Source organism: Centruroides vittatus, unplaced genomic scaffold (assembly GCF_030686945.1).
Source record: "Centruroides vittatus isolate TY-2023 unplaced genomic scaffold, ASM3068694v2 contig_970, whole genome shotgun sequence".
Classification (NCBI taxonomy): Eukaryota; Metazoa; Arthropoda; class Arachnida; order Scorpiones; family Buthidae; genus Centruroides; species Centruroides vittatus.
In genome coordinates, this window is record NW_027122643.1 from 2,261,882 (window position 1) to 2,517,938 (window position 256,057).

Below are 256,057 nucleotides of genomic sequence, written 5' to 3' on the forward strand. Positions count from 1 at the left end.
AATACGTTCAAGTATTATTAATTTCATGTATATAGCAATAACTTTCTTAGAAGAGAGATCTTGGTCGGTTATTCACATCTTCCTATTATTTTTCCATTCATTAGAAATGATATCAACTGAAGCAGAAAATGAACATTGGATGGATAATTATTTATATAGAATAATCAATATAGTTTATTGATCGCAAAGATCTGTTGCCACGGTAACGACTTGAAAATTTGACTTTCCTTATGAATAATGGAACTGGTTTGTTTATAACATAAGACATTAATTCCGTATGTTAAAAGGTGACAGATGCAAGAACATTTTTGAATGCGACTAGCAAGCACTGTGATTTATTTCTGACTATGTTAGCATTTTTATACATATTTTTTTTATTATTTTAATTTGTTAATATACACATTAGAATATAGTTAACTTCCTGGTGACTAAGCATTTCCTTTCTCCCAATATAATTTAAGACTTCAAAGCTAGGAAACTAGTAAAAAGTTGCAATTAAAAGAAAAATAGAATAGACTTATTTTAAAAACGCATTTATATATGTGAATTCTACATATAAAAGTTCAAAAACATATTTAAAATTTAGCATAAAAAAGCTGGATAAAGAAGATTTTCAATAAAGCTATACTTTTCTTTCTAGATAGCCTTTGAGCAGTTTATCATGATAAAAATATTTGCTATATTTACAATCTAATCGGATTTTCTATGCATTTTTCAAACATAAATAGTTGTAATTTATATAAACGTTTCAGATAAAAATATCGAGATCAATAATTTATACGCTGTAAAGGAACAGTATTCGCGTATAATTATCGGAGCGAATCAACTGTAAAATAAGGATATGCTACTTTAGAAGCGAAATTTAACTTAAAGGTGATCTGACTAGAAAGGGGAAATGGAATATATTAAACAACTGTGGCTAAAAATCTATTAAGTCAACTGTACTTTACCTAGTCAAGTTTTACGATCGACTGTTCGCATATCATTAATCATTCGATAGAAAGTGAAGCAGAAAATCCACCAAGCGCAGTATCAAGTCTGCTTTTATTGGTACTATACAAAGGTTCATTTGGTGCAGCGTAAGATTTAACTTGTCCTTTCGGTCAATGGAGATAGCTTACTGCATCTTTAGCATTAAAAGAAGAAGAAACTTAAGACCGAGATGTAAAATCCTCTTAACGTGCGGTGCATTGGTTTACAGAAGTGAATGGATAGCAAAATCTCATCAGAGGCAGCTGGCGCCTAACGCCTAGCGTGCTCCCACTAGCTGTTCGGATGTGCCATTTCACTGTAGCTCTGTCAGAGTTAGAGAGTGCTGGACAGTTCGACTAGACACAACGGACAACCATTGACTGACATCTGTTAATAATTGGCCACAGGCAATTCGACACTGGGTTGCTGTCAGGGGCGTAACTATGGTGAGTCCGTTATTGATGGCTGCATCGTCGGGCTGAAGCCACTGCGCCTAGTAAGGGGGTGAGTAAGCAGTGGCAGTCGGTGGTACTCTCGCTCTAAACAGTTGCTCGTTTCTGACCCTCGTGACTGTTCGCTTGGACTTCTGCCTCTACAACAACTAGGAATAATTATGTGACGTTGATGTGACATACCTCACGCCATGATACCTTGGTGGTGGAAATATATAATTTTCATTTTTCTCTGGATTACTTCAGGTAAGATATGCACGTGTTTAATTTTTCTCCATTGATCTTTAGTGGTTGCAAAACTAGAAATTTGATAATTATATTAGATTACTATCTCAAGTTTTAAGCTTTTTTATAGTAATAAACCGTTAACTTCTTTTTTTAAATTCGTTTTCTACTTATGTTTTGAATCGGAATTTTGCATGGATGTTATTTTCTCGTTTAGTTTTAAAACGCAAAATTTGAATTAAAATACATTTAATTGAAAGTAATAAAATGTTAAGGTAGTTTTATGTATTTTTTCTCAATTTGAATTTCTATTAGATAGCGTGATCAAAGAATATTTTTTTATAAAGAGAAGTTTGTAAAGTTATATATTATGCATTTATTATTGATGGATGCTTTCACTTTTATATCGAATAAAAATTCGAAGTAATTTATTTTATTTTATTATAATGTAGCATTTTTTAAATATATTTTTTGTTGATATAGTTTCGAAGTCCTTGAAATCCATTAGGACGGAATTTAAAACATTTTAGGTCATGCATATGTAGGATATAGGCACAGCGTGTGCATTTTCGAAAGATTTACGTTTATAAGTTCTTAGTAATAAATAAAACTGTTTTTTTTTTCTTTTTTGCATAATGTGTTCTTTTCTTAGAATTTATTTATTTTTTCCCAGCTTTTTCTGCAAATCATGATAGGGTGGGTCCTTCTTTTGTTATGGAACCAGCCAGCAGAATAGATTTTCTTAACTCCACCGGCACCGTAATACCATGTACCGCTCGTGGTATTCCAACACCTTCAATAAGTTGGATGAAAAAGGATGGTTCTTCTGTGGGAGATATACCTGGATTGAGACATATAAGACCAGATGGATCTCTGGTGTTCTCACCTTTTCCTGCCGAGGATTATAGGCAAGACGTCCATTCAGCTGTCTACAGGTGTGTGGCAAGCAATGTTGCTGGGACAATCGGAAGTAGGGATGTTATTGTCAGAGCAGGTGAGTTATAACTGCAAATTCCTTTTCCGTATCTAAAAATATGCTACATAAATTATGAAAATTGTAGAATACTTTTTTTTCATTGGCAAAATTCCAATTAAAGTTTTCTCGGTTCTTTCTGATCGATCTTTTGTATTTTGTTAACACTGCATGGTAAGTAAGCCGCAGTCAACAGATGGTCTCCATGGTTCATTTATTACTTAAACTTGCTCATTAGCATAAAGAGTTTGATTTAATTATACCCAACGTTATCAATGTGCTGTCACTAGAATTACTTCATCGTATTCCTTACGGCATAACTCCACACTCTTGTTGCTCATTCACGCTTAAATTATACCAAGAAGAGATAAGAATTTCTTAACGCGCAGGCAATGAGAAAGTCATCGCGATAATTGCAATTAACGGAGCTAAACGATACAAGAAAAAAAAAGAAATGTTTAACCGAAATTCAGTATAATTACAACTCTTTCCGCATCCCGTATCCGTTGAATATTCCTGATGTACATCTTTGAATCAATATGTTTATGAGAAATGCAACAATATGAGAAAATTAAACTGAAGTAACTCGGGTCGAGATATGTACAATAGGCATTCGAAACGCATGAATTAAATATTATGCTTAAATTTATTGAATTATTTTATCAGCATAGAACACTCGTACAGTCTGAACAATGTTTGATTAAATTGAATTAAACCTTAAAGATATGCAAATATAATACAAAACTTCGTACGTTTCTACATTTCCTATTAGCTTTTAGCTTCCTACGTGGGCTCTAATAATTTTGAATAATTAATGATTGATGTTTAAACAAGAACATTAAAAAAATCTTTGATCTTACAAAAACTTTTTTGTTGTTACTGTATATTTTTTCAATTAGCATAGAAATGAGGGTAGTTTCATATTTTCATTTTTTAAAAGGATTAATATTAAAAGCATTGAAACTTAATAACGCTTGTAAAATTTCGATGTATGAATAATCGAAGAGGAAAAAAATCTCTTTTACAGTTCTAAAACAAATATTTGTATATATTATGTAAAAGAAAACTTGTGAGCAAACATATTTGCTCACGCAATTTAACTAAAACTTCTATCTTTAGTTCGCTTTTCGGCAAATATAGTCACATTTATTGTGTAATTTGGTCGTCCAGCTTTTAATTGGGAAATGGAGGAAACAAAACAACGTTGAGAGTTTTGGTAATTAAATTTTCAGTGCGGGAAAGAAGCAGTTTCCTGTAAATTACGACCTTAGTCATCAGTAGTTCGAAATTCAGCGTACTTTTCACTTAATTATCTTGCCCTATCCTTGGTTGTGATGCTTTCTCCTATATCCCTGCTAGGTAATGACAACGTGACTAGCTAGCTGTCAGCCTAGTCGCTGCTTACAGAATAGAACATAATTAAATGCAAACAAGGTGCAAGACGTACACCTCACTAGCTGTCTAGTTACGACAAAAGATGAAGAAAACTAGAATAGAATCAAATACTTGTTAAAATCTTCACCTTTAAATTATTTTAATGTAAAATCACATTCTTTTTTTTATATATAAAACGTGTTGTATTGTTTACATTTATAATAATTAACTAATTATTTAAATTTGTTGGTTTATTTTATTTGTTATAAAAATAAATCGTTTTTATATCATTATCGTTAGTAAATATTGTATTATATTTAATAATGATAATTGAAAAAAACTTAATTATTTAAGTGTATTAATATTATTCTATTCTATTTTCAAAATTAATAATTAAATTTTAGCTTATTCTCACAGAAAATTTTCCATTTGTAATAAAAAATTAATTAATCATTCAGCTTTATTTATATATATTATTAATGTTTTCATCTTAAACTTATATAAATAATTTGATTTTTCAGACCTTTTAGATATTAAAAACCGCATTCTTGTAAGACTAATTTTAAAAATATAAAGAAACAACCTCATCTAGAATTTATGTTAGTAATTAAAATTTTCCGTATCTCTGCGTTAATTTTACTGCTTAAATGAGAAAAGCAAGGAAAAAATTAATTATTGTTTTACTTTTTTTTAAACAGTACTCTTCTTTAAATTTAAATGTTTAATATATAATGTGAGAAAGAGATTGGAACTTTAATTTAGCGACTATTTTCGAGTTAACTATATTCATATTTTTCTTTATTTAAATATTTAAAGCAACCTTTACCTTCATTAGGTCATGGATATATATATAATTTAAATTGAATGAAAGATTAAAAATATTATTTAAGTCGTATACCTTAGCATAATGATCGAATGCTCATTTTTTAAGCGCTTAATTCTGCTCATCAGAAGTAGATTTTAAATTCATTTTGGTGATCGCACAACCCGAGTTCATTATGTCCTCCCTCATACAGAGATAAATGATGATTTATCCACCCAAAGTGTTACTTTTAAAAATGATTAAGGCGATGTTGATGGCGTTCAACAAATATCCCAACATCTCCATATTTAACACCAAGATTTAGCTGTTCGGAAACTATTTAATTAACAAGTAGCACAGAAATCTTAACTAGAACATATAAGGAATCTAGAAATGATTTTCTACAATAAACTAATGGATATATTTGAGTACATTTCTCTGTTGACCACCTGACATTTGAAGCGAGGCGTGTCTCGAGTCGTGTCCTGAATTAGTCAGTGTCAGAATTAATTAGGAAGTAGATAGATGTTAACATTATGGAAAGAGTGAAATTACAATTCTTTGATATGATATATTTCCATAAATTAAGAAAAAAAATACTTCTCAATAGATGGTTGCTAATTAAAGCGTGATGTAATACTGTCTACACAGAATGCAAATCTGGACTAGATTAAATATTATAAACTTTTTTTTTAATGGAAACCAATGTGATTTATGAAATGCTATCTATGTTTAAGTATTCCTTATACATGTATATATCTTTTTTTAAATTAGATTTACGTATTGTATAAGCTTTTGTTTGAACTTTTATTTCCTGTCTTTAATGCGGAAGTGTGCACGAACAGGAAATTATTTGAATTGTTGTCTTCGGTAGAATTTTACACAATAATGGAATAATTAAAGTTCCAATTTTCTACTACTTCCTTTCTGAAATAAGAAAGTTTAAAATGTCGTTATCTTTTAAAATAAAATCCAGAAAATTTCAAGTTTTATTTTATTTTTCTTAAAAATCTTTTCTATATTTAGATTTTAATCATAACACGATTCCCACCTGTAATGTTTAAATGTCATTTAATTAAGATGCACTTTATAATTATTTAGATGAAAACTTTTCATTTATTTTTTGTCTGAGATTTAAAAAATATATTAATAAATTTGTTTTTCTTTTAAATCTTTTTTTTTATTTATGTAAAACTATAATTAAAAATTGAATAATTACTGAAGGAAATTAATATGACTTCAAACTAGGAAAATTTACGATTATACAAATTCCTAGTATAATCGTAAATTATTGCTCGATGAGGTTTATAATGCTTGCAATTTACTGAAAATTTGCTATTATTTTAATGAAAATTCGAGATTATTTTAGTAAATTATTGGATTTTTCTACTAAAAATTTTAATTTTTTTCTCTTCTCTCTAATAAATATGCAGATAGAATTAAGTTTAAAATGACAAAATAATTTTAACATAGGTTACTTAAATTCAAGAAACGAATTTTAATTATGAATTTTCAATAGAGGATATTTATTATCTAATTTTTTTTTCTTAATTTAATTCATAGCTTAGTAAAAATATTAAATATTTTTTAATAGAAAATAAGGATGAAATTGGTAAAAATTGATAATTACCCAAGAATTATTGAATTTTTCTAATCATAAATCTTTACTTCGTGAAGCTAATATCGATTTCAAATGAACGGAAATTTTATAATTTTGTATAATAAAATTCCAGAATAATTTTTTTTTGTGAAAAATTTAGGATAATTTAGTAAAATTATAGAATTAATGAAAAGATACGGTCGTGAATTTTTTTAAATGAAATTTATGGTGAGTTCACTGGAATTTTTAATGGAATGGCATCAGATATGGAAAAAAAGGATTGTTCATTATTATTTTAACAATGTATACTTTTGCTTGAAAAAAGAAAAAACTAAAGAAACCGCTATGTCACCGCAAAGTCAGCAAAATTTCCTACTTTGTCAACCGGTTTCGTACCAAACTGATATGTCAGTGAGAAAGGGAGTTGTACAACAGCCTGGCTTATCATTTCTGTCACTCCAACTGATCTCTTCTCGATATATCGATTAGGAAGTGACGACTAGATTTTCCCTGGGCAGATATCGCCAAAGGGGGGAAAATTGGTAGTACGAAAGAACATCTACCTATCCTATCTTTGTGGCCAACTGAAGATTGGACTTTGGCTTCTTTTCCCTCTTGTTGCGTGCCTGACTTTAATCATAATATCGTTCTCGTCATTAGCGTACTAAAATGGATCCTCGCTTTATTGACCAACCTACATATAAATAGATCGATGCTAAGTTCCCATAAGAAAAATGTTCTCTTTCTTCTACTTAAAACTTTCGAATTTTGCAAAAATTTAAAAATTTTATAAAACTGGTTACATTACTGTAGCTATATTGTTAATAAAACGATCCATAAAGTTAAATTTTCGTTATATAAATTTAGGAAATTTAAAGTATGTGTATCAGAAGAATTTTTCCGTTTAAACGAACTTTTGCAATCAGTTCACTTAAAAACTGGATTACGGTATACATTTAATTTTAATGTTCCATTTGTTGTTGGCGAATTTTAGACCATTTTACATATCGATTAACTTTTAAATAAACGTGCATGCTATTACACTTCTATAAAGTAATTGTTTTAAACCTTATAGTGAAGATTATCAAAAACTATAAATATTTTAAATTTCAAACAAAAGTGACATTCTTTACTATCATATTTTCAATTCAGTTCAATTTTCTGTGATACATCGTGTAACATAACAAAGGAAGTTTCTTATTGCTTCAATACAGCATTTTAAATCTTACAATATACAGAAGAATATGACAGAAAATAATTGTTTATAACCTGGACATATTTAAACGCGATTGCCATTATTGTAAACACAATAAACGTTACTTTAAACATATTTATAAAATTAAGGAATAATTTTTATTCAAATTTACAGATTCTTATCTTCTGTATTGTGTAATAGCGCTGCTTTACGATTTAAAATGGGTATTGCAGCGATAAAAAACTCCCTTTGTTGGTGTTACACGGTGTATTGTAGAAAATTGAACTGAAGTAAAAATATGATAGTAAAATATGCGTCTGAAAAGTCAATGAATATTGAATCCATTGTGAAATTTGGTTTAAACGGGGAAAAATGTCTCCTGGTATATTTTGACATATATTCGAATGTGTCACTATTGGAATTAGGAAATTTAGTATGATGAAAACTAATAGGGAAATTAAAGGATCAAGAGTGCTTCCCCGATTGAAGGATAACACGACTATATTGATGTGTTTATCTAATGATTAGTCTCCACCAAACTTTAGTTAGGACAACCTTGCCTCTATTTCCTGTCACCAAAACTATATACGGCTTATTGGATTCGTTTATCAGAACACAACTTAAGTAATGGTTGTTTATATAAGTTAGGTCATTTCGATAATCTTTAAAAGTTTAAGTTTATCTCATACGAATGATTACTAAGTTAAATTATAAGAAAAAAGTAAAAAAATTACATATTCTGCCAATATATATATATATACGTACGGTATATATATATATATTAAAACATGTATCATTTTAAATTTAAATTTAAATCAGTCTCGAAAGTAAGTTTGTTTGAACTTTAAAATATTTACATTAAGAATAAAAATAAAGTTTTAAAATAAATAAAAAATAATTTCTGAATTGAATGTTTGAATATTTTTATGACGTGAATATCTTATTTTTAATACGAAGATAGACTAATTTTGATATTCTGAAAGCTTGGATATTTGAATGCATTGAGATTTCTTATTAGAAAAAAAAAAATCAGAATTTATTCATAAATACGTCCAAACTAGAAATTCACGAGGAGAAGTAAAAGATCTCTTGAAAATATAATTTTTTCTCTCTTCATCAAAAATGTAGATAGTAATCTTTATATGTTGAATAGAGTTTTTTGGCAGGAAAAAAATATTTATATATATATATATATATTCAACAAATTATCCTAGTAAAAGATATCCTCGTGGCACCCACAAGCCTTGGTACTAGAATTGCGACACGTATTAAAATTTATAGGATCGTATTTTCTTTAAAATTATGAAAAAAAGAACGACTTCAGTAATATTTTATTATCGCCATTAATTCTAATTTTGTATCGTGTTTAGATTGCTAAATAATAATCATAAATATAAAATGTTTCCTTCACTATATATCAGAAGTTTTATATAATATATATTTTTTTTTTTATAAATGTATTGTATATATTTGCTTGTTTATAAAAATTAAAATTTTGTATAACTTAAAACTTCAAAACAGTGAAATTTATCTTAGATAAAGTGGGGTGGACTTAGGAACTTACTTAGTTTAACGTCAATCTTATTTAGCTTTCAGTTGCACCTGACGAAAAATCCTTCAAATAGAAACCTAAGAAAAAAGAAAAGAAAAATATATCCTAAGAAACGAAAGCATCAAAGTTTCTTTAAATTTTTTTTTTCTATATAATATAATGAACCTTAAAAAAGTTTTTTTAGAAACTCTCTGAAAGAAACCATAACACAATAAGGTAAAAAAATATTCTAAATGACTATTCATTTACATTATTTACAGAATTTATATATATATATATTTTAATAATTAAAATTAAAAAAGTAAATTTTTATAAATTATTCATGTGAAAGAATCAAAGAATAAAGAACTTTTTTTAAAAATATTTTTGTAATGCGACAAGTCGTTAAATTAGAGGAATTTATTGGGAAATTATTTTAGATCGCAGCGTGCTTTGATTTTATAATAGAGTTTTTTTTTCTTAATGTAGAAAAATATGTAAGATATTGATCGGTCAATATCCATTTAAGACTTTCAACAATAACAAATAGGAAAATTTGAAATTTGATAGGTTCAGAAATATTTTATTTCTTGATAACATTTCGTGAGGAGTTTAATATTACGTTTTATTACTTTCGAAAAATATATATTATTTCGCATATTTTATTATTTTTTAAAGTACATTTTCCTGTTTAAAAAAATCCCAATTCGATTTTATAGGTTGATGTATAACATTCTTTACTCCACAAAAAATTTTCATTTAATTTCTTTTGTGAACCTGATTGATGAATAAATTGATATAAATATGATACCGAAATTATATGTATGTTATATATATGTAAGTTTATGTTATAAATATATGTAATAGTAGTAATAGTACGTTTATACAATTTTTGTAAAAGAGAAAAAGAAATAAATAAAAAAATGATGAAGTATATCAACAAATAAAATTACTTTTTTATTGAAATGTTTAGATAATGTTTGTCATACAATTTTCCAAAATACATTGTTCGTGATTGATATAGAAGCCATAAATCATATCTCTGAAGTAATAATTTATCTGATTTGACAGATGCTGAATAATTTTTCTTGGATTTTTTAAATGTAAATACTTAATTCCATTCTGTTATTAAATGTCTTTTATTATTAAGCATCGTTTTTTACTTTTAACTATTTATTATTACGAATATCAGGCTATTCAATGTATATCTTATTTGTAATATTAAAGATTTAATTGACATACATGTAAATCTATTTATAGTTCTGAAGTAAAGACTTTGTAAATAAATTAACAACGGTAAATTAGTAAATAATATATATGTGGCAAAATAATTAGTCTAACAGTAGCGTTTTCTTCCAATTTAATGAAGAAGAACTGCTTTCTTAATTCGGTTCCATCTCTACTCATTACTGTATCCACGTACAGAGACAGATCATTTCACTCCTAACAATGCTGCAACATAATATAATACCTTATTATCTCTAGCAAAGAGTAAACTAAGTTGGTTAATCAATCTAGATACCCTAATTAGTCATTGGAGTTAGAAATGAATTCAGTTCATTCAGCTCTAGTCTTTAACTATTATTCGAATCCAATTAGACGATCATATGCAAATGTAAAATGTTCATGAAATACTCGTTGTGTGTAATCATTTTATTTTAATAGACCACTATAATAAACCATTACACAATACCAAGGAGCACCTTTGTATAATTAATAAGACATCTATAAATATAGCAGGTGGGCTTTACAGAACAGAATAGCTTAGCTATATACAGAAAGTCTCATGTTAAAAAATAATTACAAACACCTTAAGAATTTCAATTAAACACAGAGAGAATATTCTAATAAATAATTTATAAAGTATTACTTAAATTTATCATGTTTCAAACTTAAATGGTTTATGACGTTAGATTATTATTATGTTAAGAATAAGGTTATTTTATACCCGTGGAGAATTATTTTTAAACTTTTATTAGAAAAAAAAGAGAAAAACTTCATTGTTTAATACATGTAATGAGCATTGATACAATAAAACAAATGCGAATGAATTTTTTACAAAATGACATTGCTAGTATTCGTGATTCAACTTAACTAATCCTCCGACTTAGTTGTAAGAAACCAGTGATTAATTGCCTGTTATCTTATCTTTCCATCCCAGCTTGCCCACTTCGCGACTTTCAACTACAGACTAATGTTTAATGAGTTTCCATTGTGCAGGACAAGTTAGCAGTCGTTACCTGCCACAGATAGGTGATCATCAAAAAAGATTTAATGAGCTTCCTGTGTACGTCAAGACTCGAAGCCTTTTTTAAATATCACATTCTACATTCACGATACTTTCAGTTCAATAAACATCAATTAAGATGGTCTTGTCAAGAAGAGCATTGTCTTAAGGCGCGCGTCTCAACTGAACGATTGGTGAATAGGTTCTTTTTGACCAAAGGTTTCTAAGCTTGTCTCTAACAATAAATTTCTTTTCGCACTCCTTTCTCTCTTGTCATGGTTCGCTACGCAGTACTAAGCAGCGGAGATAATAAAGTCATCTATACAGTGCCAAGCTGTTGGGGATTTTTCATCACATCTTTCTCATCTACATATCAATCTTCTCCATTTTTAATCATCTCCCTTTAGTCTGGCGCCATACCTGCAGGAAATTTTATCTTTAAAAAGAGTTACTTGAATAATTGACTTTTTGTAATTTTCTTGATATTTTGTGTCATCACGTTCCACCTGCTGGGCCTAGTGTCGAATTTCATTCCACACTTTTTTTTAAATCTAATATCTTAAATAATAATTTCAAGTTTAAACGCATAAAATTTTCATTAAAATTTTTATAATAAAATTCTAATTAATATTATACTTTCATGCATTTAATTCTTCTTCCGGAACACTGAAAATAACAGATAAAATGAAGGTATTAAATTGGTAAATGCATAAATTATTCATAAGTAGACATAGAAAACTATAATAAAACAATTAATTTACAATTCTAATTAGAATTTGCGTAAATATAATGAATGTAATCCTCTAGAAAATTTAATTTATACTTTATCATCTTTCGTCTTTCGCGATCAGCATGAATAATCTTCAAAAACATTACATAAAATTATCAAAATAAACAAAGTATGTAATCTCTATCGATTTTTAACAAAGTCGTAGTAAAACGATTTTTTAAATATTCATTTTCTTTATGTACGAGTGTGTGTATCCTATAGAAAGTATTATTGTTTAGGCCTATAGAAACAAACTTATTCATATTTCGTAGCAAGTGGATAAGTATCACAACAAGTTACAAAGAATAAACTGAGTAAAACAACAATCAGTCGACTGTATGATGAGATTCGGTGAAATTTGATCCCAAAAGAGATGCTCGACTATCCATTATTTAAACAGATGGCCATTGGAAATAAAGTTAAGCTAAAAGAAAGAGAGACAGCTGTTTAGAATGGCCAGTGATGTTTTTACACATGATCTATGATAAAAGATCTTCAACTTATACAAAAAGAACATTAGATTCTTTGAGCTGAACATAATTGCATTTAAGAAGTAAAGAACGATGCATTTATCTATTTCCTTTTATCTTCGGTAGCATTTGTGTGAGATTGTCCTTAATTTTCTTTTCAGAGGCTGTTTTCTTTCCTAACGTCTTTTTTACGGGCCAACCAACTGGAAAGTGCTCCAATGGCTTCTATCCAAACTTGTTGACTGAAACCTTTGCTTTCTTGGCAATGTACTTTATGGATGTCGTTACATAGCTTAGAATCTTAAATATAACGGGCTGAGTTTTTCCTACTTTATGCATGCAAAACCATCAAATCAACGTTAAGTATACAATGCATTTATAACAAAATTTGTGGAATTTTTAATTATATATCACTATATTCTTTATTACTTATGTAATAAGTTTCGTTTTATATCGTTTGATACGAAAAATTACGTATTTCTAAAACCTTGAATTTAATTTCGTGTGAATAATTACAATTTTAAACACCAATCTCCTCTCTGCATCTCTTACCGCATCCGTGATATTTTTCCTTATATTTGAATTATTTATAATATAATCTTTATTTAAACTTTTACTTTATATCTGAAATTCAATCGAATTATTTTTTTTTATTATACTTATACTTTTTCTTATAAAAAGTATTCTCTAACTTTTCATAATCGCACAATGGAATCATTGTTTGATTTTCGTGCAACAATCCAACGACTTTTGTTTGATATTTGCAGAAAAAGCGAGACGTGACTCAAATACAAATTCCATAGTTTCTTGGGTTATTGAAGCAAAAGTAATTTAATAGCACTGCTTTAAAAAAAGAAAGTCTTTAGAAGAAAAGTTGACAGTCTTTTCCTTGAGTAAAAAGTCCAGTATAAAAAAAACTTTCCTTTATATAGAAGTTTAAATATTATTATTTTTTACGTGTTATCATCATTCGTATACGTAATTAAATATAACAGTATTATAATCCATCATGCCAACAAACTAATTTATCAAATTTTTAAGCTTGCCTTTACCAACTTTTCTGATATTATATATATTATATTCTATATCTAAGAAAACTTTTTCCATTTAAAAATGTATGCGATCACGTAGTGTAGGAAGGCAATATTACTTCGTGATTTCTTCCCAGTTTCTTAACGTTCATGAAACTAGCGTAGAAAATATTTCCCTAGATACCCTACAAGGGTAGTAAAAGTAATATTGTTGAGGAATATCAAAAAGATTGAAAACGTTGACAAACTACATTGGTTACAATCTCATAAAATTTCTAATTTTTGGTTATTATAAAAAAAGGTGCTAATATAATATATATAATGATTAATAAATTTTTTAAATGCTTAAATTATAAATTAGTCAGCAACAAGTTTAATTTAACTTTAACAAATATTTTAAAATGAATATAAGTGACAAAATGGTAATTTGTTTTATTACTTAGGCCTATATTTATTTTCTAAATAATAAGCAATGATATTTATAAATTATATAATAAAATAATTAACATTATAAAGGTAATTAGATAAATTTTAGTTATAAAATATGTTTATATTATATTTATAATTATTATGCTAATGTGTTTACTTCTTTATAGATTTAAGAAATTCTGAATATTAAATAGCTTTAAAAATATTAAATAATCTATATTTTACTTAAATGATTTTTATATTTATTTTTGTGATATGAATTTAAAAATTAAAATTTCAATTAGTAGTTCTAATATATAAATTTCTTAATTTTTAAAACATTAAAATCACTATTTTCAATGTTTAAACTATTAAATGAAGCTTTAATATTTATTTTTAAATATTATAAAATTTGCAGAATACTATAATATGAAAATTTTAACACCATTAACAAGGAAATAGTATTTTAATTAATTAAAATTGGACTTTGATTAGAAAATGTTATAAGTGATTTAAATAAATTATAAATAATTATATAAGTTATTTCTTAATACTGTATATTAAATTTCAAACTTTCTTAAGTAAATTAAGGAACAAAGAAGTTAATATAATTATTAAAGCGATAAAATATGCAAGAATAGAAAATTTTATTTAATAATTAATATAATTTGTGCAAGAATCAAACTCATTAAAAATTAAAAGTTTTAATTTTATCAAGTTTAGTGCCCTGAAAAATAGAACTTGACATGAATAAATCTGCTCTCTTTATATAATTTTAAACACATTCGGTATAAGAATGTTACATAAATATTAATAAAAATCATTTGTTGTAATTATTCAATAATAAATTTCCTGTAAAAATTAAAATTTCCAAAAAAAAAGAAAAATTGTGTAAATCATTAAGGCGATTAAAATTTTTAAATAATGTAAATGCATGATAAAATATACAAGATGAACAAATGTCATAAAATTTTTATTTTTAATTATTAGAAAACGTGTTAATGTGATTAGGTAAAGTTTTAAATGAGAAATACTTTAATAATTAATACAAAAATAAAAAAAATTCACAAAGTTCTTAAAGAATGGTTTAAATTATCACTCCCACTGATATTAATTAAATTAAAATTTTTTTTCTAATTATGTAAATATAGAGGTAAGATGGAAATCTATTATTTATTTCTGAACAATAGAATTTATTCTCCATTTATTTCCCGTAATTACTTTCTGTTAAGGTAATTGATAATGTGAAAGGAACAAAAAGAAGATAAAAAAAATAAAAAAAAGTCAGCTTTCTTTCTTGTCCTATCCATTTCCTTTCCTCATTGATATTGTCGAGTAGAATATGTCAGAATATTCTTCTACACTTCCTGTCTTCTTGTCTTAAAGGTTTTCTGAAAGGTTGATTGGCCAAAATTTCGCTTGACAGCACCATATGAAAGGAACTGTTAGACAAATCGACGATGTTATTACTTCACCAAAAGTAATGAAAGCTGATAAGACAATAACAGAATTTCCTTTTCAATAACTTGTATATTGCCCATAAAAAAATTTCATCAAGATCAATTTCTTTATATATATATATATATACTGTATATTTATACATTTTTATAATTTTTAATCTTCAGATATTAAATTTGATTTTTTTAAATAATTGTTTTAGTTTAATGACAAATATATATTTATATCCTATAAATTTTAATAAAAAATTGAAATGAAAAAAAACTAAAGAATAAAGGAAAAATTATATATATATTTTTTCATTAAATATAATTGAGACGTTTTATAAAATTAATATTTAATTTTAGGTAATATCCAAATTTTATTATTTTTTTTCATATTAAATTTTTGCTGTTTTAATATTAAATTTTTTATTATCTTTAATATAATAATTAAATTAAACTGACATCATTGAACTTTTTAGTTGATTTTTTTTCCATTATCCAGTTTAATTTTCCATAAATTTTTAGCTTTTTTTTGTTTTGTTTTTTCCCCTGCTTTTGAAAGAAAAATGCATTGTATTCGTTCTCACTATTTATATATTTTTAACCGGATAATATATAATCTGTTTATTTAAAAACCCTTATTTTAGCACAAGAAATTCTTGTTTTGTAGTCTTTTAGTGGATTTTTGAGTATATTGACTGGCTATTGTATTTCATATATAAAATTACAGATTAGATACACGATCGGTTTTAAACTAAAATTGCATGTCATAGCTTTACTATTAAGTTACAAAACTGTTTGGAAAATTTTAAGTCAATTTTCCTAAATCTCTTCCTCTTATTTCCAAAAACTAGGGTGGTGGGGGAAATCAATAAATCTGTTTTTCTTTTCCGTTTTAAAAAATTTAACATTGTTAATTATAAAAATCTTATATAAGTTTTAACCTATTTGTTAATAACTACACCAAGATATATGATAGTTTATTTAAAATAATTATAGATACATTTTACATAATTATTTCCTGCTTACATTACTTTTAAAGATATTTTATTTTATTTTTAACTTTAATAAACGCATTAAAGTATAAAATAATATCATATAAAATTGTGAAATTCAATATTGTAAAAGTTTGAACAATTTTTAAAGAAATTTATTTTGTTTTCTTATGTTACCATCCAAATTATCTCTTAAATTTATTGTTTACCATTATTCTTCCTAATGTTTGTAATATACTTTCCTATTAGCCTTTCTTAAATTTCAGGAGGAAAAAAAAAATAAAAGAAAAAATACTACTTAAAGCAGCTTTGTTTATTCTAAAAAACCCGAAATTAAAAAAGTGTTATATATTTAACTAAAATTTATTTTTTTAAATTGCTAATGCAAAGTTCTTAAAATACAAAAATATATCTTATGAGTGATATTTATATCATTTTGTTCTAACAAAAATAAAAATTGTTTATACCTAAAATCGTAAATTTAATTTTAAATTAAACTTAAAAGTTTAAAATATATTTTTATTGTTTTAATTTATAAATAAAATTTTTCTCTATGTTAAACTACTCTTATTCTATCAGCGCAAGCTGACCTGAAAATAGTGTTATTTGTATCATAACTTAGCTTTATCTTCTACTACACGTTGGATTATCATCTCTATGGATCTAACGAAATTACTCTTATGCAATAATACCATATTTGTATCAAATTAAAGCAATAAATTAGCTTTTCTGTATCATAGAATTAGCAATTTTATAAAATTATTTAAAATATTTGAGAAATTACAATGTTTATAATTAACTAAAAGTGAACTCTCAGAGGTCAAATTCTTTTACTTTAACATGTTATCGCTAAAAGTTGTTCATAAATCTGATCTCTCTCCATGATAAAATTTTTATCTACCCTTTTGATACTAATAAGTTGCATTAGTATGTAACATAAATAAATTATGTATAGATTAAATTTTATAACTTTATCCTCTTTCTTTTTATTTTTCCAATATTTGTGAAGATAAAATATGTATGTTTTTTTTTCCATATTTGATATTAAATCGGATTAGTTTAGTGAATCTTTCTTTATGGTTAGACATGTCTGCATATGCATAAGAATAAACTTATATTTAAAATATAAGTTATATACATTCATTAACCGTTGTAATACCACTATTTCATAACTATTGACATTTACAAATCTCTTTTCTGCTGCATAAAGCACGATTTGTAAAACTACTAACTTAGTAGCTAGGGATATCTTTGGACAACTTATGGCGCTAATAAATTGAATTCGTTCAGCTGTAAGGCTTTTACACGTCACGTTTTATGTCACGTTTTTATCACGCTTCTTTAGCCAAGTGAATTGTGCCGACTTAAAGGATATGGTCACAGATAATAATTTATTAACAAGAATTCTCTAGATGATAATAGATAATGAATAAGCGGTATGCGTTACACGCCTATCCACAAAATTGTTTTAATATCATTGTATTTCAATTTTATCTCGAGCTTTATACGAAATTATTACATTTAATATACATAAATTGTGCTTTAAAACGTTTAAAATATCATTAAATGGAATTTTAAGATATTTTAAACATTTTTTTAGCATTCAATTACGAAATTTTCCCGCGTTTTGACAGACAAGAGAACGTATAGAGGTTAAAAATAAAATATATATATATATGTTTTTTACTTAGAGATTTATCTATATTTTCGTGGAGCAGAAAGTTCTGACAATGTTTTGGAACAAAATAACAGATATGATCTTGATTTATTTAACTCGTATATTATTTTTTAATCAAAATGAATTATATCTTTTGCTTTTTCATTCGAGAGAAAGTTAAGGCATAAGAACTTTCGAACGATTTATAATAGGTTAGCATGACAAAAAATAATTTTCTTAGAACTTCATTATAGTCTTAAACATCCTCTAAATAACCTAAAATTTTGGGTTTAGAAACAAAGAATTAATTATAAACAGTTTAAGTATCATTATTCTTAGTCATCAACCGGATGCGGTGATAAAGTACTTCCGACGTAGAAAACAATCTAACTATTGGAAGAAAAAATTCTGCAGTCACACCCTTGATAGCAAGATAGAACAGGACAAGTCACACTTGTTTCGTCGATAGTATTGACCCAATATTAGACGGGCTGACGAGTTTGTTGATGATAATCTTTCTTAACGGAAATGACAGAAATATAAAAAAAAAGTTAACCAAAAAATAAAAGAAGCTTATCACGCAATGTTTGGTTGATTGAATTCTAACATTATAAGATCTAAATTAATGGTGACTCTTGGAATTGTCACAAAATTTCTGTTAGAAAAGTCTTCACTAATTGCTTTCTTTTGTTTTATGAGGCTATGCTGCAATTACTTGCTGGTCACTTTCGGCCTTGTCCGATAATTACACATCATTTTGGATGTGTTGTATGAAAGAATTATCTCTGTTTTTAACCTCCTGCCTTTGTTTTATTTAACTTTATAATTTGTAATAAACTTAATTGGTACTATTTTATGTTTTTTTTTTTTTTTTAAATTTTGTTTTACGTTATGATGTAGCAATGTGTGTATTTACAATACGACAATAAAAACTTTTTTAATATACATCATTTAAAAGTCTCTCGTATAAAGTTTAAAGTAGCTATAACTATTACTTTAGGAAAAGTAGCCAATATTTTATGTTTTAGCGCGAAATTGATTTTTTTTAATCGATAAAAGTTTCGAGTGAGATATTAAATTTATCATTCGAATGGCAATTACTACATATAACCTATATAAATGCTGATTACTGTATGCAATATTAGTAGACAATGATCGTTTACGAATTTAACTGTTATGGTTTCGAAACAGCTTATGGATAGTTGAATCGAGTGATATATCAAGTGTAGTAGAGCCAATATACTGATATATTATATCTAAAATTGATATATAACTGATATAGGATGCTGGTGTACTGATGTGTAATATCTAAACAGCTCTACAGATATTTGTATCTTTTTTAAAAAATTTCTAAAATGTTCTAAAATTTTATTTTATTTTTTGAGTGAAGGAATTAAAACTCATTAAATTTTCATAACTTTGTAACTTTTTAAAATATTTTTAAAATTGAAACAAGTCTTTTTTTTAAAAAAAAAGAACACTCATCTGTTGTTTTAAATTTAAATATTTAGAATAATGTTTAATCAGATTAATTTAATATAAAACTTTTTTTTATTATTTTTTTAAATATTTGTTACATTTATTTCTCTTTTCCATAATTCTTTTCTGGAATAAAAGGATTTAGTATTTTTTTTATTTCTGCTATTTTTTTCTTTTGATTCAGCAAATAAGTACATCAAAACAAAAGTAGTTATGAACAAAAATAACATTACAGTAAGAACTTAATTCCGGGATTTTAGTTGTCCTAAACGAATCTCCATTTCCATTTAGACTGATCCAATAATTTCTGGTAGTCTCAGTTAATCTAGAAAGCTGATCTCCCCCTTTCTGTATTTAAAGATGGCTGTTAACGTAGTCTGAAGTTCACTAGTCAATTACCGTTGGAGCAAATTTATAAATAATCGTTTAAATTATAATAGCTAAAATAGAATTTTTTCTGAGCATCGTTAAGTAATAAATACGTATACGAACAGTATATAATTTTAATATAGAAGAAACATATAAATTATAAACTAAATCATTCCCGAATGACTTTAATGACTTCATTCTTCATCCTATTTAAATCGTCCAATAAGAAAGTTTTAGGAGAGTTGGTTGCCAAGTTCCTTCCTTACTCGGTATGGCACAGATTGCGATTGTTACCATAGCAGCTTGTTACCACAGTAGCACTTTATCCCCTATTCTCGTATTCATAATTAAGACAATTGACGAAAGTTGGCCTCTAACATTGTTTAGATTAACGATAAATATAATGGGCCATAAATGCTATATAATAAGTCAGAACTGTTTTTAATTCTATACAACTTATAACTGTGCCAAGTTTTAGTGCAGATATTAACTGTTTATAACGAGTGAAAGATATAATCGTTACTGTTTTTTTATTTCTGTACGCATGTATAAATAATCATTTCCGTTCTTGAAAATATAACTTGATAATTATCATTAATTAATCAAGTCGACTATCCACTTATCTTGATTAAACTTAGCCTTCTGTATAAGCATTACGCAATTTTATAACTTGCTGCATAGTCATTAATAAGCATTTAAAATTTTTAACGAATTAAAGTAATCCAAGTTTTAATTATTCTTTAGTAAAAAAAATTTATCATCATTATAATAAATCATGATAACAATCGAGTGAGCTTCACATTCCTCTCGCACAATATAAACTAAGATAAATCAATCTCTTAATCTCCTGTTTACCATTATATTCTGAATACAGCGTTAATCATTGAGCAGGAACGGTTTGTAGATTACGAAAAATCTAATTTCTCTTCAGTTTTAACAACATAAGTTGGAAGATTTCCACTATCAACGAACAAATTGTCCTTCAAAGACAATAGCAACTGTTGTTTTGATTGATTAGATGTGTTATAAAATAAGACATTAAAGTTTCGACCAACAAATATCCTTGTAGCATTATCTAAGAAGTGAAAAGCGTCAGATGCAATGGAAAGGGTCATTTGATTTCCCTTGCCACTTCTCCTTCTGAATGAATGACTAACTTGCTCTAAACTCACAGTCAAGCTGCTCATAAATTACCTCATTTAATACAAAAACCGGGCTATCTAATTAATAAATGACTCCTTTGAAGTCGTAGCAATGACACTTTCATTTTTTGTAAAATATTAACCTAAAAAAGTTTTAAAAAAATAATAATAGATAAAAAATTGTTACTCAGAAAATTAAAGTACATACAAAAATATTGTTAAGAAATGTTTGATCTACATTGAATAATGCTTTTTAAAATCATTAAGTAAAGGGGTATGATTTAAACAGAAAATTGTTATGTGGTGAAATGGGAAAATGATGATGATATTTCGATTTTTTGGAAGAAATTTATCAGAATTTCTTTTCACAAATCGAAGGTCTAAATATAGATTTCTTTTTATAAATGTTCACTCTAAATGTTTTCAAAAATAAACTACTTTTTGGAGTTCCATATAACGAAGGATATATAGGACTTATATATAATACATAAACTATAAAAAATATCAAAAGAAAAATCATTTATTTTAGAAAGTTCTTAAAATTTTTATTTAAAAAATGTTTTTAAAGATGCCGATTTTTCTTTTAATATTTTGTATTTAAAACAATTTCAATCGTTTATAGAGCAATTTTTTTTTTTTAAATATATATTTTTAATATTAATAAATTTTAAAATTTGAGACTAATTGAAATTACACGTTACCAAAACAAAAAAAAAAATATTAAGTATAACAAAAATACACAAAATTATTAAAGAGATATGTTTCAAAAATTAAATAATTTTAGAATTTATTCATGCATGATATTTAAGCAATGCTTTGTTTGATATTCATAATTAATTCGTGGTAAATTTTATCGAACTAATGGACTATAAATGATTTAAGATCGACTTCTTTTAATCAGAGCAATTGTCTAAAAATTAATTTTTAAAAAATACGGTTGATTTTTCAAATTTTGATTAATATCTAAAGACAATAACAGTCCAGGAGAGCTATAAATCTATTATCTAAGGTTACAATACCAGCAAAAATATATCTTTAGCTCTTGTATTATAGTTTATACATACGGTACAATGATAGATATAGCAAATTAAGCTCTATTTATTAATATAAATTCACTAAACTTTGAACAAAATTTTATATGTATATAAATTATTTAATGCGTAATATCTGTATGCATACTTAGAAATTTATATGCACAGAATATATATAGTTTAAAATATTGATCTTTTACGAAAAAGTAAATGAAATAAATTTATATTTATCTTAGGCGTACTATGCATTTTCAGCTAACGTTATAGTTTTTCATTTTTTATTTAACTATATTTTAGCTCATAATATGTACCACGTAGTTCATGTTTATGTAAAAATTCTATAAAAATGAATATTTATAGAAATGATAAAATATTTATAAAACTATTCAATAGATAACTACACAATACATCTTTAAATAATAATTATAAACACAAGACAACACAACACAATTCTACACATAAAAAATTCTATTCTTTCTCCTTGGAAACAAAACAAACAAAACCGAAAATATATATATAAATCTTTGTTTTTAAAAGAGTATTCTTTTGCCAGCTGTCCTATCTCCTCCCATTGCATGTAGAAAGTGGCCAGTAGAAGAGATAGAAAGCACGACTGGGAGAGATAAAAACAAATTTTTTAGAAAAACGTGTCAACCGCTAATAAGAAGTCAGTGTTGTAAGTGATTGTAGCTGTCACACCCATTCTTATAAGCTCTACCGAGCCCACAGCAACCAAGACAAGAGTCACCGAGGCACTGTCTGATAGTCTTTAATCAGATGATAGATGTTTGTCTTATATTGGTCCAGAGAAGTCCAGTGTAATTTGATAGGACAGTTGCTTTGGAACCACCTTCCCGTCACTAGTAATTACCCTGCACTTGTCGGGGAACTTTTTTACACACCGAGCGTCATTTTCTATTTATATTAAAGACATGTCTAACGGCTTTAATTTTAAGTTTTTTTTTTTCTTCCCTTCTTTCCCCTCTCACCCTATTATCTCTTTACCCAGCCCGACAAAAAACAACAGCGTTATACAGTTGTTATTCATGGTCACGTAACGGTATGTTTAAGTTTTTCTTACTTTATTGCAAGTCACTCGAAGATGTATTGAACAATAACTCAGATACAAATCAGTTTTTGTTTAGAAAAAATGTATTCTCCATATTTTTGTGTAGTTTTCACATCGCTAAAACTACACAAAAATAGAACTGTGAACGATTTTCTTTAAGATCAATTCTTCTTCAGTAACTCGAAACTTTGAAGCGTTTCGAAAATACTTTTTTCATATTATACAGTAGGTTGACAGTGAATTCAATTTAAAGATTTATTCCACGTTTTATTTCAAATTCAAGAATAGTCTATTTATTGGAGGAAGAATCTTATATTTCTTGTTAATTTACGAGAAGTTTGAGTCCTTTCCCCCTTTTTTTAATATAAGAACAAAATCTAGGTTGAATTTCAATAACCGAATGTTTCATTAAATTTTTCTCCATACGAAAAGCAAATCTGTAATAAATTAGAATAAATTTCGAAGTTTTAACGTTGTAAATAACATCTAATTACGAACAAAATTTATAACAATTTATTAAAATTAAACGAAAACTCGTTATATTTACAAACAAGTTACTTATATTTTAATATCAAATTTACAATTTTATCGGACTAAACAGTTACTAATGTAAACATTAGAAATTTTCTGCGATAAAAGGTAATAAGGCATAAAATATACAAATTTTTAATTATTTAATTAAAAACTTTTAAATGATTTTTATATTTTTACATCAGTTATTTCAAATTCAATAATAAAATTAATAATTAAAAAATATATATAGTTGAGTAAACTTTGGTTGAAGTATAGTTACGTGTCCATGAAACGGTTTATTGCTCGAGATCCAGAAAAGAAAAAATTGTGCTATAAACAGTTAAATGAATGCAATTTTCATTAAAGTTGAAACTACTGTTTACATACCACTCACTCTTTGGCTATAACTATTTAAACCGTGAAATGTTCTAATATAATAAACCCTGAGGAAATATAATGTATTTTAGTAAAATTTCCAGATGAGCTAGTTATTTGATTGTATGCTCCAATGACTTGATCAAGTTTTCTCCATGGATATTCAATGAATCATAGTGGGTTCGTTATTGCTCTGTGCAATCAATAGATTAATGATGCCATATTAAACTATATGAGATAGACTATCAGGGGACAAAACTTTAACATATTTTCCGAGAATATGAATTTTAAGCTTTAAAGATCAGAAGAATTAGTTCACTATTGGCAATTTTATTTCTGATTATTTCCTTCCTACATAGCACATAACGTTCTTCTAGGAAATTTTTATTTACGCTTTCTTCCGTTATCTTGCTTAATCGTCTATTTGTGATCCTATTAAAAATTTAAGAAAACTTGTAAATTTAAGGATATTTCTATTTTAATCTTAAGTATAAATGATTTTCTACCATTTCAACTCTTTTATAAAGCCTTAATATTTCTGATAAGTATAGTTTGTGATATTGCTGTGAAGAGATCAGAGTTGTTCAGTCAAGTAGATTTAAGTTGGTAGCTAGTTACCGTGTGGCAAGAAGTGTGATAAATAAAGGAATTAATGAGCCATCTTCTTTCTTCTTAAATATTCCAAGCCAGAATAGCTGTAAATAAATCTAAAAGATACTTTACTTCAGAAATGGATAAAATGGAGAGGCAACTCGATGACATTACTGTCACATTCGACTACAGTAATGTGAATTCTCTTCAACTTTAGGCAACCTTCTGCTAAAAGACAAAGTACTGCACTTTGCTTAATGATTGTGTTCATTAATCTAATTGAAAGAAGGGGGAAAAAAAGCTTCTAATTTCATGTTAGGTAACACTTAACTGAAATTCTTAATTCAACATTGCTCACTAAATGAGAACTCAACTAACTATGCTTCTGAATTGATCAGATTTGTTCGTGTTTCTCTCCTTAGATAATTACTGTGCTAAAAATATAAATTAATTAATATATAACTCGAGGAAAACATTTTAGAAAAAGAATATTATAATATAAAGTTTTAATTGATCGAATTTTTATAGATGAAAAATAAATTATTATTTTTTAAAAGTTAAATTAAAAATAATAAATGTTTTGTTGAAGAGTTTAAATTAAAATTTATGAAATTTTAATTTAAAAATGAACGAAAATTACATTTTTTAAATGTTTGTTTATAACTTCAGTTTTCTGTTTCATCAATTTAAGAGTATTATATATATATATTTTTCTTTCTTTTGAATAATTTTAAAACTAATCTTTCAAATTATTTTCCATTTATTTTATATAATTATATAATTATAAAAGCAAAAGTTTTTAAATCATAAACGCAAATATTTACCTTTATTTTATTACATAAGATAATTGATGTGCTTGTTAATAAATTTAATATAAATATAGAACTATATTAAATTATAATATATATAAAAATAATATATTCAGCTAATAAATTATATAAATAAATGGACTATAAATATACTATATAATTTTTGAAATGTTTTTATTTAACACCTTTCCATGATTTTATAAAATAAATTCAATTAAATGATCTTCTGGCTTGTTTCTAAAAATTGATTTTTCTCTTATGGTTGATTTTTCTCAAAAGTACCCAAAGGAATTATAGTTGTTTTCTAAGTATTTTTTAGTAAATAGTATTAAGGTATTTTTAGTGAATAAATTTAATTTACAATAATATTATTAATTGTGATTTTTTTGTTTTAATTTAATTATTTCATTTTTTATTATATACATCTTATATTCATTAATTCAATTTTGAAGAAAAAATAGTTACGTAGTCATAAAGATTTTGAATAGAAGTTTATTTTTTTTAAATTCGTTTAAAATTTATTTAAAATCTGTAATAAGAACTACAATGTTTTTATGCGATTTAAGTGTAAGAACATTGTATTTTATACCGGATGACAACGTACTGTACATGAAAGAGAATGAATTAATGGATTACTTTATTAACTGTCTGACGTGATTATTTAGCCTAGAGGTAAATTATGATGATATTAACCCGATGCAAGAGTTGAGTTACGAGTATATTTCCTGAATATTTGGACTCGATTTTGATTAAACTTGAGAATTATTGAGAGTCTAAGCTGTAAAACTATAAAAGAAAACTTCAATCTCCATTCTTTTAAAGTTATGGTAAGCTAGAACGGTGAAATTTGAAATGATCCCAATACACTTCCGTGCCAAGATTCTTGTCTTTACATCGATTGAATCTATCTTGATATTTTCTTTCTTACCGACTGCCTTTCATCAACATAATCATCACTTCAGTTTTATTCGCCTGAAGTAAACTTTTGATATACTTTGAATAGAGCATTCATTAGCTAATGATGGCAATCTTTTTAGTGTTTCTTCACTGCACGATGTTCAAGTACATTAGCTGCTCTACTTTTAATGAATGTGTAGTAGGATATGATATAAGACAAGACGCTAGAAGTCATTTATGACGGCAACAGGGTTGACATTTTCCATCGTACACAGCAGATTTACAGAGCGATAAGAAGGAGAATGGGAAAGTATCATAGAAGTCCAGAGATTAATGTCTTCTCTACGAGGTCTACTTAGCTTTGTCTCGAAGCTAAAGATGAGATTCAACCTGATTGATTTTCACTTTATTTAAAGGAAACGCTTTAAATAAAAACATATATTATGTAGACTTATATTTTTTTGTAAACTTATTATGTAGAATTTAGAAGGCTATAAATTCAGAAGGGACTTTAGCAAAATCGTCAATATTTTGAATCTTTTATTCCCTTCTTAAAGTCAAAATCAGAGTTGACTATCACAGTAGTTAGTATTGATTGAGACGTTAAAATATATAATTTCAATATTTTAATTGATTAACTTTTGCATATTATTATATGTAATTTGTCTGAAAGCTTAAATAAATGCATTTTATCCGAATTTATTATTAAAATGAAATGTTTTTGTAATAATAAACGAAACCGCTATCAAAACACAATGCTTTCCTTATTTAATTTACAATTATCATTTAATATACAATATAGTGCATTGTGTAGAGTGAACAGACTTCTTTATATTAAATTACATGCCTCCATGAATTTAAATTTTATAATTTTTATACCAAAATGATATTTTCAATTGCACAATGCATATAACTTAAAGCAAAATGTTTTCCCCTTATCATCTTAGATATCTTCACAATGTGCTGTATGAATAATATTTTAATATATTCATTCTATTGAATTCTTTGATGAATTCACTATAAATTCATATGTATTAATAAGTTATATTATGTGAAGAATAAAGAAAAATATATAAATATGCAAATACATTAACATATATATTGTAAGAACAAATTCTGCGTGATATAATCCATCGAAAATTAAACCTTCCCAGCATATAAATATTTAGCAACAATGAATTTAAGTTTTCTTGTGGATGAAGAGAAGCTCATTTGAATTGAATATGCTTAGAGTTAGATTAAAAGATAAAATGTTAACTTATGGTCGACTTTTTTGAAAAAAAACTCGCTACCAACTTTTCAAATTGGAAAAATCCTGTGAGGCTGAATAGTTTGAAAGTTTCTGAAGTACTTAATACATAACTTATTGAGTTTTTTATGAACTGTGATTACTCTCACAGGAAAATTTTTCTTGCAAGATAGTGAAATTTGTTGATGAAAATTTTAAGAGATAAATTTTTTCATCGCTTTATCATTAAAATTTAAGTGAATATTATGTTTTAAATAAGTTAAGAAACGTTTTAAAATTATAATATATTTATCATTAATATTGGAACGTAGAATTTTATCTCCTGTATACAATTTGCAATGCGTAATTTAAGCAATGAGTAAATAAAATTCTACGTGAATACTATTAATAATTTTATGAGTAATAAATATATAAGTTCGCTTATGGAAAATTCTGTTTATAATTTATGTACTTTTATTCAAATTATAAATAGAATTTTCTATTCGTTCATTGTATGTAACGACAATACATTTTTACACTTTAAAAATTAAATAAGTTTCGTAGTAGAAACGATGAATATACGTATAATGTATTGTTTTATGTTATAAAAATTATCTTAAAGAAATAATGTTATTGTAAATTTAATATATAAAGGTTTATTAATATAAATTAAATTTCGATTGTTAAAAATATTTGAAATAATATATCTTCAATATACAAAAGATTCTTATGATAATTAAAATATAATATACATGTAGATTCAAAATAAATATTCAAACTTCTGGAAATAATTTATTCTAATGTTGATTGAATTTATTACTTAAAAATTTAATTCTAAAGCTCTAAATTAAGTTCTAATATTTAATAATTTATATGTTATTATTGTAATTTATGAATTAAAGATTGATATTCAATTTTTTATCATAAAAACGAAATAGTACGTGTTACTTTAATAATAGAATAGTTATTTGAGTGCTTTCTTCTGAATATTTATTGAAAATATACACGTCTGTACATTATATTTTCTATTATTATTAAGCAGACGAAGGAAAAGTTAGAGATAGCATGATGAAATTTAAAGTTTCATCATGCTAAATTATTTTGTTGATGAGTATATCATATCATTCGTATCTTTCACATCATGCGAGTTTAATTTCACTTATAAATTATATCTTTACTGTATATCGTTCTAATTTGCAATGTTATAAACAGTGTTAGTCTGAGTTACACTCTTATAACGTTGCAAATTAAATATAATCACAAACTATAATCACATTACATATCCTAATTACTGCTATAGTCTTGTTACAATGTACGCTAAAATGCTGTAACCAAGTTTCGAAATTACTGGCCGTTTTTTAATATAATCTCTTATAAACAAATATAAAAATAATTTTGTAAACAGTTCTTTAACGGTTTACAGTAAAATAATCTTTTTTAATTCGTTTTTATTCTTTTATTTTTTTTATAATTCGCAATCGTATTCAAACAGTTAAGCAATTATATTTATCAGCTTATTAAATATTGTCTTGGTTCCATTCAAGAGTCCATTCTAGCGAAAAAGTGTTAGCTAGTTTGTAATTATTTATAAAAGAAAATGACAAAATTTCAATTAACACCGAGTAAAAGTGCAAGTGCCATTGCTTCTTCTCTCCGAGCGTGCATTCCGTTTCCGAGAAACAATTAAGGTTTTCCTAGGATCTTTTTTTCCTATTTCTTTTTCCTTTTTCTTTTTTTTCCCTTCGTCTTGCCATCTCACAAATTACTTCAAAACACTCTAGATATTGAAAGCTAAATACGATTTGTTTGTACGCAGGATATTAAGCCAAAGGTTATTAACGTACTGGTCGTCATTTACTAAAAAAGATTCTTTTCAGCACTCGCCAGTCGATAACATTCATAACTACTTTAAAGAAAAAACTAAAATGAATTCTGGGAAAGAAGCCAACTTACCTGCTTTGCTTTTCATAAACAATTATGAAACTACTTTACTAATGGAACTTTGCCCCTTTTTTCCTTACTTTGTTTTATTAGTTTTTTCCTTTATTTCGGAATATATACTTTTTTTTATTCCATATACATATATATTATAAATATAAACACGAATATAAATCATTTATATGCCCGCATCTGCGAGACTTCCTTTAGGAAAAAAGAATTTAAATGTGCATGTTTTTGATTTATTTCTTTTACTATAATAAGAATTTTTAAAGCAATTTTCTTTTATTTTTTAGGAATTTATTATTCTCTTCGTAAGTTTGTATTTGTTTATACTCTATTCAATGGAAATAATTTAATACAATGGGTATCACGAGTAAAAGATATACAATGTCAAATGGACCAAAACCAGATGACTATAGTTACTACTGTAATGAGTCTATTAAATCGATTATAAGGAACATATTTATCTCATTCTTTATACTTATCCGTTTTGACAGCTGTAACGATAATAAATGAACAGTTTTAAGCCATAATTACTCAATAAAATGTAATAAGACTACTCTTGTATAACTTTCAATTTTAATAAATGCACTTTAAAAAATAAGAAAGAAATATAAATTTTTAAATATTTTAAAAATATTAAAATATATAAATTTTGTCATATAAATCCATTAAAATAATGCGAACGTAGAAATTAATTAATTTTATGGTAAACAATGACTAATCACTAGATTAGGATTAAACAACTTTTGTGCATTTAATTAAATAAAAATCACTTTAATTAATTAGTACTTAATAAAATCTCTTTAGCTAAAGAATTCGACTTTTTGAAATAAGATTATAAATATATTCATTAAAAATTTTTCTGTTAAAGAATGGAGTTTCATTTGAATAGAAAGTGCATGTAAATTTTTTACACAAAAGAACATCAATAATGAAAGAATAAGCTTTCTATTACGAAAGGTCATCATTTTCTATTCAGTTAAAATGTGATAAATAGTTCACTTTAAATATATCCATAAGAATTTGACGGAGGGGAAAACTTACAAAAATCATCTTTAATTCTATATGATTGATTTTTTTAAATTTTTTTTCTCTTTTAACAACCACATTAAATAGCATATATTAGCATAAAAAGTGACTGACTATATTATTATAATAATCAATTATATTGATTAATATCTTACTCTCTAATTAAAATTTATTACTTTTTCACGAAATCCTCAATCATTTATCATTTCATTGAAAACATACCAAAGGTAATTTCTGTATGCATATATTTATTTATTAAAGAAAATTTTATATTTATTACGTTTGAACTTTTCGCAATGAATTATTAATTAAAAAAGTAATTATATTTAAATTAATACGAAAAATTTAATTATTTTATGTTTTAAAATAAATCATATTAATGCGTTTTATTTTTATAATATCGAAATGAATCTGTTAAGCTAGGAAAAAAAAATTAATTTTTTATCATGTGAGCCTCTAGAGAAAAGCTGTTTCTGTACGGTACGTGTTGTTTTCTGAATCTGTTGCACTTTGCTGATTTATGACGCAGAATAAAACTTTATAGGTTAATTTCTCCCATTATAGTAATGTCTGGATGTATAAAAACTCAAAACTCTTAAATTTAATATATATAAAAAATAATAATAATAATAATAATTTTATGATTAATTTTTAATACTATGTTATTTTTCTAGAAAGAAAAGTCTTTCGTGTATTTTAGAATGCATTAAGAAATATAAAATTTCTTTTAAACTATTATCGAGAATTTTTAAAAACAAATATATTAATTCAGTCTAGGGACTTGGAAAATTGTATGAATAATTTATTTTAAAATATTTAATTCGGACTTATTCCTTACTTTAAATGCAACTTCGAAGTATTCCTTTATGGTTTCCGAACAGCATGACCCCTGAGGAAAGCGAGAGTCTATTGATCATAACAGTAAATATTAAAGAGGTCAAAGAGGAGATTAACTAAGAAAGATCACACCGCGATCTGTAACATGAATTTTTAACCTAAAATTCCTTCATGCGACATCCTATTATAAGCCTTAAAGTTTCTCGATAATAAAATTTTAGAATAGACAATTCACGTCGCCGAATTTATACTTAATTCTAGCTCGCCTTAAGCTAAAATTAGGCATAAACTTCGCGGATACTATAATTAATTAGGCATTTTATGAGCACTTTATCTTAAAAGGAATATTTAATTTTTCTTACTGAAAGGTAATGACACTTGCCATAAGATGATTATACTGAATCAGTAAAATTCTAAAAATATCTTTGAAATAAAAATTGATTTTGTTGTAAAAAAAACAAAAAATGTTTTTAATTTATTATTTTTAATTAACTGTGGTTAAGAGTTAGTTTATGTTTAAAATTAATAAAAAGATTAAAAATAATGATAAAAAGAGAAGGAAATATAATTATAAAAGTGTCAAAAGTATACTTATATCTTTAAAATGTATAATATAAAACTTTATATCAAATATATTTTTCCCCTCTTACGTTAATCGTCAATTTTACGTTTAGTTAACAATATATCAATATAACAATAAGAGAAATACGTGGAATCGTTCATCTAAATATCAAGAAAGGTTTCTATAAAGGAAAAAAAAAAAATGCAATCTATGCTTGGTTGTCACGCGAGATGTGGCAGAATCAGGAAGATATGTCTGCCAGTTTGGAGTTGAAAACTCAAGAGAATTTGTCACTCTCAACCAGTGCAGTTGAACAGACTGTACCTTGGAACCAATAAGTTCCTTGCATAGATCGATTTGTCCTGGGATGAACAAAGTATGAATTCTGTGGGGAAATCTGTCAAGTTTGGCAGACATTCAGAAGTAAAATAGAAGAAATTTTTTACCGAAAGAAAAAATATATGATGCTCTTTAAACTGCAATGTTGATTGTAATTGAAACAAATTTAAAACCACTTTCTAAATAAATGTTTTAAATTTTCTAACGTTCATTTAGATAATAACAACTTAGAATATTTTACGAAATTTAGTGTTATAACCAAAATTCTTTACAGTTAATTATTCTCAGCATTTTATAATATCTATGTAAGATCTGGTGTTCAAGTAATTTACTTGATGGTTACTAAGTTGAATATAATAATTATCCTGAGTAGTTCAGAGAAAATTAAACTAATTTATTTTCCTACAAAAATTATAATTTTCAAGTTTGTTTTAATTATTAAAATGTTAATGATGTTCATATCTTATGTTATTTATATTTTATATGACAAATGTTAATCTTATACTACATGTTGGAATCTATGTACGGAATATCTGATTATCGAATTTACTACATCACTGAGGGGTTACGAAATTGAATCAGTATCGATTCCTTCAGTGTGATTAATTATATAAAAGTAAATCGTTATTAAAAGTGGGAATAGCATAAACAAACATTAATAATAAATAATATTTGTAAGTATGAAACGGCTAAACCATTAACATGCTGGCACAACCAAATAAAATGAACAGATTGGTAACTTCACAAATATTTAACCATATGTGGTTGTTGGATGTTTGCCAATGAAGAAAAAGGTCAAAAACCTAATGAAAGTCACTATCAACAACGATATTGTAAAAACTGAACCGTGTTAATGACTAGGATCTAGTTTCGACGATAACTTAAAACTTCCATAATTAATACAAAATTGCTTTTGATATTCGTCATAAATTTAAACTTGTTAATACGAAAATTTAAAAGAATAAATCTAAGAATAAAAATAAAAGCTAAAGTTAAATTGACCCAATTACTGTTTTAAATATAATCAATACTTAAGATGCAATAAATGAGATTACATCAGTGAATAATTACACAGATAAGAATTGAGGTAATTAGATTTACTTAAAAGTTCAAAGTGTTAAATTTTATGAAAAAAATCTATCTACGCATGTATATTGCGATGTAGTTTTAAATTAACAATTTTATTTTATATTTTTTTCAGCTGTCAAACAATATTACGAAGCACAAGTTTATGATGTATTCGTTACTAGAGGAAATACTGCAGTGCTACAATGTCACATTCCAAGTTTTGTAAAAGAATATGTTTCGGTTACGTCTTGGATTAGGGATGACGGATTGATTATACAATCAGATACTACATCAGGTAAGAATTTTTCTTTTCTTTTCTAAATATTTTATATTATGTGTCAGATTGTATAAATGTGACTACTTTTTATTTTGCATTTTTTATTTTTTTTATTTTTGCAAATTCCAGAAAGCATGTTTATATATATATATATTTATTATTATTACTAGATTAATTGTTTCTTAATGTAAATTTTAAGTTATTATTATCTTCTGTCTGAAATAGTTTTATTTGGATAAATAATACTTATAAATAAAAATAGCATTTAATGAAGAATTATATGCAAAAAAGTTTCTTAAATGTTATATAGATATGAATTTCTATAATATTTAAGAAATATTAAAAATACGCCCATTTTAATTATGTTATCACTTAGTAGTACTATAGTCTGCATCGCTGTTTTCCAACCTGGGGTACGCGAAGTACTTCCTGGGTGTACGCGGAAAAAATCTATAATAGCTGCTTAATGTATATAAGACTATTTATAACTATTTTAATCTGATTTTATTAAAAATAAATTTTAATATGTTTCCGAAATAGGTTATTTACAATACAGCATTAATTGTAATCCTTGTGGATAAACTACAGCATTGTGTAAACATTAGTCATTACAGTATTATTATTGTATTATTTAATTATTAAAAAAAGTTTTGTTATTATAACTTATTTTAGAAAAGGAATAAATTACCTGACTTTTGAAAGCCATTTTTGACAATATTCCATAACTGTTTTAAATTTATGAAAATTAAGGAATACGTGAAATTTCCATTGAAATAAAGGACTTTAACTAGAAAAGGTTTCGAATTGCTGCTGTAAATCGTATAAAAATATAAAAATTTAATATTTATTCTATAAGTAAACAAGCTGTGTCATAAAACATAAATATAAATATTACCGATAAGTTAGGAATATAATAATCATTTGCTTGTTATATTCCTATCAAAGAGAAGATGTTGGAGATAAAATTATATTTTAAAAAATTTTCTACAAATAAATGACTCTCTGTGTGCGATGTGATTTAAAATACAAGCCTAAATAGTAAACTAAGAGTGATTCAAACATAATTTAAATAAGCATAATTTCCTTAAATTAAGGACTACTTCCTGAAGAAGAAAATGGCTGCGGTAACTACTTTCCGGATTACTTCTGTAATTGTCGTTAAAATATATCTTAACAACAAAGCTGATATCTTACATGTACTGAAAATACTGAATATGTTATAACATACAATCTCAAATACTGTTCTGATATTTAATATAACAATAATTGTCTCTCTTACAACGACATAGCCAAGTTCTAAAGTTAGGGAAAACGAGCACATATAAAAAAGGTGCCATGGTACCAAATTGTTTTAAACTTATTATACATTTAATATTTTGTGTTTAAAATCAAAGCACAATAAAAAAAGTTTTACAGTAAGCTCCTAGATCCCAAAACACAATAAAAGCATCTGTGTTATTTAATTGTTTTAATTTTAAACGTAAAATGAAAGCCAGCGGCCACCAACCCATCACAGGAGATTGAGCAGACAGTTCAAAACAATGGAAGTTGGTCAAATAAAGTAATGACTCCAGAAGGCCATGCTATAAAAAAACCAAATAAAAAATGATGAGATTTGACTTCTATTTCACAAATTAACTGTAGAGATTTAAAAAAATTGTTGAAAAGGCACTACTTTTCAAAAATGTGTTCAAGGGGAGTGATGCTTCTCTTACCTCCTCATTAGCTATGCCACTGCTTTCATATAATTAATCGAGTTAAGTAATGCAATTTTTATCATTTCAGCATTAATAAAATATATTTATATCCTTCAATTGTAAACAATTTTAAATATATTTAAATATTCTTAAATATTTTAAATTTATTTAATATAAAGTAAAATATTTAAACTAGACAAGAAGACAGTTATATTAAATTTACTGAAACATCGACAGCAAATTCTAAACAAAAATAGAATAAATAAACCGATAAATTATTTGATTATATTCTATATGACAATATATAACACAGCAATGACTTTTATATAAAAATAATTTTTTATATTATAAAAAGAATATAAAATTTAGCAATAAAATATTTTTATTAACAGAGAAATAGCAAATTAATACGTCAAAATAAATAAAATTTATTTATTTTAATCCTACCATATTAAATTTTTAATAATAATTCTGGGATTTTAATTTTAATAAGTAAAAATAACTGCAAAAGTTTTTATATACTGCTGTATATATATATATGACTACAGTCATAAGCTTATATTTTATAAGATTTCATTGTTGGTTTCTTATTTATCTCTCTCTAATACTAGTTGTGTATAAAATACTTAACACTATGTAACTGAATAGAAGTATCAAAAGCTTTCTATAAAGATTCCAAAATATGATAATAGATAAGCAAATTTAAAATTCCGTTCGATTGCAACATACATGAGGTTTCCAGCTTTAAGGGAATTTACGAAAGGAAAAAGAATGGGGGAAAAAAATCCTTGTCTTTTCAAGCCATAAAAATTTATTTAATAGTTTCCGCGAGATTTTAAATCAAAATTTTTAGACGTATAATAGTATTATTTATAGCCATAATTTGTAATGTTTTCGTTTAAAAAATTTATTGAATAATAACAAATAAATAATCAATAGTAAATCTGATCGATAATGAATGTCTAGTATATTTTTTTTAATTTTTCTCTTATGTAATCAATAGTTTAATAATAAATTTCCATTAGAATAGTTAAATAAATTTATAGTTTTAATTTCGGATGTTTATTTCTTGAATAATTTCTCATTGAGAAACATTAAGTTGTAATTTAACTGTAACAAATACTTAATTATTCAAAATATAAAATAGCTTTGCTAAAAATAAATCATTTCCAAGTGTTTCCAACGGTTGAAGACTATAATTCTCATCTCATCACAGTTATCAGTAACATCTGGAAACTATCGTCTAATCTGGAAATATTTAATATATAATGTATTAAAGTCTACTCGAATTTATTATATGGAATATTTTTATTTTATTCTCTTTAAAAAAAAATCTCCATTAGTGAAGTAGAAATTCTAGAGAAAAGGAAAGAAATAAAAAGCTGTAGTAATGAAGCAGCGCAGCAGTTGCTTGGAACTTTGTAACAAGGACATAAATACTTAGACCCTGAATAGGCTCTAAATAGCTTAATTATACCGATGGCCTTCGTTCTTTCTCCACCCAAAGCGGCCGAGAGAGATTGTTAACTTTTTATAATCATCGTCGCAATATGGTAGATGAAGTTGAAAGACCCGGTTACAAAAAATAAAGCAGCTTTTAATAATGATTCGTGAAAAAAATTCTGATATAAACGAAGTTCCTAGCGAAAAAAAAACTGATAAAACTTTGTTCGGTTTCTGAACTATAACTCAATAAAATTTTATGTTCAAACCACTAAGAAAAAATTTAATATATCGAAAATTTGATAAATAATATATAATTTCTAACAATATATAAATCGCATATAGTATTATAATTTATAATTTTTATGTATTCTGTATGAAATTTTACTCTATGACATAAAACGTTTATATAAAAATTTAATATTAAATTATAATTTGAAATATTCTAAAAATTTGATTTATTATAAATTTTAAATTATTATGTATAAAAATTTAGTGTATTATTATTATTATTTTAAAAATTTAATATACGATGCTTGCATATATTTATAGCATAGATTTCTAACATAATTTAAAATACTCTGAATAAAAAATTAATGTATTGTGAGATTTTTGAGTAAAAATTTAATATACTTTTTCACATTCTTGCACGCAAAGTTTGTATACGTTGTTCTATTTAATGGTATTCCACACAATTGAAAATGAAATACATGTTCTAAATTGATACGCATTAAAAATAATGGGAGCGATATATAATGACGTTATTTAAAGAAAAATTTCAGTTTTTGTTTTCAATATGAGCATGTTTTCTTACTTGTAATGTTTAAAAAGAAATTATAATTTTTTGTTTTAGTTTTCTAACTTTAATAATATTTAATATTGATACAGTAGTAGAACTTATTGTGATGCATATTACACGATAAACGTATCTTTAATCCTAATATTTATGCATAGTTATAATCTGTTGAACCGTGAGTCGAATTAAGGTCAACTTCAATTCCTGCTTATAGGCATGCAAACAAATATATAACCGTAAAGAGAAATGAGTTTTATACGAATCGTGTTATAACTTAGTGATCTTGAGTTTCTTGGAAAGTATTAAAAATTTTTTTATTTATATATTTTTAATATTTGGATTTCTGAAGTGAAAATTTTTTACTCTAATATCTTCAACTTTTAATCCCTTTGGGAGTTAAGAATCTTTAACATTTAAGCAAAATTAATTAAGTTTCGATTATAAACAGTAAGATAAAGTTAGAAATATTTTTAATCGTATCAATGAAAGTTTAAAAGTAAAGGAAAAAAATTAAATGGGAATAGTCAATGTGTTTAAGGTTTAATTTTCTTAATTAAACTTCATTTGTTAAGTTATATATTTTACAGTTACAAATGAAATTAAGGAAAAATTGTACACTGCCATTTAGTAAATATCATCAAGTGTAATAAAATAATAAAAAAATAAAAATTTCAGGAAAGACCAATCTGTAAAAGGACATAAAAAATTGACAAATTATTTTCGAGATAAAATTTCCAAAAGTAAAAATTGTATTTATTTATTTATTTTTTTTTTGACCGAACTAAATTTTAAAAGGGAAAAGAGACAAATTACATCTTATTTTTATGATTGCAAATGATTCAATTTACACGTATAAGCTATTTTAATAGATCATTATCTAAATAGAAATCTTATTTAAAATTAATTTACAAATAACATCATAATAAAAATAGCATCTATTGCCAGAAATGACCGAAAAAAGCTATTTTATTTTATTTTTCTCTAGATAATAAAAGCTTGAAAGCTTTATAACGTTATTAGTAATAAGCTATAAAAATTTTTTTCTAGCTTCTTATAATAATAAACGAAAGAAATTTTTATAATAAATTGCTAAGTTTATAACTAACGAGGGAAATAGTTAAAATTATATATATCGCACTATTAAAGAAAAAAAATGTCAACATTTTTGAAAAAAATTTTGGAAATAAATGTTGTAATAAAATATAACCATTGCCCATATCAATTTGGAACAGCAGTGCTATTTGATTGTATCAATAGTACCCATGTGCCAAATTGAAAATGGAGAGCTCATGTTCTTTTTTCTTCTTTTATTGTATTTTCCATCACTAGAAAAACTTAGTTCCAACCGGAACTTAGTGTTCCTGCTGATACTTCTATTAAGAACTGGTTTTTTTAAAGTTTTCTTTTTGATACATCGAAGTACTCTCGAGTTTCTTCATCGCCGAATCTTTAGTAAACTTGTCAATATCGCTAAATTCATATATTAGAACTTCTATTTTCACTTGAGTGAGAAGAGATGTGTATTATCCATCTCATAACGATAACGTTAAAGGAAAAACTATATATATTTTTTGCTGTTATGTTTAGATAAAATTCGATAATTATCAAAATGAGGTTATTTTCTAACCGTGCATAAATTTAAAAAAATTTACAAAGTAGAAAAATCAATAATAAGATTCAAAAATTGAACTTTGCTTTTAGTCAGTTGGAAATTTTTCTGACCCGCGGCTTAGTTTGCAATTTGTTAGTTTAATATCCTCCGACGTTCAATAGATGGTAAGGAGTGATACTGCCTTTTCATGCAATCTTTTCAGGCAATAGTGTAATTTAAATGAAACTTTATCTTTTTTAAAAAAAATATAACAAAAATTAGATTTTTGGATACAGTCACTAAAATTAATACAGGTGAAGAATCGATTTTTTTTTTTTACTTCTTTCTGAATAATTTATTGGTAGGATTATTTTTTTCACTTATTTATGAAGTTATCTGTAAAAATTAATCAAAAATTCCATACGTCTATAATCAAATAACAAAAATAAATTTTACATCACTAAAATTTGTAAAAAGCAACAGCAAAAATGAAAAAAAATTATCACATATATATTTTTTATTTTATTTTTTAAATTTTGTTATTCTAATTTAACATTTCTTTTTCCCTTTTTTGGTTATTTTTGTATAAATTTAAATATACTTTTCTTTTAAAAATATAAATTCGCAAGTTTTTAAAACAGAATGGCATCTCATGTATGTATATATGTATAAAGTAATAATATATAAAAGAAAAATCTTAATAATGCAAATGCAATATCACTTACAATATTGCATTCAAAATAAAGATTTATTTTTTAAAATAAAAAATACATAATTCATTATTCTTAATTCTTTTTAACAACTTTTTTGGTTTTTTTCCAGCTTATTAATCAATTAATAAAACAATAAAAAATTAATTTATTAATTTGATTTTCCTGTATTTTCTCTATTAAAAATGTATTAAAAAATACTCTTTAAAAAAATCAACCCAAATTAATTTTTTTAAATAATATATTTAAAAGAATTATCAGTTTTACGATCTTATCTTTTTATTACAAAAATTACTTATTCAGTAATTATTAATCAATTAAGTAATTAATCAAATAAAAATTATTTATTAATTGACACTTATAAAATGATATATTTATTTAAAAACTCGAGAAAAAAAGTCTATAAAATTGCTTTAATTTAGATATTTAAGAATTTGGAATTTTAATTTTAAAAAAATTATTAACTACAAAATGTATCTTTTATTTTAATGAAATACATTTCTGCAGTTGTTTATTTAAATTCAATTATTTAGTAATAATTAAATATAAAAATCATTAATTATAATTATTCTAATTCAAATTAAATGATATAAATTCTATTAAAATTACTACACTAATATAGGAAATTTAATTAAATATTATTAAAAGTCATCTTTGCTTAAAATTAGCTTAATTAAACGATAAAATCATTTTTACCAGAAAAATTGGTTAATTCAATTTTCAAAGTTTTAAGCTTTGTAGAAGAAGAGAAAATAAGAATATTTTATTTAAAAATCTTGTTAAAATAACATCCGATACTAATGGTATAGGGAATAGAGTATAAGTTTACAATGGATTTTCTTTGACTCTATATGAATTTTAGCTCAAGAATAGTCAAGTTTCGCTACCTTTTTTTGGGGAAAAAGGATAGCATCATTAAAAATTCTATAAAAGGAGCCTTGGATTTTCTAGCAAATTAAAGTGCAAGAGAATATTTTTCTATAAAAAATCCAACTGAAAACTCCATTTCAATACTTTTAAACCAATATATTTTTTGTAAGGGTTATAAAACTATACAGTTTAAAAAAAATAAAAATTACTAATAATTCACGCTGTATTATATATTGCTGAATTTGATTATATATATATATATATCCAACCGAGAGAGAATTTATTATAAAAAAATTAAGATGACAAGATTGATTATTCAAAATTCAAAAATAATTTTGACACAAATTCTGTTCTATCGATAAATATGTAATTAAAAAAATCTCAATATTTTTTTTCTAATTTTTATCCAGTGTCGTACTCAATTTAATTTAGGAGCTTGTGTATTTTGATTGATCACCTATAAATTCTTAAAAACTTATTTAAGTTAATCAATCACTATATATTACGGTCATTATCAGCGTTCTAAATCTAAAAAAAAATTATATAAAAAATAAAAAGGCGTTTATAAATTTACCCACTAATTATAAAATATTGCTAATTAATGGAAAAATATAAGCTTTATATAAATTACCATAAATAAATTAAATTAAATTTTCTGATTTATAGGCTATATTTTTGAAAATAAGTTTTTTTGTTTAAAACATATTTAAACAAAAACTATTTAATTATCTTTCTATATATAGCTATAAATATCTAATTAAGTTAATTAATTAAAAATAAAATATTAACTAGGTTAATTATGAGAATATATTTTCTGCATCACATTTATAACATTAACATTTTTTTCTTTTACAAACATATCTACAAATATTATTAATTTAATATTTACATATTTATCATTTAATAACTTTTATATTAAATTATATTTTAAATTTTTCAATATTTAAATTCTTTTAGTTTTCCTCGCTATTTTTTATTTTCAATAATGATGAATATATTGATTGATCGACGGCACCACTCTTAAAAACGCTTATTTAAGTTAATATATCGCTATCGATTTAGGTTATTATCGTGGGTATGAATAAAATCTGACAAAAATGCTTGATATTTATAAATTTAAATAAGTGTTAGATATATTGTTCTTCAGCGGGAACAAATTTTCCGATTCGAAGAGGCTCGTACTAAAAATAAATCAATTTTCCCCCCTTATATGTTGGTAACTCATATATATCATTTTACATCATATGCCAACACAAATCTTTCTTGCTTTTATTCTTTTTTTCGGTTTTTTGTTAATATTTCCAGCTATAACTTGAATCTTCCTTATGCAGCATTTACCATATTTAATATAATTACTTACTAATCGTTTAAAATCGATTGATTTCAGTCGATAAAACGATTTATTAAATCTGGAATGCCAATTACATTATTGATTTTTCGAGTTCTCTGTTGCTTTCTTTTATGTAATTTTTGATAATTATGATTATAAAATTTATGTTTTAAGAGTATCCTATCTTTCCGTTATCTTAAATTTTACGAAACTAATTAGTTTTTAATCCTTAAGATTAATAATATTTAAGACTAAATTGAATTTCGATATTTCGTCTAAATCTGAATGATTAATTTTAAATGACACTTCCGGCCATATTTATGATAACTCATTTAAGACGATTCTGTATTAAACTCGAACACAATATATAAAATTTATCACGGATAAAAATATTTTATATTTTGTCAAAACTTAGTAAAATTTCCATCAGTTAAGAGGGGATTTTGAGGATATGCTTCGATGCCTATAGGCTTTCATTGCGTCTTGTGCAAGATATGCTTCGTTGAATTCCCTGAACAAGTATTCAGATACTAGTTCTGCAAGTTGTAAAACTTAGAAAACTTGTGCAATGAATTTTTTAAATTTAATTTGAGGAAATTTTATGATATATATATATATACGAAAATTATATTTTAAAATTATAGTAAATTTTCAAACACGTTTTCTAATTTTCTTGAATAATTGTAAGATTAAAGAATGCTAAACAGGAATTACTAGCATTCTACATTTATAGTTAAACAATGCTTTTAAGAACAACGAGTCAATTTTAATCCCTATCTAAATCCACAATTGGTCAAAATCCTCTTACACGTTTAAATTCAGATATACTGTATTCTATTCCTCGATAATGAATCGTCAGATCTGCAAACGCTTTCTAGTACAATAATTGTAAATTATGGTAAATTGTTGCTTGGAAATTGCTGCACTTCACATGTTAACGCTATTCAGCTTCTTGATTATAACTAAAATCGATACAATGCAACCCTTGATATTTATTAAATCTATAAACATATTGATTTTAATTCTTTAGGAAAGGAAAATTACAAAGTTTAACTCGATTTAAATCGGGTATTATAGCTAAATTCTGCATAGTATCTGAATCCGAAACTAATCACGAATTGTTAAATCTCTGAAGCATTTCTGTCTCTTTCTTGAATAAACATAACTGTTATAAATATAGTTTCCTCCGATGCGAGTTGTATAAATTAATCAAAACTCGAAATAGTTTCTGCAATATAAACTCAGAAAACATATTTTACTACAGAGAAGAGAAATGGATAATAAAAAAGGAGGAAAAAATAGAAAATTGGCAATTCGGAAGAACTTGGATGTGCATTTACAAAAATCCATAATACAGGCTGCATCCAAATCAAATTTCATAAATGTAGAAGAGTATTAAAATTTGAAATACAATATGTAAAAGTGAAATTTATTTCGTGATCTTATAAAAAAATAAAGAATTAAAACAAACGAAATGAATTTTTTAATATTACTTATAGCTACAACTTTTGTAAAATAAATAATTAAAAATAAATATATTTAATATTTTGGAAACTTTAAATACAATTTCAAATCTATAATTTAAAATGTAAAATTACGCTGTTTTAATATAATATTTTAAAGATATTTTTCTTAAAACATTAGAAAAAGATTCCTATTTTAGTTTAAAATTAAAAATCAGAACGATTTATAAAGTAAAAATATCTGTTCATTTAATTTTGTAGATTATTATTCTAATTATTACTTTTCCTGAAAGTAATAAAATTAATAATTGAAAAAAGAAACATTTTATATTTGCATAAATTACATTAATAGCTTTTAAGAATAAAAAAAAACTAACTAAACAAAGATATTTTAAATATATACATATGCAGTATTAGGTTACTTGAATGTATTCAAAAGTTTAAAAATGATTATAAAGCTTATTAAAGTTTATTTAAAAATTAAATATATGTAAATTAATTCTCTATGAATATATTTTTCAATTGTAAATAATACTATAATCATTTTTCATCTTAATTTATTTAAGAAAAATATATTAAAAAATCAGTGTTATTATTTAAAAATAAAAAAATATATATATATGGATAATAATAAACGATTTAACATACACAAAAATGTATTATTTTCATTAACGTAATGTATTTTTTCCAGCTCTAAAATACATTGCTTAATGCAATAATACAGTAAGTATATCATAAAATAATATATTTACTATAATAATATATGTTATATAAATAAATACATAAGATTCTTCTTATCTAAAAAATATTTTTAATATCAAATAATCTGAAAAATTTATTTCGTTGCACGATTCTTAAAAATACCTTTTTTCTTTATTAAAGTCAGCAATTGTTGACTGTTGTTATAACTTTAACAAGCTACAAAATTATTTCATACCATTATAAAAAATTGAATAAATAAATTTGTTTTTATGGTATTCTAATTATAACAACAACCTGATAGTTTTAAAATTATTTTAAAAATTTATTATGTTGAGGATGAAAATAAAGAGGAAAAAAGGAAAATTTCGAACGGAAGTGTTTGTTATAGATTACGGAGAATGGATATTCTTTGAGATAAACATGTAATCCGTGGATCCATGTTTATATAATAAGGGATAAAAAACGCATGTAAAATAAAAGATAAGGTTGGCATCGCTTACCTTACATTTCCTATTAGTTTTCCTCCTAAAGAAAAATTTTAACAACAATTTCTAGATAAATTACACAAATAATAAATCTTTCTGATTAATCTTTAGTATATTAAGATATGTTTTCTGATTTGAAAAACATTTTCTTTTTTAAATTTTATTTTGAAAACTTTAGTATACATCTACTTAGACATATATTTTATTTTATTTTTTGACATTTTCTTTAATGACTTCAACTAAAAAACAAACAGGAAAATAAATTTTCTCAAAAAAAAACAAGCACGATTCTCTCGAGGATTTTCAAATCTTATCAAACTTTTACCTAGTATCAAACAGTGAATACTAGCAGATAAAATTAATCATGATAACATACACGTAATTTTTTAGAAAATTCCATTCCAGAAGCGCAAATAAATTATTACGTAAGGAAAGTCTTAAATATAAATGTTCAAACTTTACACTTATATAGTTGTATGATAAACTTCATTATACATAAACTCAGTTTTATTAATTTTATATGTCGGTTTAAAATTTAATAGTAGCTACATCATCCATATCGATCATTGTATATCATGACTGATAGAAAATTCTGTACATTTATAAAGTAATATTTAGATAAAATTGAGACCAAACTTTCGGAAATCAGACGCCTATAAGAATAAATTCCTCCCTATATTCCCTATATCAAAATAAGTTATAAACAACACTGTTTATGGTTATATTTGTTAATAAAACGAGTAATTACAGTAAAGCCTTCATTAAAGATGCTCATATACATTAACTCATTTAAGTCTCTTTTAAGCAATTTTCCAAAACCTTAAATTCTACTTATATTGATCCATCGATATTTTACCGATTCAGATTTTTCTCTTTTCTCCTTTAATATATATTTAAATTATTCTGTTAATTTATGAAATAATTTTAAAACTAATATTCTACTTTTAATTAAATATAATTAATTAATTAATATTGAAATTTTAAAGTAAATAAATAATAGAATAATTAAAGAAATATTAAAATTAATTCTTGTCTCTCTATCATTAATTCGTGTCTCGACCGAGAATTATTTCCCGAAGTCATATTGAAAATTGTGTATTGATTTTATATTCTTCAAATGCAAATAGAATGAAACTGTCACTCCTGTCAAGATTTCAATTCCCTTAGATCAACGCTTTCCAATTGCATAAATTCTCTTGGTTATACGTGGAAAATTTGCACCCTTTCTGCAGATGTTTTACTTTCTTCTTATACAGACTCCCAAGCTTTAACAGTATATATATTTAGAAAAACCCAGCAGCAACTTAATGTAGCCATTTTCCAATTTACTGCTTCACAAAATTACTTTATAGTCATCTATTATAGATAATCTCTTCACTACACAAGAAATTTTTATATACAACAAATATATATTTTTTTCAATCAAGAAGTTTAAACACAAAGTTTGAACTATCAAACAATAATTTAGAATAAAGTTTGACGTCTCTCTAGGTAGTTCGCGTTTAAATAGTTTTTCCTTCTTTTGATATATTAAAATTTCGTGGAGTAGAAACTTTGTTTCTCTTTCAAAATCTCGTTTTTACGAGAGAGATTTTGAAAGAGATGTTTGTTGTTTTATGTTTCGCTGATTTGTTTTCATATTGAAGATTTTTATTATTGTATAAAAAGTAATCATTGATATATAATGGAATATTTTAATGCCATATTGAATTATAATTATTTTTTCTCAAAGGTTTTTTTTTAAATCCATTATTCCGATTTCCAAAACACATTTCTAACAAGAAAAATTTTCATTCATCCGTTAGCATAACATTTTTACTATATTTTTCAGAATATAGTTATAAAATATTTGTTAAAATTATAAGTAAACATAAAATTAAAACTTATTAAAATTTAATTTCTTTACCAATATTAATATTTGTTTAATTTATTAACGCGTGAATTTTTTCTCACTTCTGCCTTCGGTTGCCGGGATAGAATTCCAGATGAGATATTAAAACTACCTAGCAATAAAAAATACATTAATGTAAAAGTTACGGAATTCATTCTACGAAAAAATGATTTAATATTGGAATCTTGCATAAAACCTACGGGCATATAGAAATATCATCACATTGTGAAGAGGCCAGAAGCCAAAAATGTCGCCGAAGAACTCACAAAAATTCTCTTATTCTCGTATAAAGTATATCCATCTTTCAGCTGATATCTTTTAAATTTCAACCATACTGCCTTAAAGAAAAATGCAATCTGTGTAGGTTATTTCGGAATTGAGGTCTTCAGCCACAGTTCAAAATTCGATATCTATTTAAAGCCCTGCATCAGTATTGGTTGCATGGAGAAGTTTTATTAGCGCACTCAATTTTTACGATACACTGTACGTATCATTAAAATTTTTAATACTGAGCCGTTTAAACTACTTCGTTTTTATAATTAAGATATTCAGTTATATATTTAGCATGAACTATTATACAGTAATTGTAAAAATTCGTATATTTATTTTTAATCTCTAAAACAATACAAAGGATGTGGTGGCTGCAATAACCACCTTACTATTTTTAGTTGAATATGTTAAGAAAATGTGAACAATTTTTTCTCGATGATGATGCTTTAAAATGATATTTTTCGCATCTGACGATCGTGAATGATAATACTTACAGAAAGCATTAGATAATATTCCACGACGAACGACTGACTTAACAATAAGGTCCCACTTTATGAAGAGATAATGTTCGAGATAAGTTGAAGAATTAAAACTTTTTTAAGAAATAAAATTATTCAGAAAAATCTCTAGTCTCTTTCTTTTTAAACTAAGTTAATAAATACCTTTAAAAATCTAAATTTAAAATTAATCTCGGAATGTTTTCTCGAATATTTTTCAAACTACAAAGAAGAATAATTTTGAATCTATTTTGTAAAATGAAATCGTGCCGAATGACTTTCTATAGCATGTTTTTTTTATATAAAATTTCTCTTAAAAAACGTTTGAAAATTACTCTCATTGTTAAGAAAATATCGAACAATAACATTGGCTTTATTCTATTTTAAATCAGAAGATAAATGGATCGATTCTTCTATCATTTATGTATTCAACTGATCATTTTAAATAAATGATTAAATTTTAACAATACAATAAATATCCTACTCTTTTCAGAAAAGAAAATAACTGAATATAAAAATGTAAAGACCAGTAAACAATCCCAGGCATCTTCGAAAATGCAGTCAAGACTATTATATATAAAATTTATCAAGTTCTCTAACTGTTTAAATTTAATTAAATGTGTTCAAGCTTAAATCCTATTTAACAACATTAAGTACGTTATCTGGTATAATTAAGAGAAATTTTGAAGTACAGTAATTGTTTCATATTCCATTATCTCAATTTCCATTTCAATAACTGCTTACAAGACTATATCTTGGAATTTTATGTAATTAATCATGGAATAAATATTTGTTAAATTATCAAATCTAGACTTTAATAATTATGTGATGTTATCGATTGTTGATATTTTATCTTCGTTTTATAATTATTAGTATTTAACATACATGTATTTCATTTGAGTGTAGAGACGTGTAAATATATTTAAAGTTTTAGAGATTCCGCACTCGGAATTTTGATTTAAAAAAAATGGATTTTAGTAAAAGTTTATATAACAAAGTTTAATTTCCAAGATGGTAGATATATTAATTATATAATTTAACAGTCTTTGAATCAACGCCTGTTTACTCGGAAAATGTTTTGGACGTGTTTCGTTAAGTCTACATCTCAGATGTCATCAGATAAATGACAAAGGTGACATTTAATTACAAAATTTTCTGGTTTGTTATTTCTCGCTATTGAATTCTAATGTCAGCGATCATTTATTGTAAATCGTCAACAATATACTTCAAGCATATCAGTAACACGAGCAAAAATAAACTATTTTCATCAATTATTCAAACAATGTTTACCATTTTCTGAATATAAATTTATCTTAGAATTAAAAAAAAAGATACATCATATGTTACCTTATAATTCATATAGAGACAAACTGAAAGGGTAAAATTATTTCTGTAAACTGATACATATATAACTTCTTTGTTCCTACCTAATACCATATATATAGGCTTATGTTGCTTGCATTGAGCTTTCGAGCTTTTTTTTACCTTTTCTTTTTTATATAGGCGCATGTATAAAGACAACAGAAAGAAAAGATAGAAAAGAAAGACAGTAAAGAAGAGCTAAAGTAGAGGAAAAAATATCAAAAATGCTAAATTGCTATAAAAGTAGCTTAAAAATGAAAGCTTTCATACATATATCAGAGTTTTATGGTTCACCAGGGTAAAAACTATGTTTACTATAAATTTATGAAAAGAATATTATCTAGCAGTAGTAAAAAGCAACTATATACTATATTTTATATTATTTATTATGAAAATATATTCTCTTTTTCTACTATTAAATACTTAAAATATATATTTAAATACTTTAAATGTAAAGCTCATTAAATTATATGACATATATTTATAGTTTAGAAGTAAACTGGTATATTGCATTGTTGTTAATAAAATTTAACTGAAGAGTATTCGATTTATGCCCATGACAAAATCATGAAGCAGAAATTTTTAGAAGTTTTCTATATATTATATATATATAAATGTTAGTAATAAACATTTTAAAGTTCTTATTTATTCCATAATTATTTTCGCGGTGCTTTTTAAAGCTTTAAATTTGTTGACCGATAATAACTCCGATAATCTAAAATTAATGAAATCAAAAAAAGAAAATTGCAACAATTTATCCGTGTAAATTAATAATAGGAAAACTTTCAAGTTTGGGAGATTATCAAGATAATGTTCGAATTATCTAATTACTTGATGCTAATATATACAAAGAATTTCAATTAAGAGTTTGCTTTTGTAAAAATGATCTTAACGTATGCCAAACGGTGCTTACAAAATGATCCTTTAATGCTAGGTTTTTTTATTTTCTCTCGCATATTTGAATCTTAATTCTTAAGTAATTTATCTACATTCAGATAGCATAAAATTACTAGAGAGGAATTATATCTGACTTAATATTTTTCATATCTTTATCAAAATTAATCTTTGGCAGTTTTAATGGGGTGATTTAAACAACGAGAAACTATTTTCTAAGTTTTCGCACTTTTCTCAACTATGCAATTTAAATAAACTGTCAGGAATAAAAATTTTGGTTATAGGAATTTTAACAATTTTTTTCTTTTTTTTATTTTCATTATATTTGATATCGCTCCTTTCTCACGGAAATTTGATTATCTCGATTTTTCATAGAAATTTTCGAGGCATTTCAATTTTCTTTCTTTTTTTTTTCTAATTTACTTGTCAAATTTGATTCTATTTTAAAAACAAGCGAGATCTGTTTACCGTAAAGAAGCCAATTTAACTTATTTTGACTGTATTTACAAGAATATTTCGACAGATTTAACAAACAATTCAACTGCAGGTATGTTTTATATGCATCATAAACACCTTTGTTTCAGCAACATATTTATTTTTATTGTTTAAAACAATTTTATTTTCGTCACACTTTTGCATTGTTAAGATTTTTTTTATTAGGTCACATATTTATTTAAATTGCTGGGATATTTTTATTGCCTTACAATTTATTTACATTGTTTAAATAGTTTGTTTTTATTTTGCGTATCATTTTGCTTATATTGTTAAGAAGTTTAATCAGTAAAACAAAATAACGAATTTTATTTAAGAATGTTAGACAAGGTAATATAATAATTGATTAGCTGTCATAAATACTTGTTTTCCCAGTAATTTTATTCTAAAATAATTAATAGAGATAGATAAATTAGAATTGTATTAATTAATTAATTAATCAAGAAGGGATAAACTTTATCAGTTTACAATTTTAATTTGTAATTTGATGAATTTAACAGTAAAGTCTTGTTTCTAGAATAGCAAATATCTTGTTTCTAAATTAGATATTTGTATTCAAATGTACTGTACATGTCGGTTTACAAATATCATATTGTTATATAATTTATATATTTTATGAGTTGTATAATTGCATATCCAATGTCAATTTGGTTTACTGTAAATGTGTTTAATGTTACATTAAGTCTAATAAATTAATTTTATCAATAAGGGCTTTAAATGAAAATTAACAGGTGCTATTTTATATATAATTTTTAAAATGCTATGTTTTTATAAAATTTGTGTATTAAATTAGAAGAATATTTATATAGAATGATTTAAACTTCATTAGGAATTTTTTTATGGTTACATGTTCAATAACAACTGTTAGTTATATCATACAATCATTAGACTTGTTTCATTTTTATAAGTGTAATGTAATATTTTTATGGCTCACTTGTGAATTAAAGAACGACTGTTTTATATAACTGACAAATTAACACAGTTCTTAATCCTAATTAGTGTCTATAAAGTTAAATATAGACAACAAAAAGTCTTTTTTTTATAATAATTTTTTAAATTATTATCTTTTTAAAATTAGATAAATCACATGTAGAAATGAGTATTATTTTAACTAATTTATATATTAATATTATGTTTATTTTTTTTTAATTTTTACAAAAATAAAAGAAATTTTATGTAATTTAAATATATGTAAATTTTGTTTATAGGCTTTATACTTAAAAATATGTTTCAGTTGAGATTATTAAATATTGTGAATAATTCTTTTAATAATTATACAATTACCAAAGTAAACATTATTATTATGTCTTTAATATTCAATGAAAATTTAAACTTTAATTGAATTCTTTCTACTTGTATAATTTAATAATAATGTTTACCAGATTTCCAAAGTAAATATTAATAATGTATACGAAAGTTTTATAAAGATTTTTCAAAATGAAAGTTCAATTAATACGTTGTTATTGTAATGAATAAATGTATAAATTCTATTAGTTTAAACTTTATTTTAAAATTTGTTAAAATTTACATAAATTCTATCAGTTTTAAAATAATATGCATAAATTAATTATTACTGCAGATTTTTAATTACATTTCTACACGTAAATGACAAATGACGATAAACAAAACTAAAAATTAAATTTTTATAGAAAATAGTACAGGCTTATGTATTTTTATGTTGTTTGTTAAGAATATATTCAAAAACTTTCTTTAAAATATAATATAAAATATTAATAACTTTAGTTTTTTTAAAACAAATTTTGTTTCTGGGCTTAAGACAATTTAATATTTAAATTTTGAAAGTTTTCAGCTTACTAACAACATTATTCTTTATTTACATGATAAAAGAAGAGTTTGGATGGATTTCATCTATGAAAGCAAAGCTTTACATTTTAATATATACAAATTTTGCTTTATTTTCAAAATAATCTTACAATCCATCTATCAGTTGTTTCAAATCACTGTTATTTACTGTATATAGTTTTATACCGTTTTACTTTTTTTCAAATATAAAAAAAAATATAAAATACAATCTATATTCCATAAAAAAATATTATTTACAAAAATAGCATAAGAACTTTTCTTCAAAAAGTAGCAAAAAAGATACTTTTTCAAATAATACCTTCAATATATCAATGTCATCAACACAAGAAGGAGAGAAAAAAGAGGATTGTGAACCTTGTTATTTTAAAAATTCAAATAATTTATTACTTTCTGTATTGCCCTTTATCAAATTTTTCATAAAATTTACTGATTTTTGAATTAATTCTGTTATAAATTTATATTTATAGTCAAATTTTGTTGTTTCATAAATTTACAAAAATTTTACCAAAAAATACTTTTAACATTATAAAATTGATTTTCTTTAATGTAATTAAAATTTAGATAATAAAGAAGCATGTAAAATATGACTGCATAAACTATACACACATGACCAATAAATGCATTTACCAGCAGTACAATATATTATTATAAAATGTATTTAAGAAAAGTTTTAAATTTATTAATATTATCCTACCATTAAAAAAATATATTATTTTAACAAACATTTATTTAAAAAATAATAAACATAGAGAAGATTAGTTAAATTAAAGAAAATATTCATTCTTTTTAATACTGACAATATTTTAATAACAATACAAAGCATTAAAAGGATCTACCGAAACCATTAATAAGTATATTTTTATATTTACATTTTATATATTAATGAAATTTCTGGTAACAAAAATTTGTTTTTAGTAAATTTTTTTTTTATAGATCTACTTTATCTTTAGTTTAGAGGATCTAATGCTACATTATAAATATAGTTATCCTCTTTCCTGGTTGTTTATTTAGCCTGAAGATATTTTTGATCTTTTATTTTTCTCATCTGAAGATGAAAATATTTCTTTGGATTTGTTTCAGAAATTTGCTTTCTATATTTTTATACTAGAAAAACTATAAAAGATAGTGTATAATTTTTTAAAGTAAGAATTAATATAATATTTATTAGATTAAATACTACATAAAACTATTTATTTAATTATATTACTGCATCATATCTTCAGAATGTGCTGTAAATATTAGTTTTTTTTTAAAAAATATATTTATAATTTACTAAGATTTAACTTTATATAATTTTACAGAATATATATCAATCCTTTCATTATAACAGAGAATATAATTAAGCATTCGTTTCATTAATTAAATTAAAAGATGTTTATTTTGATAATTTTCATAATTATCTTCTACTTTGTTAGTCTGATTGACGTAAATTGAATATTTCTAAATTTGAATAGAGAAATACATCACGAATACAATAACTGGTCATTAGAGTAAACGATTGTTTCTGCCAAAGCTTCCAACAAAATCACCGATGGATACGTCTATCATGAAGATTACTGTCAGATTACTTTCAGATTTAACGCCAAACTTTTCTAGATTGTTTGTAAAGGAAATTATTCATCTCGCACAACTACGTGTTATATTAATTTAAGCGATACGATGTCAATTCTTTAAGAATCGTGTCACATTTTAAGTTAAATATGCAACTTCATTAAGTAGAAATGCTAGCCTGTTAAGTTATTACCATTAAAATAATTACGTTATCTAAGAAGAGATGGAGAAATAGTAGGATTATTCTACGAGAAACTAATTGTTAGATTTAATACTCTAATATAACTAATCTTTATGATTACCTTTTCCATTCAAACTATCCTCTGTTATAGCCTATATGAATAAATGGAATATAAATGTAGAATTATTTTAAAATGTATGAAATTTTTAGATACGGATATTTTTAAATTAAATGTTTCTCTCTCATTGTACTGTTAAATAAAGAACCATTTTTGATAATTTTAGTTCAAAATTATTTAAATTTTGTTTGACATATTTTTTTAAAAGTTGTCATATATAATCTCGGAAGTTATAAATAGCAAACAATGATAAGCTTCAGGCTATGCTTTTCATTATGTTTGGATCTGTAATTCCTAAATTTGACTACTGATGGGTAAACTATGTTGTAATAACCTATTGAATCTGGTGAGAGCTACTTTGCCAATCACTTGATCGTATTTTACAGCATTCAGCATACATATTGAACACTATGTCCAAAAGCAATATCCTCAGGGGATAGAGTGAATATGCTGTTTGGAATATATCTGTGATAGTGTACTTGATTTCCTCTTGGCTGTCTTCTCCAGGGATTTTCTAGCGACACCACTTTCACATCATGACGAAGGGTTCTCCAATGTACAGTCAATAAAATAATTGAATCTATCTTTAAATGGAGTAAGTTTTTCTCAGCAATTGAATGAACGCTATAAATTTTCAAGAGAAGGGGAAAAACTGTTGATAATGAGAATATCTGAAAGATCTTCTATCAGCTTAAATAATAGCATTCTTTAAAGACAGAATGAAAAATTCCATATAAATTGATTTGCTTATTAAAGAAATCATTCAATTGCTGTCTAATTGCAATTTATGAATCATCAAAGTTAATTTTTTGGAAAGATATAATCGAAATAATCTATTAACTTTCCAAACAAGTTTAAATTCAATTTTCAATTTTTTAAAAATTTAACTCTAGTAATCTACTTTTTGTCTTCAAGATTAAACCGATTAATAAATAGCCTATAATACAGGTCTATACTTAAGTTTGACCTTATCAATTTAAATTCCACGAAATATTGAAAATGAAAAGCTAATAGCTAATATTTTATCTCGTAAATCAAAATTCTTTCTATTGAAATTCCTAGATCTCACAATCTATTTCTCTTCAATGGATGATTTAAGTGCTATCTAAATCCTTACTGATAGAAGAAGAGTTAGGTCAATGTGATAGCTCAACGCTCTGATTCCCGAAAGTAGTTATATCCATAGAGAAAAAGTAATCTTAGATATATTTCAAGGACGAAAGTTATCTGGCATTTTTGAATTGCAAGTACGGTACATTAAAGAATCTATCTTTGGCTAATTTCCAGTTAAGATCTATCTATTACAATTAATCACAACTTCCGAATTTTTCGTAATTTTTGAAAAAAAACGGAAGTTTATAATAAATTGTAGGAACAGATTTTTCCGTGTTTTTGGGAAAAGTTTAATTCCACGGTTACTTTCCCCAGCAAAAATCATATTTCATGGCAATATTTTATATCGGATTAAAAGTCAATTTGTCATTACTATTGATATAAATGAGTAAGTACGCAAGAAAACTTATCAATATACAGTATTACTGTTTCAGAAAAAAGTTATAGAATCATACGTTATAATATTTTATGCATATTTTTTTTCCAAAATATTCCATACGAAGACAACTCTAATAATTTTTTCTTCCGAACCTTCTATGCATCAATCAAATAAAATAATTTTTATTTATAAAAGTAACACTTTAATTGCCAAATTTTATTCTTTAAATTTACAGAACATTTTGAGATTTCTGATTGTGTCTTAATGATCTTAAAATATCTCGTTAAATAACAATTTTACTGTGATGAGTTATCGAATAACAAAAAAGAAGAAGAAGAAGAAAAAAAAAACATCCATTAAATTAAAAATCTTGAATTTGTATATATTTTAAACCTTTAATAGCTTTTACGTAAGGGTTGAATTTTGCATAATCTAGCAACGTAATCTCACGTGTTATGCATTCTGCCTGTATCGACCGGTAGGCTATACGCACTGTCGCGTAGAGCATCGATATTGATCGTTAACATCAGGGTAACACTAACAACCGAGATGTTTGAAGCATTATTACGCTTTAGATGGTACATTTGGAAAAAATTGTGAAGCAATTCGGTATTCTCTATACTACATTCCAGAAAATCCTTAAAAAATGATCTGCTCTGAAAGAAGTTATTGTGATCATTGACAAACTGTAAGGAAAAGAAAATGCGAATCCCCGTTGTTGGATGTAGATGTCATATTATTTACATGGCTTGAAGGAACAGGAGAGACTTTTACTGAAGCAAATATTAAAAAGAAAAAAATTTCTTAGCAAAAAAGAAGTTGAGATAGACAGATGTACCACGATAAATCTAAGATGGATTAGCCAATGGCAAAAGGCACTATTAAGAAGATGAAGATGGTAGAAGAAGAGAGAAATATATTCGCTAGCACATATAGTGCATCTTAACATTCTAATTCGTCTTTGACGCAAGAAAAGCGCTAGAAAATAACGGCAAATAATAAATTTTACTATGTAAAAATAACAATACTAAATTAATCATGAATTACCGGTACACAATTTTCTGTCATATTAGCAATTCATTAGAAACCAAATAGCGGAAGAACTCTATTGTATTAGTTAATAAATTGTTTAATAGTTATTATGCATTACGCTAGAAGATATTTTATTATTTTATTCAATTAAAATTAGTGTTGTCTTTCATTCAGGTGGCTATAATGATTTTAAAGAAGACGTTTTACGCAAAAACAACCGTAACTAAACTGTAAATTTTTGACACGCAACATCACGCACATTGGATTAGATGACTTGTCTTAATTTTTCTCAGTTACAGTTGGCTTCGCAATAGAATTATTAAATTAAACAATACGGATGAGAGTCGGGAACGAAGTCTTGATCTAAACTGTTAATCAGGATGGTCAAAATCGAATTTGAATCCGGGTTATTCTTGCGATAGAACAACATTTTATCGTGTGAATAATAAATTAACTACTACGGTTAAATCGATATATAAGATATTTAATTGAAACTTTATTGGAAATTTGTTTGCATATTAGATATTGTATCAATAAATTCGTATATACAACATATTAAATATTAATTCTATATTACTATAAGTTATATAATATGATGAATATAATAATATAATATTAATATAATATAAAAAAGAAATATGACATTTCTAGTATTTATAGTAATAAACCATACAGGTTCTCGAAATAATATTTAACATTATTAACTCTAAATAAAAACATATTATATATATATATATATATATATAAATATATAATATATATATATATATATATATATATATATATATATATATATATACACACACACAAATATTACATAAACGAAATTCTATTCTCGTATGGCATAAAAATACCTTTTCATATATTTTTGGTTCTTTCCGCATGAAGGCATTAAAAGAGCCTTTTAAATCATACCTATTACGAGTTAGGCCACAACGGGAATGGCCAGGTAGTGAGGGGAGAGATTTTACACATCCGGAACAGACCGCCCACGAAAAATTCCTGAGGCTCACCCGGATTCGATCCCTAGTTCCCCAAAGCGGTAGACTGACATCTTTACTACCATAGGCCATCCAGCTGTCGAATGATAAGAATTTTTGTTTTTCATATCAGCAAAAAATTATAAAATTTACGCTGAAATAAAAAATAAAAAACCAAATGTTTGTTCGTAATTTTTTTTTCTATTTTTTGTTTTAAAAATCAACGAAAGATAATTTACAGTATATAAAATAATCATTGTATTTAGTTGTCAATTTTATTTAATATATTTTTAAAAAAATCTTATAATTAAAAAATAATAGCGCCATTATTTAATTTCTGGCTCGTATATTAGAATTATACCGGATATTTCAATCAAACGGCGGCCGTTGACATGTTTAGATCAAGATGAGTGTCAGTTACATTATAACCACGTGGTTAGTTCACTGCCCGCCATCGGACTCTGCAACATGTGCCAGGACCAATTAGCTAATTGGATAAAACAGATCTTTGGTAACAAACCTGTTTTTCAGTTTTACTTAACTATTGATTCGATGCACGGTATTTCTGTATTGCTGGTTTTGAATTATTATGATTTGGTTGGAGAAATTCTTAAAACATCATGTTTATCGTTTTAACGTAAAACCAATCCGAAAACGTGATCATCTGGCACGTCGTCGATATTAACTTTGATTGCCATTCACCGCAGAACAACGCTATAACGTTGTTATATCTATACCTAGATCACGAAGAGCGCATAGCACATCTGTTGGAAATACTACTTAATGGCTGTATTTAGAATAACTGTTAGCATATTCTTTTCTAGCATATAAAGAATGACATTTTCTCAATTTTTCCTATTCACAGTTTGACTTTTAAGCTTTCAAAATAAGTTGTACAAACAGAAAAAAAAACATTTAAACTTAACAAATAAACATGAAACAGTTCAGTGAATTTTTATAGGTTTTATTTTTTGTTTCTTATACTAAAATTTTGTATTTTTATAAATTAAATAGCATTAAGTTTAGCTTTTAAAAATTTATTGATTGAGTAACATTACAATTTTGTATTTTTGCTGTAGGCATATTTGTTTGTTGCTAATTTGTAAAAATAAAAATCAATGTTTCCCATTATTTACTATCTTTAATTACAAGTATTCATTTATGACATTTTTCTGATTCAAATCAAATATAATAAAATAAAAAAAAAAGCAAAATGAAGCTAACATAATATTTTTAAAGTAAAAACTAAAAGAAAGTCTTCATTAGGAGTTGTTTTCCTTTTGAATCTTTTCCACAATAAAAATAGAAGTTATTGATCTTTAGTTTGTTAAATGTACTCTTACTTCTAACTTAAATTTGATCCTTAAAAGTTGAGTTTAAATTAAAATGGAAAGAAAAACATTTTCCTTTCAATAATTATTAATATGCTTTCATAATTTAATTAATAAATAAATTATATTGCCAATAGGATTAATTATTCTTGTATTTAAACTTTTTGTACGACATATTAACCATATATAAAGTATATTTAAATAAATAAGTTTTACAGTTAATTTTAAATGGATAATATTAAAATATGTTCATTTAAAATAATGGACAGGTTATTGTTTTATATCTTATTTAGTCTTCTTTATCAATTTATATTAGAATCTTGTCATAAATACAAAATGCATATTTTTGTCATAAATTGTCAATAAATGCAAGGTCTGTGAGTTATGCCAATCAATTGTTGCAAAAGTTTGCTTTTTAAATGATCAATTTGAATACTAATGAGTTTATTATTGAAATAGGTGGTAGATATAGTGTCTTCCAAACTGGAGAACTGCATATTCGACATGTTGAACCGACTACTGACGGTCGGAGAAAATATTACTGCCAAACAATGCACAGAATTAGCGGTGAAGTTAAAAGAAGTAGTTCTTTTGGACAACTAGTCGTTACAGGTAATTACAGGTTTGATTAATTAATGCAAATGAAATACGGTGTGTGCTATTATCTCAAATCATAATAAAAATTTTTATAAAAGCTTTACCCATTAAAATATTTCCAAGTAAATTAAAAAATTTTTTGTGTGTAATTCTTTAGAATTTTAATGTGTTTTGCTTGGTTTTCATTATAAAACATTGAATATTTAAGTCCAAATTTGATACTGACATGATTTGTAGTTGATATAAATTTTGGATGATATATTTCTCTTTTGCAGAAGTGCAATTCAAAATTGAAATATTTTAGATCTGTGAAATATTACTATGAAAAGATTTCAGTGTAACATTTTAAAACATTTTCTTGTTCACGTATTAATGATATATGACTATAAATTATTTAAACTATTTTTATTTTTCATATTGAAACTTTTACTCAAATTTTTATCAGATATTTAGTGTTAGAATTTTTGCATCACTAGTAAAATTTATTTGGAAAGATAAAGAATAATTCAAGAGAATTTTCAAATGTAGATGAAGCAAAGAAATAGAAATGTACTTAAAATGGAATTTTGGCAGCACATATCCATCATAACTTTGAATAAAAATTTTGATAAGTCTTGGAATTTTCCAAATACTTTCAGGAAATTGTGTAGATAAATATAAACTATTCTGACAACATACATTAGTTTCAAATATATACAATATGCAGATTGTCAGCAATTTTTTCTTACATTTTTATTAAAATTGTAACTTTTTAAACTATATATTAAATAAAAAATAAATATTTGCATATATGTATTGTGGGTACAGAAATTGTAATTTGAAAATTTGTTATATTATGTAATCATTTGGGATTTTACATATCTGCTTATGGTCCAAAATAGAACTTTGAATATAATAGGAATAGTTTATTATTGATCAAAACTGAAAAATTTAGAGTTAGCCACTTACACCCATGTTATATCAATTACATTATATCAGTTTACAAAAATATATTAAAATAAAATATGTAAATTAACTATAAGAAATTTTTTATCTTTTAATTATATTCATATACATTTGTATATTATTAAATATTGTGCAGTGATTAAATTATTGAAATTAACTAAAAATCTACTGATTAATATATAATTATTTTTATCATGTTTTATTCATTAATAAGTTTAAAAAATGCTCTTTACAGAAAACACCAATTTAAAAATTTATCAAAGTTCTAGATAAACATCTTAGTCACAAAGAATCAATAAATTACTTTACGTGGAAGTAATGTCAAAATAGCTGTCATTTGTAATAAGAAGGGATGCTTAAAAATAAATTAATTAAATGGAATTTTTTTATGAATTTCTTCAAATAATTAGAGATAAATTAAATAGAAAGCATTACATTATAAGAATGGAAATTATTCTTTAACTGAATTTAAATTGTAGTTTAAAAAAGATTTAATATAAACAAACGAAACAAAAAATATTCAGTAATTTTTGTTAATGATAAAACCTAAAGATTGAAACAACATTACAAAATAATATATAATGTTTTTATATTTTTGAATGAGATTTCATTTTAATTTTGAAGAGCAAATTGTTTTTATATTTTATTCTCATTATTAAATTAGACAAATGAACTAGAAATGATTTTTCAATATTTAAATTCAAATAAATTTTAAATATTTAATCGATATTATAATTCAGACTTCTGAGACTCAAAAAAGGTATATTAATAAATTTTAATATAGAAACTTTGCTCTCAAGAAGTTTTTGAATTTTTCTCTCTAAAATATTAATAAATTCATATTTTTTATAGTAATTATTTTTTTCATTTTCCTTTAAGAAAAATTCTAATTTAATTGAACAGTCTTGCTTTTAACAAAATTTAGATTAAGAATCATTATACAGTATACATATAAGAAAAAATTGAAATATAAGTTAAATAAATCTTTCTATAAAATTATAAAAAATGAATTAAAAAAAATTAAAAATAGAGTACAGGTAAGATAATTTATTGCTGTTTTATATGTAAACTCGAAACTATGATAAATTCTCAAGAGTAAAGTTTGTTTATTAAAAGTCATTAATAAAAATTTTTAATTTTTAAAAATCAGAAATTTAAAATTATGTTCTCAAAATTTTACTTAAAAGTATTTAAGATTAAATTTAAGTACTTAAAATTTTTTTGATAAATATTATCATTAATTTTATTGTTCTGTATAAATATGATTACAATAGTTTAGTTTATAAAATTAAAAAGTATTTATTAACATGTTTAAAATCTGAACATCCTTTTGAAAAATAGTTTTAGATTTATGAAATAAATAAATAATTTTTATTTATTCATATGTCAAATTCATTTCTATTAAAATGTAATATTAACAGACTTTAACGAAAAATTGTCCGTGGAAAAAATAATGAAACTGTATAAATATTAAAATTTATACAATAAATATTAAATTAAATTTAATATGTATTAAAATATATTATTAAAGTTTATAATAAACATTAATTGAATATATATTAAATGTTTATAGACTGCAGTATACAAATCCATTGCATATAAAGTTAAATTAATAAATATGAGTATTTATTAAATTTATTACTCAAATATAATACTGTATTTTAATACTTATATTATATTATGTAGCTGTAAGATATTAATATTCAGAAATTGTGATCAATTTTCTATAATTAACCAAGAAAATGTAAACCCAATATTGATCTCAAATTGTAGATCCACATAGCAACTTTCCACCAAGAATAATAAACAGAAAACCTAGTGTGATTATCAGACAAGGAGAAACAGTTGAACTTCCCTGTGCAGCAGAAGGTTATCCCTTACCAACAATTACTTGGTATAAAGAACAAGGTTCACAATCAACTCCAATTCAGACCAATCAAAGATATCTCCAGTTGGGAGGAACTTTGGTTATACAAAAAACAGTCATACAAGACAGTGGAAAATATGCTTGTTTTGTTAACAATACAGTTGGACAAGAAAAAATTGAAACTGATCTATTAGTCACAGGTAATATATTTAAATTTTGAATTTATGAAATTATTGTTAGTTTAATGCATTCTAATATAAATATTTTAAATTATAAAGTTATTCATAAATTAATTAATTAATTTTGCATTACTTATATAGTTAAATAATGATAAATTCTTTTGTTTCTGTAATTTTTAAATGCTTTTATTTAACTTGCTTTGTATTGTGTCTTTAAATCTTGCAACTCAAATTTCATTTACTTATAATTAAAATAAAAGGCTGAAATGTTGAGCACTTCCCTATATCTGATGATAATGCATTTTAGCAATGTTTCAGAGGTGGACTCACTCCTATCATCCTCCTTATTTCAAAACCCAATAAACATAACCAAATGTTGAATTTACTCATGTATGTGTAGATGTGGGTAATGTACTGTACTGATGTATGTAGTATGATGTATATTATGTATCTCAAAAAATATGATCAATAAAAGCATCTTTTTATTTTGAAAAATATATTTTAGTTGTTTAATATTAGATTTTCATGGGATTACTTACAACAAATGATATAGTTGCAGTACTTCTGGAGAAATTGGGAAGTTGTATTTGTTCTTTTGCAATACAGTCTCTAAATTCCTTGCTAAGCTACTCATCAGTACACTTCTGATCATTGGCTTAACTAGAATGTATTCAGATAGTGTTTTGTGTAGTGATTCCTTTATTCATTAAAACATATTTCTGCATTTAAAATGAAATTTGTAAAATAATTTTTAATTTAATGCCATTTTATTTAAAATAAAAAATACAGTTTTCTTTTTACCTTATTTAAAGAATGGGGTAACAATTTTTATTTAAAGATTAAAGATTTTAAAAATTTTTAATAAAAGTAAATGGTTTTTAATAATAATTTAAAATTAAATAATAATAGCAATTTAGTAAAATTTAATTTAACTTTTTTATTTAGTTTAAATTATTTTAAAAAGTATGAAGAAATTTATTTAAAATATAGCATATTAAACAAACTTTGTAAATTATGTTTAATTTACAAAATTTTTTTAATCAGAAATTATTCAAAATTAATGTATAAACAATTTCTTACTATAATGATTTAATAATTTTACTCTTATCTTAAATTTTAAAATTTATATTATTGTATGATTAATTATATTTTCTTCTTTTTTTTTTTTAATTTGTTTAGTATATTATTATATTTATCAAATTATTCATTTTATCCCTTTATATGTCGAAAGTTGCACATTTGTGTTTGACTAGAGATATCAATGATTTATGCATATTTGGGATTTTGGCATCGTGCCTAATGGGTCTTTCACTTCTACAAACTTAGACATTAATTAACTTAGAAAGTGACACACTTGAGACAATCTGAGCAACTTTATGAAACTACTGTTACATAAATTGTTATTTAGATTGTGATGATACTGGTATTATGATTAAACAACCTTTTACTTTGCAGCTCCAATTGCTGTTTCTGTCAATCCAAAACTTGTTACTGCCGTTGAAGGAGATGTTGTTACACTCAACTGTTCGATATCTGGATATCCAGTACAGTCTCTTATGTGGATGAAAAATTTAGAGCCTGTTGTATCAAATAGTAGAATTCAATACTTATCAAAAGATGTACTTCAAATAAATTCTGTTATTAGAGAAGACAAAGGAATGTATCAATGTTTTGCATATAATGATCAAATATCATCTCAAGGAGCAGCAGAATTAACACTTGGAGGTATGAATTATTTTATAATTTACATAATTTTTAATATGATAATATATATATATTTATGTATTGTATGTATGTATGTATGTAAAACCAATGATTACAAAAGTAAAGATATAGTTGATGCTACGTTAATGTTATATAAATGATATATATGTGTGTATTATATGATTACAGTTCTTTCATGTATTATTTTGATTAAAATTTGTTCATTAAATGATCCAACATTTTTAATATTCTGATAAAGTTATCTCAAGCTTATAAAATACATATGAAAATGTTTTTTTAATGCCACCTGTCATATTCTTATATTTATTGTTGCTGCCTGTCACACTTATAAACTTGTTCAGATATTTCAAAGGTTATTTTCAAGCATGTAGTATTTAATGAAAGATTGTTCATCAAAAATTGTATTGATGATAAATATATCAGTAGTAAATTTAAAATTTAAACGTTTATTATTATATTTTCACATAAACATAGGCAAATTCTCTGTGCTTGCTTATTATGCATTGCATGCTCAAGAGAAAGTTTTGACTGTTAATATACTTTTTATATGAGAACAAATATGCATAATAATTTATTCTAACTTAGAATAAATTATTATTGCATATTTGTTTTAATTTGTTCTCAATGAAAAGTATTTGTTTTCATTTGTTCTCAATAGACAGTCAAAACTTTTTCTTGAGCATCCGGCACATGTTAAGCAAGCACAGAGTTCACCCCTGCATAAACATTTTATAAAATTATTTATTTTTGATATTTTTAAGTAAAAATATTAACTTAAAAATTGTTGATACAAACTAAAATTAACAAATTTTATTTATAAATTATGTTGATTTACAGTTTTTTGAAAAACCATTTAATGGACATTGCAAAATTTATAATTGTATTAAATTAATTTAAATTATTATAATTAGAAATGTATGTAAATATTTGTTCTAGGATATATAATATCAAATTCAAATCATATAGTAGTTTATACATCTACAGATAATTATTCAAAGACAAGAATAAGAATCTAATTATTTAATTTCAAAATCTGTATATTTATATATTTATGTAGATATTTGTGATATATTTAATTTAGTAACAATCTTTACATTAAAATTTTAATATTTAAATTCTTTATGTAATAATAAATTATAACTTATGGAATTGATTATACTGTTTTTTATTTACTGTAATGTACTGTACATCAAGGAATTCAACTGTGACTATTGAAAGTTTTAAAATTAAAGAAAATATTTCATGTCTTCTTATTTCAACATTTGTTAATTAAGAAAATATTTTAGATATGTTGTAGGTCTACTTTTCATGAAAGAATAATGTGGAAAGTAAAATAGAGTATTCTGTGTATTTTATATTTTTGGAAGAGATGTATTGAGTAGAAGTTCTTTGCTTGGTTAGCAGAAAAGTAGCTGAGAATGTTATCAGAAAATATATCAAAATGCTTTTTCATCAAAAACAGTTCCATTATAATGATTCAACTTGGGTTTGTGTGTGTATATATATATATATATATATATAATTCATTTATTTGACATCATAATAATGTATTTAAATATTATTATTTATAATCTATTTTCTATTATATATTAATAATATATATCTGACTGATTATTAAATTACAACAAATAATTTTGTATCTTTTAATTTTCATTAATTCTGTTTAAAGAAATTGAAATCTGTAAAGATTGTTTTAATTTATTTAAATTTTTTAAAAGTATAATGAAATATAATAGCAGATATTTAAATTTATTTTTCAAGTTGAATTTTAAGCAGAAATTGACTATAAATTCTTTGAGAAACATTAATATTTTATTTTGAATTAAAAAAAATTCACTATTAAATTATATTCAAGGGTTAAAATAACTCCTTGATATTATAATTAATGGAATATTCTTTTTTATTTTGAAAAAAGAGATAGAATATTATTATTTTTAAGTGAGTGCTTTTTCAAAACATCTAAGAGTCATCTTTAGAAACAAATAAATATCAAATGATTGCTAAATGATTTAAATAAAAAATTAAAAAATTATCACGTATTTATAAGAAATTTAAATATGTTAACAAAAGTGATGTTAATAAATGCTATAAATGTTTTTAAAAAGCTGGATTTTTTTATTATTTATAATTAAGAATCATTGTCGTTTAAATATTTTTTTAATAATAATTTCTGTACTTTGCATAAAATAATACTAAATCATCTTTAGAATATTAAAATATGAAGCATATTAAGAGTATACAGTTTAGTCACTATTAGTTTGTAGAAAGTATGTAGAAAGTATCTATGTGTAATTTTAAGAATTTATATTTACTGTATGTATGATCAGGAACTGTATTTATATTTTAATGAAAATGTAATTATATTAATTTATTAAAGATTAACTGTAATCTTTCTCATGATGGCAACACCTTATATATATTTTATTATATATATAAGATGGCATATATAAGATTTATTTCAATACTAATACTTTTTATATTACATACTTAAACATGAAAATTTATGTGTTTTAATTAAGAAATTATTTTGTTATATGTTTTACTTGTTTAGAAGTATAGTACATAATTTGTGTTAATGTAAGTTATATAGAAACATCAATAAACATAGTTAGACAAATATATTAAGTGATAATAAGATGTGAAATAATATAAATATGATTTGTGCATTTTTTCCAGTTTCATTTTTTCCTTATTTATTTTTTCTAGATGATCCTCCAGTTTTTTCATATACATTCCAAGAACAAACACTTCAACCTGGACCATTTGTTTCTCTGAAATGTGCTGCAACTGGAACACCTTTGCCACAAATTACATGGACTTTAGATGGTTTTCCTATTAGTGAAAATATGAGAATTCGTGTAGGTGACTTTGTTAACAATGATGGCTATGTTAATAGTTTTGTTAATATAACTTCTCTCAAATCAGAAGATAGTGGAAAATATTCTTGCCATGCAAGTAATGAAGTTGCAACTGTGTCTTATTCTGCTAAATTAAATGTATTTGGTCCACCATTTATTAGGCAAATGAAAAATATTACAGTTTTATCTGGAAATACTTTATCTATCAGATGTCCTGTTGCTGGTTATCCAATTGAAAAAATAACATGGGAAAAAGGTAAATTTTGCAATTTTTTCTTTACTCAAATTATTTTATAAAATTCTGTAAAATGAAGTAAAATAATCTATTATGATCAAATGATATAATAAAAAAATTATGTAATTTTTCATCATCTTTTAAAAATTACATACAAAGAAATTTATTTTTGTAAAAACTTTTTTAATCTTTCATTCTCTTATGATAAATGAAATTTATATTAACAGAATAATGAATTAGAAAAGGAAATAGAATATTTTAAAATGGAACAGATTTTATTTGTTTTATTATTATGTAGTGTAATTGGAACATATATTACATGACATATATACTTGTGCCTAGTGCTATACTGGACCAAAGTCGAGGCATAACTATAGAAAACTAATGTTTTGTTTATCTGCTATTTGTGTATGTATATATGTTTAAGAATTATCTATGTGATATGTATTTAGTATGCCAACCTTTTGTAGAGTAAGTATGTTCTATTGTGAAGTCCTAATATTTCTAGACTTTTGTGTAATGTATGTGGTATGACACCAGTGAAAGAAAGGATTACTGGCTCAATACATATCTTATCTATATTCTAACAGACACATCATTTTGTGAGCAAGTTCTGAGTATTTGCTAATTTTTTCAGTGTATGTATTTTGTATGTTATAGGTGTTCAGTACAGCTTTGTCTTTAATGTGTAATTTTATTTTATTTGACAATGAATGTGATGTCTAGTCTGTTGTGATGGATTGTTTTTTCTGTGATCATGGCATGGTCATAGTATATATTGTGTGTTGTTTTCTATAGTCACAGTATATACGTGCTGTGTTTATAGTACAGTTTGTGTTTGCTATGATCGTCTGAAGTGTGTATTTGTAGTGTAGTTTATGAGTGTGTAAAGTTTGTGTTTGTAGGTGAGCTTTTGATATATTATATTTGCTATTTGGTTATGTTGATGTAAGTAGTCTTTGTATTAAAAGCTTGCAATCTGATTTGATATGTTGTATAGTTTTATGGACAACATGGCATTTCCTACTGGTGTCATCTGGAGTTTTGTATCTTTTAAGATATACTTCCTGTAGTTTCTATTCTTTATAGCAATTATAAACCTTTTTGTCCTTCCATAGGCATCTATAAGTCAGCCAATAGTTTGATGCAGTTCTGTCAACATGATCCTGGCTGAGATCATTAAGGATGCCTACTGTAGAGCTCCTTCTGAGCCTAAGACTGCCTGATGGTGTCTGTGCATTTTGTGTATTGTGTTAGATCCAGGTCAGTGTTGTGAAAGTTTAATGGCTTACTGTTTTTGTCTGCAAGAGTTAGTTTTGGGTAATTGTGGTGTTTCTTGTTTTCTACAGAAAAACTTATGATTTTAATTCGTAATTTCGTTTCATCCGATGGCTTCTTTTACGTTTAATAATTTAAAGACAGTTCGCTCAAACAGTGCAAACTATAATTTTAAATTATTATTGTCTACTAGGACTTCCATATATTAATAGGACTCATTATACTGCATGATTGATTGGATACAAAGAGGAAGCAGTAGTCAAAATTAAAACAGTATTAAACCTGCATAAAAACAGTAATCCAGTATGAAAGTAACAATTTGTTACTAAAGCAAAACATTTTAGATTAACTTATTGTATTTCTTTATTTTCATCTATTTTACCTGAAAATAAAGAAATACTGTTTTAATTTTGACTACTGTTTTCTCCTTGTGTCCAAATGATCATACCAGTGTAATAAGTGATATTGATATGTGGAAGTCCTAGTAGAAGTCCTAGTTGTTAATAATTTAGAATAGTATTAAGGACAGAGAGGCATAATTGATTAACTCTCTGTATTTATTTATAGTGTAGATTTAAAATATCTGTGAAGCCTTCTTTTTCTTCTTTATAATAGAGAGTCTGCCTTTCTATGGATGATTTTAGGTGTTTTTTGGTTAATGTTGTTCGTGTTTTCTCTTTGGAGTTCTTATAGTTCTGTGTAAGTCCAATGTATAACTTCAAATGAATATATCAGTATTGGGATAACATATGTGTTGATTGCTTTAAATGTTTTTCATTCAGTTGTGTTATTAGTATTGATATATTAGTATTTTTTTTATTAGTCTTTGTTTTATTTGTGAATGTTATCTGAGTTTGGCCTGTTGGAATCCTAAATATTTGTAGACTTTGCACTCATCCATGGATTCAGTGACATCTCCATTTCTAGCTACAAAATCATCTTTATTCAGGATTCCTTTTTTTGTGTGAATTGTTTTGCATTTGCCTAGACCAAACTTCATTTGAATGTCAGTGGAGTAAGTATGTGTAACTTATAACAGGTGATTTAGCAGTGCTTGGGTGGGTGAGTAGAAATTTATGTCATCCAAATACATAAGATATTATATGTTTTGTATTGTTTTGTTGTATTTGATGTTATATCCCTATTTATTTATTGAACAATGTGTTTACGACCAGACAAAACCAAAGTGGACTTAATGAGTCTCCCTGAAAAAATACTCTACCTTATGTATATTTGGTTTGCTTTGATATATGTGCTGTAAATAAGATATAGTGTTCTTCAGTGTTGCATTATTTTCTAAAAATTTAATGATTGTTGAATGTATTTTGTATAGATGTCTTGTATAGATTTTATAGGTATGGGATGCTATTGAATGTGTTCCTGTAATCCATGTATGCCACATATAGGTTTTTACTTATTTGTATTTGACATAGAATGACTGAATCTATGAGTAACTGTTCTTTCCATCCCATGTGGTTTCTATGACAGTCTGTTTGTTGCTCTTTAAGAATGTTGTATTATTCTATATGCACTCTTCTCTAACTGCACTTAAATAACAATCAAACGTTGACAAAAACCTTTAATATGCAGTCTTTTTTTTTATTGACTTTTCAAACGTTTTTGGCCATTTGAATGTCCTTCTTCAGGAATAAAAATCAACTGATTCCAGTTTCTATAAAACAAAATTTGTTTTGGAACAATTTTAAATGTTTGAATTTTCATAGATGTCTAGTGCACAAGCCCGTAAGTCTCAGCAGCATGGAGAGTGGCATAATCTGAATATTTAGTATGAAAAAGGGATGAATTGTTAAAGAATTAGGCACAGTAGTGTTACTGTTATTTATTTACTTAAACAACATTGATACTACACGGGAGTAAAGTATGGCTGTATGGTATATTTGTTTATTTATTTATTTATTCTCGTATTATATTTATGTATCATTTATATGTATATTTGTACAAGTAACACATATATATTGTATTTTTATTTATGGGCTTGTGCACTAGACATCTATGAAAATTTAAATGTTTAAAATTGTTCCAAAACAAGTTTTGTTTTATAGAAATTGGAATCATTCGATGTTTATACCTGAAGAAGGTCATTCAAATGGCCAAAAATTTTTGAAAAGTTAATAAAAAAGGTTGCATATTAAAGGTTTTTGTCAAGATTTGGTTGTTCTATATGGTGGCATATTTTGTTTATGATGCATGAAATGGATATTTTATAGAGTGTATGAAGGCATGTGATTGGTTTGTATTGTATAAGGTCCCTGGTGTTGATGATACCCTCTGTAAGAAATTTTGGCATGTCTTGTGGATTGTTGACTATGTTTGTGTAAAATATTTGACTAGTTTCTGTTGCAGAGATGTACAGTACATTCTTACTTTCCCTGGCTCTGTTATATATAATTATATATAATGGAGGGAAAGTATGATGATCAGTCAAAAATGACCTCTCAAGATTTTTACATTTTTGGACTCAAGGGACCTTGAAATGTTGAGAAATGCAAAAAAAATTAAGGGTTTTTTCTGTATGATTTTGTTCACTCTCTTTCAAGCTTAATAACTCCTGTGTTTTTTGTTGAAAATTTCTGAAATTTTGCAGGGAGGTTTGTGTATTAGGGGAATTGATGGTATTAAATTTTGGTGGTTAAAGGTCAAGGGGGTGGGGAGATAAGGGGGTCATGTGTGATATCTTGAGTAGGGTCAGACTTAATGATGATTTTACTCATTATTAGCATTTACAATTTTTTATAAAACTCATCTTTACCCAAATTAAGCTTTTTGCCATTTTATAGTAATTAAAAATATGAGATCTTATTTAAAATTTTTTTATGAGAGATGGCACCACTCACACAGTTTTAAATGTTGCCAGGAAAGTTAAGCAACTCATTGCTGGATTGTTTGTACCAGAAATTGTGACTGTTAGTTGCACCAGGTGTCTTCCAACTGTGTATTCTTTGTACTACGTATTGGATGTTTTAAACAACTAATCAAAACTGGTTATTCTTAATAAAAAGTGGAAATAAACTAATATCCAGCACAAAAACATAAGACCCATATTAAATAGGTGCAAACATTAAATGGGTGCTAACATTTTCACCTGTGTTAAGTTGGCATCTTTTGAAGAAGCCCATTTAACACAGGCAAAAACATTAGCTGTCTTACATAGCAAGGTTGAGGCCGAAGTTTTAAATGCAAAAATGTGTACATCGAACATTCAGCGCCACTTTCCTGTAAGCCTAGAAGTTTGACAATGGCATTTAGAATGTCAAACATGATTCCACTGACTTTCCAAACACCATTGTCAAACTTCTAGCCTTACAGGAAAGCGGTGCTGAACATCCGACATACACGTTTTCGCGTTTAAAACTTCGGCCTCAACCTCGCTATTTTTGTGCTGGATATTGGTTTATTTTACCTTGTTTGTTGGATGTTGTGTATGCTTATTTTGACACAGGGCATGATTGGAGTCTCGTGTATATTTTGTTTTTCCTCTTTGATCTGGCTTGCATTATCTTTATGTGTGATGGATTAAACCAAAGAAGAGACCAATAGTCTGTGAGTTGTTTTTCTGTTGGCAAGCCATTTTGTTGTGATTGTTTGGAAAATTTGGTATGTAGATGTGTGTAGAAAAGTGCCTTATTGTTTGTAAATAACTTAATTTGTTGCTTTTGTATCATTTAAGTCTTTGTGATCTGGTTGCTAGTTTTTGCTTGAGAATGTCAATGTATTCCTGTACTGTACACGCATATTGTGTTGTTTGTGTATTTTAATTTTTCTGAATATTTTCCTAAGTTCTTTCATTAAGTTTGTTATTATTAGTGCATTGTGTTTAGCCTGTCTAATTGTTAGTGCAATTTCAAATATCTTTTACAAATTTTGGATATAATGTATGGATTTTATATCCATATCAACTTTTGGATAAGAGAAATACAAAATTTTTCTTCTTTACATTAATTATTATAATTTTAACAGTTTTTTTTTTTTTTAGGTGTCAACTTATTATATGAAAAATGTTTTTGGGACTTAGTCCTATTCAATTCATTTATCTCATAGATAATTGAACTAAGACAGTAATTCTTAACCTACATAATGTGTCCCTGTTAAGTGTGAGATATCTTTTCTTCATAAAAGATCTATTTTTCTATTTGAACTTTGACATATTAAACTGTATATTTTTGAGATTATAATATCAGGTTTTAACATAAATTTCATATGGCATGCATAGTGACAAATTTGAACACATTTTACAGTGAAGTCTTGCAAGATTGGTGTATATTGTTTTATTTGCAGTGAAATGAATAGTATGTTTGCATATTTTGAAGTGTGTACAATACTTCTATTTTTTTCTTTTTTGCTGTATTAAAGATGGAAGTGACCAAAAAACATATTTAACATGTTATTCTTTGAGTACAACAAGGAAATAATGCAAGTGAATCAGCTAGAATTATGTAAAATGTCTATGGAAACAATGTTGTGAGTGAAAAGTTGTGTTACTGATTTGCAATATTTTGAAATGATGACTTCAGTTTTAAAGATAATGAGTGCACCAGGTGCCCTCAGATTTTGATGTAAAGGCCTGAAAACGCTGCTGGAAAATATGCAAGTCATATGATTATTTAAAGATATTTGAAAAGCTGGAAAAAGTGCTGAAGTTGGGAAAATGAATGAGTGCTACATGATTATTGCCAGCACAACTTGAACATCATATCAATGTATGTATTTCGTTGTATTCCTGTTAAACAACCACACACAACACCAAGGTATAGTCAACAATGTACCCAACAAACTGATGACTGGTGTGCATAGAAAAAAACAAATATTTATTGTGAATTTTTGTTTTGTTTTTTTCTATGCATACTGGTCATTGGTTTGTTGGGTATGTTGTGTATTCTTGTTATCTCTGAATTCCATTTTTGGATTAAACTAGTACAGGAGATGAAAATTGAATACAATACAAGAATATTAAATGTTATCAGTGACTCAGTCCTGAAGATAAATCAGTACTTCAGCTGAAAGCCAGTTTTCATCCAATGAAGATTTTGCTTGGCATTCTATTCCATCAGGATAATGCCCATCCACACATGACTCTTATCACTTCTAAAAAATTGTAGGAACTTGGCTGGGAAAAAAATGATACATCCCCACATTCCCTGGATCTTTCTCCTTCAGATTACCACTTATTTTGGATCTTGCAAAATTATCTTGGTGGAAAGAACTTCGTCTCTCAGGAAGCTCTCAGAAATGCAGTGTCAGCATTTTTTGATTGTAAACCAAGAGAATTTTTCCAACAAGGTATCAAAAAATTGCTCTGAAAGATGGCATGAGTTTATATCTAATAAGGAACAATAAATACAATTTAAAAATAAAAATTCAATAAAATTTTCAATCTTTTTGGTCAGAACTTATGTTACAACTCGATAATTTAGTATTTAAAATAAAATTTTCTTTCTCTGAACTTCCTAAATTTTTTTATCTTTGCCATTGAGTATTGAATATTTTTCAAACATCTTATGTAACTTTGATATTGAATAATTTTATTGTGTAGGCTAATTATATGCTTTTTCTATTGTAAACCACTAACTTTGACATAAATATTTTTATATTGATGAATGGACACAGATGTATTTTTTCTTAATTGGTTAAGCTGTATTGAAAGTTAAGTTAAAATAGATGTGAGAAAATAAGATGACCTTCTTCCTTTAAATAAAAAAAATTTTATAGTGATGCAAGTGTGCATTTTAGTTCAAGGGATATGAGCAGTGGAAAAAGTTAAAAATTACTGAACTAATAGATAAAATCTTGTATTATTATTGTATATGTGTAAACAATAAAATTTCATAAAACTTAATTAGAATAAACATTAAAGGTTTTAAATTACAGTATTTTTAACAATATAATTTATATCATTATAGATCATTATTCTTACTTTTAGATATATTAAATATATATTGCATTTATTTTAAATTTATGTTTTGTTTGTTAAAGATTATAATATATTTTTTCAAAATAAAAGTAATTACTTATATTAGGAGAAATATTTAATGTTATAAGAAGTTTTTCCTTACAAATGCTCTTATGATATAATTGATAGGCCTATATCATGATTATTTCAAACAGAGGAGTTCATAATCAATTATCAAATGCAAAAATATCATTTTCATAGATTTGTAAAGAATAGATTAATATTTCTAATTGTCCTTTATAAACTTTGGTTTATTTAACTCAAAAAAGCAATTTAGTAAAATATATACTGTATTTATTCTAATAAACAGCACAGTTTATAACTCAGTTTATCTTGAAGCTGTTCTATTTATTAGAGGATGCTTACTATTAGAGAGCAGCTATTATTTCTATTCTTTGAGAATTAGTTATGACTATTATTCTAGGGTGATTATAATGGAATAAATTTGATAATTTTTTCACTTTATTTGAAAAACAATGCAACACTTAAAACACTTGCATTTTATTTCAATGTACAATAAGAGTGACAATGCTGAAAATAACATTCAGTTTTTTAGTTTACAATAAAACTTATCTTTTTCTAATAGACAGCATTCTTACTATTAGAGAATACTGTTTATAATTTTTCCATCTCAATTGCAATGTTTATTAGAGGGCACTTACTATTAGAGGATACTGTTTATTAGAATAAATATGGTATCACTTACACTAATGTTAGGGTTATAATTAAGATTATACTAATAGATTTTTCTGACTTTTTTATAATTAATTCTTCTTAAGGATTTATAAAGTGATACATTCTGTGAAATTTTTTTAGCAAATATAGTTTGATATAAAAACTTAATTATAATTGTAAAATAAAATTTCTTATTTATTCAAAAATACAATGGCCAGAATGACATTAATGTATAAAAATATGAAAATTTGAAGAAATAGTAAATGAAGCTTACAATGCTATAATGTTGTAAATGCCAATAAACAAACTTTTCAAGAGAAATAAGAAACACTTTTTCTAGTGAATGAATTCATTTCACTTTATAATAAAATGATAAAAATCTCACTAAGTTACAAATTCTCTGGAATATCAAAATGATGTGAATATAAGCTGTAATGTTTTAAGTGCCAAAAGTCATATGACTTGCACTTTGGCAATTTAAACGTTATGGCTTCACATAAATTCAACTTCAAAATACAGTCACTTACAGTGCCAATATCATCATAGTATTTTTTTGCAGCAGAAAATGTTGTGTTTAGAATTCAATTCTTCAATGAAAAATGTATTTAGAGAAAAAATGGCATTTACAATGTGATGGCATTGCATGCTTCAAATGTCTTCACATTATTATTATTAATATATATATATATATATATATTTATATATTAATGTTTATGTTAATTGTGCCATCACTGAAAAAATATTTTTAACATCTGTTGCATATTGCAGTGGATGAATATCCTCTAATAAAATGTTGATTTCATTGAAAAGATAGTTGTGTTCCTGAGATTGTGAACAAGACATAATGTAAAGATGTTTATTGTTTCTTCTAATTTTTATATTTTTATGAAATTTTTTATTGTATACGACAATATAATAATTTTATTGCATATAGCAATTTATAAAAATTAATAAATTTAATTTTCTCAATATATCACTTGTATTTCAATATTGAGAAAATTTATTTTATTTCAGATATGTTCATGAATATATATAGGCTATATCATAAGTTAAAAAATATTATTGTATTTATGTACCATTGCAAATTTAGATATCTAAATTTAAAATTTAAAAGATGAAAAAAAAAATCTATTTTTTTTATTTTATACTTACATATACTTAAATTTTGGAATAGAAATAGACATTAATAATTCAAAATATTTTCTATTAAAATTTATACAAATGTTATATTGTTACATTTCTGTTAACTGTTTTGTTATACTATTCTGTTTTTTGTTTTATATTTTTCCCATTTTAATAATTTATATTGTTTCTTTCTGAATAATGGATGAGGGAATCATATTTATTTCTCTAAATATAATTTTTACTGTAGGAAAAACAAAATTGCCTCAGAATCGAAGGCAGACATCACATCCAAATGGTACTCTAGTCATTCAAAATGTAGATAGATCAAGTGATCAAGGCTGGTATCGATGCACCGCAGCAAATTCAAGAGGAGAGAGTGCAGTTAGAGAAGTATATGTAAAAGTACTTAGTATGTAATGTTATTTATATTAATTATAATCTTTATTAAAAGTTATTATGTAATTATATTTATATATATATTTTTTTATTTATTAGTTGCTCCAGTAATTAGTCCATTTTATTTTTCATCAAATATACGAGATGGCATGAGGAGTACAATTACTTGTGCAGTTGCTGAAGGAGATTCCCCAATCACAATAAAATGGTTGAAGAATGGTCATTTGTTATCAGATAACTCTAATGTGAAAATTGATTCTAATAATGAATTTTTATCTCTTCTTTTTATAAAACGAGTTACATATAATGATAATGGAAATTATACATGTGTTGCTTCTAATGATGCAGCTACAACAAATTATACTGCAACCATGGTAGTTAATGGTATGTTATTATTTATAAATGTGTTAATACAGAATTTTGAATTTAATTTATAATTTTTTAAAATTTTAATATGTAATGAAAACATTTTAAATACTGTTATTAAGTATTATTTAATCCTATTGATGAATTAATATACATTTTATTAGAAAGAAATATATTATTTTATTAGAAGTTATTGCTTAAATTACTTAATATCTATTGCTTTAACAGTACATTTACAATTAATCTACATTAGTTCATTCAAAATTAAAGAAGATTGTAAGGATAAACTTGCATTAGTAACATGTTAAATAGAAAAATTACAATTTATGTTAATCAGTATATATGTTTTTATATATAATTTAAATAAATTTAAATGTAGTTACTATTTTCTAAGTCTAATTTTAAAAAATCTTCAATTATTTAATATATTAAATATATAATATGAAAAAAATTAAAATAGTATTAATTTATGTTAATGGTATTGTCTTAATTCATTAATTCTGTTAATTAAGACATTTATATTTACTGTTTCTTTATTATTTGTATTTTTCCATTACGGTCTCTGAAGATTATTTTAATACATTTGAACAAATAAGTATCTTTAGTTGCTTTCTTTATTGTCCATAAACAATAGATTCAGTTTCATAATTTAGAATAACAATTAATTTTATTCTCTTAAATTCATCTGGACAATTTACACTGCCATTCTTAATGGTTTTTAAAAACTAATTCTGAATTAATTTTACTGTTAAAGGTAAAATTAATTTCTTTTCAGATTAAACTTTCAACTGTTTATTTAACTTTATTTAGTTCATTTGAAAACTAAGTATTTCATAATGAATAATATGATTATTTTTATTTTTTATTAATTTTATCAGAGATTTATAATTTTTTTATTTATCATTTTAAAAAATTAATGTAAAATTTGATATTGAAATATTGTGTAGTTTTAAGTTCTAAAATAAATTAAGAACTAAATATAATCTTATATCAGTTCCTCTAAATTATAATTGAAATGCTATAAATAATGTTAGCTTATCATTTATTTATCTAAAATTTAAATAAAATGAATGTAATAGTTAAATATAAAAATTCTGTTTTTATTGTTTTTAAAGTTAGAAATCAATTTAAGGTTTCATCTGCAACATGAATCATATGATATCTTGAATCCAATTCAAAATTTTAATTCTCAAGTGGTAGTAATTTCATATTTGTATAAATATTTATTAAAATATATATATAATGATTAATAACTATATTTATGATTTGGAAGTTGAAATATGATTGATTTTTGCTTTCTATATTTACAAACTTTAAATTTAAATTAAACACTGAAAAATGTTATCTGTTTTACCCTACTTTTTCATATTTATAATAAATATAGTATATAAATTATGTAAATTGTTTTTCAGATATAGATAAATATTAAGATTTTACAAAACCAATTGTAATGAAACATCATCCTGAAAAAATTCAATGGTTGTTGCGATAAAAAAGATGTTTTCAATGCACATCTGTTTGTTTGTTGATATGAAATATTATTGCAATTATAAAGAATATTAAAGAAATATTATATTTTTAGTATTTTTACATAGTAGTATCATTATTTAAGACTAATTAATGTATATTATAAAAACAAATATTTTATTCACTTTACATCATTTTTAAAATTGATTTTTTTTTTATTTTTAAATATTCAATATGAAACAAACTTTTAATTTTTTAGTACCTCCACTATGGAAAATCAAACCTGTAGATAAATCAGTTACCGTAAGTGATAGCATAGTAATTGATTGTCAGGCTGAAGGATTTCCTGAACCACGTATTTGGTGGGAAAAATCTTCTGGTAAGTTATTTCTAGTCAATATTCATACAATACAGAAAAAAACAAATTTATATTGAAACATATAGAAATGTATTCTCTCCAGTTATTTTCTTTTTACAACAATACAAAAGAAAAGCTGCATTTTCACTAATATTTTATATATTATATTTAAATTGAGTTCTTATTTTCATTTTCAAATAGTTATAAAAAACTAATTAGAATAATTTTTTCATAAACAAAAACTAACTTCTTATAATTTTATTAATATTTATTTCAAATGTAAATAATTAGAAAGTTTTAATTATTTAAACTACTAATTTAAAAATATCAAATCTGTTAATTAAAATAATTGCATTATTAAAATTAAATAAATTACTGAGAGCTTTAGAAAAGATTTCAAGTTATATTCTATCCATATATTATATTAATACAAGAATTTAAAATAATGAATTTATTTTAATTTTTAAATTTTAAATAAATAATTACTTTGACTTAAAAATATAAATAAAATCATTTTTTATTTATTGAATACTGTAAAAATTAAAATTGATTTACAAATAACAAATATATGATATTATTAGTAATTCATTAGACTTAAACTATAGCAACAAAATATTGTTAAATAATTGAATAGTGTAATGATTTTATTCATATTTAACATTTAGTGAAAATTAATAATTAGAAGTTTGTTTATGTACAAAGTTTTGTGACAATAAAATATTTCAAAATTTTATTTGAAGGCAATTTTTGTCATTTAATTTTTTTCTTGGTTATTATAAAATTTGTAAATTTTAAAAATAACATTGAAATTAAATAATCCATTTCATTTTTTACACTTTGTTTCAACTATCTTTAAATTGACATGAGAAAGTTTGAGTTGAAATGTTCTAAGATGTTTTTCTTTTATCTAATGTCTGTAATATTTGGAATTTTTCCATATTTCAACATAGCAGTTCCAAAAATATTGAAATAAATGACTTGTAAATTGATTTTGAATAATCTAAATTCAATAAGTCAACTATTGATTCAAGCATACACTACAACTTTTAAAATTCAACTCAACACAAAGAAAGTCACTAAAAATAATAGTAATATGTAAAAATGTTTTAAAAGTTTTAAATTTTATTGTAATAATATATTGAAAAATAATAATATAGCCATATATGTATTCATAAATATGTACAGTATTTGCATATTATGATAATTACAGATAATGTTAGTCATTTAATTTTGTCAGAATTAGCAAGTTCTAAAACAAATAAGTTAAAATACACTACAAAAACTTTACTTATTGAAATTAGAATTAGAATTTGATTATAATTATCATTATCTCCAGATAAGTAGATGTTTTAAAACTATCTTTTCATGCTACTAGCCACAGTGTGTGGTTGATGAAGTGCAATTGTTATCAGTCTTATTCAGCTTGAATGTTAAACATTAATTGGTATTTGCTTGTAGTATAGTAGTTCAAATTTTTGGCCCTTGACACTTTAATTATACATTAGTTGTCATTAAAGATGTATTATTGCAAAAATTATCATGTATGCAACACAATGAATTACTATTAATTAATAATAATAATTATAATTAACAAATGTTTAAGTTATACATGTTTTAATTGTTTTAACATGATCTTTTAATGTCAGAGTCAATAAAAGAAGAATTTACACTAATTATAATCTTATTTACTTACTCTGCTTAATGTTATCAGTATAGATAAGTCAAAAATGATTACAATAAGCATATCCTATTGTATATTACATATCTGTTAATTTAACACTTGAAATTTGATCAAACTAGTGTCAGAAATATGAGCTTTTAAGTTTTTTTAATAGATAATAAAAAAATAAAAACAAAATCTATGCATATAAATATTTGCATGAATCTGAAAGTTTTCATTAAAGTCAGGTGTTTTCTGATTTTTTTTCATTGATTTGAATACTTTATTTTTGGTCATTAAAATTTGCTATCATTTCTATCAAATGTGAACAATTTTAAAAGCATGTATATTTATTGTATTTCTGATTATTTTTTATATAATATATATATATTATATATATATTATTATTATTTATATAAAATTTATTAATATATATCAGTTTTTATTATATCAGTTATGAATGAACGTGTTTGTGAAATTAAAATTCAAAATTTATACATAAGAATAAATACTAAGGTCTGATTTTAGTCTGATTTTTAACATAAATCAGACTAAAACAGCTTCTATTGAGACTAAATCATTAAGCTTTAATTTATTTTAAATGTAATATATTTCCTTAGTATTTATTCTTATGTATAAATTTTGAATTTTAATTTCACAAACACATTTATTCGTAACAGTAAATTGTTTTTCTACAACTAGATATGCATTATATTTATAAATCTAAAACACTAAATCAATTTCTGTCACAATAATCATATAATTTTTATATTTAGTTTGATTCAGTTTATTCTCATAGTTTCTAGACATTCAGCATATACTTTATTAAGATTCCTTTTTTATCAAGTTTTAACAGTTTTTATTATAGTTACAAATAACTTAAATATTTTGCAAATAATTTTACTACTACCAATAAAATTTCATAATCTAGAGTCTCTCTCCTCAAATTTAACTTTTTTTATAAAACAAAATTGAATTTTTCAATCATATCTGTATTACATAATCCCTGTAGTTGAATGTCATAATTCATTACTGATCTAATGATTATGTCAAGTAAATCTGTTTTAGTTTTCAAAATCCATGCTTCCTTTATGAAAAACTTTATTCAAATCTTAACTACTTGTTGAGTTTTTGAGAATTTTTATGGATATATGCAATCTTGTATGTGAGATTAGGGGTAAGAAGATGGAGTAGGAAATGACAACATTCATAATAAAAGTGAACTGCACTTCATGCCAATTTTTAAATATATATTGATAGTAACTACACCTGAGTGTTGTGGCATTACCAATAGCAACTTTTAGAGTATAAAGGTGTTCGCCTTTATACTCTAAAAGTTGCTATTGGTAACGCCACAACACTCAAGTGTAGTTACTATATATGACAAGATTCAGTTGTAAGGAGTCACTCAACACAGTTAACTACAGTTAAACATTTATTAGACAGCACAAAAGTTTGTACAATATGTTACACAGCTAAGTAAGACTAAATGTTTGCATTTATGCATGTTATCATCATGGAGAGAGAGAGAGTTCACAAATTTCAGTACCTTACAAGTGTGAACTAGAAATCCCATGTTGAAGAGAACAAGAAATAAGTTTTTGATGTTTATTAACAGTTCTAGAGAGTAGCAGCATACAAGCAAAAGGATGACAAGAGATTTGAAGGTACAGAAATCCAAAGAAGGCACATGAATGAAACGGCAGATGGTAATAGCACACAGGCACAGATCTTAAAAGCTTGAAGAATGGGTGATGACTGACTAATATTGGCCATTCTCTGTTATATTCAAAGATGCAAATTCCTTAGAGCTAACTAAAAGTCAAGGAAAAGGTGTCATAAGGTGTCACTATCAACTATGACAAAGCATAAGTTGACACTCTCTCAAATCAGAAAGTTGACATATACTAGTTTCTGATGAGGTCATCATCAGGATTGTTTTCCTTTAACTTGTTCAATTTTCATATTTTGTAATATTTTTAGTATATAAAAAGATATGAAATAGATAAAAGAGATAAAAGAACCAATAGATACAAAAAAAGATAGAAAACAAAACAGTATTTTAACAAACAGTTTACAAATTTCTCCATTAGTCTTTTAAAAAAATATAAATCTTAAGCAGTCAAAGACATATCAAAAAAAGAATATATATATATATATATATATTTTTTTAAATATTTTATAATAATATAATATAAAAATAATTTTATATATTTTTTTTAATAAAAAATATATATATATATATATATATATATATTTTTTTTTTTTTTCTCAAATCCTTCATTCATGATGACGACTTCTTTTGTATTTGTTACTAAACTGAATGAAGAAAGAAAGAAATTCTTGAATTTGAACTTTCTCATGTGCTGTTCCAAAATCAATAAAAGACATATGAAACCTTTTAGTTATGTAGTTTAAATAGAATTATTAGGTTTTATAATTATGTAGTAAATATTCAAAAAACAGAAATGTAAAGATGTCTTTGTCAGATTCCAAGATTTTTCATTTTATTTGATATTTCTTAACCTTGGCATAATCTTAGGATGAATGCCACACAATGAAATTGTATAAGAAATGTGCACACAATAAATATAAAAGTAAATTGTTTTAGACTTACATGAATGAATTTGAACAGTTAATTCATATTTTAAATTCAGTTTTTTTAATTAATTCACATTTTTATTAATCTTACAATAATTATTTTTATTTATTTATTCAAAAGGTTCTTCACCAGGAGATTATCAAACTATAATCAGTAATTCACATATTCATACTTTGGAAAATGGTTCATTAATGATTAAAGAAATTGAACAGGCTGATGCTGGATTTTATTTATGTCAAGCTACAAATGGAATAGGAACTGGCTTAAGTAAAGTAGTAGAACTAACTGTTCATGGTAAGTTTACAGCAATTAAAGTATTTTATTTAATTTGTCTTTGTAGCAATTATTTTGTTATTATAACAAGTTTATCCATTTGTAAATCAAACGATTTACAAATGATTAAACTTAATATAATAATCATCATGTCCTTTCTGTGTTAAGAAGGTTGGCCACCATGTATTGTTGACTTTTCCTATCACTTGCTTTTCTTTCGTCTACTTGATAGTTAGGAATGTTAACCCAATCTTTGAAATCCTGAAATCAATTTCTTTTTGGACTTTTGCAGTTTGGTATTTTCGAGGAAATCCTTTGTTTTATTGTCAGAAGATTCTCTTAGAATATGGTCTGCAAACTTTAGTTTACACTCTTTACAGCTTTTAGAATATGTGGAGTGGTGAGATTGCCTCCTTAGTTCTTCATTGGTAGTCTTATCAGTCCAAGTAATTTTCAGAATTACATTTCTCCAATTTCTTTATGATTATCCAAGTCTCACACCCACGTAGAAATACTCACCAAACAAAGCATTTTAATGGTTTACATCTTGAGTACCATATTTAAATCCAGCCTTAGAAATTCTTTAAAATTACAAAAATTCACTTGGTTATTGCTGTCCTTGTGATAAATTCTTTTTTGTTTTCTCCATTCAAGGTTATATAGTTGTCCAAATATTTGAAACTGTCTACCACATGTACATTTTTAACCTACGTTGATATATATTAAACCATCATTTATATCTACATATATTAAAAATGTTATCTAACTTAACCTATCTCATCACCAAATAATCACCTAAATAGTTGGGCTATAACTCAATTATTTAGGCGATTGTTTGTTGATGTTTCTATATACATATCAGGCTTTACGATGTTTGATATACTCAACCTATCTCTATTGTATTTATTATTGAGGACCATTTCCTATCTCAGTTGTTTTAAGTTGATATGATTGACCTATTGCATTGAGTTTAGATATCATTTTACTTTTTTTCTAGTAATAATAACTGTCATTAGCCTAACAGATATTATTAACATTTTTTCCTCTTAATGAAATTCCTTGGTTATCCTTCAAAGTTTCCTGATTAAGTCTTTCATTATAAATATTAAATAATGATGAAGGAATTAAATAACCCAACCTAACCCTTTTTTCAGTCTTGAATTGCTTTATCAGTTCATTTTCAATTTTAAAAACCAAACCTATTGTCTATAAGGTATTTTTATCATATGCAAATCAAATTTATTACTCCTAGAGGAAATGCATTTGCGCAGTACAACTGTAAACCCTACAACCATCTACTGCAGTAAAAATTTCTCTATTAGAATAAAGGAATTTTTACTGCATTAGATGGTTGTAGGATTGGTAGTTATGCAAATCACATTTATTTATATCAGGGGGTCATCAAACTATGGCCCGCGGGCCAGATTGGCTCGTGAAGTTCATCCAGCCTGCTGTCACACTGTGCCACAAATGAGCTAAAACAGTTATTTATATGTAAATTTCATAGATTGTAGATAAACTTACTATGTAGAAAAAAATTAAAATAAATGTAAGTAAAAAGCCAAAATTGGCCCACTCTAATTTTTGTATTTGACAGTAATATAATTTTTAATAAAATCAGTGAAATAAAAAATTTGGTGACTTTTCGAGACTTGGATATTAGAACATTTTTTGTGTAAGTGCCTGCAATGAAATTTTTAAGAAAGGCAATTACGAGCTTGCTGCAGCAATCGTGTTTGTATACTGGTAAATAAATGTTTGTCATCTTTATTTTTTGTGTATTCAGTGTGCCATATTGAACAAAATAGTTATGCGGCCTGCACTCATCATTCTGTCAATTATTTGGTCCACTGTGGAAAAAGTTTGGTGACCCCTGATTTATATCAATGATAATTAAAGAATAAAAAATTTGTTAATTCTCTGATTATAAACAACTTATATATTATATTAATAAGTTATACAATAACCATTTTCATGTGATAACTAATATTTTTCACTATATTTTTAAATGTAATTAAAAATTATATCAGATTTTATGCTGAGGTATAGTCACATGATAAATTATTTTAAAAACTGTAGAAAAGATAAAATTATATGGTAAAATCTATTATATCTAGAAAATATTACTACCATTCCAATGAACCAAATTAAAAATATTACAATTTTAGTTATTTATTTGTTTTTAAAATTCTAAAATAATGAATAGAATTTGCTTATAATATACATATTTATGTGTGTATCACTAATTAAAAAATTTAATTAATATATATATTTGTTTATATTAATATAATTTCTGTTATTTACACTATTCATTTATTTGTTTAAAATAATTAGATTTACATATGTTGTTACCTTAGAATCAACATACTGAAAGATTATTTTATTTAGCTACAAAGTATTTTATTTTAACTTTAGAATAGAAGAAATCTCTTGTTTTTGTTAGAATACTGAATGCTTAAGATTTAAAAATTGTAAATATTCATTAACAGTATTTCCTTGATATTAGATGTTCAAGAATTTATATATAATATTGTTTTCTGTGTTCTATAATTTATATATTTTTTAAATTGAAATGTTTACCATATATTAGGATAACTTAGTTAAAGAAGCATTCATTTTTCTTTAATTCCATATTCTGACAACTTTTTTTACAAACTTCAATTACTTAAAAAGTTTTTATTTAAAATATTTAGAAATATATATAGTCTGTCCAGGAACAAAAAACCTTTAAAATGCAGCTTTTTTATTTGCTTTTCCAAATGTTTTCAGCCGTTTTTAATGGCCTTCCTCAGGAAAAGAAAAATCGAATGATTCAGAATAAGAATCATTTGATTTTTCTGTTCCTGAGGAAGGCCATTCAAAATGGTCGAAAACATTTGAAAAAGAGAATAAAAAAGCTGAATTTTAAGAGCTTTTTGTTTCAAGGTATGAGTTTTATTTAAGTGCAGTTACAGAAGAGTGTGTCCAGGAATAAATAGACCATCTTTAATATCTCAGTATCTCTCCAAAACTGGGATTGTATAAACACAATGCACAAAACCAACACCAGCAGTGTGAAAAAAAAATTTACTACCGTTTTTGTCTATATAAAAATAAACAACATCAGGTAAAAATGATATAGAACAAAACAGCTAACAAAAATCAAATGCTTTTTATTTGTGTGAGATGTTCCAAATGATTATGTAACGTATGAAACCGAAATTAACATATAAATTTTAAATGCAATATAGTCTAATTATGCAATCAGTTGGAACATCTCAAAAAAAAGAAAAAGGATTCAATTTTTGTTAGTCATTTTGTTCTATATCATTTTTACCTGATGATGTCTATTTTTATATAGACGAAAACGTTAGTAAATTTTTTCTTTTCACAGTGCTGGTGCTGGTTTTGTGCATTGTGTATTTAATATCTCATGTTCTGCCCAATGCAGAGAGTGTGTTGAGGTTTTGTTTTAAGGCTTTTCAGATGACTTATCTTCTAGTGTAGTTGAGAACTCCAAAGATTTTTTGAGTTTGATTTAAAAAAAAAATGAAAAAGATATGTATTTTCTTTTTTATTATAAGTTGTATCCCTATAAATTTATAACACCAATGAAAAGCACTCTTCAAGACCTTCTAACCATGATAAAAATATTTTGCTACAATTAATGTAACTAGACATCTTGCACTTTAAAATAATTAAATAATAATGAACATATGTAATTAATATATGTAAAAAAAGACAAAAGTGTTTCTTTACTTTAAGCAAAAAGGAATATTTTATGCAAAGTAAACAAGGTGATGTCATCACCAAAGGCTTGCTTAATACATGTTTTAACTAATGTTTATTGCAGTTTGGATTTATCACCTCTACAGTAAATTGTTTTTTTTTTTTTTTTTTTTAAATCATGAAATTTATGTTGAAAATCATATGCAAAATTTTGAAATGGTAACTGAGGTTAGCAATAGATTTGCTTAATGAGCAAAATCTAAATATTCACCTTGTAGCCACAGGGTTATTGGTAAGTAGAATCATCCATATTAAAATGAAATATGAAAAATTACAAGCAAGTTGACAAGAGGTTATTTGATATTTTCAATATTAAGAATAAGTAATATCTTCTGTGTTTTATGGAAGAATTGTTAAAAGATTCATGTAAGTGGGATCTGTAGTGCCCGGCAAAAAAAAATCAGGAGGATGAAATCATTGATCAAATATGATCAATCCTTCTATGTAATTGTCTATACCAATGTTTTACAGTGTGGTTGAAGATAATTTATCTGGGTTTTCTTATCTGGGTAGATGCAAATTTTTAGTTTGGAAAAGCATATTGAATACATTATTTAAAATCAATTTAGAGTGTGATAATCGCGAATGTGGTACACAAAGAAACTGGAATAAATATTTACAACAGAATCTTTTATTCGCGTATATAGATACAGGAAGGGTTGTGGGATGCCAGCTATAATATCTCTATCCCCAACACAGGTAATATTAGTACGGAACCCGACAAAAATATAATGACATAAGCTTCAGGTCTCGTGACGACTATTCCGATACATAGATAATTATTTTACAAAGGGCGATTACAAACATATATAGACCTTAATTCTAAACTTATAATTAATTACAACTAATGAAGAATGATAGAAGAAATATAAATCGAACTCACTTGTGCCTATTGACCGGTGTGAAATAAATAAATTTATTTCACACCGGTCAATAGGCACAAGTGAGTTCGATTTATATTTTATACACCCCGGTGTGTAGGATGAAGAAATGATAGAAGAATTTAGGACAATAAAATACGGATAGGAGGAGGAAAAAAAAAAGGAATGGGTACCCAACTATTTTGGCGCTAATGCAATGAGGTGCACATAACGGTACATATAACAGTGTATATGACGAATCTCTTCTTAATGACGAAAAAAAAACAGTCAACACTTTCACTACACATAAAGTTCTCTTTGTCTTCACCCAGGTGGTCTCGAAGACGTATTCGGGAGCTCTCTCTTTCTCGTCTTTCCTCCTTCAGCTCTGACTCAAAAGTGACTCCTTTGTTGAGTTCTACCCCTGAGGGCTGCGTACAGTCCTATTGTCCATAATGGGGTCACCTATTGTTAAGCTGTTAAGCACCGGTCAGGGAAGGGTTCCAGGAAGTAAAGATAATATGAATAGGAAGGAGAAGGAAAAATATATTCTAAGTTAAAATAAAACATAACTATATATTACACAAATGGCATTTAGCCACAAGAGTATGTTGACAAATTTAACTTAAATGTAATTATTATAATGTTATAATTTCTAATTTAAATTGGCTTAGTCAAATTGTTTTTTATAATTAAAAAATTAATATCCATTACATGTTCAGAACAAAAAATAACAATAGCAATAATTAAAAAAAATTAAAAATTGCATTATTTAAGTTACAGTAGACTCTGGATTTAACAAACAAAAAAAGTTTTTGTCATAAAAAAAATTTATAACCTTGTTTTATTTGCAGATAGAGTCTGCTAAAAGGTTGATCAGTGAGTAAATGAATATAAATTACACAATGTACATTATAATAATATTTTATTCATATATTATAACAACATACTAATACATTCTGTACGTTGTAAGTTTATTATTAATATTTATTTTAAAACACAGTTGATTTAATGGACTTTCAGCAATAGCAGACACCTCTTCCCCAATTAGTCCATTAAATTTGAGAGTCTAAATATGTATATTATGTTCTGGTATGATATGATATAAATAAAAATTAAAAGTTTTAATATAAAAAGTATGCACTTTTTCAAATTTTCTTTTTTGTTAATTTAGTTGCAGCTTATTTTAAAGCAAAATTCAGTGCATTAACACTAAAAAAAGGAGATAATGCTCAACTTCAATGTCAAGCTTTTGGAGAGTTGCCAGTAACTATCACATGGAGCAAAGATAGGCAGTCATTTGAACATCCTTCAGATCCCAGGTAAGTTATATTTTATTTAAAATAATTTTTTCCAATACAATAATAACAAATGTGTTAACCTTTCATACTGAGAAGTTGAAATCTTCAAATTAAAGATAGTTTGTTTTGATGTAAACAACTCTTGGAATACACAAATATAAACATTTAAAAATCTGATTTTTTACAGCCAAATAGATACCTCTAGGCCAAATTACTTAACATTTAATTATTAACAGTAGCATTAACACAGCCCAAAATAATCTGGCAATCATTTGACTTTATTTGGAATAGTTCAGATTGTCATTTCCAAGCTTTCAGTATTCTTAATTTTTCAATAAAAATAATAGGATATATACACTTACACTGTTTATATCTTATCGATTATCTTATATATCGAAAACTGAAATATTAATACTTACATTAAGTTAATTTTAATATATAGGCCTATTAATATCTGAAGTTTAAAAGTTTCTAATTACATTAACTTTGTTTTATAAATTATATGTTTAAAGTAAATGAAATTATAATTAAACAAAAAGAAGATAGAATGAGCTATTTTTATATTTTTATAATTAAAGTTTTCTTTCACTTTGTAATAAGTGAATTATTTTTGTTTGACTAATAATTACCTAGCACTTCAACACTTCCAGCAATTATTTTCTTAAAAAACAAAGAATTTCAACTTCTTTATCAGCCCTCTTTAGGTATATGAAGAATATTTTTGTGTAGAAAATATAAAAGATATGTGATAATTAAATATTATGAAATTAAACTGAAGTAATTAGATATATTTCAATTGAAATATTTTATGAATTTAAGAAAAGTGATGTAAAGATTAAACTTTTGTACAATATCAAATGTTAAAGATAATAATGATGTCACTAGGAGAGTGCAGGGTGTACAGACTGCACTAATGACATCATCAGAGGGTGTGACACTAAAGTGATTTTCCATAAAATTTTGCAGTGTTTCAGCAGAAATTTATTTTTTTATAAAAATCTGTATGTAGTTAGTTATGACAACAAAAACATTTTTCATAAGCCAGCTTATAAGTATCAATACAAGATAATGATAAAAGGTTCTCCCTGGCCAAATATTTCAAAAACTAATAGAGCAAGCACTGTAGACCTTTTTTCAATTTATACTATGTCAGGAATGTGATAAATGATGATGCAAATTCCACCTCGTTCACTTTTCTATTGGAGAGAGTATTTTAATCTCTGCCCCTAATGGAAATAGGACAACATTTTAATTATAAAGTTGTAGCAAAAAATACACATTATCATCTTTCAGTAGATTTTGGAATGGCAAGTGGAATTGTGAAACAGGCTGTCAAATATGATAGGTAATGCTTCACTGTACAACATGCAAGAGATAGCAGTGCATCACTGCATAACATGAATGCATTGTGGAAGTGGTTGAATGTGTAGTTAGGTTTATGTTAGCAGTGATATGGATATGCAAATGATCTAATTTAATAGAAAATGTTAAACACTATTAAATAAAACAATGCTAACCTAAGCTAAGCTGAATTGCATGTTCAACCACTGCTGCATTGTATTTATGTTGTGCAGTAAAGCACAACATAAATACAATGCAGCAGTGATTACAGTTTATCTGTACACCTGACATACAATTTACCTGTCATAATTGAGAGCCTGTTTTAAGATTCCACTTAATATTTTAAAATGCACTAAAGGTAACAGTATGTATTATTCATATGCTACAACTATGTAATTGAAGATGTTGCACCATTTTTATTAGAGACTGAGATTACAACAGCCCTCTCCAATAGAAGAGCTGGAAGGGGTGGAAATTTTTACTATTGTTTAACATATGTCCATTGTAGTATACATTAGTAATAACTATTACAGTGTTAATAGTTTTGAAATAATTGATCAGGAAGAAACTTTTCTTACCATACTTTCATTTTAAATCATCCAATGCACTCTGGTCAGGACTGTCATTATTACCAAATTATAATAAAATTATTTTATATTTTATAAATATATACAATTACAAAAATAAAAGTAAATAAATATAAATACATGTAAAACTTCATGTGATATTGTAATTTAAAGGTATAATTTTAATTCTGTTAATTGTTTGTCATAGCCATTACATTCAGTAATAAATTGTAAGAGAATTGCAATTTAGGAGTAACATTATTAAAGATTATTTATGGTTTGGTATAAAAACAGATCCATAGGAGTGACGTCATGAGTTACTGCACTGGGTAACATGAACCCTGTGATGCTACTGATAGATAGTAACGTTTTTTATTTATAAGTTAATATTATTATTTTTGTTTGGAGTAATAAAATATAATTATTCTTCAATCAGAATTTTAAATTTATTTTTAGTAATGTAAAATTAATTTAAGTAACATAAACAAATAAAGAAATATTTTTCATTCTTTTTTATTACTCATAATGATTTTTTAAAACTTAATGTTCTTTAAAGATGATTACATATTGGTATTAAATATCAATAAAATTCTTCTGATTTTAAATTAAAATCATTTAAATTTGCCAAAAAATTTGTTGACTTCTGAAATTTAAAATCTAAATAAATGATTTTATTACAAGTAAGATTATAAAGAGAAAGTACATAATTAATTTTTAAACTTCAGTTAAGATAGTTAATGAACAAATAATTTGCAAGTGCTTATTATTATTAAATAAAAACAAACCATCAATTTTAATTTATGGTTTGTATTTACTTTAAAACTGAATTAATTAATTTTGTTTTTTTAAGGGATAATGAAACTTAGTTGAATAAAGTTATAACAACGTTAAATATTTTAGTTAATTTATTTCATTACTTTATTAGTTTTTTATTTATGATTTATGTTTTAGTATTTTTTATAACTTTAAATTTTAAAAAATAATTTTGCTTAATTATGTAATTTGTTACAATGTAATAATTATTTGCTGATTTCAGGTATGAAATACAACAAATGGAACAAGAAGATAATATTCTGTCAACATTAATTATAAAATCTATAGACCGTAGAGATTCTGCCTTGTTTACATGTTTAGCAGTTAATGCATATGGACAAGACGATACAAATATACAATTGATAATTCAAGGTATTCTTTATAAATTGCTCATTTTGAAAATGCAGAATTTTAAATTAAATATATATTGATACACTTTATATCTAGTTAAGTAATGAGCTGTTAGTTAAATACACACTTTGTTGTTTTTATAAAAATGATTATATTTTTCTGTCTGTTATGAAAAATTTCAAGGATAAATTTTTAACACAATATTAGTTATATATTTATTTGTGGATTTTATGTTAATTTGAGACATTAATAATACAATAAAGATGGTTTTATTTATTTTTTTTTTAGTTTTTAATTAAAAGACTAGGGCTGTTTTATTAATAAAATAACACAAAAGTAAATAATAATCTTAGCTATTATTAGGTTAATTCTTTGTATAAATTCAAATGTATTATCATCTGCTGATTGAAAAGTAATTAGAATCACAAATTAAGTAAAATAATATCTTTATCTATTTACTTACCTTATATTCAATATTTATTAAAATTATGTATTTTTTATTTATTTATATTTAAAATTTTAAAAACTAATTTATTTCATAATTGTTGTTCGATAAAAAGCACAATGGGATTGGTAGTATTTTAAACTATTTGTAAATTCTAAAAATATACTATTTTTAGAATTTACAAATAGTTTAATTTATTTCAGTTTATGCACTTTGGTTTATGCAATTATCAGAAAAATATTTTTATAACTAGTATAATTTAATATATTTTAGTATAAAATATATTAAATTATGTACCCAGAATAATATGCATATAAGCTAGTAGGTATCAATGAATTGGCATAATTGGCAAATATTTGTATAAAGCAAGTCTTTCTCTCAAAAAGAGTACATAAAATTTAAATTTTAAATTTATGTAACACCTAAAATTGGTGTAACAAATAAAGAAATACAGATGATATGTAAATGCATTGCATTGATATTAGATTATTGTATCATACACATCGTTAAAATTAAACTATTACCTGTAATATTTGGGCACATCACATTTTACAGATATAATAGTTGGTACAATAATATTATTTAATATTACCTTCATTTAACAGAAGTTATTTTTTTATCATAATTTTAGCAAATTTCTTTTAAAACTGCAATTGTCTTTGAGCAATATTCTTAAAATTTGCTTTTTCATTTTCAAATTTTTTTACTTACTTCAAATTGTTAAATTTATTATATATATATCCTTCTGTTAAATAGAATAGGAAGGATATAAGGATATATATATTTAAATATTTAAATGTTTACAAACATGTCTGAATTCATATCTGATTCAAACATCAATTGTTTTATAACTATTTGTTTTCATATATCACCATATCATCATACAGTATATCTGAACTCAAAGATACAGTATATCAGGAATGGAAGGTTAATTAATAAATTTTTATTAATTAGTTAATTATCCTTAAATTCCTCGACTTGTGTCTCTAATATATTAATTCTCTTGTATATGTCATTAATATTTAGATCTTTATTCATGTTTCCATGTATACAATAATTAGCTTTTATAATTTGTTGCTTATGCTAACTGTTGATGTTTTTATATATTTGTCTCAAAAATTATTTTTTTATTGGTTGTGTAAAATTTATATTTTATTTTATATTACCACCAATGAGTGTAATGCTTACCAAAACATACTGTATTGCTACTTTAATCTATATTTTTGTTAAATGAAGTCCATTTGCAAAACGATTTTCTAGTTTATTGTATTCTTTCCAGAAACTTTTCTTTGTTGTAATACTTCAGTTTTAGGTACTGTACATGAATAATAATGAATAGACTTCTTACTCAGATGAAAATTTTTATGTCTCCAGGCAGTATAACAATTCTTTTTGTCAGACATATTTGTATGGAATGTTTTTAAAAAAAACAAACTTCACACATTACTGCCAGAGTTTGGGTATTTTAAGTAAGTCTATTAAGTCTACCATTGTTATTTTTTTATATTATAATAGTAGAGTACATTTATATAAATATCTGATATTTATACTTCACCAATAAAGATAAAATGGTTTAACTTCATTGCTATTAGTCTGAGTACTTTGTTAAACTGAAATGTCATTAAGATAAATTTTTATTATTATATAGTTTCATTCAATGAATATAGTTTTAATTTGTTCATAGGCAAATTTCAATGATTATATTGGGTTGTTCAAAAAGTAATTTTTTTTTTACCACCAGAGGAATTAGTTGTATTTTTATCCACCAATTTCATTTTAAACCATATTGTCATTATATATTATGACAGCTGACATTCAAGGCTTATTTATAAAAAATTTTGTTTGATTCTGTGCAATTGGTTTTTTTGGTATTCCATCAAATATGGAAAATCGAAAGCATCATTTTTGGCATATTTTGCTTTTTTATTATAAATTTATTATTAAAAAAATAAGAATGCTGTTCAAGCAAGAAAAAAATTGTGTGACATGTATGGAGAAGATGTGTTGACAGAATGACAGTGCCAAAACTGGTTCACAAAATTTCGTTTTGACAGTTTTGATATTGAAGATGCACCACATTCTGGAAGGCCAGTTGAAGCTGTTGAAGACAAAATAAAGGTATTGATTGAAGCAAACCACCAAATAACAACATGAGAAATTGCTAAGAGATTAAATTTGTCAAATTGAACTGTTTATGATCACTTGAAACAACTTGGTTTTGTTTCGAAGCTCGATATATATGGGTTCCACATGTTCCTAAAGAAAGAGATGCTCTCTTTGGTGGAATTTTAAGGGAAATTTTTTCTTTTTGAGCTTCTACCAGACAATTCCACAATTGATTCGAAAGTGTACTGCCATCAAATGGACAAATTGAGTGATACCATCAAACAGAAAAGGTGCTGTGTTTCATTACGATAATGCTTGATCTCACACAAGTTTGGTAACTCATCAGAAACTGTTACAGCTTGGATGGGATGTGATACCACAAACACCATATTTGCCTGATCTGGCACCCTCAGATTATTACTTGTTTTGGTCTTTACAAAATTTTTTAAACAATAAAACATTTACTTTAAATTAGGATATCAAAAATCACTTGGATTAGTTTTTTGTAAGCAAAGATCAAAACTTTTATGAATGTGGAATCATGCTAATACCAGAAAAATGGCAACAGGTATTTGACCAAAATGATCAATATATAATTTAATAAAATATTTATATATTATAAGAAAATTGTTTTTTTTTTCCAAGAAAAAAAATGAAATTACTTTCCAAACAACCCAATAACTATTGTTATTTGATTTAATTTGTTAAGATTTGAATTAATGTACAGGGTGTTCTACATAAAATTTTCCCCACTCACTGGAAACAATGCAAATGAATTTAGGGAAAGAACACTCATTAGAAACTGTCATTGTTTAGATGTACAGAAACTTTTAGATGCTGAAAGTGGTGTCTTTGTGCATCTATGGGCCTTTGCTATACACATAATCAGTTTTACACTGAGTTTACTTAAAATACTGATGTCAATAGCCTCAATGCTTCTACTATTGCTTTTCTTTAGTTTGTATATAGTTCTATGATTGGTCTCATACACTTTTCCTTTTAAATATCCTCTATAAAATTTATATCACTAATGCTTCATCAAAAATTCCTATAAAATTTACATCACTTTCATCATATCAGACCGATTTTAAGTGGAACATTCTGTACTTTTTTAAAATATACAATAAAATCTGTGTAAACTGGAATTGCACAATATTGAATTATTTTCTTCACTCTAGCAGATTCCATTTTGAATACCTTTAGTATTTTTTCTTTATCTTTAAACTGCACTTGATAAATGTCATGAAGTTACATTCATTTATTTTAGTAAAAACTTTTTACACACACAAAAAAAAATTTTGTTATTAAGTTTAATTCAAATTAAATTGAAGTGATTTTAACTAAAGATGAGAAATATTCAAATGCAATTAACTATTGATAATTATTTGATTGCAAAAAGTACTTTTTATTCCCAAAAATCTTGTTCTAAGTATTCAATTACTTCTCAAATGCAATTTTTATGAGCTCACATGACAGCAAACATGCCAATTCAAGTACCAAAAACTATTAGCTTACTTTGTTGTGGGAAATTTTAATTGCATTAACAGTAATATAGAAACTGGGTTATTTCATAATCGGGCTTCTTGAAGAATTTTAATACTATAATAATAATCTCGTTAACTTTGATCTTTGAAAATGGTAATCAGCTTGTTTTTGAAACTGTGTACTAGTTAGTGTAAAATTTACTAACTACACTGTACAAGGCAAAGTGGTAGCACTATGTTACTGCATATTATCATTGTTTTCACAAATACTATTTGTGAACATGCATAAATACCATTTGTTGTTTGATTTATTGCTTGTTTTTCATCAATATTATAAATCTGATTCTTGAAAGTTCTTCATTCTTAAAAATATTCAATTTTGTCTCTAGTTACTTCAAAAAAAGACTAACATTAATAAAGTTTTTGAATCTGTATGTTCCTTTGTTATGTGACATCATTTCTCTGTATTCCAAGAACAATTTTAAACCATGTCAGTTTGTCATCTTCTGTTATGTCTGTTACAACCAGAGACAATTTTATTTGTTTTTATGTGAATTCTCTGCTTTATCCTAATTAAGATTTAAGTTATATTCTTGGTACCCAAAAAACTTTTCTGCTTCCACTTCCACATTGGACAGGTTTTCAATTTATAGTAAGATTTAACATAGAAATTGCTCCATTCCGAAGAATTTTTTCATTTAGACAGATTTTTGTTTTAGACAGGTTTTACTATATTTACAGATCACTTGTGGAAATAAATTATTTGTAAATATGTTGAGCATATATTATGGGTCAATTTCATTGACACACATACAGTAGAGCATCGTTTATCCGAAAGATGGTCAATTGAAAGCTTTCCAGTCAGACTATGTCATGCCAAATCGAACATTTTTGATACTAGATTAACTTCTAAAGTATAATTTTTTTGTTTTTATATTTTTCAATATATTTATTTTGTTTGTACAAAATAAAGAAATAATTTTTAACAATACAATAGCCTCAATTATTATTATAAAAATTTTTGTTAGGCTTAAAATCGACGAAAATTCAACACAAACTGACACGCAACGGAGAAAAATTTTAAGATCAGATAGGTTAATATATTTTTTCGAACATAAACGGTTAACTGAAAAAATCGGTTATCCGAACAACCCCAGTCTCCAATTGATTCGGATAAACAATGCTCTACTGTACTTCAAATGAGATAGATTGCAAATGTAATATATTATACATAAGCTTTATTATTAATTCAGTTGACATAGAATAGCTTTTATAATATAATAGTACAATATATTTTTTTTAATATTCAAAAATTTCTTTAATCACTTAATTATAATAAGCAGAATATAAATTTTGTTTACATAGATACAGTCAAACCTTGATAAGCAGTTACTCTAAACCAGAGTCAATATATCTCATAGAGCTGATATATTATAAATACGGAATCTTTATTATTATATGCATATGAATAAATTATATTTTTATTACTACATATAACATATATTTATTATTTGAATTTTAATTCTAACAAACAGCCGTAACTAGGGTATGGCCAATGTGGCCCCCACCATAGGCGTCGATTTAATAAAGGCGCCAATGAGAAGGTTTTGGAATATGTATTCGAAATTAATAACACACAAAAATTTTTTATATTTATATTTATATAGTATTTTGAATGTCATTAGATAATTTTTTTACAATAGCATTTTTTAGAATAAAATTATTTTTTTTATAATAAAAATTAAAAAGGCGCCATTTTTATTCTTGGCCATAGGCGTCCAAAATCCTAGTTACGGCTCTGCTAACAAACATAGCTTATTCTGTTGTAAGAATTATGAAAAATATTGATCAAGTTTTGTTTGAGAACATCTATTAATAGAATTATAGTGGCTGATTGGTTAACCAATATAATCTGTTCAAAGACAATGTTTGCTATCCAAATAGTTTGTTAACCAATTATCGATTTAACATAAATTTTTATGGGAATTTGATTTATTAGTTTTGGCAACCACAAAAAATAGTAAGAAATTATAAAATATTATATTTATGTTTATTTATATGTAATAACAAACTAAAAGCAATCTCTCAATTTTTTCAGGGATGGCACATCTTTGCTTTTTAGATGTGATTTTCATTACTTCTTTATCTACTTGAGTCTTTTTGAATACATTTTTTTTTAGCTAAGTTTGTGCCTACTGCAGGCCTGTTGAAGCTACACTGCCTAGCAACACCAGACATCTTCTACCCTCTTTCTACCTTGACTATTATCTTTTGCTAAGTTTCTATACTGAACACAGTTCTTGACACTCCACTCTTTTTATGCCCCATAATATTATCAGTTTTTTTAAAAAAAAGTTTATGAAAAGTACTTACAAAAATTTGGAGAACAGAAATTAACTAATGCAAAAAAGGTTATGTGAAACTGTGAAAGTCTTGTTCCAAAACCATTCATAAATGCCAGTAAAATATGGTTTTACAAATCTTAAACTTGTCATCGTTTCTTCTTGTGTTTGTTCTGTCAGGTGTTCATTATCCAAACATAAAAATCTTTTGCAACAGTGTTTGTTATCCAATTTGTTCGTAGTCCGAGCTGTTTGTTAATTGATCACCAATTGTAATTTTATATTCTAAAGCTGTTAATGATCTAAAATCTTCATCCATTGTTTCTTGAACAGAAATGAGATAACGATGTACTCTTTCTAATGCTCTGTTCTATAGCTTGTAATTTATTAGATGGAGGGTCTACATCACCATAGTGAAGTTTTCATGAAGTTCTTTCCCAGACTCCATCTTTTTGGGTTGGTTCACTGTGGGTATCACGACTCAATATAGTTGATCCAGGTTCAATGGAAAGCACACCTCCATACTCAAATTATACAAAATTTATAGTTTATTTACAAATCAAATATGTAGAGTGTACAAGTTCAAAAACATAGTATGTGCAGAAAATACAAAGCATGGTGTTTTGCATACCAGATTGGTTTTCGGGAACTATTAAACCTTGGAGAGGCCTCAGTTAGCTTGTGGAGTTGGCTCAACTGCACGGTCCGTCCAGTCTCCGCACTTAACCATCTCTGAGATAGTTACTAGAGAAAAATGCTCTCTCTAAGTAATGCTCTCTCACGATAATCTCAGGGCTTTCCAAGTTCCTGAGATTATCGTGTACCAGTGTCTTGCCCTTCTTTCCTCTCTCTCCCATTTGCTTTGCAATTTAAGGTTTTTTTTTGGACAAAAACTTTCGACCAATCACAAACTGTTCCTTTGTGAACAGCTTACACTTAGGTCTGCTGTTATTTGATGAGAGTGGAGCTTACATCGTCACTTGTTTACATTTAGTAGTTTTTTATATGGCAAGTGGCCTATTGTCTGACCACAGGTGGGTCCAGTTGACAAAGTCAGCACTTCCTTTGTTTTCCCTCTGTTTACAAGTCAACACCTTACAAGTGGTATATTACCTGACCACAGGTGGGTCCAATTGACAAGATAGTGCTTCTCTGCTAAAAGGCCAATACTTTACAACCATCTTCACTATTTTTGTTGTACACATGCACATTTTTCTCCTCTAATACCTGAGTTATCAATTCTTCTGTAGTAGCCTGTGAATATATTTCAATATTTTTGTATATGTACTTTTACTGGGAATAGGGTATCCTTTATCTGATAGTTCTTTTAACAAACTTGATAAGACATCAGAATCAGAACCAGTCATGAAATTTACTCTCATTAGAACAAGGTAAGTTTTTTCTATTCTTTACTCAATGAAAAATCCTGCACACTTGAAATAATTTGCAATAATTGAAATCAAAACAAAATTCCAACTTTTTTGAATGTAAAATGTGTTTGTGATTTATTCCAGTATTGAGAAAAAGGTAATTTTAATTAGTGAAATTATTAATAATTCAATAGATTCAATAGCTTTTAAATTTTCTACTTGTATGCGTGCAGTACAGTTTTAAATAATAACAGCTACTTTTCTTTTTGGTGTAAAAATTCTCTATTTAAATTATAAATATGTTTCTCCCAGATTGTTGAAGACATCCATGAATTTGAATTGGCTTCATACATAACTTGTAGTGATCTAATATTTTTGAAATATCTTGGTTTCTTGCTCCTATCAATCATTAGGGTTTTCAGTTTTTCTGCACCATTTATACAAAATTATTAAATGTTGTTTATTCTGTTTTCCTCCTATACATTTGTCATTTTTAAATATTAATGTTTTATTGAGTAAAGAATAAAATAGACTTGTCTCTTCCAAGTTGAATACATCACATTCCGAGGACTGGTCAAGATATTCTTCAGTGTCATTTCTTTCCAGCTGCTGCTGCTGCTCCACTTATTTTTTTAAAGGAGAGACCACATCTTTCTTTAAAGCATTCAGTCCATCCATTACTAGCTTTAAATTTTTTTATATTTAGTTCTTTTGCTATTTCCATTGCTTTCTCTTGAAGAACTGCACCAGAAATAGGAATGTTTTTGGATTTTACAATTTTAGCCAGTGGATAAGAACTTCAACTTTAAATTTTGAATTATGTAGCCTTTTCCTTTTTTCTTAACTTTTCAATTGATTACCTTGATATTTTCCTTCTTTGAGAGTATATTATTCAGTATAGTCTGAGGGATTTCATGCTCTTTTGCAAAAGCTGTCTTTGTGCAGTTTGTTTTTCATAAAGATTAATCAACTTTCTTTTTTCTTTCAAAGTTAATGACTGGATTTTTCATTTTTGAGACATTTTAAGTAGAGAACCATAATTGTTTTTGCATTATGATTGTGTCATGGTTTATTAAGAGAATAGCATTGTCAGACACTTTTGATTAAAAAAAAAAGTGTGTTCAAAATTTTTGAAAACAACCAATCTTGTGAAAAAATACATGTTCTGTCTCTTTATTTATGAAAAATAAACATAAAAAAATCTTAGAGGTATGAATATTATCAGGATTGTGCTTTAAATTTAAAAATCAAACTTTGTTTTTCAAACAAAAATAAATCTGATCAGTAAACCAGAGTTACAGATGAATCTAATGACAAATTAACGAGAGTTTAATTATCTTAACATCATCTTAACAGATTGAAGGGATCGGGAAAAGTTACTATTAATCCAGAGTGACCACTTATCCAGCTGACCAGTTATTGCAGTTTGATTGTACTCTACATAGAAACAGTTTTATTGATGAAGACTTAAAATATAGTAAAATTATTATTCAGCTATTATAAAAAGAAGACAAAATAAATATAAAACTATAGTAATTTATAAATTGCTCTTGTCTTTAAGTGAAATTTATTATTATTAATTTAAATTTAAATTTTTTCTCAAAAATACCAATATCATAAATCTGTTTCCTTAAATTGAATTATTTATTTTATTACATAAGATATTATGTTATGTAATAAAAATGGACAGTTTGTTATGTCTGTTATTTGACCTTGGTTTCAAAAGTTATCTTATATAAATATGTGTGTATATATGTGTTATTGTGAAAGACTGAAATTAGAGAATGTCGATATTCTCTGGTGAATGTCGACACATACAAAATATGTCAGTGAAAGATCGAATATTTGGTTATGTTATTATACATTCGAACAATCGCTGGTGTATGTCGACAAGCACAGATATGCTTTGGTGGAGGTCAAAACGACACCCGAGAAGCTGATGTCAACAGAGAGGTGACAGTCTGTTGCCAAATTTTTTGTGAGTAGCCGGAGGTAGGACAAGGTCGTACCTGTTTTCCTGGCAACGGTTTGGTGGAAACCACCCACTTTGTCACTGGATGGCGTTTTTGTTTTTTTGATCGGTTTGTCAGTTTTATACCCATAATCAGTTCATAATTTGTAAAGAAAAGTTACTTTTCATAGATGAGATTTCTTCTCAAAAAATATCGCTGAGAGAAGTAGCTGCAGCTAATTCGAAAAGTGGAGAGCAAGGCTATACATGCTGTCATTGCAAAAAGAAGTGGTATACAAATAAATGCAGTTGTAAAAGCAAGGGACTCTTGTGCAATTCAAAGTGCCATAACAGTTTAAGTTGTTGCAATAAATAAGATTGTATAATGTTAATCACATAATTTATGTGTAAGTTTATTATTGTATTATTTTCTTTAATGATTTAGAATGTAATTTTTGTTTTAGGTTCAACAGTTTATTTACATGTGCTGTTATTTAAGCTTTCTCCTATTTTGACATACCGGTATTTAAAAGTTGCATTTTTGTCTTAATATAATAAAAATATTTTTATTCAGCATTCATCATCAGTGCATGCTGAATATCGATATTTGCCAGTGTAAGTGAGAAATAATGATATTTAGCAAATATTTCATACATACACGAAACGACTGTGTGAATGCTGACATTCACTGGAGAATGTCAACATTTGCCAGATATTGGTCATTCACAGTAACACACAATTAAAAGTTCTTTGTGAATTTGGGTCAAACATGTCATTCATCATTTATTGATGTTGACAAGCACGATATTGTTTAGTCTTGCTGGTAGACATACTTATGGCAGACACAATTTGCTTACCATACAGCCATATGGCCCAATTTATGATGTTCTCATATATGCAGTAAAATCAAATCAACTAAAGATTTAGAAGATTCACTTTCTTGATTATTGTAGCACTAACAATAGATTCCTATTTATAAATAAGATAATTACATGATAATAGAATTCACATGTAAAATTTTTGTTATTACATGAATTTTATAAATTGAATTGAATGTTTATTGATATAATTTATTATCAAGTTATTATATTACTAAATCAACATTGGCACAAAAATTTATTAATTTTTTTATGAATTTCTATGAAAATTTTATAGTTGTTCTTAATAATTCTTAAAAAATATTAAATATTATATAAATAATTTAATTTCATAAATATCATTCTGAAACTTTGTTAATAATAATACAAGTTTTTCATTTTTCTGTTTTTTAAATGTAGTCTTCACATAATAAACTCACAAAGAGTTAAGTAATTTTCTAAATTAATTTTGAACAACATATTGAATCTTATGTCCATTTAATGATAATTTTTAAGAAAAAAAAGTAGTATTATTTGTTAAAATATATTTTTGTTGTCAACACAATAATTTCCAAATATAAATTGACCATTACTAACTTGTCATTTATTTCATTTATCGTCTCTCACCACTTACATTATTGTAACAAATGATAGGAAATGTCATTTGTAATTTGTAAAAGATATTAATTGATGTTTTTAGTAAAGTGAAACTATAGTAAATTGTATGATGGAAAAAATACATGAAATTGATTAAGCTGAAATATAGTTTTCATCAGTCATATTTCTAGTTAATTGGTAGTTTGATAAATTAAAAATCAGAAAAGAAATGTAATTTATCTTTTGTGGTTTTTCTATTAATGTAACTACAGGTTACTGTTAAATAAATAACCAAAGGTAGTATTTTAGTTGTATTTTACAGGAACTGTTTCATGATCCTACTATGTTTGTTATATGTGATTGTTAAAATTAATTTCTACTGAAATATATCAGAAACTTGAGCATTGAAATGTCATCAACATTATAAGTAAGACAAAATCTTTCTCACTTCGTTTCTAGCAGTTTAATCACTAAGAACAGATGTTTTCAGCCGTTTTGAATGGCCTTCTTCAGGTACAATAAGGTCGGTTGGAACGTCAGTTAGCAGATATTTAAATGACATCACTGTTTACGAAGGTTTCTTCTTACTTGTGACGTCATTGCTAATAAAGTTTAAATGATATTGACATTGTTAATTATCCTTTGAGTTTAACCAAGATGTGCAAATGACTATTGATGATAAGATAATTTTTAAAATTGGAAAATAAAGAACGAGATAAATTTAGAAAATGCTCGAAAGACTGCAATGGGCTCAATGAGGGTGCATTGGCTTTAATATTTGGATGTTTACTTTTAAAAACAGATTAAAAATGATAAAATAAAAAAATATTTATTATTGTATTATTATATAATTTGTTTGTAATATTATACTGCTGCTTAATATTGCTAACAACAATTATTATTGTTTGATTATATTTGATTATTAAAGTTTGCAAACATTTTATGCATATATGTTAATGTTGTAGATTAAAATTCAGATAGATTAATATTTATGATATATATATATTTAAGTGAATAATTTTTAAATAAAAGTTTTATATAAAAATTCATGAATAAGGAAATAAACACTTAAAATTATAATTGTTATAGGTATAAATTGTATAAATGAAAACAACTTTTATGTAATTGTAAATATATTTTTATGGAATTTATTGTTATATGCTTAATAATAAATTTATTGTTTTATAGAACCTCCTGACAGTCCTACTAACATCCTTGCATCAGAAATTAGCAGTCGATCTATAACAGTTCGTTGGACACAACCTTATACAGGAAATAGTGCAATAACAGCATACAAAATACAATATAAAGCGGCATCAGGTAAGATGATCTTCTTAAATGTACTTTATGCTGATTTAAAGTATCTATATAATTTTGTTTAAATTATATGAATTCTTGATTCAATTAGTTCATTAACAAAGAATTTGACTTCATTAACAAACGAAAACGAAACGGCAGAGTGTTCATGTTCATCCAAGCTAATCGCTTGGACAGGTCGATTTTATTCTTGAGGGGACATCTTTTGCAATAAAGTTTTTGCGATTCTGAATACAACAGACAACAAAAAATTTTAAAAACTCATTTATTTTGTATTAACTAAACAAACATTTATTTAAAAAAAAATGTTTGTTTAGTTAATATTCAGATTCGCAAAAACTTTATTGCATAAGATGTCCCCTCGAGAATAAAATCGACCTGTCCGAGCAATTTGCTTGGACAAACATGAACACTCTGCCGTTTCGTTTTTGTTGGCCCACCCTGTATATAAGAATTAGAATAAATTAACTTGTGAATTTCAAAAAATAGCTATAACTAGTATATAGTTATAGCTGTTATAGTTGAATTTAAATGAATACTGAAAGTTTTTCTAGATTTGTTTAGTATTATCTTAATTCGTTCTATACTGGTGAGAATGACAATTGATAGTCACATTACTTATCATCAAATTTTTATACTATATACAAATAATGTAGCTATTGGTTATTTTGTAACAAATATACATTTCATTTTTTTTTTTTTTTGAGCATTTGGAATAGCCTACTGCTCTAAATGATGATTTAATTAAGTTGCTGAAATTGTGCTTTAATTGTTATAAAGAAACTCTTTCTGATTGTTCTAATTTGTGCAAGAAGAAAAGAAGTGAAAATTAATTTGAAGACACAGTCTGTCCAAAGCTGGAAACTGCCATTTATTTACTTCTAGTGTTCCAGAATACAAACATTTGACAACCTGACCATTCTTTTTAGGCTGCTTGGCCATCAAGTTTAAAAAATATTCTTTAAAAAACACAGTAAAATATCCAATTAAAAGTACAAATTTAAAATTGGAACATCATCATTTTTTTTCTATCCTTACCACTCAGGGACATTTTAGCTTTATATCTACTGAGGAAAAGGTGCTGGTAAATGTGGATTTTTTTAGTTTCCCCCTGATAAATCTTTGCTAAAGTTTCAATTGTAGAATTTACCATCAGATGAAATTCTACAAGAAAAGAAGTATTATATATAATTTTTTATATAAAGTTATGGTATTTCTGTTGATATGAAAAATATCATATATTTATATACATGCAGTAAGTATTAATAGTTTATTTACTGTTTGAAATCTTTGCTTAACTCCTATTAATTTAATACAGGAAATGTTTTTCTAAGTCACTTTATTCTCATACAGTTAGAAAAATTAATTATTTTTGTGAGTCCTTTCATTACATTTTGTCATTTGTGATTCATCATTTAATGGTTTCAACTGAAACATAAACAACAGTGGAAAATGTCAAAAACAATATGAAAAATACAATAATAATGTCTTTTTTAATCCTATAATAATACAGTTTTGTAAAATTTCATTATTAAATTATTGAATAAGAAATATTCTTCTGTTGTTATTGTGTAAAATACAATAAAAAAGTTTAAATCATTTAAATGTTTATTGTTACAAAAAGGATTTTTTTTGTTAAATGATAGATTGTGAAAATGCAAAAATTCACTAGATAGAAATGAAGTGATTTAATCATTACAAAAGTTGAACTATATACTTCAAAAGTATTACAGATGAAATTCACAAAAAGAGTTGATGATAAATGTTTATACATACTTACCAAATTTATATTTTTTAGTCTAAGATAACATGATATGTTCTTATGTCAAGTTATTTTTATCATCTTTTGATAAGAAAATTCCAAAATTGATCAATAATGAATTAAATTTATTTGAACATTATTATAAACATAAACAAAATGATTAATCTCAATACTTTTTCTCTGTATACAGACTGATACAGGTTATATAATGTGATTTGATGATTTTAATAATACCAGTAAATAATGAAAAAGATAAGTAATTTGAAAACATTGTGCTGATCATATAATTAGAAATAAACTTATCTTACACAACATTTTTTTATTTTGTCATTGAGCAGCTTGTTACTTTATACTATTGTTAGATGAATATTTGAACCAAATACTTCTTCAAAGTCCAAATAACCAAATAATTTCATTTTAGTTGAGAGAGAAAGAAGTAAAAAAAAAAAAACACAAAATAGAATGAAAAGAAAATTTTAAACTATTATTATTTATTAATAACTTTTTAATATCATTTCAAAACAAATATAATTTTCAGAAATGCAAATATTATTTATTTTTATTAACAATAGCATTACTGTTCTTTTGTTATATCACTCTTTAAATATTATTTATTAATAATATTTAAAGAGTGATATAACAAACAAACAGTAATGCTCCTACATCTATAAGAAGTAAGCAATTTTGTTGGTTATATATAAATAAACACAGTTTGTTGACAAAAAAAATAGTAAGATTTAATTTCCTACTTTTTATTACAGTTTTTATTTTTATTTTTAAATTATTAAATAGAAAATACTGCCCTGTACTTTATGCAAAGCCTTTTGTTTTATGCTGTTTTCAATAAATCAGCCGATATTGCTGAATATTAGGTATTTGGTAATTGAGAAAGGAAAGAACATTTGATATATTGTAACAGTAACATCTGAATAATTATTTGGTATTCAGTATTTAGCAAAAAACATATTTGATCCATCTCTACTTTATACAAGTTCCTTAATTTTTAATTGTATGACTGGCAAAACTTTTTACAAAATTTTAAATATATGAATGTGCATGTCTATGTCTAGTGAAGCAGCTATGGATATGTCATTCTTCTAGAAGTTTATAAATAAATAAAACAACTACTTTGCTTTATTTGTAACTATATTTCATCAAGATACAGGTTGTTACTAAAAATTAGTAGAAAAAACTTTGTTTAAAGTTATGTATCATAATGGTGATGGTCATCTTGAAATATGAATTACTAGGTAGTTACTCTATACACTACATAAATTATATATATGGACTACATATATACATAAACTTTTACAACATTTTGTAAATATAAATAAATTGTTATTATTAAAAAAAACTGTAGTATTTAAATTTTGTAGTAAAATTTGTGAAATATTTTTGAACTGTAAAAGTTTTTTTGATAGAAATACAGTAGACCCCCCTATAACACGGTAGATATGTTCCATGTTATATGAATCCGTGTTGTACGAGTCACAAATACATGAGCCAATCACAGCCCAGTACGTGTGCAGTTTAGGGGCTATGGCTGTTTGAAAGGTTTTCTTCCATAAAATTAATCGATTATAGACTAATTTGACTCAACATTTCCAAATCATGTATAATTTTTTGGGAATAATCCATATAAACTATGATATAAACAAAAAATTGTAAGATTACTTACAGAGTGTGCTCCGTTTGACAACGCCATTGCTTAAGCTTGTTTTTTTCATGGAGCAGCTCATTGAACAGCGGACACGTGGTTTCTGATCAGCGAATTTTTCACGGAAAAATAACTTAACTTTGGAGACATCATTAATAAAAATATAATTTTTATGGCCGTTGAATGATAAATGTTTTTTAGTAGGTCCAGTGCTTGTTTAAACTCAACGGTTTGTATAATATTCGCTATTGGTCCAGATTTGACCAATCCTGTCGCGACATGAGTCGACGATGATGTTTTACCGTGTTATATGAGTCTCTTTTACTGTGTTATACAAACCCGATTGCAATTTTTTCACTGTGTTATATGAACCAGTTATATTGTCACATACAGTAGACCCCCTATAATGGGGGGGTCTACTGTATGTGACAATGCCAGAGCGCCCCCTATGCTTCAGCACCATGGGACTGAAGGGTCGACACTGCATTTGCAATGACTAGTTCATCAGGACTGACACCACTGTGTCTTTAAGGACACACAGAAACCTTAATGGCCACTAATTTCTTTTTTGGACATGAGTGGTTGCATTTGTAGGTGCTTGGATTCAGGATTGAGATGCCTGAGAGACGTCTGTATATAGCTTTGTAACTAGTCTAGATAAATAAACGGGTATTGTTAATTGTTAAATTCATAGTAGCGTGTATTTCTTCCAGTTGTCAGTTAGATGCTTAGCTATGTGGTAATTTTAAATATTGAGTATAGTCCCTAACTGAGAGAGAGTTTACAATCATTTGCACATTGGTAAATATTTTAGTAGAAGCTGATCCCTTTTCAGAATCCCAGAATCGGCAGATTGTTGACTGCTGGTCTGCCAGATACTTTCGGAAGAAGCTTCAGTGACTCGAAGGAGTTGTTCATCTTGAGAGGGCAGAGGATCAGCGACTGCTTGAGCAGTATCCAAAACAGGATCGGGCACAAACACACAGTTTAAAGAACTATTGATGACAGCAAACTGTCATGACAACGAACTCCCTCCTTTTTATTTTGGTGGTCTCTTGTGGGTTTGTGATGATTCCTGTGTGTGATGATTCCAGTTGTGTGATGATTCCTAATGAAGTCCCAAGAATCATCACACAACTGTCCAATTGTTGAATTTCAATTGTCAGTTCCGCATGACACATTCAATGGGTCACCTCAAACAAGGAACCAAATCCGCGAGAAAAGTTTTAATCATATCTTCAGTGATTTTTCTCTCAAAAATTTTTGAATAGAATTTTTTCATCGAGTTCAGCTCTTAAAATATATAAATAAGTTTTATAATTTATAATTAATCACGTACCTGGAATTTGTTATCGATGTGGGTGATACGACAGATAAATATATTGCAAACGTTTTTGAACAATAATAGTTCTTCTTCAGGCGAAGGAACGTAGAACAAAATAGAACATGAATATTTAAAATTAGAACAAGCGAAGGAACGTAGAACAAAATAGAACATGAATATTTAAAATTAGAATCAAATCCACATCTCGTGTAAGAACGTTGTGTTGGACATGCACATTCATGTGGCTAGTTGATTAAAGACAGGCCCTCATGGACCAGTGTCCATGAGGGCCTGTCAGGCGACAGACAAATTCAGCTCCTCCCATGCTGAATTTCCACAGAGTGCTCACTTATTCTAACTTCCAAGGAACGTTTGGTGGAACCGATGTAAATAAGGTGTCTATCACACCTGTGGTCCTTAAGAGGGATGGAGTAGATGCCCGGGAGTCTGTTCTGATTGGGAGCGTCTTTCCCATTGTGGAGGATGTCCAAGACTGTCAGACATCTCCTGTACGTGATCTGGAAGCAGTGTTTGTTGGCGATCTCCATATGTAACAATTTAATGCATAGATTAAATATGATAGGGACACGTGTTTCATCTTCTGGTCGGTTGTCACTGCGGGTGTGGATGGCGGACTCCCGCACAGAGCAGTGATAACGATCGATCAACCTATGAATCAGATTAGGGTACCCGTGGTTGGTTGCTATGCATTTAATATACGCCAGTTCGGTGGCTAGAGCTTGCGGAGTGGAGGAATGTGAAAATGCTCTCCTAATTAAAGTGTTGAATGCATCAGTCTTGTACTGGAATGGATCACATGACCCAACAGGGATGTAAAGAGAGGCCGTACCTGGTTTATGGTAGACTGAGGTGGACCATCAACCTTTTGATCTTGACACGGAAGTCCACTTCTTAGACCTAAACATTGTTAGCCTGTTTGATTTCCGTGGCTAAGCCATATGGGTTGTCATTAATCGATTCCACAAATACCGTCACATCCAGTACATTTTTCTATAGGATGATGATGTCGTCGATGTACCTTTTATATAAAATGATGTTTGGAAAAAAACCGTGGCAGGATCCTGTGCTCCAACTGTCAGATGACCATTTCGCATAAGTCCCCAGATACAGGGCTCTCCATGGGGACCTCCCTTTTTTGCGTGTACGTAGTTCTATTGAACAGAAAAAATGAATTATAGCATATCAGGTCAGCCATTTCAAGTATCTGTTGGTGGAAGGTATGATCCCCAACAATACTGAAGAGAAGGTCTCTGAAGCTGTCATGTCACCCACACTAGTAACAGGTTCCAGGTACATGATTGATTTCATTCTGGTGTTCTTTGAGTGTAGAAATTTATAATTATTTTAACAATGAAAGGAATCACAAAAAAGTAAATGTTTGATTTTAAGTCTTATAAGATACTTAAAAAATTTTTATATATACTGGATATTTTTATGTATATTTAAATTTTATTATTTTTTCAAATATTTAGTGATTAAAAAGAATATCACCTATTTTATTGTTGTATTTTATATATATATATATTTAATGTTGTTCCAATTGGCACAGATAGTTGGGAGACAGCTGAACGAACAACATCATTATCTGGCAAGAGAAACTACAGGGATGATAAGAGGGTTACGACCAGTAACAAATTATCATATTAGAGTGTTGGCTGAAAATGCTTTAGGTTGGAGTGAACCAAGTCAAGTAGTTCATATTACAACAATGGAAGAAAGTAATTATATTATCAGAAAATTTCTTATATAATTTTCTTATAAATCTAATTTAAAAAATATAGACTTTCAGTATAGTAATAAATTACTATACTGTATATTTTTTAAATGCTTTGAGTTTCTTTTTATTTGTTTTATTAAATTGGAACTACTATTTACAATGTTATTTTTATTATTGCATTATTTTTAATGAATGAATATCTTCAGTCATCTTAAATAGATATTATCATATTCTAGAATATTATGATATTTATTTAAGATGGCTGAAAACATGCTTGCTATAAATATGTTTGTATAATTACTGTTTGATTGTAAAAGTTTTCTATTTTGAATTGTTTGTCTCCTTGAAACCTCAAGGAGACAACACTTTTTGGATTATTAAACATTGCATTATTGAGATCAAAATTGTATACTCAACATATTAGGCTGGAGATGCATGAGTGTATAAAGTATGTTTATTAAAAAATAAAATGATACACATATTGTAGTATTACTATGTTTTCTATTAGATACCATACATTCCATGCATGTATTTTTTAATGGACATGGAATGGATGTACTCAAACTACAATGGACATCAAGTTTTGTCAATGCATGTTGTTGCATACAATAGAAGAGAGTGCAGTTGGCCACACAAGTGCAAAATTTATCTTCTGTTTTTTATAAAAATGTTTAATGATCTCTCAACTTCACATTAATATTTCTGTATCGTTCTTGTGGAATACTTCACAAAGATTATAAGAACAAAAACAAAAAAGTCTCAGTATGACTCTAAAATTTCTTTTGATGAATTTTTATTGACATTCTGAGAAGTTTTTTTACTATTTCAGAGTCTTCTCTAAATAAAATATAAAATAGCCACATAAGTACTGTTCAATGTTTATGGGGTAAACTAAACACAAACAAACTGGTATATTTTTATTTAATAGAAAAATATTTAAAAATTTAACAATTTCACTAACATTCATGTCATCTGTGCTTTTCTTTCAAATATTGCCTAAGAATATCAGTAAAAGTACTTGAACTGCAGAGAACATACTGTATGCAGAATACACTCATTGTAAGTGTAATGGACGTACTTTATATGCTCATGTCCCCCAGCCTTGAACATTCTGTGCTTGTTAGCCGAGTATATGGAATAACAAGACCCTGAGAGTCGCTCGGCTTTGATAGAATTAAAAAAAGAGGTTTATTAATTTCAGCGAACATAAATAATTTACAAAGAAACGATTACACACACTTACTAATTACTAATACAAATACATTTGGGACTGCGCGTAACAATGTCATCAATTAGTCCCCGCGTGCCAACAAGACAAAGAACTTATTCTAACTTATATCTAGCTTAACTAAGTACAGGGCCCTAGAGAAAGATAAGGTGGAAGAGAATTAAACAGAAATGATAAGACTGAAAATTGGTTCGAAGGGGTGACTGGCGGTAATAAATAAGAAAATAAAACCTCGGATCCGTTCCTTAATAACTTTCTTTGTTTCTGTTCGTCCCGTTTTTCTCTCTCTCCGAAAAATCTTCCTTCCTCTCGCTCCTGTCCTCCTATCTCCTCTACGCTACATCGCACTTCATAATCTCGTTGGAACCATACGCTCCCTGTAGTTACACACTTTTATTATAATGTTCTCTAATAAATTGATGCTGGCTCTATTTGTTCTTAACTAATTAGCTGCAAATAACGTTGTTACAGCTAGATGCATAGAAACAGTAATAATAGTATATCTCTTACTAACTGATGAATATAAGTTTATTGCGCACGCTCACGCAATAAGATATATTATATTAATAATAGTGCATTAATAAAGCACTCAGTCGCACACTCTAATATAGATAAATTTCTATTTAGACAGAATATATCTTTCAGTGTTTATGGTTATGGATTATATACTACTTAATCGCTATATGCTTTATAATGAAATACCATGTCTATCATCTCTTAAGACGAATATTTGAATCTTGCGATATTTCCTACTACTCCTGACTCCGTAAGTATATATTTTTTATTCTGGAAAGTACGGAGAGTAGGAGTATTAATATATTCTCCTCTTCTCGTCAGTCACAAGTGCAGGTTATTACATTCATCTCCTGCATAATTCATTCGGATCTATAATGATCGATGTGATTATTTAAATTGTTATATATTGATTTATCCAGGATCTTGTAGCTTCGCCTGAATATGTGTTCAGCAAGTTTTGTTATAGTGAGTCGTGGATGGTTCTTCTTCATATACTTTTATATTACTTTCTTTACCGGTACTCCTCTATATCACGAGAGTGTTTGTGATATCGAAATGTCTTTTGTTCGCTATTTTTGTTATGTTCTATTGTTCTTCTTGTCTCGTGCTGTGTCTTCTATCTATATGTTTGTGTTGTACACGTTGTTTTTGAGATATGTCGATCTAGTGGTAATAGTGATACTCACAGGTTTTCACTTTTTATTACATTTTCGGATATCTCGCAAAGTTGAAGTTGGAGAACTCGGTTTTTCCTGGGCCGTGATATTATATAAAACAGCGCCAGAAGAGGTGGTGAGAACACGTGAAATATAGGTATACTATACAATAATGTGTGTGTGATACAATTGCCTGTCTTTGCGTGTGTGTACAGATATAAATCCAAGACTTTCTCGCTATCTCTCAAAGAGGTTTATTATTCCACGTCTCATATTATCTTCTCTGTATAGATATGATTTATGGATTTCACTGAGTTACGGTTAAGTTTGTTACGGCCTTGGACTTAATTTCGTATGACGATTCACGAGGCATCGTATATGTCATTTGTTTTTTCATCCCTCAATGTGAATGAATACAGAAAATCACATATGTTTGTCTGTTCTTCCCGAATACCACGGGTATTATTTGATCTCTGTTTTCAACAGGAGATCGCAATATGATGACTTATTAGATAAATCTTGTTACTATGTTAGATATGAGCGATAGCACTACATTAGGGAGTAGTGTCTCCTTTTTTCCCAGCAAACATATTTATGTTGTAGCATCTTCATATTATAATATGCGCAAGCTACACGCACGCTCCTGTATAGATAAGACACGGTGTATCCAAATTATTATTGCTGCCGCCTGCATAATTCTGGCCAAAAGGTTACTCGATGGCATTTGTTCCCTTACTGTATACACAAACGTGAGCTTTATCTTCGAAACGACGGTCGGATAATTAAATAAGACTCTCGTTTGACCATTGTGCTTGCTAAATGGGTAATAGATGATCTCGTCGTCTTCTTGATTAAGAGTAGTGTATTAGTGCGTGGTACTAAGCATCTGCATTGCTCGCCTCAGAGATTCAGAGTGATCTATCTCGTGTAATTATAAATATAAGCATTTCCCATGAAAAAAACCGTCTTAATAATAAATACCACTGCAATGAGACCTCAGTGCCTTTCCAGTCGCAAATGAGACCATTGCTCAGAAGGCCGTCGGGCTCGCTTTACGCCTCTTACCGGCTAGGCATTCGTGTATTTATCGTATTAGAATATCTGTCTCTATTGGTGATGATTTACTGGTACAACATTTTCGTATAACTCGTATTCGCGTATTGATGTGTGTGTATATTCTACAGAGAGACGCCAAATACAGCAGTATGATCCCTTGATACCTTTTAGTGAAACGAGTATTACTATCTATCGCGACATGGTTTCTTTGTATAAGATTGCGCTCTCACATGTCTTTGTGTGCTATCTAAATAGTTGGTTGTGCGCTGTGTTACTTCAGCCAACATCTCAACATAAACGTCCATGCCAATCTGCACAATCGACAAGCCGATTTCCTTTCAATTATTCCTGAAGATGATGATATTTGATAACAGGTGTGACTCAAATTATACACACACGTCTTATTCTCTATATTAGTCTTCGATAGTTGTTATCTGTGTCAATGTGTATTATTGTGTGAATCTTTATTTATGAGTACGTTCTTCTTTAATTACTGTGTGGGCTCTTCCCTGCATACAAACATTTTTATCATACTACACAAATATGAACGATTGTGAATCAACAAAGTACATCGTGCGTCTCCTCTCGTTCGACGATGAACCTCATAATTCTATACTGATACTACTCGTGATGAGTCGGTGTATGTATGCCACTACTCGGTAATCATTGTTAGATGTAGTTGTTCCCCATTCTGAATATTAGTGTACTCTTGCTCATTTTGGCATTCCTAATAATCTCTGTCGCCTCGCAAAAATCATAGACTTCTTTACCTCTTCTATCCATCAACCCTCGAATTCACGTGTGCATGTCTCATAATCGCCATCGCTGTACTTGAGGGGGCTATTCCTTCGTCTCCTGTACTACCATCCGTGATCCCAGAGAACAAAAATAATGAGTCATGCTCTCGCATATGCGACAGAGATTATCTCTTATTCCAAGTTTCATTAGAACATAGGGATCAAAGCATGCTCAAAATCAGAAATGGGGATGTAATCATCTCTCGAGTGTAAATCTCATGAGAAGCCGGGCGGTATTGTAGATTTTTCATACTTTCTCACGCCCGCGCTCTCAGCGCTTTACGCTGAAGTCGGTAAGTGCTATCGAGTTGACTCTTCTCGATCGTGACATAGTCGAATAGAGATGTGTAAGAAGTGTGCCGCGCGCAGCGGCTAAGATACTATTAGAGTAGCATTCCGTTCTCGATAGTATGTGATACTCTGAGTGTAGTATGTTCAGGCAATTCGAAATTTCACCGCTACTTCTAAGCTTAGCCACGAGTTACGCATCGCTCTCCAGCTGTGCTCCTCGACCTCTTCCTAGTCTCTATATAGACACACTCACTCTGCCAGGGTATCTGTAAGTGTGCCAGAAGATGCATGAAATAACTGGTTATTGATAAATCGAGGTATGATCGATAGTGCGAAGTTGGTTCTAAGAAGAGTTCTCTCTTATATTTTTCTCCGTAATAGCGTTGGCATTGGGGCGAATTATCTCTGCGTCGCATCCCTATATGGATCTTTACATATTTTCTCTCTAGTGCTCAAAAATTGTCAAGAGGAAGTGCACAGAATCTCTTGCCTCACAAGTCTTGTGGCAATCAAGTTGCGTAAGAGATATCCGCCGTGGCCGAGAGAAGATCTCACTTCTAAAATACTCATTATCACTTAATTACGCTATTTATCGGACCTCGTTCTCGATATTCGATTGTAATCACTCTCCTCTCTACCTCGGTTAGGAATTTGAGAGTGGACTCTTATATATACGTCATAGTGCGAACTTGACAGAGTATTGAGTTCTTGTATTCTCCGGTTGCCTATATCTTCTCGTATATTGAGTGTGTGATTTTTAAGCTGGTCCCAGATACCGTCACTTTGTATGCTATTCAACGCTTATATAATAATCAGAATATTTTTAGTTGTGTGTAGCTCTCGCTCGTTAGATTTCTCGAGTGTGTGGGTTTTGCACTTTTTCTTGTCATGGTAATATGATGCTGTGTATACTCTACTAGACTCTGGAGCATTCACGCGTAGATTACTCGAAAGGGTTGTAGTGAGCAATACGTGATATCGGTGTGGTCTTGTCAATGTTACTGCCAATATTGAGTATCTCTAATCGCTATCTCAATTGAAAAGATAAGGTATTATGACAAAAGTTGAGAGTCTGGAGGAGCCAAAGTGTCGATAGCCGCAATGACGCATAGAGATGGATCGATAGTATAGACATAGCTGCTTCATGGGACCCCGACAGTATTCTGCTCCACTATATCGGATTCTATTGTCAAAGAGACACATCTAGAGTGATATCATTTTTATACACTCAGAAGAGAACAGTATAAGATAAGTCGAAAAACAGAAAATTGACATTGTGATGCCACTCGGGTGATCGAGGTGTAATTGCTGGAATAATACGAGAACGATCTCATAGCCGAATACTTGCAGGAAGAATTCTGCTGCACTGACATTCTGTGTATATCTCGATTCCACACTGGGCTAGAGGGACTCCTTGCCAGAGAACTGGGTTACTTTGTTAATTCTATTCGATCACAAGTGAGTGTTATAAACCTCTTCATACTTCGCACGTGACACTCGCTCAGAGACAGACAATGTGAAAGGCGGAATCCTATCCAGATAGTACTTCCTCGCAAATACTCGCACCTTCTCAGCATATGTAGACGTATGCGATTTATCTGTAGTTCACTCATAGCATAACATTAACGGCTATATCTAATATGATTTGTATTTGATTATGATATTAGAAGTTAACTGTTTGACTCATAATGCGATACGAAGAAAATGTCTCTTGTCCGGGTCAAATCTTCTCAATTTCTGTGCGAAACATCGGATGTTGATTAAGTAATAGATGAGTGACAACGCATCACAGCTTCCTCTTTTTCGTTAGTCTCTCGGATCTAGGAGCAATAAATTTAATATCCATTTAACAGTATTATATCCGTGATTCCATACCCTTCTGAGAGAAACTCAGCTAGGATAAAATAGTACACAATTTCGAGTATCTTAATTTACACATGTTCGGTCTACATCAGCCCAGTTTTAATAGTGAGTGAGCTTCCGTGGTGTGAACCGTATATAACACACATTTCCTCCAAGAAATTTGGAGTCCTATTCGCTTAGTAGTGACTTCCTTGATTACGTTCCAGGCTTTCGCTTAGGTAAAGTCAGGCGTCCTTTGTTAATTGAGTTATGGTGTAATGTTTGGAATTTTAATTTTCTTACAGGTATGGCAGTCGCAGGTGGATTTCAGTTGAGATTCTAGTGTTTTTAGTCAACTCTCCATCTCTCGTTAGCTATCGGATCTATGCTCTCGCTAGAGACTGCACCTGCCATGCGCATGTCTCGGATATACTCCTCTCTCCACCGATTCTCTGCATGTAGTTCTTCTCATTCTCTGTTGACACAGCATGAAACCACGTATCCGGATACCAACACTGCTCGCATTATCTTCGGTGCACAAAGTCATAACCTGAGCGCGACGCGATATCCAGGATTGTAGCACTCGGACCTTATCTACTGCTCTCGTCCTATCGCAGAATATCATTGATATTCTCTCGTACCTATAAGTCTATCAGGGATTTAGGTGGTGGCCCTTTTTAAAGCTCAGATAGAGTACATTTATGTGCCTAGTTGTTTTAGTCTCTGTAATGCTCTGGATTTTATCTGATATTCCGCTCGACATCTACGCTCTCTCCTGGTATTAGTTTATATGATCGCTCGCTCGACACCAAGTAGTCATTCTTCTGCCCTAATCAGCACCGTACCCAATAAGACTTGCTCACTACTCTCCTATTCGACGCTACTCGTGTGACACCGCAAGCCTCACTTCATTCAAATCACCAGAAGGCATCTCCTCCTCAGCCATTTCTGGCACTTAAGTCTGTGACTCCGGCCCTTTCCGACCCCCAACCCCATCCTTGCCCAACAATAACGCACACATCTATAGTTTTCGTCCACAGCATCCTTCCTGACCCTAGCGCGCACACTCCCCCGCCCATTGCACTACCGCCTCGCCCAATATTCTTGAGCAGCACGCATAACGCCTCTAAAGCCCTCAGCACCTGTGGTTGTCCACCTTCATTAGGTCTCTCTTTTTCTTCTGAAGTACTCTCGGATTTAGTCGCTGTAAACCCTAAGGCCGCTATAAACACCGCCCAACCACGGGCGGCCGCCGGCTTAGCACACGTCGCGCAAGTCACCGCCCACTTTTCTGAGGGAGAAGCACTCTATAAGTAGGGTATGGCTCACTTGTAGGTTTGGGTTTTTGCTTACAATACTATTCCCATCGCTCAATTCTCCTCTTCCCTTCCATCATCACCTAGCTCAGCCAAGGCCAAAAACCGCGCATCCTCACTCTGTTCAGACACAAAGCACCCCACCTTAACACCATCTTTTGCTTCCATTCGTTCGGACCCTATCACTTTCAACTCTTTCCTTCTCACAATAGGCCCCCATACGCATAGCACTTCCATCCCTCAGCCTCAAAGCACGCCCAATAGTCCTACGCCTTGCTCCTACCCTATCCGAACCCCCCCCCGTCTACATTATCGCCATGCGTCCTTTTGGCTCCTTTGACGCCCTACCCACCGACCGCCGCTTGCACGTGAAATGAACGAAAAATCCACGATTTCTGTGTTCTTAAACAACGGGTTCATAAAAGCGGTGCTAGGTCTGGCAGGTATCCGAGGATCGACTGGTGCCGACACCCTCTTTTGGTACAGCTATTATAATCTTTTTGTTGTTATTTCTATACTTCTGGTTATTTTCTGCATATTGTCTATTATTTTATAAAGAATCAACCACACTTTCAGCACCCCGACCACTGTGCACATTTAAAACACTACATCCAATTCACCTAAATGATCAACCCCCTCATAATTGCGGCAACACCTTAGTTTTTTTTCATTTTTCAGTTGATAAGATCTGATTGTAGGTCTCCGAAATCATAGCAAACATGTTTGTGTTATAATAAATTGTCTTACTGGAACAAAGTACAAGTCTTGATTGATTTATAAGAAACTCCAGCTTTTGAGGAGTCTTTCCTCCATCAACCTTATCTTAATTCCTGTCTCAATTTAATTGTCCTTTTTTATAAACCATCCTTCCTTTCTTTCCTTTTTAATTAGTCTCGTTCATAGTTAACTTGATACACATCCCTCTACGTATTCAGCGGCTCTACAGATTGTATCAATTTTCTGCTCATTGATCACTTTGTTATATTATAGAGCAATGTATTTGGATAGGCAATTACTACCGCAAATTTAACATCTGGATCTTTTTGCAAGTACAATCTTGGAAACCTCTTGAAGACTTGACCATAACAAAAAATATTAAAAAATGATCGAGAAAATTCCAATATATATATGTATGTATGTGTTGTGCTCTTATCGTCAGCATCCTCCTTTCACTTTAATATCTCCGGGATGAGTTCTGATTAAGAAAACAAATTTAGTCCTCACTATGGCCTCGTCACTTGCTGTCCCCACCCCCTATCAACGGATACCGATCATTAACAGTCCTTTCGCGTGGTTAACGGGGTTGCGAAGACTACCCAGCGCGTCATGTATTTCCATACCTCTCTAGCAGGATTTGGACTTAATGAGACCACCACATCGTACTCCCCTTACTGAGCTCCTGTTCCAACACATTCTTTTTATAAATATTTCCTGCCCCCACAGATAATTCAAGCCCTTCTTTCGCCTTTCTCATAATAATTTAATTCCACAAATTAAAGTTGTTAATAAAAATTTATAATGCGAGGCTGCCGCAATCAACTTTTAACATTTATTGCCCTGCGGAAACAGTTCATGCAACGCTCAATCATGCTGGATTTTTTATAGGTTATTTCATCTCCTTATACTTCATTGCGGCTTCCTTAAACCAAGTCACCACTTCCTTACTTCCGGCTCAAGACTTTTACACAGGCGTTGCTCCGAGGCAGCGAGATATGATCCGAGCACAAGGAGTTGGAACAACGTAAGCGTCAGCATGTGCGATACACCAGACGAATACCGTTCGCGTGACCACACCGCACCTCCAAGCGACACGAGACCGTTACGAAGACTCGGACAACCGATGTTACGAAGAAGATACTATCATTCTTCTGAAGACAGTCTGTAAGACGCTGGAGGACTGTTTGTCAAATTCTGGATTCTCTACTACTTTCTATCTCAGAATCACATAATTTCTACAAATCTTTGGGTTCAGTCCGGGATTATTGAGAGAAATTCATACAAAACTTTTTAGAGCGGCATGGAATCCAAGACACCGATGCAGAAGTCTAAGTGACACTACCGCTGAACGAAGACTGACGACTGACTGTTGTATTCTAAGGCAAATTACTTGACACGCAATGTAAACCACTCCTTAGGTGCTGATTGAAAATTGAAAATGATGGGTTGCAGAGAGCGTTATGGTCAATGCAAATAGATTTGGAGCGGCACTTCTAATAGACGGTGAGTGAAATCAGAGTCACAAGTCAACCTACCGACCCACATGCACAACAGTGACGGCTGATGACTAGCACATATCTCATGTGACCATAAAAGTGAGGTACTCGACCAATATCACATTTTACCCTAATAGCGACTATATTTTGAGACGATCCCTTGTGAAAAGGTTCAGTGGTCGATGATACGTATAAGAACGTCACTAAGTGGCATCTCTTATAATTGAATGATCGCGGAGAAAGCTGTGACCCGTTGGAAATGGCCATGCAGAAAGATAAAATTTGACTGCAAATAAGCACTACCTTCCAAAGAGAGTTCAGTCGAGAATGTAACCGTGAACTTAGATGAAACATGTACTAAATCATGTGAGACATTAAAAGAAGTCTTTTCGCTGCGTTTTCTTCCAAAACTAAACGTATGGAAGATTCAATAAAGCCTTTCATGGTAAGTGAAGCATCAGCGTGAAACGTATCAGGAATATATGTATTCAGGTGATTGAAATTCGTCAAAATTGACGATTTAGAAAGACTCAGTGATTACGAAACATTATCATGGAATTCAGGATGCAGCAGTAAGTAAAACGAGTACTTTAGTGGTGCTACTAATTTCTAAAGCTACTTTCGACAACATCTGTGTTCCCATTTATTGACGAACCATCGAACCTCAAGTCGCTAGCCTAAATGCTACAATGATTCGCGATGCAGGACTCTCCAAGACCGCCCTTAGACAACACCACTGAATTCCAGCTCTCACTAATGCTTGTGGAGATGAACACGCTCTGTCCTACATCTTGTTCGTTGGAAAACCATGTTGCAGTAAAAGTCTGTCGAGACACAGCATCACTAAGGAATGAAATCGTTTATAGTTGTATAATTTTCCTGTCACCTATTTCTCGGGTCTCCAATTGTCCTCCAAAGATGTCTCCACCGCACGAGAAAGTTAAGTCGCCTGTTAAACAGCAAGTCACGATTCAGGGGACAGCCTGAGCTTACCACGCAATGATTCTAAACTCAGGAAGTGACTCCTATCACACCTTCCTACTGTAGAGCCGGATGATTACCGTGAAGTTGGGCGCTCACAAAATTAACTGGCGTATTCTTAACCACAAACTTATCCGTGCAGTACACCCGTGAACATTAGAGAGTTCTACACCTCGCGGACCACTGTTTTCGGACTAGTTGGTAACATCTTCCTGCACGCGGACCAGTTCTACAGTTCCTCATCACCCACTGTCGCGCTCTCCTGTCTCACTCCTTCTGCTTTCAGTTATTTGTTGGAGAGACTTTCTAGAAACAGTTCATATCAGTTTGTAAAAAAAGGTATGTGTAAAAATTTAATTAAGCCAGGAGATGCAGAGTGTGAAAATTTACCATCACATCGACGATATTATGTTGCACTTCGTTGATGTTGTTCCGGTGTTGGTTGAGTTCACACAATGATAGCCAAATTTTAAAGGGTTTAGATCCAAAGAAACTCACAAACGCGCTGCCTACGACTCGCCAACGAACGCTGCGTTCTGTGCGGTATGCACGGACCAGTGGAGCAATGAATAAGTCACACGTACGCAACAGCCGAACTACCATAACACACAAGAGGTTATTAATTACACACACAAAATAGGGATTGAAACGCCTGAACTTAACAGGCAAACGCAGTCTCTTAACAATATTAAGGATTGAACATAACACTATAATGACGTTACACAGTCATTCAATCGCGAGATCAAAATATAATACGCGTGATTAAAACACTTAAAAAAAACTATACAAACATTTACAAGATGGTACTCCTTACGTCCTGCTCCCGATATTTCATGGACATCGTGATTACGAAATGAGATTTCTTCTCCTTTAGGTTTTTGTTTTTTTTTTTTCTTCCTGATCGGCTGCTCTGCTTCTGCGAATCCTTTTCTTCAGTCTCTATTGGTGGTATCGCGGGAATTCTCGGAGCGGTTTGAAGACCCACCCCATATTTTGGCCGGTCACCCGCGCCGCCCGCCGACGCCGCCGCCGGCCCCGGCCCGGGCCGGAGAAAAATGAAAAAAAACGAAATGCCTCGACACGTGGAAGTCACCCGTTTATATCTCCCACCATCGGGATGCTTTTTCTTTTTCCTCCCACGTGAGATCCATACAATGCAATCAGACACGCACTCGCTACTAGACGACATAGCTGAAAACAGACGTTTACCGTAACAAAACCAAATGGCTGTGCGTCACATCTAAAACCCGATTACAACAAAATATACAGCGAGGCGACATAACGGAACAACAAATTAAATAGAAAAGTATTCGACAACAAACCGCACAAACTAACCAATAACTACGCTTACATATACGCTAACTACGTCAGCGACAGCCGCACTACAGCCAGGTCAGCGAACAAACCAGGGAATCAACCATGAACACTACCCCTATTTCTAACAATAAATGTCGCTCGTTTGTCACAATGTCCCAACATAGCTCATAACTGGCTAAAACGTTAGAAGCCTGAATAAGTTAATAAGGAGATAGACACACACGAATGTATACTTGAAACTATCCGTCTGGAACACCCATAGTGAAGCGAAAAGATTAGAGACATTCGCCTGCACTACATGAGAACTTTGTGAACTCACGTCAAAAAGTAAAGAAAGCTATATATAAGTCTTCGACTTAATCATTTGCGTTTACGCAACATACTTGAATAACGATTAACAGCAAGAGAGTTCAGTTGTTCGAGAAACAGATGAAGTTTGTTGGTGCTTTTTTGAATAGTTAGGGATGCGAGGCAATGCATGTGATCCTTCAATGGAAAATGCATGTGTTATGCAAGATTAAAATCGGCAGGTGAAGAATTTTCATAGAGAGAAAAGCAGCACAGAAGAAGCGAAAAGTCCCCAGTCGGCAGAGAACAGGCCACAGCACACCGATCTCATCATAGCTACAGATCGGCCTCCCGCTCGAAACGTGTACAGAGACGCAGGAAGTAAGAAACATAACACCGCAGACAGTACAACCGATAGATCTACTATCGTCAAATAGCCAGAGCAACGCGTGAATCAATTATAGAGACAAGCAGAACAAAAGCTGAACATAGAAAGATATCCTAACAATAAACTAGATCCAAAGGCATCCGCAACGGTACTTGATCAAAGGCGATGTGAAAGCACACTCATCAGTAGGATTCAAATACAAGCACAGTTCTAGAAGCATGATCTCCGAAATTAGAGCATGCAAGATACATTTAAGTATTAAAATCTGAAACGGCGACAACTTGAAGCTGGGTGCCGTTCATAACAGTATCTGTGATCGGATCGACGAGGACATCCCAGGACTGATCGCTTCGCTGTCAGGCCAATGTGGCTAACATGTAGCGTTTTAGGAACGAGTAAATTTCCCCTATACGTTCAAGCACTTTACCGGCCCGCCGCGTCCCCCCGCACCACGGGGTGCGCAGCCCACCACCTATCACGTGGGTTTGCGATACGTGGATTGGTGGAGCACGAAGAGCCATGAGGAGCCAGGGAATGATTTTAAGGGACATAATGTGACGCAACGAACAAGCAGTGAGTCCGGTAGAACAGACAAATGCACAAAGACTGTTAAGAAGCCATTATCGCTCTCTAATCCAAGTCAGTTCGACAGACCGCCTGCCGCGATTCTTCGTTGTCATGATCTCTGACAGTTCTCTCTCATTTCTCATCTCCTCACCTTACTCCTCACACTATTCCACCCTCACTACTTACTATCACGTATATGTCGTTTTAAACTTAGTTCTACTATATTCAAACAGATACTTATATATGAACTTCCTTGTTTTACTTTTTCCTCAATTTATCTGATATATTTTGATCATTCCATCTTTTTGTCCTTTTATTTCCCACTATACTCTTGTTAAGAACCTATGTATTTATAATACAAAGCTAACCTTCAATCCTCCCATCGACACTATTATTCCACTAACTTTAACTGAAGACTTTTGCAAAAATTTAAATTGATCACGGAGCTGTTTTTCAGTCTCCCCTTTAGGGACCGTCTCTCGGGTGGAATTCAAGTAGAGAAACATTTTATCTTGATCTTTTTATTTCTGTTTCAACAATGTGTTTCGACTCTTTTGAATTTTTTTCTTGTGCACAATGTGTCCGCAACTTATGCTGGGCGCTCACATAGCTGCTACGCCTTTGTTGAAAGCTGTGCTTTTTCTCTTCCTTCAAAATTTTGAGAGCCATTTCGGTTTTTCTGCTTATCAAGAATCAATCTTAATGCTGCCATTCTAATAAGAGATTCGAATGAATTCTGCTTAGTTGCTTCACGGTCTGGTTGCTTTGATTATTCTCGGGTGTAATGCCAGTTTTCATGCATATACTAGCCAACGCAGATTGTGCTCTTCTTCTTCATCATATCTCGGTTTATTGCTTCGGAAGGCATTGTTTTGGTTGAATATTCTTGTGAGAAACGACATTCATACCAGTCTCTATCGAATCATATCGTCCGAGCGGTATTTTCACTACCACCTCCCCAGGGCGTTCTTCTCCGCACTTCTGCGCTGCAGTTTTCCCTTTCCCTTAAGAAAGCAATGCGAAATATGTTGGCTATTGGGAAACGCGGCGAGGCGGGTTTCGGGCGGACCGGCCGGTCCGGGGACAGGTCCGCGTGCGCAGTCTCCCAAAGGTAGGAAGGGCTGCTTAAGCGATGCCGCTCGCGGCCGCGAGTTCAAGCGTGTATCGGGTGGCAGCGCAAGGCCCGCACACCACCACCCGGCCCATCTGCAATTCATCGCCATCGTCGGATGTTGACCCATGCTCCGCGAACCGGACCGTTCGCAGGCTGTGGCGTGTGTGCTAGATTGGGGGTTTGTCTGGGGACGGAGTGCTGGCGGCTGGCCCGTCGGGGTAACGTTGGTGCAGCTCCCAGTCGCCGGACCTCCGGCCCGCCCATCGCGGCACGCAGACGAGGGCACGCGCCAGTCATTCTTTCCACCCCCAAACCACGACCTCGCCAGACCACCAGCCCCCCTCTCAGTTTGAACACAATCCAGACAATCTATGACATTCACTTTTTTATTCTTTTTTTCCACACAAAGTCACAAAACCCGAATCCCCTCTCGCTTGAAACACCCACTACCAGTAATGTTCAAAAACTACGTACGACCCGGTACCGACGCCACACTTCACAAGCACATTTTTTTTCTAAACGCCGCCATTTGTTTCTTGTTTTTTTTCCCCCCCACCCCCCCCCCCCCCCCCCCCCCCCGCCCCGAGGGGGGGGGGGGGATGACCAGCAGTCTGTCGACACAACAACTGCTTTTTTTTTGACCTGGCGGGGGGCGGGCTCGGTGCGGGCGGGGGGGGGCGGGCGGTGGGTCTAAGGCGGCCACGATGGGGGGGGGGGGGGGGGGGGGGGGGGGGGGGGGGGGGGGCCGGGTGGGGAGGAATCCCCCCCCGCCCCCACCTCCCCCCTCCCCCCCCCCCCCCCCGTTTATGCTCACCCCTTGCCTCACAACCCATCGGTGGTTATACTTATTGCATAGTATACCGACATAGAAATAAAAAATACCCCCCCCCCTTGGGGGGGGGGGGGGGGGGGGGGGGCGGGGGGGGGGGGGCCCAGCGGTCCTTTACTACGGGCCAGGTGGCAGGATTCCCACCTAACTGTAACACCTTTTTAGGACAGATCGGTTCGGGCTATCCTTATTTTTATCTAGATTTCCACCCAGTCTTTCGACCAAACCATTAACAGTACTACATAACGACCCCACCATTTTTTCCAACCTTTCAAGTCTATCGTCTTCCTTTGTTTTCACAATATTCATCACACCATTCGGGTCCTCATTAGCGGTTGGGTTCTTTATTTCAATGGTGTGTACAAATTTATTTTCTCTACTAACGTTACACTCGAGTTCGACCCGTTCTTCCCTCTCCGCTTCCTTAATTGCCTGAGCTAAGGTCTGGGGTTCTCTCCTTAATACGTATCCCTTTAGCTGGGGCCTTAGGCCCTTTATAAATCTCTCTCTAATAATGTCATCCCTCAAGGCACCAATTTTTTCGTTATTGGAAGCGGCCTTCGACAACAGTGTATTCATGCGGATGACATAGTCACATACCGTCTCATCATGGTTCTGCTTAATACTTAAGAGTTGGTCGAGTGCATTCTTTTCCTTAAGTTCTTGCTTTTCGTAACATTGAATTAATTTTTGCCTAATTCCCTCAAAAGTACAAGGATCTTGGTCAGCCAAGCTGAAGAACATCGATAATGGCCCCCCTTTTAACCGAGCTTGTAAGACAGCCAATTTCACTTCACTGTTCCACCCAGCCAGGCGAGATATATTATCTATGGTCTTGAAGAATTGGCGGACATTAACCAAATCACTGCCACTATTAGAAAAAATGGGAACCATTCCTAGAAACCCTGTGACTACCGGAGGGATCCCCTCACCCTCGCCTCCTGAGGATGTAGCAAGATTGTTCTGGTTACAATCATCCATAATTAATGATATAAAAATAATACAATTGATTACAAATTGTAGGGCCTTAAATCTACAGGCACGATAATACAATGCTACGTTCTATACAATAAAAACCGTATCCCGTTACTAACAGAATCCTGTCGCGGACGCCATTGTTAGCCGAGTATATGAAATAACAAGACCCTGAGAGTCGCTCGGCTTTGATAGAATTAAAAAAAGAGGTTTATTAATTTCAGCGAACATAAATAATTTACAAAGAAACGATTACACACACTTACTAATTACTAATACAAATACATTTGGGACTGCGCGTAACAATGTCATCAATTAGTCCCCGCGTGCCGACAAGACAAAGAACTTATTCTAACTTATATCTAGCTTAACTAAGTACAGGGCCCTAGAGAAAGATAAGGTGGAAGAGAATTAAACAGAGATGATAAGACTGAAAATTGGTTCGAAGGGGTGACTGGCGGTAATAAATAAGAAAAAAAAACCTCGGATCCGTTCCTTAATAACTTTCTTTGTTTCTGTTCGTCCCGTTTTTCTCTCTCTCCGAAAAATCTTCCTTCCTCTCGCTCCTGTCCTCCTATCTCCTCTGACGTAACCCCTCGACCCCTCGGTGTCACACCCTTTTTGTTTTTATTACCGTCCAGGCCACATGTGTCGACTAACTACCGCGTGGTTAAGTAAACAGAAAACGGAAGTAAAATTGTTACTACAGGAAGATAGTATAAGGAAAGTAAAGAAAAGAAAATAAATAAGGTTTAATAAAGCCACAACATTCTTTTGAAAAAGTTGTTTAAGTTGTTATATTCAATTCAATTGTTGTTTTATGCTAAAATGCTTGAATAAGCATGATTGGTGGTGATTTTGATCTTATGATGTGGCAGGCCTGTGTTTCATATAACTTTAATAATGGAGTTGGTAGTATCAAGGAATATTTAATGTATATATTTTCAATAAATAATCATGAGATTGTTAATTAATTTGAATCATATTTCTCATGGAAATATTATTGCAAAATCATCTGATTTTTAAATAATTAGTTTAAGAATAAACAAGTCTTGCTATAAAGACTGATTTTCTTTTTTCACATGAAAAAAATGACTCAAATAATTTCTCTCTCAATAATATCATCATTAGCATTTTATTTAAAAATGGCAGACGGTATATTCACAATATATATAAAATACCGAAGATATAAAAAGTCTTTACTTCCACCAGGAACTAACAAACAGTCTTCCTTCACAGAAACAACCTTTTATTGTAGGCTAAGACTCTGCTACAATATGTAAAACAGTTAAAAATGTTCACTGATGATTGTAAATGAAAAAAATTGTAATACTTAAGTATACAATTTTTTTCATTTTGAAAGGGCAGAAGTGAAGATGTTTGTATATGTACAAACATCCCAAAGCCTGATAATATTCTATCTAAAATACAGAAGATACCAAACATCCCAAAGCCAATGTATTAATATTAAACCAAATGACTGCCATAATTAATCAAACCAGGAAGAAAAGAATCAGCCTGGAGTGGGAGTTGAACTCAACCTCCGCTTACCGTGTGGTGCACTGCCCAGTTATGCATAATGATTAAGTCAATTGTATATAAAGGAAATGTAACCGATACTTGATTCTTCCTTTTTAATGTAGAAATTGTTTTTTATATAATTGCACTATGAATATATGGCAAGAATTTGTAAAAAAATTGTATTCTTACAGTATATTTTTTTTTACCATTAAAATATTAGGCAATTTTGCCTGTTCCAGCTTTAAAGGTCATTTCACCTCTTCCTGGATCATTCAATGTTCCTCCTTCCTGTTGGACCATAATTGAGCAGCTCTTTTAGTAGTCTTTTATCTCCTATTCTGCCACGCAATTATTAATAGAGAATATGGTAGTAGTGTCACAGTGTGACAACACTTCTCCCCACAGTAGTTAGTCACTTGGACTGGCAGCACTGTTTCTCGCTGCATTTGAATTTGTAACAGTCGTATGTTTTAGACCCAAATAAAACCTTTTGTTAAGGTAACCTCTTTGTCTCTTTATACTACAAATATGTCTACATTATAAAAAGTATGAAAAGTATAATCAGAAAAGCCAAAAAATAATATTTTATTTTAGAAGGAATACCTGATTTAAAATATATTTACAAGAGTGCTGAATGATCTTATGAAACATGAACTCTGACTCTAAAAGAATTAAATTAAATGCTTGTTTTAATTGCAATAATGAAATTTATTGTAATAACATACAATTTTGCAAATACATGCTGCATGTGCACTGTGATGTGATATGTTGAGGAATATTCCATGTTCTCTCACAATGATTTGGTGAACGCACACTATCACATTTGTAGCATTAATCACTCTCCATACCACTTCAGGACTTCCTGTTCCATCCTCTTTCTTCATTGATTTGTGCCCTTCCTGGAAGTCTTTAAACTATCAAAATACCATAGTTTGGAGCAAAGCTTTCTTTCCATATGTCTCCAACAATTGGAATACCTGAAAAAAGTAGCGTGAAAAAGTTTGTTTAAGACTTAGGGGACTTATGTAGGGGAGACCATTTCATGTGCAAACAGTTTAAATTTTGTGACACCTTGTTAAGAGACATTCTGAGTTTATTGCAAAATGGCATTCATGTACTGAACCTGCAGTGTGAACTTAGGAAAGGGTAAACCAGTTTCAACAATCTTGTTTAACATTTTCAGGTGACACTAGTAAGATTCTCAGTTTCAATCGGAATGCTGCAAAACATGCTGACTATATCTATTGGGGTGCCTGTTATGTTGTCAAATTTTAAGTTTTGTCACAGTCACTATCATTCACATAGCAAAAAATGCACCCTGTTTCCACAACTGGACATTCCTCTACCAGGTGAATCCAGAAGTGAAACAGATTTTATTTGTTGCAACAGGTTTGCATCAGTATTATACCTTTTGAAAATTAATCATTAATGATATAAATATAGCTCTTAATAATAAGTTTTCTACATGGATAGTGATCTTCAAAATGGCATTGCCAAAGTATTACCCAAATAGAAATCTAGGATGAGTATGCATGTAATGATAAACTTGTTGTCACATACATCACAAAGAAAAATCATTCATAGGTATTTACAAACACAAATTAAAATAAATATTTAGTTGATATAAATGACATATTTGCCAAGCTGCCACTGCCAATACCTGTGGTTTCTTCACCCCTTATGCAGTGCCAGCAACCTTTTTATTTAATCCTTCTTTTGATGATTATACAAATGTTTGCTAATATTAAAACATCTCACTTAAAAACATAAGCTAAACATGCTAATAATAAAAAGTGGATATTATTTATTTAAAATTTATATATTGTTAAATAAGTGTCACTCTTTTATTCTCATGTCATTTTGCAATCACTTAAGTACAAGGATGATAGTTTTAAATTTCTTACAAAATGTGCCTGATATTTTAATTTTATTAGACCTGTAATCTTTATGTTTGAAAGTGAAATGCCATTGTCCAGTTATGTATCACCCTGTTTCATGATTGGATGATTTGGCTTTTTTGAATAGTTAAGTAGTTTTTGGGAAACCCACTTGTGATACTGACAAACTGGTAGCTTCAAAAGTTGGAAAATGGCCTTAAATTTGCTCTATATAGCTTAAATTCAGAATAAATGACTATAAACTAAAAAGTTTATGGATATGAAACAGTATCTTCCATACAGTAAGTGATGTGACATGTTAATTTCATATATTTAATATAATAATGCATAATTTATTTATATAAAATAATCTTTCTCATAACACAAGTATAAATACAGGATCATTCGTATGAAATTTGATTTTTTTTTACTAAAACATAATAATTTATTTTAAATAAAAATTAGAGCTTAATTTATATGCATTATTTAATAATTTAGAATATTAATTTTTTTCTTTTGCAAGCAATTTTAACTGAAGATGAAATGAAAGTCTTTCAAAACATGTTTTATTTTATTGAATAATTTTACTTGTTTTAGAGAATTTTTTTAGTTAAATTTACAATTGGAAGTGAAAATTAGAAAACTACAGTATATTGAATTTATCTTTCTTTGTGTTTTTTTAAAAAACGAAAAAAGAAGAAAATATTAATTTTTCTTATCAATTTGCTAGAAGTAAGCATAAGAATGCTTAAGAAAACTAATCACACAGGAACACAGCTGGGATTGATATACAGGCTTTATTGATTGTGAAGGAAATGCATTTTGGATAATGTGTCCTTCATTAGTCTTCTTTATTTAACATCACTCTAGTTAAAAACTTTATAATTGTAACATTTGTAAATATACATAAAATTTTAATGAACACAATATTACCTGGACAGCAGAAGTTACATTTGTTTTAGTTATAATGGCAACAACTGGATTCAAATTACTGTGAGTAACTAAGTAAATTGTAAATTAAGTAAACAGTAAAAAGTTTTAAATAAAAAATACTAATGTAGGAATACTTGTAAATTATAAAAAGGAGAGTATAGTAAAGTTCTATTAAAACTGTAAAACATAAAAAGTGGGTCTTTTTAAAATGTACAAAGAAATTTTGTACATTTTAAAAAGAAATGAAACTCATACCCCTTTTTAAATATTATAATAATTATCACTGTACGCTTTTTATCTAAACTATTAGATGCATGTTACAGTTTAATATAAAAAGAGGGTGGAAGGTTATCTTAAATGGACTCTTTCCAAAGCCATACAACGGATTGTCAGATCTTGCCAATGACAGTACCAGTGTTCAAATTCATTCTGTTTTTTTGTGATTTTGATAATTTCCAGACTTTCAAAAAATTTCTTTTTTAATAAGATTTTTTTCCTCTTTTAAGAATTCTGACACTATTTAGAGAGACCTTGCAACCTGCATGATTACAATGTGTTGCAACTGCTGAGTTATAACTATAACTATTCTATTTAATGATTTTTGTTTTTATAATTTCCAGATGTTAAATATAATTATTGTAACTCAGCAATCACAATATGTAATCATGCAGATTACAAGGTCTCACTAGAGAGAGTCAAAATTCTTAAAAGAGAGAGAAATGTTATTAAAAGAAATTTTTTGAAGTTATATGCATTGTAGTTATAATAGCAGCAAATGGATTCGATAACTATAAAATAACTATTTGCTGTCCAGGTAATTTTCTGTTAATCAAAATTTTATGTATTTTATTTATAACTGTAACCTAAAATTTGCAATGCTTTTAACCAGAGTGATGTTAAATAACGAGGATTGAAGAAGGAAATATTGTCCAAAATGCATTTCTTTTGCAATCATTAAAGCTTATATATCTATCACAGCTGTGTTCCTGTGTAATTAGTTCTCTTAAGCAATCTTATGTTTACTTCTAACAATATGAAAATGAAAACAAGAATGGTAAGATATTCGTACATGCAAATACTTGAAATTTATTATAAACTAATTTTATCATATCTACATCTTCTTGAATTAAAATTGCTTAATATTAAAATTTATTAATACTTCATTACAGTGATATTTCTTTGATAAATGAAATAGGTGAATATTTATATAGGTTACATATACAGTATATTCTAATACTACTATAAAATAATATGCATTGTTAAAAGAAATATTTTAGATTATAAATGTTTAATTTACCAATAAATTGGAACAGTTGGCAATTGACTAAAACAAAAACAAAAAAAAATTACCATATGTACTTACTCCAGCGTAAAGTATTTAATGGAATTACAAATGTTTTTGAGAGGCCTTTCTCAGATAAAAAAGGCTATCTGCTGGAGTAGGTGTATTATAAATGACTCAACTGACAAGATAGTATAATATGAATAACTCTTTATTAATACAACTAAACACTTCTACGTCCAGCTGGTTCCCTCAAGCTACAACATCACTATCCTTTTTGCCACACTCTCTCTCAACCCATGTTGCCACCTCGGCACCAACACAATTACATTTAATGTTTATTATTTAAATCATCAACATATATTACAGTAGGTATGGTATTTGTTTGTATAAGTGTCAATTAAATAATGCATATTTATGATTTTCACAATAATATACAATTATGGAATAATTTTCCATGTTTTAATGAAATTGTTTTTTAAATTGCTATGTACAACAAAATTTTAGTTATTTCTAAATGTGATAAATTATTGATTTAATACTGAAAATAATACATAAGTGTTATTTCTATTTTCTATTAGATTTACAAAATTTTTGCAATATTTATTCCTGTTTTGAAATATTTTTTGAAGTCATGATCTCATTTTAACATACTATTTTCACCAATTATTCAAAGTTTCTTTTTATCAATTATAACAGCACCTGAAGGTCCACCACTTGGAGTGAGGGCTGTTCCAATTGCATCTCAATCTATTCGTGTGACATGGCAAGTGAGTAGAAATTTAAAATTGTTTGCATTTATAAAATAATCATAATAATATTTATCATATATGCAATAAAATGTTTAAAATGTGTATATCTAGAGCAGCAATTCTCAATCTTAGCTCCGCGACCTCCAAATAGTAAATATAAATAAAATTAATATTTTGCAACCCTCACCCAAAGGAATAATAACAGTAAGCCTTACTATTACTAATTGAATTTTGACTGTATATAATATTTAAAAGCATTTACATTTATAATTAATCACATTGCACTAATTTTATACATTAAGAAAATACTGACAGTATAAAAAATGTAATACAACTATTCCTATTATTTTATGTTGCTGCGTTTATAGCGAGGGGTATGAACATGCATGTATGACGTGTACATACATGAGCAATTTACAAGTTCTAACTTGATGTGTACATGCTTTTTGTAATTTGATCCACGTATGGAGAAAATTTTAAGTGAAAAACAAATGCAACCATCACATTAATTTCTTTTCTTTACGTGTGTACTTATTGTAAATAAAACATTTAAGTTTATAATAAATGATTTTTCCTCATAAAATGATTTCATTATTGTCTCGTGACCCCCAGATTGAGAAATGCTGATCTAGAGAAAACCCAAACAGACAGTAACTCTGCTAAGGAATCTGTTTCATTATAACATTTTTTTTATTTTTATTATCAATGTTATAGATTAAAGATGTGCATATCAGATTAATTGGTGTGAGTGAACTGGAATAAATATGTTGGAAAATAAAATTTGTGAAGTATATGATAATCACATGAATGTAAAATGATAAACTATGCAAAACTTAATTCTGAACAGTTTTGTACTGCTCAGAATTAAGCCTCTCTTCAACTCTCACTCACTGATTCACCAAAAATTGAGTAAATTATCATCTTACATTTAAGAATAATTAATGAAAACAAACAATATATATAGCTCACATTTATTCCAATGTTTAATATTAGAAGTGTTTATCTAGAAGTTTGATGATGTTTTTTAAACTAGAAATATGCTTTAGAAACAAACAATTTTACTATAGACTAATTGATATAAACAAGAGTTTTGTTGTACAGTACATCATTTTGCTTACACTCATAGTTCCAAAAACCTATCCATGATGTTAAGTGAAAAATTTGTTTGAATGAAAAAAAAAAGATATTTAATTTCTATTTATTGCAGAATTGTAGAAAAATAACTGAGTTATCTCTGAAGAAATATTTGACTAAGAATTATCATATATATATATTAAATATTTATATAAATTATTTAAACAAAAGAAAAGACTAAATTTGTAACAAAAATAAAAATGTTTTGTAGTTTATTTATTTTAAATTTTCATTTATAATGTCATTTTGTTATATATAATTGTACTGTATATAGAATAGGAACTCTTTTTTTCTTTCCTGTAATTCTTCTTCCTTCTGTCTTTAACCCTTTCCTGTCACATGGCAGGAGCTGTACTGTTCGTGGGTCCTGATTGGCAAGTGTACAAAGGGAAAGGAAGGAGTCCTGCTTGAGGGGATCCTGGGGAAACCAGGAGTGGACAAGAGTCACTTTTGGGTTCGCCACCAAGGAGATAGGAGGTCAGGCGAGAGTGACCGAGAGACAAGCTACAAGGAATCAAGTTTTGGATGAGAGAGATGGGGGGGTCAATATAGACCACTGAGGGACGAGGACTTGAAACTAAGTAGGCCAGTCATTCTGTATAAGTTCAAGGACCTGCCCCGGGACCTATTTAAGAGTAACTGTTTTTTATTCCTCTGGATGCTTACGGATTGGATATTCACCATCCACAAAGCAACCATCATTGACATTACCACAGTATCAGGGCCCACCGATCTAAGCTACCAGTAGACTATCCAACCATCCTGTGTGGCTATAATTTGGCTATGGGAGAGCGGCGGATACAGCTCTGCTGATAGGGTGTCTTGGTAGCATTGGAGCACGAGGTGTGCTTGTCTTCCATGTAGAGCTTGTGAGACCTTTGAAGTTAACAATAAAGTTGTTATGTTGTTAAAGGATTAGATTAATTGTGAATACAGATATTCTAGCATGCAACACCTACTTACTATTACTACTTACAACTAGAAAGAGAAAAGGATTAGGATTAAGTTGATTTATAATCATCTTAGTTTTAAAGGGAATTGTAGATAAATTAATTGTTACAGGAAGTACAAGCAAGAGTGGGGACGTTGTACCTATATATGCATTTGTCTCTGTAATGGGCAATCCGATCTCTGTTCCGTCATTCGATCAATAAAAATAAGATTTAATTGTTATTTACGTCATCTTTTTTTATCACATGATCCCATCAATTCCTGCAATAACAACAACTCCTAACCCAAATTAATCTAAATATTTTGTAAATTGAACAATAAACAAAAACAGTTTTGATTTTGGTTCTTAAAATTTTGCTTTAAAATTCATTAGAATATTTTATTTATTAACTAAATTATAATAGAATATTATAATTTAAAAACTGATAACAAAAAATATAATCAAATATGAAGAATTTCGAAATTTCTAGAATAAATTGTTTTATTCTTACATTCTTCTCTCATATTCCCAGAATTAAATGATGTAAAATTGACTCCATCTGGTCTGTGCTTCTCAGAAAGAGAATATTAATAGTAAATTATTGTCTAATTATGACTAGCGAATAGTCTACTAGTAATAATCTTGCATTCTGAGCAGAAGTATAGACATTTGTTCATAGTTTTAATGTTTTGAAGTACTACAAAGAATGCTCCTTTCAGGAATTATTCCAAAATGCATTATTTAAAGGCAGTATACTGTCTTTTACAATATTTATTGTCAGTGGCATTTCAATAAGCAAAATTCACTTTGAAATGTGTTGTAAATCACATTCCAAATGTAAATTTTGTTTATTTGATCACTGTAATCTCACCAAATGTGGTTAATGAAATGGTGTTACTGGTTTATTCTCGTGGTGTGGCTTGACTTAAATTTCACTTAGATGCTGTTTTGGTCCAGTCTCTTGAGAGATGTATAAATGGTTGCCCCTATATTTGAATGGTCTAAAGATAAAATATCTGGATTTACTTTTTATTCATTATTAATCTCTAATGAAGAAATTAATATTTTATGATAGAAATGAATTAATTGTGAAATTATAGCAAATATTTTTTTATTAATTACTAATTACAATTGGATTAAAATGCATTTTTGATTTTAAATGAAGCTTTTAGACAGTTTTTAATTTAGATAGTAATTCTATAAGTAGGTGATGATATTTTCTAATTTGGAACTGATACAAATCTACAGTTTTCATATACTTGGCAGTTTGTCCAGCATCTGGATAAATGTTAAAGTGAATATAGTGTATATATTTTAGAATTTACTTATTACTTTGTTAGTCAAATTAAAAATTTATACAGAAATTATCAAATTATAATACATTTTTACTTACTTTTGCTCAATTCTTGGAAATTTACTTTTTTATTTTTGCTTACATCTCAATTTTTCTGTAAACTATTGATTTCTTTACAAAACTTTTAAATATTAAAGTTTTCTCCATTCTGCTGATGCATTCATTGTTATAATTTTAAAGTTATCAATTAAAATTATTGCAGCAATGTTTATCTGGAGTCAACAGGTCTTACTGCAGAAAATGGATGCAGCAGCAAGATAATATACCATCCAGTATTTTCAGGCTAACAATATGAATGTTCTGTACTGGTCTGCAAGAAGTCTAAATCTAAATATCATGGTATATCTGCACTTTTAAAAGATACCAAATATTTTCTAAGATTAACAGTATAACAACTGTGAGAAAGTCACTGATGTCACCAATTAGGCTGCTACCAATTTAAACAAAGCCATGATCAAGGATCTATATAATCTGTACAAAAACAATTTCTTGAGATGATAGAGAAGTAGGGAGATCAGATACAGTGAAAAATTAGACCTTTATTTCTGTCTTTGGCATGATGTGTGCTTGATTCATTGGTTGTAACAAACATATCCATGAAGCTCTCTCATGTTTTTTATGACAGAGTTTCAGCAGTCCAAAAATTTGCATTTGGAAACTAGTTTGGTGTCCTTATTATATTCATGTTAAAATCTTTAGTAGAAACTATTAATGGAGTGTAAAACTTGCCAGTATAGAGGTATGAAATGCCACCAGCAGTGCAATTTCATACCTCTATACGGGCACCAAATGTGCCGAATGGTTCTGTCAAAATGCTCGTGGCCACAAATAAATAATGCAAACTGAAGTACTTGGGACTGAATCTGAATCTGCCAATTAGTTTGGATTAGTGCACTAGTCCAGCATATTTTCTTTAGAATTCAATGTAATTTAAAATATTTTAAAATTATTATCATTAAATTACTTATGAGATGACATCATCATCTGTTTCTAATTTAATTTGATTCCTGTAACTTTAATATTCCTATTTACATAGGTCAAATGTGATAATTTCTTATTACTATATATTTTATTCCAATATTTTGTAATAATTTAGAATCTTTTTTCCAGCCTCCAAGAAAAGAAATGAGGAATGGCATCATCAGAGGATATTATGTGGCATATAAAGTGTATGGATCAGATGATGCATATGTTTATAAAACACTCGAGGTACAAGATAATTCTAAAGAAGAAGTTATTCTTACAAATCTTAAAAGAGCTACAAAGTACAGCATAATTGTACAAGCATATAATTCTAAAGGCAATAGTCCTCCATCTGAAGAACTTATCTTAGAAACGTTACAAAGTGGTATGTACATATACAAAAATATTTATAATTAACCTTTGCAAAATAAGCAATTACACATTTGTATATAAATCAAAAAATAACAAAATTAAAGTAATAATGAACATTTTAAATTGCTTTATGCAACAAAGACAATATATCTTGATATACATCCTATATTATCAAAAGATTCACTGAATTATTTATCAGATTATATTAAAAATTAATAACCAGACATGAAGTAATTAGTTAGAGCTAGGTGGTTAAGCCACCATCTCATGATAATTTAGAATCTGCTTGGAGCAAGAATTGAAGCCGTGAGGTCTAGAAGTTGTATCTAAATTAATGACACTGGATGTGAACTAGATGAATGTAGTGTAACTAGCAACATAACTGCATGATAAGCAGGAGTTGTGAGTTCATCTGTTTATCATCCATGGTCCTCTATGGCTCTCAGCTGACTAGTTACCCTGGTTGACTGAGGATGAGGCTGATGGCATTTATTAATTAGCTATTAATTAATGGCTAAGTCCAATTTAAGGACATTATTCTGAGAGTCTTTCTGTCTTTCATTTCATTTCACAATTAGGTTGACTTCTTTCTTTAACTGTTTGACCTGGAGCTAGACAGGTGGTCTACAGGAGCTACTAATTTTGATGTTGTAAAATGGTTGTCACTCAGCTGATGATTCCAAACACAATCCATTCCAAAGAAGGAAAGAGAGGAAGCTCTAATAATTTTTACACTAAAACCCATCCACATTCCTTTCATTGTTTGCCTAGAATCTGCCAGATGGCACATCATGTAACATTGTCTATTTTCCCATTGAGTATAGTTATCGTAGTTTATATTTATAGTATATTAAAAGAAATCATAAACATTTTTCTATTTTCAGTCATTTAATCTTTAATTATGCTATCTCTCTCTGCAAAATTTGAATTTACTTTATTTACCATATTTACTTGCATATAAGACAAGATTTTTATTCATTTATCACAGCTTCAAATTCCTAGGTTGTCCTATACATGTGAGCAAAAAATTATTTGCATTTTTGCAAATAATTTTTGTGAACCATGTATTCACATTTTTTACTGGATACCCTTTTGTATTTAAAAACATAAGTATTTTATCTGGGTCATTTGAATTGTTCTTGTATATTGTCAGGAGTAAAGATGAATAGCAATAGGAAAAGCAAAGCTTTTGAATTGAATTTCAGATTGAAATTCCAAAATCACATGGGAGCCCGATATAGGTTTCTCTAAATTCTGATTTCTGAATAATCATCTGTTTTCATGTGGGAATGGATTAAAACTTAACAGTTGAATCTACTCTTTGTCAATTACACTTATAAGAATTGGCAAAAAAAAAGGCGATTGTCCAGCTTTACATGAACAAATTATGTTGTCGATTTTACAAGATTTTTCCTTAAGCCCTGATCACACTATGCGATTTTCAGCCGCGCAGACAACTGCGACCACAACAAGCGCGAGTCGTGCGTGTCTTCTCGTGGTCACACATTGTTCGTTGACATTGCAACTCGGAACACGTGACCCTATAGTAAACCAATAAAATTACAGTAGCTTGTTTTTGTCTACTTTCGTGAGTTTACTGACATTTTACGTTCTACTTCAGAGTATTTATGGAATTTTAGCTACTTTTCTTATTAAAATAGCAAGCAGTTTGTTTTCTGGAATGAATAAAAGAAAAAAGGTGCTAATTTTGTTAGAGCTGGTGAGAATATACGAAGAGAAAAGTAAGAAAAAACGTTCATGCTGGGTTAAAACTTGGCAAAATGAAAATCAACAGGCTAAACAATCGTGCTTTCACCAGCTGATGAATGAATTAAGGCTTTCAGATGCCGAAGATTATAGCGGATATGAATATAATTTACGAAACGTTTCGCCTAAATTATATATAAGTATAGTTTGGCATATCAATTTAGAGTGACTCATAATTCGATATTAGTCATTATCCCAGAAGTTTTGGATGCTATTTATCAATCTTATAAAAGTGAATATTTGAGGGTAAATGTTGTTTAGAGGAAAGCTTGAATGATATAATTCATTTATAATCGATATATTTTTTCTTTTATATAAGCATTTATTTTATTCAATTGTATATTACTAAAAGTAATCAAACTTTTTAAAATAAATCTAACAATAACTTTTATAAATTCAGATTTGATTTAAATGCTATATTTGATATAAATGTACTGAAACTGAGTTAATACAAATGTTATAATCAAGATATGTTGACAAATATACAACACAAAGTATGACGTGGCACAAAGACGTTTTCTGATTGGATGTGCATTTGCAACCGTCGCAAGTAGAACAAACTTTTTGTTTCTAGTTGCAGTTGCAGTCGCGCCAGTTTTCGAGGGGGGATTACTAGTTAATGGGAACAGCCATCGCGGTTGCAGTTGCCCGCACGGCTGGAAATTGCATAGTGTGACTAGGGCTTTAAAGTTTAAAATGCCAGTAATTTTTGTGGGACAATGTGTGCATTTATGTTCATTTACTTGTGATTAAATGAAATAAAGTAAATTAGACTTATTAATACAATTCTAATTTTATTTTGATCTTTAAAGTCACATCTTGTCTTATATGTGAGGTCGTCTTATAATTATAAATACCATATTTACTCACATATAATAGAAAAAAAATTTATTATGAAAGCATCTTTGAAATTTTTTTTCTTTTTCTTGCTTTTCAACCCAAGCAAATAATTTTTTTGTTTTACACGTTGGCATATTCTCAATACAATATAATAATGAATTATGTAAGCTAGTATTTCTTCTGCATGTTATTTACATGGAAATTGCAATGCCTTGTGGTATAAAATATGTTTTATGCAGTCTGCATAAACAGCTTTTTCTTCACAGTTTTGTATTTATAGCCAAATCCATAGTTTTGGTCTATTTTTCACATTATCAAGTTCAGCTTCTTTTAAATTGAAAAAAAGAACTGCATGTAGAAAAATGCTTCAATGTAAACTTGACATTGTTTTTTCTCTGTAGACATTTTCTACATAAAACTCTTAGTAAATAATTCTGTCTCAAACTTGTGTTTTGCTGTAATCGAGTTTCATAATCAAAAACAGCATCACATTCTGGAGGTATCTGAATTAAAAGAGTGCCATGCTTTTTTTAATGTTATTAACTAGCTGACCCGGCCACGCGTTGTTGTGGCTCAAAATGTATCTATTATAAATGTATAACACTTCCCCCGTGGGGGAATTTCAAAAAATCCCTTCTTAGTTACATTCTCTTGACGTACCCTATTAAAACGCAATCAAAAACGCATCTAAAATAGTATAATAAAAGCCGAGTTCTTCACAGTAAGCCTTAATCTCGTCACTTTTCCCGCTGGGGAATATCGAAAAATCTCTTTTTAGTGTATATTCTGTTGACGTAATCTATTAAAACGCAATTAAAAACGCAAAAAACCGCATGTAAAATAGTATAATAGAAGCCGAGTTCTTCACGGTAAGCCTTAATCCCGTCCATCTCCTCCCACTAGGGGGAATTTCGACATGTATATTATATAAAAACACGTGCGTATTCGAATGCAACGCTGTGTCAAAATTTCAAAGGAATCGGTAGGAACAAACGAACGTTATATTTTATTTACACTTATATTATACGTATTATACGTTATATTAAATATTTTATTTATATAGATAGATAGAAAATGATCTGCTTCAGTCCATTCCCACAGAAAAGCAGAATGCCTCACAGAAAAGCAAACTTAGGTCGTCAGAAGGTAGCGCCATCTGTTGGACATAAAAGCCTTAATCCATATATAAATATATTTTTTAAAGGGGGGAAATGGTGTAGGGGTATGAAAAATAGATAGTAGCCGATTCTCAGACCTACTGAATATGCATATAAAATTTGGTAAAAATCGGTAAAGCCGTTTCGGAGGAGTACGGTAACAAAAATTGTGACAGGAGAATTATATATATAAGATATAAGTGGTTTTTATTGAGCCAAAGGTTTCTGTTGTCAAAAGCTGAAAATATATCAATTCAAACACTGGTTTTTGTTATTAATAGTACATTTTCCATATGCAGATGGTTTTATTGAAGAATAAATCATCAACAATTGGTACAAGTGTGCAAATATTGCTTTGTTGGTGATCATTTCCCTCACCAGCTTGATGAATTGTACCAAAGAAGTGCTAACATAAAAAAATTAAGCCAGTTGATGCAGATTTTTTACTTTAACTTGTATGCTTACCTTAAGTGTATTTTGATTGAAATTACAGATATGTTTTAACCGGAAAAATTAATCAGATCTATAGCTGACAGTAAAGTAACTCACAGACCTCAGCTATTTGGATAGTTAAAAACTCTTCTAGTAGAATTTACTTGTTTTTTACACTGTTTTCTCGGGTGTTCAGTCATTTGAGATTATCTTTAAGTATGTACAACAGAAATAATAAATAACCAGTTTTGTTAAATTATTAAAAAGAAAACTATAAAAGTCACAAAAAGCAAAAAAGTAAAAATATGGAAATATTTTTATCTTTGCTGTAGAACATTTGATTCTTTCTCACATCTTGTGAAGGAAATTGTCTATTAAGAGCATCAAAAAGATCATTTACTGTATATTTCCGCAGATAAGACGATAGTTGAATCATAAAAAAAGACCCTGAAAATCCGGGGTTGTCTTATAGGACAGATACAAAAAAATTAGATTGAAATTTGTATAAATTAAAACCATTATAAAAAAACGGACAAACCGTAATTATTTACTAGTAGAGAGTAGGGCATGTCCACAAAATAGAATAGCCTGTACGATGTTTTTGTGAATAGTGAAGGTCGTTACCCAAATGCCCGAATCAGTGCGAATGTTTGCAACAATAGCAAGGCAGAAAATAAAATTTGTTCATTTGAAAAATTACGGAATAGGACATAATTCCATATACACTATACAGTATTATTATCCAGAAGATGATTGCTGATCTAAACTAAATTCATAGGCCATTGATAGTTTAGGGGTCATCTTATAGGACAGATATAGGCTAAAACTATAAAACTTTTACGAAAATTTATACCTCAACTTATCCGTGGAAATATACAGTATATGTTTTGTGAATCCGATAGTTGGACTCTCAGCAGTAATATTGATGTCATTCCTATGAGCAAACAGCTTCAGTCCATCTGTAATTGAGTTGCTAAATACCTATAAGACAAAATAAAGTATTTTAAAAATAAATTCAAAATTACTTAAACCATGTTATTTTTAAGATAAATTGTAAATACTTAGATAAACCTATTATCCATTGTATACTTACTTATTCTAATAGAAACATGTTTGGGTAGCCAATTTAACTTTCCTTTTTTAAAAAGTGTTTGGATAAATGTGATTAGTAGTTTGTTTGGGACAAACTTTTAAGTATCCTGTTCTGGAATCCAGGGCAAGTGAAACTTGATAATGTTTCCTTTTAATGATATCATTCAAAACCTAAGTAAGTAAATAACTAAATAAATAAGTTACTGTTAAAAAATAATCTATTTTTTATAAACTTATTTAAATACTATATGTGCAAATTATGTCCATTAAGAAGCCATTTTCTGATTGTCTTTATAAGATGAGGAGTATCAGAAAATATGAAAATTCTTCTGTTGTCATCTGAATGATACATGAAGTAATGTTTAGCATCACCTAAAACAAAACATTACAATGCTATGTAAAACAGGGCTTATCAAACTGTATTGGAGCATTATAAAATTGAGGTCACATTAAGAAAAGACTAGTTTTATTTGTGGGATGCATTTTGGTCTTCATTGGACCCTCTTCAGCAACTGTTACATAAATACTACCTGCAATATTTTAACTTAATTACTAAAGATTACCAGATGGCTGTACAGACATACACTACTAACTGTCTATATAATGTTTAGTAATTAAATTAAAATATTGTAGATATTAGTACTTATGTAATAGAAGCTGAAGAATGTCTAACGAAGACTAAAATACATCTCACAAATGAAGTTAGTCTTTTCTTGATGTGATCTTGATTTTCTAACACTCCAATACAGTTTGATAAGCTTAGTGACGTTTCTTCCCCAAACTCTGTCTCGTTGAGTTGATTTGCAGTATTTATCATGACTAGATATAATTGTGATCCAGGTTCAGTGAAAGCACACCTCCACACTCAAGATAGACAATATATACAGTTTATTTACAAAATATATATAGAGAGTATACAAGTTGGAAAACACAGTAAATACAGAATACACAAAGTGTGGTGCCTCACGTACTAGATTGGCTTTCAGGAACTAGTAAGCTCTGGAGAGGCTTCAGCCTGTGGAGCTCTGGTATCAGCACTTATCTGTCCCTGAGATAGAGAGAACATACTTCTCTGGTAACTAAACTCAGCAGGCTTTCCAAGTGTCTGAGACTTCCATGTTACCAGTCTCAAGCTCTTCTCTTCCCTCTCCCATTCGCTCCGCAATTTAAGGATTTTTTGAATGGAAACTTCCAACCAATTACAAATCTTCCTTGCGCGAACAGCTTTCACCCAGATCCACTTTTATCGGACAAAAGTGAAGCTTACATTTACGTCTCTGATATTCCAACTCACTTGTTTACAGCCAGGAGTTTCACCATCTGGCAAATGGTCTATCACTGGACCACACATGGATCCAATTAGCAAGATCGGCACTTCTTTTGTTTCCTTTCTGTTTACAAGTCAATACTTTACAAGCCTTATATATTTCTACCAATTGGGAGTTTGAGATAATTATGTAATTGATTAGAGGCAAGAAGTTTACAACTATATATGTAAAATAGCTTAGATAAACTTAAAAATTTGATGGTAATTTGTTTATTGAAGCTTTCATTTATGCCCAAAAATTTCCACATACTTCTGTTAGTAGCATTTCAGTCTTTAATAAGGGGTGCAAAATGTCTGTCGTAAATTAAATCTGTTGACTTAGCAAATCATCCCACAAAAGACAGACTTTATGTCACTTCAATAATAATTCCAGATCTTTAAATTCTTTAAATCTGCATTTCTCAACTGGTGGTTAGCAAGACCCTAGGAGTCTGTGGAACTCTGTGAGGGTCTCTGGTTTATCATGGTGTAGGGGTTTTAAGGGTTTGTGATATGAAAAACATTGTGAACCACTGCTTTAAATAAACATACTTTCTCTGAATGTGTGACATATTCTTCATTGCATCCAGTCACAAAACATGTTTTGCCTATCATTAAACTGCACATTTCTAACTAATTTACTAAGAAAGACACTTTGCCACTAGCAAATGAAGCAAATATTGGTACCCAAATAATTTTCATAAGTAGTCATAAATCATAGGTAAACAAAACTAATTTTTTTCACGCATATGAATTTAATAGAGCACACAGTTACATGAAAAAATAGCCAACTACAACTATTGTGCCTTCTGGTAGACAATATGTGAAGAAATAAATAATCTTGGACAGTTTTGAAACAGAGCTCTCTTACCTTTCTTTCTTACACCCCGATTCCAAACACTAGGTTTGTTTATGTTCAGTTAACCAAATACTGGGTTTTTGGCTATATTTCATGCCATCACTTTCAGTTTATTTTGTTTATCTGATAGCAAGTGGCATTATCCATAGCTTATTATTAGCTTCTTTAGCCAAGATGTTAAATTACTTGACAAGTTGTTTCTGTTACAGCATTTTCATAACCTTTCCTCTTAAGGTTTTGTTATAATAGAAATTGTTTCAATTAAACAACAACTGATTGACTCACAATCCATGCCTCTTGTAAATGTATCATACAAATTACATAAGAACCATTCTAAAATTGTCATAGCAAAAAGTTTTGATCTTTCCTGAAGTAAGAATTTTCCTTTCAGTATTTTTAACAATCACAATGTATTTAACTTTATTTTTCATTTGAAATGCTCTTATACGTAGTAAATCTTATTCTAAGTAATTGTATGCTGTAAGTCAGTGGTTACAAAGTGGATGCTACCATCTCCTGGGGCAGTGAGTAAATCTAGATAGGTGAAAAAAAAAAGCAGGGTTTTGGAGGCAAGGGTTTGGGTCACTGACAACCTCTCTCTTTCCTCAATTAAAATGGGTAAGAAGAAACATTGAATTTAATGATTTCCAGAAGTGAAAAAGAATGTATGGTAATGTGGGATTCATAGAAAAGTTTTTCTAAAAATTCCAGCCTTTCTCACACAAGGTAAAACAGGTTGGTTGCATTGGGGTACCAGTTTATGGAACCAAGGGGGTGATGGAAATCACTGCTGTAAGTTAAGTAAATAGTTCAGTTTAGCATAAGCATAGGATGCATGCTGTATCTAATTCTTGATGTAAAGTTATAAATACTTAAATTAAAAATTTTGCATTAATTCGAATGCCAAGATACTGGTGAGAACTATAAGCAGAGCTATGCAACACACCAAAAATCCTGAAAAATCAAAACTTCTTCATGTTTTAATTTAAAAAATAAAATGCTCTGTGCTGCTTATTTTTTAAAATTAAAATTAGAACACTAAGATAAAAGTTGGAACAAAACAATTTTAATGTCCATTGTGTGAGAAACTGCAGGCTCCAGGGGTGTATCTAGGAACCACTTACTTGGCAACAGTCTGCAAAGACCACTCACGTTGTCGTTTCAGATGGCTAGAGGGTAAAAATGAGTGGGGAGCACATTGGTAAGTTGACAGGTGTCTTTCCGAAAATATATAGACAGGTTGACAGGTTTAACAATAAACAAAGAATTTATTAAATGTCTAAAGCTAATTTACAGTTGGATGATACAAGTTCAAAGGTTACATGGTGTTAAATAGCAATTACAAAAATATAATATTTACCAAGACTGGGCGACTAGTCTCTGCACTATATCTCGTGCCTAATTTCTATGTCTCACAGAGAGAGAGAGTTCCCAATTTGAGCTAGCATATACCTCTCAATGGACTTGGAGAGCTGTATGTGATGATCGATCTTTCTATGGAAGTAGCGTAAGTCCTGGATGTCTTCTACTGTTATTCCAGGAGACCAAGATGAACACTAATTCAGACATAACTTCCTGAGACGACTTGTCTTGAGCTTCCAGTTGCCCGTGCTTTTATGTCATTAGTGTGGGAAAGGAGTCCGTTGTTTACATTCCAAGTCGCAGGTGTGCAAGTTGCAATTTTCGCCACCTCATTTCATAAGAGACCGAGTCTTTTGCAACAATCCATCAACTTTCCCATCTACATGTTGACAACCGAGGTGACATCCAAACCAATATTATTCACTAGTTTTTCTATCGGCAGATGCTTACATTAAACTCTCGAAAAACTAATTAAATAGTTACAAATCTCTAAAAATTCGGGCCTGTAAACTGTCAGGCTCACAATTGCATATGGATTAAATCATTTATTTAAGTACAAAATTTTTGATTTTTCTGGTTTTTTGATGTGTTGTGTAACTCTGCTTTTGTTTTAATTTCATGTATTTATTAAATAATTATAATTATAAAAATATATGAAGCCATAATGTTGTAAATGCCAAAAAACAAACTTTTCAGGAGAGGTAAAATACACTTTTTCTAGTGAATGAATTAATTTCAATTTTACAATAAAATGGTAAAAAACTTGCTATGTTACAAATTCTTTTGAATATCAAAATTATGTAAATAAATGCTGTAGCATTTTAAGCACCAAAAGTCACATGACTTGCATTTTAAACATTATGACTTCACACAAATTCAACTTCAAAATACAGCCACTTACAGTGCCACTATTGCCACAATATTTTTTGCAGCAGAAAACATTGCATTTAGAATTCAATTCTTCAATGAAACTTATTTAGAGAAAAATGACATTTACAACATTATGGCATTACACTCTTATAATTTCTTTATGATAAAGTATAAACAATAAATATGAAGAGTATACAGTATAATTAATACTGTTAAGCACATTAACATACTTTTCTGCAACAATTTTTCAGATAATACAGATATGACAAATATGTAATTAAAATCAAAAAGTCATTTTTTGTTGATGTCTTCATGACATAATAAAATGTGATGAGCTGTCTTGTTGTTTACTTAGCAAACAGATGCAAAAGACAAAGGATAATCAGATCAATAAAATAAAATCAATTTCATGTGAAGATTGTATTATCTCTGAGTATGATTTTTGGTTTTGAATGTGATTATCTTCCTGATTTATTACAATGAAATCACCTTTCTTTAAGAACTTTCTGGATTCATTAGTGGACCAGACTTTCAAATTTCTTTAAATCAACAATATGTCTAGTTTCATTGTGTCATGTCAAGATGACTGTTGATCTGGTCTGACTCCCAGGTTCAGACTATTAATAGTTATTGATTATCTAAGCTAAAACATCTTAAGTCTAAAATATATTTTAAAACAAATGTCAGCTTTAAAATGTTTACTTAAGAACCAATGGACTTGTAAACAATATATTTCATTCACGAGTAGAACTAAATGGGTATGTTGGCATCTTTGTTTTTGCAACTGCCCGATACATTAAGAAGTCTTCATGACAAGATGTCTTATTTATGTGACAAAAACTAATCAAGATGAAAAAGTCACTTTTTGATGTGGAAAAGTTACTAAACAATAGTATTTATTTATTGTTTATATTTTATGATAAAGAAATTATAAGAGAGTATATTTAATACATTTTTATAATTTGCTTTAATTTCATATATTGGGTATTATATACAGTATGTAAGTATCCTAATTAGTTTTTGATAAACTAATAGGATATAATTTACTATATACAAAAGCATTTGGAGCAAAAAATAAAGTTAAATATATCAGAGAAAGGAAATTCTTACTTTAAAAAAGATCAAAACTTTGATGTCTTTACAATGTTTGCATCTGACAGCTGACAGGCAAATACTTTTGACATCACGCTAGAAAATTCTACTCTTAACTATCTAAACCCCATTTCATGTCCTGTTTAAAAACTTAAAAAATTAATAAAATGTTTATTAAAAGTTAAAAATTATAGGATGTAATACAACAATATTAAAAAATATATTTAAAAACTATTTTAAGCATTTACACGTTCAATAAATAAATTGCTAAGTTAAGGAAACCAATAGGTTTATTCGAAAAATAGTTCTTGGACCTATTTGGTTCATCATTATCTTTTTGTGTAGAACTTATATTTTGTATTAACAGTTGATTCTGAAAGAAATTTTACACAAAAAGGTAATGATGGATAAAATGGATCCAAAAAATATTTTTCAAATAAACTTATTGGTTTCCTTAACCTAGCAATTATAGAATTTTGAACATAGTTCTTTATCAAAGAATTGTCTGAAACATGATACTATGTTTGTAATCAAATTTGGTAGTTTAAACATAATATGAAACAATTTTTAAAGTTTTATTATTTGTATAAGTAAAAATAATAATATAAAAAATATTTCAAAATAACTTTCATGCATTAATTATTATTTTGCAATACTAAGTTCCAGGTAATTTTATAAAACATTATATAATGGGCACTAATAAAGTAAATTTTAAAAAAATATTAAAAATTATGCAATAAAAAAAAATTTATTGCATAATTTTTTTCCTGCTTGTTGCATTAATTTTTTTTATATTGTAATTAATATTGTAAAGTAGACATACAAAATCAAAATTTTATAAAAACATGAGTGAATATTGGAATTTGTTTATATTTCTTTTTAAATTAAAGGACTAAAAAGAAATTATTGTTCACAGATTTAGTTGCATTCTCTTTCAATTTATAAAAAAAATATACTGAATAGAGAGTGTTGTGCAAACACACAAAAAAGAGTGCATTTGCTCTTTATTATCTCCAATAGTACATATGTTGCTAGTAATAATTGTTTGTGAAAAATATCAGTTTTAAAATAACATGGCACAACTTAAAGAAACAAATATATGTAAAATAGTACAGGTACTCCTCACTTTACGACCTATCTGCTTAACGACCACTCACACTTATGACCAATCAAGTTTTGACCTGCAATTCGGGGAATCCCCTTTCTCAGCTTGAGTGTCAATCAGTGGTGAATGGTGACATGCACACTAAGCATATTATAATAGGCTTGTGCCATATTATAATTGTCTTATAAGTACTATAATATGCTAATAGCATACTATAATAGTCTTTTTATGAATAAATTTGAAGTTTGTTGCATAATTTGTATAATTTTACAATGATCCTATATTCCCGGCACAAACTCCTCATTTATCGACCAATTCACTTAACAACGTAGTCGTTGGAACAGAACTCGGTCGTAAAGTGAGGAGTGCCTGTACTGAGCCAGATAGCACTTAAATTAATTTGCCATTCAGATTGCCATGATCATCTATAAAAGCATCAAAGATTGAACTTGGCATTTTTCAGTACATAAAATGTTTTACTTGTTTGAAATTTCAGAATTAATAAGTGTATAGATATATAATAATATTAAATACTAGAAAAATTATGATCAAATTTATATCATTAATGTAACATTGATATTGTTATTTAATATTTGTATTCAGTGTCAATGATATATCAATATTAGTAAGAAATTGTATGCAGTATTGGATTAAATTTTTCTTAACTTCAAAATTTGATATTGTAATAGTATAAATACTAAAATATCTAGTAGTCTGAGATTCTAAGATTTTGAATGGTGTTAATTATTAATAATGGAAATTAAAAACTATGCTTATTAATATAATATTTACCGATTTTTGTTAACTTTGACATTTGCATTGTTTTTTTTTTCTTGAATATATTATGAAAGGCATATATAATAAAAATGAAACATAGCAAAAGGTTTCATAACTGTATTGTAAATATTTCAACTTTTACACTATATTTTTAAAAATTTTATTTATAGATCCTCCCATTTCTCCAACATTAATGTTGGTTTCCACAACAGCAACATCTATTCATTTGAAATGGAATTATTCTGATAAAGAAGATAGTCCTGTAACAGGTTGAGTATAACATTGGATTTAAAAAATTGTAGGCATATTATACTAAATAAATGTATAAATTATAATATCAATATAATCTAATTTTTTAAATTAAAAATCATTATAAAAATTTTTAAATTTCAGGATATTTTCTCTATCATATGAAACAGCATGGAACTTGGGAAGAAAGACAAGTTCCTAGTCATCAAACAACTTACACATTTCATGATTTATCTTGTGGAACTCATCATCAGTTTTATATTATTGCATTTAACACTGTTGGTAAAGGAAAACCAAGTGATGTGATTGGAATTAAAACACAAGGGTCTGGTATGGATTTCATTTTAATTTTTTTATTAATGAGAAAATGCTATTTTAGTTGAAACATTTATACATACCTATATATTTTTTTTCATTAATTATAAATGACCATAATTATTTTTATTGGCATATATCATCATTATTTAAAATCAAATAATTTGGATCTCAAAGAAATGCCACACATGTCCTTTCAAAAAATTTTGTACTTTAATCATACATGCTATAACACAAGATAAATACATAAAAATTTTGTGTACATTTTGAAAGTGAAAATAATTACTAATTTTGGATAATAATTTGAAGAATGTACTGTACTTGAATTTGTGTTTTGAGAATGTAGGAAAATATGTTTAAATATATAAAAATTATCCAAAATTGTTACTGCACAACAGGAGAAAACAATGATGATACAAGTAAAATCTAACTTTGAAATTCCAACAAGAGATTTATTAGAATAAAAACGTTTTCAACCCAAACTTTGTTATGTAAATGAAGATCACTTTCAAAAATAACATTGTAACATTAAAGAACATATAAATAAAAAATTATTTATTATTTACCCATATTACAGTTATATTTTATTTTTTTATACCTTATGCATTCTGTTTCATAAACTTTATATCATATGTTGTTTTAAATTTTTTATTTTATTACTTCACATTAATTCACAATGTGTTTTGTAACTGAAGATGATCAGTAAATTTTGTTGAAAACGTTTTTATTCTAATAAACTTCTTGCAAGAATTTCAAAGGTTAGATTTTTCTTCTATTATATAAAAATTAAATATTTCCTTATTCTCAGTTTATTTTGTTATCATTTGAAGAAACACATATACAATTACAGTCAACATATACAATCAATATTATTATTGAGCTAACTTAAATTGCTCAATATCTTAATTAGGCTTATTGGTTACTAATTATAAATTGAGATGATTCTAATTTCTATTTATAATGGTTGTATACATCTTTTCTAAAATTTTTGCTTTAGATTGAGAATACCATGAATAATTTGGATACATGTGTTTTTTATTCTATCAACTTAAAGAGTACTAATCTTTATGATAAATTCTTTGATTTCAGATATTTAGTTGTCACACAATGTTTATTACTAAATAAATACAACACTTACTTGAGCCTGTGACTGGTGTGAAAATAAACAAAATCAAATCAACAAATGTTTTCCGAACACCTTCCGTGTCCTTCCTCAGATTAAAATGGCTGGATTCTTTTTTATAACACCGTTCCGAACTTTTAAAAAACGAATTTGAACGATGACAGTTCGATTGTGTAATGCCCATTGCGCAAGCGCTGTACCCGTCGTGTTCCCTACTGTTCTGAATCGTCTTTCTCCCGTGTGTTTAGATATTCTTGCATTGCATTCTTTTTTAATCTTAGGGTCACATGACCCCATGTGTCATCAGACCTCAATCAAATCTCCAGGCATCCTCTTGTGATGAAGCTTGCCAAGCAAGCGAAAGAGCCATCTCCTCACGTGAATTAATGCATGTCGTTGTAGTTTGTGCTTTATGAATCTCTATCACTTCTCACCATTTGAGGTGGTCTATCCGGGGTGTTTTGATTATTAGTGTGGCTCCCGCGAAGTCCACATTAATGCCCAATTCAGAAGCATACACCGTGAGTGATGTGGTAGCTCTGTTATATCGTATATCTGCCTTTTGCTCTTTAAATCTGATTTCCATTGAGCATTTCATTGATCCTATATAGATCAGATTCCTATTAAACCTCTCTTCGGGATTCGGTAGACGCCCGGCATTCTACTCAGGTCAGATGGGTCATTTCCATTACATAACATAATGTAGATAGTTGGGCCTTTCCTGTAAGCAATGGACCTTACGTCTTTTGGCGATAGATGCGTATATGGATTTCAAGGTCAGGTTGTATGTGAGGGATATTCTCTCCATCTCCGTATCCTGGTTGTTATCCTGTGCCATTGTAGGTGTTTTTTGGCGCTCTGATATTCTTGGAATAATATTGGGGTAGCTGTGTATATCCGCAATCTTTTCAATGTGGTTCAACTCGTTCTTAAGTGCTTCTTGAGTAGATGAGTGCGTGTATGCCCGTCTGACCAACGATCTAAAGGCTGCTATTTTGTATTGGATAAGGCAGATGTACGATATAACAGAGCTACCACGTCACTCAAGGTGTATGCTTCTGAATTGGGCATTAATGTGAACTTTGCGGGAGCCACACTAATAATCAAAACACCCCGGATAGACCACCTCAAATGGCTAGAAGCGATAGAGATTCATAAAGTGCAAACTACAACAACATGCATTAATTCACGGGAGGAGATGGCTCTTTCGCTTGCTCGGCAAGCTTCATCACAAGAGGATGCCTGGAGATTTGATTGAGGTCTGATGACACATGGGGTCATGTGACCCTAAGATTAAAAAAGAATGCAATGCAAGAATATCTAAACACACGGGAGAAAGACGATTCAGAACAGTAGGGAACACGACGGGTACAGCGCTTGCGCAATGGACATTACACAATCGAACTGTCATCGTTCAAATTCGTTTTTTAAAAGTTCGGAACGGTGTTATAAAAAAGAATCCAGCCATTTTAATCTGAGGAAGGACATGGAAGGTGTTCGGAAAACATTTGTTGATTTGATTTTGTTTATTTTCACACCAGTCACAGGCTCAAGTAAGTGTTGTATTTATCTAATATACACCCCGGTGTGTATGAGGAGGATATGTTTATTACTAATGTATTATGTCTAATAGGTATCAAGAACAGACTGTTAAAACATATGAAGTTAACAATTATCATCAACTCATTTTTGTAGTGAAAAGGATTGGTAATTTTTCAATGATTGAATGCTTAAAAATTACTAACAAATAATTTTTATAACTAAAATATATAGAACATAAATACTGATATTTTTATTATAAAATACAATACTTTTTATTGGGGCATTTTCTTTTGTTTAAACTATTGTTAAGATCCTTATTAGATCTGAGCCTACAGGTCTGAGGAAAAAAATAATGAATCAGCTATAACTAAATGAATTTCTTTAATAATAACACAGTACTTAACAAGCAGAGGGCACATAAGACAATAACCCTCATGTAAAGTGTATCTCACGTACAAGGAAATTCTGCCTTTCCTGCATTCTCACATAACAAGGATATTTGCCCAATTGTCGCATCCTTCAGTTTATTTTTCTCCTGTTTATCTTCTTCCCTTTTGATCAGTCATGAGGTTACCTCTAGATGGAAATGGATTGAACTCACATTTATCCACACGTGTCTTCCTAATGTCTCAACAGCGATGCAAACGAGAGAAAAAAAGGTGCTCTTTTACACACAGTCCTTCTATTTATAATTTCCGGGCTGGACATCCATCTTCCACACATGACTTACCATCCAACCAATCCCGTAGCTCCCCCACTCACCCAAGGGGAAGATGGTACGAGCAAGGAAGAGCCATGTGTAACAATAAACAGGAAAACTCGATACAACAAAAAAAAGGAATAAAAATAACGTGATACATAGATACACAAATATATACATACATAAACAATTAGAATAATACATACAGTTGAGTAGCAGAGCACTACACTATGCTGTTCAGCAACTTTTCATTTTTTTGAAGTTGCAGTAGTAATTGATTGATCAGATATAATTCACATATCTGATTAACAGCAATAAATTCTAAAATAAATTTTGCATTTATTTCTGCTGTTACAGGATATTACTAACGTGTAAGCTTCAATTGAATCCACACTCAGCAGAAAGAATAATTACTAAAAATCATTACCAAACACCTTTGGCTGTTGACATACACTTACTTGCTCTACACTAATGCTTTCAGCTTAATGCTTAGGCCATCCTCAGGTGATCATATGGAATGTTATAGCAAATAAATGTGTTTCAGCAGCCAAAGGTGTTTTTACATGATTACTAAAATCATGTCCACTTTTTTACCTGTTTACTCAATAATTTTATAGACAATACATACGGGATGTGTCTTCTCATTCAGTCATTTCAAACGCACTTGAATTTTTAAAAAAAATTTTTGTAAACTTACATTTTATAAAAATTAGCCAGGACAAATTTATTTTTTACATGTTGTTACAGATTATTGTTAAATTGGTGGAGTTATATAAATGCTATAAAACGAAACTTATAAAATAAGAGGTGTTTTTTAACGTATTTTTTCCTAGGTGATTAAATTTTCAAATTAATACTTTAAAATTTTTGAGAATAATATCCTGACTGAAAATGAGTTGCCAAAAGAGAAAGGAATACTTTTTAATTGCCTGAATTGTCTGGTTACCATAGTCATTAAAAATAAACAAAACAACCAAATCTAAGCTCATCTGAGATACTAGTCATAGTCAAATTATACAATGGTTTAAGAGAGCAACACTCATGTATGTTTAATAAAAAGTCAAAAATTAACACAAAGACATTTGTTTGATGCAAACAAAAGTTTTTGTGTGAATTTTTGAATATCCACAATTGCAATTTATAATTTATATTCACTACATTAATAAAAAGTCTATAATTTCTTTAAATAATTGTGTTTCTTTTGAAGCTTTTAAGTTAGACATGAAACCACAGTTAATTTATATATGAAAAATCTGATTAACCTAAGTAGGAACAACAAGTGTTTAAACATACAAAAAGAAGCCCTTTAAACTAGCACGAATCCAATGAAATTCTATTGAGTAGGAATTGCAAGTACAATATTTGATACAAGTAGTAGTAGTAGTAGTAGTAGTAGTAGTAGTAGTAGTAGTAGTAGTAGTAGATACTCGGGTAATCAAGTATCAATAGTAATTTGTTATCTCTTAACGAGTAATGAATACCAAGTGCAGAAGTACAGATATCTACCCTTTATTCAGAAGAAAATAATTTGTACATTACTAATCTGCAATTTGTGTATTCTTTCTCAGATATGAATAGTAATGTGTGGTGAGTTTTATGATACTTAGTTCTGGAAATATGAAGAGGGAGTTTGAGATTAGAATGCAGAATATGTTCTAGAAGAATATTGCAATATTTTCTTTTCTGATAAAGATAATAAATGACATATTTTATCATTGAAAGAATAAGAATATGGTAGAACTGACATTAATACACTTAATATTTATACTTTTTTATATCTCTAGTGTATATTATATGCTTAATTGAGAAAGTAAAACACTACAAAACTCATACAGAATTTGTCATAGAAAATGGTAAAGAAATTTTTCAGTAATAATATCATTGCTTGTTTGTAAAATGCAGTAAATATTTATGAAAAGCCAGATTCTGAGAGTTTTTGGCTGACATACACATTTAAGATTGACCAATAGAAAAAAATAGTTGTAGTGTTATCAGAAAAAATATTCTGTTAAAAAGTTTATAATAATAATATTTTTAAATTAAATTGTTAGTCAAACTGTAACTTTCTAAACTTAGAATTTATTCAAATTTTTAGTTATCATTTACAGTGTAATTTTTTTTTAATGAAAGCAAATTAAAAATGCATTTCACAATGTATTAACTATGTGAATATTTCAATCTATTTGTAAAATAATAATAAATTTCTGAATAATACAGAGATTAATGAAATGATACTAATTTTTAAAAAATAATTTAAATTTTCAGTGCCAATTGCACCGACTAAAGATGCCTTGTTTACTATTAATGCAACAGCTGTTGTTCTTCATTTAAACACATGGCATAGTGTGGGATGCCCCATTAATTTTTTTGTTGTACAATACAAAGCCCATATGCAGGCAGAATGGATTTTACTTTCTAATAATATTGTTCCAGAACAAAAAGTATCAATTATCTCAGATCTTAGCCCAGGTACTTGGTACACTTTATTGATGACTGCACATAGTGATGCTGGAGCAACAGAAGCAGAATACATTTTTTCTACATTGACATTGAGTGGTGGTAAGTTAATTATATTATTCTATAATTGATTTAGTATTTTAGAATAAACTTAAGAACTAGAATTATAGTTTTAGAAATATTCAAATATTAAATCTTGTTAAATAGTATCTTGATGAAAATTATAATAATAATTTCCTATGTATTGAATGTAAGTGAAAAATCAATGTGTTTTATTATGTTGACAGTTTTACTTTCACTATACAGCATTAAAATTAAAATGTATTCATTACAAATAATCATAATGAGAAAATTTATTCAAATTATAAATTTACTTCTTTTATAATCTAAAGTAAAATTAATAACTAAGCAATGAAATAAAATTATCAAACATATTAAATTGATTGCCGTTATGATTGTTTTTATGTGATAAAAACATATGATATGATAAATGTCACATGAAAAAGAAAACAATATAGAAAATAAAAATTATAATGTATTACATAGATTCAGTACAGAAAAAATAAAAACTTGGAATAATAAAATTTCTTTAAACAGATTATTTTATCCATTTTTAAGTTATGTCATTAAAGCTTAAACACAAATAATTTATACAAAAATATAGAACAGTTCAAGAAAGCAAACATTGGAAAAATACTACTCCAAACTTTTTCTTTTTTTCTTATAAAAATAATTTATTTAGCTTGGCAAAATTTTTATATAAAAATTAAGAAATTATTTAGTTTTTTTGTAAGCAAATCAATATTAAAAAGTAAATCTTTCTGTTAATAATTACTATTATTATGTTTTTATAGCAACAATTCCCCCATTATCAAGTACAGATGATAGAAGACCTACATTTTATAAGAGCTTGAGTATAATGGTTCCCAGTGCTTGTGCTCTTGTTGTCCTGATTGTTATTTTAATTGTTGCTTGTGTTGTTGTAAGAAAAAGACGTCAGTTAGATAACATACCAAGAAGAGGTAAGAGGTTATTGTGTTTTCTGTTTAATATTACAAATAAGATCAATAAAATTTTATATTATGAAATCCAAAATAAAGAACTTTTACTATAATTTTTTACTTAAAATCTTTTAGTCAAGCTTCTCCAAAACTTAGGAAAATCGGTCATTAAAGGGGGTGATGAATATATACAGTATACAGTACTATATAATATAAACAGAGTATTCTTGTGTAACACTACAAGGCTATTGTTAGTGTTACACAATATCACACAAGCAATAAAGCAAAAACCATTTTAAAAAATGATTACATATGATATATTAATCAATACAAATCTTGCATATGGTACACAAGTAGGGATGTCCTGATACCATAAAAGTATTGATATTTATAGTAAATGTACAAAATAATCCAAATTAGAGTTACAATTAATTATGCACAAACACTAGTCTGAACAACAACCGACTATTCCCGTACAAATTCGTCGAAAGAACTCCTTACGAACAAACAGACTTGTAATTAACAAAACCTCCGAGTCAGGAACAAGTTCGTACACAAACACGTAACTTCCAACGAGAGAGTTAGTTAGCACCTCGATAACGACGATCTCCCTTGATCCGATCCGATGCCAGCCGATCCCGATACGAACTTCGATCCGAGCTTAAATAGTCGACGGCGTTCGAACCCTGCTCCAATCAAATTTGAATGTTCCCGCAACGGCCGCCAACGGTCACTTTCCGCCGGCCAATCGTCCGATGGTCGACGATTTGAAACTTAACGGTTCTTCCCACGGAAGTTCCCAACAGTCGTTTCTACCGGCCGATCCTAACGACTTTTCCGTTATGAAAGTTCGTTATAACAAACAGGTGGGAATCGCTCGTCTTGGCGATTCCATACCTTACAATTAATCAATACAAATCTTGCATATGGTACACAAGTAGGGATGTCCTGATACCATAAAAGTATTGATACCAATATCAGTATCGGCATCAGGTATCAAAATTGAAAATTTTGCTGGCTGGCTCAGAGCAGTAATTAATGCTTACTCAGGGAATTGAATTCAGGCTATCTGGTTTAGGAGTCAGTGCATCAGTCAGTACTTCAGTTTAGACTTGTATGATGTCTCATGTACTGTACAATATACAAAAGAAGCCTCAGATCTACAGTCCTGCTAATGGGCTCTGTTGGTACCACTATAATAGGATAGGGGTGGATAAGAAATTGTTGGTGAAGAAGTAAAACAGTGTCTTTACATTAAAAGTTGTTTATTGTATTCAAATTTTACAAATATCAGTTCAAACAAGTATACAGGGTGCATAGGAAAGTCCCTTTAACCGGAAAATATTTGCAAATGGAGAGAGCTACAGCTATGCAAGTGAGGTAACTGTATAGTAAGGCAACTATGCCTGACCTAATGCAAATGACAGCAGTGCCCTAGTGGCAAAATTTGGAAGATAGGCAGTGCAAATCGAAAATGAAAACAGAGCAAACTTTCCAATTAGAGAGTTTTAGAGCATGGCTAAGATAAATTGTCACCTGTATACCCAAAAATGTCCGAAAGCGATGCATGCCATTTTGTGTAAATGTTTGAAAAGAATAGCCATAGGTATGAAGAAATACTCACAATTTATTGCATAAAACACTTACTGTTTTGACATAAGTGACAATTTATCTTAGCCTTTTGAACCACATGTCATTTTATACTAATTAATTGATGCTCTAAAACTCTCTAATTGGAAAGTTTGCTCTAACTGTTTTCATTTTCGATTTGCACTGCCTCTCTTCCAAATTTCACCACTAGGGGCACTGCTGTCATTTGCATTAGATCGGGCATAGTCGCTTTACTATACAGTTACCTCACTTGCATAGCTGTAGCTCTCTCCATTTGCAAGAATTTTCCAGTTAAAGGGACTTTCCTATGCACCTTGTATACAAATTATAAATCATTGATGATCCAAGATGATTCACAAACAAAAGTACTGCATAATGTTTAACTAAATATTTATTAATTAATACACTTAGCTCCGCTTAATATCTATAATGTTTATTAAGCATATATTTTTAAATAGGTCATATAATAAAAAATGTCCATAAAAAGCTTTGTATATCCAGCTAATAAAAAATTTACAACTAAAGATACAACTAGACCCAGTTCTTTTGTATTGCTGTAGAATTATTTATGTGCATGCTATGCTGGCCAAGACATATATCTAACATAGCCAAAAGAAATTATATCATATATGTTGTTATAAGTATTGACATTTAACTGCTGGTGATAACTACATAACTACGTGATACAATCCAAAAGTTTGGGGACTGCAGTAATCTATGACAACAAAAGCATGTATTTGAAGTTACAGCGTATTAAACCGCGAGCACTGCTGTTTTTTTCCGGAGATGGCCACAAGAATAACCTCCAACATTTCGACTTCGCATGGTAGAATCACCGTACACCTTTCTTAGCAATTTTAAAGTCTCCGTAGGTGTTTTACCTAAACGCTGACAAAATTTAATGTTGGAGGTTGTTCTGGAAACTCCACTTTTATTACGTTGCAGAACAAAGGTATCTCCGGAAAAAAACAGCAGCGCTTGCGGTTTAATCACATGACATGGGTGAAATTAACCTGAACATGTAGAGGTGGTTTGGTAGAATCCATTTCATACGCTGTAACTTCAAATACATGCTTTTGTTGTCATAGATTACTGCAGTCCCCGAACTTTTGGATCGTACCATGTATATATGTGCAGTTATAAGCACTAGAGTCATCAGAAGTATTTCACCAGTGATTAATTGTCAATATCACTTGATGGATGTATCAGTTATATGTCTGATTATACAAATACTGTAAATATTGGAAGTATCCCATCAATAGTTAAAATATACTGTAGTCGTCAAACATAGCCTACTAATAAATGAATGTGAACTCGTTCAAACATCATTCAAGAATGTGTTTGTTACACAAGTAATTGTGAGTAATCACGTTTTTACTTTGTAATAATCAGAGTTTATTTATCTTTATTTTTTAAAAGTATTGTATTATTTTTAGATGTAATACTGAAGAGGAATCACTAAGACAGTGTGATTCAAAATGCATTTATATTAGAGAGATAATAATAAAAAGAGCATTTGACACATTTTTTATTAGTTTGTTTCAGTTCTAGACAACTGAAATTTGGAATAGAAGATCTGTATCAAAATCACTTGGTTCATGAATTTATGCAATCAATTGCCATACTTTCCCTTTGTTACATATACAGCCAGGAAAATAAAAGTCATGTTATAGAATTCAGGAAGAATGTTAAAAACAGAAAATAGAGACTACTGTGGATTTCAGTTTATTTTTAGCAATTCTTAGGGCATTCAAAAGTCATTAAAATTTATATATCTAAATAATACTTAAGTTTAATGGCTTCTGAATTATTTCAGAGAATTTGTAGTAATACATCAGTGCATACAATTACATTGGGAGAACCTTTAATTCATTAAGAAACTACAAGGAAAGAAAATATTTCTATTACTAAAGTATAGGCATATATAGAGTGTTAGTTGTCAACAAATGTAACATTTGTATTGTCAGAACAACATATAATACCTTTTTTTTACATGGGTAACATTTTCATATGTTTAGAAGAATGATTAAAGTGGAATATAAGAGAGATATTTCCTCAAACAGACTCTACTGCATTAGCAGAATTTTACATAACAACTATGTCATTAATTGGAAAGACACATCATTAATGAGCTTTTTAGAACTAACTATTCTGTTCAGAACAATAAAAAGAACTCTTTATTGCAACATTTAAAATCAGCATATTTAAAAAGAAAATAGGTGCCACAATAGATCAATAATAGTTTAAGCTGGAACTTCATATACACTATCTTTCCAGCAACTAAATGTAATCAAAACAAACATTTTCATTCTGATTGATAAGCCCTCTTCAAGTTACAGAACAAAATTAAAATATTCTTTGATGTATATTACATCTTTTAAATCATATTCCAAAAATAGAATTTCTATTTAAATGTGTTTTTGAGTTTTCAATATAACAAAAAATTGTAACGTAAATAAAACACAATTAAGTATTTTAAAAAAATAGAACACAATTATGAACAAAAATGAAAATAAAAGAAAAAAAAAAGAAAAATAACCATGGTGTCTTTGTAGCCAGTGGCTATTACAGTGCATCACATCCTTGTTGTTTCTTTTTTTTTAGGATTATCAAATAATGACTGCCAAGTAAAAGATAGTCCCAGTCTCTGCTATTAATATATTGTTCTCTTAAGGTAAATTTTCACAATTTGTAATTTATGTTCATTGTATGTGTTTTTTAAGTTGGGTACTGTCGAAATCTGCTGACTACCCGGATTTGCTTGCATATTGGGCAAGAATGATTACCATAAACCATATTCATCATGTTACCTGGGTTCTGTAACCTGAAGAAGGCTTATCGGTTTGGATGAAAATATTTGTTTTGATTAAATGTAGATAGTGGAAACGTCTGTGAGGTGTGTTTAGTGTATATGCCAAGTAGATTTATGGATATAGATATGGGCATTTGTTTTACTAAAATTAAAAACAGATTAAAATATGTAATCTATTTTTTTAAGGCTTAGTTATTTTTATAAATAAATGTTTTCCAAGTTTGTAATTTCTGTCAATGACATTAGAATGTTTCAAAAAATTATTGATGCACAAGATCTATTTGAATATTCATCAATCTTGCTATCTGAAGATGAGAATTGTAACATGCCAATTCAAAAACAAACACAGTAATTTAAACTTAGTATATTAAACTTGTTTATCAAATACTTTGTAATATATAAATCTGAATATATTATAAAGTATTTGATACACAGTAACCAATAGGGGTTGTAGTTTTTTGTTTGCTAACATCTGAATCACTCCTGCCTTTTACCTATCCAGTTCAACTGTCATTTACACATCCCTCCAGGCTAATTTGACAAGGGGTTTTTGTAATCTCTCATAATCCAATTTACAGTATTTCCTTTCCTAGAAAGGATGGTTTACAGGAATTATTTTTGAAAATTTTCATCAAGTTTTAAAGTTTTCTTTAATTTGAAGAGTTTGATTATTAGTATTAAAAAATTATTTTTGTTTGTTTTTAACAACAGATTCAATAATGCACAAACAGTTATATAATAATAAATACTTCTCTTATAAATTAGTAAGATTTATAATGAGAATTGCTCAATTTGAAAAATAATTGATTTAAATATGATAGCTACTATTTTGTTAATTTATACATAAACAGTCAAGATTAATAATTTATCAGCTAATCAGTGGAAGGAATTCAGATTTTTGACTGTGATAAGTTTGTATAAATAATCACAAAATATTTTTAAAAACAGCATAGAATTCTAGCATTTACAAAATGGACAACTTTAAAGTACAGGACAAATGGCATTGTAAATAGAACAAAAATTTAAATATTCAATTTTTGCAAAAATAGTTTAGAAATAAAGTGTTGAAGGAGGACTGAATGTGAATTATTAAAAATTTCGAAAATAAACTTATGGTAATAAGATGGACAAATAGTCTATTAATCTTTGAGTATTTTTTTGAAAATAAAACTAATGATCTGGAATCATAAGTATTGGTTGATTAACTGCTTTTGTTTTTCAATTAATAGTGTTTCCCAGATAAAAGTTATTTTCAGATATGCAAGTGATTTAATTACTTGATATCATTCCATGTGGAGACAATGTTATTATCTAACACTATTTTTACCAGTTCCATATCTTGTTATTTAACATCCCATGCAACCCCTGCATACAATCAATGTTCTGCTAAGTGAAGTGCTAGGGTTCTTGTTGTGACAACAATATGTTCCATAATAGTGTAATCTGGAATTTGGACAATAGGAGTGTTCTAATAACAATTTGGGTATTCTGTGTTGAACAAGTAATCTTTTTAACAGAACACATGATGTAATGCGTAAAATGTAATCATTTTTTAAAACAGTGATACTATAAAGAAAACATAGCAACAAACAGAATAGCACTAGAGCAAAATTGTTTTTGTAGTTTAACTACTACAGTAGAAATTGGATATAATGATTTGAAAATTTTATACATATTGGAATTTACTATACAAATATCCTGTTTTGTGTAGAGTTGCCTTTATGATGAGTAACTCATTATTTATTATGTATGTTTTTAAAAAAATATTTTGTGATTATTTATTTGAACTTTTCATACCAAAAACCTTAATTTCCTTCACCAACATCTCCAATATGACATAGGTCTTTTATACATTGAAATTATTAATCTTTGTATCTGAATATATTAATTTGAACTGTATACTTTCTTTTAAATTCTATAAAAAATAATTATATTTTAAAATAATTATTTTTTTATTTATATATTTATATCTCAGAATTACCATTGTTATATCTCAGACTCAAGACTGCGAGAAGAGAAAGGAATGGAAGGAATGAGCATGTCTGTCCTTGATAGAAAACACACTGGCAGTACAGGAAGTGGTAGTCCAACAAAAGATCAGTTATATTATCCATCCCCATATGCAATGAGTAGAGTGCCAATGTATCATAAACAACATTCTCCTGATTCAGAAGGTGGACCAAGTCTACAGAGAACATTAGGACGACACGAACACATTTATGATGTGCCATATCCTCCAAAATGGGTATAAAAAAATAACTCAATATATAATAATAATAATGCAGTAGTTAGAAACAGCAGTAGTTAATATTTAAGTTTAAATAATAAAAAATATGCTCTCTTTTAATCTACATTGCTTAAAAATATTAGATAAAACTCTAATATGAATAATTTTAATGTGTTTGTTTTTATTTTCAAAACCTTCCTCAGAAAACTGGAATGTTGATTAGAAATTTAAAAAAAATATATTTAGGAAGAAAAATTATAAATAGACATAAAAAGTTTAATAAACTTCCAATACACTATAATTTATATATGCAAAATTTTTCAGATGAAGATACAATCTTTAATCAGAAAATTCAGAATGAACTGCTAATATGCTCATAAAAACAAAGAATTATTTATATAAAGTTGATTTTTTTTCCTCTAAATTCTCATCTAATAGAAGAAATGTTTCTATAATATAGATAATAAATAATAATTTATTTATTTTTAAATAGAAGTTAATGCTGATTTATGAAAGACAGATTTTATTATACAAAAATGTGTTTGATTCTACAATAAAATATTATTTACAAAAATTAGATTTTTTTTGAAGAAAACAATAGTTTTATAGTAAGAAATAAGAAAAAAAATGTATCATTCTATCCAAATAATTATTTTGTAAATAAAATTTTTTAAGTTTTTTTTTAAATGTAAAGTTTTAATTGTAAAGTAACAATTGTAATTGAGAATATTAAATTAATTTGAATGTGCTATAATTATTACATTTTTTAAAATTTTAAATCTTTTTTTATAAGCTAAATATGCTTTAATAATTTTTGGTTTTGAAAGTAGTTTTGGGAAGTGTTTCTTGTGGATCAATGCTTTTTTCATTTTTTTCTTTAGTTTAGTTAAACCTTTTCCTTTCTTTTTTAGATTTATATAACAAATATCTTTTCTGTTTGTCTAAACATTTGAAGTTGCCAAGAACTGACTTTTTTCCTGAATAAAACTTGTTCAATTTATAGCACTGATCCAAATTTATAAGCAATCGATAGGATTTACCATGCTAGCTTTCTGTTGTCTGTCAATGTTTGCTGTCAATTCAAACATTAAAAGTCCATTACTGAGCAGTTCTTCTGAACAAACCAATCCTTTCAAATGAAAGTTCAAATTTCTTATTTTGTTGAACTTATAGAAAAGAAAATCAAGTAAATCTAATATAATAGTAATTACAGAAAATAATATATTTACTTATATTTCTTTGAGTTTACATTCAAACAAATATTTATACTAATAATTTTGAAGAAAATGAAAAACAGAATAACTTAATTTTAATTAATGCTATAAATATTCTAAACTTTTGAAAAAATTCTTGTAAGTATATTTTAAAAAAAAAGGAATTTTTTATATATAAATGTAGTTATTTAACTTTAGATAATATATTCTTTTAGCATAAGTAATTAGAAAGTCATATAATTACTACAGACAGTCATCGATATAAAAAAAGTTATGAATTAATCAAATTGCCCTGATTTATTTTTATCAAAAACACCAGGTTAATTTTTTATTTAACATGTAACTGCTCATATTTCATCTGATAGAAAATAATGTAATAACAAAACTGAAAATACTAGTTAGTTATTTTTAAATGATTCTACTAATTATATACAGGATAATTCAAAAAAAAGGATTTTACAACTTTAAAAGCACATAGAATTTTAATCAAAGATTTACAGAATTGGTTGAGACATTAATTTATGGTAAAAAAAAATCTAGATTGTTTTACATAGTGCAGAAGTGTTACATTAGATTGAGGAAGATGAGACATTCCTAACCAACAACACTTCCAGTGAGGAGTTGACATTTCATCTGAGGTAAAGTGAACAAACTCAACAGTAAGGTTTGAGGCTTTATAGTTCATAAGCAACTATGCAAACATGTTTGTGATAGTTCAAAAATGAATGCTTTGTACTCTTAGCAAAGATAAAGTGTACAGCCTCTTCTTTTTCCATGAGGGTATTGTATTTCTGGATATGCTGGAAGCTTCCTTCAATCTACTGTTAAACAACAATTATGCTGAAAGTGCATGTATGATAGTACATCCCATTACATACCAGATATCTGGAATTTGGAACAAAGTTTTTCCCAGGTTGTTGGTTTGGTTGAACATGCCATCTTGTTGTCCAGATTTGACATCTTTTGCTTTTTCTTCTTTCTTAACCACAATCTTTAATAAAAAGTCATGGTTAGAGCATTAAGTTTTTGATTAAAACTCTATAGGTTTTCAAAGTTATAAAGTCCTTTTTGAATCACTCTGTATAATATACATAAAACTGCATATATAAACTAACCCTTGGTATAAAAATAATTTTTATAAATTTGGTATCATATAAATATTAGATTTTGGAACAATACAAATATAACTAATATATATGTACAGTTTATTGTTGTTATAATATTACATTAATAATGTAAATTCAAAGAGTAAGTGAATAAAATAATTTTAATGAAATTTAATTGATTTTTAAATCATCAATTTAATTAAATTAATTCCCTGATATATATAATTTAATATTAAATAAAAATAAATGTTTATTAGGAAATTTTCTTTCTTTTATTCTTTAGATATTAATACTTAGGTAAAGTATTTTAATTTATTTGGTTTTATTCAAATTAAAAAAATCTAATTTAAAATTAAGAAAAATTTAAGAATATATATAAAAGTAATTTTGGATTTTAGATACATTAAATATTGTTATATTTATGTAATGCCAGGGATTTGTTTGACAGTGTTTATTTTAAACACTTCAGGGGTTAGACAACACATGTCAGAGTCAAGGTTTCTATATAACAAGTTCTGAAGAAGGTTTCTACATACTCAAAGTAATTAGTAAATATTACCTGTTTTGTCTCGTGATTATTTTATCTCATGAGTATTGGCATCAAAAGTAATTCAGTTCATAAAAATAATAATCATTATCATCATATTTTGGAACTATATTAAAGTTTTGTCTCATTAGAAACATTTGGTTATTCATTTCAAAACACTTATCAAAAATTAAATAAAGAGCCAATATAAAAAAGCACATTTAAAATAAAAATTAAATATTAATTTGATATGTGCAACTGGTGATGCTCATATCAAACTTTTTTCATTTTAAAAATTCATTTTAGAGCCTATGTTTTATAATATGTAAAATACATAATTAAAATATATTATTAGTTATATTTATATTTTTAATACTGTATTTTGAATTAGGAAGAAGAAGATGATGCTTATTCTCATATCATGGAAACATCGTCTGTGCCTCTACATACAGGAACAAATTTATATCAAACACCTCGTAAGTTCTACAGTATATAATTCCAAATAAATCTATTTATTTATTTTCCAGTTTAATATACTAGTTTTTTCTATTAAATGTGAATGTATAAATATTAAATAAAAACTTAAAAAAGGTTAATTAAGGTTAATTTCAATTTTATTACAAATAGAACAGTTATATATTGTGGGTAAGAGAAACAGTTAAAACTTACAGTATGAATGAAACTAAATAATTAAATATGAAATAACATTGATTTAATACAATTTAATTTCCTATTTTTATATTAACTATGAAAATAATTATCACAAATTGAATAAGTATATTAAAATTGTCTGTAGACAAATACAAATATGAATCAAGGAGTTGAATATAGAATTGAAATGAAACTAAACTGTATCAATGTTTTTGTCAGTGTTATTTTTCAGTTCACATTAATAGTTTGTATATGATATCTATTGATTCTCTTTTAAAAACTCTTGTGTAAAAGCTAGTTTTTCATCTTCCTGTTGATATTATAGAATTATCAGAATTTAATTCATTATCAAATATTTACTGTATTTATTTTAAAAAATTCTTACAAAATGTTGAATTATCTATACCTCATTATTTGATGTTTGATAATAACTCTTATGTTCTATTTTCTTGTAAAGGTGACAACTTTTATTAATAATATATATGACATTTATAATTAAATAGGTAAATACGCTCTATTTTCTTCTATATGGCCTAATTATAGCAAAAATATCATATTTATACATACACTATATATCACAAACTCAATTAAACTAAAAACTAACAGTATTGCACATACTACAGACTAAACTCTCCATGTAACTGGAAATCGCTATATCATTTTAATCATTTTAATTTGTTGACTGTAGAACTACAAGACCAGGCCATATAATATATAAACTTACTTAAAATAGCCAAACTTCAGCAGTAACATGTAATATTAGCACTAGAATGAACATTTTTGGAGTTCTTATGCCTCCATCCAGTGCTAATTAAGTTATTACACATTACTGCTGGAGTTTGGGTACTTTAAGAAAGTTGATTGTTTTTCCAGTTAAATAGTGTTCAAGTTTTTAATGCTTTAGAGACAAAGAACTAGATTTTATCACTTTAGTATAACACTTTTATTTAACACATGTCTTCTTTTACACACAAAGGAAAAAGGGGTCAGCTACAACAAAGGGTTCTATTTTTATACATAGAACCAGAGCGCCATCTGTGGGGAAATACCCACAACACAAATAGCAGAATTAAAGAACATTAAAATTACCTAGATCGCAACAGTAACAATGATAATAATAACAGTAGCAACAACAACAACAATAATAATTATTATCCCCCCTTTTTTACTATCTTTACAAATAGTGCTTTCTTCAAACATTTTCCTTGGTTTTTGACATACTGGGCCAACCAGAATGTTCATAGTTTTTCACATCCTCTTGGCCCTCAGAAAATCCTCTGTGCCATTCAAACACTTGTGCACAAGAAAGATTGCACCTCTACGTGAAGCATACAAAGATGCACAAGATTTAGTGGCAGTTTTTTCAATTTCACCAAAAATTTCAGGTTGATACGCTTCTCCTCTTTCAAGCTGGCCATTTTTCTGATGCTAACAACACATCCACTCACAGCAATTGAATAGCAATAATATGTTGAGACTTGCTGTGCTTATTCTAACTTGTTCAAGGTCATTTGTCCACCCACTCACTTTGGCCCATGTGCGACTGTGCATGCCGGCAATCACAGTCTCATTATTTTCTGGCCACACCACATATTCCTTTCTGGCCTTGTCAGTGTGCATTATCAAAAACAAATTTTTAACATGCTCATTACAAGCATACTAATTTATATAGTGATTTTATTTGATAAACAGCTCTGAAAATGTTACACCACTTCTTGCTTATATTGAAATTACTGTACTAAAGTCAATCTTAGATTTTAAAGATATGTCACTAAATTGTGCATATTTAAATTTCAATAAAATTTTCAGATTTCAGCAACAATTTTTCCAGTTAGATTGCAGAAAAATCAAACCATTTTGAAAGATGATGATTGTTACAAAAATCATTTTCAAATTAGTTTTGTTCATTATTATCAGGGCATTTATTAAAAAACATATAGACATCCATAATTTCAAATATTGAATAGTATGGTTACTTTGTTACAGTAGAATTTTGAAGAATTAAATAATATATTGTTAAAACACCTTCTGTAATACTTGCTGTATCCTTTATAGAAGATAATTAAAATAATAAATTAAAATGTTATAAATTGCTGAAAACATGTGAAAAGGTCTGTTTATCATCAATTTTGCTACATACGTACAGCAAACATTTTTGGCCTTGTTTAGGGGTCAGCATCAAGCTTTTTTTTATTGAAGATTTTATAGCTAAACTTCTCAATTTGGAACATTTTTTGAAATAAAATGTTCTAGAACAAATTATATTTAAATTTAAGTTCTATTAAAAGCACTCAGTTGCTTTCAAATGTAACCCTATGATCTTCAGACTCTTCATGAATACAAAAGATAGTTACAATGTTAATAGATAATCACTAGAAGTCTACTCCGTACCAATGTACAATGGCAAATTTGACTACAGCCTCATATATATATAGGATCTAGCTACATGGCCTGAATGCAAAGATTGGGCAAACATAAATATTACATTTCAAGGAACAAGACAACTACTGCTCTAGCACAGTATGCAGTGGAACTTGAGGTGGCAGTACTGTGGGAAGAGGCCAGATTAATTGAATACATACTAAATGCAGATAAGCTAAGAACACTTGAGATGTGGGAAATTCATAAAAGCTCGCAACAGGGAAGGTGTATAAACAATAAGGATGCTGAAATGATTTCCAATGCATGGAAAGTGCTTGTAGACAATCTTATACATGAGGTATATTTTAGGAACATACATATGCAAACAGTCATAATTTAAAATATTGTTGAACATATAAATTATGGCTCATATATAATAAATTTTCTGTGATAATTTATTGTGAGGTGTTAAATTGTTCAGTGTTTGGGCATTAATGACATAATTGAAAAAAATGGAGAATTTAGTGAATTTAAAAACTTTAAACAAGTTTTATTTCTTTCAAAAAAGTGTTCCAAACTGAGAAGTTAGGCTATAAAATCTTTGATAAAAAGATGGCCCTGATTATTGTCATTACAAGAAAATTGTCCATACTCTAACTTTTTTTTATTAAAATAGAGCATTTTACTCAATTTACTCTATCACATGAATTGTTTTGAAAAGAATAACAACATTTTAAGAACCTATTCTTCTTAGCTGGAACTTATGCATAAATAGATAGACCTTTTCACATGTTTCCAGCAATATTGCTATATATGCTATCGCCTGATTGAAACTGAAAATGTTCTCTTCATTTTTCAACTTTTTTCAGTTTCATGAAAATGTTGGAAACATGTGAAAAGGTTATCTATTTATGCATAAGTTCCAGCTAAGAAGAATAGGTTCTTAAAATGTTGTTATTCTTTTCAAAACAATTCATGTGATAGAGTAAATTGAGTAAAATGCTCTATTTTAATAAAAAAAAGTTAGAGTATGGACAATTTTTTTGTAATGACAATAATTTGTATCATCTAAAACATTAATGTTTGCAAAATTTTAATAATTTTTAATGATGTAGAACTAAAAAACTCAAAAATAAACATTTTAATACTGTTGTTCATCTATGAAGTTGTTTAAGGATAAAAAGTTTTATATTAAAACAGTAATAGTCTCAATTTTATATATAACATATTGTAGTTTCTTTCTTTTTTAATTAAATTTTTGTTTTAAAAAATTTTTCATTTTACTGTAAAAAAGAAAAAAAACCTTCTCTTTTTGTTGAGCAATTTAATCTCCAAATTTGTCCATCTTTTAATAATTGTGTTAATTGAAATGATAGTTTAAATAGTTAATATTTATGAATTCAAGAATTTATGTACAAACTAATGAATGACTCTTTTAGCCCACAACTTTAATTTAGATAGCCTAATAAATAGGATTTAATAATTTGGAAGCTTATCACACCAAGGCCGACAGAAAAAAGAGCCAGATCTTTTACAAAAAAGTTAGTTTTTAATAATCACCTTTAAATTTAGGTAAGGATGCATTTTGGGTACAAGGACCCCTCATCAGCTTATAAACACATAGTACCAACATATAATTATAACACCAGTAGTTAACCAAAACAAAGGAATTTTTGATATATACAATGTACTGTACATGTCAAATGGAAAATGCATGTTATATTTTAATTTGAAAACATAACATGCATTTTCCATTTTTGTTTAAAATTATAATTATAGAATGCTGAATGTTTCATTCTTTTTTTTCTTGCATTCTTAAATGTTCAATTTGTAAGGTTTGGCAGAACTAATTAATCTGAAGATGGTCTTTGAATAAGATCAAAAACATTTGCTATTAAATAGTTTTGTTGCTTAAAGGTAGTGAACATTGTTAAAAATTCTTAAAATTAATCAAAATATATGATATAATTGTACATAAAATTTCTATAGAACTATGTAAAAATTATCTTATATTTGATAAATTTTCATTATACATTATGTATCTCTACAAAGTAACTTATTATAAATATTACTTCGTTTTTTTGTCCTTATATTACAATAATTGAATATGTGAATACTAAGTTTTCACTCTATAGAGGACTTATCACACATGACACAGCCAGAGAAATCACACAGAAACGGGTAAACACTAGTTTATTATAACAAAGATATACATTTGTAAAATTTTTTTCCGTCCGATGGAGATTTTGGGCAGACTTGTCTTCAATTTTGTTAATAATAATATCTCCATCGGATAGAAAAAAATTTTACAAAAGAAATTTTAAATGTACTGTTGCCAGGGGCAGCTTAAAAATCTGCATTTTTCCAGTGCCTGTTCCAGTAGATATAAAGCTGAAACTCCTCATAGGATGGATGAAACGTAAGATGTCTGTTTGTCACCAGTTCCTTTTTAGTTGGACGTTTGTGTTTTTTAAAGGACTTTTTAACTTCTGGATGCATGTAGCCTATAAAGGAAGGTCTGTCGCCATGAATGTGTATAGTCTGGAACGCAAAATAAATGGTGGTCCTTTTTGGGCAGACTTGTCTTCAGTTTTGTCAAAGATATACATTTTGGACAGTTTATCTGTCCCTCTTCAGTCGTGCTTGTTACAAATTGTGGATTACAGGAATCTAAAATACAATCTGTTTTCATTACAAAACATTATGATTAATGATTAAAATAATTTAAAATACATTTTATGTATACCCAAATAACACATTCTATCTGTTAACAAACATGATTGCCTTTCTTTTTTTTTTGTATACAGTATAAACATCTTCAAAGATTATAAATGTTTAATGAATTAAATACAAAGTAATTAAACTATGGATCAATGAATATGCAGTTATAGAAACAAGATTACACTTACAAAGATAAAACTGTTTTTTTTTTTTTTGTTTAATAAAATATATACAGGCTTTTAGGTTGCCCATTTGTTTACTAACCATACACTAGCCTAAAGTGACATCATGTTAGTAGTATTAAACATAGATTGGTTGACCTGACAGCCTGTAAGATATACCGTATTTTACGGACTATAAGATGCACTTTTTTCTTCGAAAAATTGCCTCCAAAATTCAGGTGCGTCTTATAGTTCGTAGCGTCTTATAGGTATATATTTTTTTTTTTTTAAATTGCTTAAAAATTAAGGTGTGTCTTATAGTCTGTAGCATCTTATAGTCCGTAAAATACGGTATATGTATATTTTTCATTAAAAAAAGAAACAGTTTTAACCTTTGTAAGTGTAATTTTGCTTTCCATAGTTTAATTACTTTGTATTTAATTCATTAAACAATGTTTATACTGTATACAAAATAAAACATATTTATGAATACAAAAAGGAAGGCAATCATGTTTTTTAACAGATAGAATGTGTTATTTGAGCATGCATAAAATTTACTTTAATCATTAATCATAATGTTTGTAATGAAAGCCAATTGTATTTTAGGCTCCTGTAACCCACAATTTGTAACAAGCATGGCTGAAGACGGACTGATAGACTGTCTGAAATGTATATTTTTGTTATAATAAACCAGTGTTTATCTATTTCTGGGTGATTTCTCTGGCTGTGTCAATAATGTGTGATAAGTCCTCCATAGAGCCAAAACTTTGTGCTCACAAATTTGATTATTGTAGTAATTGTACACAATATTTTAATACACTGCATATGAAATTTAAAACTTGACCACAAAATCTATTGTAATGATTCAATAGAAAAGAAATTACTTGTGTTTTAGATAGTATCCATTTTTTAAGAAAGAATAATTTTAGTATATTTTAAAAAAAATTTATTGGTCATGTTTTTCAACATTAGGGGTGAGATGGCCACACACATTATGATTAAATTCTACATTTGGTATGTTTATTATGTTTTGTGGTGGAAATGGGGTCATCTCCCTAAATCATCATTAAAATGCATTGTTACTAGACTTAGAAGGTTAAATGAGGACATGCCTCTCTCAATTAGAAATAGATGAATTTGAAGACATGATACAAAGCAACTTAAATATGATATTCAGGAAAAACAGGAAATATTTCATGTATGTTATTTAAATAATTTATTAGTATTATCATGTGAAAGTTTTCAAGAATTATGAAATTTCTGTTTATTCTATTCTTTGGTATACAATACATATATTTTAACTGCATAAGAAATGTTTTATCATTTTTATTGTTACTTGTAAATCTAATATTGGTTATATTATCAAATGCAAATTTAATACCTTTTTAAATTAGTTTATTCTATCTAATATTTTCCACTATATATTCTATTTGCTCTCTATTCTGTCTCAAAAAATCTATATGTATTATGAATTTTTCATTTGATTTTCTATGATGGCCTTTTAATCATACCTGACATGAGTGATGAGAGACAGGCTCCAACATAGCTTGGACAGAACATCCTCAAAAAATTTCTAGGGTTCTTTGTTTTCTGGATTCATTCCCAGGTCCTCCAGAGTAGTAGGCTGTTGTCTTGCTACCTCAGTTATTTGACTGCCTTATTTATTATGCTAAGAATAGAGGAAACTTCTTTATCATTTCACAAGAACTAACAAATGATTAGAAAATAATTTTAAAATGTGACAGCTATATTTAGAATTATCAAATAAATTAAATTTTAAAATTATTTTGACTTTATAAAATATGAAAATCATTTATGAAATTTAATATTATTTTAGTTTTTAAAAAATGCAATATATATATATATATATATATATAAGAATGATGAAAAGCACATCTTTATGTTCCAAATAAATTACATTTTATGAATTATCTATATTATTTAATTTAAACTAAAACAAAAATTATGCATATTAATTATTTTTAGATTTTATACTTGACTGTCATAAAATATTAAAAATTAGTGTATTATTTCTTAGATGTTCCATTTTGTTTTTTCATATTTGATATAGTTGATACATATTTTTGATTTTCCATATCAATTCATAACTGAATATATAGAACATAAAGGGCTGTATTTATTTCTATATTTTACCTACTGTTTTAAAATTAAGATTCACAGATTTTGACAATATTTTTATTAAAAAACTTATTTTTTTTCTTATGATCAAAGAAATTTTAAAAATTATTAATAATTCTTTAATTTTTCCATTAAAGAATCATTAACATGAAATTACAGAATGAAATGTCTTTACCATGAAACTTTTAATTTTTCCATTAAAGAATCATTAATTTTTTAACTAATGTATTATTGAAAATTATTAAATTATGCTATTTTTAAATATTACAGTGTAATAAATCTAAAAATTGAAATCCCTTATTTAAAAATTTTTCATTACTTGAGTAAATATCAAACAGATATATCTCATATTATTTTTAAATAAAACTGTTTAAAATATTTCATAAATTTTCATATTTTTATTAAAAATATTGTCTACTTGAACTTTTCTGCAACAATTTCTATCTAAATTATTAATAATAATTTATCTCATTCCCTAATTTCATCTAATTTTCTAAATTTATTTATTAAATAAGATAATGAAATCTCATTTAACATGAAATTAGAGAATGAAATGTCTTTTTTTTTTTTCAAACTTGGAAGTGAAAAATGACAAGATCTATTGTATTAATATACTAAAAAATTTTAAACTTCTATATCTATTAGGACTAGAGATACAAGTATAAGCCTGACACAGTTTTAAAAATTTTACCATGAAACATATGATTAAAATATGTTTTTAAATCAGTGTTTAATTTTATTTCTTTTATATGCATTCTTTTTTAACTTTTACACAATTTATTTTGATTTTTAATGTCACTTCATAGATTAGATTGCTTGCAAAATCAATAGAATTAAACTGATTATATTTTTAAATATAGCAATTTTATTAGATGGATTTATGAGAAAAAAAAAATGATAAATGTTCACATACAGATGAAATCATAGTCTAAGAAGAGATGATTAATGTTACACTTTCATTAATACTGCAATGATCAATCAATCATTCAGATCTGAAGCCAATTATTGATGCATTTTTATAAGAAGTTTCTGATTTATTGAGTTAAGAGTGGAATATTTTATTATGAAATTATAAATATTTGCAAAAAATTATTCTGCTCTATCACTATACATATACTGAAAAGATTTATTTGAAAATGTTTGAATAAAATTTTGTTTTTTCTAAGCAATTTTCTATTCATGTTCAGAAAGTACTTTCTGAAACTATCCTGTCATTAGTAATTTCAACAGAAATTATTATGTTATGCTTCTTATATTGCAAGAAAAACAAAATAACAACAAATAAATTATTTTTTTTTTTATGAATAGTCTCACAAAACATAACTACCTATTTTACATCATATAAGAGACACACCCTTTTCAGCATAGAATATTTAGAAAAATGTGTTTAATGTATTTACATCATAATGTCCATTTGGCACTGAGCCCTAAATTTTTTCACTGGTTTAAAAATGTAAAATTATTAGTAGAATGCACACTTTTATTTAAGCCAGGGATGGGCAACCTGCGGCTCGCATTGATATATTTTGCAGCCCACGTCGCATAAAATGTGAATAAATATATTTCCTAGCTTAAGGAAATTTGCAGCAAAAATTCAAACGTTATTTTCTACAACTTATGTATGTGAATAGTTTTTCTACAATGAATTTAGTAAAAATTTAAACAAGAAACCGGCTAACAACACATCAAAACCAATTTAAAACTAGCAGTGACTAATATTTAACCAAATATTTCCAATACGTTAATTTAGCTTCTGGAACTAATATAAAGTATATCCATGCTAATTTATAATTATATATGAATAAATAATTCTATTTTACCTACATTTTTTTCTCTTTTCTCTTGTATACACCCACATCAGTTCAAAAGCCTTGAAATGTGGCCCTTACATAGAAAAAAGTTGCCCATCCCTGATTTAAGCCATATTTAAGGAAAAAAGAGAAGTTTAAAAAAAGTAATTTACTATTAAAATATTCAAATAAATGCATGCAAAAGCTGTTTAGTTATAACAAAGATAATAATGTGTTTAATTAAACACATCACATATAAGACATAGGGTTTTTTTTAAAGTAGTTATAGGTAACCTCTAAATAGCCAACTCTTGAATAAAAATGTTAAAGTATAAAATATAAATAGTACAGTATAGTATAATAGTCTGTAAAAATAGGAAATTTTTTTGGCCAAAAAACAATAAAATATGGTATATTGTATTCCCAATAACAATCCTATTCATATCCAAATATAATGTAACTTCTGATAAATATGATTGTAATATACAATATATTTATTTCTTCTTTGAAACCGTGTTTTGTTGATTGTTGGACTATGAACCCAAAGTTGAGTTTTAATTAAACCCTTGGCTTTATTTCCATCTTTATTTAGTTGATATGTGCAGTGGTGATATTCGGCGGGTTCGCACAGGTTCGGCCGAACCTGTTGTTAAAATTTTCAGTTTTCCGAGCGGGTTCGCCCGAACCCATTGTTAAAGTTTTCCGAAACGGGTTCGGGCGAACTCGTTGTTAAAATTTTCAGTTTCCCGAACCTTGTTAAACACACGGAACATTTCTCAGTGGGTTTGTTTTTTTTTAAAAAAAATATATTAAAATATGCGTATTATACTCTGTAATACTACTAAACTAGGGCCTTATACCCCGTTTGCACCGAGCATTTCAATCTAGATTGTGAGCAAGGTCAGGGAGAATGTCTTGGTGCGATCTCTCTCGACCGTTTCAATCGAGGTTTAATCGCGATCGATTCAAGAGTGTTCTTGAAAGTAGATCCAGTCATAAGAGAGATCCCAGAATGCCACGCGCGCGAGACAATACAAGATAGCTGTGGAACACGTGTCGGGCTATGGACAGCGAAAGAAAAAGTATAATGTATCTCGAGAGATGATGACATGTGCCTATTTCTAGAAGCGCCTATTGCGGTAAAGAATTTCTCTGCCTTGAAAAAAAAAAAAGGTCGACAGCTCTAAAATACTATTGTTACCTGGCCTTCTCCCATGGCTCGTTACATTCTAAATACGCCACTGATTGTTAGATATATGGTTGCAAGAAAAGGTATTGTATTTATTTCTAGCCAAAACTTCCATTTTCGCTTGTCGGTGATTGTCAGGGAAAAATTTTCTGCTAGCGAACCCCTTGTTAAATATTTTGAATATCACCACTGGATATGTGCCATTTGAACGTTTCGGGCATAATGTTGACTAATGAGGGGCTCCATGCCTGAAACGTTCAAATGGCACGTATCAACTAAATAAAGATGGAAATAAAGCCAAGTGTTTAATTAAAACTCAACTTTGGGTTCATAGTCCATACAATATATTTATTACAATCATGGATATTGTTATCAGTCGTTTTAATGTTATGTATTTTAGGCTGTACTAATTTTGATAAGTCCTCTTTGTGTGTAATTGTTATTAAAGTTTTATAAGTATATTTTAACTTAACTAAATTCTGATTAAATAGATATTTTCATCATCATCATCATCATCTCTGGGTAAAATAATTAGTCTTAACTAGTGCTTTAAATTTTAATTATTTTTTTGTTCACAGTGCAGTAGTTGAATTGCTGGAATTTCTATATTTCAGTTTTATGCTACCAATTGTTAAAGAAGGCCACAGACAAACAATACAGGATGATTATAAATTATATTTTACATATTAATAATAAACAATTAAAAAATGAATAAAGATTTAATGTGTCCTTAGGATATCAGAGTCAATAAAACAAGAATTTCCACTAACTACAGTCTTACATACATACTCCATTTAATGTAGTCACTTTGGGACTTGTCCATACTGCTGACATTAAGTGGATTCTACTGTATCAACAAACTTTATTATTGCATTGTATATTTTTTAATGCAAAAGGTATTATACAATTAAAATGTATACTTTTTGCATTGGAATTTATGTGTATATTTTAATTTTCTTAATTCATTTTATTTGAAAATGTGTAACAAGAAAATTATTTCAATGAAGAGACAAAGTAATTTTTTCTGCTGCTTTGTATAGAATTAGGAAGACAAGTTTAAATTTGACTGTTACACAATAGCACAACACATTCAGGCTAGGTACTCAGAAACATGATCACCACTATTTAGTATGATAGTTGTTATCCCCAAGAATGTTGCAATGGGAAGCCTTATGAGGATTGACTTATAGATAAGTAGTAAACACAAAATGCATATATTTTTATTAAATAATTCTGGTTGAAATTTTGAATATTTTAGTTTGTTATTCTATTGTTGTTATTGATATTGCCCAATTCTTTAAATATTTTAAAATTACAGTAAAACCTCCAAACCACCTCTTTATGTTGACTATTTTTAGAATAAAAGGTGTCATTTTTATATGTATGGTCAACCAAAGTTGTATGTAGACCATTTTTGACCATCAGACAATTGACTATGGATAATTGTCTTGCCTATCCAAGAATAATCTTACAAATGTTATGTTGAAAATGTTACTTCCAAAATACAACCACTTACAATTTAAATGACTCGATGACTTTCTTATGTTATCATAGTTAATTGCTAAAGTGGATCATTGCATACCTCCAATTCAAATATGGCAAAGCTTCTAATTTATCAACATCTATAAATGTCTTAGCTGCACTTTTTTGGATAAAATTGAATGGAACAAGTTCAATGAGACACTTGTTGCATGTTTTAAAAAAGCTGGCTTTGTTCTTTCACCATCTGATGTAGAAAATGACAAGAGATTGCAAGTGGAAAGTACTGATATTTTTGAATTTATAGACTTTGAATTGTGTGTGGCCATTGAGAATTCTATGGGCTGTCTTCCCAAAATTTCAACTATAATCCATTAGTCAAGCTGTGATCTCAGAAATGAATCTAAACAGCTCTGGTTTTAAGAGAGAATTTAGTAGTTCTGTTAAGTGTCTAATGAAGTGACAGAACCATTGTCTTGTGCAGAAATAATGTGTGCACTATTAAAATTGAAAACGTTTGATTTCAGTTTTATATCATCAATCAATATATTTGTTGACTGATATTTTGAAAATGGAGGACAAATTTTTACAGCATGTTTTAAGCAGAAAAAGATAAAAAAGAATGAGTTGAATGTTGTCTATTCAGTTATCTTAATTTATAGTTCTTTTCTGTACATATTTTCTATAATAAGATATAAATAACTGAGAGCTTTTAATTTATCATGTTATTTTTGTGTAGAGAAATAGGACACCACATATGGAGTACATGAAGGCAGAAACTGTCACATTTTTGCATGTTTTTCATATGTTGACTGCATTAGCTTAGCCTCTTGGATGGTCAATGTAGAGAAGTTTCTTTGTATTCTATTCATAACAGTTTTATCACATTTTGCCTGAGTATTTAGGGGATGAATATTATAAAGTTAGATTTACTTTGTCATTATGTAAAAATTTTTCAGAATGTATTACAGTGCAAGAAAAATTGCCATTTCTATTTTCTCACTAGTTGCTTAATTCTTTTTACAGGTATTTTTTAAAATATTTTTACTACATTGACATGTATTATAATAACTTAAATTTAAAAAAAAAAGTTTAAATATCCCTATTTTTCTATAATTTAATGAATGAAAAAAAATTAAAACAAAAATTAGTCTTTTTTTTAAATTTAATAATTAAATGTGTTTTCAAATTTATAAACAAATTTGAACACAAATTTAATTATAACATAATACTGTATATTAATAAAAATGAAAAAGAAAAGACAAACTAATTAATTTGTTTTATAGACTGAGTATATTTATTAAAAATAAAATAAAATCATTAAAAATTAGATTTTAAAATAATTGACAAATTATATGTTGACAATTATTTACTAAAATGTTTCTTAGATATATCAGTAATGAATAAAATATGTAATATTTCATATATAACACAAAACAAACTTATAGAATTCAATTATAAAATATGAATCAATTAAATATTTAAGAGATTCTATATTTATAGAAAATGTTATAATCTCACAATAGATGATGATAATTCTCTTGTTTCATACAAAATTTTTTCTAGTTTTATAAAATTCAATAGTAGTAAAAATTATATAAAACTATATTAAATCATCTCTTTAATTAGAAATATTTTTAATGAAAATTTGATTTGGTGAAAAAGGCTGACATATCAAAATGTATTTTAAATAATTTAATTTTAAAAACTTATAAAGCTTATTTATATAAATTCAAAAATTTGTAATTAATTTTAAACTTAAAAGAAAAATCATATAAAAATATAGAATTTTAAGATGTTATATAACTTTCATTATTTATAAAGTGATTTTTTAAAATTAGAGTTAATGATTAAAATAAATCATTAATAAGTTATTTATTAATATATTAATTTTTGAAAAAAGTAGAATACATAAATTATAAATAAAATTTAGCATTATTTACTTATTTCAATATTCTGTTTTCAGGATATTAGAAGTTCAAATTATAATAGATCATCCTTCCACAAGCTGTATTCTTGTACATTCATCCTGCATTGAACTATTGTTTTCAAAAGGTTGGCTTTATTCACAAAATTTTTCTGTGAATGAATGTATTTAGTACCAAAATTTTTATGTAAATGTTTGTAAAGTTTTTGGAAATAAAATTTTTTATAATTATTGTGTTGTTTATATTGAAAAAAACATCGCATTTTTTATTGATCATATCAAAATTTGTGATATTTAAAGTAAAAGATATATAAAATAGAAAAAATGTGTGTTATCTGAACAGCTAGAAAACATTTTAAAAATTCTAAAGCCAATCTGATAAATTATAAAAGTTAATATGATTGCAATAGTTTAATCAGGATAATTTTAAATTAGTTCAATGTTCTACTCCAAAAATTACATATTGAAAAATTTTCTCCTTGTGATACACAGAAAAGAATAAGATTATTAACATTTAATTAATTACATAACATTTGATATTTAATAATGAATATTTATTCGCATCTAAAATATTCCAATTCTGTAAAAATACAAGTAACTTTCATGTAATAATTTAATTTTATAATTCATAAATTATAAACATCTTTCATTTACGCTGCAAACTTGTCTTTAAAACTAAAATTTTACCATCAACTTTATAAATTCTTTAATTTAATCAATATCAAATATTAATCTTTTAATTAACTAAATTTGTAAAATTTAAGATATTACAATGTTTTGCAAAGATTATACAACTGGCAACTTTTATATAGAATACAAAACTTTAAAGTTTCAAATATATATTTCCCCTCTTCCTTTAAGTGAAAAATTCGCTTGAGAAGCTGATAGCAAAGAGCTTTTTGCTATCTGTTGGAAAGCCATTTCCTATGATATCTTTGGTACGAAAGTATCTCGAATTTATCGCTAAAGATAACCTCCTAATTGACAAGAAAGGATGACACTTTGTTGGCAATTGAGCAACAAAGATTTCTTTAAAATTTCTAAATTTAAGTTAGAAACAGATAAAATTGAAAGCAACGCAAATTCTTAAAATTTTCAATTTAAAATGTGGGAAAATTGTTCATTTTATGAAAATAAGAAAAGTACATTTTATGATAAATCTTACATTCGTCTATAGATAATGTAGTTGAATTTAAATTGAAAAAGTTTCGGAAAAATATAATATAGCTTTAATTGAGGGAGATTTGCGTTTACTATAATTTATTAAAAATAAAAGAATTTCCATGCAAATTTAAGATATATTACTGTGTTATAAAAATTTTAAATGTATTCGAAGAATTTTCTTTCAATAAAAAAAAAATGAAAAAAAATAAAAACAAAAAAAGCGTGTAATTAATTGTACAGTTTGAGTAAAAATTCATTTTAAACATTTCTAGTCAGTAGTAATTAATTACTTTCCAGGGATATGATAAATTAATCAGTGCAAGGAGGAGGAAAATTTTCATTAGATAGGTAATGCCAAAATATGAATAAAATTGTTATTTCTGAAATGAATGATATGTTACAGACTTGCTACAAGTAACAATCGAAATTTCAGAAGTTACTAATAGTTTAATTTAATATATATATTTTTATAAAATATATTAAATGTAAAAATATTGTTTCTAAACGATAAATTTTGATCACATTTTATTAATTATATTTTACCTAGGCGCGACAGTCTTCGCTTAAAAAAGTGATAGTCATATATAATATATGATGTCTGCAAAATGTATTTTAAATCAATAAGGATGGGAGCGATCGTCACTGTGGTTGGTGACTTTTTTCTCATTTCATCCGAGTCTGTTATAATTGTTAATAATTGGGACTGTGTAATTTTTTCAACTAAAATGAATAATCTTAAGTTAATTCTACTACTATTATTAATCTCCGGAATTGAATCGAATCCAGGACCGTTACAGAAAACACCAACGAAGAAACCACCAATAAATCGTCTAAAACAATCAACTAACAACGCAATATCATCGGAGTTAGAGACAAGCCTTATCACGGACTATACAAGATACGAACAGAAATAAGAACAGAATTATCAACTCAGACAGGTGAGAAATCTAATTTAAACTCTTCGATAGAGCTAACAACTACGGAAACAGCATACATTTCAACTACAGACCTATGGTTGAAAATTGTAGAACTTAATACTATCAGTAAATGTAGTTCATAGTGAAATAATTAATTTTAAAAAACAATTGCAATTTATTAACGAAAGAAATGAAAAGATTGAATTAGAACTAACCAAATTACGTAATGATAAAGAACTAATGCAATTTAACATTGATACTTTGAATAATGCTATAAATAATAATAAACTAATAATATATGATTATGCAAATAAATTAATGGATGTAAATCAAAGAATTATTGAATTTCTTGACACACTCTCTAAAGATTACGAAGACATAAAATCTATCTATAGTATACCTAATTCTAAGATTAATATTAAATGTTTAACTCTGAAATCGGAACTACTGAGAAATAATATTTTAATGCCATTTAATAGAGTGAAACAAAATAAATTATTGGGAGAGTGGCAACATGTAAATATGGCAGCCGATTTAGTTAAAAATTCACGTAATAGAAGAAAATCACTATTACCATATTATATTGATTTAAAAAAACGAGGAGTTCAACTCAAATTAAGAGATGATTACCTGCTAATAAATCAGCAAAAAATTACATACAGTTTTATGCAAAATCAATTAGTATACGCTGCTGATTTTTTTAGAATATACCCTACAAGAAAATTTAATAAATCAGAGACCGTAATAAAAACAAAAGTAAATAATGAAACAATTAAGAATGGAAACCAGGGAAACGTACAACTAAAAATAACAAACTGGAACCTGTCAAGGATTAATAAGGAAAACTACTAGTAACGATTTCTTATATTTATTAAGAAACACTGATATACTGAGTATTACAGAAACCTGGATGACCTGTCCAATTGAAGTTTTAATTAAAAATAACGAAGAATACAATATTATATCGACAATAGCACAAAAATCAGACGGCCCAGGACGTCCATATGGAGGACTAAGTTTGATACTAAGGAGAAATGTTGGAGAAATAAAATTTATTCAGAAAACCACTAATTATATAACAGTATTATTACAAATTACTAATCCAGATATAAAGTTTCTAGAAAAAAATTAATAAAAATCATGCTGATCTACGTACCACCGGAACAACTACAGACTCTAAATGATATTTTTAAAGATTTTGAAAATGGAAAAATATTTCCCCATATGTTCTAATGATAGGAGATTTGAACGCACGAATAGCACAAAAAATTGACCTGGAACAGATATTTGAAAAGCCTTGGTTCGGCTTCGACTGTTATATTTTAAAAATTAAGAACAAAGCCTTATCACAATTCAGAAAATTCCATACAAACGATACATTTAATCACTACTAAAAACTATATACTTTATATTATAAAACTATATACTTTAATTTACTAAAATCCAAAAAGATAAAATATTTTAACAGCGGCTGATTATGAATAAAAATAACGACTTTTTTGGACAACAATACAAAACTACGGAAAAAAGATTTTGAACGACAATCGTATATTGATTTTTCAACTTGGTCTCCTTATTTCAAGAGATTTCCCGATATTGAAAAATTACCATCCATGGAATCAACAAATCTGTATAACGAAATATTAGATACATTGTTTACTTATGAAGAACTAGAAGAATCAATTTGTAAACTGAAATCAAAATCGGCTCCAGGCATTGATTTAATTACTGCTAAATTTATAAAATTACTGCCACTGTCAGCTAAACAAATATTACTTGATTCATTTAATTATTTTTATAATTCGTTAAATTTTCCAGAATCTTGGAACTCAGCTAAAACACTTATGATTTACAAAAAAGGAAACCGGAACGAACCTGACAATTATCGCCCAATAGCTCTTCTACCGATTATAAGAAAATGTTTCACCTAATTTTAGCAGCACGTTTTCAACGTTGGATAAAAGAACAAAAATTGACTTCGAAAGTCCAATTTGCCCTTATTAAATCCAAGGGAACTGAATCTGCTACATTCTTTTTAACTTCAATAATTCAGATTTACTTACAAAAAAAAAAAACCGCAGGAAAATATATTCAGCCTTTATTGACATTTCAAAGGATTTCGACTCCATACATGTTCCTACTTTAGTTAATAAACTAAAACTGTTCGGTGCTGGTAATAAATTTTTCGATTCTATTATGCATCTGTTTTCCTATTACAAAATTAATATTATTCATGGCAATCAAACTTATCAGGAAATATCTATAAACCGTGGTGTACTCCAAGGTGAGCCACTATCTCCATATCTTTTTAGCTTTTATATTAATGAAATAGATAATCTATTTTTAAATGAGACGGAAGGAATTTATCTCTATGGTCGAACTTTCCACTATATACTTTATGCAGACGACCTAGTACTAACAACTTCAACTCGTGCAACATTACAACGTAAGATCGACAAGGTAAACAAATATCTGAATTCTCTATATTTATCGATTAATGTATCAAAATCAAAAATAATCATTTTTAGAAATATTAAAATAGCAAATCAAGAAAAATGTTTTTACTTAAATGGGCAATCTCTTGAATTGGTTAGTAACATAAAATATCTCTGTATTACCTTTAATTGGAATGGAAATTTTCAGTTACATTTGAAAGCCGTTACTACAAAAATTAAATAAACAACATTGTTGATAAGTAGATTATGTTCGGCTTTAAATATTTTCATCTGAAGTTTTAGATCCGTAATTTTTAATGTATTAATTACTTTTTCATTTTTCTACGCTAGTCCGATATGAGCGCTCGAGTTATTTTATGATCTGGAAAAGTTTCACATTACTCACCTACGTAAACTGTTTAAAATCGAAAGAACAGTTCCAGGATATGCCATAAGAGCAGAAACGAACAGATATCAACTATTCCCTTTTTTTCTTGAAGAGGCTGATCAAATTCTATTACAGATTAATAAATACTAATGTTGCAACGAATAGTATATTCGGCCAAACTATTCGGCTTGAATAACGCACGTATGAAAATTGGCGCGCAAATCACATTATGGCAAGGATCCCGCACCCTGCTCTCTATTGGCCCACTGTCACTACGCTTCGCCAATCGCGTTACTTCTTGACAGTTGTAGCGGACAGACATGAGCGTCATGGCAGTATGTGATAAGTGATGATATCTGGATAACAATGAAATGACCTACACGTGTAAATAACGGAAAAAGAACAGAGAAGGACGGCGAAGTGAAAATGTGAAAATAAATGTGAAATTGAGTTGATAACATAATCGAACAAGTCGAGGAAGCGTATTGGCGCGAAATTCGCGGCCATCAATGCCAATTATTGTTCTCATAGACTTCGGAAAGCTAAATGCTTGTAATGAAAGTCACTTAGCGTGCACGGGCAAAAGCCTGGGGCCGTTCAGGCTACCAAGCTGTCTCAAATCTGTGAAATCATAACTGTGACTTATACCCTTTTTCACCCCTTTAGGGTTGAATTTCGTAAAATCTTTTCTTAGCACGCCTAAACTTTACAAAAGGAACACCTTCAAATTTTTAAGTTTTGGCTCTGCGTTAATTATTCTATCAGGAACTTGTTCTTTTATATACGAGTATATAGATGACTAAACTACATAATAAGTAGGTAGTTTTCATTTGATTTGTTACCTTTTTTTGATCTCTTAAAAAAATAACTTAGTTAGATTACTTTTCCTTTAGATAAATAAGCAAAAAATTGCGCTTTCTCTAATTTAAAATGTATGTTTAGCATTAATAAAAGTTAACAAAAACACAGTAAATTAATCATTTTGGTATTTCTTACTCCTGTTTTTAGGTATTCCGAATATTCGTTGCATAACTAATAAATACCAATGATGACAATATAAAATTTTTACATCAAATTATGTGTACCCAAATCAACGATTCAAGTTCAAATACAAGCACATGGCAATATAAATTTAATAAAGTACTTCAATCATTTGGTGTTTCAAGCGCAATATTTTATAATTCTGAGGATAATTGGAAATACGGCTATACACTAATGATGGAATCAGCCTTATCGCAGTCCATAATAAAGGACCAAAATTTAATACTGAATTCGGTTTATCATCTTTGGTACTGTACTTGGAAACTCTAAATATACCTACAGATTCGATCATCATAACTGCTAATATAAACATGAATATTAAACGTTTATTAATTCAAATCAGACTTAACAAATAGTCTTTATTTGTCAATAACACATATAGATTTTTCTAAAGAATACTGTTATTGGTGTAAATCCAGGAACTTTTCATTACTTCATCTGTTTAAGGACTGTGCTGCATTAGAAAAATATCGTAAAAAATATCAAATCATTGAAATAATTCATACGAACCAAGACTTACACTACAGAGCTAGGCTAGGTAACCTAGCAATAAACAATATGTATAAAATAAATAACTTTTTTATTCAAATCACTAAATTACTGTTAATTAAATACTTTATTAACTAAATTTACTATGTAAGCATAATATGTAGGCATAAAAATTTATTTATATGTTCAGAAAATTATAGAATTTATACATTATTCTGTTAAACAATTCCATAAAGACAACAGTAAAATTATACATGTAAACTTAAAGATAATTATAATACTAACCCCTCGTAACAAGGTTCTCCATACTACAAATTAAGATTGATTGATTGATTTTAAATCAATAATTCGAACAGCTGTAGAATTGAAGACCAATAGGAAGGAATATTAAAGCTTGGATCTAAGTGTCTTCACGACAATACTTCGATTGAAATTTTAGCTGCTTTTTGTTAAATTTTCTAGCCTAATAAATTTTCGATTTTATTTGGTTGGATATAATCTACAATTTGCCATTCTTGAAATTTAATACAATTTATTGAATGATATTTTACTCGCTTTTTATCACTCTTTTCGAACGGTAAAGAAATTCATTGAATGCCAGTAAGAAATCTGTTTAAATTCGTCAAGAGAAGAAAAGTGGAACTTACTTCTTAACGATTATCGGATTTTAGTCTTTATATTCAGCCAAGGTATTCATTTCTAAGAAACATTTCGAATTGTGAGATTTTAATACTCATATAAAAATATTCTAATCTATTTAAAAGTGATAATTAAGTTTATTTTAGAGTTATATATAGGAATTACTAAATAATTTTTAAAATTTTTTTCTATAATTACAAAATGCCTGATTTTAAAATAATATGTTTAATATGAAGGAAAAGAAACCGCTTTAAAAATTTTGGATTTAATTAGTAAAATCTTAGTTTTACGTGGTATACGACTTTTCTCATTTTATCTCACTTGCGAACTGCGAAATAACAGTATTTTTAATCTGTTTTTAATGTATCTTCTAGTTTCTTGTTAATATTTTAAAATAAATTAATTAAAAGTTTTTACTTATTTTCTGTATTTATAATTTTAAACCGTGGAATAGTGTTTACAATTAATCTTTATTATATTACCTCCTGATTTGATTTTCGTATGTTCGTAATTACTAATTTGATTTTATTCTGTAAACAAATTTATGTCAGATACTTTATGTAGGTTGTGTCAAACTAGTTTTAATCCAATGAATCCCACGTAATGATAATCAATAATTTCAAACAAAAATGTTTAAACTTAAAAACCGACTTATGAATGGAATGTGAATGCGAATGATCTTGGAAACAACAATACTTAAACATTAGATTTTCAAAATGTTAACTATTTCTTGACAAAATTAGCGATTTGTTGTATGTATGTATGTATATATAAAAGTTCTCTTTTCTCGTAAGTTATTTTTAATTCATTTCTAGAGTTTTTAAATTGTTGTAAAGATTGGTTTAAGTGTGCAAAACTGTACTTTGGGTGAGATTATACAGAAGTGTTATACGATTTAGAATTTTTTATGCTTTTGTTTATCGTTAATGTTATTAATAACAAATAATGTAATGTAATATTCCAGTTAAATGGTGATTGAATTCTTTAAACAAAAATACTGAGGAGTATCTCTATTCGAAAGGATTAAAGTTCAGGTTAATGGATTTGTGATTATAATAAAATGATTCTGAGAAATTACAGAATGACAAATTGTATAAAATTCTTTTATATGTTATAGTTATATATAGAAAGTAAAAGTTACTATGTTTGGTTTAAAAAAAATCCATTAATATAAGTAAAAGTTATAATATACTAACTTTTATTATGACATCCAAAATACTGTTCAAGAAATTGTCGTTGGCTATCTTTTATACATCCTACACACGCTGTTGGATATCAGAGTTGTTTGAAAGGTTCACTCTGTTGTCGTATAACTTCAGGACGAAGAATAGTATTATTCGGGCTCCCTTACAGCAAGTTGTATAGATCTCAAGTTGAATGTTATTCTTTAAAGACTATCAAAATAATCTTATTCCTTTACAAACTTCGGTTTTTTCGTAGAGTTTCAAAATAAAAACTCCGTACGAATCAAATCTTTCAAAAAATTATAGTCTTCCTATATATGTTGGGATTATCGATTAAAAAATTCCGAATTTAAGCATAAATTTGTTATTCAATATATTATAAAATTAAAGTAAATAATTAGCTTTGTGTAAATAATTGTAAATTAAAGCTTTCTTCTTAAGATGAGCTTTTAATTGACAAAACTGTGACAAAATTCTGTCATTTGTTAATTTTTTTTTTTTTTAAGTTTTTAATATTGTATTTTAATGGTCGAATTTGTGGTTGAATGAAAACGTGATCGAAAAAGAATAGTTTTAACTTGAAAAGTTGCATAAAGAAATCAATATTCATAATAATAATTTCAAATTTTCCATCTCATTTCTATGCAAAATCTTTATTTCCATCACTAGAACATCTAGGAATTATAAATCATATAAATGATTATAAAAATTATAACTTTTGTGATTTTTAGTGCCTAGGTGTCCTAGCTCTGTTCATCTCTCAGTATGATAAGTCAAAACCGTGCGGATCTATCAGCGTATTCTATTATATATAATTGTCAATGCAGTTATTAAATATGAGTACTTATACTTTAAATTAAAATTTTAACAGTTATTTAAAAACGATTTGAAATTTGGCTGTAGAAAAAACAAAAAAAGATTTATCGTAATGCAAGATGTTTTCTGTAAGTTTTAATTATTTAATATCGAAAATTGTTAGTTTTATTTCTTAAAAAGCTTTCCATTAGTATTATTATTATTATTAACTATTCTTGCTATCATATTTTGTCTAATTTTTTCCTAAGGATTTGCGACATTTATTCGAAACGTGTGTATATATTTTAGACAATTATGAAAGTGAAGTTTCGAACAGACAGAAGTAACAAAATTCAGATGTACACAGTACATACAATCGAACTTAAAGAATTTTTCTCAGAAAAACTATTTATGGCATCGTATTTTTCGTATTTCATATTTATTGTAAATACGGAATTGATTTGTATATTTTTTCTTTCGGTATTCAAATTGAAATTCATGCAAAAATTTACCGAAAATAAAACAACATATTTTATTCTGATTGAAACGAAAAGACGGAAATTACGCAATATAAGCCTATAAATTTTCACTTTTTTGGGGAAAAATTTTGTATAGTCTCAGAACAGTAGAATTAATGTTCGACTTCACGAGTATTTGGTAAAAAAATCTATAAATTATTTTTAAATATAGAGTTAATACTTATATAAAATTAAAGATTATAATGAAATCCGGCATCCAACTTTACTCTAATGTGTATAATTTATGGGAGGATAATTACTTCATTTATTTTCCTTTAGATCTTTATAGCTATATTTATCTACTGAAGCAATCATTTCGTTTTTGCAAATGTGTTTTTGTTGCTTTATTACTTTTTCTTGTTCTGAATTCTAAGATTAAAAGGATTTGAATAATTTCTGTATTATAAGTAAATCAGTCATCTCGAATTCTTTACTTATATGCATTCAAATGGAAACTTCGTATTGAAGTTTATTCATTTCGAAATACTGATTGAATCAATTCGTATATACTATAATTCATCACCAGAATGGAATGGACAGAGTCTTAATCACTGAAATCACACGAACGAACGTCATTTGAGTGTAAATTTAAATTAAAATGGCCACCTGCTTACAGATTTCGATTAAAATATTTGTAAAGTGACGGGCTGTCGCAATTTTCGTAATCTCAAATTTATAAATTAAGCTCCAAATTTGGCCAAGATTACTCGTAAAAGTTAATAATTTTTTTTTTTTTGTGTGTGTGTGTGTGTGTGTGTGTGTGTGTGTGTTATTTTAAACAACAGTTTTATTCTACCTATTGATGGTAGAATAGTCTCTAGTTTTTCTGACAAAAAAATCATAGTAATCAATTATAACTGAGATTTAGAATAATTAGGTTTTATTTATAGAAAAAGTGTATTTTCTGAATATTTATTAGTGCAAAAGCACTATTATAATTTAAATAATCTACAGTACATAACTTAATATTGATAACATCATACGTCTTACTATTAGTAAAGTTTAATGATCCCTAATTTAAAAAGAAAAAATGGCCATATTCCAGCATTATTAATAGAGTATGTGAAGGTTTAAAATATTTATATATCATAAATATTACTTAAAAAATTAAAAATATATCAAAATAAAAAAAATTAGAGCTCTATTACCTTGATAGAAAAGTAGTTTCGTAGCCTTAATACTACTACTAACTTTCCTTCATTCGGAAAAGTAAAAGCAAAATATTTTTTGAAAAAATTTGTATATAATTTTTTTAAGTCAGCTTATTACTCGAATTTAATAAAATTTGCCTGTAATGAAAATTTATTTCGTAATACTCAGAGTAAAGTTATACACTTCTTTTTTAAATAAAGAGCATATCTAACTAACAACGTGTGTTTCAATATGCAAATATTGACGAAATTACCGATTTTTATTTTCGATGACACCACAAAATATTGTTATTACAATGTCATTTACGATGTACGTGTCAGCTAAATTTAGATTATTTAACGCATTGTATAAATTATGAAAACGATTTATATTATGTGAAAAAATGACAGAAAAGTACGAGTATCAATTCAAATGTAGACCAATAAAATATTATGGATTATAGCAAATTAGTAAGAAATTATATATATATAAAACATGATAAGAGTTGTGACATATCAAATGCAATTTGTTGGATGTAATTTGAAAGATTGTAGACCTATAAATTCTCACTGTCGTCTGTTGTCTATCTGTCATTCCTTAATCTCAAGAACGGAGTTAAATAGATAAAAGGCAAGACTAGATGTGAAAACCCTGGGGATAGGAGATCCCGATTAATTATACACGAACTTCCAATGCAAACCAGAAGTTACGTTATTTTAATTCAAAACTTTTCCTTTAGCAATCTAGCTATGCTTTTCGGGGAAAAGGTATGATGTACAGGGGCAAGACACTACTAATTTGAGGTGGAGAGCATATCTTTAATTTATTTAATTTAAAATATATGATAAAAATATTGCAGCCAAGCATTGTGACGATGTCACAATAAATAATTGCTAATTCAAGTTAGCGAATGTTTCGAAAAAATATTAATTTACTATTAGGAAATCAAAAATTATTTTATTTAATACAATAGATATCGAATAATATATTTTGGATACCTATAGATACTGTCATTGAATGCGAATTCATAAAAATATTATATAAATGCATACACGTATGTATATTATACACGTGTATTATTTTTTCTTTCCTGGTGTTATGTATAACAGAAGGAAAGTATGGCGGTCCATCAAAAAATGACACCCCCCCAAGATTTTTACATTTTTCTGAATGTGTAGATGTTATTGTGTGTGGGGGCATGATTTTTTCACTCTCTTTGAAATAACTTCTGTAACTTTTGTCGAAAATTTCTGGAATTTTGCAGGATGGTTTATGTATTTGGATGATTGATGCTATTAAATTTTGATGATTAAAGGTCAAGGAGGTAAGCAGATAGAGGCGGTCATGTGTAGTATCTCGAATGAGGACGAACTTAATGAAGGTTTTATTCGTTACCATTTTATGAAGTCATCTCTACCCTCAAATATAAGCTTTTTGCCATTTTATAATAATTAATATAGTTTTTAAAAATAAAATCTCGTAAAAGATGGCGCCAAACTGAATTTTTTATAAATGTTTTTGCCGAGAAAGTTACGCAACTTGCGCTGATTTTTTAAAATTTTAGATATGAAATTTCATGCGATTTTTTGTTCCCCCTTTTTCTGTTGTCACGATATACGAAATATTGTGGACATAAATAACATTTTATCCGAATAAAGTTGCGCTTTATGGAAATAAATATTTCCGGACGTTTTGAAAAGTAATAATCAAATTGATTGATTAAAATCGCCAGAAAAGCTCGGTGAAACATTATTATTTATTAAAAGAAAGTTAAAACTCATTGCATCCGCAGAATGGAACGTCAATAAATATTTTACTGCTATGAATCGTTGGAGCACATGACATGAATTACGATATATGAACATATATCACAATTCACGCCATGTGCTCCAGTTTATTGTATGTTCATTAATAATGCATGCACAAATCGATAAATCTCAATTTTGACAATACTAAGTGGGATAGCATCATTTTTTCTTTTCTCTTTAGAAGATAATCAAGCTACAGGCTTAAATTCAAGCGAAGAATAGATTCTCGCATTTGCTCCTGCTTCAAGAGAAATATCCATTTTTAGATAAAATTGGTTGTATTAATATATATATAGAATTCTCCTATCTTCTTGTGAAATCTTTTTACGTTAGATTCCATTCTTAATCAAATGAAACATCATTATTCTTGTCGTTTCATTTGATTGCTAACAAATTAATATGCGTTGATTCTAAATGATGTTATATAGGAGGAGAGTAATCGTCTTTGCTGAATATTACATGTCATAATGTTAGAATTATTGAATTATAGTCTTTGCTGAATATTACATGTCATAATGATCTTATATTATGAATTAAAATTACAGTATCATTTGCTGATTTCACTTAATTTTTTTCCAAAAATAACCAAATATTTGATAGTGAAATGTAAATAATTATGAATCCCGAATCTTGAGATTGATCCATGTTGACGCTTCAATTTCTCTTGTTATTAAAAAAAAAAATAATTTATATACATTTAAGTTGTATTTATGAATAAAACATAAAATTTTCTAGAAAACTGATTTATTTATATGTAAGGTCATATCAATTTTTAAATTTGATATAAACCAGCAAATCATAGAGAAGTGTCAAGAAGACTCTCAGAATAAATATGTAGCTTCGAGGAAACAAAAGATTATTAAAAATTCGGTAATAAAACTCAATCATTTCTGTACTTAAATTTCAAATTAAGTTGATAAATGATTTAATAAATTACTTTTTATTCCAAATTTTTAATATTGGAGATTACTACACCTTATTTTACACGAAAATAACAATCTGTCATATATTTTTCAATTTTAAATACATAAAATATACAAAATGCTACTTTTTATACTGTTAAAAAGTAATAATTTTGAAATTATTTTACGATTTTGAGCGTTTTATAATGTAGAAAATGTTTATATAAACTGCTGTAATGAACATTACATAAATTTACTATCATTTAATGACCCGCATTCGATAATTTTCATTTATTCTAAGTGAGAAGATGTTATAAAATTATGAAACTTAATTAAATTTTTATTCCGAGTAACACTAGATACGTTATACAGTATCGAGCTACAAATTTATTTTCTTTACTGTGTCATAGTTTTAATGGGAAATAATAAATTCTGTTGTCACTACTTTCAAAGCGCCATATATTTTAAGGCACTTCTACGTTTCATTTATGTTTGGCTACTCTGTAGCTACCAGAACTTTCTGAAAGTTGAACAGCCGTAACTATCGAGAATTTTTTCTTATGTGACAATCGTGACTCGAGGAATCTTGCCAAAATTTTTACGGGTAATTTGAAAAATTATAACTTTTTATTAATAGAGAAAAATGTTTTTTTTCCTGCAGGAAAAACAAACATTTTTGCTCTATTAATAAAAAGTTATAAAGTGGGAATTTTCTAATTTTTTCAAAAAATATTTGTAAAATTCGAATTTTTATGATTAATTCCCCCCATAAATACAGAAGAAACTTAGTTAATTTTTATTATTATTATTATTTTTTTTTTTTTACTTTTATTTTCCCGGATCTCTTATATATAATAGGGGAAGTATGGCGATCGGTCAAAAAAATGATACCCAACATTTTTTTAATTTTTGGACTCGGGACCTTAAAACGTCGAGAAATGCAAAAAATACCAGAGTTTTTCTATTTGTATGGATGTTAGTATGTGGAGGACACGATTTTTTTTCACCCTGTTTGAAGCTTAATAACTCCTGTGCTTTTTGTCGAAATTTTCTGAAATTTTGCAGGAAGGTTTATGTATTAGGAGGATTGATACTATTAAATTTTGCTAATTAAAAGTCGACTGGGTGGGGAGATAAAGGGGGTGTCGTGTGTCATATCTCGAGTAGGATCAGACTTAATGACCATTTTACTCGTTATTAGCATTTACAATTCTTTATAAATCCTATTCCTACCCTCAAAATTATGCCTTTTGTCATTTTATAATAATTAAAAATATAAAAAGTTTTAAAATAAAATACAACAGATGGCGCCACCAAAATTTTAAATGTTTCCGGAAAAGTTAAGCAACTCGTTGCTGGATATTTTTTTTTTTTTATAAACCTAAAACTTATTTCAAAATTTATAGCTGAAAAGAAAAATAATTTTTTCGTGACTCTTCGTTTGCATTTTCAATAAATTTGACATGAAACCTAAGCATGAGTTAAGTTACATTTTCTGAAACTACAGTACGCCTTATCTACTCATTTTCAATTTTATTGATCATTATTTTATGATGATTCATCACAGAATAAATTTTCTGAATTACTTCATTATTGAAAAGATATAGTTTAAGTAGGAGGTTCATATTTGCATCATAAATATGGTCTTATAATTAACAGCTTATACGTGTATTAAAACTATATAAAATCAGCTTGTTCTTTTAAAATATTTTAAATTTAAAATGAGATATTAACAAGGTCTATTTTAAGCAAAACAATTATTTTAAAATGTTAAATTTAATGAAACTATTCGATCATCGTTTACAAACAATAACAATGCATTACCCTTGACACTATTATATTACTAAAGAAACTGTTAGAGGCTTATTATCTCTAGCAAACTTTTCTTAAATGATTAATAAAGCTGACTTAATAGCTACAGTCATTAAATTTTCAGAATTTAGATATTCCTCGTTAAATGTGATGCCTTAAATATACTGCTTATACGTTATCGAAAACTTTGAATTAATTTTGAAAATTTACCTGGAGAAAAAAATATCTTCTTCGCCATTTAACTGCTAAGAGAACAATTATTTGGAAAAAAAATAGGACCCAGATGTATGAAATTGGATAGGGTATCTCTGTAAATGCTCTTTGATAGCTATCGAAGCACAGATAAAAATTGGTACTTCAAATCACGTTTTCGGTGTTAAGTTTTAAGCCTCATTTCCGTGTAAGCATATGAAATTCTCGTTGAAACGAAAGATAATAGCTGGAAAAATCTATCTTTTCTGAAATTGTAAATGGATTATTACATTAGACATGATCATTTTTACGGCATAACATTGCAAATAAGATCATTTATAATGTGATCGTGTCTAAAATAAGAATATAAAATATAATAAAATTGGTATTTTAGATTTATATTTATATTGTATTTTGAGACCACTTTGATATATGTATGGCATATAACGTGAAAATGGAATTTCAAACTTTTGAAAGTAATTTTATTTTCAAATTGCATACCTATACATTCTCACTGTCGTCCGTTATCTGTTGTTTGTCATTCGTTAATCTCGAGAACGAAGTTAAATGAAAATCAAGACTAGATTTGGAAATCTTAGGAGCCGGAAGTCCAGATTAACTATACACGAACTTCCGGTCTGGACCGGATGTTGTGTGATTTCAATTCAAAATTTTCCCGAGAATGGGAGGGATGACCGGCATGACTCGATTGTTATCGGGAGAAGTATGATGTACAGGGGCAAGACGCTACTAAAATCGACATTAGATATAGAAAGCTTCGTTTAGAGCGGGGATGGGCAACCTTTTTCTACGTAAGGGCCGCATTTCAAAACTTTTGAACTGACGCGGGCCGCACACAAGAGAAAAGAGGGGGTACTGTCGGTAAATCACAATTCTTTATTCATATATAATTATAAATTAGCATAGGTATACTTAATATAGCTTCTGGCACTGATCTAAACGTAATATATCGGAAATATTTAGCCAAATATTAGTCACCGCTAGTTTTAAATTCGTTTCCATTTGTCTGTTAGTCGGTTTCTTGTTTTAATTTTTACTAAACTCATTGCAAAAAAAAGCTATTTACAAATATAAGTTGTAGAAAATAACGTTTGAATTTTTGTTCAATATCTCATTAAGCTGGGAAATTGATATATTTATTCATATTTTATGTCACGCGGGCCGCAAAAATATTACTACGGGCCGCATGCGGCCTACTAAAATCGACATTAGATATAGAAAGCTTCGTTTAGAGTATAAAATGTGATTAAAAATTGGAGCCCGCCATGTGACGATGTCACAAAAAATCCGACGATTTTTTAATATTCCATCTTCTGAAGATCTGTTTAAATAATTAGGGAATTTAAATATTAATTTAGCCATTATTAAATAATTTTCCATAAAAATAATCATCTGCATGATTTTTAATCTATTTTTTTCTTTTACATAATATACAAAATTACATATATACTTTTGTTTTTATATTGAAATTAATTAAAAATTTTAATTTTTTATATAATTCTTTTCTACTAAATCTCTAGATCTTAATACTTAATGTTTAATTTACTTTTTATATACTACATTAATAATGCTTTTAAATATATGTACTTAATAAGATCGTATTCTAACATTTAAAAATTTAATACATTTAAATTACTTTAAATTAATACTATATTATCATTTGCCATATTTTCTAGTAGGTAATTAAATTTTGAAGGAGATTAATTAGATTAAAATTAAGTTACAGTATTTTATCTCTCAAGAGAGTCCATTAGTAAATTGATAATTTTAGCTGTTTTATTTTTTTTATATAATTAAAAGTAGGGTTATCAATACGAAATTTGTGATAAACTCTCAGAAATTGTTTTTAAATTACAATATTCATTATTTTTTAAAGTTAGTAGCTATTAAATGTTATTAAACTTATCGTCTGATTACTAGGAATTGACAGTTCAAATGATTTTCTAATTAAGAAAATTATAAAAATTGTTTTTCTCTTAACTTTATTAAAATAAAAAATATATAAAATATTTTGTTTTTTAAATATTTAAAATTTGTATAAGAAATTATTCGAATTTTTATAACCGAATAAAAAAGCTTTAACATAATATAAGGTAGTTAACGGGAAAATGTATTATTTTATTAATTTATTTTGTAAAATTATATAATGGAATCTTTAAAATGATTCAAAATTAAGCTGTATTTTTAAGAAATTTTTTTTTAATTTTATATAATTATACTTTTTAATCACTTTAAAAACATTTCTCTATAAAATAGCTCACTAAGTTTAAGTTTTGAATTTTATAATGTAAGGACTAACTTAATGCTTAATAATTAAAGCAAAACAAAACAAACTTTAAAGTTATTTTGTAAAGTTTCAATCAAGGAAGCAATAAATTCTTTTATAGAAAGTAATTTTCTGTCTTAGCTTTACTTTTATTGACCATACATAAATTACAGTTAAGAGAATTTGAATTCTCTTTACTGTTATTTATGTGTAACGGTTGAAACTAAATGTATGACAGGAAAGTAATATATATATAAAAAAAATTTTTTTTTAATTTTTTACTCGAAATCGTAATTAATTTTCCAATAATAATAATAATAATAATAAGTTGCTCCTTCAATACGCTGTAACTAAGCATTGAAGAATCATATTTTGTTATTATTTTCTTTAATTAAATTATTGTTTCTTAAAGAAATATTTATTTATATAAATAAATGTTCTCTAAAAAAACTGCTACTATTAAATAAAAATTATTTTACTGTTATTTAATTAAAAAAAAAGATTTCGCAAAAACTCTGGCCTAAATACAATATTTTCACATGATAAAATATTTATACTTTAGTACTTTTTAAATACATATTGGAATAAAAACTTTTTGATCTGACTATTCATTACTTTCACATATTTACAAATAGGAAAAAAAATAATTATCGATTTTTAGTGTATAAATAGAAGCTAATTTATATATTTTCTTTTGTGTTTCTAAAACAATAGATGAGTGAATTTGTCCTACTTACTCAAAGCTCTGAAAACAAACAATTCTTTACGTATTTCATGTTTCTTTATTGTGCTATATACGATAAATTTTTATTTCTTCTTCCTCTTTATAAGTAAAAAAAGGAACTTTTCATTGTATTGAATTTCAATAGAAGACATTAAAAGTTTTGTATTTTGTATCTGAATAAGTGAAATTAACTATTGTATTTTTTAATAAACAATAAAATTAAAAACTATATTTACATACATATAAAATTTAATCTATAAAAAGTTTATATTCTAACAAAAATAGGAAATTTTACATCAAAATAGGAGGAGGGGTTTGCTACTGAAAATCAATAAATTATCATCGAATTCATAGCTTATATTAATTGTATTTAATTTTAAATCATTGACTAAATTATATTTGTTTAAAAGTAAGAGAAAAATATTACATATATATTATTATTTTTTTCTTTTTTAGGAGTTCTTCCGTTACATTATCCAATAAAAGCTGTCCCTCCTTTACCACCTGATAGACAATACAGAAAATCTCAGAGATTAACCTATAAATCATCTAGTCTTGCATCTGACGGGTGAGGCAAATTTTATGTATTTTTGATCTTATCAAATAATAGAAACGATATAGAGAGAATATTGTGAATATTCTTATCAATAGATTTAGAGTTATAGGAAGAATATAAAATTCCGAACTCGAGAAAATTTTATCGTAATTAAGTAATACGAAGTTTTGTATTGTTTTAAAAATTTTACGAAAATCGATAAATATTATTTAAATTCTCAATTTTAATTGCTTAAAGCTGTCAAGATTCTGATTGAACACTTTCAAAAGATGTTCTATTTTCCTAATTGAAAGTTTAGATTTAATATAAGTTTATTTTGAAAATAAAACTGATCGTTAAAAATATTTTCGATTTATTTTATATGTATAAATACTTTACGATAGAACATTTATAAAAATTGAACTAAAGTGCTATATAAATTGTTATTTACCTTGTCTCAGTTTATGTTGGTTTGATTTTGAGAAAAATCCTATAAAGTTCTTGTTACGCTTTATTTATTTTAAAGAAAATAATAAATTCGTAAAAGGGAAATAAATATTTATTATGAATAAATTTTAGAATTAAATTATTATTTTAAAGTATACAAAAGAACTATAAAATACGCCTTGATAATTTCATAAAAATTATTTTTTTAAAATATTTCAATTTAAGAAGATTAGACTATTTAGAAATTGTTTTTTTTTTTGTTTTTCTATATATAATTTTATAAACAAAAACTTTTGTAACAAATCATTAACTTAATAAGAGTTTTAACATTCTTTCATTCCTCAATTAGTTTCAGCATTTTTACTTTCTTGTAAATCCATAAATTATTATGTTATATATTAAGTAAAAAGAATAAATTTTTAAGATTATTATTTATTAAATATATAATCCATACATTTTGATTTTATTGATTTTAAGTAATCTTATAATAAAATCTGGAAAAATCAAAAATAATTTTATGTTCTCGCTGTCAGATGATTTTGAATTTTCAATACATAAGATACTAAATTATTTAGTGTTCAGAACTTCACGTACAGCCTTTCTCTTTTGTCATAAATCGTCATGAAATCACGATTATCTTTTTCCTCAACGAGTGTCACTTTTTTTTTGAAAACTTAAACCAGAAATCAAGTATCGATCCTCTCGTCAGTGCAATAAAAAATGAAAAATTACGCTTTTTTGACTAAAGAAAATCTTAAAAGCTCCTTCCATTTGCAAATATAACCTGTGCATCGATGCATCCCACTGTCAAATGAAGCTATGCTATTTTTTCACATCATTTCTTTTATATGGTTTACTTCTTTTGAATGCATTCCATGCTTTAATCTATAACAAATGCTTTTCCTTTCGTCTTTTCTTTTTAACAGTTTTTGTTCATTTCCTTTTAAAAAAACATCACACATGACAGTGACATCACAAAGCATTGAAAGGTTTCTCTGGAGAATCACACTGTCCAGTTGTAAAACGATTTATTTTTATTTTTTCCTCTATTTTTAATGTATTTTCTTCTTGATTTATAATCTTTCTTATAATTAAAGTACAAATTACACAATACTGAAAGTCGATTTGAATCTATATATATATTTTACTTTATAATCTGATATAATTAAAAAATTATACAGTGTAAATTTTATTGTATAAATAATCTATATATTAAATATTGTATTTTCCACTCATTAACACTACATTTTTAAGATAATAGTGTAATGTTTATAGGTTCCAAGATAAGAGAAACTATGAAAATTCTGTATAATGTAACACAAAAATGAAAAATAAAGTAGCATTCGCTAAATATAGTTTGTTAAATAAAAACATTAAAAGTTAAGAACAACAAACAATCATTAACATATAATTATAGTTTGCACGAAAGTTATCATAGTTTGCAATTTAATAGAAAGAAGATCTGGACTATTTTCAGAAGGATAATTAGAATTCTGAGAGTTGAAATGCCAATAGTTCATGACAATGTAGTTTTAATTAGTTTGCATTACCAAGCCTCCATTACATTATTAACGTTTTTATATTTTATAGAAAATTGAATCTTTTTAAGAAGCTTATACTTATTTAAATACACGGTATGGGAGTATTCGTTACCGATAGAAGTTCGGATTACACTGCTATAATTAGAAATACTGCTTTAGAATAGTATCATTATTTTTAGATATTAGGAAATTTTTAATAGGATAAAGAAAAATATATTGTAGAGATTCTACTTATTTGAATATTTATAAAAGTTTACATTTTCTTCGTTCAATTTTTAATGGAATTTTATGTTAAATATGCAAAAAATAATAATGTCTAAACAAAAATAAATGAATAAAATATATTATCTTTAAAATTATAATAGAAAACTTGCTAAAAATGTATATTATTTCAATTTTTTATAAACAATATTTGAAAAAGTATGAATATTTCGTACGATTTGCGATAGTAATAAATGGAAGTGTCGGTCTAAGTAAATCTATAATTGAAGACAATATCTTTTGCTAAAGAATTGTCACCAGAAATGAAATATGAATGAAGCTTAGAACCACAGATCACGCAATATTCAATAAAATATGTGACACTTATATTTTTTTTCCTTCTAGAAATTCAAAAATATTGATACTATAGCTACTCTTCAAGCTGACAGGATGATGTCTATTGTTATCTCATATCCTTGAAGGCGTCATCACAACAAACAATGAACTCGTATTCTTAGCCGGATATTAAAAAAAAACTGAAGTAACATACTTCATGGCAAGGCTCTAGTTATATATTATTAATATTCTGTAGTAAAATAACGTTTAATTCTGTGTGAAATTCACTTAAGAATTTGTATGAATTTCTTTTTTGTACTGAAAATATTACAAATACTGAAAGTTGGAATGTTTTACAGCAGTTAAGTTTTGGTTACGATGATAAATAATTGTTTTTTTTTCTATTATTATTATTTTCTTTAGGTCTTCCGTAATTTAAGCATTGTTCTTTCTTATAGAAAATGTCGGAAACTTTTGTCTTTGATCGACTTTCAGGCTTATCGCGTGAGGCATCTAGTGAGCTTTTATATTCACAATACTTATTATAACTTTCTTTTTTCTAGTCATTCGGGAGATGAAAGTGATAGTGAAGGAACCATATATACTTTTAGCAGAGAACCTCCAGGCTCTTACTTGGATAGCCACGAAATGTCAGAAGCAGAATGTGATAGGGACAATCTCGAACATCATGAAAAATGTAAACAGTTTGTTTATTATCTTTACTGTTTATAAAAAAAAGGATTAAATGTTTTTGTTTTATTTATTATTATAATTTATTTAGCATACCTGTTGTTTAAATAATTTAATGTAAATTAATTTTAATAAAAATTTTTAAAATCTTTTTTATGATCTAAATTTTATTTTAAAAAATTATACAGAATGGACTTATCACGTATTTTATTTTATTTTTATTATTTATACAGGTAAAAAATATTTCAGCAGTGAATTAATAGGACATGCTAGTATCACGTGAACATTCTTTTGTACGTATTTTTCTTTTTTTGTATTTTCATTTTGAAAAAACACGAATTCTACAAAGAATTTTATCTTGTAATTAGAAAAAAAAGCATCATTTTTTTCGCCAGTGATTGTTTCTCCATCCGTGTTGACGTTACTGTTTGTTTTAAATGTTTTTTTAGTATATTTTGTAAATATTTACAACTCGTGTTTATTTTTTTAATATTAAATTCATTAATTTCATACCAAAAAAAATCATGTGATAAAATGTGTGTATGTGTACAGATTATGATAATTACTTTAAAAAGAAAAGGAAAAACAAAAGAATTCATTGCCAAATCTGTACAAACAGTAATATCATGGTTGTACAAAGTGATTGTTTTGAAACTGACAAAGTCATTTAGATAGTTATTATTAAATGTATATGAATGTTGAAATGCCAGTTAATACATTTTATATGATAGTGTTTTTAAACAAAAACATAGATTTCTTGAGTATTTTTAAATTGAAATCAGTCATTTGTGCTACAGGATCGATGTTTGTTCCTTTGAAAATGAAATGTAGTAGAAATATTGCACAAAAATAGCTCAGGGATGGGCAGTTTGCTTGTGCATTTTCTGTTTAAAAAAATCATATTTTCAGTTAAGAAAAAAAAATCAATCATATTTTTTAAAAATGAAAAAAAATCCTGAAGCAATCAAAGAGTTTTTCAAAAACTTTTTTGAAAATTTTCACAATTTTTACGTTTTTTACTACAGTATAATAATTTATAAACAATTTTTTAATGTTAAATAAATATTTTTAAAATTGTTTTTTTATTAAATTGCCCATCCTTGCTCTAGATAATATAATGTAATGGAATTTTTCCTGGAAAATCTTGTTGTACAATCTGTGGTTACTGCTGAAGCAGAACTGCCCAAACTTATTGTATTAAAAATTACTAAAAGTCTTCCGTGACACAAACATTTTCTTGTACATAAATGAGAATTAAATGATAAATATAATATTGTGTTTTTTCTAATAAAATTTTAAAAAATTTCTATGGAAAATTGTTGCTTAAAATCAATTTTTTTCGAATTAAATATTTAAAGTTGAAATTATTATTTTATTTTTCATAGTAAATTGAAATTTTTGTTTTCTTCATAAAATTCGAGTTAAGCAAAATAAAATTGTTTACATCAATTTATAAGAATTTTAAGAAGTTTATAAGAATTTATTTATTAGAAATAAATACTAAATCACATTAAAAGTCGCATAAAAAATAATGAAAGGAATATTTTATGTCATATTTTTTGCATATTTTAATTTATTGTTCATTGTAATAAAATAAAACATATCTCGCTCTTAAATAAGCTCAATAATAAGCTGTGGTTAAACTTTATCAAAAATTTTATTCATAAATAAATAATGTAGGATGGCCAAAATCTCAATTTAATCATGTTGTATGGGTTCAAATTGGTTTTGAACAGCTGCTCTTTATCATTCGTGATTTAATAAAGTAAAATAAAACATATACCAGTTAACTTGGGCTTAATTTAATGGAATACTGAAACGCGAGATGCCAAACGGAGATGCCTCCCGGAAGGGCTTTCTATAAGAAAACTGGCCCTTATTTAGGTGTTACTCGCATGAGGAAAACCGGGAAAACTCGCGCAGCCAGTTCTTTGGTGAGGCACGAACCCGCGACTAACAGTTAATGGCGTGGGGTTAATTATCTGTGTGGCTACGTTGTTAACTGGTACCATCCTACATCGTATTATCTCGAATTTAAGACACTTTTTACATATTTCCAAAATTGAAGTTGAGAGCGTGTTAAATCTGAAATGCTTTTTAAATTTAAAACATGATTTGTCACTCTTAAAGTTTTTATCTAAGTCTCTTAAAGTTAATTCTACTTTAGTTTTTATTTTATAAAAACTGAAGTAGAATTAACAGAAAATATTATAATTTTAAATACGTTATTAGTGTTTTTATTATTTAATAATTTATTTAAAATTATAGTTGTTTCTTATCATCTATTTTGCTTCCCCCTTCAAAATGTCTTTTTAAAGCCATGGAATAAGTCAGGTCTTAAATTCGAAATAATAAGGAATAAAAAAAAAAACAGCATTAAATTATAAAAATCTCAATTTTATAATCTCTAGATTTGATTATTATTAAATTAAAATATTTAAATTACAATTTAAATTAAACATATATTTTTCTTTAAGAACACGAATTTTTTTATTCAGTTGGTAACCTTCAAAAGATTTCAAATCTATTTAATAAATCATAAATAATTTTTTAAATATTTTAATGTGTTTTTAATTAATAAAATTGATGCATGTTTTAAAAAAAAAAGAAATAAGCAAAATAGTCTTTAATTGTATTTCTATTTTGAGTTTTTTTTCCCCTTTTTTGTAAAGAATAATTTCTCTAGAATTTAAATATTAACAGAGGTAAATCGACCACTTGAAGATTATATATGCAAATTTACTTTTAAGATCGACCCACAGAGAATTGGCTACATTCCAACATCAGTATTGAAATTTTATGAATACAGGAAATGAAAATTGAAAAATAAGATATATATATATACAGTTTTTTTTTTTTAAATTGATTTTTAAATAATAATCACACTAAAATTTTGAAATTTGTAAAATTGAAAAATTAAAATTATTGTATAATGGAGTTACTGCATTAAGTATTTCCTTTATTTTAATTTCTTTATGGACAGATTCTTACTCTTTTGGAAGTTTTCCAATATTGAAAAATATATATATATAATGAAACCGACTGACTTAATATTTTCTTTTGTATCTTTTTCATCAGTTCAAAGTTGAAACGTTATTTATTACCAAGTTGGAGTTATTCAAAAATTTCCGATTCACTACAGTCCTAAATAATAATTCATGTGCCTATCATTTTAGTTGCAAAATGGTCCAAGAATTTGCAACTGTGGTTTTGAAATTTTTATTTATCTTACCGAAAAATAATTTAAATTCGAAATCATATCATTAATCTAACTGCATATGAAAGTTAATAACTTCTCATTTTTCTACAATTAATACAATCGAGTTCATTTAACAGAGCATTGGATAACGAAACAATTCCTTAAGTGAGCACTCACATTCCCAATTTTCTTCCCCAAGTTCATTAGTGGCACTCTCATTAACAGAGTGCCGGATAGTAGTGGAGTCCGTATAAAGGAGCATTATTCTAAGGACGATTAATGAAGGTCTATCTTCAATCTTACGGTATGTCACCTCCCAGAGCACAAAGCAAGGCTTTCTATATTATATACATGTTAATGGAGGGGATTTGGTGAAACTTTTCAATGGTCAGTTTTCTAATATACGAACAGTCAAAAGATTTTCTTATAGAATCATAAAAAAAACAGGCTTTATTGGGCATATTTGAGAAGGTGTCATAAAATATACATAAACAAACAGCGCGTCATATGTATTGTACTGTACGACCTCATCTCGAGTGGACAGGGCAAGAATTTCGGCGGCGTATGATCTTATTTTAAAGCTGTACTGTATTTATTTGTTTTTATACTATAAGAGCGCATTCAGAAATTTTGGAGTAGGGATATTCACGTCCTTTCAGCTAGGCCACCTACTATATTTTTAGAAAGAAATGAAAGTAATGTGACTAGTAAATATACTTGTATTTACTGATTATTTGATAAAACCATTGATGTTATAAGAATTGAAACAAATATGTAAATACGGTAAAATTTGATGATAAATTTTAACGCTTCCAAGTATGTTATAAATTACATAGAGCTAAGACATAAAAGGGTGAAGAGAATCGAATAGCATTAACAACTCTCTGGATGATCTTGTTATTTCGGATAAGGAAACATAAAGCAGCGATCCCGAGTGTGCTCTCTTAAGCGGACTCGACCGTACTATAGAATCTTATATATTGCATGTTAGAATTTTCTAGATGATATTTCGCTTCAGCTGTACTATTTTCAAGCGAAATGGGTGAAATGGATCTATTTAAAAATTTCATTTGCAATATTTTTTTTATGAATAAAGAACCTGAAAAAATGTATTAAAATAATGAAATTTTCTACTTTTAGTAATTATTGTTTTATAATTTTAAAGATAAATTTTAAGGATTTCTCAGAATATATTTATTTATAAGTAATATTACTTAATCAACGTAGATAAGAATCGTGTTATGCAAGAAAATTTATTCTAAAATATAAAAATAGCAGACATTGTATAATTTTATCTTTACGAATTGAGTCTTAAAATGCAAAGAAAATATAGTGACAGCGTGATATGTACTGTATATATAAATGCATAAAAATGAACAAACAGCATACTAACGAAATTAATTACACCTAAGAGAATTAAAGATGTAAAATTACGGTATAGAACTATAACTATGAAATAAAAAATAAATAATACAATAATAATAATCAATTTATAACATGTTCCAATTCGCAATATGTAAAATAAATCTTACATATTGAGAATTCAGAAGTGTATTGGACAGGTTAAAATTTTTTATGCAGTCGTGTTACAGTTTTATCATTCTATCTAAATTCACGAATTTTTTCAATTCGCTAATGTTTCCGCATTTGTGACTTTGCTGTTATTTTAAAGGTAATTTTCCTGAGCGAATCTTTATGACCAATAACTGAAGATTCTAAGGATTAGTAGCGCTTGAAAAATTGTATTGTTCCGCATAAATATTTATGAATAAAGGAACTGAATATTTGGCCAAACTAAAAATCGGATATTGAGATATTTCGGATTTGTTAGACGATAAATTCCTAATTTTTAACATTGTATTTTAAAATGAGAGTCACGACCTCTTCAGAAATTTAAAAAAGATTTCCCATAGAATTTGTTATAAGGTTTTAAAAATCCATATATCTGTATGATGGGGGTCGTGGAAATTCTCAGCAATTAATTCAGTTTAAAATTGTTTTTCAACATGAAGAAAAACTGATGTTTTGAAATTTATAAATTTTAACAACTTTACACAAAATAGAAATTTTTTATGTAATGTTTTTTACATCATCTTATTACAATAGGTTTAAGTATATGAATAATGTTATTTTCGAAGAATGCCTTTATATGGTTATTTCAAGTTTATAGCGTAATAGAAAGAGCCATTTCCAAGATATTAAGTTTTACATTAAAATTATTTTCAAAATGATGATAGCACCGGATTCCATTTACTTTCGAATAAATACATTATTTATGGAAAAAAATGCTAATCTAATACAATGTAAGTCGTACATGACATGAGGTTTGTGGTAAATTTCAATTTTGATTTTGCTATAAATTATACTTTATATATAAATATGTAATCATATTGATAATAAAGTATAACAATAAAAATACATGAAATTTATTAAAATTCGCAATATATGCAATGGTTTATATATTGTATAGAATGATCCGTTTCAGATATACTCTAAAAATTTATAACAACTTCTAAATTTAAAAAAAATACTACGCTATTATCCTTAAAAAAATATATATATATAGCTTATAATTTATTAAACTATTCAATTGATGATATAACTACTAAATTACAGCATGTCTGCTTTACTTATATTCTTTGAGATTGAGACAATACTACTTCATTTACATGTAGTCAATGTTGTATTCAGGTGGTTTAAGGGATATACATCTATGATATTTCTTTCAAACAGCATCAAAGTGTGATACAACAAAATACAATAACAAATGTCTGAGCGATTTAAGATTCTGACATATTGAAAATATTGTATTGTCACTGGAAAAGAGAAGGTTTGGATTACAAATCCATCAGTTCAATTGATCCCATAAAATCTGAAGAATTCTCAGATTTACAAAATGGACGTTTTTCGAAGGAAATGTCGTATATACTAAGAAAAAGAAAATCTCTCTCATAAACTCCAATCGCCTGAACTTCTCAGAAAATAAATGAGTTTTTGTAATATGTAGCTGCGTGTAAATAATAATAATAGTTCATGTTTATGGATTATTCTTGAAAATGGATTCCTATTTGTTTCATACCGAGAACAATTCAATAGATTTATTTTTTACACCGCAAATGATTTTTATTCTTCTATTAACCATAAGATGCAGGGAAATTTATTAAAAAAAATTGATAATAAATACTGCAAGAAATGCAAGTCAATAGGCTTTATAAACATAAAATAATAGAACGATAAAGAACTTTTAAAATAATTACCTAAATAAATAATAAAAGGAAAACGTTGAAAAATAAATAGTCTGTATCTTATCGAAGGTTATTCGATGTAACCACTCTCAGAAAATGCAAATTTATAAATGAATCAGATGGTTATTGATATAAAAAAGAATTCATCATTGGATTGCTTTGGTAGTTTGTGTTAGCTTCTTATTACATTATACATAATAGAAATATTATGTCAAATTACATTAGAGCTACTTAGAGGAAATGGGATGGGCAGAAAATATTTACTTTTATTCAGAAAAATCATAAAACGTATTTAACATATTAAAAGGCTTCCATCGCCTCTGGTTTAATGTAATTGAGTGATGCAGTTTACTTATTCAACATTATTACTAAACGACGTAAACTCGAATACAAATTTTCATAACAAAATACGTTCTCTGTATATATGATATATTAAAAAAAGCAAAAAATAATAATACCTAAAATAAACTTCGTCAAGCTGAAGTGTAGTCATTCCATATAAATCAACAGTGCGTGTTGCTTTGTTGCGCGAATTTCATGAAAATTTTACAAAAAAATCTCTCATAAACGTAATCTGTAGTTTATTCATTACAGGATATTTACATTGGTTTCATTAAGTTATAATCTGAAAATATAATTCTAATTATTACTTATTTAAGCGCAGAAACTATATTACACTAAGTTTTGGAGTATAAGCCGCAAAGGTAAAAATAAAGTCGTTGTTATAAACTGATGCATACATAAGCCGCACCTCTATATTAACCGCATCAACTTTTAGTTGCTGATAAATACTCAATATTAAAAACAATAGTTACAATTATCATTTAAAAATGTTACTCGCAACAAATGAAATTAGTTGACAATTTCAATTGTAAAGTTTGTTAATGGGCCATTAAATTAACTAACTTCCTAAATTTCGATAATTCCCTATATCAGTAAAACGAATGTCGATAACATTAGCCAGTATTTATTTTTCCGACTTCGATACTGGAATACACGAACCGCACTTCTGTGAAGCAGCAATCTCCCTTTTGCAATGTACGAGTAAAAATTATAGTATTTAACTTTAATTTGAAAGAAAGTGAAAGAATAAAAATTCAAATCTTGATTTAAAATTTAGTTACATAATTTTCATGTAAATAATAATAATAATTTTGCATTCTCAGTTCCATAAAATCTATATAATTATATGGATTTTAAATTTCAGTAGTTTGTCGTAATGTAGCAATGTCGTCAACAGGAATTTTCTAAATTATAAATAATAGATGTTACAATTAGTCCTTTCCATTTGATATTTTTTCACTTGTTAAAACAATTTACGATAGTTTAAGGTTCGAGACAGAGAGAGATAGAGAATTTTTACAAGTACATTCTGGTAAACGATATCAGTCTACCTTGTGAGGAATCCGGATTCTCATTATTTATCATAAATAATTGGTACTTAGACATTGTTTTCCTTTTAGCTATTTTGGTTTGTTTATTTAATGACCTGATCCTCTCGAAACAGGTGAAAATTAGAGTTTTATTAGTGTGCCATTGTCGTGCTTCAAAACACGTCACCTTGATAATTAGTAACAATTTTATGACTATATTCTACTGTTTAAGCCAAAATATCTTTATTCCATTATAAAACGTAAACAAACTAATGTAGACAGACATTCAAACGCAAAATACAACTTTAAAAATTAAAATTAAGCTGTTGCTATTCATAATAAGTATACTGGAGTTATATCTATTACGAAAAACATGGAATGAAATATATATCAATTCGAAGAGACACAGTATTAAATTCTTGCAAGTTTGAATAAAAAAAATTATTCATAATATTTTATCATTTATATTATATAAAGAATATTCCAGATGTTGAAAAAGAGCAAGAGAGAGCAAGAGTTTTATTGCCTTTAAATATCAACCAAATATGGATTGATCATAATCCATCTCCTGTTTCACAAAAAGGGAAGACTCAAATTGAGAAATAAGCTTCTCCCAAGAGCCCATATCTCATTGACTAGTCAGGATCCATCCCTTAAATCGGGACGAAGATTCCGAAAAAAAAAGTAGCGATTTGGACGTAAGCAAGAAGGTTTTGATTATCTATTAAGCTCGGAGATTAAAAGCAAACCTTTCCCCTAGGAGAACAAGTCCCGAAGAGATATTGAGATCTGAGAAAGAATATACAGAACTAGTTCAAATTCCACAGTTCTGCCTGATGGAAGTTTAATCCTCGACAGTTTAGAGATGGTCTGTCCCAGGTGGTCTGTTTCAAGAATTTTTTTTTAATCATTTACGATAGATGTATACATACTCTTTGTAAATAAACTGTATACAGGAAAACTTGTGTGTGAAAGCGTATTTCATCGAACCTGCAAGTAGACGCGCTGCACTTTGACAATATTAATAGGATAAATTAAAAACGAAAAAAAAAAACGGTTGGAGGAGTTTTACTTATATATTAGAATGTTAAAATGAAACCATTAATTATGATTAAAAAGCAGTATTACTGTCAATAGAACATTGAATGTATCATGCAAATATGCTTTTAATAAAACATTTGTGTGAATTATCCCATCCATCATTGATACTTTTTTGTTTTGGTCTATGGCCAATTTAAGCAAATTGTTAGATTAGTTATAATTTTTGCATGATCACGAACTTTCTATTTCATAATAATTAACGAAACTGAGTTTCATATTGAATTGAGCGGGATATAAACATGATGAATGACATCACCTATAACATCAAGTGTAATCTATATAAACTATAGAATCTTAGACTTTAGTTTAAAAAATTAAAATGAACATCAACACAAGATCTATCAGTTATATCAAAGATATAATTTTTTCAATAAATTGAACATGTAAAACAAATCAAATCTGTATTAAACTGATGGTGAAATAAAAATTAGTTTAATAAAATATATAAATTATAAAAAACTTGAATTTACAAAAAATAAATTTGTGTTTCAAGCTTGTTTATGGATTTTCCTAACAAACATTAAATAAACGTAATAAATGTGAATGCAGCTTAATGATAACGGCCGATTATCAATCAAAATGTTAAACGTATGAAAATGTTTATTATAAAATGTTTTTTACAACCTTTTTAAGACGATTATCCATTTCAGATATTCTTATATCATTGTAAAATCTAACTGTATGATAAAGTCGAACTGATTGGTTGCATTTATATATGCACCCAATCAATATTCGATGTATCCTTAATATGACGAATAGAAATCATTTAAACATAAGCAGCTATTTAACCTACTAACCGGAGCTGATTTAAATAATTTTTGTGTAAAGTATTTTATGCTATTGTAACGTATTGATTCTGATAAAAGTAATTCTCGTTAGTATATATTTGCTAATCAATTGACTTTTTTAAAAACTCTTTCCGCCCTGTGGACACTAATAGGGCTAACTAATCAGTTTACTGAAAACTTCACAAATAAAAGGAGCCATTTAGAGTGTAATAATAGAATTCGCTTTGAGTCAATTTACAGAAACTAATTTCGTTATTACACTAGATCGAGTAAAACGTAAAATTACGAATGGAATAATCTCTTAAAATGAGAAAAGTCGCGGTAACGGTAAAAGCGGTAGCGCTTATTTGTAATTATCGACGTCAAATAAGTATTTGTTCTTTTTAATTTTTCAATTTCTATGAATAACAACATTTCTTTCTTTTCGTGTACATTACTGTAAATTCTGGCTTTTGAATCGAATTAACCAAGAAAATTTCCAAGGATCAAATTCAACCATAAGGAAGTTTCCCGGAGCAACAGACAAACATCTGCTAAATGTAACTGTAAATTCGGTGTCATGCACTATATTTAAATGACACCGAATTTGCAGTTACATTTTGATATATATTTTTTACATGACAGAATGTCGTGTTGTTTCAATTGACAATTGAAACGACCAAGTCCCCAATGAGATCGTTTAATGATGATCGTTTAATGATTCACAAGTACGAGTATATTCGAATTGTGTAATAATCCTGTGCAATTTTATTTGGTAGCCTTACTAGATTTTACCAATGATACGATAAAACATTCTACCTTCATTTTATTATATATCTGATAAATTTAATGTAAATATCAAATATACAAAATATACAGAACTACATTCAAAGAAAAACGTATGGTTTGCCTTTTCAGAAGATGTATTTCTTTATTTATCTATAGTAAATAAAGATAAATATCTTATTACTAGCAGGTAGGCCCGGCGTTGCTCTGGCAAAAGTAACGAAAGCGAAGATTAAGATTATTACGTTACAGTCCAAAAGAAAAAGAGTAATTTCATCAACAAACTAAATATTTCTAAAGAAAGGTCGAATTTGAAAATCGAATGTTCTAATATTGTTCGATTTTCACGACGTGTTCTGATTATATCGTTCGATTTTCATCGAATGTTCTAAAGAAGAAAAGTCGAGAAAAACCGAACTAATTTGTTTAAATTTGAAAATCGAATATATTCTAACAGATTACTCTCTCTTTTTTTTTTCCTCCAGCGCCCGTAAATCTTGCACGTCGCTTCCTCTTGTTCTCCATTGTTAATTAACATTTCCATTGTTTATGGAAGTGTTAAGACTTAATCCCGTCCCTCCCCCCGTGGAGAGGAATTTCGAAAAATTCCTTCTTAGTGTGCGTTCTCGTGACGTACCCTAACTGTGTACCAAATTTCAACTTTCAACCCCTTACCGTTTGGGCTCTGCGCTGATTATTATTATTATTATTATGTTGGGTTAAGTGAGATATACTCGGTTAACACCGGTGGCTGTGTACTATGCCAGACCAAAGTCAAGGCATAGTAACCAAAACAGAAATTAAAGAAGTGTATCAGTGTGTGTGTCTGTATTCAGGAATTTTCTCACAATATGACATGTATTCAATATAGTGGCCTTCTGTAGTGTGATGTATGTGTTTCTATTCAATTGTAATGTGCCCAGGCTTTTGTGTAGTGTGTGGGGTATGACACCTGTAGAGGAGAGAACAAAGGTACAATAAGCACCCTATCCATCCTCCACAGATGCCTTATTTCCTGGGCGAGTTCTGTGTACTTGCTAATTTTTTCAGTGCATGCGTTTTGTATATTGTGAGTGTTTGGAATGGATATGTCTATAATGTATGTGATTTTATTGTGTTTGTCAATGAGTATGATGTCTGGTCTGTTGTGGTAAATTATTTTATCTGTGATTATGGCTGGTTCGTGAATGTCTACTAATTTGTGTTTCTTTGCAAGCTCTTGGTGTATTATATTTGCTACTTGATTACGTCTGTGTAAATAGTCTGTCTATGCCAAGAGCTTGCAACCAGAGGTGATGTGTTGTATAGTTTCTGGCATGATGTGACATTTTCTGCATGTGTCATTTGTAAGTGTTGCATCTTTGAATATGTGTTTTCTGTAGTTTTTATTATTATTATTACTATCAACTCGTCTCGATTACATATATAGATTAAGATAATTATTTTGATATTATTCAAAGTAAACACGTATATTGAAAAAAATTATGTCCAATGTTGATACATGTAATGTAAATTAATTATAATAAATTATACAACATCTGATAACTTAATATGTCTTTAAAGTGTACTGAATTACTACTAGAAATCAGTAAATTATTGTTATTTGCATAGCTGTGTTTTTAATGAGTTATTTTTAAAGATTTCAATTAAATTTAAATGTTTTAAATACACTCAACGGAATATCCCCATCCATCTTGCTAAATCAATTCGAGATTGGCAATATATTGCTATCTGCTTCTCATTCTATCGAAGCCGAAGCACTGACATTATAAGATACTCAATCTATCATGCTTCTACTAGTGATCGTTCACGAATAATCTGCGAAAATGTTTTATTAATAGACAAATAAATCTTCACAAAATTTCGCTAAACTATATTTTCTCAATGGAATTATATTGTTAAAAATTAAGGTTTTTAAAAAATTGTAAATAAACTTTATTATTATTATGCAGATACTTTTCCTTTAACGAGCTGAAAATATGCTAATTGTAGAATCTAGATTAGGTGTTATTCTGCTACTGAAATGGGACGAGCACGTTACGTCTTGCTAACAAGCAATTAGACAAAATAAAAAGGCAAAACACTAATAGAATCTTTCATAATTCTATTTTCATACATTTAAAGAAGAAAAAGGTGTTAAATTTTTCTTATTTAAATCCGAAACTATTCGTCAAATGTTATATATTTAGTGTAGAATCTAGAAATAATTCTAACAAAATATCTAATCTAACTTTTTGTTCATTTTTCTAAAATTCATACATTGATAACTTTCCAAAATATTTAATTTTGAATATCAGATATTGCACCATAATAAATATTAAAAAATTTTAAAATTTTTATACATTTTATTAATTCATTAATTGCAATAGCTGAAGAATAATTGATTTACAATTAATATATTTTCATTTCTGAATTGCAAACTTTACTTTTATATATTAATTATGACGACTTGAATTCAAAAGCACGATATCGATATAAAGAGCTAATTTCATCTTTAATAGCTGAACGATTTCTCAAATTATACCTAAACTCAGCAATGCTCCTTCAATCACTAGATTTTAATTGCCTACTGCATTTCACTAATCGTATCAATGATACGACTATTCAATGTAATAATAATTAAAAGATTTAGTGCAAATCATTTTATCTGAATATTACTATGATAATATTTCAATGTATAATTAATTTTTGAAATGTTAACAAAATGATTAAAAAGTGTTATTGTAAATCAAAATCATAATCAATCATTTATTCCTAAATTATACAACAATTATCACTATCAATCCCAAGTATAAGATTAAGATTACCTCCATAAATTCCTTAATAATTTAAGCTGAAATAATATTTTGCACGTAAATTCTTTATAAAATAAATTCATTTATACAGCATAACATTTAAATATTTCTATAATAATAGGGTCTATTTAATTATAAATTCATTAAAACTGAAGTTATAATTAAATCGTATATATTTATAGAAATAAAAAAATATATTTCAACAAATAAATGACATTAAAATTTATAATTTTATTATTTAATTGAATAGAATTAAATTTAATTATTTTCTGTATTTCATTTAACGATATTTTTATTTATTTTATCGATGTTATATATTATTTATCGGTATTTTGTCATTAGAATTTTTTCTGATAAAAATATTTCAATTAAATATATTTCAGACCTTTAAAAACTCAATATTTCGAACTAAAATGATATTCAAAAATAATTTTAAAATATCTCTACTGAAATTTATATAAAAAAAACTATGCCTGGCAAAAAGTCAAATAATGAAATAATTAAAACTAATCAATATATGTTAGAAAAGGAAATCAGAGAGCAAAATTTTATCAGGTTGCGGAGGTTAAGCAGAATTTCTGATAGTCAGAATATCAGAAATCTGTCAATATGAAGGTAATCGATATGTTTCATATTATAAATGTGCAGTATCGGCATCTTAGTTCAGATCTCGCCTCTAAATCTTCCGGGTATAATAAATTTAATCAGAATTCGTATATCCTGTCAAAGGAATTTCTGTACTCTGCTAGAAGCTGCGCAATTCACCTTGGACAAGAATCTCTCTCGACAATACACTACAGTTGTAAGAAAATTATCTCCAGTCTGATCACATTTCTTACATTATCGTCTACTTGGATAGAGATTATTCAAAGTCAGCTGTGTCTGCAAAATGAACAATTATCGATGAATAAAATTCTCATTCAAAGAAGCGATATGCTAAATCTAACTTATAGTAATATTTTCGGATTAATAGTCAATGATCAAATATATAAAAGAAGGGTGTAGATAAAATGGACATCTGAATAAATAGCATATCAAATTGGATTGAATTGATGGTACTGTATAAGGCATTTTTCCATAAAACCTCCAGGGAGACACTTCTGTCGACAGACTCGTCATGTGTTCAATGCGACACTTGATCGGTCTGCCAAGGGAGAATGTCTCCTCTATCATTAGCCAAGAACAGTAAGTCAGGATTTCCCTTTTTACTCAAGTCGTAAATTTCCTGACTTCCCCAATATATTTTCCAAAACTTACTATTTTAGTATTATAAACCTACAATTAATGTAAGGTAGAAAACAAATAATTTCACGGAAAATTTAACGTATTGGAAAGATACTTTAAATTATATTAAAAAATCTCTCATTCTGTACTTTCAGATTTGAGCCCCAACTTGTGATGTGCCGGATATCCTTACCCGTATCCGCAGATATCCGAGGGAAAACAAAGATCTGTATCCGTATCCATTACTTTTTAGCAGATCTTTTATCTTAATGAATTTCATTACTTATATGAAATTTTAAAGATAGATAGCAATAAAATACTAATAACTTCAATTCAAATCACTTCTTATTTCTTAAAATCACATATTTGGCACATTCATATTGCAAAACTTAAATATTTAAACATTAATTATAGTAAGTTACCTGTATAAGATATTAATTTAACTATCTTTATAGTGAGATCAAACCTCTAATGCTAATTGAAATAATCATCACGGTTATATTATATTATATTATTGTAATTAACAAATTGTCAGATAAAATAATCACAGTTTTAGAAACTTCAAAAAAAATTAAATGTCAAAATCAAAATTAATTAATGGTAAATTCTACTTCAAAAGAAGTAACTTGGCAGATTTATCCCCCAAAAGTCTATTACTGTGAGGATAAATAATTTCTGCTGCACTGACAAACTGCTCACTTGGAACGCTTGTTGCAGGTGACGATAAATATGTGCGAGCCATGTGACTAAGACCTGCAAATTTTTACAAATTTTTACTATTAATCTCCCAATACTTTAATGGATCTTGGTCTGTTAATAATCTTTTTCTTTGGCATATTCTGTGAGCAAATTAGCATTAGTGTATGATATTTCGTTTTCAGATTCATCGTCTTCATCGTCACTATCTAACATATTGGCCATAGAGTCTTCTAAATTGTTGCAATGTTCTTTTCTTACAGCATTTGGTTTTTCTGTGCTAATTGTAGTTGTGATATTTACTTATGTTTCTAAAGCTGTAAGTAATTTCTGTTTTATACCTTTGATAAGAAAGTCACCGAAGAATTTACCTTTGTAACGTGGGTCTAAAAATGTTGCTATTTGGAACAATATATTTTTGTCTATTTCAGAAAAATGATAATCTAATTCATTCTTCAAAGACGACAAAAAATCAAGAACGGCGGGTGTGCTGATGTTAAGAGTTTTTCACTATTAGCAGAAATTTGAATCTCGTCATACAATTTATTTAGTGCCCGTACTAGAGGAATAACGTCGGATATACATATGTTTTGTGTGCTCAATTTTTTTGTGGCATCCTCCAGAGGCTTCAGTACTCTCACTAATTCTTGAATTAAAATCCACTCTTCGGCATCAAGCTGTTCTATTTTATTAGTAGTAGAATAAAGCGACAACGAATCTTTAACGCAATAAAGTCTTTCCAACATATAATAGCTGGAATTCCAGCGTGTCGGCGAGTCTTGCGCAACTTTTAAAACTCTTTGATTGAATCGAACTTGTATTTTTTCTGATTCTTGCTTTGCCATCGTAGGATGGTTGAAATGTCCTGCAATTTTTCTGCATTTTGTGAGTAACATGGATATTGCATTAACATTTTTAATAGCTTCTTTGACTGTCAGATGCAGCTGATGTGCTGTACAGTCGATATTATTTATGTCAGATAAAGTGCAGGCACGCTTCATTTTGGATCCCCCATCTCTTACCATCAGTGCACATTCTGTTCCGGGATTCCCCACTCTTAAGCATACGTTGAAATATTGCCGAAATGTAATCTCCCGTGTGGCGTTCGTCAAGAATCTCAGCTTTAAAAACGATATTTTTTCTTATAAAATCTTTTGTACTACCGTAACATGTTAAGGATAATAATTAGTGATGTAACGAATAGTATATTTGACCTCAGCCGAATACCGAATATTCGGCCAGGAGTGTGGCCGAATGGCCGAATATTCGGCCAAACTATTTGGCTTGATTAACGCACGTACGAAAATTGGCGCGCAAACCGCATTATGGCAAGGATAGCGCACTCTGCTCTCTATTGGCCCGCTGTCACTACGATTTTTTCTTCCAGTAGGTCTAAATTATTTTAATAATTATAATTTAATTAATTAATTTAAGTTAATATGAGATGGAGCCTAACGTCTACCTCTAGTGCCAAATTGGTTTATAATTTATGTAATAGCCGTAAATAGCCCGATATGATTCGGTAGTTGTTGGTATTTAGATGTAAGTTATAACATAAAAAGATTGATTGCAAATAAAATAACTTGTAACTCTAAAATTTTGTTTTTACTACGTATTTGTAGACTGAATAGTGCCGTAAGGATATACTTTAGTGGGGACATATGGTCTAGTTTCTGCCCAGTTGTGGAACAGTTCAAATATATTATTGGGGGTTTTCTATTTGTGAAGTTTTGTGATATTTTGTTGCTATTGTTTTTGTCAATATTTTTAAAATTAACATGATTTCAAATGTTATCTTTTGCATATAATGAAAAATGCTCATTCTTTGCTTTAATATATAAAATAAATTAGATATTAGTTATTCATTTTCTAGAAATAGATAAATAATTATTAAATACGATAAGTTTTAATAAAACGTTTCGTAAATCATTTTAAAATATCGTAAAAAATATAAAAATATACGCGAATACGAATATAACAAAATTAACTAAACAATAATATTAATGCCCGATACATTCTAACCTACACGCCATCAATGTCATAAGATATCGGGCTATAGTATAAGATAAAGGCTATAATATTATTTAATTATGAAATAATTTAATACTAGAGTTAGATGCTATTTCTTATTAACTTTAATAATTATAGTTTAATTTTCAGCATTAATAAAAGTTACTAAAATGATTAATTTACTGTGTTTTTGTTATTTCTTACTCCTGTTTTTAGATATTCGGTATTAGGCCGAATAGTGACTAAATATTCGGTATTCGGCCGAATAATGATTTAAATATTCGGTATTCGGCCGAATAGTGAAAAATAGGCCGAATACCGGGTAGTAACCGAATATTCGTTACATCACTAATAATAATGAAATTCCTGGCGAAGAATCTGACCAGATATCTGATGTAAAGGAAACTTTCTCAAAATCCTTCAACATGTTATTTATTTTCGATGACACTTTATCGTAAAGTTCGCTGCAAACAAGTTCCGTAAAATATTTCCTGTCTTTTAGAATATAATTTTGAACAACATGATCCATCAATCGTCGGAATCCCTTCTATGCGTTGAAAAGGTAAATCAGATAAAGCTAACATTTCTGCAATTAAATAGTCAGTTTTTATTGATTTGGGGTTTGTATTATCCCACATTTTGACTTTTTCTATGTATTCGTTAAAAAATGTTTGTCCAAATTCTCTTTTTACCGTTTGTAAAGATGTTCCCTGCTGAACGTTTTTGTCGGCACTCTTCTTAGCAGAGTCCTTCTTTAAGAATAAAGCATATTCTTGTGGATGTTTCCTCTGAAGGTGATTTTTTACGATGTTGTACCTTTACCCTTACAGGAATACTTTCCTTCACAAATTTTGCATTTAGCACATTCACCATTTAGCTTACTATCGTGAAATAATTCCATATTACACTACTAAACTTTTTGTCGACATTGTTTTTATTTTAATTTAACTCAACACTCTCCAAAAATACATACGTAATCTATGCTATCCCGTGTCATACTAAACTATAAACAAAAACACGCGCAGTGCAAGTCAAAACACGTCGCGTTACTAATGCAAAGCGTCAACTATTGGTCCGAGGTAACATGCATCGATTGAGTACGAAAGCTGACATCCGTATCCGTATCCGTGGATCTAGACACTAATGATCCGTATCCGTATCCGCGGATATACATTTTTAACAATCCGGCACATAACTAACCCCAACTAATTGAACCTCCACAAAAATAGATGACATATCCTGTAGTATTTTTTCTAGTTTCTTTGTCACCAGCATAATGTCACAGTATGCAATTAATACTGAAGGTTTCTGTGTACAAGAATATCTAAGTTCTTTTGTATCTTTAAGATATCTCAATATTCTTTTGATAGTTTGAGCATCACTTTGTGTCAGATTTTCAGCATATCTACTACACAGATTAACACCATAGTTTACGTCAAGTCTAGTCTTGTTGGATATATATTTGATTTCCTAATAACTGTCTAGAAGGAAATTTTTCATTCCTTAAACTTTTATCTATTCTTACATCTACTTCAACAGAAGTTGATATTTCTTTAGCATTTTGTAGTCCATAGTCTTCTATACGATGTATAAAAGTAGTCTGCTTTAAATGTAAACTTTCTTTGTATCTACCTATTTCTAAACCAACAAATTTCATTAGATTTTCATGTATTTTAATTTCAAATTCTTTTTGTAGAGCTGATGAAAGCTGCTTTAAGCTCTCAACATTTTTACCCAGAAGTATTCCATCATTAACATAAATTCCTAGATAGAGAGATCTGTTTTCATCTGTGAAGATACAGTACATAGTTCAGTTTTTAGTTGTGATAAACCCTGCGACTTCAGAAATTCTGTTATTCTTTGATTTCATCTGTGTGGTGCTTGTTTCATGCCATATTAAGGCTTTTTGGAGTCTAAATACTGTATCACTACTCGTTTTCGTGTCCTGTGGTGGATGCATATGCTTTATCATTTAATGTTTCATCTAGTAAAGAAGTATTTATATTAAAAGTCATGATGTTATTTTTCGTTGCTTTTCTGTTGAGCTAAAGCAAACATCATTCTCAACGGTGCACTATTTGTACTGGACTGTATAATTGTACGTTTCATCATAATCAATTCCTTTTACTTGATGATAGCCTCTTACAACAAGATGAGCTTTAAATGTTCCATCATCTTTTTTTTTTGAAAACCCACCTACTTGTTAGAATTTTCTTTCTTTCGGGAACTTCGTTTCTTTCCAAGTTTCATTTTTCAGTAGAAACTTTTCTTCATCCTCTATTGCTTTCTTTCAATTTTCACTGTCAGGTCCTTGAATTGCATCTTCACATGTAAGCATTACATAATCATCATATCTAGATGGAAATTTCTAGTTCTTTCTGATCTTCTTATAAGAGTTTCACATGTCTGCTCTTGACTTTCTGTACTATCAATATTGTTAATTCTTTCACGTTCTTCGACATTTTCATTAGCTTCCTCTTTATCTTTTGAAAACACTGTTGGAAAAAACATCTCTTTATTTTCTGTATATACTGTATCTTCTAAAATTGTCACATCACGAGAAAGCACAATTTTTCTTCTTTTGCCATTCCATAATCCATAAGCACTGTTAGCATAGCTTACCATTAACAATTTCAATTTTTCACCTTTCTCCTTTAATTTTTTCTGTGGGACATTCACTTTGGAATAAGTCACGCAACCAAATTCCTTTAAATAACTAGGTCAGGTTTTCTATTAAACCAAAGTTCAGCTAGTGTTATATCAAGAATGTAAGTTGGACTTCTGTTAAGTAAATGTGTAGCTGTTCTTATTGCTTCTCCCCAAAGGTATTTGTCCACTTTTGAGTAAAAAAGTAAAGCTTTTGTTCTATCCATTAGTGTCCTGTTGAGACGTTTTGCTTTTCCATTGTGTTGCAGTGTATATGGTGCTGACACATCAAAAATATTCCTCTTTCTTTACACCGGGTTTTTATTCTTTTGTTCGTGTATTTTCCTCCATTATGTAATCTTATTTTATAGACTCTTTGGTCCCATTTTCTTTGTTTCCTGAATATATTCCGATATCATTTTTATTTTCCAGTAGACAAACCATACAAAAATGTATGTAATCATCTAAAAATGTAATTATGTGTCTTTTATTATCCAAAGTTTCAGCAGTCACAGGACCACACACATCTGTATGAATTTTTTCTAATTTTTTTTCTTTTCTACTATACATACTTCACATTCCTGTTCCAATTTCTTGATATCAGTTGATAGACCTGTGCCATTAGTAATTGTTGCCAACTCTTCCAGTCCTTTTTTGCCTATATGCCCCATTCTGCGATCCATAATAAAGCTTTGTTTTTATTTTCTATTGTAAGAGCATGATGATGAGTTTTACTTTATTTCAGCTTTATGGTGAATAGTCCATATTCATTTTGAAACTCTTGTAAGATCACTTTACTTCCTTTTGACACAGTAACATAGGAGCAGAGTGTACTGCTCCACCATTCTGAGTAATTACATCTAATGAAAGATTATTTGACAGTTCAGGAACAAGAAGAATGTTTTTTAAGTTGTACTATTCTGCTTCAATATTACCCATCTTAGTTGCCTACATAGGTTGTTTGGCCAAGCCTATTTTAGATGAAAATTTGTTAAAATAAACAAAAGCTATATCATAGTGATATGCAGGGCCGGATTATCGAATAGGCAAAGTAGGCAAATGTCTAGGGCCCATAATTCGGAGGGGCCCGGCTTCATTAGCCATTGCCTAAAAAAAAAAAAAGGTCAACAGCCATCCGTGCGTCAGAAGTAATCTCTCCCACGAGATCTCTCGCACCATCTAGAAATATTCCTAGGGCCGCCTCTCATAGTAATACTTATGTATGGTTATGATTCATTTTCTAAATTTAAACTTATACGTCGCGACATCGCATATTCGATGTAGCGTTCAAGTTGCTCGAGTGCGAAGTTATTACAATTCAATAGTGTTTTATAAAACAGTTAAAAAGGGTGACACTACGGTGTGACTTGGGGTGACACCACGATATCTGCACCGGGTGTCACCCATGCTAGCTACGCTAATGTCACATTATATAAGATTTGTTTAGAAGCAACTTATTTAAATAGGGCCCCAATTTAAATTTTGTCTAGGGCCCGCTAGGGGCTTAATCCGGCGCTGGTGATATGTGATGTAGAGCCGCTGTCAAGTATCCACACAGGAGACTGACTTACCTTCTGTGTACGAAATGACACGTGTTTCCTTTCTATCAGTTTTCTTCTGTTGCTTCTTTCTAAAAAAGAAAGAAACAACAGAAAAAGCAGTTTTTTTTCAATATGATTGTCGTTTTTACAAACACATCGTTTGTTGTTCCAAGGATAGGCTTTAGCAAGGTGACCTTTATTGCGGCATTTATAACATATCACTTCACTATCCTCTATTTCCTTTTTATCACAACTGTCTTTCTTCATATTGTAGGTCTTGTGCACTTAAATGCAACTTGTTCCATTTTCGATTCACTTCGTACATGAAATCGTTTACCTCAGCAAGCATTCTAGCTGTCAAATTATTTGATGTTTTTTTCTTCTGTAGGAATTGAGTACCATTCACTTATGAAGTAGCTAAATTTGTCTGGTAAAGTCACTAGGATTTTAGACATTATAGTTAAATCATCACTTTCGTATTCCAGTGACTTCAATCTAAAGGCCAAATTTTCAATTTTGCTTATGTGAGTTAGTTGCAACATTTTTATCAGATCAAATTTAAAGTCAAAAAAGTCTTGTAGAAGGCTGAATTTTTGTTGATGGTTATTGCGTTCAAATAGGTCACAAAATTTTTTAAACATTTCACTCCAGTTTTACAATTCAGAATGTGTGTTAGAAACTTCTTGTCAACTGTCAATATAATTATTTTCTGGGCTTTAAAATCTCGTAAATTGTACTGCTTTAATTGCTTGCTTTTGGTCGGTACCTCTACTGTAGCATTAACATCAAACAGCCTTGCGCTTGAACAAGATCGTTAACTTAAATTTTCACATCTGAAAGTTCTCTTGTTCTTTTGATTTATCCACTAAATGCAAATCCTCAAGTTCTGTTACTAACTCCATCATATTTTAGTTCATATTATTATTATTATTTCAATGTTTTGAATAGATTAGTTTAATAGATAGCAAATTAGGTTGTTTTTATAATTTAGAAAAATACTTAAAAATTAATGTATTAATTAAACTAGAATATTTGAAATATTCTAGTTTAATTAATAGCATACAAAATACAGATGTGTTAACAAACAAATTAAGTAAGATATTAATAACGGAAAAACTGAAATTTATAGGACTGGTTTCCATCAATAATAAGAGAAATGATTTACGACACATTAAAAAAAGAAGAACTAAATGAATGAGAAATAGAATTAGTGAAATTTGTTTTCGATAATAACTACTTTCAAGATGATGAAGAGAAATTATATACGCAAACAGATGGAATTAATATGGGCAGTGTAATAGGTCCGAAACTAGCTGAAATAGTTAAGAAACCAATGGACGAAAAAATAAATAAAATTGAAGATATTCATTATTCCCGTTATGTAGATGATATATTAATATTATAGATAATGAAACAATTAAAGATATTTGTTTCTTCTAATATTTCTATGAAATAAATAGTCTTATAAAATTTGAACTTGAAAAAGAAATTAACAAATGAATAAATTATTTGGATATTAATATAAAGAGAAAAAAAGGACAATTTAGTGTTTAAAACATATAAAAAAGAATGTAATATAAAAAAGTTATAAATTATTGTTCATATTATCCTAATTACATTGAAAATATAACTGTATAACAGAACTTCAGAAAATTTATTGCCATGCAATTTTAAACCAAGAGATAGAAAACGATGCTAAAAATACTTATAGGAAATATTTGCATAATGATTATCTTTAAAACATGGCAGGATGAATGTGAAAAAATAGATGTTATGTAAAAAATAAAAAAAGTTGGATAAATTTTATAAATTTCCGTACATTAAAGGACTGTTTGCAGAACAAAAAGAAAAATTTAAACAAGTAGGACATCAATTAGTATCTATATTAACCAACAAAGTAAAATTTACAGGTAGAAAAAAAATAAACAAAATAAAGAAGAAAAATTGAATTCAGCGGGTGTAGTGTTTGAATTAAAGTGTAATTATGATAATAGTAAAGGAATTTATATAGGTGAAATAGGTAGACAACTTAAGATTAGAACATTTAACAGCGTTAAGACTACAACACCATTGGACAGAACATCAACAAAAATGTAAATGTATAATAGATCAAAATAATATCATTTGAGAAAAAGACGGATTCTGCAACTTCATTTTGAAACAGACTTTGTTCACGTGAGAGCCGAACTGAACTTTTACGGTAGTAATCATATTTCACCAATAGGATAATGCTTTAACTCATTCTGTAGAACGATGAAATTCAAGCTCGAGGATTGCTGTAGTGACGAATTTTAATAATTTTTGTTATATTGGATTCAAAATAAAATTAAATCGCAGAGGAGTAATTTGTGTTAATAATAAATATAATAGAGTATAATAAAACTAATAAAAATGCCTTTGCGTTCTTGCAACAGCGAAGTTGGATAGTGACATTACGAATTTCGGTTTAATACACTAAAACTTGTGTAAACCGGAATTGCGTGAACCGAACTTTTTACATTATGAGCAGGTTTTAGTACTTTTTCTTTTTCTTATCTTTAAGCTATAACAAATAAATGTCACACAATATTTTTTTATTTTTATAGTAAAAAATCACTTTTACATACGTAAAAAATGATTTACTATATTTAATCTAAGTTAACACGAATACGTTCTCTTTATTTTTTGTACTGTTTTTCTGTACTTATTTTCTATACTTCTGGCCTTTACAGTGCTTTTTCTAGTGCACTGTAAAAGTCAAAAGTAAGGTGTACACTTCGATGTCAAATTAACATCATAGCTACACTTCGTCGGTGTAGTGTCTCGATGTACACTTTTCTACACTAGCTCAAAAGTCGGTGTAAGATAAGAACATCGGAAATAGCAATATACGTGCTATAATTCGAAAGAATATTTACAAATAATTTTTATGGATTCATTTAATGCGTAAGGCCGAATCATATTTCAATAACAAAATTATTAATAAATTAATATAACGACATTTTTTTGCATTGTTTTTATATCAAATAATCGAAAGCGTGAGTTAGCGATAGAATTCTATTAATTATTAGTTTTTATTACTTTATATGGGTCACTTTATTATATTATATTCATAATGATATATTTCGATAAAATTTTATTTGTGCCTGTTACTTCAATAATTCGAATAAAAAATAAATAAAATTTAATCTTATTACACATGTGCAAGTTGAGTAAACACACTGCTATGTCCGTTTGAATGTGTTGGGATTTTACACTGATTAGGTCATTCGTGTACACTTGGAATACGCCATTAGAAGACGAAACGAACGGAAATTGTACTTTCTTTTTTTGCAGTGTGATCTTAACTACAATAGATTAAACAGTGATTGTTCTCATTTTTGCTTACTGCGGAATTATTTACAAAAAGAAGCATTCGAGCAATCTACACTGCTTCTTTTTTGTGGCAAAATTAAACCAGAAGTGCTGAAGACAGTTACCAGATTGGAGATTTTTCAATATGGGGAGAAGGTATTATTGGGGAAATTTTGTGGGGAATTTTGTATTCTTCAATGAGAAATTGGGAATATATACTTTTTTATTTAACGGTAATTTAAGTTATTATTATTAAAAAGCATTGGTTTTAAACTTTTTTATTGAATTTCATGTATTATTAGCTTGCCTAAACGGATAAAATTCCGGTTAAGCTTCTTAAAATATCTACAGTTCTATCGGGACGATTTTATAACAAAATCCTCATATAATAAAAATATATAAAAAATAAGATGTATGTTTAAATACATTGACTTTGCCTTTAATCTCACATATTTTTTAATTTTACTTATTTATTATTAAGTACTGTACTAGTAAGTGCTTGCATTTTTATAAAATAAAAATTTATGTTTCTTATAATAGAAAACATTTTTAACCAAAAGAGTATTATTAAAATGTTTAGCTATGGTTATTATCTCAATAACACTAATAACTGTTATGCTAACTTTTTTGTTTTCAGTATTAGCAAATAAATAATTATTTTAAAAATTTGCAACAACATAAATATGCAAAAAACTTTTACAGAAAAGTTTTAAATATAATTTTTTTATGTTAAATACTACTTAAAGTTTTATGTATCCATAATAATTTAATTAAAATATACAGTTATAAACAGTCAAATATCGAATTAAAAATATATTTTCATCATTAACTACAAATAATGGGAAGTATGTGTTTTTGTAAGTCAGAGTATGAAGATATAATAAATGTGAAATTTAAAAACTTTTTAATCATTAAAGTACATTTAAAGCATGTGAACATATCTAAATACAGTATTTGGTTTATTATCATAATATGCGTACATAAAGTGGAAAAATATGTAACAATGTATTATAATTTTAAAATGAAATAATAGGAACTAAAATACAGCTCTACGTATGCTTTTTCTTCTTCCAAAGAGTTTATACAATGTTAGATATATTATATCTTCAAATTATGAAATAACAGCTAGAACAAACGATTATGTGAAAATTTAATAAACAACTCTTCGAAAAAATATTTCAATAAAAAGTTGAAGTATTGAAATTACTGAAATTGTATCATTGATATTATCGTGGAGAAGTTTTTGATAAAATGCCTTAATTTAGAAAATTATGCAGACACTTCGGGGATAACTGACTATTTATCTGGCAATTCTAACCGAAGAGGCGCTGTTTGTACCCATGGGGCGATATTAGGGGTATTCGTAGTATTCGAGTTTCTTTCATCAAAGGAATACTAGAATACTCCCGGATACTTTCTAGTATTCGAGAATAGTATTTCCCCATAAAAATGAAATAATGATCATTCTGCTGAAACGTCCTCGGATCCTAATAAGCCGCAAGAGAACGAATAAGGTAATTCGAGAACCAAGAACTAGTATGTCACTTCATAATCGGAAATTCTAATTGCATGACAATAATGACCAAGTTATTCTGTCATCTGATTTCTACAGGAATTTTAATACTGTAATCGTTCACTTCAAATCTCTGTAATTACAAACATTGTTAATCAGCATATTATCGATACTCAATGGTAGTTAGTTACTAACTACTCTGTAGTTGGTACAAAACAAAGCAGCCTGGGTTACCTTATTCTGATCGTTTTCAATGAATTACATTCGTTCTCGTTAGACAGATTTCTGCGTTTAAAATATTCTTTTTTAAAATTGTAGTTATTAATTATAAATTTATAAGGTTATTTTTTTTAAAAATAGCAAAAGCAAGGAAGTCTTTTTTGGCTTTCGAAATTGTCTCAATCAACTTTCACACACATTTCATTTCAGTGAGGGTGGCAATGAACTAACTAGTCTAACGAAAACGTAGTAAAAACTAAAATCATACAATTAAATTATTATTATGATAATGATAATTTTGATCTGAATGCTTTTTAGTCTTAATAAATTTAGATGCGCCCATTTAATGATTTATTGCTTATTAATAAACAATAAAGCGTAATTCTCTTGTCTTCGAACCTATATATTTTAACTAATACCACTGTCGGCTGGATGGCCGAGACGGTAAGCACTGCGGAAGATCTGGATCGAATCCAGAAAGAAAACACCAGGAATTTTTCATAGGTAATCTGTTCCGGATATGTACGGCCACCCTATTATGAGCCTGACTGAATCCAAGATGGATCTGGAAAAAGACCATCTTAGTGCCTACAGAACTGAAAGTCAGAAATTAAAAACAAAAAAATAGATTTATCTGTATTTTATAATCGGAAAATTATTTATAAATAGCAAAACATCAAACTAAATTTTTAACAAATATTCCGTTTGGTTTGCAAAACGGATACTTGGAGCATTTTAGAGCAAAAGTTATTGACTTGTACCACTGCACTGACATTGAGTTTTTGCGATCATACTTTACATTATCTCATGAATTGTAATGGCTATTGAAAGACAATATGTTCGCAATGATAGATGTTCAATAAATGAGAACTATAATATAGATTAACAAATACAAACATAGGCATAAAACTAATAATAATGAAATATCGGAAGAAATATTTAGCTCTCGACCAAACGGCTAAATCTGACCTGAAAAGGATATAATGATATATAATATTCAGACTACGATATTTTCAATTTTTAAGGAAAATATTTGGAAAATATACATTCCAAATAACGAAATTCCGATGAAGCTTATAATCAAATTAGTATTTCATATGAGACGGCAAAGATTTGTCGAGTTTTTCTACATCTGTTGATTAACCAAAGGCGTACAGAACGTACACTATAGCCATTTTTTAAATATTTAAATTGCATACATAATTTTAATATACTGTATATCTGAGAACTTTAGAAAAGTAGAATTAGAAGGAAAGAAACAATTATGTATATTGGTAGTTCTCGAATAAAGAAAGCTATTTCCAAATTGAATAATCTAATCTACTTATTTTGATGTACTTTGAAAAATATTTTTAGAAAAACTATAATCTAACAAAAAAATGTATAGATGCTCGTTAAATTAATTCAATTAAATTCGTTTTTACATTTCTTTTTTATACAAATCATCCCATCATCATCATCATCATCATTTGACAATATACTGCGTGTGCATTCATATAACATCGGAAAACTAAAGGATTTAAAAGATTTTTTAAGTTTAAAAGTTCCTTCATTTCAGTGTAGTGTTTGTAATTTCGAGAAAAATAAAAGAATTCCCTGACTTTATACGCAATATAAGAGTTTCTCTAACTTTTCCCTGCTACAGAATTTCCTGACATTTCCCTGTTTTCCGGATTTTCTCTGCGAGGAGAACCTTGGTAACATATTTAAATTTTCGATTAAAAATAATAATTCTCAAGGAATTTTCAGATGGATTAGAATAGAAAACGGAAGAAAATCATCATCCGAGTAAAGAGTAGCAATATAATAATGACAGTGAAATTGCTATTAATAATCGGAATTCGAATGGAACACTTCGAATTATTTTTGATCAAATTTTTGCCAGTGGCAAATTTCTCTAGTAAAGAAATATGATATCTTCTATATATCATATCTGTCACGCTTTAAAATAAAATCTAAAAATATTTGAACTGTATAACTTCATAAAATTTATTAAATTTAACTTTTACAAGATCAAATCAATTTTCACGAACAAATTCAATATTAGAAAACGTAATATAAAAGAATTACTAATTCAATTAATTCTGATCATTCGTAAAATTAAACATCAAAAAAGTTACCAAATAGAAAAATAATTAATTTAAGTATATTTTCATAAAATATAAAATCGAATTTAACTAAATTTAAGATATAAATGGAATTGTTTTTAATATTTTTATTAAATCATCAATACAGTATTTTCAAATATATTTAATAAAATTATCGTAATTCTTAATGTTTATTTTATTCAAATTTTAAGATTGTATAAATTTTAAGTTTTAAATCTATTAAAATGCCTTTGGCCAAATTTATATTTTAAACAAACAATATATATTATATAAAACATTTTTACAATAAAATTACAAAATTCATTTTCCAAAGCTTATTTTAAACTATTTTATAATTAAAATTGCTACATTTTCTATATTACTAATTGAAAAATAATAAAATTTAATTAAACAACATGATTTTAATTGCATTAAAAAAATCATTGGTTTATTTTATCATAGCGGCTGGATGATAATTTATTTCAAAACGTTCGTGTATATTATAATTTGCAACCCCTAATTTATTGGTTATTGATTACGTAATTGAATATTTATTATTTAAACAGAGAGACCTTAAAATTTTAAAGGTATTATCAGTTTTCTGATCTATACGTTATGCATATTACGCTGCATATTAATACATTGATTAACGAATAATTATTTATTGTAACGTCGTCACAATGCCGACCTGCAATTTTTAATCATACTTTTAATTTGAAATAAAGGATCTCGATTTTAGTAATATTTTTCCCTTGTACATCATATCTAACTTCATTCTGGAGAAAATGTTTGAATTGAAATCAAGGTGACTCCCGATCCAAACTGGAAGTTCAAATATAGGGTAGATGTTCACCTAGGTAGCCCCAATGGCGGTATCGTGTTTAACAACTTAGCCCACGCGACTGTGCCAACTTCAACTAGCCCACTTGACGTTATATAGTTTTAGGGGGTTGGGCGTGGAAGCCCGTCTACATGCGAAGTATGGAGAATAGTGGATAGACTGATACGTGTTAAAAACTGATATTCGGAGACAAATATCACGCGAAGAGTCAACAATTGTGGGGGTGGTGTGATTTATGTAAAAAATAAGAAAAAAACATCGATTTCGCTATAAAAAAAAAGTACTGAAAACGACCGTCGCTCCGATAACGGAGGTGCCGCCATTGGGGCTACCTAGATGAACATTTACCAAATATAGTTAAACGGGGCCTCCTGCTCCTGATCTTCTTATATCTAGTCTCGATTTTCATGAATCTAACATTGTTCACGAAATTAAGGAAGGACAGCCGGACTCCAGTGGGCACTTATAGGTCTGCAATTTGAAAATCGCAGCCCAATTAATAACTAATTTTATTGGATTAAGGAAAATTCCTTTATTGGAAGTACAAATATAATTTATACATTTCAATCATCATTTAAGAAATTAAAAATTCTTTTAACTAAATTTATATAACTATAAATTGATTGTTTAGATCTGATCTGAGACATTTCGCCCTTATAATTTCTAATATTTCACAATACAAAAGCAGATGAAAATTCGTATTTTGTATTTCACTTCAAAACAACGTCTCTTATACTCGTATAAAGTAATTATTCGGGTTTGAAATCCAGATGAAATTTATCTAATCTTATTTTCATCATTATACATGGTGTTTTTTAGAAATTTAATATCAGTGATAACGTTTAACTGTATATTGATAAAAGTAATGCGTGTAAAACTTAAATACATAGTTCGTAATTTAAATGAATAATTGTGTGTATTGATAAAGTTCTCTTGCTTAGTTTATACAATGATATTGTTTATAGCTTAAAGAAATCATAAATACTGTAAAATTCAACAAATTGAAAGCTTAAAAATACTTGAAATGAAAAAACTTGAATACGATTTACTTACAGTCTTGATTATTTGGATCAACCGTAGCAGAAACACACACGCACGTTTTAACATTTGGATTATAAACATTCATGTATAGTCTGAAGTCTGTTCATATGAACTACAGTTGTAACAGTGATTACCACACACAGGAGTGCACATATTTGATGCCGAAACGATATCAAATTATCTTGCTGTTTTCCTATAACCACATTTTCTGACGTTTCACTTCTAATATTCTTCCGGAAATAATTCACTACTTCAGTAAAGGATTTCGAAGGACGATTACGTCACCCTATTTGCATATCTTTAACACCGGATATTTTCATCGAGGATCTAGGGAAAGGTCTAGGATTTGCTTAATACCGCTTATAATCCGAAGTATTGTAAAACAACAATAAACCAAACAAAAAGTACTTAAATAATAACTCCTTATCCACTCAAAAGCAAAAAATAATGAGTCACTCGAAGTGCAAACCAATCACACAAACAAACTGAAACGTCTATGGCGCCCCCTTATAAATATGTACGGTAAAATACAATATATTACTGTAATACTAATTATTCAAATGTGTATTTCTATGTAATGTTTACAACCCACTCAATTTTCGAATAAGTTTTTATACAAATGATGTTTAAAGCGGAAGCAATTTTTTTTTCATGTTTGACTCTCCGTCATATGGGCACTAAGATAGCTTTTATTTCCATGCCCGTCATGCGATCTTCAACGTCAATTTTCTTGCTTAATTTTGAGTAGCGCGTCTTGCTACTTGGCACAAATCACTTTTTGGAGATGCACTATATCCTCATCGAATTTGATCAAAATCAATGACCCCAACGTCAAGCCGTCCCCTAGATTGGACCGAGCTCAAGGTGGGCTTGATAGAAAGGCTTTCTTAGTGCCCACAGAGAGGAAGGATTATATATATTTAACTTGAATTACATGACATATTTTATTTCTCAATTAAAGTGGTAAATTTCTACTATAAAAAAAATATGATGTAGCTTATATCTTGCTATATCCCAAAAGAAATTTTAAAATATTTGAACTGTATAAAAATATAAAATTTATTAAATTTCAAAAAACTTTTACTGTGATTAAAGCAACTCACTTGAAAAAATTTGACAAATTTTCAGTATTATATTTGTTTTTGTCGTCTATTTCTTTTATGAACAATTTTTCACATGTTAAATTTTATATTTTGCATAAGGTTTATGCTTTTAACTCAAAAATTTCTATTTCATTTTTGTTCCAGAATTTTCAAAATAACTCAATAATATAATTTTAATATTCTTAATAAAATTGTTTTCCTTCAATAAAATTTATGAAATTTATTTTCCATTATGGAAAAAAACGTCTACAGATTACTATAAATTTTACAAATGGGATTTTTCGAGAGGATAAAAGATGCGCTCTTGAAATTACTTCTTCGTACATGTAATTAAAAAGGCAGTGTTAAGAAGCATGGCTAATCTTTATGAGGAAGTAAAGTCAAAGTTTTGTTAGATTACAGAGATAATAGTCTATTGTTGCTAATAAATTATATAGATTATGAAGAAGCATTTTTTTAAACAGAGATTATGATTTCTACAACAGACTTCTGGAGAAGTTATAATGTTATTGTTATCGAGGTATCTCTGTAATGAATTGTCATTATTAATTTTGAAGCTTTGCGAAAATTGTTATAATTTATTTCAAATAACTAATGTGTTTTCTGTTTACATTTTTTTTCTTTTAATTTAAATGTTATTTCTTCTCAATAAATGTTATTAAAACTGTTTTGAAAAGAATCTCAACAGATTTTGTGGCGATTTTCATGGTCGAAATAGTCGATGGTTAGTTGGTTGATTGAAAAAATAAGGCAACCTGGGCGATCTGCCAAGGGGGTGTCTCCTTTGAGACCTTTCTATGAGAAATTGGCATTTAGGTGCTAGACACGTGAAGAAATTCCAGCAAACTCCACGTGGCCAGCCCTCTTGTAAGGTGCGAACCAGCGATGTAGACGATGAATTATTTTTTTATTTATTTTATTATCTGATAAAGATTAATCGTTTATTAATATTTTAAATATAAATTCAAACATTTAATTCATTTTTATTAAAATTCTTTAATAATAAATGAAAAATACCATTTTAGTTTAGATTGAAATACATACTCTACATTAAATCTATTTTGAATTCTATTCAAAATAGAATTCCAGTTAACTTCCGAATTATTTAGTTTCTTGGTTTATAAATGAGCTTAATTTTAATTTAAATCAAAAATTCCAGTTTTAAATTTTCTCTCTGGTAAAATAATTTACTAACATTTTAAATACATTTATGCAATAATAAGTGATTGATCATACAGTGTACAAAGAAGAGTAAAGGTGAAAACCCTAGTACATGTAATAAATGTTAAAAGAAGAAAGCAAGACCTAAATAGAAAAAAGTGTGTCGTCCCTGATGGGAATAAAACCAACATACTTCGGTAAAATGCCAAATGTTCTAATCGCTAAGTTGCTGTAATACTCTTATCTTGTTTCCTGGTGAGATTCTTTGCTTTAATCTGGAAATAGTTAATTTTAATCAAGACAAATTGAAAAAAATAATTTAGTTTATTAACATTTTCCATATTTTCACTTATAAAATTTTAAAATATTTTATTTGTACTTAATTTTATTATTATTATTTTTTAGTTTAGTTTATATTATAATTAGTGTTAAAAATTTCATGAAGATACAATTTTATATTGAATTCGATTGATTTTACTTTAATAAATAAACATTATAATTCTTTACATTTTAAATTTTTTTGGATATTTTTTTAAAAAATTAGGAGGGTTTTAAGCATATTCGAAAAGATTATTTTTAATATATTTTTTTAAATTATAATTTGAAGATTGTTAACAAAATCTAGAATCTTGAAATAAAATTAATTTACATTGTTTTATGCTATTTCCTATTTTATAAAAAAGGAAAACGAATGTATTCCCACATTTTAAATGATTTTTTATAATTATAATAATATAAAAATTTATTCTAACAAACTTTAAAGTAAAAAGATAAAAATAATCATACAAAAATGGTCAAGCTATTTTTTAAAAATTTTTATTTACTTTTTACCTCGTGGCTCAAGAATGCCTAAATAATTTGTATTTTTTTATCTATGACTTTGCCTGTTTTTAAATCTTTTTAACGTTTATCTGCTTTAGAATTTCAAATATAGATTCTAGAATTTCGGACAATATTCTGAAAATTTGATACAAAGTATTTCTATATATATATATATTTTTTTTAATGTCCATGAAGAAAAATTTTTTCAGCAGCCTATCAATATTTCCCACAAATTTAAATTATATGTATGTTATATTGTATATATTATATAAGAGCATTAATAAATGAATAAAATAACTATTAAATATTGATGAAATTTATGTTAAGTCATAGTTTTGACCTAAAACACATGAAATTTTAATTATGAAAGTTAAACATTTGCAAAATAAAGCTTTGACTATAGAAAAAAATTTTAAGTATGAAATCTGTACGGAACCTTACAATATTTTACTTTCATTTCTTCGTTTTATCTTCTAGCTATTTTAACGAACATAACTGAAATAAAATGCACATAAGAAACAACAGCTTATCTTTTAACATGTTATCATCATAACATTAATATATGTAAATCAATAGCATGTAGATAGAACAAGATGAGTCAATCATTATAGGACCTATATATAGGTTACGGCTAAAGCCCACGAATCGAATAAGGCTAGGATTAACCGGTTAATGCTAACTTTATCTCAGTCTTTTGGTTAAATCAAGTAATTTATTAATTTTGAACCATATCTGTATAAAGCGGTTTATCCAAGACACAAGAGATTAAAGCTGACATTATCCAAAAAACGGATGGCTGAAGTAAGAAAGAGAGTTAAAATTCGGATTTTGTCCATACAATTTTGGATAAAGTAAAGAAAAAAAATTAGAGTTTTACTTTAGTCGGATAATCTGCGATTTTTCCAATACAAGTTGGATAATATTAATAAAAGAAGTTTTATTTTCAAATCAATTAAAATTTATTATTTCCCTATTGTATAAAAGTGAACGGTAATAAATGTTACCCGTTATTTTACAAAATATCATCAGATTTAGCTAAAAAAATCGTACCTTTAAAAGCTAAAAATTGTAGGTTTAGTTTTAAAGTAACAAAAAAGAAGTACTTTGATTTACAGAATACCGATATGATCTTAGATAGATCATAGATGTTAAATGGCGTATACCAGGGATTGATCATAGTAATAAATACAATTGAAAAAGGGATAAAAGATCTTCTGGTGAAGCGTTTAATGCTTTCGCATTTTTTTCTTTTTTGTTGGTTTTTTATTGCGTCACTCGGCCTCAAATAAAGGTAGTGTCGCAGTATGTTTTTACGTGATCCTGTGTGTGCTCGAAGAGACTTTTAAAGCACCTACTCGTATTTTTCTTTTTGTCTTCAATTGTATTTATTAATATAATGTAATCCTGGAGTTTACGTATGTGTTTTTAAGAAGTTAAAGGCACGAAAAAATTCACCAGATTCAAAAAATTGTCTTATTGAATCTGGTGATTTTTCGCCAATTGAATTGAAATCTGGCAATAAATTTTATCTTGTTTTCACTATGCACGTAATACCTAAAAAAACAAAATGCTTATGTCTTATAGAGGGCCAATATCTATATTCAGCTCTATCCACGTAACGTTGGATAGACTCTCTACATTATCCAGGTAAAGCCAGAATTTCAAGTTTTGTTCTTACATCATCCATCCATTTTTGGATAATGTCAGCTTTATTCTCTTATGACTTGGATAAAGCATTGTTTACGCGGATAAAGTTCAAAAATTACTTGTTTTCCCAAAAGACTCGGATAAAAGCATTAACCGGTTACAGCCTACATGCATTAAATTAGCGTTGTTTGTAATAATTTTATAAAAGTAAACATACGGAGAAACATTTATTAAAAACAAAAATATTTTAAACTTAAAATAACTTAGATATTTTTAAAAATCGATTTTATACACAAACAAGAATATTATTGGAAAACATTTCTATGACGCTCTATGAATTATTTGTCTAGTTTCGACGTTTGAAGATGACTTTTAAATTAATTATTTTATTTATTTGTCTCTGATTTGCGTTTGGAGAGATAAAAATTCAAATAATTATCTACTTTTACCTGTTCAATACTTTAAATTTTAGAGTGATATTCTTTACCTCTATGAAAGATCCGGGTCGAATTCGAATTATGATTTTTCATGGGCATTGTCGAGATATTGTTTGCCATCCCGAATCATACTGATCGATTCTTTTTGATCACACTTCTTGTAATGTGTAAAATTGTATCTACCATAAATTAATCTGATGTTTCTACATTTTAATAAATTCAATCTACTCGGAAATCTTGAAGAAAAACATACTTCTCGCTTATAATTTGCTAAAAAATTTAATTAATTAATTAATTTTTAACTGCTTTATCATTTTATATTATCTATAATACTGTTATTTATAATTACACGAATGCATTTTTAATATTCTTTTTCGGTATGTCTTAAAATTACGAATTTTAGGAGTTTAAATGTTAAAAATCTAAAAATAAATTTTAAAATAAGGAATAAAACTGATTTCTGATATCAGTTCTACTATTAAACTATTATAATTCACTAATATTTTCTTAAGGTAATGAATTATTCCTTGCTAATATGATATGTTCATTCGTCAGTTTTACAGACACGGGAGTTCTGTAGTTACTAATATCTAATATAAATTTACTTATGGCGATAGGCATACGTAAACTTATTAAAATCAGGTGAATGTATTCCTTCTCCTACAGGAAAATTCCTATTTAATGTAATGCTCCTTCCAAACAGTAAAATTCTTATTTAATTAACGCGTTATTTCGAGTTTTATGCATACTTTGCGTAAAAATAATTATTTCAAATCATTCTCAATAAGTAACTCAATTCTTCTTATCACAATTTGGCAAAGGTTAACTCGTTAGCGGCAAAGTTCCACATCAAAGAATGACGTTTACACTTTCATGAGCGATAATTGATTGCGGGTCTTTAGTGGCCAAGTTACCGATGAAGAAATTAGTCACCATCAACAGTCTTTGACAGACTAAACATATTCAATAAAATCGATTTTTCAATTGTTCGAGTAAATAAATTTATCATGTATAGTTAAGATTACTCAAGACTTCTTAAGTAATTCTTTTGTTTTACATCTTAAGAACCTTCTGAAAAAGAATTATAATATTGCTAACAGCAATTCTGCAAATTAAATTCTACAATTTTAAATTTATAATGTTGGAATTAGAATTTTTATTTATAAAATTTATAATTTTTTTTCGCCATTTTTTCAAACAAAAGTGATTTTATGAAACACGCTCTCTTGCTATTTTGTACAATTGGGGTCTGAAATATTTAAATTAGTATAACAGTATAACGCATATAAATCGATTACTATCTTATATATTATAAAATGTAAAATTATTTTTAACTAATATTATATAAGTTATAATCAGATTTCGATATAGATAACAATAAATAAGGAATTCATTCATTAGGATGTACTCATGTGAATGATTTTGTAACAGGATATTTTCATTCCTTTCAGAGTTATTTAGAATTTGTATCTGGAAGAAAAAGTAATTTCGTTTTTCTGGAATCTAAAAGAAAAAAAACAGCATTTAGAGATACTCTTTCTACTCTTTTTTAGTATTATGGAGGGATATAAAAAGACGAAAAGAGAAGTGATATTTTTCGGGTGAGGATCAAACATGAGCTTTTATGGTGATAACTAGAAGAACAGTGCTCTATAAATAAGCTGCTTATAAGCCTAATTCTAATAAATTTAATATATGATTATATTTTTACAAAAGTATAATAAATGTACAATATTTTCATTACAGAAAAAACATTCTTATGGTATATATTAAATTCTAAACTCGTTCTAATAGTGCTATGCACCGAAGTATCTCATTCCAATTCGTAAATCAAAATAAAATAGTTCAACTTTCAATAAAGGCCACCTCTAAACAGCGGCCATTTTTTTTTTCATTTTTTCAGAATATTTTTTATTTTTTGAACAAAAATGCATACAAAATAACCTGCAAACAATGCCCCCGAACAGCAACCATTTTTTAATGTTTCGTCAGCGATCGTTGTTTAGAGGTTTCACTGTATAGACCTATATAAACAATTTTTCTATAAAAAGGAACAAACTTTTTTGTCATAGTAAAAACTTCTTATAAACAGGAAAACTAATTAAAGCCAGTTTATTGTTTACATTTTAATTAGAGATGGGTTATATAAATGAAAATGACATTCTCTTGTTTTGATTATTTTATAATTAGAAAATTTAAGCATGAATAGATATTTTAATCAGCTGAAGATATTTTATTTTCCAATAAAAATAAAATGCTTTTATTTACTTACGCATAAATTACTACACCATTCTGTAAATTAAATTCTACAGAGATTTTCTATAATGTTTAAATCATTTACAATTTTAATAACAATTATATTTTAAATTTTCTACTTTATTGAAATCAAAAATTCATACCCGTTATTATTAATAACTCTGTTTTTTCCCCTTAGAATAATATTATTTAATCTAAATAAACAACTATCCAATATTTGATTGCTGTTGAATAATATGATTTACAACTGTTTTTGTTTATCTAAAAACGAGTATGGTAAATAATAGAAATTCAAACACTTTATTTACATTATGAATTTGAGAATGAAATTCCGATGCATTTCTTTATGATATCTTATATACTACTATTTAAATCTAATTATAAATTATTAATCATTCAGTTGTTTTACAATGTTGTAAAATTCCATTTTAAGATTTTTATATATTCAATACACACATTTATTATTTTATTTTTTATGAAGATTTCCTTCCTGTATCAAAAACTATAACAGAGGAATGCATGACAATGTCTTAAATACGCAAATGAATCACTTGAAATTTAAAAACATTTTATGAAATATGTCAAATATGAGAATATTCACGTATATGAAGATCTTTTCTTTATTGTATATGTTATATAAATCTATATACGAATAAATATGGATTGAATGTAATGTTGACAATGTAATCTTTCATCAAGTAGATAAATGTAACGTTCAGCATTCAAACACCATTTCGAAAATACTAATTCAAATGCTGCTCACTAAATAGTATTCTGTACATTAAAGCCAATCTGCTTGAATGCAGGGTGTAGTGTTTGGGGATTGGCCACTAGGCATGCATTCAAACGACTCTACTTGAAAGCCTGAAACGGCATTCATGGATTTACGACTTATTTCAATCACGATCGAATATTCTAAGTATAAAATTTCATAAAAATTCCATTTTAAAAATTTCTTAAAGTAACAAGAATGCTTTATCTATACAAACAACAGAAATATGTGGAAATATCTTAAATGCTGAGACTTGTATAATAAATTTAATATCGAATAGTTCTATATTAAAAGAACTTAATTAACACATTGATTATTAATGACAAGAAATCCAAAATTAACTGACTATGCTTGAAGTTGATGGATTGATTTACCCATTGAAGCGCGAAATCTGATGCTATATATACTGTACATTTCTTGAGAAATTATTAAGTTTCAGAACAGAAAAATGATTTTCCATTACATAATTAAGATTTTGTAAAATATAGTTTTAATCAAATTAAATTTATTAGAACATTATTTTCAAAAATGACTTATAAGAACAAATCATTTCAATTAAGTTAAACTTTAAAATTTCCTTCAATAATTAACGTTAAATCCATTATTCTTATAACATTAAAGTATTCACTCTGGTTAAATTTAAGTATCTCTTATATAAAAAGAAATTAAGTGGATCGAAATGAAGAGCAAACCGATAAATTCAGAACGTGTAGTAATTGGTTTAATAGAGTATGAGGTTTGCAGAATATTGGTACTCATTTAGTCAATTAATACGCCAATTCTCACATCGTTTCGGAACCTACAGTGGATATGAGAGTAATTAGCAATTAAACCTACGTAAGCAAAGTTATACTTTCATCTTGCTTTGCTCTGGTGTGCAAACAGGCATAATAATTAGCTAATTTGTAAATTATAAAATGAAAATATAATCTCTGAAATAGCTTTCATTTAAAAAATAAATATTCACTTTTATATATGTATGTAGCTTATATATATTTTCTTATTTAGAATTAAATCGTAAAAGATGAGGTTGCTTCCACATTTAAAATAAACTGTATTTAGGCTGATGTTTAAGTTGTAGCAAATTATTTAATTAAAAACATTCAATTTTATTTATTTTTTAATAAATTTACTTATTTTTTTATTATTATAACAGACTTTTCACACGGTAAAGGATCAAAACTTAATCTTGGCTTTCGAATTGTTTGTTTCTATGTTGTGCCTCAAGTTCTATATCTACTTATAATTTGAGTTTGTTGTTTCTTTCTAATTCTCTCGAGCTATAAATTTTGTTAAATTTGAAATATTTTCCCACAAAGTATATATAAAATATAGGATTAATATCAAAATCATTTGCAAATTTAATATTTACAAAATGACAACTTAAAAAGTTTTCACATAACGGTAAGAAGCAACCTATAAATATGATACAAAGTTTTTAGAGTGGAGAAAAAGTTATATTCACCAAAATATATATATAAAAAATGCATCGAAGAAATTGAAAGAATAGGAAAAAATGAGAAAGATGGACGTATGTAAAATTGAAATCTGATATTGTATGACATCTCAAAAGGTGTAGAAAACAGGTGGTCAAAACAGATTCGAAATAGATATCAAGAAAAAATGATAGAATTTTAAGTCATGGAAATAAGGGATAAAGGATGCTGTAAGGAAAGAAATCAAGCAAACAGAATGGAGAAAAACTTTTTCCACGTATTGGATAGTTTGTACGAAAAGGAAAATAAGAATGTCACGATAAATATACGTTAGCAAGTTTTATCCAAATGCAACCAACTGTTAAATAACATCAACTGTATCTGCGGAAGAACAGCTCTATTTCATAATTATTTCATTTAAAATGAAAATTTATTATTTTAATACACGTGTTTTCCATCTTTTTTTATACGTCACGTTTGTTAACGGTAAAACAAAGATGAAATTTTTTTCCCAAGCACTTTAAAAAAAAGGAAAAGAAATACCGTCAGTCACATTTTCTGTGATGAATAGTTTTTGAAGTATCTATTTTTTTTCCCCTACATATTTTAACGGTTTTTATGCATCTCGATCGTTAATTTATAGAAATGTAGTGAAGAATTTTTTTAATGTTTTTCTCTTAATTTTTTTTATAGTTTTCTTTGATGTTTTTTGTATTGATAACGCAATTATATATACATACTTTAAAATAAGCAATTTTTAATTTTTTAATTAAAAAAAATACGAAAATAATTTTTAAAAACTTGTCATCGACGTGCATATAAATTCGTGTTAACCACACTCGATTCTAGCTTTATACATTCTTTTTAAAAAAAGTAATTAAAAATTATAATTTCTCATTGATTAAGCGCAATATATAACAAAATTAATATTATATATAAAATGATATTCCATTAGAGTTACTTCGAAAGTAGGCGTAAAATTAGCGCAAGGGCTAATGCACTTTAAAGAGATTACATTGTTACTTTATTATTAAAATATAGATTAAATGTATACGTTTAAGAGATTCTAATAATTAATTTGGAAATTTGTCTTCTCTAATTAATTATTATCCGATTTCTGCAAATTTAAATTTAAATGATTAAATTTCAGTTCAGATCGTCGAAAGATCATCGAAAAGTTGTTGTAACTTTAATAATATTAGCTAAATTATACAAATACTGCACACGTAAATACATTAAAAATAAATAATGTAATATTTAATATTATTATATAAAGATCAAAGCTCTTTTAAATTAAAATTAATATATATATATATATTTTTAAAGAATTAAATCAAATTATTTCTAAATTTTTTAAATATATATATTTATTATTATTTACAGAATTTTAGCTATATTTTTATGAAATAATATATTTAATAAAAAATGTTAATCAAAAAATACTAATTTTTTTATAACTTAAAATGGAAATGTATAAGCAAACATACAACGTAAAAATTTATCGAAAACTTCAAAATTCAATCAACGAAAACAAGTTTGACTGATTTATTCAAGTATCTCGTGTTATTTTATTTTATACATTTTTTAGTTTCATTCAATCATTTCAGTTATCTGGAGTTTTTATTATTTATTTATTTTTTCTTTATTTTGTTTTTGCAAGATAAGCAATTCAGTTATCAAATATTTCAACTCGGAGTACAACACAGGTCGACTATTGATTATCATAGCATTGAAGATGTATAAGAAATCTTCTGTTTGTCAACATTGAAATGCGATTCACTTCTATATATTTCTCGATAAAACTTTGGTATAATGAAAAAAATTTGTTTTCTCACTAAAAAAAATTTATATATTATTCTTATTCTTATTTAAAACTATGATTAAAAAATTTCGTGTTTTCAAGTTACATATTAAATTATGAATAGATTTTAATAATTTATTTTTTTATTTTTAATATTTTGAAATTAAAATTACGCTATGGAAGATAGAACATCTATTTGTTTCTGTAGGACTAGAGAAAAGATATCTTTCGTTCGATTCTTAACAATTGCTGTAAAAAATGCCATAAAGATTTATTTCTAGGATATAAGAATGTCGTAAAATCAGTTTCCATGAATCTAAATTGCAAGATAATAAATTTATTCAGCATAATCAGAAAATATATTCAGCATTACCATGCAGAAATATTGCGTATTATCTACATATATCTATTGCTCATAATCTAAAAAAATGCACTATATAATTTATTTATATAAAAGTTATTTTTTGAGTAGTTATTTAGAAAATGTTTACAAAAGATGATTATTTTTTTAACTATTTTTAAAATAAAAATTAAATTATTTACATATATAATATATATATAACATATTTTTAGGCCCGAATTCTGTAACGCAAGTATTTGTTAATTATTCTGCTTTAATGGGGATGTTTTTATCGACTTGTGCGTTATGAGTTGTAGCAATAGTTAAGGAGCTTATTAACTTTTAAATATAAATCTATAAATTCCTTTGGCTTTAAACATACTCATACATAGGACTATCAATATAAGTCTACATTTATACGTGTTTATCCTTTTAATATATAAATTTTATATATAAATATCGATCTTACATATAACTTAATAATAAAATATTCCAAAATAAAATTTCATATAATTACTGTTTAGCAAAAATTTTAGCTTCTATCAGGAAAAAACTCAACAAAAATATAAGTTTTTACAAATATACCAGTGTGCTTCGAAAATTTATCTGATAATATATCTAATTCCACGAAAAATCAATACTAAAATAATAGTTTTTATAATAACTATAGCAAAGCCTTATATACATTTTTTTTACAAATATTCATATATAATGAAATCTAATACCAATTTTCTTGTATTCAATTTTACCTGTTCCTTATACTGTTATTTTTTAAAATATAACTATATTTTCATTTTAATTCTAAATATTACTTCAAAAATGAAATTCGATTATTTCGATTTTTCAACAGAATTCACTGATTACTTCTCTCTCTCTCTCTCTCTCTCTCTCTCTCTCTCTCTCTCTCGTATAATATGAATCCAAAGTATAAGGTTGAGATGAATATTTTAACAGTTATTGCAAACATTGCCACGAATTTATAATTAAGTTATGCTTTAGAGAAGGAGTTTTCGAGAATGCTGACAATACTAATAATTTGTTATATATATATATATATAAGCTATAAGCAGAATAAATACAAGTATAACCTAACTATAAGTATATATAAATATATGTTTGTGCAAGATATATTGATATTGATATATTCATCTTATTCTTCTGTTCACATACAATACATAAACTATTGAGAAGAATACGTGATAGGTTTTATATAGGATACATTTATAAATCTATACAAAAAAGCAAATGTAACTACAAAAGAACTAGAAACGAAAAATCTATCAAATTTTTTCTCCTATTGAAAACAATAGAAACAGAACTTTGATTTAACAACCAATGAAAAAACAGCACTCAATTGTAAATTTGATCATTTCTCTCTTCAACTATTTGAGAAATTCGTTTGATAAAAGAAAATAGGATGATATCGACGATCTATCTTCATTTTTGATATGTCAGAAAGTTTATCATTTCGATCAATATCCAACCAAAAGATTTTACTCTGTAATTTACCATAAATTGCTACAATTTACTATAATAACTCCAACATTTAAAAAAATACAGAAAATTTCTCTACACTTCCTAAAAAAACATCAAGAGAACTTATTATATGGAATAAGTTTTTAATTAAGTAAGATTGATTAAAATTACATTTCTTGTATCTCACCTTAATTGAGATATAAAGTAAACGCTTAGTTATGCTAAACTACTTTTGATATTAACGATTTAAATAAAGAAAATTAATTTTTTGAAATAATAATATTAACGATTTCATATATATGTAACTTAATTATCAGATTTCTAATCTTAGTTTTCATTCCAGTTGCAGATATTTTATAAAGATTATATATCCTCCAGCTAATCAAAAATACGATGTCATCTCTTGTAAGAATAATGAATGGAAAATTAAGATTTTAATAAAGATAAGTAAAAAAAATGTAGAAAAATTTCTTGTTTGAGTTATATATAATATACTAAAGTAGAAATCTGATAATAAAACGAAGGATAGAATATTTTAATTTTTAATACGATTTTTTCAGCTGACTAGACAATTTAGTTGATGTTTAAATAAAAATCTATCAAACTTAGTTTATGGAGTTTTGCACATGTAAGTGAATATTTTAAATTAAACTGTTCACATTAAAATGAAAAATAAAAATAGAAATTATTATAAAATATTTTTCATTCATTTAAAATAAAAAATTTTCTAAAAAGAAAAAAAAATTATTTAATCTACCATAGCGTGTAACTAAGTGGATACCTTTAAATATTTAATATCTCCTCCTTTTCAATAATTAATAGCACCGTCAAAAGGTATAAATATACTTAAAAATTTATTTTATAAATCAATAATAAATCGACTTATAAAAAATTTCTATAGAAAATTGAATCTTACTTTTTTATATAAAATTTAAATTAGTTTTCTTTTACGTTAAAACGAAAATATTTGTGTTAAATTTGATATTTTTAAATTTAGAAAATAGAGCAAAGAATGATATTGAAATATTCATCACTTTTGTAGATCGCTGGTAAATTTCTTTTTAGTAGAAAACATTACGTGATATCAAAAAATCATGGTATTTTATTAGGCGATAGCTGCATTTTCATGATCTCAAAACTTAAAAATATGCTTAAACGATATCCATAAACCATGTGTTAGTACGACTTTCTGGATTGATTATATTGCATCTGGGATGTTTACATATGATACAGGCTCAACTTTTTTACTTTGTTTAAACTTAAAAGAAAATATCAAAAATTTATGTTCGCATTATATTTTAAGTGCCGAAAAAATATATATTTAATGATTTTTCTTATATTCAAATATAATTCTTAAATCAAGTATTAATATTTATGAGATTTTTACTCTTATAAAGAAATTGCTTCTTGAAAAAAAATTGTTCCATTCGCTGGAATTTTTAAATAAAAACTAAAGACACGGACACGTTTAAAATAGTTAATGTGTTTAATTTAACTATATTTAAACATACGTTCTCCATAAATTTTATTAAATGTGTTAAGCATATACTTAGCTTGACACGCCACATGCAATATATTGAGCGTGTATTTTGTTAAAACAGAGAAAGAACTATTAATATAAGTATATATTTTTTTAATGATTTTAACGTTAATTAATTAATTAAAATTATTTAAAATTTATTAATATAATATAATAAAATTGCAATTAATTAATAAAATATTTTAAACTAGAATTTTAAATATTTTAAAAATTTAAGAAATGTTTTTATATATTATATTATAGCAAATTATAAAAACTTTATTAGTATACAATAAAAATTTTTATAATATTTAAAATAATAATTTATAGATTTTTATCTTTTAAGAATATTCTGTAACGCAAAAAGGTATTTTTAGTATCTATTAATTTAATTAAAAAATTCAAATTTTAAAATAATTTTATAAATACCAAAATATTAATAATGCTTTATGTTGAAAATTTAATGTTTTAATATTTTTACAGTATTAAAATATTAAAATTTTAATAGAATTCTACCCTATTTTTCTATATTATCTATATAAAAATAATTTTATTGATGAATGACAATAATTATAAATTCTTAAGGTATTTTAAAACTCAGTCAAACTTCCAATAATGGCCCCTCCCAACTACGACCACCTCTAAATGGCGGCCATTTTTTTTTTCAAGAATGTTTCTTTTCGAAATGCATACAAAATAAATTCCAGACAATGATCATTTATGTTCCTGTCAGTGGCCGTTCTTTAGAGGTTTGACTATAATTCAGTAAAATTATTTTCACCTTTGTATTATTTACACTAAAGTTTTATTTGAAATTGCATTTTTTTAAAATTCTAAATTGTTTATTTAAATATTTTATCTAAAAAATAGCTGTTTTTCTCTTTAAATTAACACAAGCAGATGATTTTTAAATAAATTTTTAAACATACTTTATCAAGATTTATTTAAGTTCATTACACATTTTCTTGCTTTATTATAAAAGAAAACTGTGAGTTAATTAGATTTAGAAGTATTTATAATAAATGCAAAAGTTTTTTTCTTATAATCAATTTTATTTCAGATTTTAAAAAATAAATACAAAAGCATAAAAAATAATTTACTGCAATAACACATTAATTTTTCATTTACGCATTTCATTTTGAAACAGTTATTTTGTTGAAGATTTTATAATTTAAGTTACTTTTTTGAATTGAATCTGAGGTTTAATCTTTGAATATAATTAAAGTTTAAAAATTTAATTAATTTTAATTAAAGATTATTTTTACTTTTTCTACCATAAGCGCTAGTTCTATTGTCTTCTTCAGAATATCGATTTGGAATAAAACATGCATTTTGAAATGTTCTAAACACGATTCTACTAGTTTCTAGATTATGTTTGTATGATCTGATATGTGTATGTAGTTTATGGACAATTTAATGTACAGTACATATCATACCTGAAAAACTTCGAAAATTGTTTTTGGATTACAGTAAACACGTTCGATAAGAACTCGATTTTGATCTAAAAAATTCTAATTTTTGCAGAATTTTTTTGTCAGTTTTAAAAGAATTCAATATCAAAACCTGAATTTATAAACGTTTTTCTTATCATATCATCAATTGGGGTCAATGTTATAAAGCTGTATGATGATCACAGCAGATTTTATTGAGTAAAAAATTAATTAAACATTATTTATGCTATAAGATATTTAATTAATGTTTTTATTAATTAAAATTTATTAAAATGTTTAAAATTTTAAATAATTATGATATTTCAATATGAAAAATAGCATCTTAAATATGTAATTTATATACAGTTAATTACAGTTTACTTTTTAAAGTATCTATAAATATAAAAGTTAAAATTTATTATTTATTCAAGAGAATATATATAAAGATTATTTTTACTATTTTAATTTTATTGAAAGATATAAAATTATTTTAAATAGTTATAGCATTTAGGTACAAAAGAAATAATATTTTAAGTATGCTGTGGTCTATAGTAACTACTATAAATTACTAATTAAAATTTATTTTCACGTATTTAATTACGTAATTTATGTATAGATGAATTTTACAAATATAAAAGGTAAATAGATTATTTACTTTTTAAAATATACTTTCTATTCAACTCACGAAGAAAGAAGTAAGTGTATATATGGTACAGGTATGTATGTTTTATGAGATTTCAATTGAATGATATAAAGGAATAAAAATTTATCTGTCAACTTTATAAATTTTGACTAATGAACTCTGATGGGATATTTGTACAAACTTCAAATCAATATTACTTGTATTTACACTTAATAAACATATTAAGTTAAATGTAATTTTTGATATTTCTTTTACACAAATCCGAGTTTAGATTTTACAATGAATCTTTACAAATAACCGTGATAAATAGAATTATCCGAATGACATCTTATAAATATTTAATATAAACTATTCAATATCTTTAAAAGAAATTTTATTGAATTTTACAAACTAAAACTAAATAAATCTAAAAGAATAATAACAGAGATATCATATTAACAGAAAATTACTTAATTCTGAATGTATAATTAATTAATTCTAAATAAATATTGATGATGTTTTCTTCAATAATTATTTATTTTACGTATACTTTATAACTGATTTTTTAATTTAAAAAAATATATATTATTGCATTTATATACAGTCGGGTCTTCGATAACAGCCACTTGTAAACGGCGGCCGTTTTCCAGGAATATTTTATTTTAAAATGCATTGAAATCGACCTCCCAACAATGGCCATTGTTCACAGGTTTGATTGTATTTATTAAAATTTTAATTTGATTATTTTTATATTAATTAAAATAATTTAAACTCACAATATTCATTAATAATAATCGAATTGTTAAAATTATATTAGACAAATAAATTTTTAATTATTACATTTATAAATAAAATTTGCTCTTCAATTATAAAATGAAAGAATTATTTAATGATGTAATTAAAGGATTTTCAAGTATTAATCTCCTAAAAGTAATTTAAAATTTTAGTTCCTATGTAAATTCTGTTTTTTAAATACAATTTAAAACTATATAATTTTAAATTGTTTAAAAAACAATTTTAAATATAAAGCAACCTAAATACATTAGCTTAAATAATATTTTAACTTTAAAAGTGTTTAAATTTTACAAATTCTTAAATTCTGGATTTAATTTGTGATGGTTTTTTTTTAATAAAAATTTAAGAATAAACATTATAATTTTTGTTATTTAATTAAAAAAGATAAAAATCATTAGCAATTTAGCATAATTAATTAGATTTATTTGACAAAATTATATAGTTATTTTATCTCAAAAATACAAAATTAAATAATAAAAATTATAATATTTGTACTTAAATATTATTGTTTTTGTTTTAATTTAATTTTGAACAAGCTAAACATTATTGTAGGATAAATAGCCTCTAAAATAAACTATTTTAAAGAATTTTAACCATGTAGAAAGTTTAAAAATTAATTATCTTAAATTGCCAATGGCTATTCATTCTTTATCTAATGTTTCTTTGTATTGATGTTGAAAAAGAATAAGAGGAAAAAAAAATACTTAACTAACTTTAATTCTTTCTATAAAGTTTTTCTTATAAAAACTTTATTTTAGGATGATGTTTAATGCAATTTTCTCTTTAAGAATTAATGTAAAACGTCTAAATTTATAAAATTTAATAAAATACATTATTCTTTTACATTTAAATTATTATTTAATTAAATATTTACTTATAATATTAAAATTAAATATTTAGACTTTTATTAAAAATTAAATATTTAGACTTTTATTAAAAATTATATATATACATTTTAAAAATATTCATTTTTAAATAATAATTAAGAAAAATTAAAATTCTTTTTCCAGTTCTTATTTTTTATTTTATTTTATTTATAGTTATTAAAGTTATTTTAAAGAAAAATTAACACAAAATTTAATAAGCTGTATTTATTTCTAGTTAAATTATGCATAGAATTTTATTATTATAATATTATAAATTCAAAAGGTTTTAATAAAATAAAATATAAACAACTATGAATAATTAATTTGATTCATTAAAAGTTAATTATTTAAATTTTACTAAGCTTCTTAAATAAATAAGAAACAAATTTATACATACATTAAAGAATTATTATAAACTCTTATTTTATATTATATTTATTAATAATTTTCAATTATTTATTTTCGTTTATAAGCTTGAAAATATATATGTATATATACATATATATTTTCAAGTTATATAATTTACAAAACATGCCACTGCACATTTCAAGCTTATAAACGAAAATAAATAATTTAAAATTATTATTAAATATAATATAAAATAAAAGATACATGTATATATATATATATATGTGTGTGTTTCAATAAATTAAATTATATATATTTTAAAATATATAAATCTTATACAAATATACAAATAAATATAAACAAAATATATATACTGAACAAATATAAAAGACTATGTATAAATTTTTAATTTTAATTTTAAATTTTAATTATATTTATCGAATAATACTAATTATGTTGTTTATCAATTATTAATTCCATTATACAGTGCTTGAAAATTATTTGTTTAATATTATTAATTAGCTTTAGTCTTATTATATATCGTTTGTGATCGTAATTTTAATTAAAATTTCACTTTGAGTTTTTCAAATAAAAGTAAATTATTATTATTATTATTATTTCCCTCTAATTAAAACTTACAAATGAAAATATTGCTTTTTATGTTGTCAATTTTAATTATAATGTTTTTTTTTTTTAAAATGCAAGTTACTAAGAAACTTATTCATTTAAAAACTACATATTGCATAATTAGACATTTAAAAAAATATTTTCTTAAGTTTTGAAAAAATATTAAATAATCGTTGTTTATTCTAATTTTTATAAGCGAATAAAATTTTAATTAAAACTGTAATTTATTATTGGAGTTTTATCTGAAAATTTTATTCTTTAAAATAAATTTATAAATATTTAATAAGATCAGCAAATATAAACTTATATACGTTTTAAAAAATATAATTTATTTAATTGATTTTTTCACCGAAAAATAAATTGAAAATGGAACAAAATATTATTTAGAATACCAAATTAAAAACAAATAATATTTACATAATATATGCCCTTAGGATTTTTATGGTTCTATTATATAAGTTTAGGAAAAAAAAATTTAATTTTGTTAAGTAAACAGGAACTTGAGATATTACATGATATAAAAATTCAGCGTGGAATATATATTAGGTAGCCCTATATATAGACATACAATATATGTGTTTCTTGTAAATATGAAGTTATCCAGAGAATTTTCAAATTTAGATAGCGTGTTTACGAAACCATTCGTTTTACAAAACATTCCACTGCACAATATCGAAAAATCATTATACATAGTAAATACAAACAGGTGCTTACGTTTTCAAAATGACAACATTTTGTTTATCCGATGAGAACGATATTTTTTTCCCTCTTATATGTTATTGGAAAACAAAAACTAATCTTCAAACCTCTCACAGTTTGAAAACAGTTTAACAATTTTATTTATTTATTTATTTTGTTTTTTTTAAGATGATAGCATTTTATGTCTCACTGTAATCCTCCTTTTTTTCTTTTTGTATATTGTACCTGTAGGATTTAATCAAAATGTAAATAATCAAAGAAGCACGCAATGTTCACTAAGAACGTTGTTACTTTATCTACATTGGTTTATGATATGGCTTTGTTTATTTTTATTAATACGAAAAAATACGTACATATTTATCATACATAAAATTCAAAAAATCGGAAATAAGATGTAGTAATAAAAATTTAAATAGTGCAACAACAAAAATATAAATAAAATAAACAAAATAATAAAAACGTAAACAATACATGTAACAATATTAAAATACTTTAAAAATTATTAATGATGATGGTTTTATATATAATTTTGGCACATATACCTTGATATATATATAATTTTAAAAATATAAAATCATACAAATAAATAATTAAAACTTCGTTTATAGGTTTTTCCGAATTAAAATTTACTTATTAAAATTACGTA

The 256,057-nt window shown here is 27.5% G+C and overlaps 1 pseudogene; it reads left to right on the top strand.

Moving 5' to 3' along the window:
- The first annotated feature begins 642 nt into the window (after nucleotides 1–642).
- On the top strand, nucleotides 643–206,142 carry LOC136985431 (cell adhesion molecule Dscam1-like; annotated as a pseudogene).
- Nucleotides 206,143–256,057: the final 49,915 nt, after the last annotated feature.